Source organism: Hyla sarda, chromosome 4 (assembly GCF_029499605.1).
Source record: "Hyla sarda isolate aHylSar1 chromosome 4, aHylSar1.hap1, whole genome shotgun sequence".
NCBI classification, from domain to species: Eukaryota; Metazoa; Chordata; class Amphibia; order Anura; family Hylidae; genus Hyla; species Hyla sarda.
This window is the reverse complement of record NC_079192.1, coordinates 112,746,213-113,034,570: the sequence shown is the minus strand read 5'-3', so window position 1 is coordinate 113,034,570 and position 288,358 is coordinate 112,746,213. Positions and strand designations below refer to the sequence as shown.

The following is a 288,358-nucleotide window of genomic DNA, read 5'->3' as shown; positions in this document are numbered from 1 at the left end:
CAAATCCCCATAGCAAACCTCCCCATGCTGGACAGTTCCGGACACAGACAGAGGTGTCAGTAGAGAGCACTGTAGTCAGACTGAAAAGAACTTTACAACTTCCTCTGGAGCATACAGCAGCTCATAAGAACTGGAAGGATTAAGATTTTTTAATAGAAGTAATTTACAAATATGTTTAACTTTCTAGCACCAGTTGTTTTGTGGAAACATTTTTTTTTCCCACCAGAGTACCCCTTTAAGAAAGTTATTGGCATTTACACAGTGTTAAATTGGGGTGTTTTTTTTTTCTTTATGCAATTTATAGCAATTTTGTATGTAATTGTATAAAAATACTGCTTGTTTTTCACTGTGTGAACAGTCTTACGATACCATCCCTTAGAGGCAATAACAAGGCCTGACTCATCAAGCGATATAATGGTTATGCTTTATCCAAACTGAAGCGTCAAGTAAACAAGTGGCACATATCACACAACTGCCTACTGTTTGTTCTGAACATGAGTCAAGAATCTCAACAATGAACATTTTCAAACATCTTGGATTCATTTCTTTCTCTTAACTCAGAAATTTTCTCTGATATTTTAGTGTATAAATATTTTGTTTTGTTTATGTTACTATCCTTTCAATTACTTTGTAACCATGAAAGCTGTTGTGTATTACGGCATACTGGGTTTGTGTGTAATACTATATTGTGTTTGTGTCAGCGCTGCAAAAACCAAGCCAGAGAAAACAGCCGAAAATCATCATGTTTTATACAGTCAGCAGTGTTTGAAGTAATTGTAATGCCAGTACAAAGTTTTTAACCTTATGCTCTTTACAAATAAATCATTGGAACAGAAAATAAAGCCCCAAGGGCTGAACATAGAAAGCAAAGATCCTTATTTACATTATAAAAAGTTAAAGTGTACCTGTCATTAGCAAAAACTTTTTATATAATGTAGATAATAACATTATATGTATATTTGTAATATACAGTAACCCCCCCGACATGCGATGGCCCCGACATATGATCAAATCAACATACGATGGCCTCTCAGAGGCCATCGCATGTCGATGTCAGCATCGACATACGATGCTTTTATATGTCGGGGCCATCGCATTAACTGCTATCCGACAGCGCAAAATGCTTAAGCTGCTGTCGGATAGCAGTTTAAGCATCCCGGACAGGTCCAGTTACCTATCCCCGCTGCTCCGGGTCCACTTCTGCATCTTCTCCGGGGTCCGGGCCTCGCTTTCCGGTGTCGTTATTACGTCGCTGCGCATGGCGTCCCGGCGCAGCAACGTAATAACATCACCAGAAAGCGAGGCCTGGACACCGGAGAAGATGCGGAAGAAGCCGGAGGATCCCAAAGAAGACGCTGGAGCAGCAGGACAGCATCGGGAGCCCCTGGGACAGCATCGGGAGCGGTGAGGACGTGGTCCGGAGCGTCGGGGACAGGTGAGTATTAAATGCACTTTTTACATTGCACGAATCCCTCAACATACGATGGATTCGACAAACGTTGGGTCGTTTGGAACGAATTACCATCCTATGTTGAGGGACCACTGTACATTGGTTAAAATGTGTATATTTTTGTCTCTGCAGCTATTGTCTGTGTGTCTCTGTGAGGAGTCCAAATACAGGAAGTGAGGGTGGACATGCAGGGATCTGTACACTGAGGACAAGCAGGGCTCTGGACACTGAGGACAAGCAGGGCTCTGTACACTGAGGACAAGCAGGGCTCTGTACACTGAGGACAAGCAGAGCTCTGTATACTGAGGACAAGCAGGGCCCTGTACACTGAGGACAAGCAGGGCTCTGTACACTGAGGACAAGCAGGGCTCTGTACACTGAGGACAAGTAGGGCTCTGTACACTGAGGACAAGAAGGGCTCTGTACACTGAGGGCAAGCAGGACTCTGTACACTGAGAACAAGAAGGGCTCTGTACACTGAGGACAAGCAGGGCTCTGTACACTGAGGACAAGAAGGGCTCTGTATACTGAGGACAAACAGGACTCTGTACACTGAGGACAAGAAGGGCTCTGTACACTGAGGACAAGCAGGGCTCTGTGCACTGAGGACAAGCAGGGCTCGATACACTGAGGACAAGCAAGGCTCTGTGCACTGAGGACAAGCAGAGCTCTGAGCAGTGAGGACAATCAGGGCTCTGTACACTGATTACAAGCAGGGCTCTGTACACTGAGGACAAGCCGGGTTCTGTGCACTGAGGACAAGCCGGGCTCTGTGCACTGAGGACAAGCAGGGCTCTGTACACTAAGGACAAGCAGGTCACTGTGCACTGAGGACAAGCAGGGCTCTGTACACAGAGGATAAGCAGGGCTCTGTGCACTGAAGATAAGCAGGGCTCTTAACACTGAGGACAAGCAGGGCTCTGTGCACTGAGGACAGGCAGGGCTCTGTGCAGTGAGGACAAGCTCGGCTCGGTGCAGTGAGGACAAGCAGGGCTCTGTACACTGAGGGCAAGCAGGGCTCTGTACACTGAGGACAAGCAGGGCTCTGTGCAGTGTGGACATGCAGGGCTCTGTACACTGAGGACGAGCAGGGCTCTTTACACTGAGGACAAGCAGGGCTCTGTTCACTGAGGACAAGCAGGGCTCTGTACACTGATGACAAGGAGGACTCTGTGCAGTGAGGACAAGCAGGGCTCTGTGCAGTGAGGACAAGCAGGGCTCTGTGCAGTGAGGACAAGCAGGGCTCTGTGCAGTGAGGACAAGCAGGGCTCTGTGCAGTGAGGACAAGCAGGGCTCTGTACACTGAGGACAAGCAGGGCTCTGTACACTGAGGACAAGCAGGGCTCTGTGCACTGAGGACAAGCAGGGCTCTGTACACAGAGGATAAGCAGGGCTCTGTGCACTGAGAACAAGCAGGGCTCTGTACACTGAGGACAAGCTGGGCTCTGTACACTGAGGGCAAGCAGGGCTCTTTACACTGAGCACAAGCAGGGCTCTGTGCACTGAGGACGAGCAGGGCTCTTTACACTGAGGACAAGCAGGGCTCTGTACACTGAGGACAAGCAGGGCTCTGTACACTTAGGACAAGCAGGGCTCTGTGCAGTGAGGACAAGCAGGGCTCTGTGCACTGAGGACGAGCAGGGCTCTTTACACTGAGGACAAGCAGGGCTCTGTACACTGAGGACGAGCAGGGCTCTTTACACTGAGGACAAGCAGGGCTCTATGCAGTGAGGCTCTATGACACATTCCTGGCTCACACAGCAGGATAATTAACAAGGAGTCTGCACAGAGCCCTGCTTTTCCTGCACATGCATCCTGTATTTGGTCTCCACACAGAGACAAATATGCAATAGCTGCAGAGACAGTATTTTTTACCCAAAAATATACACATTTTTAACCAATGTTGTAATAACCCGAAGGGTTAAACATCTCTGAGAGGGTTTGTTATTTTGGTTGCAAAAATATACACCTACCTTTCTAGGTGGTCAGCTGACCAGCTTTTCACATGTGTAGCTGCCTATAATAACCTTTAGTGTGGTATCAGACCTCGCCTGCGCAAGAGGTTATCTCCAGTAGCTAGCATTTATATCTTGCATTCCTGATCTTTTGGTATTCCTGACTTTTTGGCTTTGCTTTCTGACCTATCTCTTGTATTTGCGATTTGACACCTTTGACATAGCCTGGTTAAGACTCGGCTAGCTGACTTTGACTTATTGTGTGTGTTTGCTTTATATTATTTCTGTTAGTTTGAGTGCTTCCTGACTGTATCCCGACTTGTGTCTGTTTTTGTAGTTTATTCGGTTGACAGTGACTTCCTTCACTTATTTAGGAAGCGACCGTCACCGTGGTTGTCAATCCGCTGTTTAGGGCGGATAGGCAAGTAGGCAGGGTCAGAGAGAATAGGTGAGAACAGGGCTGCACTCCTTACCTGTTAATGACAGGTACACTTTAATGTTCAGGTACTTGGTTGGCCACAGGACTTAGGTACTTCCAGCTTGCCTTGAAGGGAAACTGGTTTCAAAGAAGAGGCCATGCCTTGAGAGTGCACATGTGAAATATTGCAACAAGCTGAGGGACCCACAGTCCTCCTGGGAATCACATTCCTAATATCATTGATAATAAAGCAGATTGAAAAGGAATGATGAGTGCTGCTATCTACTTCTTTTGGAATCCTGTATAGACATGAACTGTTTCACACGTGGAGTAATACTACTGAGATTAGTGTCTTTATTTCTCTTTCTACTTCTTTTCCTTTGCCATGTTGTCCACTGAAGCTCATCTATAATTTTCATAGGTGTATGTATTTTTGTGCTTCTCCCTCACTTTTTGGTTCAAGGCTGCTTCTTTTTACTATACATTTTGTTTTTGTTCTTGTTTGGGGTTAGTATGGGGGGGGGGTGATGGAGGGATATGGGATTGTTTCTCCCTGTTGTTGTAACAATTGTTTGTAAAAATGGAAAATATGTTAATAAAAACATTTAATTTAATTTAAAAAAAAGGCTAGACACTATGCCTCCCCAGTCTTTACAGAAGTAGCATGTGCTTTGGGGCTGCCATCTCTCTGGACAGACCTCTAGTTGCTGGGTTATCTGTTTCTGCAGGGAAACTGTCTCTCTCCTTAATTTCGAAAGTTTGTGGGGGCAGATGAGTCTTTAATGTAAAATTTCACTTTTATTGAGGAAATATAAAATCATCACAGCTTGTGCCAAAGGATGCCAACCTCTTAGGGGGAGATTTATCAAAACCTGTCCAGAGGAAAAGTGTCCCAGTTGCCCATAGCAACCAATCAGCTCCCTTCTTTCATTTTTCAGAGGCCTTGTTAAAAATGAAAGAAACAATCTGATTGGTTGCTATGGGCAACTGGGACACTTTTCCTTTGGACAGGTTTTGATAAATCTCCCCCTTAGTCTTTTGTGCTTCTCTCTATGGCAACAGCAGGACATAGTGATCTCATCTGTTTTTCAATCCTGGCCACCTCTCTGATCAATACAAAACAGGAATTTAGGTGCACTACTGTGGTAGATGTAAACAATGACATTGGCTAACCTAAATTCCTGTTTTGTATTGTTCTAAGTGTTATACATCCACACCGTTTATCTGGTGTAGGATGCTATTGTGGCACTTGTAGTCTGTTGCAGGCATCCTCCATTGTATGCATTTTTATGCTGGGGATCGCCCCTAGCAACAGACCTCAAGGGCCGGATCTGCGCCCCCAGTATATATATGCACAACTGCATTAGGGGTTGAGCACCTCCTGCCATTTGAGGCCACGTCCATTGTTGTTTTTGTCACCTCTCTGATCAATCACATTCTGAATTAGACAGCCAGCTGCCACCTCACTAGGCAAAATAGCTATCAGGGGACACCAGATCTGGAGATGGGTGCAGGTCCCAGAATATGTTAGAATCAGTAAGTAGTAAGATCTAAACTCTAGTAGGGGAACAGGCAGCCAAAATATATTTCTAATCTGTTTATGCAAGGGACTTGTCTCCCATTCTATGAGGAAAAGACAGGATTGCATAACTAGATGTATAACATTTCGGAAAATATCCTTTGACTATGAAAACATCTAATAGCAGCGCATACATACATGGGCCTGATCAAATACCAGAGCTGACTGCGAGTCTAGATGGTGTAGCTGGACGAAACATTATCCACAGTCCTAACTATTGCACGTTTCACACTTATATGGCGTTACTTGTGTTCCAGTGTTCATAGTACCGTTTTGGTGTGTAGACTGTACCAAGGGCTACGTACACATGTACATAGGTCTCCACATACTTTATATGGCTGCCTGTGGCGAGAGAGGGGAGGACTGCGGGATCCTGCATACATTTATTTGCTGATGGACTACTTCAGGTATAGTAAAGTTATTAGTTATCTGTTCATTTAATTCATGGTAAATCTTATAGATTTTTCCAACACATTCCGGATATGCTTATACAATATCCGATGGATCTGATTAATTATATATATATTTTTTTTAAAAGAAGTGTATCTAAACTGAGTGATCATTTCTAAAGAATTTGTATGATTCTGTTCTATTTATTTCCGTATTGTTCTTTTGGCCGTGTTTGTTATCTATTGGCCAATTCTGTTTTGTGAAAAAAAATTCTGGAAAAATTCAATAAAATTATTTGAACCTATTGGACTAGAAAAGTATTCCGAGTATTATGGCAGCTTTAAAGAGAGAAACCGACAAGATCCGTCTGTTTATTCTTCCTGTTGACAGCCTCAGATAACTAGACGTATTCTTGTCCTTTGAGTGGTTTTGATTTACTGCCATGAACTTCTTGCTGTTGTGTAAGTTCATGTCAGCTGGCGGAATAAACAGCCAACATCTGGAAGGAACCTTCAGGCCAGATGAACCTGTAACACAAGATTCAGACTTTTATTCAGGCCTAGTTATATGTACGGTTCTAAGAATAACAGTTACCAATCTGAAATATTCAGCCAAGAGACGCAGAAAAGGTGCATTATACTACAGTCCAGGATCAGATAGGATAATAATGTACTCACATTGTTGTTTCTTTTAAACATTAAAAAAGAGGAAGTCAGTGCCAGAAATTGAACTGCAGAATTTAGAGTTCATGTGACTATGATTGACGATGCTTTTATTTTGGTTTCAAAATCTTTCTTCTCTGTCAACCATTGTAAAACAAATCAGAGAACATCAAGATGTATTGTATCTTATAATCAACAATACAGAGAAAACACAATCATGGGCAGTAATGACGTGTGATGGGTTTTCTATGGACTCGGAATTCTGCTCAGGGATCATGTGGGCTTCAAGCAGTGCTGCAGATTTCTTCAGGCATTCTTGCATGTTTCGGAATTGTTGATAAAATGATGTTGATAAAACAATATGAGGGGCATTTTCTAATCTTTTACTATGTAGTCTGGTTTTTACCCTGTTTTTTTCTACTTCATTTTTGACTATGTGCGACAAATTTACTAAATTGTTGCACGGCGTTAATAAATTTGGCACACATAGGCAAAAGTGGGAAATTTACTTCATGTAGTAGAAAAAATAGTCTGTTCCTTTTTCCTGCTGTCTGAATAGGTTTGGCTGCTGGTTTCCTTCTGGATCTTTTTTTTTTTTGAGTTTTTTTTAAATCTTTTTCACCACATCTAAATAATTCAATAACTAAATTGTAGTCATGGCTCAGAATAGTGGTAAACGGCGTTTAGTGTGTGTGTGTGTGTTTATTACATTTTTTTAACACAGTTTTTTCTCCCTAAATGTACTTGCTCTTTTATTTTTATTTTTTTTGTTACTTCTTCTACAGATCCGTGTATCCTGTGGACTCCTTCGGATTCGGTGGACTACTTCGACGACCAGCGTTTTTCTTTGCTTGATGTTAATAAAATGGTTAACGAGGGCTTGTGGGGGAGTGTTTTTTTGTAATACATTTTTTTTAAACCTGTTGTGTTTTTTTTTTTTTTTACTTTACTAGACAGGCTTAGTAGTGGAAGCTGTCTTACAGACGGAGTCCATTACTAAGCCAGGCTTAGCGTTAGCCACAAAAACAGCCAGCGCTAACCCCCAATTATTACCCCGGTACCCAACACCACAGGGGTGCCGGGAAGAGCCGGTACAGACAGGCCCGGAGTGTCAAAAATTGCGCTCCTGGGCCTAGGCGGTAACAGACTGGCGTTATTTAGGCTGGGGAGGGCCAGTAACAATGGTCCTTGCCCACTCTGTTAACGTCAGGCTGTTACTGTTTGGTTGGTATTTGGCTGAGAATAAAAATAGGGGGAACCCTATGTGTTTTTTTAAAATATTTAATTATTTATTTTAAAAATACCTGCTCACACATCTCCCGCCCCACACGACTACAACTGCCAGCATGCCCTTACAGTAAGGACATGCTGGGAGTTGTAGTTGTGTGGTGCAGGAGATGTGTGGGCAAGTGACAAGCTTGTCCCCTGCCCCCAGCTGCAGGACTACAACTCCCAGCATGCCCTTACAGTAAGGTGGGGCGGAGGCCGGGCACAGTGTTTCCCAACCTGGGAGTTGTAGTTTTGCAACATCTGGAGGCACCCTGGTTGGGAAACACTGTTTTAGGCCAGTGTTTCCCAACAAGAGTGCCTCCAGATGTTGCAAAACTACAACTCCCAGCATGCCTGGACAGCCAAAGGATGTCCAGGCATGCTGGGAGTTGTAGTCTTGCAACATCTGGAGGCACCCTGGTTGGGAAACACTGTTTTAGGGCTTGGGCAACTTACCGGCTTCCGTAGGATCCAGCGCCGCACGACATTGCCGCGCGACAGTGCCGCCTGACGATCTCCGTCACCGATCATCGCTGGAGCCTTGGAAGGGTAAGTGAACGTCTTCGCCGGTCCCCTTCAGCTGTTTAGCTTTGCAACAGCTGGAGGACTACAGTTTACAGACCACAAATCAGTGGTCTGCAAACCGTGGCCCTCCAGCTGTTGCAAAATTACAACTCCCAGCATGTCTGGACAGCCAAAGGCTGTCCAGGCATGCTGGGAATTGTAGTCTTGCAACATCTGGATGCACCCTGGTTGGGAAACACTGTTTTAGGCCAGTGTTTCCCAACATGGGTGCCTCCAGATGTTGCAAAACTACAACTCCCAGCATGCCTGGACAGCCAAAGGGAGTTGTAGTCTTGCAACATCTGGAGGCACCCTGGTTGGGAAACACTGTCTTAGGGCTTGGGCAACTTACCGGCTTCCGTAGGATCCAGCGCCACCCGCCACGACATTGGCGCAAGACACTGCCACGCGACAGTGCCGCCCGATGATCTCCGTCACCGATCATCGCTGGAGCCTCGAAAGGGTAAGTGAACGTCTTCGCCGGTCCCCTTCAGCTGTTTAGTTTTGCAACAGCTGGAGGACTACAGTTTACAGACCACAAACCAGTGGTCTGCAAACTGTGGCCCTCCAGCTGTTGCAAAACTACAGCACCCAGCATGCCCTGACAGCCAAAGCCTTTGGCTGTCAGGGCAGAAGCCCGGGCTGACATTACAGTGCAGCCGCCCGGGCTCCTCATACGGCCTCCCCGCTACCCTCACTTATGGGGACACTGATATCCCCCCCCTTGTCTCCCGCCCGCGCCGCTCAGCTCCCGCTGCTACAAGACTACAACTCCCAGCGTGTCCTCACTGTAAGGGCATGCTGGGACTTGTAGTCTTGCAACAGTTAGCAGACAGATGGGAGTTGTGTGGCGCTGGCAGGTGAGAGGGGGGATGTAAATCACTGCAGTGTCCCGGTAGCGCAGTGAGGGTAGCGGGAAGAAAGTATGTCGGAGCCCGAGCGGCAGTAGCTTTTCCTGCTCCATGTTGGAGCTGGAGTAAATTTAGTCAATTTTTACGGCCGTTGCGACAGTTTGTTGCGCAACTGCGACTGTCTCAGTTAATAAATTCCTGACTACTGCAAGTCAAAAATGCAAACTAGCGTAAATCGAGCGGGAAAAGAAAAAGTGACTTTCTAGCTCTTGCTAGAGAAAGTCGCAAGAAAAATAGGGTAGGCTCAATTGCGACAATTTCGCGCCAAAAATAGTCAGAAAAAAATGACTATACCCCTTAGTAAATGCCCCTTTATATGTTACATAAAATCACTCTGGGGGTATTAATCAAAGGATTTATGTATTTTTTTTCATGTAAGTTTGGCGCAATACTTTGGCACAGTGTCTTTTTGCGCCAAAGTTTGGCGCATCTTCTCCACTGTCATTTCTACAACTTTCTCAAAATCACACGGTCCTGTGTGTGATTTCAACTTAAGTCAGTAATTGATCATTTGCGCCAATCAATCTTTGGCGCAATTTTGGTGCAAATCCCGTTTTTTTTGGCGCAAATCCCCGCCAAGAAATTTTGCACATGAAAAACACACTTACCAATGTCAGAAAATATAAAGGCGTCAAAATACATTAAAAACATTTTTTTGTAAAAGGAGCGACGCCTCCGGGGCTGCTCAATGCTATCCTGCGACATAGTTGTCTCTGAGGGACCTTCACCCTCCATTGAGCCAGCATTGAACATGGCCGCACAGGTTCAGGAAAGGTAAGCACTAAAGCAGTGGTCTCCAACCTGCAGACCTCCAGATGTTGCAAAACTACAACAATTGTAGTTTTGCAACATCTGGAGGTCCGCAGGTTGAAGACCACTGCACTAAAGTAACAAAAAAAAAAAACTACTCAAGTTGAAAATAAAATCCATTTCACATGGTGGCTATAAACCCCACAAAAGAAAATAATAATAATCCCTGCATTTTGGTGTTTTTTTCTGGATTTTTTTTGGGCATCTTTACCTTTGTGTGGAAATTACATTTTTGTTCCCTTTCCCTGCAGGTGTTTTTTTTTTACGAATTTTATTGAGTACCAAAAAAAAAGAAGTAAAAAAAAAGATACACAGTTGGGATGGAAAAAATTGTAGATAGCTAAATTTATATTTTTTATACCAATCTTTTTTTCCAATCAGGGACCAATTTATGGGAGGCAAGGACATAAAGATTTAGCTGGCAATTTGAATAATGGATGTAGGGGCCATGTAATTGTAAAAATGATATGCTTTTTTTAAATTAATTGGTTACACTTTTTATTAATAATGTATTTTAATAATGTCATTTCTAAAATGTGTTACTTTTTTAACTATATGTCCAGCATTATTGTGGAGGCCCATTGCGATCCAGATTTATAATCCAGAGAAGTGGGTGGTACTCTACAGTGCTCCGCAATCCCTACTATGAACACTGGCCAGCCAATGATGTGAATAGAAATTCTGAATAGAAAAGTGAAAACAACTAGCGTTGAGCGGCATGGGTCATATTCGAATTCGCGATATTTCGCGAATATATGGACGAATATTCGTCATATATTCGCAAAATTCGCATATTCGCAATACTCGCGTTTTATTTTCGCATATATGTAAATTCGCATATGCGAAAATTAACATATGCGAAAATTTGTATATCAAAAATTACCATATGCGAAAATTCACTCGCCAGTCTCAGTAGCATTAGAGCCTTCTTTACACCACACAAGCTGGAAGCAGAGATGTGATGTGTACTGTGAAAAAAAAAAAAAAAAAAAGAATATTCGTAATTACGAATATATAGTGCTATATTCGCGAATATTCGCAAATTCACGAATATGCGATATTCGCGAATAAAATTCGTATTGCGAATATTCGCGAGCAACACTAAAAACAACTCTCATCTGCAAATATGAATCAGTAATGTTCCATTCTGGGAGTAGTGGTAGCACCAAAATAATATCTGACATATAGTTAATAATGTAACATAGTAGTTAATATAAATCCCATTTTATAAAATAACATTATTAAAATACATTAATAATTAAAAGTGTTAAAAAATGAATAAAAAAAAGACATTATTTTTACAATTACATGGCTCCTTTATCCATTTTTGATATTGCCGGCTACATTTTTATGTCCCTGCCCGCCCACATAAATTGTTCCCTGATTGAAAAATTAAAAAAATTTTGTTATAAAAAATATAATGGTAATGGTAACCTACGAAATAAAAATAAAAAAATTAACTCCATTCCATTTTTAGGTAGCTTAAGTAAAAAAAGAATAAAAACCGCCTGCAAACGTCAATGTTAAAGGGGTTCTCCGGTGCTTAAACATCTTATCCCCTATCCAAAGGATAAGGGATAAGATGCCTGATCGCGGGAGTCCCACCGCTGGGGACCCCCAGGATCATGCACGCGGCCCCCCGTTTGTAATCAGTCCACGGAGCGTGTTCGCTCCGGGTCTGATTACGGGCGACTACAGGGTGGGCAGCGTGTGACCTCATGCCTGCGCTGGTGTGTGACGTCACGCCTGCGCTGGCGTGTGACATCACGCTCCGCCCCGCAATGCAAGCCTACGGGAGGGGGCGTGATAGCCATCACGCCCCCTCCCGTAGGCTTGCATTGAGTGGCGGAACGTGACGTCGCACGGGGGCGCAGGCGTGACGTCACACGCCACCCACCCTGTGGTCGCCGGTAATCAGTCCCGGAGCGAACACGCTCCGGGGACTGATTACAAACGGGGTGCTAGCGGTGGGACTCCCGCGATCAGGCATTTTATCCCCTATCCTTTGGATAGGGGATAAGATGTTTAAGCGCCCAAGAACCCCTTTAAAACCCACATGGCTTTTTCTTTGGTGATTTTTTACTCGCCATAATCTTAATATAAGATTGTTTTTGAAAATCGCCCACTGAGCCCAAAATAGCTGAAAAATGGCAAAAGGATAAAAAAAAAACGCCAAACTGAAAAAAAGGCAAGTGGATATGACTTTCACCTAATATCTGGCCATGGCACAGTGAGGCAGAATGGGTATTTTTGGGTGCCTTTGCCCAAAAAACCTAGGTGGAATTCTAGCCTAAAGGAAGAATTTACACTTCTCCTTCCTCATGGGTCCAGTTCTTACTCAGGCTCAATAATTGTGGAAGTGGAAGCACAGCCTAACCCTATTATCATTAAGAGTGCTACCTTTTTTAACAGTAGAACTTCGGTGTTGAGTGCCATGTTATTGTTTACATGACTATACTTCACAATGGGGATATGAATCTACAGAGAAGAATAAGGCTATGTTCACGCAATGGAATTTCCACTCTGCGGGGGCGCTAGGACCGCACAGGGAAAAGAAATCTCTTTGTTTTTTACATAGTTCGGGGGGAGCATACATAGGTAAGACAGGTCACACACTTAACCCAGTACAATTATATTTCATCTATGAAATTACCTAAGAATATGTTAGAGAAATGTTGGCCAAAGAAAACAAAACACGGTCAAAAGAACATTACAAAACAATGTATCATATTCATATAGAATTTGAATCGAACAAACACTCAGTAGTATTATAGGTTTGTCTATCTAAAAACTGTAATAAAAAAATTATAAGGATATTGTACAGTCATATCCGGTTAAATGGTATAAATTTATTTGAGTAAAAGAATTAAAGTTACATACAATCATAATCACTAAGGATAAGATGTCTAGCAGCAGATTACCCCTTTAAATACACTTATGGCTTTGGCTCAAAAACTGCAATGGCAGATAAAAAATTAAAAAAAAGTGCCACTGTGTGGAAACCTAACCTTTTAGGTTTAGGTTTTGGCTCATGCGGGTTTAGGTTTTAGCTCATGCGGGTTAATTACTCCTAAACCATATGTGAACTACATGCATAAACCTTGGTGTGAATGCACCCTAACTTAAGAGAATATTACTAGTGCTTTACTATCTGCTAGGTTGTGTAGAAGGGGCCATACTAATCGCTTCCATCCATGGCTCATTATTATGATAGGCAGACGAACGATGGATATTTTGGAGAGCCAGAACGGAAGTACTTTATGACTAGGACCTCACTCTCATGCATTTAGCATGTTGAAAGATAAGGCAATTAGAAATACATGTCACTTCTGTTTGTACTTCTTTACAATCTGCAATGCCCGATAAATGAAATAGATAATGCATTCGATTATTTTATCTCCAAACCCTGGTAAATCAGTCAGCTTGTGAAGAGGAGAAGCAATGTAGGAAAGTATTGGGCGTGTAATCCTCCTCCATCTGTTTCTGCTTATAACAGAGCTGCATCATCACAATCTAATGGGCAGACAGGCTCTGATTAACACAAACCAGAGAACATCAATAGGAGATCAAGAGCAGGATACAAGAACATACATTGGTCTGCTCACAGTCCTAGTGGCTGGGAATGATTCATTTTTTCATTTTATATATATATATATATATATATATATATATATATATATATACATACATTTTTTTTTATTTATTTTTTTACTACCTATTACGTATGAAAAAACCCACTGGGGAAACCATTTTGACTGCATTTAATGCATTTATTTGATTCATGTTGAGAGTCAATTAATAAATGTTGTATTGGGTATGCATGTAGATGGGTAGGAAGATTTCCTTTAGGACCTTCACTGGCCAGTTGGTAGCACTTGAGGTAGCAGGAGGCTAGTAAAATTGTTGTCTGCTTTTTCTGCACTATGGAATAAACTACCATATTTGATTGGACACATTTGGTGTGCTGCACTTAAAGTATACCTGTCATCAAAGCATATTTTATAAACTAACAAAGATTATGTTCCCTGACTACTACTAACACCCTTCCTGCCCAAAAAAATAAATAAAATTCTGAGCTTTAAAAAGCTCTGTATTATACCTTTCCCCTTGCTCACATTGTGTGAGCTCTCGACAGGTGAAAGTGGGCATTCCCAGCAGGCACAATGTCAATGAAGCCTACAAGAGCTGTGCCTAACCTTACCTCACATGCACTTCCTGAGTTTGGTCTCCTGCAAGGCATTTCCTTGCCTTGCACAGGGAACAGAACAGAGCCACCTAGTGGCTGTTTATTCAGTCTCATTAAAAACATATAATGGTTGAGAATTTTAACGGCAAGTAAATAGCAAAGAGTCTTGTAATTACATAAGGAACAATATATAAAAAAATTAGTTTGGAGACAGGTACTCTTTAACCTTTTGCTTTCTGTAGATAGTTACTCCTTATAGGTAGTAGAAGCTCCTTATAAATAGGGGTTACTTGCTATAGGTAGGTCCCTCTGTATCTAATTGCAGCCCTCCTCATATATAGTAGTAGCAGCCCTGTTTAGGTGGTAGTAGTGGTAGCAGCCCCCTTTAGGTAGTTGTGGCCCCCTTTAGATAGTAATAGTGGAGTGGCAGCCCCTTTAGGTAGTAGTAGTAGCAGCAACAGCCCCCCTTTAGTAGTTGTAGTAGCAACCCCCTTTGGGTAGTTGTAGTAGCAGCCCCCTTTAGGTAGTAGTAGCAGACCCCTTTAGGTAGTTGTAGTTGTAGCCCCCTTTAGATAGTTATAGGGGAATGGCAGCCCCTTTAGGTAGTTGTAGTGGGAGCCCCCTTAGGTAGTTTTAGTGGGAGCCCCCTTTAGGGAGTTGAAGTGGGAGACCCCTTTAGGAAGAATTAGTTTCAGCACCTTTTGAGTAGTTGCAGTATTTCAAAATACGCTATGAGAATGGGCACTAAGCAAGGAAACATCAAGCAGAAATCTTGAAAATAGTGTAGATAAAAATGATAGTATCATCAACAGGTGAAATAAAAGTGTTATAAAATGTAATGTTGCTTTAAGACTTATACCATGTGATATGTCATGTGATTGTTACCCAGGAGGTACCAGTGACCAGGTGATCCCAAGAGTGACCTATGGGCTCCCTGCTAGTCTCCCCATATAAGCCCTGGGTGGAGCTAGGGTCCAGTGCAGTGGTGCCTAGTGTGTGTCCAGAGTGTTGGAGACCTCAAAGTCAAGTCAAGTCAGTCTCTGTCATCTGTCAAGTCAGCGTGGTCTGCATTCAATTGTCCAGTCCTACTACAAGTCCCAGCAAACCCTTAAGGTCTTTGTGTCACTGGTCACCTCCTTGGGCCCTGGCTGAACTGTATAGACTTTGCCAACTGTCTAGCCTCAGTAAAGCTATCGTTATCCGTAACTTGGCGTCGGAGTCTTTATCGCCCCCGTGCCTAGACCAGGTTCCAGGGGTATACATTTGGGTGGTTATAGGCTAAACAATGCCCTGGTGTCATGAATTCAAGGGGTTAATGCCATCTGCCCCTAGGGTAACAACATCTGCCCTGCATCACACCCCCATACCACACACCCCGCCATTACCACAACTTTTGCCATCACAAACAGGATCGGGGTGTGTGCCTTATGCCACAAGACAATATTGTCTGCAAAAACCGCATGCCGATGCGATTTAAGTCTGTGCCAAAAATTGTACAGGACTTTGTCTATGAAATGTGTTTTACCTGAGGCGCTTGTGAAATAGAGGGGGAGGTGAAGAAAAGTTTGTTGCCTGCTATTTGGAACAGTATGGAAGTTGTGAAAACCATGTGCAAGATCAGATCAGAAACTGTTATGTCGCCAAGTATTGCCTGTACCTGCAAGGGTTAAAGATGTGCCAGAGAAGCACGTGAAAATGTCCAATGCTGGTCAGCGTCCCGCCCCTGGTCGTGGAAACCATGTTGTTGTATCGATGCCGAAGTGGAACTGTAAAGATCCGTCCCTTGTTCCCAGGGGACCGGAAGTCAGCGCTGCACCACTGATGAACTTCCGGCCGGCGGCCATTTTCCCGAAGCCCTGCATAAAAGGAGCAGTTCATCTAAAAAAACTCTACTAAATTATTTTTAATCCTATCAATATCTATAAGATTCAACCAATGGGGATTAATTTTATTGATGCACTGCCTCCCCTCTCCCTCAGAATCAACTATAATTTCTACAGAAGAATGATCAGATAAACATCTTGTTAAATAATTTATCTTGATAACTTTATCTAAACTGAGTGTGTTTGCCAAGCACATATCTATTTGGGGCATTGGAAGGTTTTATTCCAACATGAAAACACTTTTTTGTGTGGATTCTGCATCCTCCATATATCTCTCAGTCCTATCTCTCTACATAATTTAGACAATGGTGTTTGACCCAAGTTTTTACCAATCTCTTTAAACCTTAATCTTTCCAACTCCTCATTCATCACGCAATTCATATCACATTGAACAAAAACCGGGCATGCATTTTTAGACAGGTAAAATCCGAATATTTTTTTTTAAATGTCAGATGAGTACAGAGGGGGAATGTACACAAATGTCAAAACTCAAATCAAATTATATAACTTGCCATATAAAAAAAAAAAAAAATCTCCCCTCCCGATCTAATAATTTATCTTTTAATTCCCATTTTACTTTTTTGTAAAATAACACTGTGACCGCCCCCTTGAACAGGAGGTAAAAAACGAGTAATAATAATGTGCCCACCAACTTTTTTAAATCAGGTATGCATTATCCTTTGTTAAATGGGTTTTCTAATAACCCAACAATCCCAGGGACATGATTTTTTAAAACATCCATGATTGCCATGCGCTTTGTACTATCCCTCATTCCCCTTATATTCCATACTATCCCCTTAGTACTCATCTGTCACTCTTTACATCGTATAAATTTGAACCACTGTTCCTACTTTCGAGCCTACTTGCCATCAGACGACTGGGACGCCGATCCCTTTGGGTTGCTGACGCCTAAAGTGAAAGGTACCGTACAGGAGTAGGAGGTCTACATGCCCGAAGTGCCTGTCATGGCACCAAAGTGTCTACCACAGTCTTCTGTGAATTTGCCCAGGCCTACTCCTGTGGTCGAGGAGGTTTGGCCTAACCAGCAGACAAGGAGGTTTGGCCGGCACAACAGGCACCAACCATTGTTCCCCCAGTGGCGCAAGCTGCTGCGGTTAAAATGGTGGTTAACATCAGCCCCACCATTAGAGTCCACCTTGTCACGGGTGAACTGGAACACTCGCTTGACCCCGTTACATGTCCCAGCCTCGGAAACAGTAAGATCGGTGAGGCTGGGTAGGCAAGTTCCCAAGTTAGGGAAGTCTACCTGTGATAATTCAGATATATATCATTAACTTTGTGACGTACTTTTGTTCTCCACAGGTTAGGAAATGTTTAAGAAAAGTGCCTGACAAACTTGTCAAGAAGTTTATTTGTAACCAATTGCATAAGTGTACGTGCCCGGCTTCTAGCTGTGATTCTTTACTAAGAACTCTAAAATGTACCAGGATTGTGGCGTGGTACAATGAAAATATTTATATACCGTTAGAGTAATATATTTTTGCTCATTCTCTTTGCACAAGTAAACACTTATGTTGGTGTACTATAATGGTTATGGTGTGCTGTAATAAAATGTTTATAATATGTTTGTACAGGAATGTCTAAGGGCATAGTGTCGTTTATTCATGGCAATCTATATGGGAGGTATCCTGACCCAGTCAGGAGAAGCGTAGCCACTACCTATCCGCTATGACAAATTCCCGCCAGGTACAAAGATTAACTCATATAGTAAAGTTATGTACCACACAGTCAGTCCACATACGGTAAAAGTAGTCCACACATATGCAAATAGTTAAGATAGGAATATAACATTATTTGTCGTCCCAGTCCACAAGTTCAAAATATATACAGTTATATGTCTAATGTTTTGTCTATGTGTACAGGGTACTCTACTGGCCAGAGGGTTCACCTAATATCTAGATAATACACGTAGAGTGACAGATTTGATAAACATAAAGCTAACACTGTTGTATAGTGTAACAACATATATTGAGTTCTGGGGAGAAGAGCTGGGAACCGAGGGGCCCCAGCAGCCAAGGCATTTGGGTAGATAGCCTCTGGTAGCCCAATCCATAAATCTATGTATATTGATATGTACAGTGCATAGTGAAAGTATTCGGCCCCCTTGAACTTTTTGACCTTTTACCTCATTTCAGGCTTCAAACACACAGATTTAAAACTGTCATTGTTTGTGAAGAATCAACAACAAGTGGGACACAATCATGAAGTGGAACAAAATTTACTGGATATTTCAAACTTTTTTAACGAATAAAAAACTGAAAAATTGGGCGTGCAAAATTATTCAGCCCCCTTAACTTAATACTTTGTAGCACCACCTTTTTCTGCGATTACAGCTGTAAGTCGCTTTGGGTATGTCTCTATCAGTTTTTCACATCGAGAGACTGACATTTTTGCCCATTCCTCCTTGCAAAACAGCTCAAGCTCAGTGAGGTTGGATGGAGAGCGTTTGTGAACAGCAGTTTTCAGTTCTTTCCACAGATTCTCGATTGGATTCAGGTCTGGACTTTGACTTGGCCATTCTAACACCTGGATATGTTTGCTTTATGTTTTGGATCATTGTCTTGTTGGAAGACAAATTTCCGTCCCAGTCTCATCTATCAGGTTTTCTTCCAGAATTTGGCTCCATCCATCTTCCCATCAATTTTAACCATCTTCCCTGTCCCTGCTGAAGAAAAGCCCAAACCATGATGCTGCTACCACCATGTTTGACAGTGGCGATGGTGTGTTCACGGTGATGAACTGTGTTGCTTTTACGCCAAACATAACGTTTTGCATTGTTGCCAAAAAGTTGGATTTTGGTTTCATCTGACCAGAGCACCTTCTTCCACGTGTTTGGTGTGTCTCCCAGGTGGCTTGTGGCAAACTATGAACAACACTTTTTATGGATATCTTTAAGAAATGGTTTTCTTCTTGCCACTCTTCCATAAAGGCCAGATTTGTGCAGTATAGAGTATACGACTGATTGTTGTCCCATGGACAGTCTCCCACCTCAGCTGTAGATCTCAGCAGTTCATCCAGAGTGATCACGGGCCTCTTTGCCGCATCTCTGATCAGTCTTCTCCTTGTATGAACTGAAAGTTTAGAGGGACGGCCAGGTCTTTGTAGATTTGCAGTGGTCTGATACTCCTTCCATTTCAATATTATCGCTTGCACAGTGCTCCTTGGGATGTTTAAAGCTTGCGAAATCTTTTTGTATTGAAATCCGGCTTTAAACTTCTCCACAACAGTATCTCGGACCTGCCTGGTGTGTTCCTTGTTCTTCATGATGCTCTCTGCGCTTTAAATGGACCTCTGAGACTATCACAGTGCAGGTGCATTTATACGGAAACTTGATTACACACAGGTGGATTCTATTTATCATTATTAGTCATTTGGGTCAACATTGGACCATTCAGAGATCCTCACCGAATTTCTGGAGAGAGTTTGCTGCACTGAAAGTAAAGGGGCTGAATAATTTTGCACTCCCAATTTTTCAGTTTTTTATTTGTTAACAAAGTTTGAAATATCCAATAAATTTTGTTCCACTTCATGATTGTGTCTCACTTGTTGTTGATTCTTCACAAAAAATTACAGTTTTATATCTTTATGTTTGAAGCCTGAAATGTGGCAAAAGGTCGAAAAGTTCAAGGGGGCCGAATACTTTCACTATGCATTGTATATTGTTGTCTTGAGTGTCTTCAGAAAGCAGTTACAAAGTCAAATTAACCCCATATGTTTGAAGTGCATGTATGGACATTCACCATGCCACATGCACTCATCCTTATCTTATTTTGTAATCCAGACCTGAGAAGGACATTGTGCATAAATGCCCCAAGAACTGTCACTAGTACTCAGTGGCCACTTGGACTGGGCGTCGAGGACAACTTTGATTGAGAGGGTGAGTTTGTGGTGGCCCAGTACGGGAGGTATTACCCCGTGCTCCTGCTGTCCTGTCAGGCAGTCTCCTTCAGTGTCCCCAAGGCCCCCTGCACTTGTTTCCCCATTGTAAATATGTTTTTCCATGTAAAGTGCTATAAAATGTAATGTTGCTTTAAGAGTTATACCATGTGATATGTCATGTGATTGTTATCCAGGAGGTACCACTGACCAGGTAATCCCAATGGCTCCTTGCTAGTCTCCCCCATATAAGCCCTGGGTGGAGCTAGCTTTTTTCTCTTTGAGCTCTGCTCTTCTGCTAAGCTGAGGTCCAGTGCAGTTGTGCCTAGTGTGTGTATGTCCAGATTGTTGGAGACCTTAAAGTCAAGTCCTGCAGCCACAATCAAGTCAAGTAAGCTAAAGTCACAGCTTTATGAGTCAAGTCAAGTCAGTCCCTGTCATCTGTCAAGTCAGAGTGGTCTGCATTCAATTGTCCAATCCTACTACAAGTCCCAGCAAACCCTTAATGTCTGCATCACTGGTCATGTCCTTGGGCCCCGGCTGAACTGTATAGACTTTGCCATCTGCCTACCCTCAGTAAAGCTACTTGTGTCTTTATTGCCCCTGTGCCTAGCCCAGGATCCAACGGTATACCTTCGGGTGGTTATAGGCTAAACCATGCCCTTGCGTCACAAATAAAAGAGGTTAATGCCATCTGCCCCTGCAGTAACAACATCTAGTGGTTCTTTAGGTAGTGACCACAGACCACTTCTCAGTTCCTATGCTTCCTGGCTGATGTTTTGGTCACTTTTTTAATGCTGGCAGTGCTTTCACTCTAGTGGTAGCATGAGACGGAGTCTACACAAGTGGCTCAGGTAGTGCAGCTCATCCAGGATGGCACCTCAATGCGAGCTGTGGCAAGAAGGTTTGCTGTGTCTGTCAGCATAGTGTCCAGAGCATGGCGCTACCAGGAGACTGGCAGGTACATCAGGAGACATGGAGGAGGCCGTAGGAGGGCAACAACCCAGCAGCAAGACCGCTACATCCGCCTTTGTGCAAGGAGGAGTAAGAGGAACACTGCCAGAGCCCTGCAAAATGACCCCCAGCAGGTCACAAATATGCATGTTTCCACTAAAATGGTCAGAAACATACTCCATGAGGGTGGTATGTACAGACCAACACCGTGCAGGATGTTTGGCATTTGCCAGAGGATACCAAGATTGGCAAATTCACCACTGGTGCCTTGTGCTCTTCACAGATGAAATCAGGTTCACACTGAGCACATGTGACAGATTTGACAGAGTCTGGGGACGCTGTGGAGAACATTTTGCTTCCTATAACATCCTCCAGCATGACCAGTTTGGCAGTGGGTCAGTAATGGTGTGGGGAAGTATTTCATTGGGGGCAGCACAGCCCTTCATGTGCTTGCCAGAAGTAGCTTGACTGCCGTTTGGTACAGAGATGAGATCCTCAGACCCCTTGTGAAACCATATGCTGGTGCAGTTGGCCCTGGGTTCCTCCTAATGCAAGACAATGCTAGACGTCATGTGGATGTAATGTGTCAGCAGTTCCTGCAAGAGGAAGGCATTGATGCTATGGACTGGCCCGCCCGTTACCCAGACCTGAATCCCATTGAGCACATCTGGGACATCATGTCTCTCTCCATCTTTCAACGCCACGTTGCACCACAGACTGTCCAGGAGTTGGTGGATGCTTTAGTACAGGTCTGTGAGGACATCCCTCAGGAGACCATCTGCCACTTCATCAGGAGCATGCCCAGGCATTGTAGGGAGGTCATATGGGCACGTGGAGGCCACACACACTACTGAGACTAATTTTTACTTGTTTTAACCCCTTAAGGACTTAAGACATATCAGTACGTCCTAAGTCCGGTCCTTGTCTATAACGCGGGGTCCCGGCGGGATGTTCCCGGCGCCTATTCACAGCCGGGACCCGCGGCTAATAGCTCGCAGCCGCGATCGTTCAACCACATGCTATTAACCCTTCTGATGCGACGCTCAAAGCTGAGCGCCGCATTGAAAGTGAAAGTAAATGTTTCCCGGCTGCTCAGTCGGGCTGATCGGGGTCATCGGGATTAAATCGCGATGCCCGGATCAGCTACCCGGAGAGAAGAAGGTCCCTACCTTCTTCCGTCGGTGTCCCGGCTCTGATTGATTGCTCCATGCCTGAGTTACAGGCTGGAGCAATCAACCGCCGATTACACAGCTTGTTGCCATGCAACGGCAAGGCAACAATTAGACATGTGCAGAAGAAAAATTTTCGTGTTTTTTTCGTTTTGTTATTTCGTTTTTTATAAAATTTTCGGTTTAGTAATATTTTCAGTTTTGATTTTCAGATACATTCGGTATTCGGGTGTCCAGGTTTCATTTTTTTCGGATACATTCGGTATTCGGGTGTCCGGTGGGTTAATTTTTTCGGATACATTCGGTATTCGGGTGTCCGGGGCTCATTTTTTTCGGATACATTCGGTATTCAGGTGTCTGAGTTTGATTTTTTCCGGATACATTTGTATTCGGGTAAATCTTTTTTAAGCAGGGGACCATTATCGGGAGTGTGTGCAGGAAAGGAGGGCAGCCGCAGAGATCAGAACATTGGAAGACAGGTAAGATAATATAATTTTATGTGATTTATATTAATACATAATGTAATGTTGAATGAATGAATGAGTAAATGAATGAATGAATGCTGTATGAATGATTGATGTGTTTGATCGATGTGTTTGATTGTCGGGTGATTTATGTATAACCTGATGTTATACATAAATCCCCCGACAATCAAACGCATCGATCAAACTGTTGCAAAACTACAACACCCACCCAGCATGCGGCTGTCTGGGAGTTTTGCAACAAACCGCACACTTAATTGGATAATTGCAGTGTAGAATGTTTGGTGTCCTAAGCGTTCTACCCGGCAATTATCCAATTAAGCCTGCAGTTTTATGAATGAAAAATGTTCCCACGGCAATTATTATGCATGTCATTGACCTGGTAACCCATTTCTGACAAAAGCAAGCGGAATTTGAAAATTTATTAAAAAGCATTGCACGAATGCAAAGTGTGCCTCCAGCTGTTTCAAAACTACAACTCCCAGCATGCCCAGACAGCCGCATGCTGGGTGGGTGTTGTAGTTTTGCAACAGCTGGAGGCACCCTAGTAACAGTAAAACAGTAACTAACAGTCAGAAACAGTGTAGCGCAAGGAACAATAAAAAAATTAGAAAGAATTCTTTACTTTCGTTTTTTTGCCGCATGCATTCGGTAAATAATTAATGTTTTTGTTTTCGGATAACGAATGCATTCGTTTTTTACCGCATGCATTCAGAAAATAACGAATGCATTCGTTATGTTGCTATTCGTTTTATTGGTGCTATTCGGAAATATTCAAAAAATGTTTTCGTGCATTCGGAATAACCCGAATGCACAAAAACGGCAAAATTCGGTAAATTTGACATTCGTGCCGAACCGAATTGCACATGTCTAGCAACAATCTGTGAATGCAATCAGCCATTTCAAGCTCATAGGTCCCTATAGGAGCTATGAGCTCGCGAAAAAAAAGTGTAAAAAAAAGTTAACCCTTTCAGGTATTCCCTTCTGAATTAAAAGTTTAAATCAACCGGCATTTCCTAGTAACAAAATAAAACAGTGTAAATAAAAATAAACATACGTGGTATCACCGCGTGCGCATGTCTGAATGATAAAAATATACCGCTTTTAAAACCGCACGTTCAATGGCGTACGCGCAAAAAAATTCCAAAGTCTAAAATAGTGCATTTTTGATCACTTTTTTTCCACAAAAAAGTGAATAAAAAGTTATCAAAAAGTCATATCAGAACAAAAAGGGTACCGCTAAAAACTTCAGATCACGTCACAAAAAAATTAGCCCTCATAGTGCCCTGAACACAGAAAAATAAAAAAGTTATAGGGCTCAGAAAAGGACAATTTTAAATGTATACATTTTCCTGCATGTATTTATGATTTTTTTCTGAATTAATACAAAATCAAACCTATACAAGTAGGGTATCATGTTAACCGTATGGACCTACAGAATAATGATAAGGTGTAATTTTTACCGAAAAATGCTCTGCGTAGAAATGGAAGCCCCCAAAATTTTTTAAATGGCATTTTTTCTTCAAGTTTGTTACACAATGAATTTTTTTTCTGTTTCGTCGTTGATTTTTCGGTAAAATGACTAATGTCACTGTAAAGTATAATTGGTGGCGCAAAAAATAAGCTATAATACAGATTTTTAGGTGCAAAATTGAAAGGGTTATGATTTTTTAAAGGCAAGGAGGAAAAAACGAAAATGCAAAAACGTGAAATCGCTCAGTCCTTAAGGGGTTAAGGACATTACATCAAAGTTGGATCAGGCTGTAGTGTGGTTTTCCACTTTGATTTTGAGTATGACTCCATATCCAGACCTCCATGGGTTGATAAATTTGATTTCCATTGATAATTTCTGTGTGATTTTGTTGTCAGAACATTCAACTATGTAAAGACGAAAGGATTTCATACGATTAGTTCATTCATTTAGATCTAGGATGTGTTATCTTAGTGTTCCCCTAATTTTTTTGAGCAGTGTATTTATGAGTTGAGTTTTTTATGAGTCTATCATTTGATAATTCTATAACCTTTCTGTGCAGTATCATTCTAGAACAATAGGTTGTGTCAGAGATTTCTAAATTCCTGATTTATAATGTTTTGCAAATTTATTTGTAAGTTTATACTTTACAATCGGATGTTGTTTTCCTATGACCCATTCATTTCTTTACTCTGCTGCTCTCTACTGGTTATTATGTAAACACCCCTTGTAATAAACCTGTTTTTATATTTTGGGAGATGTTTAAAGGGGTTCTCCCTTGCTTATACTGTTTTTTGTTATTATGTTTGTGTGTTATGTGTGTATAAGTATGTGTTTTTTTATGTGTGTTGTGATCATGTATATATGTATTTTCTTACCTTTTGTGAAGATCCGGAAGCTGGCCCCTTTTTCTTCTAGTGGCTTGCTGTTGTCACGATTCGGCAGGCTGGAGGTGGATCCTCTGTGCCAGAGAGGGATTGGCGTGGACCGTGTCAGTGGACCGGTTCTAAGTTGCTACTGGTATTCACCAGAGCCCGCCGCAAAGCGGGATGGTCTTGCAGCGGCGGTAGCAACCAGGTCGTATCCACTGGCAACGGCTCAACCTCTCTGACTGCTGAGATAAGCGCGGTACAAGGGAGTAGGCAAGAGCAAGGTCAGACGTAGCAGAAGGTCGGGACAGGCGGCAAGGTTCGTAGTCAATGGTGGAATAGCAGGAGGTCTGGAACACAGTATGGGTAACACAGTAAAGCTTTCTCAAGGCACAAGGCAACAAGATCCGGCAAGGGAGTGCAGGGGAAGTGAGGTATAAGTAGGGCAAGGAACAGGTGCAAGCTAATCAGGGTGATTGGGCCAGGCACCATCATTGGTGCACTGGCCCTTTAAATCTCAGAGCGCTGGCGCGCGCGCCCTAGTGAGCGGAGCCGCACGCGCCAGAGCATGACAGCCGGGGACCGGGACAGGTAAGTGACCTGGGATGCAATTCGCGGGCGGGCGCGTCCCGCTATGCGAATCGCATCCCCGCCGGCCATGTCAGTGCAGCGCTCCCGGTCAGCGGGTCTGACCGGGGCGCTGCAGGGAGAGAAACGCCGCGAGCGCTTCGGGGAGGAGCAGGGACCCGGAGCACTCGGCGTAACAGCTGTGTACCTCGGCCACTGCCATGTTGTGTTCAGTATGTGGGATGTCGGGAGTGTGTTCTTGCTTCTGTCCTTCCTATCTTCTGACGTCCGAGGCAAATCTTTTCTTCCTGTTTCTTCCGCGGCTCAGCGACGAATCTGCGGCCTCTTCCTGCGCATGCGCAGGTAGTTTTTTTTTTTAACCAATAAAGTTTTTTTTGTCTAATTGACAAACTGTCTGCGCTTGCGCGAAGCTACACTATTAGCATAGACCTAACGTAAGCTACGCTGTTAGCGTAGCACTTGCGTACTCGCGCATGTGCAGTTTGTCAATTAGACAAAAAAAAAACTCTATTGATAAAAAAAAAAAAAACTACCTGCGCATGCGCCGGAAGAGGCCGCAGATTCGTCGCTGAGCCACGGAAGAAACAGGAAGAAAAGATTTGCCTCGGACATCAGAAGATAGGAAGGACAGAAGCAAGAACACACCCCCCCGACATCTCACTTACCGAACACAACTGTTAGGATTTGGCAGGCTGGATGTGGATCCTCTGTGTCAGCGATGGACCGTACCGGTAGAACGGTTCTAAGTTGCTACTGGTATTCACCAGAGCCCGCCGCGAAGCGGGATGGTCTTGCTGCGGCGGTAGCAACCAGGTCGTATCCACCGGTAACGGCTCAACCTCCCTGACTGCTGAGAAGGCGTGGGACAGAAGGACTAGACAGAGGCGAGGTCAGACGTAGCAGAAGGTCAGGGCAGGCGGCAAGGTTCGTAGTCAATGGTAACGGCAGAAGGTCTGGAAACACTGGTAAGGCAATCACAGGAAACGCTTTCACTAGGCACAAGGGCAACAAGATCCGGCAATGCTGAGAAGGGGAAGTGAGGTTATAAAGGCGTGGAGCAGGTGGGAGCTAATACATTGATTGGGCCAGGCACCAATTAGTGGTGCACTGGCCCTTTAAATCTTAGAGAGCTGGCGCGCGCGCCCAAGGGAGCGGAGCCGCGCGCGCCAAGACGTGACAGCCGGGGACCGGGACAGGTAAGTGGATTGGGATGCGCTCGGCGTAACAACAACATGGCGGAGGCCGAGGTGCACAGCAAGCCACTTGAAGAAAAGGGGCCAGCTTCCGGATCTTCACAAAAGGTAAGAAAATACATATATACATAATCACAACACACATAAAAAAAACACATACTTATACACACATAACACACAAACATAATAACAAAAAACAGCATAAACAAGGGAGAACGTCTTTAATGATAATTTACCCTTAGTATGTTCAAAAATAGGTAGATATAAAAAACAAGTGCATTCAACAAAAAGCATACCTGCCAACAACATACATTCAGTCACTTCTAAAAAGAAACAAAGAATAACCCAGCAGCAACTTAACATTGTCTCTTTGACACATAAGAATTAAAGGGGTATTCCGGACGAATACATCTTATCCCCTATCTAAAGGAGCTGTCCCAGCGGCGAATCCCCTGGGATCAGACATCTTATCCCCTTTGGATAGGGGATAAGATGTATTTGTCCCGAATACCCCTTTAAGCATGATATAGAGCTGACAGATTCCCATTAACCCCTTAACCCCATAATGACCAAGCCCAGTTTCACCTCAAGGACCAGGCCAATTTTATTTTTGCGTTTTCATTTTTTCCTCCTCGCCTTCTAAAATCCAAAACTCCTTAATATTTCCATGTGCAGACCCATATAAGGGCTTGTTTTTTTTGTGTGACCAATTGTACTTTGTAATTAAACCTCTCATTTTACCATAAAATGTACGGCAAACCCCCAAAAAATTTTTTTAGGGAGGACATTTAAATGAAAACCAAACTTTTGCACATTTTGGAGGGTTTTGTTTTCACACTGTACACTTTACGGGAAAAATGACATGTGTTCTTTATTCTGTGGGTCAATATGATTAAAATGATACCCATGGCTAGATACTTTTATATTTTTGTACCGCTTAAAAAAAATCTAAAACTTTTTGTACAAAATCAGTAATCTAAAATCGCCCTATTTTGACCACCTATAACTTTTTCATTTTTCCGTATGTAGGGCGGTATGAGAGCTAATTTTTGGCGCCGTCATCAGTACTTTTTTTTATATACCACATTTGCATATATAAAACTTTTAGATCATTTTTTATTAATTTTTATTTGAATAAAATTTGACAAAAAAGCAGCATTTTTGGAATTTTTAAATTTTTTATGTTTACGCCATTCACCGTACGGGATAATAAACATTATATTTTGATAGTTCGGACATTTACGCACGCAGCAATACCAAATATGTTTATTTTTTTTTTTAAAAACACTTTTTGGGGGCAAAATGGGAAAAATGGAAAATTTTCATTTTTATTGGGGGAGGGGATTTTTTACTTTTTTTTACTTTTTATTTTTACATTTTTCAACTTTTTTTTTTTACACTTTTTATGTCCCCATAGGGGACTATCTATAGCAATTGTTTGATTGCTAATACTGTGCAGTGCTATGCATAGGACACAGCACTGCTCAGTATTATCTGTGATCTTCTGTTCTGGTCTGCTCGATTGCAGACCAGAGCAGAAGACCCGGGAGACGGCCAGAGCTAGGTAAGGGGACCTCCGGCTGTCATGCTGGATGATCGGATCCCCGCAGCAGCGCTGCGGGCGATCCGATCATCCAATTAAAGTGCCGCATTGCTGCAGATGCCGTGATCTGTATTGATCATGGCATTGGAGGGGTTAATGGCGGAAATCCGCGCTATCGCGGATGTCGCCCATTACTGGCAAGTCCCCGGCTGCTGCTAGCAGCCGGAACCTGCTGTGTATGACGCGAGCACCCTTTCGATGCTCGCGGTCATACACAGGACGTAAATGTACGTCCTGGTGTGGGAAGTCCCGCCAAACCAGGACGTACATTTACGTCCATGGTCGTTAAGGGATTAAGGACACAGCCCATTTTGGCCTTAAGGACACTTTTTTATTTTTGCGTTTTCATTTTTTCCTCCTCACCTTCTAAAATCCATAACTCTTTTATATTTCCATTCGCAGACCAATACAAGGGCTTGTTTTTTGTGTGTAAGGAAATTTACACGAAAATCCCAATTTTGCTAATTCGGGTGGGTTTCATTTTTACTTTCTTTATTTTGTGGGTCAACACAATTAAAATGAGACCCATGGTTACATACATTTATATTATTGTACTGCTTTTAAAAAATCTCAAACTTTTTTTTTTTTATAAAATCAGTACTATTTTGACCACCTGTAACTTTCTCATTTTTCTGTATACAGGGATGTGTGTAGGCTCCTTTTTTGCACCTTGATCTGATTTTTTAATATCACTTTTGCAAATATGTGACTTTTTGATCGCTTTAAAAAATTTTTTTGCAATGTGATGTGACCAAAAAGCAGTTGTTTACTGTAAAGGATCATTAACATTATATTTTCATAGTTCGGACATTTACACACAAGGCGATACCAAATATGTTTATTATTTATAATTTTTTATGCTTTTTTTTTATAAAAATGGGGAAAAGGGGTGAATTAAATGTTTATTGGGGAGGGGCTTATTCACATTTTTTCCCCCTTTTTTTAAAAACAATTTTTTTTTTCCATTTATTTTACACTTTTATAGCAATCATTAGATTGCTATTACTGTTCAGTGCTATGCATAGGTATAGCACTGATCAGTATTAACCGCGATCTTCTGCTCTGGTCTGCTGGAATGCAGATCATAGTACCATAGTTCATAAGGTTGAAAAAAGACCAAAGTCCATCAAGTTCAACCTATAACCCTAATGAGTCCCTACTGAGTTGATCCAGAGGAAGGCAAAAAACCCTCATACTAGCGGTAGAAATTCCTTCCCGACTCCAAATATGGCATCAGAATAAATCCCTGGATCAAAGTTCTGTCCCTATAGATCTAGAATCCATAACCTGTAATGTTGTTACTCTCCAAAAATGCATCCAGATCCCTTTTGAACTCTTTTATAGAGTTCACCATAACCACCTCCTCAGGCAGAGAATTCCACTGTTATATTTATACATAGTTATTAGGTTTCCCCTAAGCCTTCTTTTTTTCTAAGCTAAATAACTCTAATTCTGATAATCTTTCTGGGTACTGTAGCCCTCCCATTCCCCATATTACCCTGGTTGCCCGTCTTTTAACCCTCTCCAGCTCCACTATATCTTTCTTGTACACTGGTGTCCAGTACTGTACACAGTATTTTATGTGTGGTCTGACTAGTGATTTGTACAGCGGTAGAATTATTTCCTTGTCGTGGGCATCTATGCCCCTATTGATGCACCCCATGATTTTATTTGCTTTGGCAGCAGCTCCCCGACACTGGTCACTACAGCTAAATTGACTATTAACTAAGACTCCTAAATCCTTTTCCATGTTAGTCGTCCCAAGCATTCTCCCATTTAATACATAATCCCAGCCCAGATTTTTCTTCCTCATGTGCAGTTGAACCTCATCTGCCACTTCCCAAACCTCCAACCTATCCAGATCTATTTGTAACAGTGTACTGTCCTCTATAGTGTTTACCGCTTTACAGAGTTTAGTATCATCTGCAAAGATTGCTACTTTGCTATTCAACCCCTCTACAAGGTCATTAATAAATATATTAAATAGAACAGGACCTAAGACGGACCCCTGCGGTACCCCACTAATAACAGTCACCCAATCAGAATAAGTACCATTAATAACCACCCTCTGTTTCCTATCACTGAGCCAGTTGCTTACCCACTTACACACATTCTCACCCAGCCCAATCCTTCTCATTTTATGCCTTGTTTATTTGCCTCAGTAATTGATCTTCTGCCTCTTCCATTATGTTTGGTGGCTTATAGCAGGATTTTTTTTATTTTTATCTCCATATATTTCTACCCATAATGACTCCACATTATCGTTTCCCTCCCCTATATCCTCCCGTAGTGCGGCCTTCAGACTCGATTTCACAGACAGACAAACTCCTCCCCTTTCCGTTTTGTCCGATCCTTCCTGAATAGACTATAACCCTGTATGTTGACCACCCAGTCACAGCTATCGTCCAACCAAGTCTCTGTTCTACCCACTATGTCATAATTCTCCTCAGACATCAACCACTCCAGTTCGTCAGTTTTATTGGTCTGACTTCTGGCATTAGTCATCATGCAATTCAATGGTGTATGTTTTTTCTTCCTCTGAAGCCTATCCCTATTAACTATTCTAATCCCTCCCTCTGCTCTACCCCCAGGTATATTACTTAGTCCCCCTCTCTATCTACACTATCTTCCTCCTCTATGTTGTCGGTTCCCTCCCCCCCTAGTCCCTACTTTAAACACTCCTCCACCCTTCTAGCCATCTTCTCCCCAAGCACAGCTGCACCCTCCCCATTGAGGTGCAGCCCGTTCCTACGGTAGAGACGGTAACCGACAGCGAAGTCGGCCCAGTTCTCCATGAACCCAAACCCCTCCTTCCTACACCAGCTTCTGAGCCACTTGTTTACCTCCCTGATCTCCCTCTGCCTCTCTGGTGTGGCTCATGGTACAGGTAATATTTCAGAAAATACTACCTTGGAGGTCCTTGCCTTAAGCTTGCGGCCTAAGTCCCTGAAATAATTTTTAAGGACACTCCACCTACCTCTTACTTTGTCATTGGTGCCAATATGTACCATGACTGCTGGATCCTCTCCAGCCCCACCCAGCAACCTGTCAACCCGATCCGCAATTTGCCGAACTCGAGCGCCAGGAAAACAACACACTGTTCGGCGATCCCGGTCTTTGTGACAGATTGCCCTGTCTGTCCCCCTAATAATTGAGTCCCCCACTACCAGTACCTGTCTGGCCTGCCCTGCACTCCTCCTTCCCCCCTTACTGGAGCAGATACCCCGCTGGCAGTCAGAGGCAGTATCTTGCTGCAGTACTGCTAGCTCTAAAATGGCATCTCCCTCATCTGCCAACCGGGCAAACTTGTTGGGGTGTGCCAGTTCAGGACTAGCCTCCCTGACACTTTTCCCTCTACCCCATTTTCTAACTGTAACCCAGCTAGCTGCCTCACTGTCCTGCACCTCCGTCCCACTATCCTCCCCCACTTCTACTCCAGAGAGTACTTGCTCAGTGAGCAGGAGACTCCTCTCCATGTTGTCAATGCTTCTCATTGTTGCCAGTAGCTCCTCTAGATCCAGGATCTGGGTTTCTAAACGAACAACTAGCACACATCTCGCACAACAATATGCACCCTCAAACGGTTGTTCAAGGATTGCATACATTGAACAGGATGTACATCGGACTGCATTTTCCAACATGGAGGCCATCTAGTTATGGGGATTTAACAAATTTACAACAAAAACAGACGGTAAATATTACAAATGAATTCTTAGTAGACCTTCTGAGTTAAAGTCTCTACGGTGTAAGCAAAGTAACACTCACAGCGATCTCAAACTCCTGCTTTCAAACTCTCAGATTTCCAACTCTCTTGCAGCTCCTATCTTTCAAAGCAACCCTCAGTCACAGCAAAAGATCAGAGCAGAAAACCCCTGAAGAGCAGCAGAGGCAGGTAAGGGGACCTCCTTCTGCCATCTTTGCTGATCTGATCCCCACTGCGGTGTCGCTGGCGATCAGATCAGCCATTTGAGTGCTGCACTGCCGTAGATCCTGTGATCTGTATTGATCACGGCATCTGAGGGCTTAATGGCGGACATCAGCACGATCACTGATGTCCGCCATTACTGGCGGGTCTGCGGCTGCTGACAGCTCCTTAGCCGCTCCATAAATATACGGCGCTGTGTGTGAAGTAACTTGCTTAAGCGTCGTACATTTACAGCATGTGTCCTTAAGGGATTAAAGGGGTATTCCAGCCAAAGACATCTTATCCCTTATCCAAAGTATAGGAGATAAGATGTCTTATCACGAGTTGCCTGCTGCTTGGACCCCCATGATCTCCGTGCAGCACCCGCATTCTATGCAGGGCTGCTGCTCCAATCTCGGAAACCTCTGTCTTTCCAGGCTTGGAGACGTGATGTCACACCACACCCCTTCATGATGTCACACCATGCACCCTCCATTCTTGTCTATGGGAGGGGGCGTGATGGCTACACCACCCTTCCACATGACATATAATTTGAAGGACTACTACTCCTAGCTAGCCTGCAGCATAAAACCCATCATCCTTGTGGTCATCAAACATGCACCATTAACCCTTTTTTCTTTTTTCACATCCAGAGCCAGATGAGGGCTTGTGTTTTGCAGGACCAATTGAATTTTAAAAGACATAATCAATTTACCATAATATGTACTGCAAAATAGAATAAATAAAATAAAAAATATATATATGCAAAAAATATTTATTGCTGCAATTGAAACACCTGTAACTCTTAACTTTTTAAACCTTTGAACCCCTATCCAGTGCTTCTCCAGTGCATGCCATTCATCATGAAGATAAAGTAGCACTCAGAGCTGTGACTACTGCTTCTGCCAGTGACTGGGAGACAGGTGGCCACTCAAAGGTACTTGTAACATAGCAAATAGATAAACCAGATCTCCATCTGTTTGAAAGTCTACTTATGTATTGTAGACTGAATGGCCAACTGCTATATACTGTTGGCCCTGTTCCATCATGCTTTTCTCTGAACGGTAATAGGATTTTCTCATATAATACCTATGGGAATTATACAGTAAGGTTGGGTTCACACTACAGAGTTTCCGAGCAAAATTCAGTTTTAAAATCTTCTGATTGTTTCGGAAAACTCTGTAGAAATCCAAGGCAGACCCTCTACTATGGTTTTGCATTTTTATAAACCACAAATTTGGATTAGGAAAGCCCAGGGGCCCTGTGGTTAGCACTATTGTCTTGTAAATCTCAAATCCCACCATGGGCAACATAGAGTTTGTATGTTCTCCTCATGCTTGTGTGGGATTCCTCCACATTGTAAATCATATTGATAGGTTAATTTAGATTGTGAGCCCCAATGGGGACATATGTGAGTGATAACAAGCTCTGTACATTGCTGTGGAATATGTTGGTGTGGTTACACGGGGTGGTGTTGGTGGAAATACCTGATCACTTCGTTATCCTATACATGGTCTGAGGTTTGGTGATAGCTTCTCTTGGGCCAGACACGGGGAGTAAATGAACACACCAACATCAGGTTAGATAACTGTCTTTACTGAGCTGGTGCAGATGGTAATACACATAAAGCTGGCTTTAGGTGAGAAAAATGCAGCATAACCCCTTGGGAGCCCTGTTGGCTTGCTGAGATTAGATGTGCTAACACCAAACAGATTTATACTGACTTGTGAGATGGAAGATTAAATCCTGGTAGCTAGGTCCTGTCAAGGTACTGAAGACTTTTCCACATGGGCATGAATTTCCTCCTTGTGAGTAATTCTTGCAGGATGACCAGTCGAGAGATTAGATTTGAAGTAGGCCTTTCCTCAAAGAACACAACACACACGCCTGGACTGCACTGTAGCTTAGCTAGCTCTCTACTAGACAAAACAACTCCTCCCCCTACTACATTATACAAGGGAGGTTTTAGGAGTTCTCATTGGCAGGCAGGGTCACATGGGGTTCACTGCTCTCATTTCAAGGTACAGTCACATATAAAACATATATACACATAACAATAGTAGAATCAATTTAAGAAAATATATTATGTGACATTAAAATATACACATAATTGATTGAACTGAAGAACTCTGGTGGGCCCAACACCTTGTGCTGCATATAATGCTCCACGGGGTGTAAACCCTCTATGTCACTCCCCAAGTTCTTTTTTGCCAAATCCTGATGGTAAAAATTGCCTCGGTGGGACAGCTGGCTTTAGCAAATCAGGTGAACTAGGATGTAGACATCTCAGCAGAAGGAGCTGGCTGACACCAGATGGCACTGGTGCAACACCAGGTCTGAGGAGACTAGAACAATTCAGGTGTTTTAGCTGAGAAGCAAGATGAAGCAGAGCTGTACGTGTTCAGGTGTTGGTAGAAGTAATAGCTCCAACAGAAAGTGGAATGGTCAGAGGCAAAAGGCAAAACAGGAAAAAATGAAGTAGCAGAGACGTAGGTCAGGAACAAGCCGAGGTCAATATGAGGATACAGCAGATAAGGTAGCAGGCTCTTAGCTCAGGGAATACACACAAGAAGATCAGGCAAAGACAGGAAGTCCAGAGGCGTGCACGGATCTTCAGGGCAACTAACCCAGTGCGACCTCTGCTGGAAGCATCAGGAACAGGAGCAGATGGAGAAGTCACAATTCTCAGTCTGCAGCAAGAAAGCAGAGTCGTGCGTGCTGCATATCCCCGGAAGACAGTGGATCAAAGTACATGTTGGCGGATGCCAACCGCCGGCATTACGCTGCCAAGCATCTCAAGACAGTCCAAAGCCACAGTACAGCTATTGGTGCTGGGACACCACATTGACACTATATAAATAAAGGAATTATTATTATTAGTTGTATTTAATGGAGCTATTTTATAGGTGGCTACAAAAGAAATTACATGCGCTGTATATTTTTTCTGCAACATAAATTTCAAATCAGTTGTTACGTATAGGAACAAAAAAGGCAAAGTCCTGCACTCATCAACAATCCCTGTCCCTTCTTATTGCGTATCTGCCCTAACTGATTAATTCACAACTTTAACCCCTTAAAGGGGTACTCCGCCCCTGGCATCTTATCCCCTATCCAAAGGATAGGGGATAAGATGTTAGATCACCGCGGTCCTGCTGCTGGGGACCCCGGTGATCGCCGCTGCGGCACCCCGCCATCATTACTGCACAGAGTGAATTCGCTCTGTGCGTAATGACGGGCGATACAGGGGCCGGAGCAGCGTGACGTCAAGGCTCCGCCCCTCATGACATCACGGCCCGTCCCCTTAATGCAAGTCTATGGCAGGGGGAGTGACGTCCGCCACGCCCCCTCCCATAGACTTGTATTGACGGGGGCGGGCCGTGACGTCACGAGGGGCGGAGCCGTGACGTAACAATGCTCCAGCCCCTGTATTGCCCCTCATTACGTGCAGAGCGAACTCGCTCTGCGCAGTAATGATAGCGGGGTGCTGCAGCAGCGATCCCCGAGGTCCCCAGCAGCGGGACCCCAGTGATCTGACATCTTATCCCCTATCCTTTGGATAGGGGATAAGATGTCTAGGGGCGGAGTACCCCTTTAAGGACCCGGACTTTTTCCGATTTTTCATTTTCAATTATTCCTCCTTAACTTTAAAAATCATAACTCTTTAAAATTTTCACGTAAAATTCTATATGATGGCTTATTTTTTGCATCACTAATTTTACTTTGTAATGACATTAGTCATTTTACCCAAAAATCTACTGTGAAACGGGAAAAAAAAATCAATGTGCGACAAAATTGATGAAAAAACACTATTTTGTAGGTTTTGGGGGCTTCCGTTTTTACGCAGTACATTTTTCGTCAAAAATTATACCTTATCTTTATTCTGTAGGTCCATACGGTTAAAATTATACCCTACTTGTATAGGTTATAATCATGAATACATGCAGGAAAATTTATACGTTTAAAATGGTCATCTTCTGACCACTATAACTTTTTTATTTTTTTCATTTTTTGCACCGTGATCTGAAGTTTTTAGCGGTACCATTTTTGTTCTGATCAGACTTTTTGATCACTTTTTATTTACTTTTTTGTGGTATAAAAAGTGATAAAAAATGCGCTATTTTGGACTTTAGAATTTTTTTGCACGTACGCCATTAAACGTGTGGTTTAAAAAGCAGTATATTTTTATAATTCGGACATTTCCACACGTGGCGTTACCACATATGTTTATTTTTATTTTTATTTACACTGTGTTTTTTTTATTCTTGGAAATGCCGGGTGATTCAAACTTTTAGTAGGGGAAGGGATAATTGAAAGGGTTAATGATTTTTTTTTACATTTTTCTTATGCAATATTATAGCTCCTATAGGGGGCTATAACATTGCATTAACTGATCTTTTACACTGATTGATCCATCTCCATAGGAATGGATCAATCAGTGTTTTCAGAGATTGAATGCTCAAGCCTGGATATCAGACTGAAAGCATTCAATCGGCGATCGGACTGCAGGAAGGAAGGTAAGATACCTTCCTCCTGTGCTACAGCTGTTCGGGATGCCGCGATTATACCGAGCTAACAGGCAACTTTCACTTTCGTTTTTAGCTGCACGGCTCAGCTTTGAGCGCGCGGCTAAAGAGTTAATAGCACACAGCAGCGCGATCAGTGCCGCACGCTATTAGATGCGGGTCCCGGCTTCACTATGACGCCGGGCCCGCCGCGATATGATGCGGGGTCACCGTGTGACCCCGCGTTATATCGCAGGACCGGGTCCCAGGATGTACCCATACGTCCAAGTCCTTAAGAGGTTAAAGACGGTCCCTGCATATCTATGTGCTGAAACTTCAAGTCAAAATAACAAGTGTGACAGTGTGGCAAGGAAAGGGTGTATTTCCCTAGCTAACCCTGGAGAAACCTCCACCTATGGCCTAATTAATGAGGTAGCAGAAAGGGGAAGCGTGTTTAAAAGGAAGTCAAACAGAATAATCTGGGCTCTCCTTAGCAGACAGTAAGGTGGCTATAGGGAGAGGCAGGGGTCCTGCCGAGGAACACACAGCCCGAGCTGTGAGTGGCCCCAAAGAGTGGTGTGGACGAGACACACAGCAAGACATTGCAAATGCTGTGTGTGAACAGTGAGTAGAAGGTTGCAGGAGGCATAAGTTTAACTGGCCGGGAAAAGCCCACCGGTTGATAGACAGGGCATACTGGATTGTATAGTTAGTGACTAGATGGTCTAGGGTTTTGTTTGTTCCTGTGTTATGTTTTTATTTATCCTGCAACCTATGGCGGTGTTAAGAACGATCCCAGAGCTATCCCCAGGGAGAAATCCTTAACAAGCTACAAAAATACTCAGTCACAGGTCAGGGAATTTGTCAGGAATACAAAAAGATAAACGCACACTAACAATATAAAGGAAGACAAACAAACCAATAAATAAAACATCACCAATGAGTCAACAAGCCGAAGTCAGATCTAAGACAACCAGAGACATGCCGAATCAGAAAGCAAGAGATTAATCTTGGAAACACAGCCAAAGTCAGAATAGCAGAATAAAATACACTAAGCTAGCTACAGAACCTATCTTCTTTCACTGGAAAAGGTGTGCCAGTGAAAGCTTAAATAGCCAGCTGAACAGGTGTGGTCACACATGGTATCTGATTGCTTGGCGAGACAGACCCATGATAGGTCAGGGTGTAACCACAGCAACCTAACACAGAAAACATAAGATAATAGAAGTTGTAGGGCTCACACTATGTGAAAAAATAAATATATATATATATATATATATATATATATATGTAGCAACAGAAGAATACAGCAGCACACTGCCAGCACAACTGCGATAAGGTGGCCTCATTGGGACGGACCCTACACTGTGGATATGCCTCTGTGTGAACAGTTCAGTAAGCATGGCATGATCTGGAACATCCAAGACACCTTATATACACACCTGATAGAGGTGGGTGGGGTGCAAGGCCAACATGGAGGTAGCCAATCCCCCGTATGTGCAATACAGACAAAGAATAAGTCAGCCAGCACTTTAGTTGATACCAAACTATTATATGGACCTGGCCTACAGGTGCACGCTACTAGGCTAAATATACAGCAACAGAAGAATGCAGCAGCACACTGCCAGCACAAGGATATAGGTGAAACATGAATATGCAGTAAAAAAAGGGAGAGCTATACAGCTATGGTGTAATAGATGCAAATGTGAAACTATGAAATAGTGAGGCACTTAGCTCGCAAATTTGTCTCCGCCGGCGGTCAAATAGCTAGGACCGTCCCACCGCGATAAGGTGGCCTCATTGGGACGGACCCTACACTGTGAATATGCCTCTGTGTGAACAGTTCAGTAAGCATGGCAGGATCTGGAACATCCAAGACACCTTATATACACACCTGATAGAGGTGGGTGGGGTGCAAGGCCAACATGGAGGTAGCCACTCCCCTGTATGTGCAATACAGACAAAGAATAAGTCAGCCAGCACTTTAGTTGATACCAAACTATTATATGGACCTGGCCTACAGGTGCACGCTACTAGGCTAAATATACAGCAACAGAAGAATGCAGCAGCACATTGCCAGCACAAGGATATAGGTGAAACATGAATATGCAGTTAAAACATGGAGAGCTATACAGCTATGGTGTAATAGATGCAAATGTGATACTATGAAATAGTGAGGCACTTAGCTCGCAAATTTGTCTCCGCCGGCGGTCAAATAGCTTGGACCGTCCCACCGCGATAAGGTGGCCTCATTGGGACAGACCCTACACTGTGAATATGCCTCTGTGTGAACAATTCAGTAAGCATGGCAGGATCTGGAACATCCAAGACACCTTATATACACACCTGATAGAGGTGGGTGGGGTGCAAGGCCAACTTGCCTATATATATATATATATATATATATATATATCGAGGTACTTGTGTTGCACGTAACCCTTTGATAGGTCCGAGCCAGAGGAGAATAAATTTTTATTCTTTATAGACTTCATCTCCATTCTATATAAGACTTTAATTTTGACTTGTGTCCTTCTTCTGAACTTTGACTAAAGAGACACTCAGTGATTCATATATTCAAGATCCTGGAGAGAATGCTGAGCAAGAGACTTCTTATCTTTTCCTTCACATCTGTAGCAGAAGACAATTTAGGGGAACCTTCAACCAACAAACGTATTTAGTTTTTTTTACTAAGTCTAATGATTAGTCTAATGTAGAGATTTATTGCTTCCTTCTTCCTTTCATTGTTAAAATCTACTACGCAAGTCCAATTGAATATCATGTATATAAGCAATACACTGAGAAAGAGAAGTCAGTCCAGCTTCTGCTTTCATTTCAGTTACAACCTGTGTGTGTTGTATCTTTATTGGGAAGCACTATTGGGTATCCACCGGCAGAAGACGACTCAACCATTGGGGTTAAACCTAACATTATTTGGCGCTCGACTCACAGGGACCCACTGCCGAATCACAAGGAGCATCTTAGATATAGTGCGGGACCACTATGGCTCGGGCCTCCGGAGACCACAGACTACACAAAACCTGGCCAGGTAAGAAAAATATATATATTTTTCTTATATCTGTGCCCTCCTGAGATCTGTGGCTGTGGGTCCTGCACTTAGACTGGGTTTTAGAATAGCTAAACTCCTGTGATAGTGGGTCTATTTGAATAGACAATGAACCCATATACCTTCTGTCGGTTGGATAAGTACAGTGTTACTCCGCAGGGAGACATGGAATGAATGTATGAGCCAAGAGAGGATGGTATGTGATTTTATGAGGGTATTGCCGAACTGATCTGTGAAAGCGCCTAACGGGGTCACAGATTATGCTTAAATCCCGTATTATCACATAAACCATTATCTGGTTGCTAGCATGAGCCTGGAATAAATCATAAGTCCAGGACAGGTGTTGTGTGATAGGCCCGTGTATTCTGGGGGAATAAGGTGCGGAAAAAAAACAAAAAAAACACACCTAGACGGACACTGACCCTATAAGAGTGATGTGGATGACGGTGAAAAGGCCAGGTGAGCCTTTTAGCAAATTAGTCGCCTTGGAGGACGGCAACGAGGGAAAGACACCTTACGAGGGTTTCCCCAATAAGCTACCTAGGAACGGACGGCTAGTATGAGTTAGCAAATATCTAATACAGAATTGTCATGCATCACAGGTAAAGGCCAGGAGAGCCTTTTAATCAGGTAAAAAGGCCAAAAGAGCCTTTTTAACCTACTAGCCGCCTAAGGAGAAGGCAATGAGGGGGACATACTTTCCGAAGTTCCCCCCAATAAGCTACTTAGGACCGGTCGGCTAGAGATGGGTCAGCAAAAGTCCAAGAATGCAGACGGAGAACCCCAGATACAAGCTCTTAAAACAATCCTTGAAGAATTACACGGCAAGGACAGGTTGTCAACCTAGCCCCTGTACACCTACTGAGGGATGAGGTTAGAGAGATGATAGGAGATAACCAGTATCAGACAGTACCTTTAAATAGGCACCTGTATAAACCATGGAGCCCTGCGGAATGTATGGCTCTTGTGCAAAATGCCCCTGACCCACTTACTAAGCCTTTGGGACCATTGCAGGTTAAAAATGCCACCCACCATGTTCTCTCAATTTATAACTGTCACTCATGCAGCTAGACCCAATGAACCCAGGGGAGAGGCCTCCAGACAGACGTTTACTAACTCTCTTAGAACCTTTTGCACGCAAAGACAGAGAGAGGGGGACGGTAGCAGTGGGCACTCAAACCCCGACCCAGACTGTATCTGACTATTACCTTGGTCTAGAGCAAGATTACTTAGACGAAGGATTAGACATGGACAGTGACGTAATACAGAGACTGTTTGTACGTGCTTTTGTGGACGGTTTAAGACCCCAGAGAAGGGAACAACTGAAAGCCCAGGGGATAGGACCTGACCTACGGGGAGCCCCTAAAAAGACTACAATAGCATATGTCTCTGAAAAATCCCAAGGTGGGGGTCAGAATAACAAAGGAGACAGACCCCGGAAACCCCCAATTTGTTATTATTGTGACAAGTCAGGACACATAAAAAAAAAACCTGCAGAAAACGTATTGCTGACGAGGGGAGTGACAAGCAGGACTAAAGGGATGTACGGAGTTAAGAATGAAATCAGAATGTGACAGTGATGGAATACTGAGTAATCAGCGTTTGGAAAGATAGCAGGTTATGGGAATGTTGACAAGTTGAGTTGACTAAAGCTAAGTGAAGGAAATAGAAGCTTTCTGTGAAATCTATGTGTATGTTTGTTATTGCCATACAAATTGTTTTGTCAAGTTGTGTTGTCCACTGTGTATGCAGGACATGGGATGTTTAACATGCTACATTTTTACGTGAGTCTCGTGATGGTAGAGAACGTGAAATTAAACTCTTTTTTTCTCTTATGTGAGGTATGATACCTTTATGGTCTAAATATGGCGTCTAGGGACTAGCCAGCGCCAAAAATTCCAAGAGGAGGAGCTTGTACGTCACATACTGTAGACAAAGAAATAAATGTTTACCTTATGGGATAGTTTGTGAATACTTTTTAGTAAATGTGGAAGTTGCCAGATTAGTGGAAATTCTGGAGTATGCAATGTTTTAGTTGAATGAAGTGGAAATAATCTCTCAGTGAGACTGTTTTAGAAGGCTACTGATAAGCTTTTTGCGTATATATATATATATATATATATATATATATATATATATATATATTTCTTTGTGTCAATATTAGGTTTGTTTGGTTGTGATTTCTGATCTCCAAAGATAATATTCAATGTTTGTGTTTGAACACTGGGTCTTTGTGACTTTTTTGTTTACTAATCCTGATCCTGTGTCACGATATCAGTTTAATATTTTAGTGTTCCCTATCTGTATCTAATTGTAATTGTATGTCACAGATCATTCTTGGATTAGTTCTTTAACCCTTGCCTCTTCTTGCTTATGCTGTTCTGTTTAACACCCTTGTATTGTAGTTCAGGAATAGGCTGGTGACTAGTTGTCATGCAATCTGTGATTTATTGCTATGTGAATCCCTTTTTGTGTTTGTATTTTTTGAGTCTTTATGGTCCGTCTGTGTAAAAGCTGACACAGCATTCTAACCTGTGTGTGAACAGCTCGACGCTGCAGAGGGGGGCAGCCCACCTTCCTGTCTTTATCTCTCAAGACTTTCTGTGTGGCATTCCTAGTTTGTTTTCATTTGTTTTTCTTGTGATTATTTAAATGTAGTTTATCTCTTATGATAAAAATATTAAGTCACCTTTTATTTTGCGTAATTTTGCCATAGTGCTGAAACCTTGTTGTCTTATTGGGTTAAAATTCTGTTCTTGTGAAAGATTGAGATAATTTCAGAATTACATTTTGGTTTGGGAGAGGGAGTCAACCTGTTGATTCCATTCACTGACTTGTAGCAGCTTGGTAGTCTGGTCTTCTTTCCAATCCAGTACACTCCTCTCCACGCTAGATAACTGTGCCCTTGAATCCAGCTTCATTGCTCTCTGGTGGAGAATGACTGGATTCAGAGGGGGTAAGAGATGATGGGAGAGGGGCATCATTTATTACAAACTCTGTGTATAATAATAATGATGATGAATGCCTGTATAGAGTTAATATTACAGGAGACAGCAGGGTTCTCACATGATGGGGTATGTATTCTGCATGACACCAAGTAGTCAAAAGAACAAACTCTCTACCTGCTTGCCCAGGGCAATAAGGTAATGAGTTGGCTGCACTAACTGGAGCTTACAGACTTGTCTGGGGTAAAACCGCTAACAGATTTATCTGAAAGACTTTTCTCACCTCTTCAGGCAGACCAATAAAAGATGCAGAGAATTGGAGCACTCATGGAGGGGCTGCTAATGTCAGAGGAGGTGGGAATTGTCAGAATTAGGGTCCATACTAAGACTGGTACCATAGAAGCCAAAAATAATGACTTGGCTGACACCACTACAGAGGCAGTCGCCGCACTGCCAGTGATATCTGTCAGAGACGTGAAGGTGAGCGTGGGAAAAAAAAACCCTCACACCAGGCAGATGTTGCTGTAAAAAGAATCTTGGAGGATGTTAAGGGACAGAGGAGGAAAGACGGCATATGGGGGACTTCTGCAAAAGTCTGCCTGCCTAGAACTCTGCTTCCCAATGATAGTCCAAGTTACACATGGTAAAACACATTTGTCTAAAGTTGCCATGCTGCAAGTCATGGACAAATCCTGGATAGCCCCTGGTATGTCCACTACTGTAGTAGCTTTTCTTCAAGCCTGTATGACCTGTGCTTCATAAAATCCAGGGAGGGCTATACCAGCCCCCTGAAAGTATACCCAAAGCCACTCAGTCTGCTCTAGAGAGTCCAGGTAGATTACATAAGCTTGACCCCTTGTTCAGGTTATGTGTTTGTCTTGGTGTATGTTGATCCCTTTAGGCTGACCTGAGGCCTACTCCATGGGAGGATGTATGACATTAGTATGAGAATCTGTCCTCATATGTGCAGTTCTTGTGAAAGTATCTGAAACTAACATGTGGGCAAGTGTTGTCTTTCCTTCCCAGATCCGGACAGCATTGAAGGAACCCACACACTACTGCCTGGAGACTACGTGTATGTAAAGAAATATACCAGGAAGTCCCTCGAGCCCCGATTTGAAGGACCATATCAAGTTCTCTTGACTACAGCAACATCAGTCAAGCTGCAAGGAAAAGCCAGCTGGATTCATGCATCACACTGCAAAAGGACGGTATCTGACCATGACAACATGACAACTGTCTAATATGTTACATCACAACCTTACATGATGAGCTAGAAAAGCATCTAGATAACAAATTCTTGAAACACCACTTAATGTTGGCAAAAAATCTCACAGTGAAAGATTGCTGGATATGCACACATACTCCTACATCTGCCCAGAGTATGCCTTATTTGGCTATCCCTGTGCCACCACATGAGATGTTCCAGGGGAATTGCTTCGACACATTAGCAAGCAACAAGCCACGGTATACAAAAAATTGGAACACTTCAGTGGGGATTCCAATAGTGGGGTGGATTGGGCAACCCTGGTGGCAGGGAAACCTGAGCAGTTATGGACAGGGACCACAGCAGATACTGACCTTTAAGGGGGGCTCCTGGGTAGCACGTGAAGTCACACAAATACTAGACCTAGGACGAATACCCACACAGGGGATAAAGGTCAGTTTTAGCAGAACATCTGTAAGTACTGATACATTTAAGCCTAGTCAAATAGAGAGGTGCTTACATGACAAAAACTGGCTGAATAATACACTTTTTCCTCAAGGTACCGGAGAAGAGTGTCATAACATGATAGGACATCAAAGATGTAATGAATCCTCATATTACCAGCCCTATGACCCGACATGTAATAACCCAGATATTGGTTACTGTGGTACATTGGGACAGAAACCTGGATGGTGCTACATGACTAACGCCTCAAGACTGGTTGACATAGTTAACAAACTGATAAATCAACATTCCTCATATTGGGAACTCCCAAGAGACACATATTGGGTATGCGGAAGAGGGGCCTACAAGTGGTTGCCAGTAGGGGTAAATGGCACATGTACCCTAGCAAGACTCACTCCCTCGACTTTTGTGATACCCAACAAAGACGTTGACATGAGAGCAGTCCCAAGACACATGCTATACCAGAGAGCAGCTGACAACAAGGAAAGAGAGAATGGAAGACCACACGTAGTTCAGATGGGAACAGCCAATAAACTCTTCAGCACTCTCTTTGTATACCCCATGATGATGCAAATGTGGGACAAATTAGTTGAGGCCACTGACTACCTTGACGACCAAATATATGACATTCTGGAAATCACTAACACCTCTGTGTCTGTACAAAATCAGTTGATGATAGTGACTAACCAGCACGCAATAGTTCTTGATTACCTTACAGCTGTTCAAGGGGGAATGTGCCAGATTATAGGCCCCACTTTCTGTCATTACATAGACACCACAAGTACCATCCAGATGCACCACCAACTTGAGAACGTACAAAAACTAAGGGAACAGTACGCTAAAGACAATGACCAAAATAAAGATAAATGGTGGGGGAATACTTTCTCCATAATGAACCCAGCTACCTGGTTGAAAGGTATTGGGGGATGGGTAGGAGGTGCCATACATTTTATATTACAAGTTGCAGTAGTTATTCTTTTATCTTATTTAGTTATTAAGCTTTTGATGATATGCATAAGTCGCTGCAAATATAGAATCGGTAAATACTGAGTATTGTTTACTTCAAATGAATGGGTTAATATAAACATTTTATGTTGTTTTCCCAGGATGTAGAAGGAATAATAATCGGCATTTGTTTCCAGGTTCTCATGTCTCCTCTCTTTTTCGTTTGTTTTTAGATTGACATCACACCTGAAACACTCTTCCTGGTGAGGATGCCGGTCCATTACTCAGGGGACGGAGCCAATTTAAGAAGACTTGGTTCCCTCAGACAACTCGCGGTCTGGGATAGTACCTGAGGAAAGACCTGCTATACACCTGACCTGGAGGATCCAGTTCTTTCAGATGATGATGTCAAAGGGGGAAATGATAGGTCCGAGCCAGAGGAGAATAAATTTTTATTCTTTATAGACTTCATCTCCATTCTATATAAGACTTTAATTTTGACTTGTGTCCTTCTTCTGAACTTTGACTAAAGAGACACTCAGTGATTCATATATTCAAGATCCTGGAGAGAATGCTGAGAGACTTCTTATCTTTTCCTTCACATCTGTAGCAGAAGACAATTTAGGGGAACCTTCAACCAACAAACGTATTTAGTTTTTTTTACTAAGTCTAATGATTAGTCTAATGTAGAGATTTATTGCTTCCTTCTTCCTTTCATTGTTAAAATCTACTACGCAAGTCCAATTGAATATCATGTATATAAGCAATACACTGAGAAAGAGAAGTCAGTCCAGCTTCTGCTTTCATTTCAGTTACAACCTGTGTGTGTTGTATCTTTATTGGGAAGCACTATTGGGTATCCACCGGCAGAAGACGACTCAACCATTGGGGTTGAACCTAACACCTTCGTGACAAAAAATAGGAATATAAAAACAAATTATGGTACGCATATGTATATATACTGACAGACTAGTTGTATGTATGGTATTATTTAGAATTTTGAAAATTTTGAAAATTTAAAATAGATGTCCTAGCAGGGCCCTTGCTATGGACTAGAACACATATGGAAAATAAAATATAAAAAACATTATTGCACAATATGTATAGATTGAATGCCCATAAAAGTCAAATAAATAAACAGCCACCTAATTGAACAGTGATACTGTTACTGTATCCAACTGGATGGAAAATAGCGTTAGCAGTTGTATTGTATTATTGAGGTTGACACAATGATGCCTGTAGTAGATAAAAGATAGAAATGTATCTTGATGATAGTTTGGTGCTATGCACCACTCACTGCACCGCTACACAGGGAAGGACTCCGGGATGGTGGTCCAGCTGAGTCGCGGACTTCAAGCGTCAGACTGGCACGGACTTCAAGCGTCGACTGGCAGCCGACCTGCGCGGTGTGTGGAGTCCCGATGTCCTCCCGAAGTGGCACAGAATTGCGTCTGACCATCTTATGGTATAGTATGCAGTATAGAGGTGGTGAGTGGGGATGCAGGCAAGTGATGATGCAGACAGGCGGCGTCCTCATGGCTGACCGCGTGCACCTGGACAGTGGTCCCAAGTTTGGGGGGTTCCAGCTCTTGCAAGTGCAAATAAGTCTTTCCTTTAGGGTGGTCTGTGTGAATAGGATATGTAGCAGCCAAATGCATATCGGGGTGACCCCTTCTTCAGTAGCGGTGTATCGAATACCCCATGTTAGTTCTGAATTCATATAGTCCATGTACTTTAATTGACATCGGTTTCAGCTCATTACAAAGTGCGGACTGGATTATGAGTGCCTATATAGTATAGAATAAAACATTAAAATGTATGACAATACAATACAACTGCTAAATCTATTTTCCATCCAGTTGGCTACAGTAACAGTTAGAGATGAGCGAACTTACAGTAAATTCGATTCGTCACAAACTTCTCGGCTCGTCAGTTGATGACTTATCCTGCATAAATTAGTTCAGCTTTCAGGTGCTCCAGTGGGCTGGAAAAGGTGGATACAGTCCTAGGAGACTCTTTCCTAGGACTGTATCCACCTTTTCCAGCCCACCGGAGCACCTGAAAGCTGAACTAATTCATGCAGGATAAGTCATCAACTGCCGAGCCGAGAAGTTTGTGACAAATCAAATTTACTGTAAGTTCGCTCATCTCTAGTAACAGTATCACTGTGCACTAGATGGCTGTTCAATTGGCTGTTCAATAGTTGGAGTTCAATTAACAGTATCACTGTGCAATAGATGGCTGTTGAATAGATTTTTATGGACATTCAATCTATACATATTGTGCAATAATTTTTTATATTTTATTTTATTTTCCATATATGTTCTAGTCCATAGCAAGAGCCATAATTTGTTTTTAAAACCAAGAAAACAAACAAGACATTTGAAGACTTTTACATCAGTGCTAAGAAAAATCCATGCAGTGTAAATTATGGTACATATATGGTATCAGTGTCAGTGCTGTGCAGTGGGACCATCTACAGAAGAATGGTGGCATCAATGGTAGCGGGGAAGACCTTTAAATATGTGGAGCTGTCACAGCTTTTCTCTATTAAGGTGACCGGACCATCAACAATGAGCCTCCATAATTGATCTGTCCTTGAACTCTCATCCTTAGCATGGCCCTTAAGGGCTATGTTCACACAGTGTAAATTATATATTTTTTGGGTACATTCCAGAAGAAAATGCAATCCTACGCCACTAAATTTTACACTGTGTAAAATTAAAAGGTAGGTTTTGAGCCATCAGCATGTAGAAGGAGATAAAAAAATAAAAATAATCACAGCACACTGCAACACATAAGCATAGCAATGTATTGCACAAGTGATTAGAGATGAGCAAATTTTTGAAAAATTTGATTTGGCCAATACGCCGAATTTTCCCCCCAAATTAGTTTTGGTCCAAATTTATTAGTGGTTAGTCGCTATTAAAAACGGCTATTTCTGGCCTACAGAGAGCCTCAATAGGGGTGTAGAACACTTTGCCTTGCTGTAACACGCATAGAGTATGTACTGGGTTAGTGAAATAATGCTGTTATTCAGCATGACATGCAGATCAGAGGCAATGCTATTAGAATCACTGTTGCAGAGTATGAGGAGACCATATAGTGGCTGAATGACATAACGTGGAGGTGGCGGCAGCATGAGGAGACCATATAGTTGCTAAATGACCCAGCGTGGAGGTGGCAGCAGCATGAGGAGACCATATAGTGGCTGAATGACACAGCGTGGAGGTGAAGGCAGCATGAGGAGACCATATAGTGGCTGAATGACAGCCTGGAGTTGGCGATAGCATGAGGAGACCATATAGTGGCTGCATGACACTGCGTGGAGGATGAGGCAGCATGAGGAGACCATATAGTGCCTCAATGACACAGCATGGAGGTGGCAGAAGCATGAGGAGACCATATAGTGGCTTAAAGACACAGCGTGGAGGTGGTGGCAGCATGAGGAAAACATACAGTGGCTGAATGACACAGCCTGGAGTTGGCGGCAGCATGAGGAGACCACATAGTGGCTAAATGACACAGCCTGGAGTTGGCGGCAGCATTTAGTGGAATGACACAGCCTGGAGTTGGCGGCAGCATGAGGACACCATATAGTGCCTGAATGACACAGTATGGAGGTGGCAGCAGCATGGGGAGACCATATAGTGGCTGAATGACACAGTGTGGAGGTAGCGGCAGCATTAGGAAACCATATAGTGCCTGAATGACACAGTGTGGAGGTGGCGGCAACATGGGGAAACCAAATAGTGCCTGAATGACACAGTGTGGAGGTGGCGGCAGCATTAGGAGACCATATGGTGGATGAATGACACAGCATGGAGGTGGCGGCAGCATGAAGAAAACATAGTGGCTGAATGACACAGCCTGTAGTTGGCATCAGCATGAGGAGAACATATCGTGGCAGTATGAGGGAGCTTGGAGCTGGAATCAGCATGATGAGAACATATGGTGGCAGAATGAGACAACCTGGAGCTGGTATCAGCATGAGGAGAACATATGGTGGCAGAATGAGACAGCTTGGAGCTGGCATCAGCACTGGGAGAACATATATAGTGGCAGATTGAGACAGCCTGGAGGGGGCAGCAGCAGCAACAGAAGTCCTGAAAGTGACCCGGTGACACAGTGGTGCGCAGGGTGGCAATACCGGTACGCGGTGATGAAGGTGGGTGGAAAAAGTAAAACTTGGCATCAGATGTGTGGCATCAGGTGCATGGCAGGATCAGAATAGTAGCTGAGGCAGGTAGGCAGAAGAAAACGGTCTCTTTTGTTATAGTGTTGAGCAGCATAGGCCATATTCGAATTCGCGATATTTCACGAATATATGGACGAATATTCGTCATATATTCGCTAAATTCGCATATTCGTAATATTCGCGTTATATTTTCGCATATGCAAAAATTAGCATAAGCGAAAATTTGCATGTGCGAAAATTACCATATGCAAAACATTTGTATAAACGAAAATTTGCATATGATAATTTTCCCATGTGCGAAAATTCGTACGCCAGTCTCACACAGTAGTCTTAGAGCCTTCTTTATACCATGATGTGTACTGTGAAAAAAACAAAAAAACAATATTTGTAATTTCGAATATATAGAGCTATATTGGCGAATATTCGCGAATTCGCGAATATGCAATATTCGCGAATAATATTCGCATTGCGAATATTTGCAAGCAACACTAGTGTTGACCACCAGACGAAGGGGCAGCCGACATGCCCCCTCAAAAAAAGTGCTATGGCAGAGCCAGAGATTGCCAAAGGCAGTGCTGCATCATTCCCCTAAAAAATCTGAGTTCCTGGATATAAATATCTATATTCAGGATGGCTGTTTGCATACTGCCACCTATTTTAAGGAGGTGAATGCAAACAGCTATCTCGACTTTAACAGTTGCCATCTTAAATAATGGAAGAAGAACATTCCATTCGGTCAAATGAAAAGAATCCGAAGGAATTTTTCTTCCACACAAAAATGCCAGCAACCTGGAGGATCGTTTTAAACAAAAAGGGTATCTCAAACCCCTTATACAAGGAGCAAGCCAGAGAGTGGACGAATTAGAGCAAAGTGCTTGCTTGAAAAATAATAAACAGGGTAATGCAGAGGGTGGTTATAATGATGAATTTGATTCTGTTTTTCTAACTAGGTATTACACTTCACACACCAATATTTTTTTTATTTTTTTTTATTTTTTTGTATAGGTAATATCACCAGCTCATATTATTGTGTCATGATTACTGGCACCATATATAGTCCCCCAGTTATTCTTCTTTAGATGTTTTTCCGTATCCTGTGCAGTATTTCTTCCAGAAGTCCACTTGATGGCCCACGTGGTGGTCTACACCCCGAAGTCATCAATTTTTATTCTAAGAGAGAGTGTGCAGATGTTTCTGGAGACAGTCAACAATAACCTCTGCATGGTGGAATGATAGGTCACGATGTTTATCAGGATCAGTAGAAGCATCACCCACTCGATGATTATGATGGGGATTTCATGGATCTCGTCCCAGTCTTCATCATTATAGAATAATTCCTTTAATGTTTCATATCCAAAATAGAAAATTACACAGACAAAAGTCAGGCCACAGCAGGTGCATCTACTATGGTGGATGACTTTTTTTGCTCCTGGTAATTTATACATCTGGATGGACTGCCCAATGTAGTATATGGCTTCACATGTAATTGAAATTATCGTGCTGACAAAGTGTATCCTGGAATATTCTTTGGGGGAAAATACATGCATGACAGCTGTGGCAAAACAGGAGGCCCACACAATGGCCAGCAGGATCCTCTGGATCAGGACCTGATGACCCCTGAACTCTTCAGTATGCATAACCATATACTTATAAAAAAGAAAGGTTAGTACCAAAGTGCCAATGGATGTCCCTATGAATCCAATTCTGAATAATATGCTTTCGGGAAAAAAATTTCCCACGTCACTGTGAAGGAAAAGAAACCAATGTTATTATGGATATTTCCTCACTCCCAACCCATGAAATAAGAATCATGTGCTTGTTTATCTTACCTGATGCTCATCAGTGGCGAGGCGGCATGGCCGAGGACGACCATCATGATGTAGCTGGTGGCAAGCCAGGCCGCACACCAAAACGCCAACAGGAGGGGGACGAACCCCAAACCTTTTAGCTCCATTTCAGACAAGTAGAAGAAGACGACGCTAATCTCACTAATCTCACTGGAACAATCTACAGACTGAAGGCTCGGGCGGCTGTCAGTGGAATGTCAGGACTCCAGCTGTCTATGACATCACATGTGACATGTCAGAATGATTGCTTGTTTCTTGGCGCTGCCATGATTTAGTATCTGCTATAGACAGAACCTGATGTGTTTACTATGGACCTTACAGACCCCAGAACCCAAGTAATTAGTGCAGGGTCTCCATTTTGATCATCTCATATTTCACAGTATTTGAGTTCCAGGGCTCAGATACATTTGCACCCTCTATAGCAGTGGTCTTCAAGCTGTGAACCCCCAACCGCTGCAGAACCACAACTCCCAGCATGCCCAGACAGCAACTTCGCATAAGGAAATAGTCTAATTAAACTTTTCTTATATAAATCTCCAATCTCTCCTTTTATTGGTTTATGATCTGCATTACTTATTTGTAAAAAACAAAATTTCTGATTGTCTGCCACCCCATACTTATGGGCTCTGTCTTCAAATGACTTTATTTGACCTAAAGCGTATAATTGATTTACATAAATAAGCCCCTTTTCATCCAAAAGAGTGGATCTTTAATTTTAAGGAATTCTTTAAGTGCTTTATTCGACCATAATGAAGTAAAGTCAAAACTCCATGTGATTTTAAATTTTTTTTAAGTTCCTCCCATACTTTGTTATATAGATATGCATGGGTGTAGTGAATATCCCAGCTTCCAAAATCTCAAAAATATCCTTATAACGACCCATTAGGGTATGTTCACACTACAGTGTGTGAACGGAATCTCCGCGGAGCGAGCGGAGATTCGGACTGGCAGCCGGCGGCGGCGGAAGAATCGGGCGGCACTGAGCTGTCACCATTGACAGCTATGCAGTGCTCGCGGACTTTCGTGCAAAGAATGAACATGTTCTTTCTTTGCGCTGAACAATTTCAGCGGCGCTGAAATTCCGCAGTGTGAACGGGTCTCGCGGAAACCCATTCACACTAATGTTAAGTTCACACCGCGTAATTCGGCTCGCGGAATTCCGCCCGTGGAATTCGGCTTACGGAATTCCGCCCATGGAATTCCGTAGTTTGAACATACCCTTAGAGAGAAAAAATAGGACTACATTTTCCCTCCTTCTCATAATAGTCTGCAATTTTAGTGCTAAAAAGTACCTAAAAAAAAGTGCCCAACCCCCATCGTGCTCAGCTAACGTTAAAGAAACATATTTCATTCTCGTGCTTTCCTGCCCCAAAGTAGGGAATTTAATAAAGAAATAAGAGATTGGAACCATTTTTCTGATATTCATACAGTATAGAAACATAGAATGTGTAAGCAGATAAGAACCATTTGGCCCATCTAGTCTGCCCAATAATCTGAATCCTATCAATAGTCCCTGGTCCTATCTTATATGAAGGATAGCCTTACGCCTATCCCATTGCATGCTTAAACTCCTTCACTGTATTTGCAGTGACTAGAGTTGTTCACCAATATTCGCAATTCGAATTTTAATTGCGAATATAGCATATTCGCGAATTCGCGAATATTGCAACTATAGCACTATATATTGATAATTTTTTTTGTGCATATGTGAAAATTTGTGTGCATATGCGCAAATTTGCGAATATTGAGCCCTCCCTTCATTAATGGTATAGAGAACTGTGACAAGTGCATCAACTCTGTGATTTCTTGCCCATTTAAACCAATAGGCTAATTGTGGTCTATGGGGATCTCACTGCATGTAAGATAAGCAGGACCATCTTGGCAACACAGTGGGATGGGAGACCATCACTGGTTCAAGTCCCAGGGTTGACAGAGTGTTACAGTGTTGTGGTTAAACTTTACTTTCCTGGAAAAGCTGTTGAGTTGCCCATAGCAACCAATCAAATTGCTTCCTTCATTTTTCAGAGGCTTTTTCAAAAATGAAAGAAGTGATCTGATTGGTTGCTATGGGCAACTCAGAAACTTTTCCTCTGGACAGGTTTTGATAAATCTCCCTCTATGGGGGAGATTCATCAAGACCAGTGTAGAGGAAGAGTTGTGCAGTTGCCCATAGCAACCAATGCTTCTTTCATTTTTCACAATGCCTCTGCAAAATGAAAGAAGCGATCTGATTGGTTGCTATGGGTAACTCAGCAGATTTTCCTGGAAAAGTTTCTGAGTTGCCGATAGCAACCAATCAGATTGCTTCCTTCATTTTTCAGAGGCCTTTTCAAAAATGAAAGAAGCGATCTGATTGGTTGCTATGGGCAACTGCACAACTCTTCCTCTACACTGGTTTGGATGAATCTCCCCATAGTTAACACACTTACCCAAATGTCATTTTGGATACTTTGAGGGGTGCAGTTTTTATAATGGGGTACTTTGTGGGGTATTTCTAATATGAAGGCCCTTCAAATCCACTTCAAAACTGAACTGGTCCCTGAAAATTTCCAATTTAGAAAATGTTGTGAAAAATTGGAAAAATGCTGCTGAACTTTGAAGCCCTCTGATGTCTTCCAAAAGTAAAAACCTGTCAATTTTATGATGAAAATATAAAGTAGACATATTGTATCTGTGAATCAATATATATATATTTTTTGGAATGTCTGTTTTTGTTACAAGCAGAGAGCTTCAAATTTAGAAAAATGCTAAATTTTCAATTTTTTCATCAAATTTTGAAATTTTTCACCAAGAAATGATGCAAGCCTCAACAGAAATTTACCACTAACATGAAGTAGAATATGTTACGAAAAAACTATCTCAGAATCAGAATGAAAAGTAAAAGCATCCCAGAGTTATTAATGCTTAAAGTGACAGTGGTCAGATGTGCAAAAAATGGCTGGGTCCTTAAGGTGAAAATGGGCTGGTTCCTTAAGGGGTTAAACCCCACTGGCATTTGACAGATCTTTGGAACAGTGGGCTGTGCAAATGAAAAATTTTCATTTTTCATTTTGACAGACTACTGCTCAAAAAAATCTATCAGACACCTGTGAGATGTAAATGCTCACTGCACTTCTTATTAGGGGTGTAGTTTCCAAAATGGGGTCACATCTGGGGGGGGGGGTCACTGTTCTGGCACCATGGAGGCCTAAACGCACATGGCCTTCAATTTCAGCCAGATTCTCTCTCCAAAAGTCCAATGATGCTCCTTCTCTTCTGAGCCCTGTAGTTCACCCGCAGAGCACTTTACATCCACATGTGGAGTATTTTCTGACTCAGAAGAAATGGGGTTACAAATTTTGCTGGCTTTTTCTCCTATTACCCCTTGTGAAAATGATAAAATTGGGGTAACAACAGCATTTTAGGGAAAAAAAATATAATTTTTTTTATTTTCACCTCCAACTTTAGCTAAAATTTGTCAAACACCTGTGGGATGTTAAGGCTCACTATACCCCTTGTTACTTTACATGAGGGGTGTCGTTTTCAAAATGGGGGTCACATATGGGTGTTTTTTATGTTTATGTCAGAACTGCTGTATCTACCAGCCACCCCTGTGCAAATCACCAATTTAGGCCTCAAATGTATATGGTACACTCTGTTTACACTAACATGCTGGTGTAGACCCCAAATTTACCTTTTCTTAAGGGGTAAAAGAAGAGAAAAAAAATTGTAATCCAAAACTGTTGCCTTGAAATATGAGAGGGCTCCAAAGTGAAAGAGCACCATGTGCATTTGAGGCCTAAATTAGGGATTTGCATCCTCCACCAAATTACCCTACGGCAGTGCTTCCCAAATAGGGTGTCTCCAGCTGTAGCAAAACTACCAGCATGCCAGGACAGTCAATGGCTATGCCGATGTTCTGGCCCCTGTATCACCCGCCATTACGCACAGAGTAAGTTTGCTCTGTGCAGTGATGACAGCAGGGTGCCGCAACTGAGATCACAGGGGTGCTTTGGAGAGGGGATAAGATGTCTTGGTGCATAGTACCCCTTTAAGAGGGAAAAACATGATATATATTTAACCCCAACCCAAATGTACCTTATTTTTATTTTCTACCTAAGGTACATAAAAACCGAAAAAAAAACACCTGGTCGTCCGATAGTTGCCAGATGTTTATCTGAATATATAGACCATCAGTTACAGAAATGTGTGGTGTCTTTACCAGTATACCTCAGAAATAAAAGGGTGTTTACTAACCCTATTGAAAGATATCATACGGGAAGAGGACTATATGTGGGCAACATTAGATGTTGCTTCATTATATAGTAACATACCACATGACAGAGGAGTGGAATCTGTGTGATCTTTTTTTAGTGGAAGATCCCTTGAGGCCCATACATCAAAGGAACTTCATTTTGGAGGCCATTAAAGTAGTAGTCCAGTGTTGAAAACATCCCCTATCCCAAGGATAGGGGATAAGTTTCAGATTGCGGGGGGTCCGACCGCTGGGGGGCCCCGTGATCTTCTGTACGGGGCCCTGGCTCGCTGGCCAGATAGCGCGTGTTGACTAGTGTTGAGCAGCATAGGCCATATTCGAATTCACGATATTTCGCGTATATATGGACGAATATTCGTCATATATTCGCTAAATTCGCATATTCGTAATATTCATGTTAAATTTTTGCATATGCGAAAATTAGCATAAACAAAAATTTGCATGTGCTAAAATTACCATATCTTCCCATATGCGAAAATTCATACGCCAGTCTCACACAGTAGTATTAGAGCCTTCTTTAGACCACACAAGCTAGAAGCAGAGAGGGTTGATCACTGTGATGTGTACTGTGAAAAAAAAAAATATTTGTAATTACGAATATATAGTGCTATATTGGTGAATATTCGCGAATTCGCGAAATAATTCGTATTGCGAATTTTCGCGAGCAACACTATTTTGTTAAAGTGTTAGTGTGCACAAGTAAGTATTGAGGATATGCATTACATAAAATGTAACTTTTAATAATATGCTTAGGATAAAATATATGGACCACAATTTTTTTTTGTGGTCCATATATTTTATCCTAAGCATATTATTAAAACATATTATTTTTAAAATCAAACAAAAGGAAAGGTGTGCAAAAAAAAGCTGATCCATGCCTGATTCATCTTCACAGAGGTCAGTTTCTCCACATTTTTCGTGAACAGACGATGTCTCCTTGGGGTTACTATTGCCCCCGTCATACTAAAACACCCGCTCTGATGGCACACTACTGGCCGGGCAGGACAGCTTTTCCAGGACAAACTCTGCTAGTTGCGGCTACAAATCAAGTTTGGCTACCAAGAAGTCCAGCGGATCTTTAAGGTGTGTTGGCATGGTCATGTCAAGGTATGCCACCACTGGTTCAGGTCCTGATCCAGGTCTACCTGCTGCTGATGAGTTGCTTCACTTTGCGGGTGAAGAAAGCTATTCATCAGCGACTGTAGACTCAGGCAGCTGCTGATGGAGCTGGCACTGCTTCTGCCACCCCACTCCTCCCCAGCAGCCATGGCAGTGGAAGGTGAGCGCAGGGGGCCCCCCTAGTAAAACCTGCGAGAGGATGGACAATGGCGCAGATAGGCATCGGCCAACTGACTACATAGGATGTCTCTGTAGTAGGTCAATTTGTCCTCCCTCTCAGTGGGTGTAAAAAATGCCCCAATTTTGTACTGGTAGCGAAACCGTTCTGACGCTGCAGCTCAGGGAGGGTGTGCTTTGCGGTGCATGAGTGGCTGAAATGCATGCAAAGTTTCCTTCCCGTTGTTAGGATGCCTTGCAGATGGGGGAACACTTCAGGATTGAACAAGTGTGCAATGCAGGGCACATGTCTCAGGCTTCCTTGTCACAGTGCAGACAAGATGTTCTTCCCATTGTCGGTCACCATGGTTCCCATTTCCAGTTTTCGTGGAGTAAGCCATGATTCAATTTCTTGCTGATTGACTTTTAGCAGTTCCTACCCTATGTGACTCCGTTCGCCAAGGCAAACCATGTGAAGAACAGCGTGACACCGCCGTGCCCTACACACATGGTATGCTGAAGAGGCACTGAGACTTGTCCGTGCAGTGGAGGCTGAGGACACGGTGGAGGATGAGCAGGCAGTGTAGCACACTGTCACAGGACCAACGACCTGAGAGCGTGAAGGCGGTAGCGGCGTGACCTGTCCAAGTTGCTGTTGTGGAACTGTGGTGTCCCGGTACTGTATTGCATCCGGTACCTAGTGTAGAGGTCCCCAAAGTCAGAGTAACTACGTTCAGGTAGGGTTCCTTAGGTGAGACTGCCCCTAGTCGCCTCTCCATAAGTCGAACTTTAATATTAATAAATGTATATATTTGATAATTATAGCTATATTCTATAGAAATGTATAGTACTTACCTTGTTCAGCGTCGCAGGACCTTCGGTCATGTGACCATGCTAGTAACCTCTATGGTATGTTGCAGGACCTTAGGAGGTCCTTGGGTCACATGTTACCCACAAATCTCTGTAATGGTGATTGACATCTGTTTGGACCAATTAGCGTTAGTCCAGCCCCTACCATATAAGGGAGCTGCGTCCAATTATCGCTCTCTTGGGTTGCTGCTCTCGTGGATGCTGGACTAACAGGACGGTGTGCTACGCAACTTTTAAAGACACGCTAGGCCTCATAATCTACGGCCTCAGCAGAACCAAAATCGTGAGTTTAAACCTCATTCTTGCTAATGCTAGCGTGACTACTGGACCGCAACTAATTCCCCTAAATCCAGTGGAACAGCACAATAGACTAAAAGACTCTTAAAGCTAAAGTCCCAACCATTGTAAATCTCCAAAGGAAGCTGTTGTTATGATAAGAGACTGTTGTGTTGATGAAGTGTACAGAAAATTTTCAGTAAAAGTTAAAGCTGTTTACAGAAGCTTTCTGGTTGTGGACAATCCATTATTATCTACCTCAAACCTATTATCATCTACCTCCCTATCATTTCTGGGAAGGGCGGCGGTAGGAAAAGCTTTATTGAGGAGCCCTTACCCTGGCGTCACGAATAGCAAGGGTTAACAAGCACCCTTTGATACCCGCACAGCTACACTCCCCATACCCTACACCCCTTAGGCTATCACAGAACCACATTTACCCAGTGAGCCATAAAGGACATGTATTGTCCCTGACCATAGTTACAGCTCCACACATCGGTGCTGCCGTGCACTTTGATACACACCGACAGGCTCAAGGACTGGCCCACCTTCTGTTCCACAAAATTGTGCAGGGCTGGTACTGCCTTCTTCGCAAAGAAACGATGGCTTGGGACTCTCCACCTTGGCTTGACGGACTGCAGCACCAGCAACTTGGATAGGAGCACATTCAGCTTCTGCATCGTTGGATGAGTGGGCGCATACTGTTGTCTCTTGAAATGGCTTCGCCGATTGACTGCTGGCGGAATGACTGACTCAAAGTAGGAGGAGCAGGAGCATCTAGAGCGACAGAAGATGGGTATTATCACAACAAATTTCCATGGGTAAATGAATCCCCTCAGGTATAACCCTGACTAGAGGCACCCAAAATAATAGGAAAAACTTAACTTTTATTGTCATCAAAATTAATAAGGAAATTGTGCTCAGTGGCCACTAGGTGGCAGTGACGTGTTAAAATTACAGCACTGTGCATATATGTTCTAATGTTTATTAACCCCTTAAGGACCCAGACAATTTTCACTGTAGGACCCGGCCATTTTTTGAACATCTGACCACTTTCACTTTAAGCATTAATAACTCTGGGATGTTTTTACCTTTCATTCTGATTCCGAGATTGTTTTTTCGTGACATATTCTACTTTATGTTAGTGGTAAAACTTTGTCGATTCTTGCATCGTTTTTGGTGAAAAATTCAAAAATTTGATGAAAAAATTGAAAATTTAGCATTTTTTTTACTTTGAAGCTCTCTGCTTACAAGGAAAATAAATATTCCAAATAAATTATACATTGATTCACATATACAATATGTCTACTTTATGTTTGCATCATGAAGTTGACATGTTTTTACTTTTGGAAGACATCAGAGGGCTTCAAAGTATAGCAGCAATTTTCCAATTTTTTGCTAAATATTCTAAATCTAAATTTTTCAGGGACCAGTTCTGTTTTGAAGTGGATTTGAAGGGTCTTCTTATTAGAAATACCCCATAAATGACCCCATTATAAAAACTGCACCCCTCAAAGTATACAAAATGACATTCAAAAGGTTTGTTAACCCTTTAGGTGTTTCACAGGAATAGCAGCAAATTGAAGGAGAAAATTCAAAATCTTCATTTTTTACACTCGCATGTTCTTGTAGACCCAGCTTTTGAATTTTTACAAGGAGAGAAATCTTCCTAAAATGTGTAACCCAATTTCTCTCAAGTAAGGAAATACCTCATATGTGTATGTCAAGTGTTCGGCGGGCGCAGTAGAGGGCTCAGAAAGGAAGGAGCGACAGTGGGATTTTGGAGAGTGAGTTTTTCTGAAATGGTTTTTGTGGGGCATGTCACATTTAGGAAGCCCCTATGGTGCCAGAAGAGCAAAAAAATAAAATAAAAAACCCAGATGGCATGCTATTTTGGAAACTACACCCCTCATGGCTTGTAACAAGGGGTGCAGTGAGCCTTAACACCCCACAGGTGTTTCACAACTTTTTGTTGGATGTGTAAATGATTTTTTTTCCCACTAAAATGCTAGTTTTCCCCCAAAATGTAAAAGTTTTACAAGGGATAATAGGACAAAATGCCCCCCAAAATTTGTAACCCCATCTCTTCTGAGTATGGAAATACCCCATGTGTGGACGTCAAGTGCTCTGCTGGCGCACTACAATGCTCAGAAGAGAAGGAATCACATTTGGCTTTTGAAAAGCGAATTTTGCTGAAATGGTTTTTGGAGGGCATGTCGCATTTATGAAGCCCCTATTGTGCCAGGACAGCAACAAAAAAAACACATGGCATACTATTTGGGAAACTACACCCCTCAAGGAATGCAACAAGGGGTACAGTGAGCCTTAACACCTCACAGGTGTTTGACGACTTTTTGTTAAAGTCAGATGTGTAAAGGAAAAAATAATTTTTTTTCACTAAAATGCTGGTTTTTCAACAAATTTTTCATTTTTACATGGGGTAATAGGAGAAAATGACCCCATTTCTTTTGAGTATGGAAATACCCACTGTGTGAATGTCAAGTGCTCTGCTGGCGAACTACAATGCTCAGAAGAGGAGGGGCGCCATTGATCTTTTGGAGACAGAATTTGGTTGGAATAGAAGTCAGGGGCCATGTGTGTTTACAAAGCTCCCCGTGGTGCCAGACAAGTGGAACCCTCCCCACATGTGACCCAATTTTGGAAACTACACCCCTCACAGAATTTAATAAGGGGTGCGGTGAGTATTTACACCCCACTGGCGTCTGACAGATCTTTGGAACAGTGGGCAAATGAAAAATTAAAAATCTGTCAGACACCTGTGGGGCGTAAATGCTCATTTTACCGCTCATTGCATTACGTGAGGGGTGTAGTTTCCAAAATGGGTCACATGTGGGGCAGGGGGTACATTGTTCTGGCACTATGGGGGCTTTGTAAACGCACGTGGCCTTTAATTCCGGACAAATTTTCTCTTCAAAATCCCAATGGCGCTGCTTTTCTTCTGAGCATTGTAGTTCGCCAGCAGGGCACTTTACATCCGCATATGGGGTATGTTCTTACTCAGAAGTAATGGGGTTACAAATTTTGGGGTTTTATCCCCCTATTTTTCCGTGTGAAAATGAAAAATTTTGGGTAACACCAGCATTTTAGAGAAATTTTTTTTTTGCATTTTTCCATACAATTTTGAAGAATTTTTATTAAATTCCTGTGGGGTGTTCAGGCTCACCATACCCCTTGTTAAGTTCCGTGAGGGGTGTAGTTTCCAAAATGGGGTCACATGTGGGTATTTATTTTTTTGCGTTTATGGCAAATCCGCTGTAAAATCAGCCACCCCTGTGCAAATCACCAATTTAGGCTTCAAATGAACATGGTGCGCTCGCAGATAATTTTACGCCCACATATGGGGTATTTCCATACTCAGGAGAAATTGCGTTACAAATTTTGGTGGTCTTTTTTTCCTTTTAACACTTGTGAAAATATAAAGTATGGGGCAACACCATAGGGTGGACATAGGGTATTCTACACCAGTGATTCCCAAACAGGGTGCCGCCAGCTGTTGCTAAACTCACAACATGCCAGGACAGTCAGTGGCTGTCCGGAAATGCTGGGAGTTGTTATTTTGCAACAGCTGGAGGCTCCGTTTTGGAAACACTGCTGTACAATAAGTTTTTCATTTATATTGGGGGGACAGTGTAAGGGGGTGTATATGTAGTGTTTTACCCTTTATTATGTGTTAGTGTAGTGTAGTGTAGTGTTTTTAGGGTATGTTCACACTGGCAGAGGTTTACAGTGAGCTTCCCGCTAGAAATTTGCGCTGCGGCGAAAAATTTGCCACAGCTCATACTTGAAGCAGGAAACTTACTGTAAACCCGTCCCTGTGAATGTACCCTGTACGTTCACATGGGGGGACAAACCTCCAGCTGTTTCAAAACTGCAACTCCCAGCATGCACTGACAGACCATGCATGCTGGGAGTTGTAGTTTTGCCACAGCTGGAGGCACACTGGTTGGAAAACCTTCAGTTAGGTTCTGTTACCTAACTCAGTATTTTCCAACCAGTGTGCCTATAGCTGTTGCAAAACTAAAACTCCCAGCATGTACTGATGCTGGTAGATGTAGTTATGCAATAGCTGGAGGTATGCAACTACAACTCCCAGCATGCCGAGACAGCTGTTTACTGTTTGGGCATGCTGGGATTTGCAGTTTTGCAACATCTGGAGGGCTACAGTTAGAGACCGGTGCACAGTGATCTCCAAACTGTGGACCTCCAGATGTTGCAAAACTACAAATTCCAGCATGCACAGACAGCAAACTGCTGTGTGGGCATGCTAGGAGTTGTAGTTTTGCAAGATCTAGAGTGCTACAGTATAGAGATCACTGTGCAGTGATCTCTAAACTGTAGACCTCCAGCTGTTGCAAAACTGCAAGTCCCAGCATGCCCAAACAGCTATCTGGGCATGCTGAGAGTTGTAGTTTTGCAACATCTGGAGGGCTACAGTCTCAGACCTCCAGATGTTGCTAGGCAACTTACTGGCTTCCGTCGGATCCAGGGAGCCGCCCTCTTCTGCCGCACGACATCGCCTCCAGCACCGATCACCGCAGCCAATCCTGTCCCGCAGCCTCCACTGACTGGTAAGTGGATCTTCGGCGCCTGGTCACCTTCGGTTCCCCGTTCTGCCCCGCCTATTGTGGGTGGGCAGAACGGGGAAACCGAAAGTAAAGCCCCACACCCCCAATCTGCTATTGGTCGTCGCGTCTAGACCACCAATAGCAGGGATAGGAGGGGTGGCACCCCTGCCACCTCACTCCTATCCCTTCAGGGGGATCGTGGGTGTCTTAGACAACCGCGATCCCCCTTATATACCGGGTCACCATAGACCTGTATGACCCGGAATAGGCGCAAATCGCAAGTGTGAATTCACTTGCAATTTGCGCCGATCGCCGACATGTGGGGGTCTGATGACCCCCCTGGGCATTTACGCAGTGTGCCTGCTGATCGATATCAGCAGTCACCCCGGTCCGGGTACAGGTACGCCCTGGGTCCTTAAGACCCAGGTACACAGGGCATATCCATATGCCTTGGGTCCTGTACGGGTTAAGTGTGCTATGTAGCATGTATAGGTTCATTAGCTGATTATATTTGAATCAGCCAGCTGGCTTAAAATAGCCAGTATTTATTTATTTTTACTATGCATCCAGCATTTGTGTATTTAGCTGGATATTTATTTAAGTTTTCCAGCCAGCTAGCTGTACAGCAGACCCCTCAACAACTCTTGGAGTCTATGACACAGTGCTGAGCTAAAATTTATATCCCTCCTTCCTGACGTTTCGTCATTGACTGGCTTTTTCAAAGCGCAAACCTTGTGCTTTGAAAAAGCTAGTCAATGGCGAAACGTCCAGAAAATACTGGCTTTTTTAAGCCAGCTGGCTGATTCAAATATAATCAGCTAATGAACCTATACATGCTACATAGCACACTTAACCCCTTAAGGACCAATGCAAATAAACCTGTACGCCCCTGAAAGACCAGGCCTGTTTTTTCAAATTGGGGATGTCTGTCTTTATTAGAGAATAACTCTGGTAACGTTTTGCCAATCACGATAATTCTGACATTGTTTTTTTGTCACAAGTTGTCCTTCATGTAAATAGTAAAAGTAAGCCGATATCATTTGTAGTTTTTTTTTACAATGCAAAAAATCATGACATTTTTACAAAAAATTACGATTTTTTGCTATTTTAACACTAATTGGTTGCATATATTTATACTTACTGACCAAATAGTTTATGAAACTTATACTTTCAGATGTCTACTTTATTTTGACGTCATTTTTTAGTTTTTAATTAACATTTTAAATTAGTTAGAACCCTAACAATTTAACTTGAAATTTAGAAAATTTAGAACATTTGAAAAGTACATCTTTTTTTATGTGCTATGCAAGGTTTGCGGAAATTTAAAGGTAGTAGAACATAGGAACACCCCCCCCAAATGACCCCATTTTAAAAACTAGACCCCTCAAGGTATTCGCTAGGGGGTACAGTGAGTATTTTAACACCATAGTTTTTTGGCAGGAATTATTACAAAGTCAGTGTTAAAAATTCGAAAATTGCAACTTTTCACAAATGCATCATTTGGGGGGCATATTTTTTGTACATCACTTCTGATATTGAAAGAAATGCACCCTATATTTTATTTAGCTGCTTGTCCCATGTTCGGGAATACCCCCGCTTTGGCCATATATGGTTCCTTGGCCGCGTGGTAGGACTCAGAAGGAGAGGAGCGCCATTTGGCTTTCAGGGCAGAACAGTACCCCCACCCCCACAAGTGACCCCATTTATATACCGCACCCCTACAAGTTATTGGCTGGACCAGGGACCTCTCTGATTGGTCCTTGGTCGGTTGGCAGTATAACGCGTCTGTCTGTGACAGTTAAGGCTCCTGATGGATATATCCGCCATGTTGTGGGAATAAGCACCCGCTCATGGCGAATATATCCATTACTGCTGCGGCTGGGTAGCTCAGTGTGTCCGCTCATGACTGCTGGCGGAAAATCCGCCGCTATGAGTGGACGCACAAAGCTACCCAGCTGCAGCAGCGAGCTCATTACAGTGACTGCTGCATAATGTGTGGGATCACATGGTGGACATCCGCAGCATATTACATGCTGGGGATGTCCGCAAATGCGATCCTAAACATTATGCTTTTTTTTATTAGATTCATTTAATAAATGTATTTTTAATATATATTTTTTTTTTCACTTTTATTACATTTTTATTTATTTTTACACTTTTATTTTATTTATTTATTTATTTTTACACTTTTTAATGCTTTGGAATACTTAGTATTCCAAAGCATTGCAGTTATATGCTGCCTGCCAGTTTTCACTAGCAGGCAGCATATCAGGGACAGGCAATACCCAGGTCAGACCTGGGGGTCTTTGTAGGACTCCCGGCTGCCCAGGTATGCAGCAGCACCCCGCGATGCTCCGGGGTGCTGCAGGAGAGACAGAGGGAGCTCCCTCCCTCTGTCAGAACTCCTTACAGCACGCGGTCACTTCTGACCGCGGCTGTAGGGGTTAAACTGTCGGGAGTGAAGTGAACTTCACTCCCGGCAGTGCGGCCACACAGCACCCCGCGATCGCGCTGTGGGGTGCTGCAGAGGAGACAGAGGGAGCCCCCTCCCTCTGTCAAAACTCCTTACAGCGCGCGGTCACTTCTGACCGCGGCTGTAAGGGTTAAACTGCCGGGAGTGAAGTGAACTTCACTCCCGGCAGTGCGGCAGGCCCCGGCCAGCCACGTATTACACGCAGCACCCCGCGATCGCGATGCGGGGTGCTGCAGAGGAGACAGAGGGAGCTCCCTCCCTCTGTCATAACACTTACAGCCCGCGGTCACTTCCGACCACGGCTGTAAGGGTTAAAACTGCCGGGACCGAAGTTTACTTCGGTCCTGGCAGTGCAGCAGGGTCCCGGCTGTGTGTTACACTTCACTGCCACCTAGTGGCCACTGAGCACAATTTCCTTATTCATTTTGATAACAATAAAAGTTAAGTTTTAACTATTATTTTGGGTGCCTCTAGTCAGGGTTATCCCTGAGGGGATTCATTTCCCAAAGGAAATTTGTTGTGATAATAATAGTTGCATTGAGACCCCAAGGGGACCTTTTTTGGTAGTGTTGCAAGAAGATGGGTATGACACACAGCTCCCTTCGGCTGGCTGAAACAGGGAGTGGCGTGCCATGAGTTGATGCAGCAGTCTTGACGACTACATTGGAGCCACGGTTCTCCCAGGCCCCTTTAGTGGCAGGGCCGAGGTGCCAACATTGGGACCCTGGCCACGCTTCACCTTCTGCTGTCACATCTTGCATGTGGCTATGTTAACCTCCTCCAGATGCTTGATGAAAAACTGCCACACCACTGAGTAGCTGATTTTCCCACCAACAGTCCGCCCTGATTGACTGCTACTGCCGCAGACTCCAGGAACCCCTGTTCCACTACCTACCAGGAAGGTAGGCTGCCGCAAAGCAGGTGGTCTATCTCGGGCACGTTTGGCTCCAGATTTTCCACTTCTGCCACCATGCTGACTGCCAACCATGCTACCACCTTTCTGGTTCAGCTGCTGCCTCATGGGCAACCTGCAACCCTCTTCTCCTCATGAGGATAAAGCGCCTTCTGCACCCGGCTCCCAAGTGCAATCGGCTTCATCATCACTGAGTTGTATCTGCATGTCACTGATGTCTTCCTCAGGTTCCTCAACAGTGTCTGCTTCAGGAGCCTGAACACTCGCAACATCACCTCCCACGCCACTCTCCTCATCACTACTTGCCCGCCTAGCGGAGAAAGCGGCGGATGTCTCCTTCACTTCTTGGCTGGGCAGTAGCTGCTGACTGTCCTCTATTAGATCATCCTCACTAAATAGTGGAGCTGAACCCACAAGATACTTCTCTAGGAGAGAGAACAGCATAGGACAGAGGCAATGGGAGAACAGGGACTGCTCCCGGGTCATGCCAACTGAGGGTTGTGTCTGAGGAACCCACCGACTGTTGATTGGGGGTGTAAGATGTCACTTGTGGTGAAGTGGATGACTGTGTTAACCAATCCATGATGGCAGATGGGTTGCTGGTCGAGACACGACCGCTAGCTGATACTGGTAGCTCTGGCCTCTCGCTGCGACTGCTGCTGCCACTTGCCCCTAGTCAGTTGCGACTTCTGCCTGATGAATTTAGGCCTCTGCCACTCCTTTGTGCACGTCCTGGCCTTTCAAAGTATCTAGGCCCTTAAGACTTTAACAGGAACAAAATGGTACACCACTTAGATGTACGCACAGGTTACACTTAATAGAGGACAATATGCTGTTAGTGCTCTGCTCACCCTAACTGGCTGGCTACTATTAGTTTTTCAGTTGTTGTACACACCAGTGCTGCAGTACACAGTCGCTGTGTACTACACCCAAAATTGCACTTTGTCTCTCAATCTCACTCCCTTCCCTATCAGTGCTTCTAGGCTGGATTTGGGCTTGACGTGAATCGCTGCTGTAAAAACGCTTTTCGGTGCAACACACTGCTCTCTGTCCTTCTCTGCAATAGAATGCTGATGTGACTGGGAGGTGAATCGCTGCTGTAAAAATGCTTTTCTGTGCAACACACACTGCTCTCTGTCCCACTCTCTCTCTCTGCAATAAAAGGCTAAAGTAGCTGGCCGCAAGATGGCTGCCGATTATATGGGGCTGAGACATTACAGGGGTGGCTGGCTGCTGATAGGCTGCATGTGATTCAGGGTCATCCCGCCGACCCTTGATCCCACCTTCCTAGGATTCCTTGCCCCATGTCCTCACATGTGGATCCGCCATTTTAGATGCCCTGGAGCCTGGACCGCCCTAAATGGAGTTTAATGAAGCGATTTGCGCGATCGAAATGCGTCGATATTCGCATTAGTTGCGAATGTAATTTTTCCTGAAATTCGTAACAAATTCTGATTCGTCAGATTCGATTCGCTCATCCCCACAAGCGATCAACGGGTACCAAGACTTTTTTTTATTTTTGCTTTTTTAAATGTAAAAAAAAATCCTCCTTAATAAAAATTCTAAACACTGTATTTTTACAATTTTTTAAAATAAAAAATCAAAACTGCAAAAAAAAAAAATCCAAAACATTTCCAAGCTCTTAAAATAAAATGTTATTTATTTTGCATGCTAAACACCAACAGGAAAAAAAAAACTAGAACCAGTGTCAGGATTGCTGTTTTTTTGTTACCTCACCTCCTGGGAAACAACAATAAGGACAACTAAAAGTCACAGCTCATTTGCAAAAAAAAAAAAAAAAAACTATCCGTCAAACATCTCTGTAGCTGGAAGTAAAATAAAGGAGGCCGGAATGTGACTAACATTTGTGATGGGACTGGTGGATGTGGGGTGGCGTTTTAGTGGGCTGAACAAGCTTAGCCTATTTGTATTTTCTAAAAACAGCCCGACTCTTATCCATTAGCTTTATGTGGTATTACAGCTCAGCAAAATTCACAAATTATTGGAACATTTTTACATATTTTAAGAAAAAGACATTTAAATTGTGATCAGGTTCATATTAGATTTCAGAGTTTAATGTAAAAAAAAAAAAATACCTGCAAGAGAATCCAGACAGAAGCTGAAATGCTACATATGAAAATATTTACTGGAATTCCTGAAATATTATTACATTTTTCATTCACCTGATATTTCATTGTAATTCAAAAAATATCCACAAGGGGAAGTATTATCTCGTTGTCAGTAATTCTGCTTGGCACTTGGGTAAATCTGAACCAAAGATTCTTTCTATCTACTGGATATTATTATATTTTCATCCTATACTTTATACTATTTATAACGTTCCCTGTAAAATGAAGCATCCTTATATCTGGGAGCTTCTACCTTTGGCATATGGAGATTCAGAACCATTACCAAGCAGAATAAAGAGTTAGTGATTGAGACACAGAAAAGAGTCAGTGCTACCAATGCTAGCCTGTTTCCCACCGTCTTCCTGACTCCTGCTGCAGAATATTTTTAACATGTAAATTATTGTCAGTAGAAAATAGCTATATAGCTATATTGTCTTGAACATATAAAAAATATGTATGTTTTTTTGTGAGGGGGGGGAGCAATACATATATCTTTGTACACTTTAGTGGACCGCTGGTGTGTCTCGGATACTAATGACTTATGGGGACGATAACACAACATTTTTTTTTTCTGCCTAAGGCATCAAATTACCTTGTTCTGGCCCTTAGTAGGCCTTCGACAAATGTAATGAATATATCCCCTGGCCAGAGGTAACATTAAAAGCTGTACAAAAGAAGATTGCGGGAGGCACTCACCATACTTCAATAAAGGCAATATTTATTCTTGATACGTGCATAAGAACAGCATAGTCAGGTGCAGACGCTGGAGACCGGGCTTCACAACAACAGCCGTTTCGCTCCGCCATGGAGTTTCATCAGGTTGACAACCTGATGAAACTCCATGGCGGAGCGAAATGGCTGTTGTTGCGAAGCCCGGTCTCCGGGTCTGCACCTGACCATGCTGTTCTTATGCACATATGAATAATAAATATTGCCTTTATTGAAGTATGGTGAGTGCCTCCCGCAATCTTCTTTTGTACAGTTTTGGATTTTTCAGTTTTTTCTGGGATATGAGCACCACCAAGCTACTCCATTGACCAGTTTGCCATACCCCTCTTGCATGTTTCTAAAGTCTCCTGCATAGAAGAGTTTTGCAGGTAGTGCCAATATCAACTTCTATCCATTTGCTGTAACATTTAACGCTCACTGGCCCCCTGTGCAACAGCTGTAAAAGGGCCACCATCTACCCTGTGACATCTATAATAATGGTTTTTTATGTTAAATTTACAATAAAGAGTACTAAAAACTTCTACTACTAAAAAAGGGGTACTCCGGCGCTAAGACATCCAAAGGATAGGGGATAAGATGCCTGATCGTGGGGGTACCGCCGCTGGGGACCCCCGTGATCTTGCACGCAGCACCCCGTTAGAATCAGTCCCCTGAGCACGTTCACTCCGGGTCTGATTACTGGCAATCATGGGGGCCGGAGCATTGTGATATCACAGCCCCGCCCCCGTGTGACATCACATTCTGCCCCCTCAAGGCAAGCCTATGTGAGGGGGCGTGACAGCCCCTGTGATCGCCAGTAATCAGACCCTGAGCGAAACGCGCTCTGGCGGACCGATTCGAACGGGGTCTTGCGTGCAAGATCACGGGGGTCCCCTGCGGCGGGACCCCCGCGATCAGACATTTTATCCCCTATCCTTTGGATAGGGAATAAAATGTCTTAGCGCCAAAGTACCCCTTTAAACATCAGAAACTTCAGTGATGCCAGTGGTGCTGCATGTGACTGCTGAGGCCTCTGGCTGCAGTGGTCCCATTGAGAAAAACACTAAGGCACCCAGCGACGCTTCTGTTCTTGGTCGCCATGGGATCATGAGGGGAGTAACATTTTTGTGTAATTTTTTCTATTGAATCTCTTACTTACTTATTTTTTCCAAAAGCTGCATTATCGCTTTAAAGGGGTACTTCGGTGGAATTTTTTTTTTTTTTTAAATCAACTGGTGCCAGAAAGTTAAACAGATTTGTAAATTACTTCTTTTAAAAAATCTTCTTTCAGTTCTTATCAACTGCTGTATGCTCCACAGGAAGTTTTGTAGTTATTTTCTATCTGACCACAGTGCTCTCTGCTGACACCTCTGTCCATGTCAGGAACTGTCCAGCGTAGGAGCAAATAAATCCCCATAGCAAACCTCTCCTGCTCTGGAAAGTTCCTGATATAGACAGAGGTGTCAGCAGAGAGCACTGTGGTAAGGCAGATAAGAACTATACAACTTCCTCTGTTGTATACAGCATCTGATAAGTACTGGAAGGATTAAGATTTTTAAATAGAAGTGATTTACAAAACTGTTTAACTTTCCGGCACCAGTTGATTTAAAAAAAAAATAAAAAAAAATTGTTTTCCACCGGAGTACCCCTTGTTACACCAGTGCCGCTGTGTTCACCAGTATACATAGCCAAGTGCAAAAAAATGTTAGAGAGATTCTTCATCTTTTATACATGTACACACATATTACTGGTGAATGGATGAATCTGGTAAATAACAGTAAATGTCAGATAAAATCCTACTATTCTACAGTACACTTGTGAGTCATATTATTGTGGTGTGTACACTGTAACCTGGACTGTTTATCATTTATGAATGTCTTTTTTGTTATAGTTGAATAAAATGATCTGAAAGTATTGTTTCTCACTTTGATAGTTTTCAGTTGTGTAATGTACTGTAAAGGTTAATAATAGAGGTGCACCAAGATGGAGATTTCAGAACCGAAACAAAAACCGAAATGAAAAAAAATGTCCGTCCGAAACCGATACCGAAACCGAAAATGACTTCTCCCCGTCTTCTGGTAAAATGCAGCGCTCCGCTCATTAGATTAGATTAGATTCCCCCACATTAGATTGCCAGCTCCCCCACATTAGGTCGGTAGTTCCCCCACATTAATATGCAGCTCCCCCACAATAGTAGGCAGCTCCCCCACAATAGTAGGCAGCTCCCCCACATTAATAGGCAGCTCCCCGACAATAGTAGGCAGCTCCCCCACAATAGTAGCAGTTCCCCCACAATAGTAGGCAGGTTCCCCACAATAGTAGGCAGTTCCCCCACAATATTAGGCAGCTCCCCCACAATAGTAGCAGTTCCCCCACAATAGTAGGCAGCTCCCCCCACATTAGGTCAGCAGTTCCCCCACAATAGTAGGCAGGTTCCCCACAATAGTAGGCAGTTCCCCCACAATATTAGGCAGCTCCCCCCAACAATATTAGGCAGCTCCCCCCCACATTTGTAGGCAGCTCCCCCCACATTAGGTCAGCAGTTACCCCACAATAGTAGGCAGCTTTCCCCCACTCCACAGACATATAGCTTCCAGCCATATACAGTGTATGGCTGGAGGCTGTATGTCTGTACTGCTGCCCCCACAGTGATCCGGTCACCGCTCCTCCGGCCCGGGGTCACATCTACTGCTATGGCCTATGGACCACAGCAGTAGGTGCCGGGATCGGAGGAGCGGTGACCAGAACACTGAAGAAGATGATGCGCCGCTGGTCACTTACCAGGCCCCGGCCAGTGCGCGTCCTCCTGCCACGATCCTGCGGTCCTCCTGCGTCTCTATGGTTGTACGCACGGACCGAAGGAGGACGCGCGCAGGCCGGGGAATGGTTGCAAGCGGGGGCCGACCAGAGCATATAAAAATTAATACTGTATACTAAAAAACCAGGGGGCCTCCAGCTGTTGGGAAACTACAACTCCCAGCATGCCCGGACAGCCTTTGCCGGTCCCGGCATGCTGGAAGTTGTAGTTTCACAACAGCTGGAGGCCCCCTGGTTTTTAAGTATACAGTATTAGTTTTTATATGCTCTGGCCGGCCCCCGCCTGCAGCCTCACACGGGAGCCAGCCCGGGCACATAAAAATAAGTATTCCTGTCCCGGAGAGCGCGCCCCCCCAGATGTTGCACCCGGTGCGGTCGGCCTCCCTTGCACCCCCCACACTACGCCTCTGGCACTGGCAGTGTTTGTAACTTGTGCTGTGGGCGGGCAGGGGAGGTGGGTCATTATCGGCAAATTTTTTGTTGTTACGGCATATATCGGTGCATCCCTAGTTAATGATACAAATAATAATAATAATAAATTAAATACATGAAGTGGCCATTTTCTTTGCCATTTCACATAAGCTCCTGCACAGACAGTCATGCAACTAAACACCTTTCAGCGCAGGTATAAGAAGTCTATCATTTGCAAACTATATGAGAAAATATAAGTCTGCCATTGTGTAGCATAGTTCATTAATAATAAAGTATTCCACAATTACAGATCCTATTTATAGAGAGTCTTCTGCCAGTTTCTCTTGGCTCTCCTCACAACTGGGATAATAAAAGTAGAGTAATTAGACAGTAAATTTTACTCCAGTACTAGGCACCGCAACATGCTGCCCCCTTTCTGGTGCAGGACCACATTTTCAGGTGGCATATATCAATACATGCCATCAGCCCTTTACAGGCAATACAGGTGGGACAGCTAGAAAGTGACGTCTGAATGGGGTTGCTGTTACCGAAAAAGTCTTTGCTGCAGTGGCAAGTATGAAAATTTAAATATTTCCACACTTTTTTTTTTCTATGGATAACTAGTAAGTCCTGTAGTGGGACTAGTATAGAGCAGTAGGTGTTGATATCACATTATGTCAGCTATGCCTCCAAAATACTCAAATTTTTAAAGTAAAAGCAGATGAAATATACAGTATATTGCACTAATTCATTGTAATACTTCATTTTATTACTGCTGTTTATCCAGTTAAAAATGAGTCTGGGCTGAGTTGGAACTACAGTACAAGCATTGGAAATGTAGTGGCTAGTATGGGTTCCACTCCCAATGCAGGGCTGAATGTTAAAGGGGTTATCCAGGAAAAAACTTTTTTTTATATATATCAACTGGCTCCAGGAAGTTAAACAGATTTGTAAATTACTTCTATTAAAAAAAATCTTAAACCTTTCAGTACTTATGAGCTTCTGAAATTAAGATTATTCTTTTCGGTCTAAGTGCTCTCTGATGACACATGTCTCGGGAACCGCCCAGTTTAAAAGCAAATCCCCATAGCAAACCTCTTCTAAACTGGGCAGTTCCCGAGACACGTGTCATCAGAGAGCACTTAGATAGAAAAGAACAACCTTAACTTCAGAAACTCATAAGTACTGAAAGGATTAAGATTTTTTAATAGAAGTAATTTACAAATCTGCTTAACTTTCTGGAGCCAGTTGATATATAAAAAATAATTTTTTTCCTGGATAACCCCTTTAATTTTACACAACTGTTTGAAGATTTAAAGGGTATAGGGGTAAAGGGGTATTCCAAAGTATAGGGGATAAGATATCTGATCGCAGGGGTTCCACCGCTGGGCCCCCCCACGATCTCAGTGCAGTACCAGGCCTTCTGTGCTGGGCATTGCTCCAGAGATGTGATGTCACGGCCACGCCCCCTCACGATTTCACACCACACCCCCTTCATTCATGTCTAGGGAAGGGGGCGTGACAACCATTTAACCCTTTAACTGTTGACAACACGTTACAAAGGGTAAGATAAGCTTTCTCATAATATCCTGATGTTCTCTAGGCTGTCAACAATAGTGAAGAAAATACACTTTAAATCTCCTATGCCTTATGGTAATGAGGTGCAAGTAGTCAATGGAGTGTAGGGGATCTTGAAGTAGTCATGGTGCTCTTGTGATTGACAGCTCGGCACTGCTGACATTACCGCTTTTCACTGAATTCTTGCACAGATCCAGACATAGGGACATCAGCAGATCTATCATGTGATTTGTGCTTACTATGTCATTCAGCTCAAAGGCCAATAGCACCCAGCAAGGTACAGAGATAAAAGGACACTGATGTCACCAACAGCATTTAGAGCGCTCAGAACATCTGCAGAGAGGAGACAGAGAGAGGGTGTGAGCCAGGCATAGGGACAGTTAGTGGTTAGAGAGCGATAAAGAATAGAAAGAAAGACCTTGTGTGTGTGTGTGAACACAATTCAATCCCCATGCAAGAATCCTATAGGGGCTCCTATACACCTAAACAGTATATAAGGAGGGGACATCTTAATCACAGCCTCTGAAGGGCTCATCTTTTGCTACCACAAATCCAAGCCTTTTTCAAGGCTCATACCTGCATATACCTGAATAGTGTTCCTGAACCAGCTACAGTAGCCAGTGAGGTGCATTGATCTGTGCCACCCACCAACAAAGCATATTCCAGTGTCAACTATATACCCATAGGGCCTGTCAACACAGTAGTGAATATAAAAGATTTCCGTTAACACCTTCAGTACGTGTTGTACTGTCATCTCTGCCACGCAAAAAGCGTGTTAATGTTACTTGTATCGTGCCTGTAGTGTTATACGGTTCTGGTGCATTTAACATTGTTCCGCAAATACCTTCAGTACTCATTGTGCTTTCATCCCTGCCATGCAAAAAGCATGTTGAAGTTACACATATCTATCCTGTAGTGTTATACGGTTCTGGTGCCTTTGAAATGGTTCCATAAACACCTTCAGTACTCATTGTGCTGTCATCCCTGCCATGCAAAAAGAGTGTTGAAGTTACACATATATAGCCTGTAGTGTTATACTGTTCTGGTGCATTTAATATTGTTCCACAAACACCTTCAGTACTCATTGTGCTGTCATCCTTGCCATGCAAAAAGCATGTTGAAGCTACACATTTCTATCCTGTAGTGCTATACGATTCTGGTGCCTGTAAAATGGTTCCATAAACACCTTCAGTACTCATTGTGCTGTCATCCCTGCCACGCAAAAAGAGTGTTGAAGTCACACATATATAGCCTGTAGTGTGATTCCAGTTCTGGTGCATTTTATATTGTTCAATAAACATCTTTAGTACCCATTGTGCTGTCATCTCTGTCACTCAAAAAGCATTAAAAGCGTTAAAAATTTGATTTGACAGGTAGGTTGGTGAAAATTCACCCAAAAAGGAGAAAAGTAACCAAAAAAAAAAAAAAACATGTCTGGAATCAGGTAGAATCAGTAGTCGAGCCCAGTACAAGTGGGACTCGTGGAGGTAGGCGTGGTGGGAATTCTGTAAGGTGGCTATGCTGAAGGGGAGCAAGGAGCCCAAAAAGTCCATACAGAGAGTCGTGGCATGGACAATGAAGAGTTTGATGTTGACGATGATGGACGATGATGGACGATGATTGGACAGGATGCGGGAACCACCTGGGCATGAGCTGATAAGTTCAGAGCAGGAGGGTAGTGGCAGTGTCAGCGAAGAAGAGCATAGCCGAGGTAAGGGAAGAAAACCTGTGAAATGTAACAAGTGTAGGGCTGCTGGTCCGATGAGCTCAGGTGATGGTGATGCTGCTGCATGTTTAGGTTCTATTAAAAAAAAACATCCAGAGGAGGGGCACAGTCAGAGGTGCAGTTTCTGTCCGATATTCTACAAACAGAAAGTAAGCCGTGGCCAGGGTCCGAGTGTAGGAACTACGTCTCTACGTAAACATACGGAGCGTTATTACAAGGCTGCGGGGGGACTGTCGAGACACCCCACAACATGAGGAAAACGCTGCTGCTGCTGATCCTCCAGATCCCTCCTAACAACCAAGCCTCTTCCACAGGCAGCACATTTTTGGGATTTTCCTCATAAGTGGCATACCCTCCTCCTCCCCTATCCCATCAGTTATACTTTGGGGAATCCATATCCTCCAGACAACAGAATTCTCCCAGTCACCCTATTGTAGTGTGCCTCCATACGCAACTGGCCAAGTTGTTGGTGGGGCAAGCCCTCCCATAACATCTTGTTGACTTAACAGCCTTCAGGCAACTAATGGGGTGCCCAGGTGACGCATACCTAGTCACCATTATTTTGTAAAGAAATCTGTCCCCGCTTTGAAAAATCATGTAGCGGAGAGGGTGGGCCACTCCATAAACTTGTCTGTGTGCAGAACAGTGTATGTCAGGGTTGATACATGAAGTAATAGTTACAGCCAAAGCAATACATGTCAGAAGAAAAGTTTTGCTCCATTGCTGTGGTCTCTGTGCAATTGCTGGCTGGGGCAAAATTCTAATTTGTTACGTTTGCATTTGCAAATACCCTGCGGCCAGCCAGGGCTGCTGGCCAAATTAAAATAGATTTTTTTTTTGGCAAACCTGCTTCTTCCAGCCAGGCCTGGGCAACCTGGCTGGGGCAAAATTTTAATTGATTTTAAAGGTTTCTCTACCTGCTGCTGTACACAGGCTATCTAAAATACACATTTGGGTCAAAATATAGAAGTCTATTTTTTTACTTAAAGGGGTATTCCGGTGAAAACTTTTTTTTTTTTCATATCAACTGGCTCCAGAAAGTTAAACAGATTTGTAAATTACTTCTATTAAAAAAATCTTAATCCTACCAGTACTTATCAGCTGTTGAAGTTGAGTTGTTCATTTCTGTCGGACCACAGTGCTCTCTGCTGACACCTCAGTCTGTCTCAGAAACTGTCCAGAGTAGGAGCAAATCCCCATAGCAAACCTCTTCTGCTCTGGACAATTCCTGAGACAGACAGAGGTGTCAGCAGAGAGCTCTGTGGTCAGCAGAAAAGAACAACTTCAGCAGCTGATAAGTACTGGGAGGATAAAGATTTTAATAGAAGTAATTCACAAACTTTCTGGAGCCAGTTGATATGAAAAAAAAATTTTTTCACCGGAGTACCCCTTTAATGGCAATTGCATTTAAATTGACATCATCTCTCACATGGAATGCTACTGATTAGCCTGATCACAACACAGCCTTCGGGCAAAGTTACTTTATCTTGATGAAGGTTCCTAAAGTTTCCTTTAGCATTATTATTAGTTATTATTATATTATTATAAGTTAAAGATGAGAAAATGAGTCTCAGCTGAGTTGGAACTGCAGTACTAGCATTTGAAATGTAGTGGCTAGTATGGGTTCCACCCCCAAAAATAATACAGGCCTGAATATTAACTTTACACAAATGTTTCAAATACCATGCAGGGGTCTGATTTACTAAACATGTTCCTACAGTATGCACCAAGGGACTTGTTATTCCCTAGGTCCTCCTATATTTGCACTCTGCCTATGATGGTGCATTACTACATTTAAGGCTGGGTTCACACCAGATTCCTTAAAACCTGACTAAACTGTATCAAAATGTGAAAACTGCGGTTGCATCCATTTTTCAACGTAGAGTCAATGCATATGGTTTTCAATACGGTTCCGTACAATTTTCAAATTGAAAACGTATATGGGAACTGTACTGCAAAAACATGGGGTGAACCCAGCCTAAAATATATACCACACTGAACTCATGTGAAATAACATTAGCAGAAAAGTTACCTGTGTTATATATTACTTCCCTGAGATTCTTTAGGGATTTTGCTCATCAGAACATGCTGATACATTTCTTCCAATAGTGCTTTAAAAGAGAAATTTCCGGATGTTTACAATTCTAGAAGAAAGGAAACCTAAGCAAAATATGCAACCAGTGCTCTCATGTATGGCAAAAACATTCAAAGAAATAAACAATTTGCAATAGCTTTCTCCTCTCTCTCTCTCTCTTAGTGGTGAAAGGTGCTGTTATAACAACCAGCTCTGGTGCAGAGCTGTGCGTTATACTACTGACAACCCTGCAGACCCATTGTGTAGTAGAGTCATTGGGCCAATCTGCTGTGGCTTTAGTGATTACACCTCTTAAGGGGGGATATCTAAATTAGGCAGCTACTGCAGTTAGACATCGGTGATTGTGGATTACTCCCTTTACTAGGGGTTCTGACCCTTGTGTTTTTGTACCTTACCTGATCTAACCTTTTCCTGTGACCTGACCATGCCTTTAACTACTGACTTTGTACATTGCCGTTCCCCAGGTTTGACTCATTGCTTGTACTGACTTTGCTTCTTTTTTAGATTTTTCTACTTCACTCGCCTCTAGGTTTTGACTCTTTAGCTTGTACCTGGTTAAATAAAATAATAACAATAAGCACTATATGGGACTTATAATAAAATAACTGTTTGTAAAAAACTGTATATATTTTACTGCATACCTGTATAGAAGAGTGCTGGTAAGAGATATTTTAATATCACAGGAACATTATAGAAGTGATAAAGGAGGGCTGCAAATAGAAAAAAAAAATCTCTAAGATAAGAAATATTGTTCAAACTATTTCATAAAAAAGATATATATAAAAGGACTTTTTATTAATGGATGGAGGCACTGCGTACCTATCTGCGGTGACTGATTCCGGGAGTTGCGTGCCCTGGATGAATACCTGGTACTTCACTTGAATATCTAAATTTTAAGAACTACTAAATAGAAAGGATATACTCTTATATGTGAGGCAGTTTGTTCAACATCTCTGTGCATTAGTTTGTGTAACCAATGGTACCTGCGGTTCCAAAGCAGTTTTCATGCAGCAATGTTCCAGGATGTCTGTAGTGCAGGAAAAATCTGTTTGAATATGTTGGTGAGTGAAGAGCAGTGGGAGAATGCCCCGGCCGGCGGCGTCTCAACCATAACAGTCCCGGTTCATGGTTAGCCTGATGGTTGTAGTGACGTCACTATGGTGGCTTGAGAGATCCACAAATCCTTCCGATGCGTTTCAGAATGGGATGGTAAGTCCGTGTCCTCTGATATCTTTTATAAACTGTGAGAAAAGGGTCCTCCCACCTTAATGTGTAGTATCCTCATACTCTGCCGCTTGTACCGATATTCAGATTTGGGGATGATTATTTTCTAGTTAGTGATGACCTATATGTGCATTTGTGATACCACAAGAAAAAGACGATATACCAAGAAAGCGCACGCCCACTGTTCAGATACAAATTAGAAAAGGATTTTTTTTGTACTCTACACATAATTAAAGCAGACAAAGACATTTAAAACCATTTAAAAGGCCCAAAGGCCACTACACAACAAGGGGGACCCCCCTAAAAAAGATGGAGACCACTCCCGGGACACATGCTGAATCAAGTATATTCAAACTATCTTATAGCCCTTAACCAAGATCACAGAGTATATAAAGTGCAAAATCACTTATACAGCTTCCCTTGGTTCACAAATACTAATGATGTTAAACCTATAAAAAACAACAATACACACAACCTTATTCAGACTGAGAAAGTATTGCTATAGACAACAGATGGAAGATAAACATGCATGTGCGTTTTAAATAAACCAGAAAATCTCCAATTTGGAATTCAACCCATGTGGGATCAAAGTGTTCATATTCAAAATCCATTTTGATTCAGCCCTAGATAGTTGTGCAATAAAGTTGCTCCCCCCCCCCCCCCCCCTCCAGTGTGGGGTAATTTTTTCTATGCAATAAAACTTTGATCCAATGATTTTTTGCTGGTGTTTTTCCTTATAATGTGAGGATAATGGATGTCCTAAATATCCTCTTTGGATATTATAGGCGTGTTCCCTAACCTGATTTGCAATTGCCTCTTAGTGTGACCTATATATAATTTATTCCAAGGGCATTGGATTCCATAAATAATTCCACATGTCTTACAATCCAGATGTCCTTTTATTTTATATTCTGTTTGTTCACTAGTATTGTTGGTACTAAAAGTGGGGCTGGTGTTTTCGATACACATTTTACAGTGTCTGCAAGGAAAAAAATCCATCCTTTATTGGTAAAGATGAAGGATTTAATGTACTCTGTACAGATATTTTCTTTTTTTTTGCTTGTTTTACAGTAGAAACAATTTTATTTAAACCTTTTGAGCTTTTCTAGATACGAAGGATGGAACAAGGGAGATGTGTTCACCCACTATTTTATCGTTTCGTAGAATGTCCCAATGTTTTTTCAAAATTTTCTGAAATAAATGCCTGCCCTATCCACCTGCTTTATTTCATTGTGCACCTTCCCAATATTTTCCTATCGTACCCTTTACCTATGAATTTATCTTCTAGTTCGAGGGCCTCCTTGTTATATTGTTCTGTCTCTGTACAGTTTCTTCGTAATTGAAGAAACTGGCTGCGGGTAATGTTTTGCAGCCAGATCGGCAGATGACAGCTATCTGTTTGTATAAAGCTGTTGCGGTCGGTGGGCTTGCTGTAAGTGCTGGTAACAATCTATTTATTAATTATACTAAGATTTAGATCCAAAAAATTAACCCTAGTTTGACTATATTCGACAGTGAAATAATTTTTTTAAAATTTTTATTAATATTCTGTAAAAACGAAATTAAGCTAGTGGTGACCCCCTTCCAAATTAAAACCACATCATCAATGAACCTTCTCCATAAGACCAGATTCACACCTAGGTGGCCCTCCAGGAAGATGGCCACATCTGACTCCTCCCAGAGGGCCACATACAGTATAGATTAGAATAAATAGGTGCGAATCTGGTCCCCACCGACGTGCCCCCCCCCCCCCCTGATTGAAAAACTGGTCCTCATACTCAAAATAGTTGTGACGCAAAATTAAAGTGATACAATCTCCTATAAAATGAATCTGTGCATCAAGCATATTGTTTTCCTTATGTAAAAAATGTTCTGTGGCTGTCCTTCCCTTTTTGTGTTCAATAATTGTGTACAGCAAAGTGATATCCAATATACCAATAATAAAATCATCCTGCCATTGTCTGTCTTCTAAAATTCCTAAAATATGTGCTGTGTCTTTTAGATAAGCTGGAAGTTGTTCAACACAAGTCTGTAGATGGGTGTCTATATATTTTGATAAATTCGCTGTAAAACACCCAATCCTGGAGACTATTGGTCTTCCCGGGGTATTGTGTATAGATTTATGCACCTTTGAGATCTGATAGAAGGCTGGAATTCTAGGTTTGTGTATCATAATGAATTCTGCCTCTTGTTTGGTGAGTATGTCATTCTCTGTGCCAGTTTTGATCAGTTGACCAAGTTTGGACTTGTATTGTAGGGTGGGGTCATTTTTAGCACTTCATATGTGCGAGTATCTCCCAACAGTCTCAAACACTCATCATGGTACATTTTGTGATCTAAAATGACAATGCTACCACCATTGTCTGCGGGTTGGATAACAATGTCATTATTAACCTGCAAAGATTTGATAGCCGCTTGTTCTTGTCTGGTTAGATTATGTTTCTGATATCTGGTATTCATTTATTCTAGTAGGTCCTTAGTGACCATATTTTCAAACGTGTGCATTGCCTCTGAGTACTCTTGATATTGAAAAAAGGTGGATCTCTTTTTTTAGATAAGTGTGTTTAAATAGTGTGGGGACATGAGGCATAGGATTTTTGATAAAAATGCTTTTTTAAAGTTAAATTACACATGAGTTTTTTTTTGATTAGTTTTTTAGGCCAATGTAGGCTTCAAATATATTTAAAGTGCAAGAAGGGGCAAATTTTAACCCCTACTGTATAAATTTGGTTTAATTTTCGGAAAATTGATATTTACTAAAGTTATAGATTTTTTTGTGATTGGCTAGTATTGTCTGATGATGGTTCTATTGTCTTTTTTTTTTGTGCATTTTCCTCCCCTTTTACCTCTTTTCTGAGTTTTTTCCCCATTTTTGAAAAAAAATCATGTTTAACCCCTTAAGGACACAGCCCATTTTCACCTCTAGGACGCAGCCCTTTTTTGCACATCTGACCACTGTCACTTTAAACATTAATAACTCTGGAATGCTTTTACTTATCAATCTGATTCCGAGATTGTTTTTTCGTGACATATTCTACTTTAACATAGTGGTACAATTTTGTGGTAACTTGCATCCTTTCTTGGTGAAAAATCCCAAAATTTGATGAAAAAATTAAAAATTTTGCATTTTTCTAACTTTGAAGCTCTCTGTTTGTAAGGAAAATGGATATTCCAAATATTGTTTTTTTTGTATTCACATATACAATATGTCTACTTTATATTTTCATCATAAAATTGACAAGTGTTTACTTTTGGAAGACACCAGAGGGCTTCAAAGTTCAGCAGCAATTTTCCACAAAATTTTCAAACTCGCTATTTTTCATGGACCAGTTCAGGTTTGAAGTGGATTTGAAGGGTCTTCATATTAGAAATACCCCATAAATGACCCCATTACAAAAACTGCACCCCCCAAAGTATTCAAAATGACATTCAGTAAGTGTTTTAACCCTTTAGGTGTTTCACAGGAAAAGCAGCAAAGTGAAGGAGAAAATTCAAAATCTTCATTTTTTTACCCTTGCATGTTCTTGTAGACCCAATTTTTGAATTTTTACAAGGGGTAAATGGATAAAATTTATACTTGAATTTGTAGCCCAATTTCTCTCGAGTAAGCACATACCTCATATGTCTATGTAAATTGTTCGGCGGGCGCAGTAGAGGGCTCAGAAGGGAAGGAGCGACAAGGGGATTTTGGAGAGTACGTTTTTCTGAAATGGTTTTTTGGGGGCATGTTGCATTTAGGAAGCCCCTATGGTGCCAAAACAGCAAATTAAAAAAACATGGCATACCATTTTGGAAACTAGACCCCTTGAGGAACGTAAAAAGGAAGTAAGTGAGCCTTAATACCCCACAGGTGTTTCATGACTTTTGCATATGTAAAAAAAAAAAAAAAAAAATTTCACTAAAATGTGTGTTTCCCCCCAAATTTCACATTTTTGCAAGGGTTAATAGCAGAAAATACCCCCCAAAATTTGTAACCCCATCTCTTCTGAGTATGGAGGTACCCCATAAGTTGACCTGAAGTGCATTACGGGCAAACTACAATGCTCAGAAGAGAAGGAGTCATATTTGGCTTTTTGAGAGCAAATTTTGCTCGGGGGGCATGTCGTATTTAGGAAGCCCCTATGGTGCCAGGACAGCAAAAAAAATGACATGGCATACCATTTTGGAAACTAGACTCCTTGAGGAACGTAACAAGGGATAAAGTGAACCTTAATACCCCACAGATGTTTCACGACTTTTGCATATGTAAAACAAATTTTTTTTTTTACCAAAAATGCTTGGTTTAGCAAAAATTTTACATTTTTAAAAAAGGTAATAGCAGAAAATACCCCCCAACATTTGAAGCCCAATTTCTCCCGATTCAGAAAACACCCAATATGGGGATGAAAAGTGCTCTGCTGGCGCACTACAGGTCTCAGAAGAGAAGGAGTCACATTTGGCTTTTTGGAAGCAAATTTTGCTCTGGGGGCATGCCGCATTTAGGAAGCCCCTATGGTGCCAGGACAGAAAAAAAAACACATGGCATACCATTTTGGAAACTAGACCCCTTGGGGAACGTAACAAGGGGTAAAGTGAACCTTAATACCCCACAGGTGTTTCACGACTTTTGCATATGTAAAAAAAAAATATTTTTTTTACACTAAAATGCTTGTTTTCCCCCAAATTTTACATTTTTACAAGGGATAATAGCAGAAAATACCCCCCAAAATTTGTAACCCCATCTCTTCTGAGTATGGAAATACCCAATAAGTGGACGTGAAGTGCACTGGGGGCGAACTACAATGCTCAGAAGAGAAGGAGCATCATTGAGCTTTTGGAGAGAGAATTTGGCCATGTGCATTTCCAAAGCCCCCCGTGGTGCCAGAACAGTGGACCCCCCCACATGTGACCCCATTTTTAAAACTACACCCCTCACGGAAGGTAATAAGGGGTGCAGGGAGAATTTACACCCCACTGGCATTTGACGGATCTTTGGAACAGTGGGCTGTGCAAATTAAAAAATTTATTTTTCATTTTCACAGACCCCTATTTCAAAGATCTGTCAGACACCTGTGGGGCGTAAATGCTCACTGTACCCCTTATCACATTCCGCGAGGGGTGTAGTTTCCAAAATGGGGTCACATGTGGGTATTTATTGTTTTGCACTTATGTCAGAACCGCTGTAAAATCAGCCACCCCTGTGCAAATCACCAATTTAGACCTCAAATTTACATGGTGCACTCTCCCTTCTGAGCCTTGTTGTGCGTCCCCAGAACACTTTGCGCCCACATATGGGGTATCTCCGTCCTCAGGAGAAATTGCGTTACAAATTTTGGAGGCTTTTTTTCTTTTACCGCTTGTGAAATTTTAAAGTATGGGGCAACACCAGTATGTTAGTGTACAAAAATGTTTTTTTTTTACACTAACATGCTGGTGTAGACCCCAACTTTACCTTTTCATAAGGGGTAAAAGGAGAAAAAGCCCCACAAAATTTGTTAGGCAATTTCTCCCGAGTACGGTGATACCCCATATGTGGCCCTAAACTGTTACCTTGAAATACGACAGGGCTCCAAAGTGAGAGCGCCATGCGCATTTGAGGCCTAAATTGGGGATTTGCATAGGGGTGGACATAGGGGTATTTTACACCAGTGATTCTCAAACAGGGTGCCTCCAGCTGTTGCTAAATTCCCAGCATGCTTGGACAGTCAATGGCTGTCCGGAAATGCTGGGAGTTTTTGTTTTGCAACAGCTGGAGGCTCCGTTTTGAAAACACTGCTGTAGGATACGTTTTTCATTTTTATTGGGGGGGGGGGAAGGGGTGGTGGGGGGGGGGGGCAATGTACGTGTGTATATGTAGTGTTTTACTCTTTATTTTATGTTAGTGTAGTGTTTTTAGGTTACATTCACACTGACGGCGGATTACACTGAGTCTCCCGCTAGGAGTTTGAGCTGCGGCTGCTGCAGCTCAAACCTGAAGCAGGGAATTCACTGTAATCCGCCGCCAGTGTGAATGTAACCTGTACATTCACATGGGAGGGGGGGGGGGGGGGGGGCAAAACTACAACTCCCAGCATGCACTGACAGAACGTGCATGCTGGGAGTTGTAGTTTTGCAACAGCTGGAGACACACTGGTTGGAAAATACTGAGTTAGGTAATAGAACCTATTACCTAACTCGGTATTTCCCAACCAGTGTGCCTGCAGCTGTTGCAGAACTACAACTCTCAGCATGTACTGATTGTCAAAGGGAATGCTGGGAGATGTAGTTATGCAACAGCTGGAGGCACGCAAGTACAACTCCCAGCATGCCGAGACAGCCATTCGCTGTTCCTGAATGCTGGGAGTTGTAGTTTTGCAAGATTTAGAGGGGTTCAGGCTGGAGATCACTGACAGTGGTCTCTAAACTGTGGCACTCCAGATGTTGCAAAACTACAAATCTCAGCATGCTAAGACAGCAAACTGCTGTCTGGGCATGCTGGGAGTTGTAGTTTTGTAATATCTGGAGGGCTACAGTTTAGAGACCACTGTCAGTGATCTCTAGCCTGAACCCCCTAAATCTTGCAAAACTACAACTCCCAGCATGCCAACACAGCAAACAGCTGTCAAGGCATGGTGGGAGTTGTAGTTTTGCAACATCTGGAGGGCGACAGTTTAGAGACCACTCTCTAAACTGTCGCCCTGCAGATGTTGCTAGGCAACAGACTCCTGGACACGCGGCGTCATACTCACCTCCACCGCCGCCGTGATCACAGCCGCCGCCGTCATCTGGAGCTCCGCCGCCGGGTAAGTGACCGCTGCTGCCGCCGCCGCCGGTACTACACGGTTCCCCCCGCTGTGCCCGGACACCGATGGGCGGGCATAGCGCGGGGAACCGAACTTTAACCCCCCGCCCCCAGTCTGCTATTGGTCGGCCGCTCCGCCGATCAATAGCAGGGATAGGAGGGGTGGCAACCCTGCCACCTCACTCCTATCTCTTCAAGGGGGATCGAGGGTGTCTTGGACACCCCCGATCCCCCTTATTTTATCGCGGCGCCGCCGTTGATGGGCAGGGGGAGAGCGCTCCCCCTGCAAACACCATAGATGCCGTGATCAGACTGATCACGGTATCTATGGGGTTAATGCTGCCGGGACCGGCGCGATCGCGGCCCCGGCAGCTGCGGTGGGACTCCCGCTGTGATTGACAGCTGAGTCCCACCCGCGATCTCCTGCGCTGCCCGCGGCAGAGCAGGAGATCGCTTGGACGTATGCATACGTCCATTTGCGCGAACGTGTAATTCGCCTGGACGTATGCATACGTCCAATAGCGGGAAGGGGTTAAAGTGTGCCCGTCAGATCCAACAAAATTTTTTTTTTTTTATATATCACTCTGTACCTAATCTTGACCATGTACATCAAATTTTTTAATGTCTAGCACCTTTATTTTTTTTTATTACACTTTTAATTTAGCTCCCTAGTCTGAATTTCTCTCAAAGGGAGGGGGCGTGGCCTCACATTGCAGGTCTCAGTCTCCTCCCTCAGTATGCTGTCTGCTCACATCTCCCCTGGCATTAGCAAAACAACAACTCCCAGCTTGTCCTCACTGACAGTAGCTGGACACAAGCTGACAGTGGGAGGATTTTTCCTCCAGATGTGAGCCCTGTGCTCAAAGCTGTCAATCAAGGAAGTGTTCGGGAGAGAAAATTTTCAAGAGAGACGCTGGCTCAACGTGGCGCAGGACACAGGCAGCAGGTAGGTAAAAGCCAAGGTATTTTATTTCCCAGAATGCATCGCGTTTCACTGCCTAAGCAGATTTATCAGGCATGCCTGATGAAGCTACTTAGGCAGTGAAACGCGTGGCATTCTGGGAAATAAAATACCTTGGCTTTTACCTACCTGCTGCCTGTGTCCTGCGCCACGTTGAGCCGGCGTCTCTCTTGAAGCTTTTCTCTCCCGAATACCATTACTGACCGGAGGGCTGCGGACAGTTCTATACTATATGCTCACCATTGTTGTGTATGTGGGTACACAACTATATCAGGTGAGCGACTTTCATGTTTTTAAATTTCCACGCAATCCTCTTTTATCACACCATGGAGCGCTGTCACCTCCATTTTCAATCAAGGAAGTGTGTCCATGACACAGGTGATGATGCATGGACACAGCAGGACTAGTATGTGTCCAAGCAGGCAGGGGGCAGTTGTTTGACTGGATTTTTCAGTATGAAATACTGAAAATGTTCTAATGAAAGCAATTGCAAAATCCATTGGTTTTGCATGCTTTACAACATATCAAACGTTATTGTATCTGACAGTGCCCATTTAACAGCTCCTGTAACATATAGCAGGTGGTTGTACAAATGGGACTTTATGTTCAAATGTGAACTGTGTCTTATAAGGCTGCAGGACTTATTGTGTTTAAACTGGCAGGGAAAAGCCCATCAGTTATTATTCAGGGCATGCTACATGTGTAGTGAGTGACTAGACGGCCTAGGAGTTATTTTTATGTTTTGCTTTATTTGTTTATCCTGCGCCCCGTTTAATCAACCTGGCAAGGAGCCAGAATTGCAGAAAGGACTCGCTGTTTGCCGGTTTATTGTGGAAAAACGTGTCCTTTGGCTACGGCAAAGGACGATCCCAAAGTAAAACCCTTTACAATATATATATATATATATATATATATATATATATATATATATATACCAAAAAACGTGGTTTATTCACTCATCTGTGTATAGCGACATTTCGGCTTATCAATAAGGCCTTTCTCAAGCATGCTTGAGAAAGGCTTTATTGATAAGTCGAAAGTCGCTATACACAGATAAGTGAATAAACCATGTTTTTTTGTGTGATATAGGAGTGCCTCTTCTACTTTGCTTTGGATATTACATTGGGGTAGGTCTGCTCCCGAAGCTGAGCACCCAAATGGATCCGGAATCCTGGTTCACGGTGCTTCTCCTTCCTCTCCTTTGTGTATGTATATATATATATGTATTATGAAAAAGTTTGAACAGTATTTATTATGCTAACGATTTTATTCTCTATTTGCAGCCCTCCTTTATCACTTCTCTATCACCAATATCTCTTACCAGCACTCTTCTATACAGGTATGTACTATACAGCTTTTTACAAACAGTTATTTTATTATAAGTGCTATAGCACTTATTGTTGTTATTTTATTTACACACATTTGTATGTTCATACGAGCGTCCATACTCTCAATATAGCTGCTTCCTTGGGCACTTCTCTATCCAACACTACTTCAATTTTTAGCGCTATTGTATTAACACTTTTTGTCCCTGGTTAACCCTTTGTCTGATAAGTTTGTACAATTTTTGCCTGTGTGTTGCTGACCTGGCCTGTCTGGCTCCTCATACTTACTCCAGTCTAGGGACCCTCACCCAGTTTGCTGCCATTTTGCATGAATAGTCCAAGTAGGCAGGGGCAGTGGTATGGGGAAAACACTAGTCTGACCTATACCCTACCACAGGTGTGAAAAATTATTCCTGAAAAGTAACCAAGAATACAATAAAACAACTTGTATCTCAGAAGTCTGTATTATGCTGTTCACCTTTTAGAAATGCATGACCAAATTGAAAAGAACATAAGTCACCAACAAGAAACAAGAGAACAGAACATTGTTGAACAAATAGACTTGATAAAGAGGGAGAGCCTCTTTTATACTAGATGTCCTTTACAACATACATGCATAAACGTGTAGATAAAGTAGGGAACTAACTACCACTATTAATTTCACTGAGATTCCTAGAGAAGTTGAAAGGTGTAAATAAAGTGCTTAAGGGGCCATTTTTCATCTCCTTCCCTGAGATCCCAGACATAGAGGTGGTGCTCAAATGAAATGTTGTAGTATGAATAAGGCGTTATCAAAAATGTAGCTAGTCTTTCCTTTACCTGGGGAGCCTTAGTTTTCAGCCCTAGCCAAGGATTTGAATAAGATGCATTACCTTTTTGGCATCCCCCATAGTTTACAGTATCTAGATCACATACAGTATGGCACTAGAACTACAACATTAAAAGCTATCCCTAGGTGTACAGAGTTTGGGCCAGAACCTAGCAGTGGGGCATAAGGGAAAAATAAAACCCAGAACATACTGAATAGAATACCTGTGAATCGGGGCCCACCAGTATATGTTTATTTTAGTAAAACTTTACAAGATGACAAGTATACATGTTACATGTGTGTTATTTTTCTTCAATGACTTACACATATTCCTTCCTGTTTTGCATACACAATTTAGAAACATACAAAACGTGTAGCAGAATGTGCTTTAAAACACACCATGGCCATACTTAAATAATTAAGATCAATCATATCTGAGAGCATATATTATTCATGCCCTGCATTTGACACTGCGCTTTTAACATTTTAAATACCATCCAGCCACTTGAAATCAATGAGCTGTGAATTATGTATTAAGAGGAAGCATAAAATGGGCCTTCTACTCACTCTGAAGGGATAAGTGAGAGATGGTAATATGCCAAATTTCCCTGGTTTTATTTATTTTCCATAAGATAATGTCCCCAAAAATAGAAAGACATGTGCTATATTTTAGCTGTCAGGTACATGTTCCACTAGCTGGAGCAAATACTTCCCAAACCCCTCTGCATATCATAGTTTTCTATTAAAATAATGAGTCTACAGCATGTAATGATACGCTTATTGGTGCCTTAATTTGGACTGAGGTTTCCTGGACCACCAGGAGTTAGTGATACCAGCAGTGCCCACCCTCCATCTACACAGAACATGTGCATGTAAAAATCATCAACATTTCAGTAGGCATGAGCGCTCACGTGACCAGCGCTCATGAATATTTAAATCTACCCATCGGGCGTGCCTCAAAGCGCAAGTCAGCGCTGGAAGAGGGGGACATTTGGAGCATCGGGGCTCCGGACTGCAGGTAGGTATAGCAGTCCGAGACCCCGCATTGGTCTCCTGTTCACCCGCACTATAATCCGGTGAATCGGGTTATAGTGCTGGTGAACGGGTGACCATTTTCCTTTAAACGTGAATTCCAAATGGTGTTGTCTTTTTCTGGGCCTTTCTTGGCCCTGTTGTATTAGGACCTATTATTGTATCAAAGCCTTGGTACATCTGGTAGGAAAATTCAACCCTGTTCATTCATTTACTTTATTTAATCTGGTTTCATCCCATTCAGGGAACTATTAAGATGTTTGCACCAGTAATTCCAGGGACATTTATTTTCCCTTTTGTTGGGGTCACCAATCTGCTTGTTATTTCCTCTTTTTATGTACATGTTGTTGACCAGCTGATATGAAACAGGCCTGATGCTCTATCATTCTCTTTTGCCATTTCCAATTCCTGTACTGAGGATCCAGTGTGCATCACTCATCTTCAATGTATTGTAATACAGATGGGTCTCCATCCTTAACATGGTATGCTATGCCACCAGGTTCTGTGCTGAGCACCTTCCTCCATGCTGTCTAGCCATCCAAGCAGGTTATGCATCACGCATCAAGTTGCAACATATGGTTGGGGGTCAAATTGGAGATGAGATGATACGGATTTTGGGGGAGATTTTTCAAAACCTGTGCTCAAGTCAAGTCTTCTCTTCACAGACCATTTGCAGACATTTCTATGATCTTGACTTCCTATTTACCTGTAGCATTGGACAATTTCACCAATCAGCCCCTGGAATAATTGCTTTGTTGGTCCCTTTTAGGTCCTAAAAACACATTGGTTATTATCTTCAGCTTCCTTCCACTCTCTGCATTACAAAAAGTTTTCCTATCTCTATGTTAAGACTTATGGTTTTGAATAGGTTTTCCAAATCTCAAGACTTCCCAACATTTGCATAAAGTGCTTTGCCAGGACTCTATGGATAGGGAATCAATTGTCGACAGATGGGGTGTTGACACACAGTACCTCCACCGATCAAATTTTGGTGTCTTTCATTACACAGTGAACGCTGGCACCTATAGCTGTGCATGCACAGTGCTCTTCTTACGAACCAGTTCCAGTCCAAAAATGATAATAATCTCTAGACTTCTTCTTGTAATTATTATAAGCAGGGCCGCCATCAGGGGGGACAACTCATACTCCTGTATGGGGCCCGGAGCTTCAGGGAGGCCCGGCTGTCCCTGGAACTTTTCTTTTTTCTTGTCAGTGAGTGGCTCTGCGATTGTCACTCACAGACCGCTGGAGGCCCATTACTGCTCCTAACTGGTTACTTACAGTCAATGCCGCGGTCAGTGCAGGGATACAGGCCAGCATACATGAAGCAGGGCAGGGATACCTCCGGGGCCGGCTGCCTCTTTAAATTTGCAGTGGCCAGCGGGAGGTACTACTTCCTCGCGCACGGCCGCTGCATATTGATACAGCCGCTGCCCTGCTCCTCATGTACAGTAGCGCTGTGGTGAAGCTGAGGAGAGTAGCTCTTCTGCCTGCTGCTGACTGTGCCCTGCGACTCAGTGCGCCGCTGGGCTGGCTGGCTACCAAAGAGGTGAGTGGTGGCAGCGGTATAAAATGAGCCTGATCACAGGCAGCACCTGTCATAAATTTAAGGAAAAAAAATATATAATGTGACTTGGGGCTGGGAGGGGGGGGGGTGCGTAGCAGAATCAGTGGCAGGCACCTGAGCTGGGGCCCGCTGCCTGGGGAAAAGAGATGAGGCCCAAACTATATGGATAATGAGGGGCAACAATTAGCAGCAGAAAGGGGCATACAACAACTATATTGTGGCCCATATAGTTGTTGTAGACCCCTCTTTGCTAATAGTCCCCCCCCCCCAATATAGTTGTAGGCCTCTCTGAGAGGGGTCCAGGCCTACCACAGCTATGGGGGCAACTATTAACTGAGGGGCCTACCCAAACTATATGGAGCCCCTATATAGTTTGGGTAGGCCCCTCTGTTAATAGTTGCTTCCATATAGTTTGGGTAGGCCCCTCTGTTAACCCCTTAACCCCTTAAGGACCGGAGGTTTTTCCGTTTTTGCATTTTCGTTTTTTGCTCCTTGCCTTTAAAAAATCATAACTCTTTCAAATTTACACCTAAAAATCCATATGATGGCTTATTTTTTGCGCCACCAATTCTACTTTGTAATGACGTCAGTCATTTTGCCCAAAAATCTATGGTGAAGCGGGAAAAAAAATCATTGTGCGACAAAATTGAAAAAAAAAACGCTGTTTTGTAACTTTTGGGGGCTTCCGTTTCTACGTAGTACATTTTTCGGTAAAAATGACACCTGATATGTATTCTGTAGGTCCGTACGATTAAAATGATACCCTACTTATATAGGTTTGATTTTGTCGGACTTCTGGAAAAAATCATAACTACATGCAGGAAAATTAATACGTTTAAAATTGTCATCTTCTGACCCCTATAACTTTTTTATTTTTCCGTGTATGGGGCGGTATGAGGGCTCATTTTTTGCGCCGTGATCTGAAGTTTTTAACGGTACCATTTTTGCATTGATAGGACTTATTGATCACTTTTTATTCATTTTTAAATGATATAAAAAGTGACCAAAAATGCACTATTTTGGACTTTGGAATTTTTTTGCGCGCACGCCATTGACCGAGCGGTTTAATTAATGATATATTTTTATAATTCGGACATTTCCGCACGCGGTGATACCACATATGTTTATTTTTATTTTTATTTACACTGTGTTTTTTTTTTTATTGGAAAAGGGGGGTGATTCAAACTTTTAATAGGGGAGGAGTTAAATGATCTTTATTCACTTTTTTTTTTCACTTTTTTTTTGCAGTGTTATAGGTCCCATAGGGACCTATAACACTGCACACACTGATCTTCATCATTGATCACTGGTTTCTCATAAGAAACCAGTGATCAACGATTCTGCCGCATGACTGCTCATGCCTGGATCTCAGGCACTGAGCAGTCATTCGGCGATCGGACAGCGAGGAGGCAGGTAGGGGCCCTCCCGCTGTCCTGTCAGCTGTTCGGGATGCCGCGATTTCACCGCGGCTATCCCGAACAGCCCACTGAGCTAGCCGGGATGCTTTCGGTTTCACTTTAGACGCGGCGTTCAACTTTGAACGCCGCGTCTAAAGGGTTAATAGCGCGCGGCACAGCGATCAATGCCGCGCGCTATTAGCCACGGGTCCCGGCCGTTGTTAGAGGCCGGGCCCGACCCGCTATGACGCGGGGCCACGCCGTGGCCCCGCGTTATAGATCGGGAGTGGACACATGACGTTCCAGTACGTCATGTGTCCTTAAGGGGTTAAGGACCAGGGTTTTTTCCGTTTTTGAATTTTTTCCTCATCACCTTCTAAAAATCATAACGCTTTCAATTTTGCACATAAAATTCCATATGATGGCTTATTTTTTGCACCACAAATTCTACTTTGCAGTGACATTAGTCATTTTACCCAAAAATGCACGGCGAAACAGAAAAAAAAAATCATTGTGCGACAAAATTGAAGAAAAATTGTATTTTGTAACTCTTGGGGGCTTCCGTTTCTACGCAGTGCATTTTTCGGTAAAAATAACACCTTATCTTTATTCTGCAGGTCCATACGGTTAAAATGACACCCTACTTATATAGGTTGGATATTGTTGTATTTCGGAAAAAAATTATAACTACCTGCAGGAAAATTTATATGTAAAAAATTCTCATTTTCTAACCCCTATAACTTTTTTATTTTTCCACGTACGGGCTGGTATGAGGGCTCATTTTTTTGGCGCCGTGTTCTGAAGTTTTTATCAGTACCATTTTTGTATTGATCAGACTTTTTGATCGCTTTTTATAAATTTTTTCATGATATTAAAAGGGACCAAAAATATGCTATTTTGGACTTTGGACTATATTAACGATATATTTTTCTAGTTCGGACATTTCCGCACGCGGCGATACCACATATGTCTATTTTTATTTACAGTTTTTTTTTTTATGGAAAAAGGGGGTGATACAAACTTTTATTAGGGAAGGGGCTAAATGACCTTTGTTAACTTTTTTTTTTTTCACTTTCAGCTCCCATAGCGGGTGTAACACTGCACACACTGATCCCCTATGCTGATCCCTACAAAGCCATAGCTTTGCACGGATCAGTGAGATAGGGGCTTGATTGCTCCAGTCTGTAGCTCAGGCTTGGAACAATCAAACCCCGATCAGACGCCGCGGAGTCAGGTAAGGAGACCTCCACTTGCATCCTAGCTGATAGGGACATCGTGATTTTATTGCGATGTCCCGATCAGCCCGACTGAGCTGCCAGGAAGAGTTTACTTTCACTTTCAGACGCGGCGATCAAAGTTGACTGCTGCGTCTGATGGGTTAACAGCGTGCGGCACAACGATAACACAACGATGCCGCGTGCTGTTAGCCCAGGGTCCCGGCTATGACTAGCAGCCGGGACCGACCCGGTGTGATGCGGGGTCACGGCATGACCCCGTTTTAAACACCGGGACCGGGTGTAGGGCATACAGGTACGCCCTACATCCTTAAGAGGTTAAAGGAGTAGTCTGGTGAAAAATAACTTATCCCCTATCCAAGGATAGAGGATAAGTTATAGCACTAGGACCCCCGCAATCTCCTTCACAGGGCCCTGGTAGTTTACCGGAAGCTGACGTATGTACCCCGCAGGACGTCGCCGCCGGCACACCCCCTCCATGTATCTCTATGGGCTACATGGAGAGGCATGTGGGCCGGCGCTCCGTGCGGGGTATGGTACACCCCCCTTCCAGCTGACTGCCGGGACCCCGTGCAGGAGATAGTGGGGGGCCCAATGCTCAGACCCCCCACGATCTATAACTTATCCCCTATCCTTTACCAGACAACTCCTTTAATAGTTGCTCCCATATAGTTTTAGTAGGCCCAGGCCCCTCTCAGAGAGGCCTACAACTATATGGGAGGAAAACTACTAACAAACAAACTATATGAAACACATACCCTTAAACCCCTCTATATAGCTTTTATTGCATAACCCCTTAAGAAACATGACATAAACGTAAGCCCTTCTGCAGTTTGAAGCGTGCTCAGCTTCATACCTGGCGGGTCTAGGCTGCTATCATCAGCTGGGACCCAAGGCTAATGGCTGATATCACCGATTGGGTAGTACGCCTTTATAGTGCAGAAAATAAATAAAAACAATTGGGGGTGGGCTGTAGGGGAGGTCTAGAGGCGGAGTCAGGGGCCTATGGGCAAAGTCTGGGCAGGCAACCACGTGCGGTGGTGGTGGTGGGGGGGGGGCAGGCCTTTAGCTGTGTAAGGGGCCCCAAAATTCCTGATGGCAGCCCTGATTATAAGTATTATGGAGCTAAAATACAACATGGTACATCTTATTCTTTTTGTTTTGAGCCACAGCTGTTGACTTGCACTTGTCACATAAAAAGCAAATATTATTTTCTTTATAAATACATTTTGCACAACTTTTCATTAACATGGTAGAGCCCATTCACTGATAAACAATACATCAAAACATTGAAGCTGAACTCTTTGGCTTTGCTTTTACCTCTTATCAAAAGATTAAATGAAATTTTCTATTTATTTCAAATCTTTCTCTCTCAGGGAGATTGGCCAAAACCTGTGTAGAAGAATAGTGGTGCAGTTGCCAATAGCAATCAATCAGATTGCTTCTTTTGTTTTTAAACATACCTCTGAAACCTAACAGAAGCAATCTGATTGGTTGCTATAGGCAACTGTTCCACTTTTCCTTTGTAGTTTTGAGAAATCTTCAAATATATTTATCTTCTATCTATCTATCTATCTATCTATCTATCTATCTATCTATCTATCTATCTAAAAGAAGTAGTAGAAGAGCACCACTTCCAAACCATCAGCAAAAAGTAATAAGGTGCTAGGTGGTCGTGAATCCTGGAACCCTGGTCAGAGGAGTGTGTGCTCCCTGCCACCTTCCCATTAATTGTTGTTAATTTACACATGTGATGCACGGTTGTAATTAGATGTAATTATACATGTATCTTATGGTTGAATATGAATTTTAAAGTGATTCTGCATGCACTTTTGGTATTATTTTTATATCTGTTTACACTATGACATTATAACACTTTATGATTTTTTGTAAACTTTTATTGTCGGATTTATGTATTTTATTGATAATGATGCACTTTTGGTATCTGTAATTGGTACCCTCATATATGTGTGGTTTTCAATGGTTAAACTTCTTGAGAAAGGTCAGGCTGAGCTGACCAAAATATTGCTGCTGCTTGTAATGAAACCTTTTATGGAATAAATCATGTTTCTTTTGCCACTAATGGTGCTGTGGAGAGATATTTTTTCTATCTATCTATCTATCTATCTATCTATCTATCTAAACAAAGACTCCTGTTGCTATCCATCTATCTATCTATCCAAAAAGAAACAGGGGCACTCCCGTTGATTCAGTGCAAAGTGATGTCTTTTATTCACTCCACTGTGAGCTACGTTTCGACAGCCTCTCGCTGTCTTTGTCAAGCAACAAATGGTTATTCACAGTGGGTTTTTGTAGTCACGCAGGACTGCCCATCAATAAAGCATGATTGACATGTAAACAAAACGAAATCGTGATGGTGCACAGTGATCAAGCAAAGAAAACATGTTATACAACAATGTATATACAGGCGTGAGCAATAATCCATCCATGTATTGCAGTAAAAGCATTGTTATATGGTGTACAGTGCATTAAAAGTCTCTCTTTAGCAAAAGTGGGCGGAGGATCCGGTCACTCACCCGGCAGATGGCTTCCTGTGCGAGCGGCGGGCATCACACGCCTTTCCCCGACTTGCGAGGCGAACTCGTGGGAGAGCCGGAAGTGACGAGTAACAACAAACCAGCGTGGACGGTCACGTGCGAAGTCTCTGTGGCAACCACTTGCGTCACTCCCTGCGCATGCTCATGCGGCTGTCGGAGAGATCGGACGCCATTTTTAAGAAGGGAAGAAGTTTCGGCAGTGATAAGGCATTCTCCCGGTAGGTATTTCTTGCTCGGGGACCGCACAGGGAGTCCCGGTTACCGGAGCACCCCTGCGTAGTCCTGGGTGGGGTTGTCCCTGGTCAGCCACCATAGGTAGCCAGCCTGGGTCATCCTAGAGCTACCCGTCACTGGAGAAGTGCCAGAATTGGAGCGAAGTCGTGAGGTTGAGAGTGGTTAGGGAGACTGTTGTGATGTCCAGTGGAATGCTGATGTTGCGGATGGGAAAGGCGGGTGCCGTGTCTGCCAGTGGGAACGAGGGAAATGAGTGAGAGACCGTGGGCCCACTTCTGTGAATGCAAAAAGATAAAGTAGTTAGTACAAAAAATGTGCCATGTGGACGTGACAGTGGGAAGTAATAATGGAAATAAATAAACCAATCCTACACGTTTAGGGATGACACACAAAAAAATACTACAACCTGGATTTAGCGCTCATTGCAAATATCATGAGTTGCAATAAATTTAACATTGAGCCCGGCTGGTTTCAGAGAGTTCAATTCATATATCCACCACAGTTCCTTCCTTTTGAGTTTGGCCGTTCGATTGCCCCCCCGTTTGAGAATGGGGACATGATCGACCTCGGACGGGACCCAACGTAATTGAGGGAGAATTCCCTCATACTGACTCTGGTATGTATTTTCATTTGAATGACTGACATTGGCACTTTAAGTGATTTTACTTCTAATGTAAATTATCCCATGATTGATACGTTTTGTGCTCTAGTGAAAAGAGATATTGACAAAATGAAAAAAGATTTTCTTTCTCTGAAACACCCTAATCTTACAAGTGAACAGGTCTCGGCGATTGATGGGCTTGTCCAAAACCACAACCTGGTTATAAAGCCCGCGGATAAAGGCGGGGCAGTTGTGGTGATGGACAAGTCCAAATATATCGCTGAGGCACTTCGACAATTGGCTAATTCTGCCACCTACTGAAGGGTGTCTGTGGACCCTAGGTGGGAGACGGAATGCACAATTAAATCTCTCGTTACAGCAGCTATGGAGAAGAACCTTGTGGATAAACCACTAGCAGAATACCTTGTAGTTGAACACCCATTGACGCCATTTCTGTATTTCTTGCCAAAAATATACAAGTCGTTGCATGACCCTCCCGGGTGCCCGATAGTGTCCGGGAGGGAATCTGCAACGAGCCACATCTCAATATTCCTTGACAAGGTTCTTCGTCCATATGCATATAAAGCAAAATCATATATACAGGACACAACTGTTTTCTTGTCCAAAATACATAACACCTTTGTTCCAGAGGGTGCTATATTAGCATTCCTGGACACTGTAAGTCTCTATACATCAATTCCCCATGATGACAGAATCCTTGCTGTCAGGGATGCCATCATGGGAGATTTTTCACAGGAACAAATTGATCTTTTGATTGCATATAGTTCTCAGGAAAAACTACTTCAAATTTAACGAACAATTCTATATTCAGTGTGAAGGAACGGCCATGGGAACAAATGTGGCGCCAACCTATTCGCCTGGAGGAGGGGGGCGTCTATGTGTCCCACCACTTCAGCCATGTGCTGGAGTGGTGGAGGTACATTGATGACGTCTTCCTCCTCTGGATGGGAGGCGAGGCACGTTTGCTGGCATTCCAGGAATATCTCAATGGCATACATCCTAACATCAAATTCACCCTAACCTACTCTACCAAGTCGATGCAATTTCTCAACACTGTAGTACAGATTGATGGACACAGTTTAACCACAAACCTGTATGTGAAATCAACAGATGCTAATTCAGTCTTAAGGTACGAGAGTCACCATCCCAAACCCATGCTATGCTCGTTGCCCACTAGCCAGATGCTACGGTCAAGGAGAATAGTAAGCTCTGACACTGATTTGGAGCCATGATGGTGTCCAATTTTTTGGAGCGTGGCTACCCAAAAGAATAGTTAGCAAGTAAAGATAATACACTCAAGAAGAATCTACAGGCCATCACAACACATAGCACTAAATGGTCACCTAGGGTGACCTTTGTCTCCATCTTCTCGGAGGCCCCCGGCAGATTGTCCAGTGTCCTCAGAAAACACTGGCACATTCTGCGGGATGGCTTTGAGGAGGTGGATGAATTCAGACACCCTCCTATGATGGCATACCGGCGAGCACGTAACTTAAAAGACCGCCTTGTTAAGGCGGATGTGCACTTCGCAAGCCCTGGCCAAACCTACATTACAACTCTAATTCCTGGATCATCCCCATGTAGGTCCTGTATCAGTTGCTCATTGCAAGGGAAACACCTTTGTACATCCTAGAACGGGAGTTGAATACAGGGTCAAACATTATCTGACATGTAACTCATCATTTGTTGTGTATGTCCTTTGGTGCCCCAACGGATTAATTTAGGTAGGGGAGACCACGTGGGACTTTAAGACCCGCATAAATCATCACCGTTACACCATCCGCAGGTTGAGACAAGATCTCCCTGTGGCCGAACACTTCAGTGACCAAGGGCATACGGAGAAGGATCTCCACTTCATGTTGATTGACCACATCCCTCTCCTCAAGAGAGGGGGGGATAGGGTCAGTCACTTGAAGAAGCGAGAGTTAAAGTGGATATATACCCTCCAGGCCTTAAAACCTGGGGGTTTAAATGTGGAGTTTAAAATAAACCATAAAATATGTAACCTCTAATATATCCATATCGTGTGTGTATCAAGAATGCGTATCAAGCTCCTGACTTGTGTAGGCTTTCCTTATTAATAAATTTTAATGTCACACATTTTAATTCTGGTCCCTTTATGTTACAGGTGGGGGAGAGATCGTGGGGTGCATGAAGCCGGACGAAAATCATGCAGTGATGTGATCGCCAGTCCGCAGTGCCCGAGAGCAGACATTACACTTCATGAATAATGGTTAAATTACTACACTGAGCCTGCAAGTCCCTACATGGAATTCATCTCCTTATGAATTTCTCTGTAATGTGGGAACAGTGGACGCCCGGATGCCACCAAGAACCGAGTACAACACTGAAGGATGTCAAGTGAGATGGGTGGGGAACACCATGCCAGAGCAGCCACAAGCGTGGGTTATATACTCAATAAAGGTGGATGTTCCCACTGCCCACTGTGCACTGAGTGTTCTGATACAAGACGATAACCTGCCTTAAGTGACTTGACAGCTCCGTTTTACCAATTTTCAAGATGACGCTGACGGACATCACAGCCCTAGGATGCATGCGCAGGAAACGCTGTGTGTGTGTTGTCATGCCAACGCATTGCATCACTTCCGGTTCACACCGGAAACTATGTCTGCCTCGGACGCCGTATATGGCAAAGCGTTCCACGCGATCGAGCCTGGTGACATGCACGCCGCAGCCCCCCCTTTCTGTGATACGGAGGTACTCTGATCTGATTACACACAGCTGCACTAACACTTAATGTATTTTCTGTCTAGTCATGTTTTAATAATGTGTTGCACTTTTTTTTTATATTGGCATGGCGCTGGTCCCTTATGGACATGTGTGTAGTTATACTTGGACCTCTGCATGTAATCTTATTTAATCACGCTGACTATTTTTGTATTGTAAATTGATAATTGTCACCTCATTATGATGTATGTCTTGTAAACTATTTATACCTTGCACTTCCACCATTTGTTGATCAACAATGGCTGCGAGAGGCAGTCGAAACATCACCATTGTTTGGTGAATAAAAGCCACAGCTTTTTCACCATAGCCACCTGTGTGCCACTGTTTTTCTGCTGTCTGTTTCGTCTGGGACCAAGTCCATCTACAGCGAGCACCAATCTGTATCATTGTTTTATGCAGTGCTGCCCGTATTTTTTCGTTTTGCTATTTATCTATCCATCTCCTGTATATCTATCTATATCTATGTATCTATCTATCAAAAAAGCAAAAATTGGTCAGCACATCCTAATACACAACTATTGTATGAAATGAGTATAGAGGTGCACACTGCTGGGGCTTAACTAAAAGTACAAACAAGAGGATAACAGCAGCACACTGCTACCACTAAGATATATGTGTAATGTGACATGCTTAAATGGTAGTTCCCACCATCCTATTTTTTATTTCTGCTAGCCCGTTCCCCCCCCCCCCCCCGCTACGGCACTAGCCCGTTCCCTCCCCCCCCCCCCGCCCCGCGTACCCCGTTCCCTCATTACACTTGCAGTTACTGCAGAGTCCGGCAGCGGGCGTGCAGGGACAGCGGCGGCAACGAGGTGGCGGCGGCGAAGTGCGGGAGGAGTGGCCTCCCAGCCAGTGGCCGGGAAGCCAATGCGCTCGCTCCCGCCTGTCTGATTGACAGGCAGGGAGCGAGTGCAGCCTAACTGAAAAAGGACTGATTGCCACTCCAAAATCAGTCCTTTTTCAGTAGCCAGTTTTTAAATGTAAATTAAACCTTTTTAATGAGAAAAATTATAATAAAAGTATATTAGAGATATGCTGTACATAATTACTACAACATATCAAAAAATTAAGTTGGTGACAGTGCCCATTTAACTTTGCAATACTGCTATAGAGAAAAGTAGAGGTTCTTAGCTTACCATTTGGCCAAATATTGTGTACCATTCCACCACAATAAGGTGACCTCATCCATCTATCTATCGAGAAGAAGGGAATCTTCCGTAGCACACAAATCCGTATAAAGTAGTGGAGTTTATTCCATCAATACAAGAGTGAATACATGCAATGTTTCAACCAGCTCTCTTGCTCTTTCTCAAGCTCAGAACAAAAGTGCAAAATAACACAATATATAGGGACACCAATAAGGTGTCTACAGTGAATCAATAAATCAATTTACAAATACAATAATATACAATAATAAAGTGCATATATGTGAGAAAAAAAACAGAGATATACAAAGTGCATTCAAAGTTTCAATCCATATCCTGTTTACAGTACTCATTGTTACTGTACATCCCACAACCCATTATCCAATCCAAATACATAATCAGGAAAAAGTGGCAAGTAATTAAAAACATACAGTGCAATGAGAGTGATCACTCACCGGATAAACATTATTAATGACCATGTGCTTACTGCAAACTCCATGTATACAAACATATGCCGCTGCAAGGCGCGAGCCACGGCATGCACTTGTATACATAGAGCTTGCAGTAAGCACATGGTCATTAATAATAATAATAATAATAATAATAATGTTTTTTCGGTGAGTGATCACTCTCAGTGTACTTTATGTTGTGTTTAATTACTTGGCACTTATTCCTGATTATGTATTAGTATCGGATTATGGGTTGTGGGATGTGCAGTAACATTGAGTACTGTAAACAGGATATGGATTGAAACTTTGAATGCACTTTGTATATCTCTATGTTTTTTTGATCACGGATATTCACTTTATTATTGTATATTATGATTTTAAAAGTGATTTATTTATTCACTGTAGACACCTGATTGTACTGAGCTTGAGAAAGGTTGTTTGTATTCACTCTTGTGTTGATGGAATAAACTTCACTACTTTATACGGATTTGTGTGCTGCGGAGGATTCCCTTCTTCTGTCTAAATTGGAGCCTTGACCAAGGTCTGGTAACCGCGTACACCTACACAGGGTTACTTGGAATTGAAGGTGGTGCTGCTTCCCTCCTAATCGATTATCTATCTATCTTCCTCCTGTATATCTTTCTATCTATCTCCTGTATAGCTATCTATCTATCTAGACCAGGGGTCTGCAACCTTTAAGACAAAAAGAGCCACTTGGACCCGTTTCCGAAGAAAAAAACTAAACTGGGAGCCGCAAAACCATTGCAACATTTAAAACAAATATAACACTGCATATATTGTTTCTTACCTTAATGCTATATATACAGGATCGTGCAGTCAGCTGTCAATCGGAAGAAAAAAAGGACTTTCACTTAACAATGTTTAGGCCCAGGCCTGGGGTGGGCTTTTTTTATTTAGGCCCAGGCCCGGGGTGGGCTTTTTAGTTAGGCCCATGCCTAGGGTGGGCTTTTTTAGTTATCCCCAGGCCTGGGGTGGGCTTTTTGAGTTAGGGCCAGGCCTGGGGTGGGCTTTTTTGAGTTAGGCCCAGGTCTGGGTGGGCTTTTTAGTTAGGCCCAGGTCTGGGTGGGCTTTTTTAGTTAGGCCCAGGTCTGGGTGGGCTTTTTTAGTTAGGCCCAGGCCTGGGGTGGGCTTTTTTTTTTTTAGGCCCAGGCCTGACGTGGGCTTTTTTAGTTAGCCCAGCCCAGGCCTGGGCCTAACTGTTAGGCCCAGGCCTGGGGTGGGCTTTTTTAGGCCCAGGCCTGGGGTGGGCTGGGGAGAGGGGGGTTAATGCTGCCGCGGGGGGAGGGGTTAACCAACCGTTAACGCTGACATGGGATGAGCCTGGTGAGGGGTTAAGTTACCCCTCACCACATGGCAGCGGTAGGCTTCTCACCCTGCGGCAGCGATAACGCTGCCGCTGCCATGGTGTGAGGAGTTAAGTTACCCTTCACCCCATGGCAGCGGTAGCCTTAACCCCTCACCCCGCGGCAGCATTAACGCTGCCGCGGGGTGAGGGGTTAAGCAAGTGAGTAATGGTACTCACCAGCTCCTCGCGAGGCGTCTTCCTCTCCTGGCGGTGCTCCTCGACTGAGCGCGCAGGCCGGCGACGTCACTGTCATGTGACGTTACATTGTCAAATGACAGTGAGGATCCGCGTGGCCCCGGAAGAAGAGACTCCGCTCCGATGGCACCAGGGCAGGTGAGTAAACGTTAAGGTAAGGGTGACCGGGACCGGGACAGACTCGCGGAGCCGCGGGTTGTCGACCCCTGATCTAGATAAAGAATAAGTCAGCCAGCACTTTAGTTGATACCAAACTATTATATGGACCTGGCCTGCAGGTGCACGCTACTAGGCTAAATATACAACAACAGAAGAATGCAGCAGCACACTGCCAGCACAAGGATATAGGTGAAACATGAACATGCAGATAAAACATGGAGAGCTATACAGCTATGGTGTAATAGATGCAAATGTGAAACTATGAGATAGTGAGGCACTTAGCTTGCAAATTTGTCTCCGCCGGCAGTCAAATAGCTTGGACCATCCAACCGCGATAAGGTGGTCTCATTGGGACAGACCCTACACTGTGAATATGCCTCTGTGTGAACAGTTCAGTAAGCATGGCAGGATCTGGAACATCCAAGACATCTTATATACACACCTGATAGAGGTGGGTGGGGTGCAAGGCCAATATGGAGGTAGCCACTCCCCCGTATGTGTAATACAGACAAAGAATAAGTCAGCCAGCACTTTAGTTGATACCAAACTATTATACGGACCTGGCCTACAGGTGCACGCTACTAGGCTAAATGTACAGCAACAGAAGAATGCAGCAGAACACTGCCAGCACAAGGATATAGGTGAAACATGAACATGCAGATAAAACATGGAGAGCTATACAGCTATGGTGTAATAGATGCAAATGTGAAACTATGAGATAGTGAGGCACTTAGCTCGCAAATTTGTCTCCGCCGGCGGTCAAATAGCTTGGACCGTCCCACCGCGATAAGGTGGCCTCATTGGGACGTACCCTACACTGTGAATATGCCTCTGTGTGAACAGTTCAGTAAGCATGGCAGGATCTGGAACATCCAAGACATCTTATATACACACCTGATAGAGGTGGGTGGGGTGCAAGGCCAATATGGAGGTAGCCACTCCCCCATATGTGTAATACAGACAAAGAATAAGTCAGCCAGCACTTTAGTTGATACCAAACTATTATATGGACCTGGCCTGCAGGTGCACGCTACTAGGCTAAATATACAGCAACAGAAGAATGCAGCAGCACACTGCCAGCACAAGGATATAGGTGAAACATGAACATGCAGATAAAACATGGAGAGCTATACAGCTATGCTGTAATAGATGCAAATGTGAAACTATGAGATAGTGAGGCACTTATCTGCATGTTCATGTTTCACCTATATCCTTGTGCTGGCAGTGTGCTGCTGCATTCTTCTGTTGCTGTATATTTAGCCTAGTAGCGTGCACCTGCAGGCCAGGTCCATATAATAGTTTGGTATCAACTAAAGTGCTGGCTGACTTATTCTTTGTCTGTATTACACATACGGGGGAGTGGCTACCTCCATGTTGGCCTTGCACCCCTCCCACCTCTATCAGGTGTGTATATAAGATGTCTTGGATGTTCCAGATCCTGCCATGCTTACTGAACTGTTCACACAGAGGCATATTCACAGTGTAGGGTCCGTCCCAATGAGGCCACCTTATCGCGGTGGGACGGTCCAAGCTATTTGACCGCCGGCGGAGACAAATTTGCGAGCTAAGTGCCTCACTATCTCATAGTTTCACATTTGCATCTATTACACCATAGCTGTATAGTTCTCCATGTTTTATCTGCATGTTCATGTTTCACCTATATCCTTGTGCTGGCAGTGTGCTGCTGCATTCTTCTGTTGCTATCTGTCTATCTATCTATCTATCTATCCTTTTTCTCTTTTATATCTATCATGTATCTATCTCCTGTCTATCTCCTATCTATCTATCTATCTATCTATCTATCTATCTATTTATCTATCTCATATCTATCTATCTATCTCCTGTCTATCTCATATCTGTCTGTCTATCTATCTATCTATCTATCTCCTGTGTATCTCATATCTGTCTATCTATCTATCTATCTATCTATCTATCTATCTATCTATCTATCTATCTATCTCCTGTCTGTCTGTCTGTCTATCTATCTATCTCCTGTCTATCTCATATCTGTCTATCTATCTATCTACCCACCTATCCCCTTTCTCTCTATGCCTCTTGGCTGTTTTCCTCAGCTCATTTCCTCTCCACTCTTGCTTCCTTTCATCTGTCAGGCTCCCTTTCTCTTGGTGTGGAGGCGGTGATGCTATAGGCTGACATATGGTCCTGTTCTGTTTTTGCAGGGCTTCCCTCTGGTGCATCATTAGCATGCTTTACTAGGCAGGTCTGCATCACTGGAAAGGAAGGAGATTCTGACTGAACATACAGCATTGTGAGAAGTGATCATACAGCAACTCCAGTTGACAGGTAAGACTCACTTATTCTGTCCTTCTCCTCATTGCTATCACTAGGCAGACAGTTCTTGGAGTTGCTGGCACATGTAAATTGATGATTACTCATCACATAAGTAACACAGGAATGAATGCTTCTTCATTATCCATTTCTGCTCCTGTGCAGTAAGAGTAAATCCAATATTGTGGATATAACTCAAGGTGATGTCAAGGGCATTAGAGCTTTAGATCTTGTTTATAAATCTTAAAAACAGAATGAAAATTGTAATTCTCTGGATGTGGGACAACCCTTACAAGTAACCTTGTGTTTTAAAGCCTTGTGCTCTTACTCTGATCAATTCATCATCTAGTGTAATGAGAAGTATTGTTCCACAATTGTGTTTGGCATTTCAATGGTCATTTATTCTGCTGATCGGAAATAACTTTAATCTGCTTTAGGGTAGGATCACAAGGAACGGATTCGCAGTGTATTTTATGCTGCGACTCTGCCGATGACACGACCCTAAATTGTGCCTCCAGCTATTCCCCCTGTGTGCTGCTCACAGCTGCAATGTGCTGCTACAAGCAGCCCCACGGGCCTGTGAGTCACCGTGCGTACTCACAATGTGCTTACAGACATTGTGGAGTGGCCTCAATGTCTGAGTACACTGCGCATGACTCGCAAGTCCCTGTGTGGCTGCTCGGAGTGCCGCATTGCCGCTGCAAGCAGCACACAGGGGGGAGCAGCTGGAGGCACAATATAGGGTCGGGTCATTGACAGATCTGTTCCGTGTGACCCTACCCTTCAGGGAGATTTAGATTTTTCCTTGGTGATGCATAATGTAGGTAGGTGATCCATACTGTAGGTCAATGACAACCTACACCTTCTCTATTGGAATATCCAAGAAGCTTCCAAAAAAGGAGAAACCTCTTGAACTTTCTGCAGTATAAACTAGTTTATTTGAGGGAATACCTGATATACGTATTTAAGAGAGACTCTGTCAGCTGTAATTCTCACTCCAAACTGTTGAGACTGTTGGACAGCTGTTTTGCAATGAAACATGGTGAGGAGATTTATCAAAACCTGTGCAGAGGAAACGTTGACCAGTTGCCCATAGCAACCAATCAGATCGCTTCTTTCATTTCTCAGAGGCCTTTTCAAAAATGAAAGAAGTGATCTGATTGGATGCTATGGGCAACTGCTCCACTTTTCCTCTTCACAGGTTTTGATAAATTTCCCCCAGAACCTTTTATTCTCTGGTACAAAGAGTAAAAAGGATGTTTCCAAGTCCTTAAAGTGCTGAGGGCTGGAACACACCCTCTCTCCCCCTCCCATCCCTATCACTGCATGATTGACAATCAGATGAAAGCTGAGCCCTTTTTCAAAATGTTGCCCCTGCGCACATTTAAATCTAGGACAGTAATGAAATTTGGAAACATGGCTTGGCTTTCAGCTGAACGTCAATCAAGCAGAGACACAGAGACAGGGAGTGGGAGCGAGGAGGCATTCCAGTCCCAGGCATTTCCTATACATCCTAATACATATGTAGTTGTCCATAAGGTATTTGCTAAACATGTTGTTTCCTTCTATAAATGTATCACAGGAACAATAGTGTTCAAATCCACTCATAGTATGTGCGTCAAATGCATCACTAGAATTAAATCACAGAAGGAGAACACACACGTATAAAACATAACATTCATTAAGATTCATTGAAATTTAAATCTCCAATAGAGAAAGACAAATCAAGACACCTCCAAGATTGGTTTAATGAAACAGACACAACCCCATCTGGAGTACTAGGCTGTCTCTTACACTGCTGGTAGAACAAACAAGAAGAACAGATAAAAATAATCTTTCCTTCCCCACATATATAGTCTGCAACTATATGTGTATTTATAGGCTGTGCTCTATTATGGTTATGTCACAGCTGTACGGTGGGGAAAAAATGTATTTAGTCAGATACCAATTGTATTAATGGCACCTGTTTGAACTTGTTATCAGTATAAAAGACACCTTTTAACAACCTCAAACAGTCAAACTACAAACTCCATAATGGCCAAGACCAAAGAGCTGTCGAAGGACACCAGAAAAAAATCATAGGACTCAGGACTCAGGACCCCTGGACCCCCCGGGAGAGAAGCGGGTGGCGGCGGCAGCCTATGGCACCGCAAAAGCCACTGCAGTGCATTGATTTAAAGCGCCCGCTTTAAATCAATGATCTGCAGCGGTGTCGCGGGGGGATAAATAGCCGATAACTTATACCGGAATATCGGTATAAGTTATAGGCTATCGGCCCTAACCTCCACCGATTATCGGTATTGGCCCTAAAAAAACGATATTGGTCGATCCCTATTATGGAGGGTTAGGGGAGGGAGGACACTCAGTACAACCTCATTGACACTTGAGCTCTGAGCATAATCTAGTCTTGACAGATTCCCTCATTTACTACATGCACACTATTGTACCATCATTACAATGATCGGTGGCAATAAATTCATACATATACTATTGCAGTATGCCACCAGGAATGTACAGGTTTTAGACGTCAGGTTTGGCTGTTGTAATGGTAGCTAGCGTGAGCCCAGGGGCTGACCTTCCAGGCACATGAAGCAGTGGTAATTGGGGAGGAGGGGGCTGGTGAACACGGCTAATGAAAAAGTTGAGTACCTTTGATGTTCCACAGGTGCAGTATAAGCTGGGTAACCAGGATAAACAAAACCAGAGAGGAGTTAAATGCAACAGGTAACACAACTTTGTTAAAAAATAAATGATCAACATACATGGAAAACTTGGACATGGTAACAGTAGGTGGTACAGGTGTCAAAGAAGTAACATTAGCAAAGATCACACTGGCTGACTCCTGAAGGTAGAAGTGGTCTGAAAACAACCGGAGGTCCACTAAAGTCACAGACTGCAAGAGGTCCTTGAACACTGCTACCCTCTCAGACTAGAAAAAAAGACTGGATGCCCAAATTTCTCTCCCGGGGGGCTTAAGAGGTTTCACAAAAATGTACTATAGAAGGTTATTGGAATCATAAGCCCTTTTTTTTAACTTTCATGTTTGCAAGGTGGGGCCACAGGGGGATCCCGCCAGCCCAAATTGTACAATATAGATGGGGAATACTAGTATAACGCCCCAACCGGTGTGGACCCACTGTACCAATTACCGGTTTGGTTTTGGGCCAAACTTGGGAGCAGAGTCTAAGGGTTCCTCTGGTTTTCAAACTTTATCCTGCTCCAGGATATGGAAGATGGTCTTTGCTGCAGGAGAGACACCAGATCTCTACCACAAAAGTGGTCTCGGTTAAGTGACAGCTGGCCAAGCAGATCAGAATTCTCTGGTGTCAAGTGATGGTTATACAGGCAGGTGGGATGGGCTGGCCTTTAGATAAAATAAGCACAGCAGCAGAGTCAGATGAAGCAGAGCTGACTGGGTGTATAGCAGAGCTTGTGCTGTTAGAACTCCAGAGCTGAGGAGCTCAGGCACAGCGTGATCGACAATCCGGGTCATGCACAGGAGGAGCAGGCTGGAATAAAATGATCAGGCTGATCAGATAACAGACTATGGTCAAATACAGGAACACTGGTCAGGAACAGGACAGACATCTTTGCTGTAGACTAACTACACTATTGCTCAGGCACCGCAGGAAGTGAGGCGCACTCTCTTAAAGGTGCCTGGCAGGGATTGGAGGAGTACTGGAATCAGCCCTAGTGGGTTTGCCAGAAACTGTTGCTGCCTGTGACAGTACAGAGCAGGGTGTCTGGAGCAGAACCTAGCATGCAGCACGGCTGACATAAGCAGTGCTCAATGCTGCATGCTGGTGGCTTCCAATCACCAGCATTACAATGAGCAGTATTTTTTTTTTTTACATACTTGACCCTTAGCCTCTGACCTTATAGCAGGATCATTTATTACATTTTTTAGAACATCCACTGAATGTGCTCATTGTTGATGAGGAGACACTTATACTTTTTCTGATTCTTATAGCCGGGTCTGGACATTCACAAGAATTACTCTGATACCTCCTCTATACAAGGACATCTGGGAGACAAAAACTGAGCTATTGAACAATTTTGACCACCAGCACTGGAAACATTAGGTGGACATTCCATGTGGGAAAAAGAACACCAGGGCATGCCAAAACAAACATGCAAAATCAATATTTACAGACTGGAGCAATTAAATAAAAATATTGTGATACTGAATTGTGGACCAATCCCAAAATACAAGTGAGCAAACTTGTTTTCTATGGATTGTTTAATATACTATACTAATGTGCTATTTTCTTGGTGACAGAGTCACTCTAAATTTCTCATGAATTGTTGTATGCCAGCTTTGTGCCACACAGAACAGGCGAGGATGCTGCATTATGTGGTGTCAAATTTGCCCAAGGGTTATTTATCTGTTCTGTTTGTATTGTCATTGTAAAGTAGTAGTAGCGCTTGACAACATGGTTTTTCTTGGCTATAATAGAAAAGTGGGCGGTAGGCAGACTCCACCTGTTCTGGGTTTTAGTTTGTACTTTGTAACTATTATGCCTGTGTTGTTCATTGCATTGTACCATTACCTCTATTTAATGTATCTTTAATTATAATGATTTCTATGGATATAGTTATTTTATTAAGAATGTCAGACTATTCATACATTCTTACAAATATTGATATTTACCATAGAAAAAAATGGTTTAATTATATTTACAATTAAAATTCTAATCACGTGCACATTGATCAAGGTATGAACAAAGACTGACATGAAAGATCAAAGCAGTAATGTTACTCAGGGTATAAAACAAACATGAAGGATAAATGGCATAAGCAATGATTTGCTGTTTGCTCTTTCCAGGCTACTAAAGTTCACTATACACAACTATATAGTATAGTTTGGCGTATATTGTTATATATAGCCAACAGTTCAAGGTGTGGGAGAGGGAAAATATAAACCATGTGGTATACAGAGGTTAGTGAAGAGAAAGACAAAAGGAACTGATGTGGTGCAGTAAGTTGCCTTTATACTATGTATGTAAATAAATGCCAAGTAGGGGCATTTGAATTTGAGCCTGAATCAGACGGCTACCTCTCTGACGAAGGACATTGTTATTTTATGAAATGCGTCTGAGTAATTTGGATCCTCATGGGCTTCTGCAGTGACGGTGCAGTGCAACTTTTTAACTGCACCACTTGGTTGAGCCAACAACAGGGCTGTCTATCAAACAAAGAGTGTTGCTATAACAGAAAACTTTGAACTGCTGTGACAGAATTGGATCCCATTTTTTCATCCGTTCATATGAAACTCAGCAGGTACTTTTTCCTCATCTACATTAGAGGGTTACTCCACTGCCCCAGCGTCCAGAACATTTAGTTCCGAACGCTGGTTTGCGGGCTGCGGGGGTCGTGATGTCACGACCACGCCCCCTCATGAAGTCACGACCATGCCCCCTCCCATAGACTTGCATTGAGGGAGCATGATATCATGTCACGAGGGGGCGTAGCTGTGACATCACGACCCCCGCAGCCCGCACCCATCGTTTGGAACTAAATGTTCCAGATGCTGGGGCAGTGGAGTAACCCTTTAAGGATAGCAGCCTTTTATACACTTCAGTGACCTTCCACATTAACTACCCTTAGACTTCGTTGCTTTATTGTATGACACAGTGCTGATGTTTTAGTGTATGCATGCTCATATTGGTAGAGTGTGCACACATCACTCATTATAATACAGATTTGTACTCGCTGTTATATTGCATTAGCCTCAAATGCCAATACCAATTGGTGTTTACTTATGTGGTGTCCCAGCACCAATGGCTGTCCTGCTGCTATGGACTGCTTTAAGCAGCTTTGCAGCACAAGGTGTTGGGCCCACCAATGGACTTATTGTACTACTGTATTATGTTTGCACTTTTATTGAGATGTAATCTATTTTTTTTCTAATTAATTCTCTTGTTGTTATCTGTATATATGTCATTCATGTATTACTGTACCCTTAAGAGAAAGCAGTGTAAACCTCATGTGACCCTGCCAGCCAATGGGAACCCCTAAATTCTTCCCCTTAAATTGTAGTGGGGGAAGAGTTGCCCCAGAGCAGTTACTGCTGAGCCACAGTGTGGTTCAGATGTGGTGTGCTTTGTGCTCTAAGGGAAGGTCTAGCTCAAATCTACTTTATCTGGTAATTCTGCAAGTATCACCCGTTCGGTGGAAGTTCATGTCCGGGTGGAGAAGGCTACAATACCTTGACGAGGATTCATACCTACCAGGATTCATCTTCCCATCTTACAAGTCAGTATTAATACGTTTGTTGAAAGCACCACAAGTCCCAGGAAGGCAACAAGGCTCCCAAGGGGTTACGCTGCATCCTCTCACTCTGCACCAGACTGTCTGTGTAATACCATCTGCACTCAGCTCAGTAAAGACAGTTATCCTTAACTTGACATCGGTGCGTTCATTTACTCCCCGTGTCTGGCCCAGGAGATGCTGTCCTCAAACTTGGACCATGTATAGGATCACAGTGCCCTGGTGTCACAAAGTGATAAGGTATTTCTTCTAACTTCCTTTGGCTACCACACTTACATACACAATATAATGGCTACGTACTGTGCCACATCATTTCTTTATTTTTCCCTACACTAACGTTTGTATACCACATATTTTTCCCCCCCCCCCCCCCATAATCTGAGTGGTATATACGGGACCCACTGGTCCAATAGCAACATATACAAAAATAAGGGGGCTTTGCATCTCTATTAGGGTGCACAAGTAACCTAGGGTCAGTATATTCTACATACAGTTTGGCATACATGTCGTTATATTTTCCTGACATATACAGCTAATGTAAACCACAAATACACAGAACAACTTCACAACCCAGTTTTACCACTGAGCGAATGCTGCCATGCCAAAAACAAACAGCATTTGTGTGTTTTGCTGTGTTCATGATCAGCTGCAGAGTGATGCACCTGAGGCCTTAGTCAGCCCTGGCACGCGGTCTGTGTTTATCCGCAGACATTGCCTGACTCTCTCTGCCATGACTGGAAACAGGGGAGGAGGAGGATAATCACATTTTCTTATTTGCTTCTGTATTTTTGTGTTCTCAGTGAAACAAAGTGGATGCTATGCTGAATAATGTCATTAGGCTGAGTGCTGTTTGTTCTTCCTTTTTTTTCTTTCATTTCTTATTTGAAAACTAAATTATTTCTGATGGAATTCATAGGAGAGTTTCCATGAAAGATAAAAATCATTTACTTCACATAGAATGTATTGTTACTAACAAAAGACGCACGCTGTTGTCTAGTTGGATGTAATTTATGAGTGAGATTATAGTAGGATTTACATATTAAAATGTTACAGTTACTTTAGGCACACTAAGGCTATTATTTAGGGAAAGCTTTCATGTGAAGTTGCTTTATGAGCAATTCTCTAATATAATCGTTGATATAACCCTCTAGTTTTTTCTAGCTCTAAAAGAGGACTCATCTCTTTTCAGTGGTATTTCTTACTTTAATAATGTTGTATAATTTTATAATATAACTTTATTTAAAGAAAAATATACTATTTTGTGTTACATATTTTATACATTGAGCAGCAGCAGTAAGGGCCCATGCACACTATGGAAATTCATCTAGGAATTTCCAAACTGAATTCCGTGATGTGTTACTCACTCCAATCCATTGTCCTGTTGTAGACTTAGAGCCTCTGTTGCTAATTTGCAAATATACTCTTTTGCCCAATGGAGGCGGAGCCTCCCTGCCAATGCCCCATTCTGCTACCATATGCCCATCCATCTCTGAATCAGGGCTGCCATGAGAAGTTTCAGGGCCCCATACAGCATCCTACCCCCCCCCCCCACCCTTACCAAAAGCAATAGTCCAAAAAAACAATTTTTTAATTTGGGTCATATTTTTGACTGTTAACATCACAAAATACGTTCAGCATAACAAGTCCAAATATTGCCAGATTTTGTCATTTAAGGCTGCTTAAGGCTGGGATTTTCTAATATCTGTATTAATCCGTTATGGTCCGTTATTGATAACGGACGTTAGTTTGTTACTGAAGATAGTTACGGAAGAAATAGTTCATGAACTATTTCTTCCGTAACTATCTTCCGTAACAAACTAACTTCCGTTATCAATAACTGACTATAACGGATTCATACGGATATTAGAAAATCCGATAAACTATAATGGGATTTTCTAACGGACGTATAGAATTTTGTTACTGCCATTTTCAGCTGGTTTTCACACGGATCTTCCTACGGATGTTTAAAAACGGAGGATTTTGTAGTGTGAGAGAAGCCTAAATGGACATTAAAAAAACATCAATTTTTATTCAATCTTTGACAATGGGGGTCTGCCTGCTGAAACCCCTCTGATCATTAGAACAAAGGAACAAAAGAGTTTTCAGCTAAAATACTGTGTGTGAACATAGCCTCATAGGGAAAGTCCAGCCATTGCTATCAAATATTATGGTATAATAGTTTACTGCAATGGTGTCTTGCACTATGGATCTACAATAAAGCTGTGAATTTTAATATACCAGCATGAAGTGCTAAGCTTTTCCCTAAGAAACCCTACATATATTTATAGGCACATATAACTATAGATTATATAAACCTACAATAGACCGAGCTGTACACAAAAACCTGACCCCCCCCCCAACCCCACATCACACCAAAAAAAACCTGTATACCAATACCAAAATTAAGACTAATACCACTACACAGTGGACAAATAATACCGCCATGTCATGATAATATATTATCACCACACAGTGACTGAGTAATGTCACCATATACTGATACTGAATAAAACCCAGTATCAAGACCAATATTACCAATGAAACCTCTATACAGGGGACAACTAATCAGTTATACCCTGATCACACATTACTCCCCTTAAATGACAGATGACACAATACTGCTGCCATACTGTTACTGTATAACAGACCATACATACAAACAAACATTATTCCCATACAGCAACCATACTGTAACGGGACACAGCAGGTGGTGGATCCTCTGGGCCTGTGTGGAAGATGATGTGAACCATGCCAGGGAGCGGAGTCTAAGGTGCCGCTGGTTTTCACCAGAGCCCTCTGCAAAGCGGGATGGTCTTGCTGCGGCAGGAGGCACCCAGGTCGCTACCCCTGGCACGACTCGTCCACACAGGTAGCTGGGAGGTGGCGTGGCACAGAAGGAGACTGGCAGGATGTGGCAAGATGGCAGTAGGTCAGGGCAGGAAACACAGGTGCAGGGGAGGTAAGGTAGCAAGAAACAGGTACACGATAACTGGGACCTTTCACTATAGCACAAGGTAACCAAAGATCCGTCAGGGAAACAAGGGAGGAGCTGATATTTAAGGACAGGGGACAGATGTAGACACTTGATTGATAGAGCACTGGCCCTATAAGTGAAAGAGCTCCGGCCCGCACCCTAGGACACGCGCCGGGGCCGCGAGGAAACAGAGAGGCGGAAGATGAGGGAGGTGAGTGACGGGCTGGGTTTCGCATGTGGGCAGCGGGGACATAAGCAGAGAGCGCTCACGACCGGCGTGTCCGGCCGGAACGAAGGTGTTGCACATACACTCTAGATACATTCAGTGACTCACAGGTGACATCTTCTCTGATTGGAGTAGTTAACACCAAATTTAAGACACATGCTTCCTATTTACATCTAAGACCTTGTAACACTATTGAGTCACATGACACCTGTTATAACAATATAGGTTATATAGGTTTTGTTTTATTTAACAACTTTTAAAAAATGCTTGCTTCATGTCCTCTTCTGACCCCTATAACTTTTATTTTTCCATATATAAGCAGGCATGAGGGCTCATATTTTGCATTGTGGTCTGTAGTTTTTATTGCACTTTAGTTTTTATTTTATATTGACTGAATGCATGCAATTATAGACTTTGGTATCTTTACAATTACGCTATAGACTGTGTGGTTTAATTACCATTATATATGAATAGTTCGGACATTTACGTACATGGACATACCACATATGTATATTTTTATTAGTTATTTATTTATTATTTAAAAATTTGAAAAGGGGGTGGGGGTGATTCAAATTTTGTATTAAGGAAGGGTTTAAATAGTTAGTCAATTTTTACATTTACTACAGTTTTTTATTGGTCCCCGTAGGGGACTATTACATGCAATGTTTAGATTGCATACACTGATCAATGCTGTTTCATAGCACAGCATTGATCAGTGTTATTGGTGCTCTGCTGTATCATTGGAGCACCGATCACCCACCTCTCAGCTGATTAGGAATCCACAATTTGGTTGTGGGTGTCCTAATCAGCTACCTTGACCAGGGACCTTGAAAAAGGGTGTTACTGAAAGGCATTGGTATATTGTTTGTTAATGTTCCTCCCTTTATGGATTTTTAGAAGATTTAATAAAGCTATGTGTTTTATCCTATATCCTGCTATGTCCATCATTAGCCACGGGTCATGGCTTCTGATAGCACCCGGGAACAACTGGCTATGGTGCACACTCTGCTGTTAAACATGCTTCATTATTCGGGAGCGGGACAAGGGCATACCTGTATGTCCTGTGTCTTTAAGGGATTAATAATGGGAGTAAATATTTCATGATGGGATTATACAGTCAGGAGGTGTATATAAAACATACATGCCTCTCAATGTACAATATTCACCCACATGTCATCTGACTGATTCCCTGAATTGTCAAACTATATCTCAGGATTAGAAGGGTGCTTCAAAAAACAGTAAAATGCAATTTGATTGGAGCACCCTAAACTATTTACTTATAATGCTATCTCATTTTTGGGATTTATTTGGATTATTATTAAAGGAAATTTCATATGGAAATGATTTTTTGCCTGTGCTATTTTTTGCTGTGTCTTCATGTCAATGCCAAGTCATAAATAAACTGCAACTTAAGGTATAACTATAAATCTGGTGTCAGATTTAATGGAAACTGCTACAATGTTTCAAGCTATATATTTGAGAAAAGACACAGAAATAAGTAATATAAAAAGTTAAACCTATTTACATTTTGGGTTTCCAATAATAGGACTGAATGATTTCATACGGTAATATAATGCAGTTATAGGGTAGATTGTTCCTGGAATGTAATAATGGATGTGATGTATGTAATGTGTACAATCCTTGTACACGTAAAACTGTTCACACCTATGCTTCTATCTGGCATTAAGCCAAGTGTAATCTACTGTCTGTCACTACACTAGAATGGGGAGAACCTAGTGAATGGCTCACTGAGCTGCCTGGTTGGAGACAGAAAACCTGTGTGATGGGTGATGATGATCACAGAGATCTGGATAAACACAAAGAGGTAGTCTATATATAGGTTATGGCCAGGCTCCAGGGACTAATCCTCTTTTACTGAATTATCCATCCTGCAGATTATACTGTTACTCCTCCCATCGCAGGAAGACATTCAGCGCTCAAGTGGACCAGCTGTTCAAATATTACAGAGGGAAAATGGGAAAAGCTTGTGAAGCTATTACTTGCTGTATTTTTATTGTATTCTATTAGTTAAATACACTCCATTAAAAGGAAACAATCAGTATTATACACTGTCTTTATCATACACCATGTGCCCCAAATGCAGTCCAGTGATGTTATTAAGCAGTTGTGTTAAGTTTATCAAGAGAAACAGACAAGCTGCTTTATTCTATTTATAGGACGGCGCTCATCGGGGTGGGGAAGATCACCGTATCCGCACAGGGTCCAAGCAAATTTTCAGTAATGCCTCATCACTCACCCTTCTGTGGCCTCAATAGCCTCTTATGCTTTTTTTCTACTCTAATGATATGGTAATGATAGAGAGACAGTGCAAAGAAAGAGTATTATTTACACTGAAATAGGAAATTGCATAAACAAAAGTTTACTACTGTGCTGTTATGAAATGAACCATTTCTGCTGTGAGGGTAACCTGTTTTACGACCATCTATAGTGTCAACAGCAGACTACAGAATGCAATACATGACTTGATATAGCAATTTAGGGCACCTTAGACCTGTTTATCCTTCTTCATGTTGTAATCTCTCAGTGCAAGCCATTGTTATGGGTACAACTTCATGTTTTTCCTCTATTGTTTCAATAAATTAAGTCAATTCAGGCGTTCTTTAAAATTTTAAAATCGAAAGGCCAATAGTATAGGTCACTAATATTAAATTGGTGGGGGTGCAACTCGGCCTCTCCACCAATAAACTGTTCAAAGAGGCAATGGTACTTTAGAAGGCACAGTGGCCACTTTATTGTTCAAGTTTGGACTTGTACATGTCATACTTTTCCTAGTCATAATCATGGGTTCATATATGTATATATATATATATATATATATATATATATATTAAACAAACTTGAGTTCTTCATGTTTTTTTTTTTACGCTTCAAATGTTTTTTATTAGGTTTATCAAGAAATATTAATCATTATCAAGTATAGTAAGATGGTACATGTATAATTAGACACTGATCTGTTGAATATAAAAAAAAAGGTAGAAAAGCGAATTGCAGCACTCCAAACAAATGATTCAAGGTGAAAAAAATAACTTATTTTATTCCATCCAAAGTGCAACGTTTCGGTCGCCCAATGCGACCATTTAAAATTTTTGTATTTAAATAATTAAGAGTTCTCATTCTCCAATTAATATCATAAATGTTACACCAGTAATCGGGTGTTAAGATTACCATTTACCTGTGAGTTCTCCATGTTTTATACATGGAAGACCATTGATATGACACAGCAGGTCAGGCAAGACTTTATCTGGCAAAATCAACCATCGTCTAGGGTTCTGGTTACAGCAACCCCATAATGAAAGAGGTTCTCTTATCAAAATGCCATAGGAGCTAAAATAGGGAAATGAGTAACATAAGAGATGTCTTCCTGCTGGAAATTAGCATTGATATTATGAAACCATTTGTAGCATACTGTCACAGCCAAAAAATATGGAAAGCAGAACGTGGAGTCCTCAAAACTCTGTGCTACTCCCAACATACTCCAGAGAGTAAATCTCTCACTACTTTAAGGGCATATGGGGAATAATTCTATTAATGTATTTATTTCTAATAGTTCCCTAGTAGATACAGAGGCAGATTCAGACTATTCAAAGAATAGAATTAACAACAATTACTATATTTTTTAGAACATCATCGAGGACACTTCCTACTTGAAAATTGTCCCTACACATTCAGATTGTGAATAGGACGTTTCACCTAATGAGATTTACATTTGAAGACTTGCAGATTTACAGTACTCGGTGAAGTTCATGTATAAAGAATTGCTTCTTATTGTTTCTTATTGTGTTAGTTACTATTTTTCCCAAAGCGGATTTCTCTGAATGATGCACTCTGTAAAAAGTCATAACTATGAAAGGAAAACTTTTTTTTCTGTCAGCAGCAAAATCCATAAGTTCATTTGAGCTCTCCTCTCCTGTAAGCAAATCTCTTCAGGTAATGGGCACATTTGTGGATAAATGGCTTCAGGATACTGTAAAATGACCAGTGAGTTTGAGAAAATCCATTTAGATATAAGTGTATGTGATCAGATAATGGGATATGCTTCATATTGCAGCATGGGAAGAGGAAACATCTGTCAGTTGTGATATTATTGTTCAAGGGTGATACAGTTTCAAGAAGAGACCATTGAATCCTGAGAGACAGTTCTATATTGTTTGCTGCAAAAAAAGTAATATGTAGCATTTCATGACTGTCACTTTTTGTCTGTCACTCATTCCCTTTGACTGTCCCTTCTAAAATCTAATTCTAAACAATCTGTGACCACAAGCAACTACAAGGCTTTTAGCAATTCAGATATAATGTATAATCATATACACATGGTATTGTAAATGAAAAGTCACATTGGGATTAAGAAATGTTCTGCATTCTACTAAAACTTCAAAAAGGCTATGTTCAGAAGTCTACAAAGTGATAAACCTTACAACATCAAAGAACTAATGGCTGCATGGCGTATCGTGGGAAGCAGTAGTCTAAACCAGGATTGGGAAATGGGTAGGCAGAGTGAGCACATCCCTAGGATGCCAGCACTTACCATGTTACGAAGGACATCTTTGCCAGTTATCGATAGGACCTGGAATCCAGTGCCTGAATTGCCATGGATCCCCGGGCTAGCGAGTACTACTTTCAACTGCTAGTTTGTCCATAGACCACAGTTGCAGGTGAATGCTCACCCTGTAGGCCACATGCTGCCCAGGACTTGCAGTATGCAGAGTTCTGGGAGAAGTGTAGGATCTCTGTGCCATGCCCCCATTACTCATCACGCCTGCACCTCCAGTGAACAGAGCGGGTAAGTATAAAGTTTTAAACTTTTTTTGTTATTGCTGTGGGGAGTACTTTTCTATGTCCAGGAGTGAGGGGGGTAACTATCTAAACTGGGCGAAAACTATCTACCTCCTATAGGGTGTCTTTTTGTACTGGAAGCAACTATCTTCTGTACAGTGGGGGCAACTATCTATCTTTTAGCAAACACCTATATATCTATTGGGGGCACTTAACCCCTTAAGGACGCAGGACGTAAATGTACGTCCTGGTGCGGTGGTATTTAACGCACCAGGACGTACTTTTACGTCCTGTGCATAACCGCGGGCATCGGAGCGATGCCCGTGTCATGCGCTGCTGATCCCGGCTGCTGATCGCAGCCAGGGACCTGCAGGCAATGGGCGACGCCCACGATCTCGCGGACATCCGCCATTAACCCCTCAGGTGCCGGGATCAATACAGATCCCGGCATCTGCGGCAGTACGCGATTTCAATGAATGATCGGATCGCCTGCGGGGATCCAATCATTCAGAACGCCGCACAGAGGTCCCCTCACCTTCCTCCTTCCGGCTCCCGGCATCTTCTGCTCTGGTCGGAGATCGAGCAGACCAGAGCAGAAGATGACCGATAACACTGATCTGTTCTATGTCCTATACATAGAACAGATCAGTATTAGTAATCATGGTATTGCTATGAATAGTCCCCTATGGGGACTATTCAAGTGTAAAAAAAAATGTACAAAAATTTAAAAGTAAAAAAAAAAGTGAAAAATCCCCTCCCCCAATAAAAAAGTAAAACGTCCGTTTTTTCCTATTTTACCCCCAAAAAGCGTAAAAAATTAATTTAATAGACATATTTGGTATTGCTGCGTGCGTAAATGTCCGAACTATTAAAATAAAATGTTAATGATCCCATACGGTGAACGGCGTGAACGTAAAAAAAATTGCAACTTTTTTACTACATTTTATTCAAAAAAATTATAAAAAATGTATTAAAAGTTTTTTATATGCAAATGTGGTATCAAAAAAAAGTACAGATCATGGTGCAAAAAATGAGCCCTCATACCGCAGCTTATACGGAAAAATAAAAAAGTTAGAGGTCATCAAATTAAAGGGATTATAAACGTACTAATTTGGTTAAAAAGTTTGTGATTTTTTTTAAGCACAACAATAATAGAAAAGTATGTAATAATGGGTATAATTTTAATCGTATTGACCCTCAGAATAAAGAACACACGTCATTTTTACCGTAAATTGTACGGCGTGAAAACAAAACCTTCCAAAATTTGCAAAATTGCGTTTTTCTTTTTAATTTCCCCACAAAAATAGTGTTTTTGGTTGCGCCATACATTTTATGATATAATGAGTTATGTCATTACAAAGGACAACTGGTCGCACAAAAAACAAGCCCTCATACTAGTCTGTGGATGAAAATATAAAAGAGTTATGATTTTTAGAAGGCGAGGAGGAAAAAATGAAAACGTAAAAATTAAATTGTCTGAGTCCTTAAGGCCAAAATGGGCTGAGTCCTTAAGGGGTTAAATATCAACTGGAGGGGCAACTGCCTACTGGTTGATACCTATCTACCTACTAGGGGTAACTGTCTACTGGGGGTACCTATCTACCAAAAGGGCTATTATTACCATCTTGGGGCACTATTATGGGGGAGGCAAGGATGATGCTGGAAAATTGTTGTCCAACTCTGTGAATACAAGTGAATACAATAGATAGAAGTAGTTGTCATTGCCGTAAGAGCTAGATCGAGATGAAAAGAAAGACTGTGATCAGAGAAGATGTCACCTGTAGTCACTGGGTGTAACTGTAATCAGTTATTTGGGTCAGAGAGCCTGTGTACAGCTCTTATTTATCACTATATGGTCTGTGTATTCTGATCCTTGCATAGTTTGTTCGCTCTAGTAACAGTATAGCAATATTATTCAAGCATTGTGTGGTGGTAATTGTAGTGGTCATGGTGTGTTTATTAATTTGTCTGTGGTATACTGGTAGTATTAGTAATATTGGTCTCAGTATACAGGATATTGTTAGTATCATTATTGATGGCAATATCTATGATATGAGTTTAGGGACTCTGTGTGTACTGTACAGGATGCTGAAGAAGCTTCTGTCCTTTGCCTGTCCTCTCTTTCTTACTTTTATACGTAAGGACTGTATTAGTTATCCACTTATTTTTATTTAATCCTCACTTTTCCCATTTTTGGATAACATTTTGTGGCTTCATAACAAATTACAAGATTTCCATAGAGTTATGGGGGACATTTATAAAAGCTTGCTTGTGTATGTTTTTTTTTTAAGTTGTTTTATTTTGCTTTTAAAATTTGTTACACATTAACAAATCAGACTTTTTCTTCCATTCTGTTTTCCATTTTGGCTCATGTAAGCAAAATCTGTAAGCCAGGGTTGATCTGGAGTAAATGTATGGCATTTTTTGATGGTTAGCAACTTTTTTTTGCAACAGTCGCACATTATAAATCTCTGACCACTGCAAGTCATTTTTGAAAATTTGCTTACATAAGCCTAACAGAATTTTCTTGCTCTTTTCACTCGGCCAGTCAAGTCACACAGAAAAATGCCTAGTTGCACGTGAGACATTTGAGAAACAAAAATAAGCAAGTAAAATCTACTAAATGCTTTTATAAATGTCATGCTAGTAATCAGGCACTGCAGCTGCAATGGTTGCAGCACTTGTGGGAGACGGTGAATACCAAAATCTCAGGATGTGGTGCTCTGATATTGGGGTACCAGCTTATTAAGGTAGAGTACTTGTGCAATACATATAGCAAAAGATACTTAGAAAAAAGCTGCACTCACTGTTTTAGTTGCCAGCAGTTGGTCTTTATTTCAGTTTCACACAGCAGGGCAAGTGGATCGCTTTATAAGCCGGGAGTAAGAGACACAGCTCTCAGGTGTGGGGGTCATACCACAGGATGACGACTAGTTTCACGTCATTACAGACGCTTCTTCCGGTCAGCAGTACGTCATTCTGTCGTGGGGAAGGTGCTCATATACAGGTAAGTGATAATTTACTTAATTTACATTACTTGTTTTCAATCCCTATGGGAATAAGGGATGGAAAAACAAGTAAACAGAATATTTGTGTGATCATAAAAACATTTCTCTCTTTTAACCCTAACGGGCCCAGAGCCTGCAGATGCATGATCCAATCGGCTTCTCTACGAAGCAGATGGATATGACGATCTTCTCCTGGTGGAACATTTTCTATTCGTCCGGCAAACTTCAAATGATCAATGTTATTTTGGTGATGTTCTTTCATATATAAAATAAAACGCGTTGCGCCCTTGCCGGTCTGGAGTGAATAGAGGTGTTCGCGTAAGCGTGTACATAATTTTCTTTTTGCTTTTCCAACGTAGTATAAATTACATGTGCAAATTAATGAGTACACTACATAAGTCTATTTACAGGAAATAAATTGGTTTATAAACATTTTCTCACCCCCCAAGAATAAAATTTAGCTTACCTAAATTTATTTTGCAATATTTTCAATTTTTACATGGGAAATTCCCTTTTGGGGTGGACACAGTAAGCCAATTTTCCTTTTTATTTTGAGCTGAATATTTTTCATTTTTTATCATGTCACCTATTGTTTTCTTACGCCAAAAGGTGATGGGTCTTTCCTTTGCACATTCATGTAGTTCAGGGTCATGTTTGAAAATGTACCAAATATTTAGAATGTTTTTCTTTATTTTGTCGTTCATACATGTATTTGCATGTATACATACATGTTCATACATGTATTTGCAAAGGAAAAAATCTGTTTTTCTGTTCGTTTTTTCTGTGTTTTATAAAACAGATCCTTTCTATTCTTTTTTTCGATTTTTGTTGCAGCTTGTTTAATTATTTTTCTGGGCATCCCCGTTCAGATAATCTATCACATAGATCTTTTAAATGGTGTTTGAATGTTTCAGGATTACTGCTTACTCTTTTTAATCTTAGCATTTGACTGTATGGGATGTTATTTTTTTTACATATTTTAAATGCAAGCTATCTGTCAGGATTCGGCAGGCTGGAGGTGGATCCTCTGTGTCAGAGAGGGATTGGCGTGGACCGTACCGGTGGACCGGTTCTAAGTTGCTACTGGTATTCACCAGAGCCCGCCGCAAAGCGGGATGGTCTTGCAGCGGCGGTAGCAACCAGGTCGTATCCACCGGTAACGGCTCAACCTCTGACTGCTGAGACAGGCGTGGTACAGAAGGACAAGGCAAGAGCAAGGTCGGACGTAGCAGAAGGTCAGGGCAGGCAGCAAGGGTCGTAGTCAGGGGCAACAGCAGAAGGTCAGGAACACAGGCTTGGGACATACACAAAACGCTTTCACTGACACAAGGCAACAAGATCCGGCAATACTGGGAAGGGGAAGTGAGGTTATATAGGCGTGGAGCAGGTGGGAGCTAATTACAGTGATTGGGCCAGGCACCAATCAGTGGTGCACTGGCCCTTTAAATCTTAGAGAGCTGGCACGCGCGCCCTAGAGAGCGGAGCCGCGCGTGCCAGAACGTGACAGCCGGGGACCAGGAAAGGAAAGTAGCTTGGGATGCGATTCACGAGCGGGCGCGTCCCACTATGCGAATCGCATCCCCGTCGTCAGTGTCAGTGCAGCGCTCCCGGTCAGAGGGTCTGACCGGGGCGCAGCAGAGAGGAAAACGCCGCGAGCGCTCCGGGGAGGAGCAGGGACCCGGAGCGCTCGGCGTAACACTATCATAGTGTATCAGTGAATTTTTTGCCATGGCTTTACGGTACCCAGATGTTACCAGGGTGTTATTTACTATTTACAATCTCACATCAAGGAAATCTAATCATTTTCCTCCGTAACAATTTGTGAACAGCATGTTCATATTATTAATGCCGTTCAAATATTGTGCAAACTTGTCAAATTCTGTCTTTGTGCCTTCCCAGACCATCAATATATCATCCACATATCGAAGATAATATTTAATGTATTGGATATATGGAGTAGTATGTGTGAAGATATATTGTTGTTCGAAAACTGTCAGAAAAATATTTGCATATGTACATGATACAGGAGTGCCCATGGCTGTGCCGTAGGCCTGCCTGTGCCATTGTCCATCATGCAAAAACACATCATTTTTTTTAGAATGAAATCAAGGGCTTCCTTAATAAAAGAAACGAAAAGGAGACTTATCTAAGTTTGACAGGAAGGACAGGGTAGCCTGTACACGCGCATTATGAGGGATGCGGGTGTACAGGCTTTTGACATCCATGGATACCAACTGAAAATTGGCTTGCCAAATTAAATCCTCAGAAGCTGTAAGTAATTTGCTAGTGTCTTTCAGTAGGGTGGAGTTACCTTTCAGAAGTGGAGACAACATCCACTCAAGATAGCTGGATAGTGATTTGCTAATTGAACCGATACCGTCGACAATGGATCGCCCTGGTGGGACATTTGGTGGATTTTCAGGTGCTTTTACTACTTTCTCCAGGACAACTCTTTTCTTTTCTTGGACATTGTCCAGACGCCGCGTCTTTCTCCTTCCTCCCGCCTTGTGCGCCTAAAGGGACCAGGGTATTCTGCTTTGATGTAGATGGTTCACTTTATGTATGTGTATTCATTTTTTCCCCTTGTTTCCCCAGAGAAGCTGGAATCAGATTTGGTTGTGAGAAAGTCTGTTGTCTTTTTCTTTTTTATATTTCTCTGAGGTCTGTTTCCTCTGTATTTATTTGTTTTTGTTAGTTTTTTCCAAGAGAAAATCTGGTTGTTTTCAAAGTCCCTCTTGTCTCGAATGTACTTGTCCCTCTTCTGTTCCTTTATTCCTATTTGCAAGGTGGCCAATTTCTGTTCCAAGTTTTTTAGTAGATCGATGTACTTTTCATCTGGCAAGCACTTTCTAAATTCTATTTTTGCTTTACATAGCTTTTTAGTGGTGAGCTCATATTCACATTGGTTTTTCTGAAGTACAAATTTTTTTAGGTTCATAGAATGCTCAAGATATGCATTTTCCCTCTGTAATGACGTGAAACTAGTCGTCATCCTGTGGTACGCCCCCCCCCCCCCCACACACACACACCTGAGAGCTGTGTCTCTTGCTCCCCGCTTATCCAGTGATCCACTTGCCCTGCTGTGTAACACTGAAATAAAAACCTACTCCTGGCAACTTAAACCGTGGGTGAATGCAGCTTTTTTCCAAGTATCTTTTGCTATACGTATCTTTTATAAATGTCCCCCATGGTCTCCACACACAATTATTTCAATGTGCAATGGTCAATTAATACATAGTAACATAGAAACATAGTTCATAAGGTTGAAAAAAGACCAGAGTCCATCAAGTTCAACCTATAACCCTAATGAGTCCCTACTTAATTGATCCAGAGAAAGGGAAAAAAAACTAATACTAGAGGTAAAAATCCCTTCCCAACTCCACATATGACAGTCAGAATAAATCTCTGGAGCAACGTTCTGTCCCTATAAATCTAATATACATAACCAGCAATGTTATTACTCTCCAAAAATGCATCCAGACACCTTTTAAATTATTTTACAGAGTTCACCATGACCACCTCCTCTGGGAGAGAATTCCACAGACTCACTGCTCTTACAGTAAAGAACCCCCATCTGTGATGGTGTAGAAACCTTCTTTCCTCTAAATGTAGAGGATGCCGCCTTGTTATAGATACAGTCCTTGGTATGAATAGATTATGGGAAAGATCTTTGTACTGTCCCTGATATATTTATACATAGTTATTAGGTCTCCCCTAAGCCTTCTTTTTACTAAACTAAATTACCCTAATTCTGACAATTTTTCTGGGTACTGTAATCCTTCCATTCCCTGTATTACCCTGGTTGCCCATCTTTGAACCCTCTCCAGCTCCACTATATCTTTCTTGTATACTGGTGCCCAGTACTGTACACAGTATTCTATGTGTGGTCTGACATTTGTGATTTGTACAGGGGTAGAATTATTTCCTTGTTGCGGGCATCTATGCCCCTATTGATGCACCCCATAATTTTATTTGCCTTGGCAGCAGCTGCCCGACACTGGTCACTACAGCTAAATTTACTGTTAACTAAGACTCCCAAGTCCTTTTCCACGTTAGTTGTCCCAAGTGTGCTCCCATTTAATACATAATCCCAGCCTGGATTTTTCCTCCCCATGTGCATTACCATACATTTATCAGTGTTGAACCTCATCTGCCACTTCCCAGCCCAAACCTCCAACCTATCCAGATCCATTTGTAACAGTGCACTGTCCTCTATTGTGTTTACCGCTTTACAGAGTTTAGTATCATCTACAAAGATTGCTACTTTACTATTCAACCCCTCTACAAGGTCATAAATGAATATATTAAATAGAACAGGACCCAAGAACGACCCCTTTGGTACCCCACTGGTAAATGTCACCCAATCAGAATAAGTACCATTAATAACCACCCTCTGTTTCCTATCACTGAGCCAGTTACTTACCCACTTACACACATTCACCCCCAGCCCAATCCTTCTAATTTTATCCACCAACCGTTTATGTGACACCGTATCAAATGCTTTGGAAAAATCCAGATATGCGACATCCAGCGATTCCCTCTGGTCCAGTCTGGAGCTCACCTCTTCATAAAAGCTGATCAGGTTAGTTTGACAGGACCGATCCCTCATAAAGCCATGCTGATATGGAGTCATACATTTATTTTTATCAAGATATTCCAAAATAATATATTTGCTTTTTCCTGATTTCCCCGTTTATAATTTCTTCTTTATCGTTTTTTAAAGGGCCTACACTTTCATTTGTGACCTTTTTGCTATTTATATAGTTTTTTTACTCTCTTTGGCAATGAGTCTTTCTGTCTCTATTTTTGTGGCTTTTATCTGTTTTTTTTTACATATTTTAAATTTTTCTCTATAGTTTTTTAATGCTTCTTCACTGCCATCCTCTTTTAGTAGTTTAAATGCTTTATTTTTGTCATTTATTGCCCCCTTAACATTTTTGTTCATCCATATTGGTTTTCTTTTATTTCTGACCCTTTTATTCCTATAAGGTATATACATCTTACAGTGAGAGTTTAAGATATTTTTTAAAAGTCTCCCATTTAGTGTCAGTATTCTTGTTTTTGAGGACATTATCCCATTTTATATTGTTAAGGGCTTCTCTGAGTTGGTCAAGCTTTGCCTTCCTAAAGTTCATTGTTTTTGTGGCCCCTCGAGAGAGTCCCTTATTGAAGAACAAGTAATAATGTATTATATTATGATCACTATTTCCTAGGTGTCCTTCTACTTGCACATTAGTTGCTCTGTCAGGTCTGTTGGTTAATATTAAGTCCAGTAGGGCGCCCCGCCCCCTCTGGTCGGGCCCTGCACCATTTGGGACAGATAATTGTCTTTAGCTATAGTTGGAAACCTGTTTCCTTTAGGGGCTTCAAAGGACTCAGTCTCCCAGTTTATTTCAGGATAGTTAAAGTCCCCCATTATTATCACCTCATTCTGATTTGCTGCCTTGTTTATTTGCCTCAGTAATTGATCTTCTGCCTCTTCCATTATGTTTGGTGGCTTATAGCACACCCCTATTAGAATTTTTTATTTTTATCTCCAAATATTTCTACCCATAATGACTCCACATCATCGTTTCCCTCCCATATATCCTCCCGCAGTGCGGCCTTCAGACTGGACTTTACATAAAGACAGACCCCTCCCCCTTTCTGTTTTGTCCGATCCTTCCTGAATAGACTATAACCCTGTATGTTGACCACCCAGTCACAGCTATCGTCCAACCAAGTCTCTGTTATACCCACTATATCATAATTCTCCTCAGACATCAACCCCTCCAGTTCATCTGTTTTATTGGTCAGACTTCTGGCATTAGTCAACATGCAATTCAATGGTGTATGTTGTATGTTTTTTTTTCCTATGAAGCCTATCCCTATTAACTATTCTAACCCCTCCCTCCGCTCCACCTCCAGGTGCATTAATAAGTCACCCCTCTCTATCTACACTATCTTCCCCCCCTATGTTGTAGGTTCCCTCCCCCCCCAGTCCCTAGTTTAAACACTCCTCCAGCCTGTCACGATGCCGGCTGGCAGGTAGTGGATCCTCTGTGCCAGAGAGGGATTGGCGTGGACCGTGCTAGTGGACCGGTTCTAAGCCACTACTGGTTTTCACCAGAGCCCGCCGCAAAGCGGGATGGTCTTGCTGCGGCGGTAGTGACCAGGTCGTATCCACTAGCAACGGCTCACCTCTCTGGCTGCTGAAGATAGGCGCGGTACAAGGGAGTAGGCAAAAGCAAGGTCGGACGTAGCAGAAGGTCGGGGCAGGCAGCAAGGATCGTAGTCAGGGGCAACGGCAGAAGGTCTGGAAACACAGGCAAGGAACACACAAGGAACGCTTTCACTGGCACTAAGGCAACAAGATCCGGCAAGGGAGTGCAGGGGAAGTGAGGTGATATAGGGAAGTGCACAGGTGAACACACTAATTGGAACCACTGCGCCAATCAGCGGCGCAGTGGCCCTTTAAATCGCAGAGACCCGGCGCGCGCGCGCCCTAGGGAGCGGGGCCGCGCGCGCCGGGACAGAACAGACGGAGAGCGAGTCAGGTAGGGGAGCCGGGGTGCGCATCGCGAGCGGGCGCTACCCGCATCGCGAATCGCATCCCGGCTGGCAGCGGAATCGCAGCGCCCCGGGTCAGAGGACGTGACCGGAGCGCTGCCGCGGGGAGAGTGAAGCGAGCGCTCCGGGGAGGAGCGGGGACCCGGAGCGCTCGGCGTAACAGTACCCCCCCCCCTTGGGTCTCCCCCTCTTCTTAGAGCCTGAGAACCTGAGGAGCAGACTTTTGTCTAGGATGTTGTCCTCAGGTTCCCAGGATCTCTCTTCAGGACCACAACCCTCCCAGTCCACTAAAAAAAAATTTTTCCCTCTGACCTTTTTGGCAGCTAAAATTTCTTTGACCGAGAAGATGTCCGAGGAGCCGGAAACAGGAGTGGGAGGAACAGATTTGGGAGAAAAACGGTTGAGGATGAGTGGTTTGAGAAGAGAGACGTGAAAGGCATTAGGGATACGAAGAGAGGGAGGAAGAAGAAGTTTATAAGAGACAGGATTAATTTGACACAAAATTTTGAAAGGACCAAGATAGCGTGGTCCCAACTTGTAGCTAGGGACACGGAAGCGGACATATTTAGCGGAGAGCCATACCTTGTCTCCAGGGGAAAAAACGGGGGGAGCTCTTCTTTTCTTATCCGCGAACTTCTTCATGCGTGATGAAGCCTGTAAGAGAGAATTTTGGGTCTCTCTCCATATGATGGAAAGGTCACGAGAAATTTCATCCACAGCGGGCAGACCAGAGGGCAAGGGAGTAGGGAGGGGGGGAAGAGGGTGACGGCCGTACACCACGAAAAATGGGGATTTGGAGGAAGACTCAGAGACCCTGAAGTTATACGAGAATTCGGCCCATGGGAGGAGATCTGCCCAGTCATCCTGGCGGGAGGAAACAAAATGTCGCAAATAATCACCCAAGATCTGGTTAATCCTTTCTACTTGTCCATTGGACTGGGGATGATATGCAGAAGAAAAATTTAATTTAATCTTGAGTTGTTTACAGAGAGCCCTCCAGAATTTAGACACGAATTGGACGCCTCTATCCGAGACAATCTGCGTAGGCAACCCGTGAAGACGAAAAATGTGTACAAAAAATTGTTTAGCCAACTGAGGCGCAGAAGGAAGACCAGGAAGAGGGATGAAATGTGCCATTTTGGAGAATCGATCAACGACCACCCAAATAACAGTGTTGCCACGGGAAGGGGGTAAATCAGTAATAAAATCCATACCAATCAGAGACCAAGGCTGTTCGGGGACAGGCAGAGGATGAAGAAAACCAGCGGGCTTCTGGCGAGGAGTCTTATCCCGGGCACAGATAGTGCAGGCTCGCACAAAGTCCACAACATCCGTCTCCAGAGTCGGCCACCAATAGAAGCGGGAGATGAGTTGCACAGATTTCTTGATACCCGCATGACCTGCGAGATGGGAGGAGTGACCCCATTTGAGGATTCCGAGGCGTTGGCGAGGAGAAACAAAGGTCTTTCCTGGAGGAGTCTGCCTGATGGAGGCAGGAGAAGTGGAGATCAGGCAGTCAGGTGGAATGATGTGTTGCGGAGAGAGTTCAACTTCTGAGGCATCCGAGGAACGAGAGAGAGCATCGGCCCTAATGTTCTTATCGGCAGGACGAAAGTGAATCTCAAAATTAAATCGGGCAAAGAACAGAGACCACCGGGCCTGGCGAGGATTCAGCCGTTGGGCAGACTGGAGGTAGGAGAGGTTCTTGTGGTCGGTGTAGATAATAACAGGAGAACTTGATCCCTCCAGCAGATGCCTCCATTCCTCAAGTGCTAATTTAATGGCTAGAAGCTCTCGATCCCCGATGGAGTAGTTCCTCTCCGCTGGAGAGAAGGTCCTAGAGAAAAAACCACAAGTGACAGCATGCCCGGAAGAATTTTTTTGTAGAAGAACAGCTCCAGCTCCCACTGAGGAGGCATCAACCTCCAATAGGAAGGGTTTGGAAGGGTCAGGTCTGGAGAGGACGGGAGCCGAAGAAAAGGCAGACTTGAGTCGTTTAAAGGCGTCTTCTGCTTGAGGAGGCCAGGACTTGGGATCAGCATTTTTTTTGGTTAAAGCCACGATAGGAGCCACAATGGTAGAAAAATGTGGAATAAATTGCCTGTAATAATTGGCGAACCCCAAAAAGCGTTGGATAGCACGGAGTCCGGAGGGGCGTGGCCAATCTAAGACGGCAGAGAGTTTGTCTGGATCCATCTGTAGTCCCTGGCCAGAGACCAAATATCCTAGAAAAGGAAGAGATTGGCATTCAAACAGACATTTCTCAATTTTGGCATAGAGTTGGTTGTCACGAAGTCTCTGAAGAACCATACGGACATGCTGGCGGTGTTCTTCTAGATTGGCAGAAAAAATTAGGATATCGTCCAGATATACAACAACACAGGAGTATAACAGATCACGAAAAATTTCATTGACAAAGTCTTGGAAGACGGCAGGGGCGTTGCACAGTCCAAAGGGCATGACCAGATACTCAAAGTGTCCATCTCTGGTGTTAAATGCCGTTTTCCACTCGTCCCCCTCTCTGATGCGGATGAGGTTATAGGCGCCTCTTAAGTCCAATTTAGTGAAGATGTGGGCACCTTGGAGGCGATCAAAGAGTTCAGAGATGAGGGGTAAGGGGTAGCGGTTCTTAACCGTGATTTTATTAAGACCGCGGTAGTCAATGCAAGGACGTAGGGAGCCATCTTTTTTGGACACAAAGAAAAATCCGGCTCCGGCAGGAGAGGAGGATTTACGGATAAAGCCCTTTTTTAGATTCTCCTGGACGTATTCGGACATGGCAAGAGTCTCTGGGACAGAGAGAGGATAAATTCTGCCCCGGGGTGGAGTAGTGCCCGGGAGGAGGTCGATAGGGCAATCATAAGGCCTGTGAGGAGGTAGAGTCTCAGCTTGTTTTTTGCAGAAAACATCCGCGAAGTCCATATAGGCCTTAGGGAGACCGGTTACTGGAGGAACCACAGAGTTACGGCAAGGGTTACTGGGAACCGGTTTTAGACAGTTCTTGGAACAAGAGGACCCCCAACTCTTGATCTCCCCAGTGGACCAATCCAGGGTAGGGGAATGAAGTTGAAGCCAGGGAAGTCCAAGGAGAATTTCCGAGGTGCAATTGGGGAGGACCAAAAGTTCAATCCTCTCATGATGAGATCCGATGCTCATAAGAAGGGGCTCCGTGCGGAAACGTATGGAACAGTCCAATCTTTCATTATTTACACAATTGATGTAGAGGGGTCTGGCGAGACTGGTCACCGGGATGTTGAACCTGTTGACGAGAGAGGCCAAAATAAAATTTCCTGCAGATCCAGAGTCCAAGAAGGCCACTGTAGAGAAGGAGAAGGCAGAGGCAGACATCCGCACAGGCACAGTAAGACGTGGAGAAGCAGAGTAGACATCAAGGACTGTCTCCTCTTTGTGCGGAGTCAGCGTACGTCTTTCCAGGCGGGGAGGACGGATAGGACAATCTCTCAGGAAGTGTTCGGTACTAGCACAGTACAGGCAGAGGTTCTCCATACGGCGTTGTGTCCTCTCTTGAGGTGTCAGGCGAGACCGGTCGACCTGCATAGCCTCCACGGCGGGAGGCACAGGAACAGATTGCAGGGGACCAGAGGAGAGAGGAGCCGAGGAGAAGAAACGCCTCGTGCGAACAGAGTCCATATCTTGGCGGAGTTCCTGACGCCTTTCGGAAAAACGCATGTCAATGCGAGTGGCTAGGTGAATAAGTTCATGTAGATTAGCAGGAATTTCTCGTGCGGCCAGAACATCTTTAATGTTGCTGGATAGGCCTTTTTTGAAGGTCGCGCAGAGGGCCTCATTATTCCAGGACAACTCTGAAGCAAGAGTACGGAATTGTACGGCATACTCGCCAACGGAAGAATTACCCTGGACCAGGTTCAACAGGGCAGTCTCAGCAGAAGAGGCTCGGGCAGGTTCCTCAAAGACACTTCGGATTTCCGAGAAGAAGGAGTGTACAGAGGCAGTGACGGGATCATTGCGGTCCCAGAGCGGTGTGGCCCATGACAGGGCTTTTCCGGACAGAAGGCTGACTACGAAAGCCACCTTAGACCTTTCAGTGGGAAACAGGTCCGACATCATCTCCAGATGCAGGGAACATTGGGAAAGAAAGCCACGGCAAAACTTAGAGTCCCCATCAAATTTATCCGGCAAGGATAAGCGTATCCCAGGAGCGGCCACTCGCTGCGGAGGAGGTGCAGGAGCTGGCGGAGGAGATGACTGCTGAAGCTGTGGTAGTAACTGTTGTAGCATAACGGTCAGTTGAGACAGCTGTTGGCCTTGTTGCGCTATCTGTTGTGACTGCTGGGCGACCACCGTGGTGAGGTCAGCGACAACTGGCAGAGGAACTTCAGCGGGATCCATGGCCGGATCTACTGTCACGATGCCGGCTGGCAGGTAGTGGATCCTCTGTGCCAGAGAGGGATTGGCGTGGACCGTGCTAGTGGACCGGTTCTAAGCCACTACTGGTTTTCACCAGAGCCCGCCGCAAAGCGGGATGGTCTTGCTGCGGCGGTAGTGACCAGGTCGTATCCACTAGCAACGGCTCACCTCTCTGGCTGCTGAAGATAGGCGCGGTACAAGGGAGTAGGCAAAAGCAAGGTCGGACGTAGCAGAAGGTCGGGGCAGGCAGCAAGGATCGTAGTCAGGGGCAACGGCAGAAGGTCTGGAAACACAGGCAAGGAACACACAAGGAACGCTTTCACTGGCACTAAGGCAACAAGATCCGGCAAGGGAGTGCAGGGGAAGTGAGGTGATATAGGGAAGTGCACAGGTGAACACACTAATTGGAACCACTGCGCCAATCAGCGGCGCAGTGGCCCTTTAAATCGCAGAGACCCGGCGCGCGCGCGCCCTAGGGAGCGGGGCCGCGCGCGCCGGGACAGAACAGACGGAGAGCGAGTCAGGTAGGGGAGCCGGGGTGCGCATCGCGAGCGGGCGCTACCCGCATCGCGAATCGCATCCCGGCTGGCAGCGGAATCGCAGCGCCCCGGGTCAGAGGACGTGACCGGAGCGCTGCCGCGGGGAGAGTGAAGCGAGCGCTCCGGGGAGGAGCGGGGACCCGGAGCGCTCGGCGTAACACAGCCTTCTAGCCATCTTCTCCCCAAGCAAAGCTGCACCCTCCCCAATGAGGTGCAGCCCGTCCCTACTGTAGAGCCGGTAACAAACAGAGAAGTCGGCCCAGTTCTCCATGAACCCAAACCCCTCCTTCCTGTGCCAGCTTCTGAGCCACTTGTTTACCTCCCTGATCTCCTGGTGCCTCTCTGGTGTGGCTCGTGGTACAGGTAATATTTCAGAAAATATTACCTTGGAGGTCCTTGCCGTAAGCTTGCGGCCTAAGTCCCTGAAATTATTTTTAAGGACACTCCACCTACCTCTTACTTTGTCATTGGTGCCAATATATACAATGACTGCTGGGTCTTCTCCAGCCCCACCCAGCAACCTGTCAACCCGATCCGCGATGTTCCGAACTCAAGCGCCAGGAAGATAACAATGTTGTAACTTGAGTGCCCACTCTTGTACAGTATTTACTAATGTAAAATGGGATATTTCTGCATGAACTGAGAAGTAGATCCATTTACATGGATTTGTATATTTTTCACCTTAATCCATTTTCCAGCATTTTTCGAATCTAGACAGGATTAAGCTAGTTACCAAAGTAATGGTATTAAATGGGGGTATCTTGTTTAAACAACCTTTTTTTTTTACACATCCAATAAAATGTATTTGTGTTTCATTGCAATTTTTGTAGTCCATGTGAAAATTTTATTGGATTTTTGAAAAAAGCTGGATCTTTTTAAATTCTATGAGAGTGCTGGATTTGTCTCCTGATTGGAGAAATACTTTCCATGAATTAACTGCCACAGAGTGGCTGTGTGTTGTCCCTTGCATCTGGAAGGAGGAAACTCTGAAACTGGTCTCCTAGATGCGGTGTAAAAACTTTTTATTTTTATGTTCCTATAATTTTGTAATATCTCTACATTCTGTCTTATAGAGGAGGTTCCAAAGGGTAGACCCATCTCTACAGTGTTCTCATGTCTGTGTTCTCTTGTAATGTCTGCTCTGGCCAGTTTGTGCATTCGGCACTCTAGCCAGCTTAGTGTTAATTTTTCTAGCCAATCAGAACCTAGGATGGGTTATTTGTACCCTTCTCAGGCCTTCAGCCTGGCTGCTAATTTATACTTTGTTCAGGGTTTTATTCTGTTCACTTCTGTCTGTGTGTGTGTGCACATTTTACTTTGTATTGCCAAGGCCTTCTGTCCAGTGTTAACTTTTAGTTCTATTCTGATATTCTTTGTTATTATATGTACCTGGTTGGGATTAGTCTGTCCCATTTGTGTCTTATTATGTTTTTTCAGTTTGTGTGTTTTCACACCTGCATCTGTGAGTCTTGATTCATGACCCCCCTCTTCAGACATGTTTGTGCTTTGAGCGTTTATGAATCTGTTTAGTATCTGTACCTGTGTTTAGATGTGTTTTGGATTTTGAGTTTTATCCAAAGTTTGATCCTGTCTTACACAGTGGTGAACCCTCTAACTGTCATTCTAGTGTTTGCATATCCTTGATTTATATAGTGTCTGTCTTCAGTCTAACCCTGTTCATCTCCTGCATCCCTGGATAAATCTCACGATATACAGTATTGTTCCTAGTTTACCTGTCTTGTTCACATTATCATATCTGCTGTTTATTTATTTTTTTGGTTCTTAGGCTGTTGTCTGTATGCTATATTCCTGTTACCATGTTTCCCGGATGTCTGATTTGTGCTACTTTGTATTCCTGCTGTAATTTTATTTACTGTGTGTCCCCTTATGTTTATATTGACCATGACACCCTAGTTAGTGCACCTTAGTTAGTGAAGGGACCTTGTTGTGTGCTCCCAGATAGAGCAGTTGTTCAAGTAGGTAGAGAAAGAGGGTCCTGGGATAAGCTTAGGGCCCTAACTGAGACCTATGTGGCTTTGTCTATTGAGGATGGTTTTATGTTACAATGGTCCAGAAAAGACCATTAAATACTAAAGAAATTGCAACCTAAGGCCATTTATTTATTTATTGTTTGTGCACCCTAAGTAGATGGTGCATGACTTCTCTTTTTGGTGTACTTTAAATCTCTGTTTCATGCTCCCCACCTAAGGCTCTTCAATAGGCATACAAATGTGCGCAAATTATAAGCCACACACAAAGGGAATTCTGTTAAGTTTCTGCAGTGGAAAATCATCAGCAATTCTACAGGTAAATCTGTACCAATTGTGTGGATTTTAGTGCTGATTTGTTGCAGCTCTGCCACTGCATATTTAAGATAAAAATATGTAAATGTTGAAAGGGTTTCCCAATTAAAATGTAAAAATAAATACAGCCTGCTAGGGAGTACAATAATAAAATACTCGGATTCTCATTTTGCTCAGTGCAGAACCGCTGCTCTAGTCCATCCTGGTGTCTCTGTTTACTTCCACTAATGATCACTTTTCCTTGTTGAACATACTGCAACCTCAATGATTGAATACCAGATGAGCTCAACATCAATGAAAGTAAACAGAGGCAACAGGCAGACTGGAGCAGCAGCGCTTGACTCGCTAAGGTGAGTATAGTGTATTTTATTATTTTACACTCCTAGCAGGTTGTCATTTGTATATTATTAAAGTCAGAGAACCCCTTAACCCCTTTAGGACCTCGGGCATACGGGTACGCCCTGACGTCCTGCGAGCGACGGTGACCGGACCGGGATGCCTGCTGAAATCATTCAGCAGGCACCCCGTGCAAACCCCTGGGGGGTCCTGAGACCTCCCCCATGTCGGCGATTCAGATCGGCGATTCAGATCGGCAATTTGCGACGATTCTGGGCTAATTGGGTCTGTGGTGAAAATCCGACCAACCAGCTCCGACCAACCTTGAAGGATAGGAATGAGGTGGCAGGGGTGCCACCTCCTCCTATCCCCTAACATTGGTGGGTCAGGACAGTTGTGGGTGGGGGAGGGGGTTAAATTTGAAATGCCCGCTCTGCCCACCCCTGGATGACCAAGCAGAGCGGGGGGAAGATTGCGGCGTGTGCTGAAGTACCTGACTGCGGTGAGGGGCCGGCGATTGCGGCGGGACTGGCGGCAGAAAGGAGGATCAGTGATAAGTGATCTTCACTGTTGCCTTCAAGGAGTTGCCAAAATAGCCAAAGGCTGTCTGGGCATGCTGGGAGTTGTAGTTTTGCAACATCTGGAAGGCCACAGTTAGGAGACCACTGTGCAGTGGTGTCCAAACTGTAGCCCTTCCAGATGTTGCAAAACTACAACTCTGAGCATGCCCAGACATTCCAGGTCTGCTGGGAGTTGTAGTTTTGTAAAATCTGGCCCTTCAGATGTTGCAGAACTACAACTCACAGCATGCCTGGACAGTCTGGGCATGCTTGGAGTTGATGTTTTGCAACATCTGGAGGGCTGCAGTTTGGACACCACCGCACAGTGGTCTCCAAACTGTTCTCCTCCAGTTGTTGCATAACTACAACTCCCAACATGCCCTTCGGCTGTCTGGGCATGCTGGGAGTTGTAGTTTTGCAACATCTGGAAGGCCACAGTTAGGAGACCACTGTGCAGTGGTGTCCAAACTGTAGCCCTTCCAGATGTTGCAAAACTACAACTCCCAGCATGCCCAGACATTCCAGGTCTGCTGGGAGTTGTAGTTTTGTAAAATATGGCCCTTCAGATGTTGCAGAACTACAACTCACAGCATGCCTGGACAGTCTGGGCATGCTTGGAGTTGATGTTTTGCAACATCTGGAGGGCGGCAGTTTGGACACCACCGCACAGTGGTCTCCAAACTGTTCTCCTCCAGTTGTTGCATAACTACAACTCCCAACATGCCCTTCGGCTGTCTGGGCATGCTGGGAGTTGTAGTTTTGCAACAACTGGAGGCACACTGGTTGGGAAACACTGAGTTAAGTAACAAACTCTCAGTGTTTTGCAACCAGTATGCCTCCAGCTGTTGCATAACCACAACCCCCGGGGATAGGGTCCCTTGTGGAAAGACTGGGCGAATGGGTGGATTTCTACCTCCAACCCCTAACCAAAATCACCCCGACGTACATAAAAGATACGGGGTATACAATCACGATGTTGGAGAACATGCATTGGGATGAGAGCTTTTTCTGGGTGAAGTGTGATGTTGTCGCTCTGTACCCTTCCATACCATGGAATAAAGGATTGGATGCACTCTTTTTTTGTTTAGGTCAATTTAGCACATACTCCCCTGTCCTGAAGGAATTTCTCATATTGGTAGTAGATTTTTATTAAATCATAATTTTTTTTATGTTTGATGAGAAATTTTTCCTTCAGGCCAGGGGAGCACCGATGGGGGCTAAGAACTCGCCATCGTTGGCAAATTTATATATGATTTTTTGGGAGATTAACTTCCTTTTGTACAGAAAATAATCCCTTCTTTGAGTGCATCCAATGGGTGGGTCATTATATAGACGACCTACTCATGGTATGGAAGGGTGCAGAGAGACAGTTTGAACAATTTGTTGATTATATCAACAATAATTACCTTAATCTGCAGTTTACAGTACATATAGACAAGGAAAAAATAAATTTTCTGGACGTGACCTTATATGTGGAGAATAATAGGGTCATGTTCAGACCGTACTGCAAAGAGACTGTGACAAATTCTGTATTAATGGCAACATCGTGTCACCCAAAACACGTTGTAGAGAACATCCCATATGGAGAACTGTGCCGTACTAAAAGGAATTGTACGTCTAATTCTATTTTTTTAAATGAAATGAAACAACTTAATGAGAGAATGGGTGAAAGGAGTTACACAAAAGAGAACCTGGAAAAAGCTAATAAGAGAGAACAGGATAGAGATAGGAATACTCTAGTAACAAATCAAACTAAAAACAGGAATGGGAATAAATACTCAGTTAGGAAAAACCCCACTTTTGTAACTGCATACAGTGCGCAATTTCTTGCCATTAAACACATCGTAACAAAGTACTTACCGGTTCTTGAAGTGGACACAGTGTTAAGGGAAGTCATTACAGGATGTATCAATGTAACCCTCAGGAGAGGTCCAACATTGGGGTCCGTGCTCTCACCCAGTTTATTCAGCAGTAAATCCAAGTCTGAACAAGGTAGCAAATGTTGGCTAAAATACAAAGGGAATGTGGGCTGCGGACATGGCAGGTGCATAACTTGCACCTATATGGAAAAAACGGATCATTTCACATCATATACTACTAACACAACATATCCAATAACAAGCTATATTAATTGTAGTACGGAATACGTAGTGTATCTTGCAGCTTGCACACAATGTAGACTGCAATATGTGGGATCCACCAGCAACCAATTAAAAGTTCGTATCCGCAGACACCTCTCCGATGCTAGTGGTATGAAAATAGGGGTATCTGCCTTAACTAAACATTTTTGTGAACACCATGGAGGGAACACTGCCACCCTGAGTGTAAAGGGAATAGAGAGGGTTAAAAAAAAAAAAACAAGAAAGGGAGATCTTAAAAACATTTATTAAACAGGGAGACTTTCTGGATGTTTTGCCTGAAGACGATACATCCAGATGGATTGAACCGGAGATTGGATCTGATTACAGTTTACTAAGGTTATAATGTAAATATAGCTTACCAATAAATTTAAAATGTAATTAAAATATACTAATAATAATATGAAAGCAATCATCCTAATGCATGTATTTCCTCTATATTCCCTCGGTAGTTATTACTAAGTGCATATATATATATATATATATATATATATATATATATATATATATATATCAAAGTAATGGACATTAGTGTAAGTAAATTTAACATTCTTCAAACACCGGAGAAAATATGGATCATATTTTCCAACATAGCTGATTTTTATCAGTCATGTGATTTTTCACAAACACTATTTTAATGTGTCATTAGTGTGAAGTCTTTATTCTATGACTAAGCGCATCTAAGCGCGAAACGCGTCAGCAAGACTAACTGTACCTGTTTGTCCTGTGGAATTCAATAAACAAAAACATTTTATCAGCATACTTGGTGCTGGACATTCGTTTGTGTTGGATCTGCTGTAGAAGCTAGGGCGGTGCCGGCGGGTCCGTGACACAGGTGTGCGCATAGCAGGAGGGAGCTGTATTCCTTTTGGAAGTTTAGGAAGTTCCACAACCCCCAGCATGCACCAAAGCGCATGCTGGGAGTTGTAGTTTTGCAACAGCCAGAGGTTCGCCCCCCATGTGAATGTACAGGCTACATTCACACGGGCGGGGATTTACAGCGAGTTTCTCGCTGCAAGTTTGAGATGCAGCAAATTTTCCGCTGCAGCTTAAACTCCCAGCAGGAAACTCTCTGTAAACCCACGCCCCTGGTGAATATACCCTAAGAACACTACACTACACTGCACTAACATAATAAAGGGTAAAACACTTACACAGTTACCCACCCCCTAAATAAAATAAAAAAATGTCTCATACAACACTTTTTCCAAAACGGAGCCTCCAGCTGTTGCAAAACAACTCCCAGTATTGCCGGACAGCCATTGACTGTCCAGGCATGCTGGGAGTTTTGCAACAGCTTGAGGCACCCTGTTTAGGAAACACTGCCGCAGGGTATTTTTGGAATCAGAGGCAAGTCTAATTCTTTAATCCGGGTCCGTCCCTATGCAAATCCCTTATTTAGGCCTCAAATGCACATGGCGCCCTCTCACTTCAGAGCCCTCTCATATTTTAAGGCAACAGTTTAGGGACAACAAATTTTGGGGGGCTTTTTCTCCTTTTACCCTTATGAAAAGGTAAAATTGGGGTGTACTCCAGCATGTTATTGTAAAGAAATTAAATTTTTTACACTAACATGCTGGTGTTGCCCCATACTTTTCATTTTCACAAGAGGAAAAAGGAAAAAAAGACCCCCAAAATTTGTAATGCAATTTCTCCCGAGTACGGAAAAACCCCATATGTCGACATAAAATGCTCTGTGGGCGCACAAGGCTCAGGAGTGAGAGTGTCATGTACATTTGAGGTGATTTGCCCTGTGGCGGCAGATCATTACAGTGGTTCTGACATAAACGCAAAAAAAAAAACACATTTGACCCCATTTTGGAAACTACACCTCTCACGGAATGTAACAACACGTAACATCGTGAGCCTTAACACCCCACAGGTATTTGATGAATTTCCATTAAAGTTGGACGTGAAAATTAAAAATTAAACATTTTTCACTAGAATGCTGGTGTTTTCCCAGTGTTTCATTTTCACAAGGGGTAATAGGAAAAAGCCCCCCAAAATTTGTAACACCATTTCTTCTGAGTATATCCATATATATATATCCATATCTTGGTGTAAAGTACTCTACGGTTGAGCAATGCTCAAAAGAGAAGGAGCGCCATTGGGCTTTTGGAGAGAGAATGTGTCTGGAATTGAAGGCCATGTGCGTTTACAAAGCCCCCATGGTGCCAGAACAGTGGACTTCCCCAACATGTGACCCCATTTTGGAAACCACACCCCTCAAGGAATGTAATAAGGGGTGCAGTGAGCAATTACACCCCACAGGTGTCTGACAAATTTTTTGAACAGTCGTTCATAAAAATGAAAAAAAAATTCATTTGCACAGCCCACTGTTCCAAAGATCTGTCAAAAGTCATTTGGGGTGTAAATGCTCACTGCACCCCTTATTACATTCTGTGAGGGGTGTAGTTTCCAAAATAAGGTCACATGTGGGGGAGGACCATTGTTCTGGTAGCAAGGGGGCTTTGTAAACACACATGGCCCCCGACTTCCATTCCAAACAAATTCTCTCTCCAAAAATCCAATGGTGCTCCTTCTCTTCTGAGCATTGCAGTTCGCCCCAGAGCACTTTACATCCACATATGGGGTATTAACATACTCAGAAGAAACAGGTTTAAAACTTTGGGAGGCTTTTTCTCCTATTACCCCTTGTGATAAATGAAAAATTTGGAGAAACACCAGCATTTTAGTGAAAAAATCTAATTTTCATGCTGTCAAACACCTGTGGGGTGTAAAGGCTCACTGTACCCCTTGTTACGTTCCTTGAGGGGTGTTGTTTCCCAAATAGTTGCCCAAATGTGGGGCTTTTTTTGCTCTTCTTGTACCCTAGGGGCTTCCTAAATTCTAAATACCCCCAAAACCATTTCAGCAAAATTTGCTTTCCAAAAGCCAAATGTGGCTCCCTCTCTTCTGAGCATTGTAGTGCTCCCGCAGAGCACTTGACATCCACACATGGGGTATTTCCATACTCAGAAGAAATGGGGTTACAAATTTTGGGTGGCATTTTCTCCTATTATTTCTTGCAAAAATTGTAAATTTGTGGAAAGAAAATCTGCATTTTAATGAAAAAATAAAAATCATTTACACATCCGAATTTAACGAAAAGTTGTCAAACTCCTGTGGGGTGTTAAGGCTCACTGTACCCCTTGTTACGTGCCTTGAGGGGTGTAGTTTCCAAAATAGTATGCCATGTGTTTTATTTATTTTATTTATTTTTTGCTTTTCTGGCACAATAGGGGCTTCCTAAATCCAACATGGCCCCCGAAAACCATTTTAGCAAAATTTCCTTTCAAAAAGCCAAATGTGGCTCCTGCTCTTCTGAGCATTGTAGTGCGCTCATAAAGCACTTTATGTCCACACATGGGGTATTTCCTTACTGAGGTTACAATTTTTTGGGGGGTATTTTCTCCTATTACCTCTTGCAAAAAGGGTTAATTTAGTGAAAAAACTGCATTTTATTGGGGAAAAAAAATCACTTACACAGTCGTTAAACACCTGTGAGGTGTTAAGGCTTACTGTACCTCTTGTTGCGTGCCATGAGGGTTGTAGTTTCCAAAATAGTATGCCACATGTTTTTTTTTTTTTTGCTGTTATGGCACCATAGGGGCTTCCTAAATGTGACATGCGCCCCCAAAACCATTTCAGCACAATTCACTTTCCAAAATCATATTGTCGCTCCTTCGCTTCTGAGCCCTCTACTGTGCCCGCAGAACATTTTACGTTCACATATGAGGTATTTCCTTACTCTAGAGAAATTGGGTTACACATTTTGGGGTGCTTCTCCTTTTACCCCTTGTAAAAATTCAAAAACTGGGTCTACAATAACATGTTAGTGTAAAAAATTGAGATTTTGAATTTTCACTTTGCTGCTATTTCTGTGAAACACCTAAAGGGTTATCAAACTTTCTGAATGTCTTTTGGAATACTTTGAGGGGTGCAGTTTTTATAACGGGGTCATTTATGGGGTATTTCTAATATGAAGGCCCTGAACCTGCTGCTGAACTTTGAAGCCCTCTGATGTCTTCCAAAAGGAAAAACATGTCAACTTTATGATGCAAACATAAAGGGACATGCAAATCAACATATAATTTATTTGGTATGTCTATTTTACTCACAAGCAGAGAGCTTCAAAATTAGAAAAATGGAAAATTGTCTTATTTTTTTAATGACATTTTTGAATTTTCCACCAAGCAATGATGCAAGTATCAAACAAAACTTTACCACTAAGTTAAAGTAGAATATGTCATGAATAAACAATCAAAATCATAAGTAAAAGCATCCCAGAGTTATTTATGCTTAAAGTGACAGTGGTCAGATGTGAATATAATGCTCTGGTCCTTAAGGTGAAAATGGGCTTGATCCTTAACCCCTTAAGGACGCAGGATGTACTCAAACGGCCCCTTTTCCGAGTCCTTAAGGACTCAGGACGTTTGAGTACGTCCTGTCAAATCCCGCCCCCCCCCCACCGCTAGCCGGAGGGGAGCCGGTGCCCGATGCCTGCTGAAATCGTTCAGCAGGCATCGCGGCATATCGCCCAGGGGGGTCATGATGACCCCCCATGTCGGCGATGGCAGCAGATCGCTGGACAATTCAGTCCAGTGATCTGCGGCAGATTCGGGGTCAATCGGGTCTCCAGTGACCCAGTGACCCGGAATACAGGCTGTTCGGGGCCGTCTCTGACGGCCCCGAACAGCCATAGCCAGCAGGGGTGAGGTGGCACTGGTGCCACCTCACGATCGCCCTGATTCATCGGCCGGTTTACCGGCCGACCAATCAGGGCACCTGCTCCGGGTGTCACTCCCGCAACCCGCTCCGCCCCTCTTCCGGAGGACGTGAGCGGGTGCGGGACGTGGACCCCGACAGCTGGAGACCCCGATCCCCGGCGTCAATGTTGGGATCGGGGCCCCAGGAGCGGCGGCGGCGGTGGGACTGACCTGTGTCCGGAGCAGCAGCAGGAGGTGAGTGACAGCCTTCTGCTGTTGCTTAGCAACAGCTCCCAGCATGCAAAAAGGGCATGCTGTGAGCTGTAGTTATGCAACAGCAGGAGGCAGACCACCACAACTCCCAGCATTCGCTTATGGGCATGCTGGGACTTATACTTTTGCAACAGCTGGAGGCACATTTTTTCTATGGAAAAGTGTATCTTCAGCTGTTGTATAACTACAACTCCCAGCTTGCACAATCAGCTAAAGTGCATGCTGGGAGTTGTAGTGGTGCATCTGCTGGTTGCATAACTACAACTCCCAGCATGCCCGTTGGCTGTCGGTGACTGCTGAGAGTTGTAGTTTTGCAACAGCTGAAGGCACACTGAGTTAAGTAGCAAACCAGTGTGTCTCCAGCTGTTCCATAACTACAATCCCCAGCCAAAGTAGTATGCCTCCAGCTGTTGCATAAACACAAGACCCAGCATGCCCTTCAGCTGTCCGTACATGCTGGGGGTTGTAGCTTTTGCAACAGCTGAAGGCACACTGGTTGCAAAACACTGAGTTTGTGACCAAACTCGGTGTTTCACAACCAGTGTGCCTCCAGCTGTTGCAAAAGTACAACTCCCAGCATGCACTGATAGACCGTACATGCTGGGAGTTGTAGTTTTGCAACAGCTGGATGTTTCTCCCCCCCAATGTGAATGTACAGGGTACACTCACATGGGAGGAGGTTTACAATAAGTATCCGGCTGCAAGTTTGAGCTGCGGCAAATTTTCTGCCGCAGCTCAAACTGCCAGCGAGAAACTACTGTGAACCCCCGCCCGTGCGACTGTACCCTAAAAACACTACACTACACTAACACACAATAAAATAAAAAATAAAAAACATTACATATACACATACCCCTACACAGCCCCACTCCCCTCCCCAATAAAAATAAAAAACGTCTGGTACGCCACGGTTTCCAAAACTGAGCCTCCAGCTGTTGCAAAACAACTACTCCCAGTATTACCAGACAGCCACTGACTGTCCAGGCATGCTGGGAGTTATACAACAGCTGGAGACACCCTGTTTGGGAATCACTGGCGTAGAATACCCCTATGTCCACCCCTATGCAATCCCTAATTTAGGCCTCAAATGCGCATGAAGCTCTCGCTTTGGAGCCCTGTCGTATTTCAAGTTTAGGGTCACATATGGGGTATCGCCGTACTCGGGAGAAATTGTGTTACAAATATTTGGGGGTATTTTCTGCTTTTACCCTTTTAAAAAATGTAAATTTTTTGGGAAAAGAAGCATTTTAGGTAAAAAAAAAAATTTTTTTTTTTTACATATACAAAAGTCGTGAAACACCTGTGGGGTATTAAGGTTCACTTTACCCCTTGTTACGTTCCCCGAGGGGTCTAGTTTCCAAAATAGTATGCCATGTGTTTTTTTTTTTGCTGTTCTGGCACCATAGGGGCTTCCTAAATGCGGCATGCCCCCAGAGCAAAATTTGCTTTCAAAAAGCCAAATGTGACTCCTCTTCTGAGACCTGTAGTGCGCCAGCAGAGCACTTTTCACCCCCATATAGGGTGTTTTCTGAATCGGGAGAAATTTGGCTTCAAATTTTGGGGGGTATTTTCTGCTATTACCCTTTTTAAAAATGTAAAACTTTTGGGAAACCAAGCATTTTAGGAAAAAAAAAATATTATTATTTTTTTACATATGCAAAAGTCGTGAATCACCTGTGGGGTATTAAGGTTCGCTTTACCCCTTGTTATGTTTCCCGAGGGGTCTAGTTACCAAAATGGTATGCCATGTGTTTTTTTTTTTTTGCTGTTTTGGCACCATAGGGGCTTCCTAAAAACCATTTGTCGCTCCTTCCCTTCTGAGCCCTCTACTGCGCCCGCCGAACACTTTATATAGACATATGAGGTATGTGCTTACTCGAGAAAAATTGGGGTTCAAATATAAGTAAAAATTTTCTCCTTTTTACCCCTTGCAAAAATTCAAAAATTGGGTCTACAAGAACATGCGAGTGTAAAAAATGAAGATTGTGAATTTTCTCCTTCACTTTGCTGCTATTCCTGTGAAACACCTAAAGGGTTAAAACGCTGACTGAATGTCATTTTGAATACTTTGGGGGGTGCAGTTTTTAAAATGGGGTAATTTGTGGGGTATTTCTAATATGAAGATCCTTCAAATCCACTTCAAACCTGAACTGGTCCCTGAAAAAAAGCGAGTTTCAAAATTTTGTGAAAAATTGGAAAATTGCTGCTGAACTTTGAAGCCCTCTGGTGTCTTCCAAAAGTAAAAACACGTCAATTTTATGATGCAAACATAAAGTAGATATATTGTATATGTGAATAAAAAATAAATTATTTGGAATATCCATTTTCCTTACAAGCAGAGAGCTTCAAAGTTAGAAAAATGCTAAATTTTTCATCAAATTTTTCATCAAATTTTGGGATTTTTCACCAAGAAAGGATGCAAGTTACCACAAATTTTACCACTATGTTAAAGTAGAATATTTCACGAAAAAACTGTCTCGGAATCAGAATGATAACTAAAAGCATTCCAGAGTTATTAATGTTTAAAGTGACAGTGGTCAGAATTGCAAAAAATGGCCGAGTCCTTAAGGTGAAAAAGGGCTCAGTCCTTAAGGGGTTAAGGGTTTAAAAATAAAATAATGGGACTCACTCTAAACTGCTAAAAAAAAAACAAAAAAAAAACCAGTAACCTATCTGCCCCTTGTAAACATACTCTAAGGTTGTTTCTTACAACTAAATTTATTGCTCATGAAATAAATAAATATTGTAAGGATTTCTCCTTGGGGATAGCTCCGGGATCGTCCTGGACACTGCCACGGGACACATTTCCACTCAATAAACTTGCAGACAATGGTTATTCATGTAAGCCTGGCACCTTGCCAGCTTTATTTAGACAGGTTGCAGGGGAAAAACAAACATAACGAAGGAACAAAGTAAAATCCTAGACCGTCTGGTCACTTACTACACATATCAGCATGCCCTGACTAGTAACTGGTGAGCTACCCTCAGCCAGTTAAACTTGTGACTCCTGCAACCTGCTACTCACAGTTCACACCACTTCTTGGACCACTCACAGATTCCAGCTGTGTGCTTCCTTAACAGGGTCCGTGTGTCTCCCTCTACAGCAACATGCCGTTTTCCAGGGAGAGCACAGATTAGACCAGTGATTCCAAACCGCGGTGCCGCGGCACACGTGTGTGCCGTTCAGCACTGCCCGTGGTGCCGCGGGATTTTGCCGTGATTTTTTAATTTTTTTACTATTATTATTTTTTAAATGTCCCGCCCCGGCCTGACGGCGCAGGGGTGACGGGAAGTCTGCGTGCGCAGTGCGCGTACAGCGTCCCCCTGCATCTCCTGTGTTCCCCTCCGTCTGTCGCGTAACCCGTGTTTCCCTCCTTCCTCCCTCTGTTCCCTGTGTCCCCCGCGTCCCCCTCCTTCACTCTCCGTCTCCTGCGTCCCCCTCTCCCTTGCGGCGCAGTGAGCCGGATATGGTGCCTGCCTGGGGCGGAACGAGTTGCACCTGCTCCGGACTCCCGTGCCTCCTGTGGAACTGCAAGCTGCGCGGGCCGGCTTGCTTAAGGTACCGTAACCTTTCAACCACTCTGTTCAACTTCTCAACCCTGTCTAAATCCCCCCACCGTCACCCAGGTCCATCCTCTACCCCCCCCCCCGACCCCGTCACTCATGTCCACCCCCCCTGTCAGCCATGTCTGCCTTGTCTACCTCCCTGTCCATCTCTATCACCCATGTCCACCCCCCCCCTGTCACCCATGTCCACCCACCGTCACCCATGTCCACCCCCCCCGTCACCCATGTCCACCCCCCCCTCACCCATGTCCACCCCCCCGTCACCCATGTCCACCCCCCCATCACCCATGTCCACCCCCCCCAGTCACCCATGTCCACCCCCCCAGTCACTCATGTCCACCCCCCCCAGTCACCCATGTCCACCCCCCCCTGTCACCCATGTCCACCCCCCCGTCACCCATGTCCACCCCCCCGTCACCCATGTCCACCCCCCCAGTCACCCATGTCCACCCCCCCAGTCACTCATGTCCACCCCCCCAGTCACCCATGTCCACCCACCCTGTCACCCATGTTCACCCCCCCTGTCACCCATGTCCACCCCCCCTGTCACCCATGTCCACCCCCCCTGTCACCCATGTCCACCCCCCCCTGTCACCCATGTCCACCCCCCCCTGTCACCCATGTCCACCCCCCCTGTCACCCATGTCCGCCTGGTCCACCTCCCTGTCCATCTCTATCACCCATGTCCACCCCCCCTGTCACCCATGTAATCCCTCCCTGTCACCCATGTCCACCCCCCCTGTCACCCATGTCCACCCCACCTGTCACCCATGTCCACCCCCCCGTCACCCATGTCCACCCCCCCTGTCAGCCATGTCCGCCTGGTCCACCTCCCTGTCCATCTCTATCACCCATGTCCACCCCCCCCATCACCCATGTAATCCCCCCCTGTCACCCATGTCCACCCCCCCAGTCACCCATGTCCCCCCCCCAGTCACCCATTTCCACCCCCCCCAGTCACCCATGTCCACCCCCCCAGTCACCCATGTCCACCCCCCCAGTCACCCATGTCCACCCCCCCCGTCACCCATGTCCACCCCCCCAGTCACCCATGTCCACCCCCCCAGTCACCCATGTCCACCCCCCAGTCACCCATGTCCATCCCCCCCTGTCACCCATGTTCACCCCCCCTGTCACCCATGTCCACCCCCCCTGTCACCCATGTCCACCCCCCCTGTCACCCATGTCCACCCCCCCCTGTCACCCATGTCCACCCCCCCCTGTCACCCATGTCCACCCCCCCTGTCACCCATGTCCACCTGGTCCACCTCCCTGTCCATCTCTATCACCCATGTCCACCCCCCCCCTGTCACCCATGTAATCCCTCCCTGCCACCCATGTCCACCCCCCCTGTCACCCATGTCCACCCCCCCTGTCACCCATGTCCACCCCCCCGTCACCCATGTCCACCCCCCCCCTGTCAGCCATGTCCGCCTGGTCCACCTCCCTGTCCATCTCTATCACCCATGTCCACCCCCCCTGTCACCCATGTCCACCCCCCCCCGTCACCCATGTCCACCCTCCCCGTCACCCATGTCCACCCCCCCCGTCACCCATGTCCACCCCCCCGTCACCCATGTCCACCCTCCCCGTCACCCATGTCCACCCCCTCAGTCACCCATGTCCACCCCCCTGTCAGCCATGTCCGCCTTGTCCACCTCCCTGTCCATCTCTATCACTCATGTCCACCCCCCTGTCACCCATGTAATCCCCCCCTGTCACCCATGTCCACCCCCCCAGTCACCCATGTCCACCCCCCCAGTCACCCATTTCCACCCCCCCCAGTCACCCATGTCCACCCCCCCAGTCACCCATGTCCACCCCCCGTCACTCATGTCCACCCCCCCCTGTCACCCATGTCCACCCCCCCCTGTCACCCATGTCCACCCCCCACTGTCACCCATGTCCACCCCCCCTGTCACCCATGCCCACCCCCCCCCTGTCACCCATGTCCACCCCCCCTGTCACCCATGTCCACCCCCCCCCTTTCAGCCATGTCCGCCTGGTCCACCTCCCTGTCCATCTCTATCACCCATGTCCACCCCCCCCTGTCACCCATGTAATCCCTCCCTGTCACCCATGTCCACCCCCCCTGTCACCCATGTCCACCCCCCCTGTCACCCATGTCCACCCCCCCGTCACCCATGTCCACCCCCCCCTGTCAGCCATGTCCGCCTGGTCCACCTCCCTGTCCATCTCTATCACCCATGTCCACCCCCCCTGTCACCCATGTCCACCCCCCCCTGTCACCCATGTCCACCCTTGCCTGTCACCCATGTCCACCCTTGCCTGTCACCCATGTCCACCCTTGCCTGTCACCCATGTCCACCCTTGCCTGTCACCCATGTCCACCCTTGCCTGTCACCCATGTCCACCCTTCCCTGTCACCCATGTCCACCCTTGCCTGTCACCCATGTCCACCCTTGTCACCCATGTACACTCCTCTACACCCCTCTGTCACCCATGTACACCCATCTGTCACCCATGTACACTCCTCTCTAGCCCTCTGTCACCCATGTACACTCCTCTCTACCCCTCTGTCACCCAAGTACACTCCTCTCTACCCCTCTGTCACCCATGTACACTCCTCTCTACCCCTCTGTCACCCATGTACACTCCTCTCTACCCCTCTGTCACCCATGTACACTCCTCTACACCCCTCTGTCACCCATGTACACTCCTCTACACCCCTCTGTCACCCATGTACACCCCTCTGTCACCCATGTACACTTCTCTACACCCCTTTGTCACCCATGTATACTCATCTGTCACCCATGTACACTCCTCTACACCCTTCTGTCACCCATGTACACTCCTCTACACCCTTCTGTCACCCATGTACACCCATCTGTCACCCATGTACACTCCTCTACACCCATCTGTCACCCATGTACACTCCTCTACACCCATCTGTCACCCATGTACACCCATCTGTCACCCATGTACACTCCTCTACACCCATCTGTCACCCATGTACACCTATCTGTCACCCATGTACACTCCTCTATACCCCTCTGTCACTCATGTACACTCCTCTATACCCCTCTGTCACCCATGTACACTCCTCTACACCCCTCTGTCTGTCACCCATGTACACCCATCTATCAGCCATGTACACTCCTCTACACCCCTCTGTCACCCATGTACACCCATCTGTCACTCATGTACACTCCTCTACACCCCTGTCACCCATGTATGCTCCTCTACACCCCTGTCGCCCATGTATGCTCCTCTACACCCCTGTCGCCCATGTATGCTCCTCTACACCCCTGTCGTCCATGTATGCTCCTCTACACTCCTGTCGCCCATGTATGCTCCTCTACACCCCTGTCGCCCATGTATGCTCCTCTACACCCCTGTCGCCCATGTATGCTCCTCTACACCCCTGTCACCCATGTATGCTCCTCTACACCCCTGTCGCCCATGTATGCTCCTCTACACCCCTGTCACCCATGTACGCTCCTCTATACCCCTGTGACTCATGTACGCTCCTCTACACCACTGTCACCCATGTACGCTTCTCTACACCCCTCTGTACACTCCTCTACACCCCTCTGTACACTCCTCTACACCCCTCTGTCACCCATGTCCACCCCTCTACACCCCTCTGTCACCCATGTAAAAAAAAAAGAAAAAAAAGCTTGGCGCCTAATAGGTTTGTTTTGCAGGTTTAACGGTGAAGAATTGTGTGTGAAAGAAATCGTGATGATGGCCCAGACAAGATGGAGAAGAGAAGGCAACGATGCAAATTAGAGAAGACGTCATTGATGAGTTGCTGTATAAAGCAGCACTTTAAACTACATACCCACTGATAAATAGATATAGTGCATTGCGTTTTTACCGTTTTTTCCTTTTTTTTTTTTTCTTGCTCGTCAACCTCGGTAGGGGTGCCCCGTGGAAAAAAAAATTTCCGAGGTGTGCCCCGACCCGAAAAAGGTTGGGAAACACTGGATTAGACTGACTCACCATCTTATATACACCTCCCTTCCCTGCTGCCTCATTACTTAAGAAGCAGGTGAGAGAATCTTCAGGGTGAGCAAAGGAAATACACCCTTTCCTTGCCACCTTATCACAATATTTTATTGATTGTTTTAAACAAACTCTATGTACTTTTGGAAAATTAGAGAGTTTGTTTAAAACAATCAAAAAAATGTTTTATTTTGCTTTGGAAACTTCTGTTTTTTGACCTTGGTTAGGTTACATGTAAAAGCAAAGTAAGATTTAGTATGCAGCCTTTTGATTGATCACCTTGGATATAGAAGCATTCATCCATACATTATACAGCACCTCCTCATTGATCATACTTGTATTGGCTCATTGATCCTATTAACACTATTTGCCTAATGACTACACCAGTATGCTTATTTTTTTTCTCCTATGGATGTTTTATACAAAGGTTTATTCTAGGTTTCCTGTTAATTTTTTTTAATGGTCATTTGATTTCATCTTCAGATTTATCTGACTAAGGCCCATCTCTAGGGTCGAAATGCATCACCTGTATCTCTGTCATCCATGTGCTGAAGTACCGAAATAAAGCATTCAGTTTCCATATCTTTGCGCTGGACATTCTGTTGTTCCTGATTCCTGCTTACTAGGCGCTGCCCACGCCAGTCAGGGCACTGCGGGCAGGGGGTGAGAGCTGAACATATCCGTGTCTGTCATCTTCGGATTTAGTATAGTTTTCTATACTATAGTAAATCTATTATCTTTTCAGTTCTCTTTTATCATCATGTATCTTTAGTTTTTTCTTGTTGCTTTAAAGTAAGATGAAACATAAAGTATAACTTTCTATTTCTATACACTCTTCATTCCCCTGCCAGACATGACAATCATTTTAGATAATACTACTGTTTCAATGATTCCCCACAGAAAAGGCTGAGCAATTTCTTTCTTTATTTTTGTCTTGTGGTTTATTATTCATATTCTGGCTTTGTTGCCTGTTGCTTTATGTCTTGTCTCGGTTCCTTATTAGAAGAAATGTACAGTAGGTTTACCCTATGTACATTTCAAGTGTCAGTGATCTATTGGCAATTATATTGGTACTATGAGTATACAATGCATGGCTATATATTCCCACAGCGACACATGAATCATTAATTTACCATCCATAACACCCTGGCTTGGTTAATGGTAGTGCAATTGTTGACTAAGATAAATATATGTAAACTTAAAGGAAAACTGTAGAACAATATAACTTACTCCTAATCAAAGTGTCCAACCACTGCCCCCCCCCCCCCCCCCCCCCCCGCACGATCTCCTTTACGGGGCTGTGGCAATATGCTGGAATCGGCATTCTGTCCCTACATGACACCATATCTGACACGCCCCCTTCATGGATCCCATAAAGATATATGGAGGGGGCGTGTCTGCTGCTGCTTCCTGCCGGGGGCAACATGATGCTTCCTGCAGATTGTCACGGTCCCGAACAGGAGCTCACAGGGGCCCCAGCGGTTGGCCCCCCTGCGATCTGTAACTTATCCCTTATCCTTCAGATAGGGGATAAGTTATATTGCACTAATAGATTTTAAAAGTAAAATAGTTAAACATAAAGGGGGAGATGTATTAAAACCTGCACAGAGAAAGAGTTGAACCAGTTTCACATAGCAACCAATTAGATGCTTCTTTTATTTTTCAGAGGCCTTTTCAAACATGAAAGAAGCGATCTGATTTGTTGCTATATGCAACTGGTCAACTTTTTTCTCTGCAAAGGTTTTGATAAATCTTCCTCAAAGTGAATAGGTTAATGGGGTTGTCTGGCAGGAAGATACTGACTTAACAATTGTCCTTGCTGAAGTTCAGAAAATCATACGGTCCCTGCTGATTTCCACACCCTGGTCCTGTCTTGACATTTAGGCATTGCCCACTCAAAAAGAAGGCAACCTGCCAGCCAACATCTTTAAAGAAATTGACTGACTATTATTTAGTCCGATTTTAACTGGATCAGGAATTAGTCAATTAAAGGGGTTTTCAGGGAAAATGAGTGATGGCCTCTCCACAGGATAGCCAACCAGCACTGATCAGGTGCCTGCCATGCCATTGGTGAATGCTTGGTTTAGGGGGAACATGAGACTTAAGGGGCATACATGTAGCTGATCAAGCTGAGGGGGCATGAATCAAGCTCAGGGAGATGAATATGAGGCTGAGGGGGCATAAGTCAGGGCCCTCCACCCTCTCATCCTACTACTCACACCCATTTTTAGGAGAAAGTTTCTGCCCACTTGACTGTTCAGGAAAAAGTGCAGATAGTCAGCCAGAGAGTAAAATGACCATATTTTGGGAACTGGGAATATAACAACAAAATTGAACCAGTGTTGAAATTAGGGCATCAAAATGTTAAAACTTGTTATGGCCGCCACTGGAAGTCCAGAATCTCGAATTTTTGTCAAATTGGAGATTTTCAGTAAATCTTGATTGGGTCCCGTGAGGTTAGCTTTCTGGCATTGTACCTTACCACCAATCCTGCTTGAAATGACATGAGCACACACATCCATTCCATGCAATGTATAACACAGCAACATTTGATGTAGCAAATCAGCATCATGGGTAGGTCACTCTGTCTTATTATTTTAGTTACCGTATTTTTCGTCCTATAGGACGCACCGGCATATAAGACGCACCCAATTTATAGGTGCAAAATCTAAAAAAATAAAGATTTTGAACCCAATAGTGGTCTTCAACCTGCGGACCTCCAGATGTTGCAAAACTACAACTCCCAGCATGCTGGGAGTTGTAGTTTTGCGACATCTGGAGGTCCGCAGATTGAAGACCACTGCATAGGAAGTAATACTCACGGGTCCCCGCGGCTCCAGACCCGTCACTGCTGCCCTGGATGTCGCTCCATCGCTGTCGCCGTGTCCCCGTCACTCCGGAACGTCTCTGCTGCCGGCCGGGTATCCTTGCTCTCTGTCGCCGCCATCATGTCGTTACGCACGCCGACGCACGTACGCGACGACGTGATGACGAGGAAGGAGAGCGCCGGCCATACAGGGGATCCCTGAACGGAGAAGACACTGAGGAGGCAGGTAAGGTCCCTCCCGGTGTCCTGTAAGCACTAACCCGGCTATTCAGTCGGGCTGTTCGGGACCGCCGCGGTGAAATCGCGGCGTCCCGAACAGCCCAACTGAACAGCCGGGTTAGTGTCTCTTTCCCTTCAGACGCAGTGGCCAGCTTTGATCGCCGCGTCTGAAGGGTTAATACAGGGCATCACCGCGATCGGTGATGTCCTGTATTAGCCGCGGGTCCCGGCCGTTGATGGCCGCAGGGACCGCCGCGATAGGGGTGTATTCGCCGTATAAGACGCACAGACTTTTCCCCCCCAGTTTTGGGGAAGAAAAAGTGCATCTTATACGGTGAAAAATACGGTAAATGGTGGTATCGTTGGGCTCATAATAGCTGAACATTGGTATATACCGACACCATTATAAACATTTGTTTGTAGTGTGGGGGAGTGCAGTGAGAGACTATAAGGGTACGTTTACACGTACAGGATCTGCTGAATATTTTTGCTGCATATTTTCTGAAGCTGATTTTGCTACCCATTAAAGTTTTGGGGTAAAAAATCAGCTGTACCAAATATGCAGCAAAAATATTCAGCAGATTCTGTATTTGTGAACATACCCTTAGTAGTTGAATATAATCTCCTTATAGTGCAATAGTTCATCTAGACTAGAGTGGCTGTTTACCTAGATGAATTGATTTATATAAATTATTAATGTATATGTACTGTCCCATAATGCAATGGATTCTCTTATAGAAAAACCTTCAATGTAGTGTTTTGTTGTGTGATATTTTAAGAGGATTGAACTCATCTTTTTCGAATGTACAATGTTTTTGGAAATTAGACCGCTTTACAGTTGTTTTATGTGAAACAGCGGGCAATTAACAAACAAAGATATATTTCTAATTCCAAGAATATTGCAGTTGAAAAGTATAATACACGTATGATTGTGGTCAACCTGAGCATGGTAAGAAAGTTCTTTTTAAAAAATCCGACCAACGTCTTATGTCTACAGCCAATTTCTTGTTACAGATAATAACTAGGAAACATAAGCTCCGATGACTTACATCTCTAACATTAGCTGTCTGGCCTACATAGATATTGATTTTACTCAATTACTCAGCAGTGGTTCATTATTCTAAAGCCTATTACTGTCACGTGATCGTAGACGTTCATTACCTGAGACTACGGCTGCACTATACAACGTATAAGAAAGTAAATGAGAATAAATGTTCTCTAACAGCGATTGTTCGTTTTCACATTAACTTCTATGGCCGTGTCCTGCTCAGTGTACTGTACATTATCAGTTCTCTCTTTAACTTAAAAGTCATCACATCTGTCATGTTAGCAATCCTCCTCCCCCTCCCTCCATCTGCTCCTCCAGTCCCTGCCTCCCCTGAGCCTCACTGCTTGTTTTTAGTGTGTGTGCTATACAGGCTGATGGACTCTTCCATTCCTCGTATCCCGGTGATGCCTGGATATACTATTACACTGGGATGATCGGCTTGGTTCTCAAGAGCTGTACGCTTAATCTTATGCTGGCGATCTGCTCGGAGCACGGCAGCCTCTGAAGGACCTCACTCAATGGCACCTCAACAATAAAAAGGTAGATTTCCCAGGACTGTGGAATTCATTATTCTTCAGATCCGGTAGGAATTACATCCTCTCTCTATCTTATTTTTGTATCTATTCATTCAGGTAAATGTGCTAAACATGCTTGGCCTGGGCTCGGTAAGCCTCCTGCACTGTGCTCGGTAGTTCAGTGATTTGTTTATCAGTTATCTCTATAGATTATTGCTCTATATAGATTATGTATTGCTCGTTTAGGAGTTATAATGAATACAATATATACATTGTATTTGATAAGAAGTATTTTATCCTGGAGGTGATATTGTATGCATTACCAACAACCTTACCGGAGCCTTGTATACCATGCAGTATGTATACAGTATGTATCATCACATTGGCACCTGATTTGATAATATAATCATAATATCTTACTTTTGAAATGTGGTCATTTTAGAAATAGGTCAGTAGTGTAAAATATTAATAGCAATTCTCTGTTGCAGTGTGTGGGATGCTAGAACTGTATCAAGGAGAAAGACATATAGTGAATTTGCTTCCTAGGTCTTGCTGTTGGGTGGGACAACCTATTAGTCTATCTCTATCTATCTGTCCATCTGTCTGCCTGCCTATCTGTCTATCTATCTATCTGTCTGTCTATCCATCTATCTATCTATCTGTCTGTCTGTCTGTCTGTCTATCTATCTATCATCTAACAAAAATGTAGAAATGGAGCAGCACAACCAAACAAAGAAAATGGGTAACGGGTCAAAAATAGACAGCAAATAAGAAAATATTCCACAGCACTCCAAAGTAAGGTGCAAAAAAGTGATGGATTTATTAGCTTGACGGCATAGCCGTCAGGCTAATAAATCCATCACTTTTTTGCACCTTACTTTGGAGTGCTGCGGAATATTTTCTTATTTGCTATCTATCATCTATCTATCTATCTCTATCTGTCCATCTGTCTGCCTATCTATCTATCTATCTATCTATCTATCCATCTGTCATCTATCTATCCATCTGTCTGCCTATCTATTTATCTATCTATCTATTTATCTATCTATCATCTATTTATCTCTATCTGTCCATCTGTCTATCTATCTATCTATCTATCTATCATCTATCTATCTCTATTTGTCCATCTGTCTGCCTATCTATCTCTATATCTCCTATCTATCTATCTCTATCTGGCCACCTGTCTGCCTATCTATCTATCTATCTATCTATCTATCTATCTATCTATCTCCAATCTATCTACCTATCTATCTATCTATCTATCTATCTATCATCTATCTATCTATCTCTATCTGTCCATCTGTCTGCCTATCTATCTATCTCCAATCTATCTATCTATCTATCTATCTATCTATCTATCTATCTATCTATCTATCATCTTCAACACATTAACATAGATCAGGTAGTAAGATATGTTTTTATCAATGCCTAAAGCCTAGCCATCCTATAATGATATTTAAACCTTCGGCTTTGGTAAATGATCCTCCCTCTCCTCTGCCAGTAACTACAATATCCAAAACACAATATCCTATAGATTGTATCTTGCTGCAACCTCAGTATATTAATATTACCTGGCATTCACTTATCTCAGAGATGCTGCCTGTACGTAATCTGATATTGAAATGCTGTCTGGCTGTACTCACTGACTAGACCCATGAGAATCAGTTCCTTTTTAGCCTTTGTGGATTAAATATTAACCCCTTTCATAACAGGTTGGACTAAAATCTTTCACTAATTGTTCCGTACTTCCATCCATTGACATGTGCATTACAAACACATGATAGTTCTCATTTATATGAGGCAACTAGAAAGCAGTGTGACCAGTAATTGGTGGTACATCGGCAGTGTTTTGCCTGTTTGCTCGCTGTGACCTGATAAGGTATATAACTGACACATACTGGTTTTCTTGATAAAAAACACAAGTTATACTATTATGTACAAGCAATAATTTGTGTGGTTAGACAATAGGGGAAAAATTTGTGGCAATTATCTATGGATAACTTTAGTTTGAATGTATACGTATTGCATTGCGATAGAATCCTGACCAATGTCGGATGCATTTACCTATTTGAGGACCCTCAAAATATATTGGCAACTGTAACATATTGTTAAAAAGTTACATGTTACTTAATAAACTATAAAAATGACCCAGAGGGAATTCTGTATGATAGGTCACCCGGTTATTTAAAAAAAAAATTTTTTCATAACCTGGTTAATTTTTTTCTACCGAATTTGTACTTGAACTCATGTATGTCAGCATTGGTATCAAACAGCTTTAGACCTAGTAAATGTTTTCTCTCTTATGCATTAACCACCTCTGAATTCTGTGGATAGAAATGTCATGGACATGTACCATGCATCTGACAAGACACATAGAAACTTAAATGAGCTATATGTTACAGAATCAGTACACATTTACATATTACATTTATGGATTAATGTTAAAGGCTGCCTATAGACAATATAGTCAGCCGCCTAAAGCGTCCTTTTGTTGGAGGTGCCACTCTGCTGGCAACAAGAAAGTTAGACAACTAGCATTCGAACCACTCGTTTCACCAGCTCAGCCAGCAGCACCACCATAACCCCCCTCTTATGTGTGTCACCCCAGCAGGAAGGTGATTACATCGCTTCTCAGCCTTTTTGCTAAGATCAAGTGTAGTATCTGTTCTTATCAGTTTCATGCTGGTGGCAGGCGACGCCAGTGTGGAGCTGGTGGGGATGGGTCCTGCATGGTAGAGAGCAGGTGTACCAGGGTGTTCCGGGGCTGGTTCTGAGGAATCAGCTTGATGGCTGCCCCGATGTGACCTTTTTCCTCCGGGTCTCGCCATGAGGCTGAGAGGGTCTAGAGCTGAGGTACTTTAGTGCCTCGGGGAGTGGTGACCCTGAGGTGCCGAAACTCACTGGGTGTACTGGCTCACTGAGTGGAAGCACGAGCACCATAATCTCTTCACCTTGTGGCACTCACATCTTGATTCCAGGCCTTCTGGCTAGGATCAGAGAAATTTTTATAGATCCGGCCGGATGTCCGGCAGTATATCTGCACACATTCACTTATTTATTTATTTTTGTCTCACTGTGTCACTTTTTCGTTTTGTGTGTCCACAGGATTTGTCAGGATGTGGTAGCCCTTCTGGGTGTCCCTCCTGGCAGTCTAGGGGGGGGGGGGGGGTGTTTGGGCCATTAGGTTCCGCACCTCCCTGCAAACACCCCGAGTACTCCAGCTTTGGCAGGGTACCCACCGTTATCGGCTCTGCGGGCAGATACCTTGGCTAACGCCAGGGGGGATGCCGGGAGCATTTGTGGTCCCTTAGTAGCTTCGTCGAAAAGGGACATCGAACCTGGAACCTCGCAGGTACCTTTTGGTCCGGAGGCAAAGGGCAAGGTTTGTTGGGGGGCCTCTCTCCTATCGGAGAAGGGCTTGCGATAGACCGCATCCTCTGTGCATGTTTTTTTTTTTTTTGTGTAACTCGTTTGCACTTTTTCTTGCACTTTGGTTGATTCGAGAGCACGTTCCTTGGCTCTTAGATTAAAAAATAAAAGTAAGGTGATTACATGAGGAGGAGGTTTTTTACAGTTTGTCACCCCATTAGTAAGGAGATTACATGAGGAGGAGGTTTGTTACAGTGTGTCACCCAAGCAGTAAGGTGATTACATAAGGAGGGGGTTTGTTACAGTGTGTCACCCCAGTAGTAAGGAGATTACATGAGGAGGAGGTTTGTTACAGTTTGTCACCCCAGCAGTAAGGTGATTACATAAGGAGGGGGTTTGTTACAGTGTGTCACCCCAGTACAGATGATATTACATGAGGAGGAGGTTTGTTACAGTGTGTCAACCCAGTAGTAAGGTAATTACATAAGGAGGGGGTTTGTTACAGTGTGTCACCACAGTAGTGATGATATTACATGAGGAGGAGGTTTGTTACAGTGTGTTACACCAGTAGTGATGAGATTACATGAGGAGGAGATTTTTTTACAGTGTGTCACCCCAGTAGTAAGGAGATTACATGAGGAGGAGGTGTGTTACAGTGTGTCACCCCAGTAGTAAGGAGATTACATGAGGAGGAGGAAGTTTTTTACAGTGTGTCACCCCAGTAGTAAGGAGATTACATGAGGAGGAGGTTTGTTACAGTGCGTCGCCCCAGTAGTTGGGTAATTACATGAGGTGGAGGTTTTTTACAGTGTGTCACCCCAGTAGTAAGGAGATTACATGAGGAGGAGGTTTGTTACAGTGTGTCGCCCCAGTAGTAAGCTAATTACATGAGGTGGAGGTTTTTTACAGCGTGTCACCCCAGTAGTAAAGAGATTACATGAGTAGGAGGTTTGTTACAGTGTGTCACCCCAGTAGTAAGGTGATTACATGAGGAGGAAGTTTTTTTTTACAGTGTGTCACCCCTGTAGTAAGGAGATTACATGAGGAGGAGGTTTGTTACAGTGTGTCACCCTAGTAGTAAGAAGCTTACATCGGGAGGAAGCTTGTTGTAGTCTGTCTCCCCAGTAGTGAGATGGGCGTGTTAAAGAGCGGGCCAATGGGCAGAGTCAAGGGCGGCAAAATTAGCTTTTCTCTAAGGTGGCAAAAATCCTTGCACCAGCCCTGAATGGGATCTATGAAGGAAAGATGTATACTTCTTGTTTCTGCTGGATTCACTTCAGTTTTTTCCCTAGCTAACATTAAATGTAATTGCTATGTGCCATAACATTCTTAAAGAAATTATCAAAGTTTTCAGTAAAATTGTAAATTGTCCCAAAACTTATTAAAACAACAAACAAGCTGATACTTACTTCCGGTATACTGCGCTGAGCCCCTGTTTACCCTCTGGTCAGCATTTCAATCTTGCTTTAGGAGCGGAGGTCACTTGACTGCCAGTGCCAATCAGCGGCCTCTGTGGTCACTTTCCATACTCTTGGCAACACCGCTGAGTGATGGGAGCCATGATGCCAGGAGTATGGAGCTGATTGTTGTTTATTGTTTTAATATGTTTTGGGGCCATTTACAATTTTACTTAAAACATGGAAAACCCCTTTAACATTGGTGATCTGACATCTGTGATCCCTAAAATTTGACCTCTACATCCTCTACCGTTTTCTCCTGCTCAGCACTATCCCCTAGCTATCCAAGTTTCAGTGAGTGACCGGGAGCATTGCTGTGCAGGAATAAACACAGAAGACCTGCAGCACATAACTTGTAATGTAACCCTTTTATTTTTAAGACCGTATTAGACGTCCAAAGCCACCCAGTAAATGAGCGCTGATCTTGTAGATTGGCGCTTGTTTACAAGGCATTTATATTCCTTGAGCTTCGAATGGAGCCGGCCACCTGAACTACCTCGTTCGTGCAGCACCTTGAGGCATTTAGCCTTTGGCTGGACATCCCATAACAGACGGGAGGTGTACAGCTGTTTTTTTAGCGGGTCAATACAACCCAAACGGCTGACAAAATGGCATTTGTTTGTTTGTCGGCTGATCTTTGACCCTATTACACAAGCCCATGTTTGCCTTTTTGAATGCAGATAATGTAATACAAATTATCAGCCTGACACTGGAACATCAGCAAGGCTAGTTATTAAATCTACAAAAAGATTTCAGCAACTTTGCCAATACCTTTTTTTTTGTTTGTTTGCATTTTTTGGGGTATTTGAGAATTCAGCTTTAGACATGAATAGCGGACAAAGCCCATTATTGCAAATTAGTAAAAGATAATTAAAGTAACATATTGACAAACACCTTACTCTTTTTGTGTTGTTATTCATTGTGGAACATTTCCTTTAGTAAGAAAACATAAACAACATATACAGTATAAGGAGATAATTATTAAGACCAATGTTTAATACGCCAGTCTTAAAGGGGTATTCCAGGCCAAAACTTTTTTTTTATATATCAACTGGCTCCGGAAAGTTAAACAGATTTGTAAATTATTTCTATTAAAAAATCTTAATCCTTGCAATAGTTATTAGCTTCTGAAGTTGAGTTGTTGTTTTCTGTCTAACTGCTCTCTGATGACTCACGTCCCGGGAGCTGTGCAGTTCCTATAGGGATATTCTCCCATCATGCACAGCTCCCGGGACGTGACATTATCATTGATCAGTTAGACAGAAAACTTCAGAAGCTAATAACTATTGGAAGGATTAATATTTTTTAATAGAAGTAATTTACAAATCTCATGATATCCGTGAAGAGAAAGGAAAATATCGGCACTCACCAGTGTGGCTGCAGGGTCTTCTTTATTAAGACATACTCACATGCGGGGTACAGAAGAGAGGGGAATGGGGGGACAAGTGGTGGCGACCGAGCTCTAGTTTCGCACACTTGGTGTGCTTCGTCCGGCCGGACGAAGCACACCAAGTGTGCGAAACTAGAGCTCGGTCGCCACCACTTGTCCCCCCATTCCCCTCTCTTCTGTACCCCGCATGTGAGTATGTCTTAATAAAGAAGACCCTGCAGCCACACTGGTGAGTGCCGATATTTTCCTTTCTCTTCACGGATATCATGAACTTTGCTTATTATAGTATCTGAGCACCACCAGAGGCATTACAGCTACACCAACTCCCACCTGCCATTCCTAATCCAGCACACTCACGCAGTGCCGCACTACCTCCTTTGTGAATAATTTACAAATCTGTTTAACTTTCCGGAGCCAGTTGATATATATAAAAAAAGGTTTTGCCTGGAATACCCCTTTAAACTAAAGTCCATTAGAAAGCTGTGCCAAATTTATTAAGAGGATTAGAAATGATAAACCCATCAGAACATTTCTGGACACATCCCCTCCCTGGTGACCTCGACCACTTTTCATATGACTATGAAAAGAGTTGAGGTGATATAAAAGTCACAAACTAAAGTACAATTATGGCATATGCCATTTATGTGACTTTCCTAAGTCAAAATAATGTCACAAATTAATTGATAAAGTCCCTCATATAGTAACATAGAAACATAGTTTGTAAGGTTGAAAAAAGAGTCCATCGAGTTCAACCTAACTATACTGTGTACTTATGCACAGACTTATGTCAGACTTTGATGCCTAGGGCCTATTAGTAACATCTACTCATCTACTGTAAGGCCCCCATACACATTAGTGAAAAATTTGCCAAAAGTTAGGTGATGTTGGGAGAAAGAAGGATTAAGTATGTTGAATTTCAACATCTGATAGGTATACTCTTCTGCTGGAGAGTGGTCTGGCTTGGATTACATTTCCAGTCATGTCCTAAGGCTTCTTATCAGAGTCAGACACTGACTTGAAGGAAAAGCGACCTCCAAAAGGTGGCATAAGAGAGCTGCAAATCTGTCCCCTATGAGGGTTTAATAACAAGTGTAGAGTTTTCCTGCGGATTGTATTGTATATCTTACTGCAATGCATTGAACCAAAGCAATCTGCAGAGAAAGCCCACAGTATTTCCACAACAGTGGGAGTAGGTATCAGATTTGCTTGTTTTTTTCTGCATAAAAAAGTTCTAATACAGACTGGGGTTGAAAACCAGCCCTGGAAGGTGGGGTTGCGTAGAATTACCAAATTTTTCCATGTCATTCTCCTGGTGGATAAACGTATACTCTTGTGTGACTGGATTAAGCCTACCATTCCGGCCATAGCAGACATGGTAGACGAACCTTTCTGGAGGTAGACAGGCTGGACACGGAGAGGCATAGGGAGCGGGACCCAAAGAAGTTTTTTACAAAGTGGCATAGTTCTCTGTCTGCTCACTTCAGTAAACCTCAAATTGATGCTGTTGTGTTGCCATTACACACTAAGCGGTACAATCTGGCAGCCTTAAGCAACACACTGGGCCCCCTATGTCTCCTGAATGACATAGAGTGATGGATACCAGGGGTCCTTCTTCGGTGCCTGTAGACCCTTTCCTTTCCTCCCCCCCTCCCCCCTTTTTTTGTTGTTTTGTGTGTGAATGTGTGTGTGACTGTCAGTGTCTATATTTTTGTGGCAGGTATTCTGCACTTTTGGGGATGGGGTTAACGAAACCTTGCCACAGTATTTGCTTCTATATGTTTAGTATTCTTAATGTGTAGGTACTGTGCTACTCACTTCAGATTTTATGACATATTATTCTTTTGCTGTACTTTTTTTTGCTGTTCTTCTGAAAAAAATATAAAAATCTAATAAAAAAATAAAAAAAAACAGCCCTGAGAATAATTGCATGCCAGCTCCACAGCACTGTCATTGTGCAAGCCAATGGCTGCCGCACTGGCAAAATACCTTACGTGGATAGATATATGTGTGTGTGTGTGTGTATATATATATATATATATATATATATATATATATATACATACACACACACACACACACACACACATCTACTGAACATCAATCTGTCTATATACATTTGAATAAATATATGTATGTCACAGAAGAAATACAGCATCACTTTGCCAAATGTTCCAATGAAATGGTGCCAGTGTCCAAGACCCAATCACAGAAAAATAAATAAAATGACGCAGTACTCCATTAAAGTACAAAATGGTGGTAATGCATATGCAAAATTACCAATAATACCAGTATACAAGGAAGAATATTATCACTGTATATATTACCATCATACTGTTACTGACCAAATCCTGTATACTGAGACCAATATTATTACCAAAAATACCAGTATACAAGGAAGAATATTATCACTGTACATATTACCATCATTCTGGTACTGACCAAATCCTGTATATTGAGATCACTATTACCAATAATACCAGTATATAAGGAGGAATATTATCACCATACATATTACCATCATACTGTTACTGACAAATCCTGTATACTGAGACCAATATTATCAATAATACCAGTAAACAAGGAGGAATGTTAGCACCATAAATATCACCATCATACTGTTACTGACCAAATCCTGTATACTGAGACCAATATTACCAATAATACCAGAATACAAGGGAAAAATAATAGTCACACCAGTACCACTACCACCACAAAATGATTTATTCCCCCACACTGCTACTGAATAAAATCCACTTTGAAAAGACCAATATTTTCCCATACAGTGCCCATCTACAGGTAGACACCAACACTACACAGGCATTGCAAACCATATAAATGCTTACAGTTACAGCCAGTGAATCACAGATGACATCTTCTCCAAGTGATTCACATCTGACATCTTCTCCCAGTGAATCACAGGTGATGTCTTCTCCAAGTGAATCCCAGGTGAAGTCTTTGATTAGAGCTGTTCACTTTTACTTTTCTGTCTTTCCTGGGCATCATGAAGACTTTTCCTGGCAAAGACTTGTCTCTGCAGAGTTTGCCAGACACACATTTTAGGCCTCCTTTATGCATATAGTAATGAGGCCCTCTCTGTACTCCCATATAGTAGTTAGGCCCCCTCTGTTCCTGCATATGGCAGTTAGGCCTCCTCTTTGCCGCCGTATGGTGTGCCATATTAGCTCGCTCCTTCCCATTAGGTAGGTAGGCTTCTCCCTCCCTCCATATTGGCTAGACAATACATTTCTGCCTTCCAGCCTTCCTTATATTAGCTAGGTAATTAAGCAGGCTTCTCCACCCCCCCCCCCTTCTTTCCCTCCATATTAGCTAGGCAAATCTCTTCACCCCTTAATATTTGGTAGGTAGACAGGCTCCCCCCCCTCTTCCTCCATATTAGCTAGATAGACCCTCACCCAGGGCAAGTGGCCTACCACAAATTATTCCAGTATCCCATTAGGCCAGTCCAGCCCTGCATATTGGTATAAAGTAAATCAAAAATAGTCATAGGTAGATTATGTGTCATATCTTGAACTACCTCTTAAACAGGTATGCTGTGAATGTGATATATGATTAAATGTTTTTTTTTTTTTGCTGGTTGCTGGTATTCCAAGGTTTAGAAGTGGTGTAGGGAAGATATGTGATCTGAAAATACCCTTACCCTTATCTTACATTTGCATATATAGATGTGACTTTAGCCTTAGATTTTTTTCATTTCTGTGCAGATCATTGTGAAATCAAGTCTCACTGATAAATGTTTCAAATTACATTACATTATGCAAAAACTGTGAAAAATTAATTGTCAGAATAAAGATGAGGATGCTTATTAAAATGATAAAATACCCAAGAATAGATGATCCCAATTTTTTTTTATATATATATATAAAGTGGGTGAGTATTTACCTCCGGCCTCTTACCCCAGCCAAGCCAGATCACCCTGCTCTGTACTGATGAGTAGCAAAAACCACGAAACAGCTGTCTGCAGATGGGTAGAAACTTCCCTTTTGGGGAGTAGTCTGGCTTGGCATAAAATCCCGATCAGCTTTTTATATTCCTTATCAGGAGCTAAGCTGATACCAGGGAACATTACCTGAAAAGGTGATGTAATGAGCTGCTTTGCAAATTCCCATATATATATATATATATATTTACATCACTAGTCTATTTGAAGGGCTCAAAGGACAATTTTACAAAAATGGCATTTCCGATAATATTTTGTTTATGTCTTACATTATCTCAGTATTGGAAAGGTAACCCAACTGTTTTGAGGTGCGGTTATTTTAGGTATTAGTGTGGTGGTCTAGTTAAGATAACTCATTTTTAGATGAAAGCTGAATGGATCATTGTATGATACTTATTCAAATAAATGGATTAGGTCCCAAAGGTTGGGCCTGCATCTATCTGACATTTATATACATTTAAACATTATATACATTTATACCCTGTCGTTATGCCTTCAATGTCCAGATGGGAATATCTCTTTAACTATCCACCTTTGATTTTATAATCCACATCACTAGTTAAGTAAATGCAATCTATGCACAGGCAAGACTTTTAGGTAGTTGTAATAAAATTTACCTGTACCTGCTCATGACTCAATTTTCTGTCATAAAACACACCATAAAGACAAAATAATGCTCTAAACAGCTCTGATAAAAATTGTAAGTGGGAATGGAATGTGCTGAAACCTATTCATAGACCTTCAAGGCTACAAAAAATGACTCTGCAAAATACTGAATTCTAGTGCTTCCTGTTACTGTCTGCATTTATTCTTCTAACCAGGTGGAATGGGGTTTTTGGATTTAGGAAATATTTTTCTGACATTGCAGGTCACTCTCAGACATTTGATCACAAAGAGGAGGCTTTCTGTGATATTCACCAGCGCCATAAATAATGCTAACTGCAATACTGAGCTCTAGTTCATTCACAATTGATCCCAAGCAGAAGACTACCTTTATTTAGCTACTATTTATTTATTAAATATATATCCTTCCTTCTTTCTACTACCCTTATATATTTAGTTAATTATTTAAACAGACATTCAATTTCCTACTCTAAAGGGAACTCAGGAGGGCACAGATTCTCATTCCAGTAGTCTGTGGAGACTTATTAGTGATCCAGTAGTGTGTGGAGACTTATTAGAGATCCAGTGGAGTGTAGAGACTTATTAGAGATCCAGTGGTGTCTGGAGACTTATTAGAGATCCAGTGGTGTCTGGAGACTTATTAGAGATCCAGTGGTGTGTGGATACTTGTTAGAAATCCAGTGGTGTGTAGAGACTTATTAGAGATCCAGTGGAATGTAGAGGCTTATTAGAGATCCAGTGATTTGTGGAAACTTATTAGAGATCCAGCGGAGTGTAGAGACTTATTAGAGATCCAGTGGTATCTGGAGACTTATTAGAGATCCAGTGGTGTGTGGAGACTTATTAGATATCCAGTGGTTTGTGGATACTTGTTAGAGATCCAGTGGTGTATGGAGACTTATTAGTGATCCAGTAGTGTGTGGAGATTTGTATATTTGTGGGTGAAAAAATGCTGTCCCTGCAGCTATTGCCTGTGTCTCTATAAGGAGTCAAAAAACAGAAAGTGAGGGCCGGACAAGCAGGGCTCTATGCTGGCTCCTTGCTTGTCAATCATTCTGATGTGTGAGCCGGGAGTATATCACAGAGCCTAACTGCACAGAGCCGTATTTCCTAACTGCAGTATTTCCTAAATCAGTGTACAGAGCCCTGCTTGTCCTCACTGCACAGAGCCCTGCTTGTCCTCACTGCACAGAGCCCTGCTTGTCCTCAGTGCACAGAGCCCTGCTTGTCCTCAGTGCACAGAGTCCTGCTTGTCCTCAGTGTACAGAGCCCTGCTTGTCCTCACTGCACAGAGCCCTGTTTGTCCTCATTGTACAGAGCCCTGCTTGTCCTCACTGTACAGAGTTCTGCTTGTCCTTAGTGTACAGAGCCCTTCTTGTCCTCAGTGTACAGAGCCTTGCTTGTCCACAGTGTACAGAGCCCTGCTTGTCCTCAGTGTTCAGAGCCCTGCTTGTCCTCAGTGTAGAGAGCCCTTCTTGTCCTCAGTGTACAGAGCCCTGCTTGTCCTCAGTGTACAGAGCCCTGCTTGTCCTCACTGCACAGAGCCCTGCTTGTCCTCAGTGTACATAGCCCCGCTTGTCCTCAATGTACAGAGCCCTGCTTGTCCTCAGTGTACAGAGCCCCACTTGTCCTCAGTGTACAGAGCCCTGCTTGTCCTCAGTGTACAGAGCCCTGCTTGTCCTCAGTATACAGAGCCCTGCTTGTCCTCAGTGTACAGAGCCTTGCTTGTCCACAGTGTACAGAGCCCTGCTTGTCCTCAGTGTTCAGAGCCCTGCTTGTCCTCAGTGTAGAGAGCCCTTCTTGTCCTCAGTTTACAGAGCCCTGCTTGTCCTCAGTGTACAGAGCCCTGCTTGTCCTCACTGCACAGAGCCCTGCTTGTCCTCAGTGTACATAGCCCCTCTTGTCCTCAATGTACAGAGCCCTGCTTGTCCTCAGTGTACAGAGCCCCGCTTGTCCTCAGTGTACAGAGCCCTGCTTGTCCTCAGTGTACAGAGCCCTGCTTGTCCTCAGTATACAGAGCCGTGCTTGTCCTCAGTGTACAGAGCCCGGCTTGTCCTCAGTGCACAGAGCCCTGCTTGTTCTCAGTGTACAGAGCCCTGCTTGTCCTCACTGCACAGAGCCCTGTTTGTCCTCATTGTACAGAGCCCTGCTTTTCCTCACTGTACAGAGTTCTGCTTGTCCTTAGTGTACAGAGCTCTTCATGTCCTCAGTGTATAGAGCCTTGCTTGTCCACAGTGTACAGAGCCCTGCTTGTCCTCAGTGTTCAGAGCCCTGCTTGTCCTCAGTGTAGAGAGCCCTTCTTGTCCTCAGTGTACAGAGCCCTGCTTGTCCTCAGTGTACAGAGCCCTGCTTGTCCTCACTGCACAGAGCCCTGCTTGTCCACAGTGTACATAGCCCCGCTTGTCCTCAATGTACAGAGCCCTGCTTGTCCTCAGTGTACAGAGCCCCACTTGTCCTCAGTGTACAGAGCCCTGCTTGTCCTCAGTGTACAGAGCCCCACTTGTCCTCAGTGTACAGAGCCCTGCTTGTCCTCAGTGTAGAGAGCCCTTCTTGTCCTCAGTTTACAGAGCCCTGCTTGTCCTCAGTGTACAGAGCCCGGCTTGTCCTCAGTGTACATAACCCTGCTTGTCCTCACTGCACAGAGCCCTGCTTGTCCTTACTGCACAGAGCCCTGCTTGTCACAGACAATAGCTATAAGGACAAAATGTACACACGTTTTAACCAATGTATATTACAAATATACATATAATGGTATTATCTACATATTAGAAAAAGGTTTTGTTACCGACAGGTACACTTTGAGGCTGTGTTCTTATGCTGCAGTTTATAAACATTTTTTGATGGCCTAAAATATAAACAGATATGCAACACTTAATGGTCAGTGTATTTTCTGAAACTATTCCCCACCAGTCTTCTTCAAACAACACAATAAGGTGTCAGTAATTGCTCCAGAATATAGAGAGACTGTTATAGCATGTGTTTTCTAGGCAATAAAAAATGCACCATAATGTAAAACATTATGCATCAAGGTATTTTTCAATACACAATATTTATCAAGGTTGCAGGTTGTCCTATGTGCAACATGACAACACCGCTGTGGCATCAATTGTAGTACTGAACATATATGTCCCTTTGTTTTATAAAATTATTCTAAAACTCACAAGTCTTTAGGGCATAGTATCATGGTATCAGTAATTTTATTGAAAATGCTTTGTTATCACTTTTACAAAATAGACTTTTGCTTATACAGCACATTCATGTAAAATGAAAGACTGGCCAGGAATTACATTTGCACACAAGCAATCAATGCTGCCCTAAACATTGAGTCATCATGCTGCTCTGTTATCCTTTCCTGCATTATTCATCTTTCCTGAGCCAAATAGGCTGTTACTCCTCTTACGGTGGTATAAGTGCAACTAGGTCAGATGAGTAGAACCTTCATATAACAGGGCTTCATCCAGACACATCTTACTAGATTTACCAAACCGTGTTTCTAATCCTTAAATAGAAAATGAATAAATAAATACAACAGTGTAATTCCACATTGAACCATGTGTTCACAAATCAAAAGAGATGTGCAGTAAAGTCTGCAGCTTGTCCTTGAGCAAAGGAGATTCTCATGCATTGATACTCTAGGACAAAGTGGAATTTATAGAAAAGTAAAAATAGTTAAGGACAATGGAGTTGGTGTAGAAAAAGTGTCAGAATGTCAAATTTGGATATAAAAAAGATATACATTTTGATACACAAGGAACATATCAAATATGCTGAAACAACTTTAGAAAACATATTAAAACTGTACATTTGCTGAGTGCTCCATTTTTCTATTCTGTGTTTAGAACTTTAACACATATTTTAACACATAGATGGGCCCGTGCTATGGTTCCACAATTCCCCCTAAAGATTCTCACTACAAGACACAATTCTGATCCTGGCTGTTTAATATTTTAATGTAGAACTCCAACCAAATGAAATTACCTTTATATAACTGCAATTGTTAAAGTTATATAACTTTGCAATAAAAAGTATAATCTTTGCTGAGCATATAGTCTGCTTCTCTCAGCTTTTCTTCCAGGCAGGAAGTCCAGTAGAAATTATCACACATGATGACTAGTGATTACAGTAGATGACACATCACTGACTCTCCTCTGGTCAGTGTGCCATGTGTGATTGTCCTTGATTGGCACACACACCTTCCTTATCTATGTTCACTGCTCACTCCCTGAAGGCAGCCCCTCCCTGCAGCTCACACAGATAACAGGCACAGGTGCTGATTGTTTGTGTATTTTTTGCCTCACACTTTTGCTGTACTTTCAAAGGCTGTTTATGGGGGCTATGGGGGTCCGATTTTAGATATTGGGACAGAGAAAAAAAGACAGGGGATGCTCCCTGGTAATGCACAGGGTGGGCTATTTATGAGGATACACCTTAATAAAATGGGAATGGTTGGTGATATTAACTTCCTGTTTGTGGCACATAAGTATATGTGAGGGGGGAAATTGTTCAAGATTGGTGGGGTCCATGGCAGACATTTTGAAGTCGGCCATTTTGAATCCAACTTTTGTTTTTTCAATAGGAAGAGGGTCATGGGACACATTAAATTTATTGGAAATTTCACAAGAAAAACAATGATGTGCTTGGTTTTAACATAACTTTATTCTTTCATGAGTTATTTGCAAGTTTCTGACCACTTATAAAATGTGTTTAATGTTCTGCCCATTGTTTTGGATTGTCAATGGGGGCCATTCAACTGGCCCACGACGACCAATCCACTTTCCAGGAAACTGTTAATCTAGGAATGCTCGGACCTGACACTCATAATGTGGTGGTGCACCATCTTGCTGGAAAAACTCAGGGAACGTGCCAGCTTCAGTGCATAAAGAGGGAAACACATCAAGTGGATTGGTCGTCATACGCCAGTTGAATGGCCCCCAAGGTCTCCCGATCTGACCCCCTTAGACTTTTATCTTTGGGGTCATCTGAAGGCAATTGTCTATGCTGTGAAGATACAAGATGTGCAGCACCTGAAACTACGGATACTGGAAGCCTGTGCTATCATTTCTCCTGCGGTGTTGCTATCAATGTGTGAAGAGTGGGAGAAGAGGGTTGCATTGACAATCCAACACAATGGCCAGCACATTCAACACATTTTATAAGTTGTCAGAAACTTGTAAATAGCTCATGTTACTTTAAAACCAAGCACATCATTGTTTTTCTTGTGAAATTCCCAATAAGTTTGATTTGTCACATGACCCTCTTCCTATTGAAAAAACAAAAGTTGGATTCAAAATGGCCGTCTTCAAAATGGCCGCCATGGTCACCACCCATCTTGAAAAGTTTCCCCCCGCACATATACTAATGTGCCACAAACAGGAAGTTAATATCACCAACCATTCCCACTTTATTAAGGTGTATCCATATAAATGGCCCACCCTGTATATCAAAAAGGTGTGCTATACTGATCTGAAAATAAAGTTACACGTTGGTGTGTAACTGCAGTGGTATGGAAAGTGAAGTAGACTTTGGCTGCCGTACTCTGACCGGTATCAGATTCCAGGAAGGAAGCCAATTTGGACAAGTGAACATATAAGCAAAAAAAACGGTCTTGGATGCACTGCTCAAAACTTGAACACAAATGAAGAACTCAGATCAGCACAGGACAATGTACAATTTATTGATTGGTCAGGACCACGACAGCACAGCTAACTCACAGGATGTCCGGACCAGTACCCCAGTTGTCCTTACTGTAACCAATAAATTGTATGTTGTCCTGTACTGGCCTGAGTCCTTCACTTGCATTCAAGTTTTGAGCAGAGCCTCCAAGACCGTTTCTTTGCTTGTACGTCTGCTTGTGGAGTCATGGTGAGCATATATAAATAACTTATTTCATTTTTTATTTTTACCACTTTTGGCTGGATATCTCCTTTAAGCACTACAATCAACTGCAGCAAAAAGCCTTCCTATGTACTGTCTCAACTGTGACAACATGTTTGCTGGGCTTGACTGGGTAGTCAAGAGAACCCTAAACCTAGAGGAGGCCCCAGGACATTCTGTTCAGAGAGTCTTATAGGACTTCAGTTCTTTATTCATGCACCCTAAACAGCAGAAGCAGAACTGACACAGAAAAACATTATACTGGAAAGAATTGCACCTTTTTCTGTGTTGGTTCCACTGCTGGTTTTATAAAAAAAATACTGACCAAAAGAATGTGTGAATATAGCCTAATATAGACATATCATAGTACATTAAGTTTGAATAAAGAACAGTTTGCTGGCATACTTCATTTATACCGCATGTCAGCCACTTGCACGTTCCATTTATAAGATTAAGTCTAACTCTTTACACTGGGATGCTCATCAGACCCATATTAGTGCTAAAAAGAAGCCCTCAAGGAGACATCAACGCTGCTATCACAGATCTTTGTGTCATAGGGAGAGAGGCTACTGCACTCCTCTCTCTCCTCCACACTAGACTCCTTTTCTTCAGATAGGCAACTCTGAACTTACTTCCTTTTAGTAGAGAGGCTGTACCAGAGCAAACTTGTCTCAATCCTCTGAGGGTTCCCAGCAGTGTCTATATGTATGTGGATAGTAACCTCTCGGCCATGCTCTCGGCCATGCTCTTATAGTAAATAAAACCCAGTATAAACATTATGTACCAGCTAACATACATAAAAAAACAAATACAACAAGGCACTGTCTGGATAACACATAACCAAAGGCCTGTGCATATACTAGCCAAATATATGCCAATAACACAAGATAAGCCAGAAACAACTGTAAGATAGGAGTTTTAAAGTGGTGGTGATCTGTTCTTTCACTACCAGTCCATAAAAGTTCCCACATGTAGGTTAGAAAAAAAGTATTTACAATAACACTCTCCACTTCTTGAAAACATTTTTTGTACCGTTATTATTTTTATTTGAAAAGTTATAGCAGGTCAGGTTGCCATAGAAGCTCTTCTCTTTTAAGTCTGGTCTGACCGTTTGTAACTTTTAAAACTTTTGATTACATCGCATTCAGGTGTCAAATTCTGTTTCTAGTAATAATTGCACAATATTAAGTCAATAAGTGAGGTGACAAATGTGGTACCTAGAATTGTTTTTACCGATTATACTCAAATACTAAAGCATGGTCTTTTTTCTAGTCTCTCTTTTTTGAAGTCAGTTTTTGAAAATAAAGCAAGAGTTGGATAGTAAAGGGAATTATTTTTTATTGTTTTTTTGTTAAAATCTATGCGTATGTCTTCACAAAACTGCATCAAATGGCATATGGGAAAGCAAGTAACTTTGGAGCTTAAAAACTCTGTCAACCAAACTTAATGGTTTGCTAAATGTAGTTTCCATTAAATATTAATTTGTGGGAGAGTCAAGATGGGCCCTCATCATTCTTTTTCTCATTTTATAGTCATTACTGCCAACAAATCGCCCAGTGGTTATTCTTTCCCTACACTTGGATGACATGTAACATTCAATTTGCCAAATGTCTCTGATCTTTACAAAACATGAATTACTTTCAGATCAGGGGAATTATAATTATTAAATATTCAATGAGGCACTTTGACTGCCATGGTTTATTCAGCTGTGCTGTCCAAATGTGGAGTGTTTAGATATATAGCCATATTTTCACCTACCTTTTAGACATAGAAAGTGCCCTGGTATAAAAGTGAAGGTTCATCTTTGGTGACTTTTAGACTTCAAGATCATGGAAATGCATAAATAATAATGTACTGATAAATATTTATAATCTATATAGTTTACTTTCTAAGATAAAGCATTACCATAATAGAGTGAGAAAACTGACACAACTACATTTATTAAAATAACGGTTGTTTTTTTTTTAAAGCCTGTGTGTGGTGCTCCGTGGAGAAGGGTGTAGCTACTATGGGCTTGTAGAGACAGAAGTGTGTGGCCCTGAACCTAAGGGGCTCAAAGACACTTAGGAATAAATTAGGTTGATAAATTGTACATTGTACATGGGGGTTGCTGGTATTTGGGGGCCAGGAGCTTTCAGTTACACCACTGGGTTTAAAAAGTGTCACCAAATAAACTGTTCTCAACTACATCAAGCTATGTTCCCTAACTACTCCTAACACCCAGCCTGCCCTTAAAAACAATTTCAGAGCTTTAAAAAGCTGTGTATAATACCTTTCTTCTTGCCCGCATAGTGCAATTTCCCAGCAGAAGAAAGTGGGCATTTCCTAGCAGGCATGACATCACTGAAGCCTGCTGGGGGACAACTTTGCCCTCCCATTGTTGCAGCACTGTGATGAATAGAAGACCTCAAGCTCTGTGTATGTTTCAGTCTGTGCAGATTTCAGTAAGGCTCTCCTGCAGCTTTCAGTCTGTGTGGCTTTCTGTGAGAATCCATGGAGCTTTCACTTTCTGTACAACTGACAATCAAGTTCCGTGCAGAGAAACACTTCCTGGATTCCGACTCCTGCCAGGCCTGGAGGAGACCAAACTCACTGTATTAATTGTGGCAGGGAACAGAACAGAGCCACCTACATTTTTAACATATTTATGTTGATTATTTTAAAAGCAAGTGAATGGGAAAGTGTCTGCTAATCACACAAGGAACACTATATTAAAAGTTTTATTTTGTGACAGGTAATATTTAAGTTTGTACAGGAACCATAATACATTTGAACAGCATTCTGTCCAGTAGGCTTAATATTAGGTATATATATATATATATATATATATATATATAGGTATATATATTGTGACGGAGCTGGATGTGGATCCTCTACCTCTGTGGCTGATGATTGGGACTGTATCAAGGAGCGGAGTCTAAGGTGCCGCTGGTCTTTACCAGAGTCAGCCGCAAGGCAGGATGGGCTTGCTGTGGCAGGAGACACCCAGGTCCCTACCCCCGAAATGGCTCGACCACACAGGTAACTGGACAAGGTACCGAAGGAAGAGGCAGTAGCTTAGTGAACGTAGCAGAAGGTCAAGGCAGGCAGCAAAGGTTTGTAGTCAAAAAAACTTAGCAGGAAGGTCTGGAAACATGGGTATGGCAAAACGCAATAGGAACGCTTTCTCTTAGGCAATAGGCACTGAAGATCCGGCAGGGAAGTGTGGGAGATGCAAACAACTTATAATGTGGTTTCAGGTGTATTCACTAATTGTGGGCTTAATGGCCCTTTAAATTTCAGAGCTCTGGCACGCGCCAGCCCTAAGGGACGGAGACGCGCCCACCGGAGCTGGGAGACAGAAGGAGCTGCAGGAACGGAACGTGGGGAGAGACGGGCCAGGATTCGCATGCGGGCGCATACTGCCATGAGACTCCCCGCCCCACCGGCAGTCGGGGACACAGGGACACTGCGCTCATGGTCTCCCCCTCTTTTTACGGCTCAAGAATCATTTGAGAAGATCCTGATCTAGGATGTTATCCTGTGGTTCCCAAGACCTCTCCTCTGGTCCGAATCCCTCCCAATATACAAGAAAGAAACATTTTCCTCTGATGAGTTTGGAGTCCAGAATTTCCTTGACAGAATATACATCAGAGGTACCCGAGATGAGAGTAGGAAGAATGTCCTTTTTTGAGAAGCTGTTATGGATGGCGGGTTTCAAGAGGGAGACGTGAAAAGAATTTGGGATCCGAAGGGAGGAAGGCAGATAAAGATAATAAAACAGGGTACTTTGAAGCGGATATATTTAGATGACAACCACACTTTGTCCCCAGGCGAGTATTCAAAAGGAGAGCGCCTTTTCTTGTCTGCTTGAGATTTCATACGGGTCATGGCACAAAGAAGGGAGGGTCGAAGTTCCATACAAGTTCATCTGCCATATGGACACCAGCGGGAGAAGACAAGGGCAAAGGTGGATGAGGATGACGTCCATAGACCACAAAGAAGGGTGAAGTTCCTGTGGATTCGGTATCCCTATGGTTGTAAGAAAACTCAGCCCAGGGTAGTAGATCGTAGATCGGCCCAGTCGTCTTGGAGGGCAGAAACAAAGTGGCGAAGATAATCTCCCAAGATCTGGTTTATCCTCTCAACTTTACCATTGGATTAGGGATGATAGGCAGAGGAGAAATCCAATTTAACTTGAAGATGTGAGCAGAGGGCCCTCCAGAATTTGGAGACGAACCCGGTCAGAGACAATATGTGTCTGTAATCCATGGTGACGGAAGATATGGGAAAGGAACAGTTTAGCAAGTTGAGGTGCAGATGGCAAACCAGGCAAGGGCACAAAATGAGCCATTTTAGAAAATCGATTTACAACAACCCAGATGACCGTATTGCCGCTAGAAGAAGGAAGGTCAGTAATAAAGTTCATTGCAATATTAGTCCAGAGCAGGTCAGGGACAGGCAAAGGATATAGAGGAACGGCAGGCTTGGCACGTGGTATTTTGTCCCGGGCACAGACTGAGCAGGAACGAACAAAGTCAATGACATCCCATTTCAGAGTGGGCCACCAATACTGTCAGGAAATTAGTTACAAGGATTTACTGACAACGAAATGACCAGCCAACAGAGAGGAATGACCCATCTCAAAATTCGGAGTCTCAGACGAGAAGATACATAAGTCTTCCCAGGAGGCAGATCCTGGTGCTGCGTAAATAAGACGATCAGGAGGAACAATGTGTTGAAGACGATGTGATTCCAGGTCCTGTACCTCAGAAGATCTAGATAGAGCGTCAGCCCAAAAATTCTTCTCTGCTGGACAGAAATGAATAAAAAAGTTAAACCTGGAGAAGAACAGGGACTAGCGAGCCTGTTGAGGGTTGAGACGATGGACAGACTGAAGATAGAGCAAGTTCTTGCGATCCGTACAGATAGTTATTGGATGCACTGAGCCCTCTAAGAGATGTCGCCATTCTTCCAAGGCCAACTTAATAGCCAGGAGCTCACAGTCTCCAATAGTATAATTTCTCTCTGCTGGAGAGAAGGTCTTCGAGAAAAATCCGCAAGTCACAGTCCTTCCCTTGGAAGATCTTTGTGTCAATACTGCTCCTGTACCAACTGACGATGCATCCACCTCTAAAGTAAATGGCTTGTCCTGATCAGGTCTTGACAACACCAAAGCAGAAGTGAAGGCAGATGTTACGCCTAGCGCTCCGGGTCCCCGCTCCTCCCCGGAGCGCTTACGGCGTCTCTCTCTCCGCAGCGCCCCGGTCGGTCCCGCTGACCGGGAGCGCTGCACTGTCTTGGCCGTCGGGGATGCGATTCGCACAGCGGGACGCGCCCGCTCGCGAATCGCATCCCAGGTCACTTTCCCGTCCCGGTCCCCCGCTGTCATGTGCTGGCGCGCGCGGCTCCGCTCTCTAGGGCGCGCGCGCGCCAGCTCCCTGAGACTTAAAAGGCCAGTGCACCAATGATTGGTGCCTGGCCCAATTAGCTTAATTGGCTTCCACCTGCTCCCAGACTATATCTGATCTCTGCCCCTGCACTCCCCTGCCGGATCTTGTTGCCTTAGAGCCTAGTGAAAGCGTTACTGTGTTTGTCCATACTGTGTACTTGACCTCCTGCTATTGCCTTATTGACTACGATTCTTGCTGCCTGCCCCGACCTTCTGCTACGTCCGACCTTGCTTCTGTCTACTCCCTTGTACCGCGCCTATCTTCAGTAGTCAGAGAGGTTGAGCCGTTGCTAGTGGATACGACCTGGTCACTACCGCCGCAGCAAGACCATCCCGCTTTGCGGCGGGCTCTGGTGAACACCAGTAGTGACTTAGAACCGGTCCACTAGCACGGTCCACGCCAATCCCTCTCTGGCACAGAGGATCCACCTCCTGCCAGCCGGCATCGTGACAGTAGATCCGGCCATGGATCCCGCTGAAGTTCCTCTGCCAGTTGTCGCCGACCTCACTACGCTGGTCGCCCAGCAAGCTCGACAGATCGCCCAACAAGAGCACCAGCTGTCGTACTTGACCACCATGACTCAGCAACTTCAGTCGCAGCTACAGCAGCTTCAGTCTCAGCTACTGCAATTTCAGTCACAGCTACAGCAGCAACAACCTTCTCCTCCGCCAGCTCCTGCACCTCTTCCGCAGCGAGTGGCCACTCCTCGCCTCCGCTTGTCCCTGCCGGACAAATTTGATGGGGACTCTAAGTTTTGCCGTGGCTTTCTTTCACAATGTTCCCTGCACTTGGAGATGATGTCGGACCAGTTTCCTACTGAAAGGTCTAAGGTGGCATTCGTAGTCAGTCTTCTGTCTGGGAAAGCTCTGTCATGGGCCACACCGCTCTGGGACCGCGATGACCCCGTCACTGCCTCTGTACACTCCTTCTTCTCGGAAATTCGAAGTGTCTTTGAGGAACCTGCCCGAGCCTCTTCTGCTGAGACTGCCCTGTTGAACCTGGTCCAGGGTAATTCTTCTGTTGGCGAGTACGCCATACAATTCCGTACTCTTGCTTCTGAACTATCCTGGAATAATGAGGCCCTCTGCGCGACCTTTAAAAAAGGCCTATCCAGCAACATTAAAGATGTTCTGGCCGCACGAGAAATTCCTGCTAACCTGCATGAACTCATTCATCTAGCCACTCGCATTGACATGCGTTTTTCTGAGAGACATCAAGAGCTCCGCCAGGAAAAAGACTTAGATCTCTGGGCACCTCTCCCACAGTCTCCGTTGCAATCTACGCCTAGGCCTCCCGCCGAGGAGGCCATGCAAGTGGATCGGTCTCGCCTGGCCCAGGAGGAGAGGAATCGCCGTAGAGAAGAAAATCTTTGTCTGTACTGTGCCAGTACCGAACATTTCTTGGTAGATTGCCCTATCCGTCCTCCACGTCTGGGAAATGCACGCTCGCACCCAGCTCTCGTGGGTGTGGCGTCTCTTGATTCAAAGTCGGCTTCTCCACGTCTCACGGTGCCCGTGCGGATTTCTCCTTCAGCCAACTCCTCCCTCTCAGCCGTGGCCTGCTTGGACTCTGGTGCCTCTGGGAATTTTATTCGGGATTCCTTGGTGAATAAATTCCGCATCCCGGTGACCCGTCTCGTCAAGCCACTCTACATTTCCGCGGTCAACGGAGTCAGGTTGGATTGCACCGTGCGTTACCGCACGGAGCCCCTCCTAATGTGCATCGGACCTCATCACGAAAAAATTGAGTTTTTGGTCCTCTCCAATTGCACTTCCGAAATTCTCCTTGGACTACCCTGGCTTCAACACCATTCTCCTACCCTGGATTGGTCCACAGGGGAGATCAAGAGCTGGGGTACCTCTTGTTTCAAGGACTGCCTTAAACCGGTTCCCAGTACTCCCTGCCGTGACCCTGTGGTTCCCCCTGTAACCGGTCTCCCTAAGGTCTTTATGGACTCTGCCTGCCATAAGAAGTGCCTCTCCCCCCCTCCCAGTCCAGTCAGGCAAGCCTCGGTGCCTCCTCATGGCCCCCGTCCTGGTGTCACACTGCCCCGTGCCAGGCCTCACCCTCTGCTCCCTCCCCATTCCCACTCCTGCTGTACTGCCTGCCGTTGAGGAAACCCTCCATTCTTTCCCGGTGTCCTCATCCCAGGGGAGGCAGTTACCGGACAAAGAGAAGGGGAGACCTAAGGGGGGGGGGGGTACTGTTACGCCTAGCGCTCCGGGTCCCCGCTCCTCCCCGGAGCGCTTACGGCGTCTCTCTCTCCACAGCGCCCCGGTCGGTCCCGCTGACCGGGAGCGCTGCACTGTCTTGGCCGTCGGGGATGCGATTCGCACAGCGGGACGCGCCCGCTCGCGAATCGCATCCCAGGTCACTTACCCGTCCCGGTCCCCCGCTGTCATGTGCTGGCGCGCGCGGCTCCGCTCTCTAGGGCGCGCGCGCGCCAGCTCCCTGAGACTTAAAGGGCCAGTGCACCAATGATTGGTGCCTGGCCCAATTAGCTTAATTGGCTTCCACCTGCTCCCAGACTATATCTGATCTCTGCCCCTGCACTCCCCTGCCGGATCTTGTTGCCTTAGAGCCTAGTGAAAGCGTTACTGTGTTTGTCCATACTGTGTACTTGACCTCCTGCTATTGCCTTATTGACTACGATTCTTGCTGCCTGCCCCGACCTTCTGCTACGTCCGACCTTGCTTCTGTCTACTCCCTTGTACCGCGCCTATCTTCAGCAGTCAGAGAGGTTGAGCCGTTGCTAGTGGATACGACCTGGTCACTACCGCCGCAGCAAGACCATCCCGCTTTGCAGCGGGCTCTGGTGAACACCAGTAGTGACTTAGAACCGGTCCACTAGCACGGTCCACGCCAATCCCTCTCTGGCACAGAGGATCCACCTCCTGCCAGCCGGCATCGTGACAGCAGACTTTAAGTATTTGAGCAATTTTTTTGGTAAGAGATACGATGGGGGAAACCAAGGTGGAATAGTGAGGAATAAACTGCCGATAATAATTGGCAAAGCCAAGGAAGCGCTGAATCTCTTTAAGACCAGAAGGCTGAGGCCACTACAGTACAAGAGATAATTTGTAAGGTTCCATTTGTAGTCCTTGACTGGTAACAATATACCCCAAAAACGGAAGACTGTATATTTTTCAAGTTTTGCATAGAGTAAGAGGTCTCGGAGACACTGTAAAACTTGACCAAGATGGAGACGATGAGTGTGGAGATTGAGCGAATAGATAAGAATGTCATCCCATGTTTTTTTTTCACGAAGAAGAACCCAGCTCCGGCAGGAGAAGAGGACTTCCTGATAAATCCCTTCTGAAGGTTCTCCTGGATGTAGGTTGACATGACCTGGGTTTCAGGAACAGACAAGGGGTAGATTCGGCCCCTGGAAGGTGTGGTGCCAGGCAGTAAATCAATGGGACAATCGTATGGATGATGTGGAGGCAAGAATTCAGCTTGCTTTTCACTGAAGACATCAGGAAAGTCCTGAAGGAACGAAGGTAAACCGGGCCGAGGACTAGACGATAATTTCAACATGGGCACACGTATATGAATACAGTGGTTGTTGCAGTACAGACCCCAGCGAAGAACTTCTCCAGTTTTCCAATCCAGCTGTGGGGCATGCCGTCTCAGCAGAGGAAGATCGAGCAGGTTCTTCGAAGACACTGCGAAATTCCACCAGGAAGCCTGGAGATTGGTAGTGATAGCATCACTGCGATCCCACAGTGGAGTTGCCCAGGCCAAGGCCCTTCCAGATAGGAGACTGATGATGAAGGCCACCTTTACTCATTCCGTGGAGAACTGGTCCGCCATGAGTTCAATGTGCATGGAGCACTGCGTCATGAAACAACAACAGGACTTAGGATCCCCCTCAAACTTTTCTGGAAACGACAAACAGAGTTTGGTTCTGGAGGATACTGCTGCAGCTGGAGGCTGTAGTGGAGCTGGAGGAGGCTGTGACGGTTGCTGCTGAGCAGATTGCAACTGCTGAATCATGGCGGATAGCTGGTTCAGCTGCTGTGCCTGCTGGGTCAACTGCTGTGACTGAAGCGTCACGATAGAAGCAAGATCCATGTTGTCAGGCAGAGGAACCCCAGTGGGATCCTTGGCTGGATCTTACTGTAATGATGCTGGATGTGGATCCTCTACCTGTGTGGCTGATGACTCGGACCGTATCAGGGAGCGGAGTCTAAGGGGCTGCTGGTCTTCACCAGAGCCTGCCGCAAGGCAGGATGGGCTTGCTGCGGCAGGTGACAACCAGGTCGCTACCCCTGAAACGGCTTGACCACACAGGTAACTGGGCAAGGTGAGGTACCGAAGGAAGAGGCAGTAGCGTAGTGAATGTAGCAGAAGGTCAAGGCAGGCGGCAAAGGTTCTTAGTCAAGAAACGTAGCAGGAAGATCTGGAAATATGGGTATGGCAACAGGCAATAGGAACGCTTTCTCTCAGGCAATAGGCACTGAAGATCCGGCAGGGAAGTGTGGGAGGTGCAAACATCTTATAATGTGGTTTCAGGTGTATTCACTAATTATGGGCATACTGGCCCTTTAAATTTCAGAGCTCCGACACGCACATGTGCCCTAAGGGATGGAGACAGAAGGAGCTGCAGGAGCGGAGCGCGTCCTGCGATGCAAATTCCGTCCCGCCGGCGGTTGGGGACACAGGGACACTGCGCTCACGGCCAGTGCTTGCGGCCGGAGTGCAGTGTGTAACATCTTTTAGGTTTTCTGATTAATTACTAGTATAGTTCCAGAAACAGGAAGTCTGTATAATGAAATCACTCTCAGTATTAACCATAGCAATATGTTGAAAATCACTGCTTTCCAACCAGGGACTTGAGCGCTCCATAAGGCTGTAAGTACTTCTAGCTATTGGTAGCTGCAATTAAAAGTCAATGAACAAAATATGCTACCCTACTTATAAGGGTTTTTCCACAAATGCAAGTTATCCCCTATTCTCAGGATAAAAGATTCTCAAAATAACTATTTGATCGCAGAGTGTCGAACTGCTGGGGTCCCCCACAATCTCTAGGATGTTGAGTCTTTCCTGAGAACAAATGCTGTACTTTTTTTTCCCTGTGTGATGAACAGTAAATAATAGGAATTAATGAGTAGAGTGGATTGGAGACTGTCCAGACAGCAGCTGCAGGGCTTGGGGCAGGTGATTATAATGTAAGTTCTTTCTTATATTTAAATGGGCAGTGTCATAAGAAAGTTTTATTTCCTTTTTATAGAATTTATGGCTTATAAAATCATGGCTTTGTCCAAGCTGAAGCATAGGCATAGGCAAAGCCCAGTAAGTGAGGGTGGGCTGCCACTCCTCTGGGCTCTCCCCTGTCTGATAGTATTCATCTGTGCTCTCATCTGTCTGATAGCACTTCTCTGTGCTCTCTCTGGTCTGATTGTACTCCTCTGTGATCTCTTTTGTCTGAAAGAACTTCTCTGTGCTCTCTCTCCTGTCTGATAGTACTCCTCTGTGCTCTCTCCTGTCTGAAAGGACTCCTCTGTGCTCTCTCCTGTCTGATAGGACTCCTCCGTGCTCTCTCCGGTCTGATAGTACTCCTCTGTGCTCTCTCCTGTTTGATAGTACTCCTCTGTGCTCTCTCCTGTCTGATAGTACTCCTCTGTGCTCTCTTCTGTCTGATAGTGCTTCTCTGTGCTCTCTCCTGTCTGATGTTGCTCCTCTGTGCTCTCTCCTGCCTGATAGCACTCCTCTGTGCTCTCTCCTGTCTGATAGTATTCATCTGTGCTCTCTCCTGTCTGATAGCACTTCTCTGTGCTCTCTCCGGTCTGATTGTACTCCTCTGTGATCTCTCCTGTCTGATGGAACTTCTCTGTGCTCTCTCTCATATCTGATAGTACTCCTCTGTGCTCTCTCGTGTCTGAAAGTACTCCTCCGTGCTCTCTCCTGTCTGATAGGACTCCTCCGTGCGCTCTCCTGTCTGATAGTACTCCTCTGTGCTCTCTCCTGTCGGATAGTACTCCTCTGTGCTCGCTCCTGTCTGATAGTACTCCTCTGTGCTCTCTTCTGTCTGATAGTGCTTCTCTGTGCTCTCTCCTGTCTGATAGTGCTCCTATCTGCTCTCTCCTGTCTGATAGCACTCCTCTGTGCTCTCTCCTGTCTGATAGTACTCATCTGTGCTCTCTCCTGTCTGATAACACTCCTCTGTGCTCTCTCCGGTCTGATTGTACTCCTCTGTGATCTCTCCTGTCTGATAGAACTTCTCTGTGCTCTCTCTCCTGTCTCATAGTACTCCTCTGTGCTCTCTTCTGTCTGAAAGTACTCCTCTGTGCTCGCTCCTGTCTGATAGGACTCCTCTGAGCTCTCTCCTGTCTGATAGTACTCCTCTGTGCTCTATCCTGTCTGATAGGACTCCTCTGTGCTCTCTACTGTCTGATAGTACTCCTCTGTGCTCTCTCCAGTCTGATAGGACTCTGTGCTCTCTCCTGTCTGATAGTACTCCTCTGTTCTCCATCTTGTCCTATCAGACAGATAAGTGCTTGCCCACCCTAACTTACTGGACTTTGTCCATGCCTGTGCTTCAGCTTGGATAAAACCATGATTTTATAAGCTATAATTTCTATAAAAAAAGAAATAATATTTTCTTATGAAGTATAATAGAAAGGTTAATGTTTTGCCAAGATGTACAACATATAAAAGTTTTTGTATCTGACAGTGCCCATTAAAGTCTACCTGGGACAAAAATAAATTCTGTGCCAGGCCAACATATTACATCATATTAGAAATAATGGACATCCCTCTACACTCCGCTGTATGGTTCTCAGACTCTGCTAACTAAACAGCACAGTATTTTGTGTTGTTTGGGCTAATATTATACCAGACCTGTCTATAGAACACGCATTATTTAAATAGGGTAGCATGTTATGGTGACAAATCATGTTATGGCGCTTTAAATCATTGAACTGCAGCATCTTCTGCGGGCCAGAGCCCTGATGCCACTGCCCAATTCCCTCCCCGTCCACAGTTTTATAGTTCCATGTCCTGGGGACGGTGCTCCTTGTTGCTCCGGCAGCATCCTGCGCTGTCATTGTGTGCTGCGCAATGACGAGTGACGTCCTCAACGTGACATCACTCGTCAGTGCGTGGCGCACAGTGACAGCTCAGGACGCCGTAGGAGCATGAAAGAGCGCGGTCCCCAGGACATGTAACTAATTTACATAGAGGTTTCATTAATATTCAGCTAAGAGGGGAGGTGCCCTGCTCCATCCTGTCTCTCAACACAAATAAAGCGTTTGAGTGGAGTGGGGATTACTATTTACAGTTCTGGAAAAATTAAATATGGGTGTTACGCCAAACGCACCGGGTCCACGCTCCTCCCCGGAGCGCTCGCAGCGTTTACCTGCTCGCAGCGCCCCGGTCAGACCCCCTGACCGGGAGTGCTGTGATAGTGTCCCTAGCAGGGATGCGATCCGCGATGCGGGACGCGCCCGCTCGTTGCCCCTGACTACGATCCTTGCTGCCTGCCCTGACCTTCTGCTACGTCCGACCTTGCTCTTGCCTAATCCCTTGTACCGCGCCTATCTCAGCAGTCAGTCGGGGTTGAGTCGCTATCGGGTGGAACGACCTGGGGGTTACCTGCCGCAGCAAGTCCATCCCGCTTTGCGGTGGGCTCTGGTGAATACCAGTTACCCCTTAGACTCCGTTCCCCTGGTACGGCCCACGTCATCACCCCACTGACACAGAGGATCCACCACCAGTATCCTCACAGTACCCGGATCCTGACAATGGGTAAGTAATTTAAAAATTTTATAACAGCTGAAGCAAAGGATTATGTGACATTGTTAGGGCAAAATGTGGGGATAAGGGAATGTGGGGCCATGAAAGTAATATTATGGTATGGTTGGAAATGGGAAATGCAATAAGGAAGGGCAGAGATCAATCCTCTTTTCAGTGGTACTTCGGGAAAATTTGGGCACTGGTGGAAAAAATGGTTGGGTTCACAGCTAGTTTTAAGTGAACACCTTCATGGGGGAATGAAAAATTTTCTGAACTTATTAAATGCCAAAATGATGTGGGTTGAGAAAAGCTGTGTGTATGTAAAGTTCATCAAGTGGTTAGGGACAAGAAATGATTGACTTAGCAAGAAATGAAAGCATAAAAATATGTGTAATGTTAAGATTGATATTATCATATGTATTGTATATTATATATTATCTTGTATATTATTGTACCTTATTTATATGTGGAATAAAAAAATATATGTGTAATGTTTAGATTGATTTTATAATATGCATTGTATATTAAATATTACATTGTATATTATTGTATATTCTTTATATGTAAAAAAAAAAAAAAAAACTGTTTAAGAAATACCTGTCTTCTTGTTTTACAAACAAGTTGGTTACAGGTGTGATGGCACTAACCAGCCCCAGAAGGTAGCCCCATCTTCATTTATCTTATAGGGTCCCCCTAACTCTATAAACACCCCTGGTGGAAAAAGGATATGATTTGCAATCCTCTAATGAGTTAAGATGAAAGGGTATATCCTTCACAAACACGTCTTCTCGTAGCTTAGAGCAAAAGAAAAGTGTGTCATTTGAAGAATGGAAAATATAACTGTCTTTGAAATCACCCAAGAAATGTCGGCACAAGGTAGCTGGGGTGTCATCAGAAAATAAAGAGTGAGTCATCAAGTTGAGAGAAGTTTCATTATAAATAATAACAAGCATTCAGAGTTTGTAGTGCTATGCATCTGGCGCCAGCACCATGCCCTGTTCATTAATATTTTAAAGAATAAATTATTTTCTCTTTTTTGCTGATGCTTCGTTCCTCCCAAGATGCAGAGGAAGGTGAAGTATTTATGAACTTCTGCCCCTAAACAAGACATGGATACAAGAATCCACTAGAACTATAAAAATGTAACATAAAACCCTTCTGTTTGTTTGTTTGATAAGTGCATTGGAAAGAAATCAGAATTAGATGACAGCAGGAGAGAGGGAGTATGTGCTAAAACTGCAGCATACTGTATCTGTCATGCTGCAAACACTATTTGTCCTACCCTATCTGACTACCTCACAGCACATCATATACTCCTCTTTGCTGTTAAAAGTGCCCTGAACAGGCTTGAACTGTGCAGAGCTGCTTATTTACACATGCATTACTATAGCTTACATAAGGAGGGTGAATGGATTACTAATGTACTGGGCTTTGCAAGGTGCAATGAGAGCAGAAATGAGAAAGAAACAGTAGGGCAGTAAGGAAAGGTCTACCCTAAGCATTCAACATGCTGCCATTGTGCTAGCATGATTTACTGTAGACTACTATATATGGAATATAGGGGAGAAGGAGTTACTGATGCACTGTGTTTGTAAGGTTCAGAAAGGAAACAGCAGCAGCAAGGCAAGGAAAGGGTTACACTAGCCCTGCTGTAGCTGATATGTGACAGAACCTTGATTTACCTTGCATAGGTGTGCAGATCTCCTGGATACTCACACATGCAGGTACACTGTCTCTCAATCTCCAGCACAGAGCACACAACTAAGCCTCACCCCCTCTTTCTGTAATCTGTCTTGCTAGAGACATTCTTAACCTAACAACAGGCAGTGAACAGTATATTACATGGAAAGGAGACACCATGGGTAAGAAGCAATATTTGTTAAATGAAGTGATTTACATGTTAGTAATTACACATGCTGTCGTTTGGAGGGAACTGGCTTAAAAACAATGACCATTTAAGAAACTTGTATTTTAGCTACCTAAAAGCTTATGTATGTGACTGTATCACTACTCAGTTTTATAGAGTCATAAAAGGGCTCCCATTGAGGTGCATGATGCCTATTGTATTTGTATTGCACTCCAACTGGCCTTCATGTGACATATGATGTCTCTCCCGGATGAGTCACGATTGTTCACTAAACACCACGTGAAAGATGATGTTTATCAGTTCACAAGGCTGCATCTGGTCCAAATGGGAACCTAATTGCTTAATGGCTCAGCAAAATCCCTTGCAGCAATATTGAGAACCTTTGAGGCCTTACTGACTGTAGAGCTGTCAGCTCTGGAACAGCAATAATATCTTAATATTTATGCCTATATGGAATGTACTATGTCTAGAGGAGATGATCAGGGCTGCCATATAGCAAAATCCAGTTGAACTTATCAGAAATAGAAGTAATTTGGTGCATATATAGCATTGAAATTATGGTGGTTTTGGGGCATATTTGCTTTAAAAAGAAAGGAATTCATGTTTTTATTAATCCCCCCCCCTCCCTAACAATGACACAACAAGGCATAACTTAGTACATACAGTATAAAACACTTTAGAAGGGTTGTCCCTCAACTATTCCAGATCTATAAATTTGGACTCCCAGCAATCACAAGAACCAAGATGAAAAGTGCCCCAGAATAAATTGAGTGTACCAAGCTCAGCAACTTGTTCAGTATCCCTATTAACAATTAATGGAACACTGACCTGTCATACTGGATGTGTTTAGTTCAATTTACCTCAGTTCTCGTGATTGGAAGGGGTCCCAGTGTTTGGGACCCTGTACATGTAAAAATGTGAGTGAATTTAACAACTAGTGTATAGCATAAACAAATATAACTTAACACACTTTGACAGAGATACTGTATTTTTTTTTTTTTTTTTTTTTACTTCTGCAGAAATATTTTTAGACATGTTTTGCTGTTTTGCACTATATACACCCTGTAAAAAATTATTATGCAAATTCTATTTAGGTGTCACAAAGATTAAATATTTTGTTTTTTCAGTTTAACTCATGGATAGCATTGTGTCTCAGGGCTCTTTTGATCACTGGAAAAAAAACTCAGACACCTGTGATAATTAGATTGCCAGTTGAGCCCAATTTAAGGAAAAACTAAAGGTGGGTGTTCCACATTATTAAGCAGAGAACATTTTCAAGCAATATGGGGAAGAATAAGGATCTCTCTGCTGCCGAAAAGAGTGAACTAGTTCAAGGTATGAAAACATTAGATATTTCATGAAAACATAAGTGTGATCATTGCACTATTACGTGATTTGTGGCTGATTCAGAGCACAGACGGGTTCTTGCAGATAAAGGCACATTGAGGAAGATTTCTGGCAGATACATGCATCAGATCAAGAGATCAGCTTCTAAAATACCATTACATAGCAGCAAACAGATATTTGAAGCTTCTGGTGCCTCTGGAGTCCCACGGACATCAAGGTGTAGAGTCCTCCAGAGTCTTGCCACTGTGTTCTATTCGGCCACCACTAACCAATGCTCACAGAAAAATACATAAAGACTAATTTTCAAACAGTCCTGTTCACTGATGAGTGCCGTGCAACCCTGGATGGTCCAGATGGATGGAGTAGTGGATGGTTGTTGGATGGCCACCCTGTCCCAACAAGGCTGCAACATCAGCAAGGCGGTGGTGGAGTTATGTTTTGGCTCAGAATCATGGGAAGAGAGCTGGTTGGCCCCTTAAGGGTCCCTGAAGGTGTAAAGATGACCTTTGCAAAGTATGTGGAGTTTCTGACTGACCACTTTCTTCCCTGGTACAGAAGGAAGAACTATGCTTTCCGTAATAAAATCATCTTCATGCATGACAATGCACCATCTATTGCTGCAAAGAATACCTCTGCATCAATGGCTGCTATGGGGATAAAAGGAGAAAAAGTAATGGTGGCGCCTCCATCCTCCCCTGACCTCAATCCTATTGAGAACCTTTGAAGCATCCTCAAGCAAAAGATCTATGAGGGTGGGAGGCAGTTTACATCCAAACAGCAGCTCTGGGTGGCTATTCTGACATCTTGCAAACAAATTCAAGCAGAAACTTTCCAAAAACTCATAAGTTCAATGAATGCAAGATTTGTGAAGCTGCTATCAAATAAGGGGTCCTATGTTAAAATGTAACGTGACTTGTTAAAATGTTTAAAAAGTTAAAATGTTGTTAAAAGTTTGATTGAAATAGCTTTTGATTTCAGTAAATATGCTGCAAACACAACAAATGACAATTTTCAGTTCTTTACAACCTATAAAGCGTTTTGAACTTACTGTGTATAATAATTTCGAACAGTGCATTGTAAGTTTTTTATGTAAAAAAAAATCCTGTTATCATTAGGAGGTTTGTTCAATAAAATTTGAATTGTACTCTTAATAGTTGATAACATGAGAATTATGCTGACTGCACTAAATTATGGTCTATCTGGAGGATAAACCATCATGTTTTATAAACTGAATCACTCCGTTTGTCACATGACAATGCCTCTACCAGACAGAGAGCACTGTCTAGTGGGGATTCAGTGCATGTTGGGACTGTACTTGACAATCAGCAGGAAGTTTCACAAACTGTTAAGAGAAAGAAGTGGATATTAAATGAAAAGGAGTATGAATATAGGAGCATGGGGGCATAGGTTAAAGGAATTGTTACGGCTGAGGAGAAGTGGATCCGCTTTACCTGTGAGGATGATGACGAGGGCCGTACCAGGGAGCAGAGTCTAAGTTACCGCTGGTTTTCACCAGAGCCCGCCGCAAAGTGGGATGGACTTGCTGCGGCAGGCGGCACCCAGGTCGCTACCCCTGATACGACTCATCCACCCAGGCAGCCGTGGTGAAACGTGTTACTGGAAGGATAAGGCAAGGCGTAGTTAGGACAGGCAGGAGGTCAGGACAGGCGGCACAGTAGCAAAGTCAGGTCATGTGGCAAGAGGTCAGAGGGCAGGTGGCACAGGAGCAAGGTCAGGATACGTAGCAATAAGGTCAGACACACGGCAAGGCAAGATGCAAACTGAACACTTTCTCTTCAGCTGAGAAGGCACAAATATCCGGCAAGGGTCAAAAGGAAGTGTTTGTACTTATAGGGTCATGGGGCAGCAAGAACTAATTAATTACGTACTGTCCAATTAAATTACACAGAGTCGGCGAGCACGTGCCCTAGGAGGAATAGATGTGCGCACCTTCATGCAGGAAGCACATGGGAAGGAAGAGAAAGGTGAGGAGTAGAGGGCTGTATTCACATAATACTGAAAAACAAATATGGTCAACCAAAAATTCCAATCACATTCTTCCTCTCCTTGAGCTTTCATAATGCCTTGAATTCTTGTGAGGCATAGCCTATATTAAAGGGATTGTCCCACCTCATTACTGCCTACTTTTCCAGCTTCGCAAACTTTTTAGCAACTGGAGGTGGCTGGAAAAGCCTAAAGCAGACAAAGAAGGGAAATAATGCAATTTGCATAATGATCATTGACTTTATGCAGGTTACGCAAATGGCGTGTCCTCGTGGGCTACTCTATTTAAGTAACTCCATAAGAAGGAGAAGCTGACACACTGGAAAAGCAGGACGTAAGTAGGAAGCTATCACCTTTACCTGACATGCAACGTCATCAGATCAATGAGTTGGGAAATGTGCTTATATTCTTTTGGTGTAGAGATGAGCGAATTTTTGAAAAATTCGATTCGGCCGATTTGCCTAATTTTCCGAAAAAATGTGGTTTGGTCCGAATTAATTTGCAGTGAATCTCTATTAAAAACGGCTATTTCTGGCCTACAGAGAGCCTCAATAGGGGTGTAGAATAGTTTGCTTTGTTCTAACACGCATAGAGAGTGTGCTGTGTTAGTGCAAGAATACTGATATTCAGTATGACATGTAGATTACAGGCTATTCGCTATTAGAATCACTATCACAGAGCATCTAGATGTAGCAGATTTTTTATGTAATTTTTATTTAATTTAATGTGAATTAATTTAAATTTTTTGATTACCTATTCTGGTGAGCATCAAGCTGGCGGGCCGCCGCCAGGTGAGATACCACCTATTCCAGTGCCTGCCTCTAAGTGCCCCCGTGACTGTGAAAGTGCAAATGTTTAATTTAATCAGATATGGTTCATTGTTATCGCTCCATTGGATTCTTGTGATAATTCCACAGGTAATATGACGTTGACGACCATAGGGCCTCAGTCTTGAAAAGATTACATTGATTTCTTTACATTTAAATTAAAGATGTTTATTAGATTCCCAAGTTTAATGTCCCAGCGTTTACTTTGAACTAATACTATATGACCACAAACCCTATCTAACAAGAGTCACATGGTGACACAATGACAGAGCCTAGAGATGGCAGCAGCATGATTAGACCATGGCAGCATTAGCAACCATAAAAATGTTCCAGCATCATGAGGAGACCATATAGTGGTTGAATTACACAGCGTGGAGGTGGCAGCAGTATGAGGAGACCATATAGTGGCTGAATAACACAGCCTGCAGTTGGCGGTAGCAAAAGAAGACCATATTGTGGCTGAATGACACAGCCTGGACGTGGCTTAATGACACAGTGGGGAGGTGGAGACAGAATGAGCAGACCATATAGTGGCTGAATAACACAGCCTGGAGCTGGCGTAAGCATAAGGAGACCACATAGTGGCTGAATGACACAGTGTGGAGGTGATGGCAGTATGAGGAGACCATATAGTGGCTGAACGACACAGCCTGGATGTGGCAGAAGCATGAGGAGACCATATAGTGGCTGAATGACACAGTGTGGAGGTGGTGGCAGAATGAGGAGAACATTAAGTGGCTGAATGGCACAGCCTGGATTTGGCGGCAGCATGAGGAGACCACATAGTGGCTGAATGACACAGCGTGGAGGTGGCGGAAGCATGAGGAGAACATATAGTGGCTGAATGACACAGCCTGGAGTTTGTGTCAGTATGAGGAGACCATATAGTGGCTGAATGGCACGACCTGGAGGTGGCTGCAGCATGAGGAGATCACATAGTGACTGAGTGACACAGCCTGTAGGTGATGGCAGTATGAGGAGACCATATAGTGGCCGAATGACACAGCCTGGAGTTGGCAAAAGCATAAGGAGACCATATAGTGGCTAAATAGCACACCCTGGAGTTGGCGGCAGGAAGAGGAGACCATATAGTGGCTGAATGACACAGCCTGGAGGTGGCGGCAGCATACGGTGAACATATAGTGGCTGAATGACACAGCGTGGAGGTGGTGGCAGCATGAGGAGAACATATAGTGGCTGAATTGCACAGCCTGGAGTTGGCGGCAGCATGAGGAGACCACATAGTTGCTGAATGGCACAGCCTGGAGGTGGTGGCAGCATGAGGAGAACATATAGTGGCTGAATGACACAGCCTGGAGTTTGAGGCAGCATGAGAATACCATATGGTGGCTGAATGGCACACCCTGGAGTTGGCGGCAGCATGAGAAGACCATAGAGTGTCTGAATGACACAGCCTGGATGTAGCGGCAGCATGCAGAGAACATATAGTGGCTGAATGACACAATGTGGGGGTGGCGGCAGCATAAGGAGAACATATAGTGGCTGAATAGCACAGCCTAGAGTTGGCGGCAGCATGAGGAGACCACATAGTGGCTGAATGACACAGCCTGAAGGTGGCAGCAGCATGAGGAGAACATATGGTGGCACAATAAGACAGCCTGAAGGTGGCAGCAGCAGCATCAGGAGTCTTGAAAGTGACCTGGTGAAAGAGTGGTGCAGTGGGTGGCAATACCAGTACCCGGTGACGAAAGTGGGTAAAAAAAGGTCTGATGCGGAGGAATGTTTGTAACTGGGGAGCAGCCCCTTAAATCTGTTTAGCACTATCCATATTTGTGAAGTGTTGGTGTGGACCCTGGGTCAATCTACTCTGATGCATCAGGCATTTGTGGGTGGAAATCCTGGCTGATTCATGCCTGATTCATCTTCACAAAGGTCAGTTTCTTCGCATTATTGGTGGACAGACGAGTTCTACTTGGGATGACTATGGCCCCCGCCGCACTAAACACCCGCTCTGATGGCAGACTACTGGCTGGGCAGGGCAAACTCTGCTATTTTCAAGTTTGGCTGCCCAGAAGTCCAGCGGATCTTCAAGGTGTGTTGGCATGGTCATGTTAAGTTATGCCATCACCTGCTGGTTCAGGTCCTGCTCCAGGTCTACCCACTGCTGATGAGTTGCTTCACTATTAGGGTGAAGAAAGCTACTCATCAGTGTCTGTAGACTCAGGCTGCTGCTGATGGAGCTGGTACTGCTTCTGCCACCCCACCCCTCCCCAGCAGCCATGGCAGGGTAAGGTGAGCGCAGAGGGCCCCCTGAGTCAGACCTGCAAGAGGATGGACGATGGTGCCGATAGGCAATGGCCGACTGACTACGTAGGATGCCTCTGAAGTAGGTGTAAAAAAGGCCCCCATTTTGTGCAGGAAGCAAGGGTCCAATAAGGTGGAGAACCAGAAGTCATCCCGCAGCCGAATGGTGACAATTCAGCGGTTACTATGCAAGCAACTGAGCATTAGTGTTGCTCGCGAATATTCGCAATTCGAATATTATTCGCGAATATCGCATATTCGCGAATTCGCGAATATAGCGAATATAGCGCTATATATTCGTAATTACGAATATTCGTTTTTTTTTTCTTCACAGTACACATCACAGTGATCACCCCTCTCTGCTTCCAGCTTGTGTGTTGTAAAGAAGGCTCTAATACTACTGTGTGAGACTGGTGTGTGAAAATTCGCATATGCGAAAATTAGCATATGCTACTTTTCACATATGCGAATTTCCGTGTATGCTAATTTCGTATATGCTAATTTTCACATATGTTAATTTTCGCATATGCGAAAATAAAACGAGAATTTAACGAATATGCGAATATTCGCGAATATATGACGAATATTCGTCCATATATTCGCGAATATTCGCGAATTCGAATATGGCCTATGCCGCTCAACACTACTGAGCATGCATCATGGCATTTGTGCAAGTGACTCGGAGGGACTCCCTGCCTCCATCTCTACTGCATGCATGCTGCCACGGTGTGTCTGGGTCCTCTGTCTCGCCATCCTCATATCCCTTTTGCTCCGCTGGCTGCTCCTGCTCCTTCTCTCCTGCCCGAGGACTAGAAAAACTGCCCATTTCACAAAAAATAATCAGTGCTCCACTGTGCCCCTCCCCCTCCTCCTCCTCTTCCAGTTCAGCCCCCACAGGACTCATGTGGCCTTGAGATGTAGGCACCACGTCTCCAGTGCCATGACCAGTTATCATTTCCAACACGTGTTGTAGTAGATGAAGCAGTGGAATGACGTTCATCCCCAAATCCTGGCGACTTACTAATAATGTGGCTTCCTCAAAGGGCCTGAGCAAAAGGCAGGTGTCACGTGTGATCTGCCCCTGGTTGAAATTGAAGTTACTCAGGGGAGGCCCTTATCTGCTTGGATCATCAAGAAATTGATGATGGCTTTTCTCTGCTCTTATAGTCAGTCCAACATATGGAGGGTGGAATACCAATGTGTGGCAACGTCGCAAATCAGAATATGTTGGTGGATACCGTTCTGACGCTGCAGCTCAAGGAGGCTGGGCTTTGAGGTGTACGGGTGGCTGAAGTGCATGAAAAGTTTCATTCCCATTGTTAGGATGTCTTGCAAGTTGGGGGAACACTTCAGGAACTGCTTGACAACCAGATTGAGCACGTGTGCCATGCGGGGCACATGGCTCAGCCTTCCTTGTCTCACAGCAGACAAGATGTTCTTCCTGTTGTCAGTCACCATGGCTCTCATTTCCAGTTTTTGTGAAGTAAGCCATGCTCCTATATCTTTATGAATAACTTTTAGCAGTTCCTCCCCTGTGTGACTACATTCGCCAAGGCAAACCATGTTAAGAAAAGCGTCACACACATGGTATGCTGAAGGGGCACTGAGACTTGTCCATGCAGTGGAGGCTGAGGACACGGTGGAGGATGAGGAGGCGGAGTCGCACACTGTCACAGGACCAATGGCCTGAGAGCGTGGAAGAGGAAGCGGCGTGACCTGTCCAAGTTGCTGTTGTGGCTGTGCAGGAACAACATTCATCCAGTGGGCCGTAAAGGACACGTATTGTCCCTAATCATAGTTACAGCTCCAGGTGTTGGCGCTGCCATGCACTTTGGTACACACCGACAGGCTCAAGGACTGGCCCACCTTGTCTTCCGCAAAATTGTGCAGGGCTGGTATTGTCTTCTTCGCAAAGAAATGACGGCTTGGGACTCTCCACCATGGCTCGGCACTAGCCATCAGTTCTCTGAAAGGTGCAGAGTCCACAACTTAAAAAGGGATGGACTGCAGCACCAGCAACTTGGTCAGGAGCCCATTCAGCTTCTGCGCTATTGGATGAGTGAGCGCATACTGTTGTCTCTTGGACATGGCTTCGCCAATGGATTACTTGCGGAATGACTGACTCAAAGTAGGAGGAGCAGGAGAATCTGGAGTGACAGAAGGAGGGTGTGACACACAGCTCCCTTCGGCTGAGGTGGTGGAGCCTTGGCTGGCTGAAACAGGGAGCGGCGCGACACTGGGTGATGCAGCAAGCTGGACCAACACATCGCAGCCACGGTTCTCCCAGGCCGCTTTATGGTGGCACAGCATATGTTGACACAGGGCTGTGGTGCCAATATTGGGACCCTTGCCACGCTTCACCTTTTGCCGACAAAGCTTGCATGTGGCTATGTTAACTTCCTCCGGATGCTTGATGAAAAATTGCCAAACCGCTAAGTAGCTGATTTTCCCACCAACAGTCCGCACGAATTGACTGCTACTGCTGCCATCTCCAGGAACCCCTGTTCCACTACCTCCTGGGAAGGTAGGCTGACACAAAGCAGGTGGTCTCCCCCGGGCATGTTTGGCTCCAGAATTTCCACTTCTGACATCATGCTGACTGCCAACCAGACTCAGCTGCTGCCTCATGGGCAACCTGCAACCTTATTCTCCTGATCATGAAGACCTTTCTGCACCCAGCTCCCCCTTGCAATCGGCTCCATCATCATCAACAAGTGTCTGCACGCCACTGATGTCCTCCTCAGGTTCATCAACAGTGTCTGCTTCAGGAGCCTGAATGCTGGCAACACCACCTCCCACGTCACTCTCCTCATGACTACTTGCCTGCCTAGCGTAGGAAGCGGCGGATGTCTCCTCCACTTCTTGGCTGGGCAGTAGCTGCTGACTTCCTCTATTTGATCGTCCTCACTGAATAGTGGAGCTGAACCCACGGCATAACATAATTCTGTAGGGGAGGGAACAGCATAGGACAGAGGCAATGGGAGGACAGAGACTGCTCCCGGGCCATGCCAACTGAGGGTTGTGTCTTAGGAACCCACCGACTGTTGACTGGGGGTATCAGATGTCACTTGTGATGTAGCGGATGACCGTGTTAACCAATCGATGATGGCAGACACGACCGCTAGCTGATACCGGAATATATAAAGGGAGTACAATACACTTCACTACGCTTAAAACAGTATTTGTCTAGAACAGCAGCAGGTGTGTACTTTTTGCTGGCCTTTTACAGTAACTATGCTCTTAAAGGGGTATTCCAGGAAAAAACTTTTATTTTTTATTTTTATATCAACTGGCTCCAGAAAGTTAACCCCTTAAGGACCAGGCCATTTTACACCTTAGGACCAGAGCGTTTTTTGAACATCTGACCACTGTCACTTTAAACATTAACAACTCTGGGATGCTTTTAGTTATCATTCTGATTCTGAGATTGTTTTTTCGTGATATATTCTACTTTATTTTGGTGGTAAATTTTCGGCGTTACTTGCATCCTTTTTTGGTGAAAAATCCCCAAATTTCATGAAAATTTTGAAAACTTAGCATTTTTCTAACTTTGAAACTCTCTGCTTGTAAGGAAAATGGATATTCCCAAAAATTTTTATTTTTATTCGCAAATACCATATGTCCACTTTATGTTGGCATCATAAAATGGACATTTTTTTTTTTTTGAAAAAGTTAGAGGGCTTCAAAGAAGAGCAGCAATTTTCAAAAATTTCATGAAAATTGCTAAATCTGAAGGGACAGCTGTTTACAGAACTACAACTCCCAGCATGCCTGGGCAGTCTAGGCATGCTGAGAGTTGTAGTTTGGCAACATCTGGAAGGCTACCGTTTGGGCACCACTGTAACAGTGGTCTCCAAACTGTGACCCTCCAGATGTTGCAAAACTACAACCCCCAGCATGCCCAGACAGCCTTTGGCTGTCTGGGCATGCTGGGAGTTGCAGTTTGGCCTTCCTAGTGATTGTCACAGTAAAGATCACTTTACTTTCACTTTCAATTCCCCCCTCCCCCACAGTAGTTTCCCTACCTGACCCAGGATCCAGCAGTCTCCAGCAACTATCAGGGACTCCAGGCATCTTCTCCTTCAGGTACCGACCTCCATCTTCTTCCCACGATCCCCTTGACATCCAGGGGAGGGCAGAACGGGGGATTGCCATGTCAAATAATCCACTGTCCATGCTCTGCCATTGGTCAGAATCAATTCTGACCAATGGCAGGGAATAGGAGGAGATCGCAGCATTGCGACTTCACTCCTACCCTTCAGGATGATCTGGGCTGTCACTGACAGGTCAGATCATCACAATTTTCCAAGTCACCAGAGACCCAATCAGCCCGGAATAGGAGAAAATCGCATGTCTGAATTGACATGTGATTTTCTACGATCGTCGACATGGGGGGGTCCTGGCCCCCCCCCCCTTGGCATTTGAACGGCATGCCTGCTGAAGGATTTCAGCAGGAATGCCATTCCGATCTCTGCCCGGCACGCGGCAGAGACCAGAGAAACACCAGGACGTTCTGGAACGTCCTTGGTCCTTAAAGCCCAGGGTGCGGGGACGTTCCAGAACGTCCTTGGTCCTTAAGAGGTTAAACAGATTTGTAAATTACTTCTATTAAAAAATCTTAATCCTTTCAATAATTATCAGCTGCTGAAGTCAAATTGTTGTTTTCTGTCTGGCAACAGTTCTCTCTGCTGACATCTCTGCTTGTCTCAGGAACTGCCCTGAGTAGAAGAGGTTTGCTATGGGTATTTGCTTCTAAACTGGGTGGTTCCCGAGACACATGTCATCAGAGAGCACTTAGACAGAAAAGAACAACTCAACTTCAGAAGCTCATAAGTACTGGAAGGATTAAGATTTTTTAAAGAAGTAATTTACAAATCTGTTTAACTTTCTGGAGCCAGTTGATATATAAAAAAAAAAGGTTTTACCTGAATAACCCCTTAAAGACTTTATGAGGAACAAAATGGTACAACACGCACATGTCGGCATTTGGTATGCACTTTTGAGGGCAGAAGAATGTGCTACAGTACGCTTAAAAAAAGTATTTGAGTAAAACACCAGCCAGTGAGTACTTTTGCCGGGGACTTTCACAGTATCTAGGCTCTTGAGAGTTTAACAGGTACAAGATAGTACACCACTTAGATGTAGGTATGCACTTATGAGGGCAAAAAAAATGTGCTATAGTACGCTTAAAAAAGTATTTGAGCACCACACCAGCAGAACACACCAGTGCTGCAGCAAAAAGTCGTTGTGTACTACACCCAAAATTGTACTTTCTCTCTCAATCTCACTCCCTTCCCTATTAGAGCTTCAGGGCAGGATTTGTGCTTGAGCTGAATCGCTGATGTTCTTCTGTGCAACACACTGTGCAACACACTGCTCTTTGCAGAAATAATGCATTTCTGTGAAAGACACACTGCTCTCTGTCCCTCTGTGCAACAGAATACTAACTTGACTAGGAGGTGAATACCTGCTGGGCAAAGCTTTTCTGTGTAGCACACAGCGCTGTCTGTCCCTATATATCTCTCTGCAGTGAAAGGATGAAGTGACTAGCCTCAATATGGCTGCTGATTATATAGGGCTGTGACTCAGGGTCATCCCGGCTACCCTTCTTATCATCTATCCCAGGATTCCTTGACCCATGTCCTCACATGTGGATCCGCCATTTTAGATTCCCTGGAGCCTGGACCGCACAAAATGGAGTTTAATGAAGTGATTCGCGCGATAGAATTACGGCAATATTCGCATTTGTTGCAAATCAAATTCTTCCTGAAATTCTTAATGAATTTGGTTTCGTCAGATTCGATTCGCTCATCTCTAGTGTCATATTTATAAGTTTCAGAAGAAAGTCATGAAAAAAACATTCAGCATCATTGTTTTGGTCAGTGCAGATTGGTGATTCATCACTGAATATCACTTTATTCCCAATCTCCCTCACTTCAAAATGTTTTTCTTTAGCAAGCTATAACCTTGTTGGTGTTGGTTTTAACTTGACCTTTTAGTATGTAAATCAGATTTTTTATTCAGCCAAATACTTCTGACTTTCCACATATGTGTTTTTGCTTTGTCTTGTTGGCATCTTCTAGTTTTAAGGCATATTTCTCTTAATTTTCTATTCTAATACTTTGATGTCTTCCTTGGTCGACTCTTATGTGTTCCTATTATAATTTTGATTGTACTTGCATCAAATACACAGCTGACTGGAAACCAATATTATCTTTTACCGCACCCTATGCCAGAGTTTCTCTCTCATAACTCTCGTCTTGTGTCAATTGGCAACTCTCTTGTTAGAGCCATTGTTTGGTCAGAACTGTAAGTACTTTGTCCTTTAAACTGATTTACATTTGCCTATTTATTTGTTTATATGAGAAGTTGATCTGGAAAAAATATGGCAATCATTAAAATATATATATTTTTTATTTGTGGAATGGATATTTTTATGAAGCTAGAATGTTAGGTTATTACTAAAGCATTGTTTCATATCTGTGATGTGTGAATTTGCTAAGAAGTTAAAAAAAATTCTGGTTATTGTATTATTTTTGCCAGTGGTTATATGCCCTCATAGGGTTTGTTGAGCCATAATCCTCTCCTGTTAGATGTACTGATGGATCTTCTGCAAACAATGATTGCACAGCATCTGTACCGCCTTTTTTTCTGTGCATAAATTCAATATGGCTCTATACAGTTACATTAGTATAAGGCCATCATTTTTTTGCCATTTTCTTCTTGATGAATATGCCCATAACACAAGATCCTGTAAATGACTCTCATGTCAATTGTTAGTGCATGCTCGTGGCCTCTCATTTAGAATATAATATTAAATCTTTTCACTCAGGCTGTATGAACAGTAAAGGGTCATCATTAATATGAGTCAAGATGTGTTTTAATAGTATTTGCAGTAGATTATGTATGGACATTCATTTATTAATACATGCTCTGTTGGATATTAGATCATGAGCTTGTTCTTAGTTCTTATTACCAATCATAAATAATACAATGTATTTATGAACATGGTCAGTCATCACATTGTAGGCCAGGAAAGCGGGTTAATGAGTTGCCATTGTCTAACAGTATAGTAAGTGTTACAGCCATCACTGCTTAACCAGCTCCTCTCTGGAGTTCCAAAGCAGCGAGTGGGCTGTATTCTTCAATTAACCCCCATCAAATAGTCTCAACCAAATGTATTTTCTAATGATGATAATTGGGATAAAAGAACAGCTGTTGTAATGAGCTGACAATTCCGGCTCCAGACTCGGGATCGGGTTCCAAAAACACCAAGCTGCACTAATTAAAATAAAACCCTTACTAGGAGCATCTCCAAGAATGAGCCCAACTATCACAAACATCACATTGATCATTCATTAATTCATTAAAAAGCCTTTCACTAGACATTAAGTATAATAATATCGATAGAAGTCTCCCAATTTGACACATCTTGATGTTCAATATTTTACCTCTACCTGTAGCCTATGCACTTGACAGCACTTTGCGCTGTGTCATCAGATAGATAAGAAGCTCACTGCAATGTTCTTCAGGTAATTAGAGACAAGAAGCCTCTGTACAACAACCTTGTTCACTGTCTGAAGTATCTCCATTTAAGACCATTATTTTCTCTTATTGAGAAGTCACACAGTACTTTAGGGGTTAGCTTATCTAAGACATTCAATTTTATTTTTGGCACAAAATAATAAGCAGACTATTCCTAAGGCCATGTAAAAGAATCCTTAGGCCACACAAGACTGGTGACACTGTCACAATTTAAAGGGGTACTCTGCCCCAAGACATCTTATCCCCTATTCAAAGGATAGGGGATAAGATGTCAGATCGCCGGGGTCCCGCTGCTAGAGACCGCCGGGATCGCCGCTGCGGCACCCTGCTATCATTACTGCACAGAGCGAGTTCGCTCTGCACGTAATGACGGGCAATACAGGGGCCGGAGCATCGTTACATCACGGCCCCGCCCCTTGTGACATCACGGACCGCCCCCTCAATACAAGTCTATGGGAGGGGGCGTGGCGGTCGTCACGTCCCCTGCCATAGACTTGCATTAAGAGGGCGGGCCGTGATGTAACGAGGGGCGGAGCCATGATGTCACGCTGCTCCGTCCCCTGTATCGCCCGTCATTACGCACAGAGCGATAGCGGGGTGCCGCAGCGGCGATCCCTGGGGTCCCCAGCAGCGGGACCCCGGCAATCTGACATCTTATCCCCTATCCTTTGGATAGGGGATAAGATGTCTAGGGGTGGAGTACCCCTTTAAGTTCTGTATTACAACTTCAGCAAGCAACCCCGTTACCCTCTACGGTTCTTCTGAGTACAACTTAGCTCACCATAGACTTCTATATGAAATTGGCATTAGCTGTACCTGCAAGTAATAAAACACCTTATGGATATACTTTAGTTTTTAAAGTTTAAATAAGTTCTAATGCCTTTTATTAAGGGGACTTTCCCGGAATACAAAAACAGACCCAATTTCTTCCAAAAAAAGCACCAGGTTGTGTGGGGTAGTACAACTTAATACATTCACTTCAATAAAACTGAGCTGCAATGCCTCCTAAAGACAGGTGAGATGCAGTTTTTGGAGTAAATCAGCTCTGTTTTTCAAATCCTGGACAACCCCTTTAATTGTCTAAAAAATTCAACTTGCAATTTAAAGAGGTAGTCCAATCTTAAGAAGTTATATCTCATCCAGAGGATATTGGATAGTAAGCTGTTTGGTGGGGGTCTGACTGTTGGGATGCAGGTGAAATGTTCCCTGAAATGAATGGGGAGCACAGCACATGCAAGGCTACAACTCAATTTATTCTCTGTGAGTCTTCAGTCAGAGAATTGCTGAGCTCACAAAGTCTATAGAGAATGAATAGAGGGATGAATGGATGATGCTGTTCTATGAAAATATGAAACCATATATTTTTAAGTGAAGAAAACTGACAAATACCAGAAAATGTAAACTAAACAAGTATGGAATAAGAAATGTATCCTTTTACAATGTAGTCTGTGCCAGTCCTCTGGACTCCAGGATTTGTATTGTAATTTCGAAATACTTTTGTATTATTTTACTACTGAAATGTTGTTGATAAATAATGGGATAATGAGGCTATTTTAAGACTTCTCTACTCTTTTCTACACTCCAGTCTTATCGTCTCGGGAGCTGCGGTTGGAAGAGTCTCATTGTATGCTGAACATGTACCTTGTAACCATGCACAAATTTTGATTTGCTTAGAGAATTCCCAATACACAATAAGTACCTGGGCATAAAGTAAGAGTCTGCTGCCTCATTCTATCATTGCAACCAACAGGAGTTTGTTCTTTATGTAGCCTTGGCTGTCTATGAGCTGATGCCTTTCCTTAGGAATCATAGATCATGATAATGAGAACTTTGAACAAATAAATTGCAGTATGCTTCTTCTTAATATACTCTTGCTTGTCTAGGTGTATGTAAATGATTAATGTAAGGAATATATTAAGGAAGAAGAGGAATAATTGATGTGAACCTCATGGAGTAACTTCTTTTGACCTAAAAGTGGATAAAGACTTGTATTTCAAAAATACTTTAAATGGTTCTTCTCTCTCATTTTGCAGTTTAACAAATCCAAAAAATTCTAATTTACATTAAACAGCTAAGGATCATTTTGCACCATGTCTTTTGTGCAATGTCAGAGTTTTTACTGGAAAAACAGTCTGATTTATAAACATGTCTACAGACTTTAGAGGTCAAAGCAGTATAAAAGGTTGTCCCACATTATTTTGAAGGGAATCTGTTATCAATATCACCCTAACGTGTTGGTGCCAGCTTATAGTGTTGGGGACTTCACCTCTGTTCTTGCATAGTTCCCATTATTTAATATATTTTAATAAGGGAGCTTGGTCCACTGGGGAGGGCGTTCCCAAGCCCTGGGTGCACGATGATGTCCGCTCAGCACCTTCATAGTATTGCCTCCTCCGCTGTGCTGAGCCTCATCCAGTGCAGAATGAAGTTCCACTCTGCACCTAGACCTAGCTGTAGAATGGAGCTCTACTCTGTACCTAGACTAATCTGTAGAATGGAGCTCCACTCTGTACCTAGACTAAGCTGTAGAATGGAGCTCCACTCTGAACCTAGACTAAGCTGTAGAATGGAGCTCCACTCTGCACCTAGACTAAGCTGTAGAATGGAGCTCCACTCTTTACCTAGACTAAGCTGTAGAATGGAACTCCACTCTTTACCTAGACTAAGCTGTAGAATGGAGCTCCACTCTGCACATAGACCAAGCTCGTGAATGCCGCTCCACTCTGCACCTAGACCAAGCTGTAGAATGGAGCTCCACTCAGCACCTAGACCAAGCTGTAAAATGGAGCTCCACTGTGCACCTAGACCAAGCTTTAGAATGGGGCTCCACTTTGCACCTAGATTAGTCTGTAGAATGGAACTCCACTCTGTACCTAGACCAAGCTGTAGAATGAAGCCCCACTCTGCACCTAGACCAAACTAGATTGTTAGGATATGTGCCAAAGAACGGAAGCATGGAGTGTCCCTGTACTACAAGTCTTTACCATCAGGCTAGTGCGGGTGATACTGATAAAAGATTCCCTTTAAAGGATGTCAGTGACAGTTTCTTGCATATTGTCATGCAATTGGTGGGTTGATTTCAATGGCCCCAATGAATATAAACACAAAGAGGAGAATTATTAAGACTGTCTTTTCACACAACAGTCCTTAGTAACTGCTGCAGTCTTTTTAATTAACTTGATTTATTAAGAGGCACCTACCTGTGTGCCACACATTTTAAATCTTTGATAGCTCTGAGTGACACTCATATAGTTGCACTATGGCATAAATAGGGGGCCCAAGTTACAGTGGGGATCAAAAGTTTGGGCACCCCAAGTAAAAATTTGCATTAACGTGCATAAAGAAGCAAAGGAAAGATCTCCAAAAGGCATAAAATTACAGATTAGACATTCTTATAATATGTCAACAAAAGTTACATTTTATTTCCATCATTTACACTTAAAAAATGGCATCTGGAAAAGTTTGGGCACCCTGCAGAATTTATAGCATGCTCTGTCCCCTTTGCAAAGCTGAGACCTGCCAGTGTCATGGATTGTTCTCAATCATCACCTGGGAAGACCAGGTGATGTCAATCCCAAATGCCCATACCCATCTGACCTTGCCCCAACAATCAGCACCATGGGTTCTTCTAAGCAGTTGTCTAGAAATCTGAAACTGAAAATAGTTGACGCTCACAAAGCTGGAGAAGGCTATAAGAAGATAACAAAATGTTTTCAGATGTCAATATCCTCTGTTCAGAATGTAATTAAGAAATGGCAGTCATCAGGAACAGTGGAAGTTAAAGCAAGATCTGCAAGACCAAGAAAAATATCAGACAGAACAGCTCGCAGGATTGTGAGAAAAGCTATTCAAAACCCATGTTTGACTGCACAATCCCCCCAGAATGATCTGGCAGACACTGGAGTTGTGGTACACTATTCAACTATAAAGAGATACTTGTACAAATATGGTCTTCATGGAAGAGTCATCAGAAGAAAACCTCTTCTACGTCCTCACCACAAAAATTTCAGCAAATTGTGGATGCTAACTTGATACCATCTGTGAAAAAGCTGAAGTTAAAGAGAGGATGGCTTCTACAAATGGATAATGATCCTAAACACACCTCAAAATCCACGGGGGATTACATCAAGAGGCGTAAACTGAAGGTTTTGCCATGGCCTTCACAATCTCCTGACCTCAACATAATTGAAAATCTATGGATAGACCTTAAAAGAGCAGTGCGTGACAGACAGGCAAATAACTCAAAGAACTGGAAGACTTTTGTAAGGAAAAATGGGCAAATATACCTCAAACAAGAATTGAAAGACTCTTGGCTGGCTACAAAAAGCGTTTACAATCTGTGATACTTGCCGAAGGGGGCAATACAAGATATTAACTCTGCAGGGTGTCCAAACTTTTGCAGACACCATTTTTTTGTTTTCTGTTATTTTGAAAGTGTAAATGATGGAAATAAAATCTAACTTTTTTTGACATATTATAAGAATGTCTAATCTGTAATTTGATGCCTTTTGGAGATTTTTCCATCTTTAAAAAAAATTACATTAATAAAAAGACATGGTGATCTTTTCCTATATTTCCAAGAGGTTAGGCAACAGCTGCAGTGAACATAATTTAGCCATTGATCCAGTTTTTGTAGAATGTGTAATACACATCTCAGATACCGTAGACCCCCTTCCTGAGGGTGATTTTATCAAACGTGACATAAAATGTCACCTTTTTCTGCAAAAAGAGGTCCTGCCTCAGCCATAGTGCAGGATCAAGAATGAGGATATGATTATTATAAATTACTTAGAATATTAGCATAAATTCTGTGTACTGAGGTTTTGTACTGTTATCTGGCTACATTGGGGCCCACAATTAAGGTTCCAAAAGGTCCAAGGGTTTTCTAACCATTAATCATTTGTAGCGACATAGATATATGAAGTTCTGTATATGTTTTATTTGATACAGGAAGAGCGACGCCTGCACGTTGCTGAATAGTTTGGGTTTCTGAGAAAGTATTCATCCACTTCTCTTCATCATGAGCAGAAGTGGGGCACATTTTTTTTTAGCGATTACATAAGAATGAATGGAAGATGATTCTATTGTTCAAGTGGAGATGCTATTGCTGTACTATTCTAGTTATAATTTCTTTCCATTTTAAGAATTGCGTTTTAAATATTTAAACGTTCATGCTGAGTCTCTTTATAATACAGACGCCTTATGCTTCAAAAATGTTCTACGCTTCCAGGAAGCTCACAAATAATAGCTTTAAAGAACGTCCAAGCACATAATTTAGATTGTGTTATATAATTCATAGCAATTGCAATGGCAAAAAACAAAAAAAAACACAGAAAAAGTGGTTAAGGGGAAGTATTAGAAATATATTTTTATGTTTGATTTTTGCATGGACACCATATACTTGGGAAAATGCTTTCTGCTGCCTGATAATGTAACTATTATTTTATATGCACATTACATTAATTTCTATGAAACTGAAGTATTCAACCAGTCTTGCAGCCTGTTCACCTAACAGTACAGGGCTTAAAGTTATTCAGGAGTCTAATAGGGCCAAAGCACAATGGGGCCTATGAGGTCAAAGAAAAGAAATCAAAAGCTGAGAGTGGAGCTGACCATATGATATTTGGGTTTATCCCGTTATTTTAATTATTTCACAAATAATGTATTAATGTATTACTATTAGTGTTAACAGGATAGCCATGAAGCAGTTCAAAGTAGAGTAATAGCCATAAATGTAGTCAGACGGTGGGCAATTGAAACAATTTACAGGCACAGGATACCTTTGTTTTAAAAAGATACTAATGTTATAAGTAGACTTAAGTGAAGTTAGTTAAACATGTAAACGTGTACATGTTGTAATGCTGGTGGTCCGCCCCTGGCATGCCCCTCTTTCTGTTAGACATATAGCTGTTGGGTTACACCAGTATAAGTACTGTGGTCTGCTATCCTCCTTGTTTTTTGTCCCCCCCCCCCTTCTTTTCTTTTTAAATAAAAGGCCTCATAACATACTAAGAAAATGTCATTGGAATAACCCCTGACACTCCAAAGTGTAACCACAGACATTTTCTTATGAGAATAATCAGAAGCTGCATCTGAGCAGTCTCACCGCATTGTAAACCTTGCAATTTCTGACATTGTGTAGACTGCTTGAAAACAAATCTATTTAACAATGTGACTTTTAACTGAGGGCTCAGCTCAAACAACAGCCTGTCCTGGCTCGGCAGTCCATGAAATCCAGGTATACTGTTTGTTTCATTGAAGAAGTCCCATAGATGCGTTATATTAAGTAATACTTCTAAAACCGAGTGTGGAAACATCCTTTCAACTTAGCTTAAGAAGGATTTCATTGTCCATACCTTATCTGAGCATACCATAGGCTTCAAGCTCCGATCCAAAGCATGTTTTGTCCGGAGAGGCACGCAGGAGGCAGGGTGCTGTTGGCATGCTGCACACAACCTGTGCTCACTATGAGCGGGTGGAAGAGGAGTGGCGGCATCCGAGCCTCAGGTCCTTCAGCAGCATCACTGATCCCCACCACCATCCCGTCAAAGGGAGGCGCCCGCCGCCGCCGTCGACCGTTACGGACACCCAGTCCAAGCTGGTAAACCCGCCCATGTCTGTTAGCAGAACAGCAAGCTTCACCAGGAACCCCATGGTGAGTGCACGGGGTCCATTTCTCTGGCGGTCCTGGGCGAAAGGCATCCTGGGATTCTTTGTCTTAGGAGACTGGCATCGGAGGGAGGGAAATGATGGAACATGGGGGAGAGAGCTCCGGAGAATGCGGCCACGACATGCCGCTAGGGCACACCCATTTTTTTGTCCTGCTCTCCTCCCTGTTCATGTGTTTTTTTCTTGCATGCTGTTTCTGGCTCTGCTTGTAGGGTGCACATGCTCTTCCTTTCTGACTATTAAAAGAACAGTACATGCACCTAATCCTGTCCAAGGCCAGTCACCATCTTGCACTGCCCATCTCAAGCTGATTTACTGTCTTCTAGATGTCTGAGCAATATGGTTCTTAGTGTTCCAGCAAAGGTGATTCTATGCATGTGTTCTGTCATTGAGTATGACCACAGATTGCCTTGTGTTATGTTGTATCTCGAGTGTCTGACCTCGCCTATTTGTGACTATGAGACTACTCTCCTGCATAACCATGTCTCGTACCACTGTCTCAATGGCCTCAAGGCTTGCTGCCATCTACACTGGGACTATTCCTTGTGGTAATGACCTGCAACCATGTCTAGAAGCTTGTACAAGGGTTAATGGGTAAAAACCAAGAGGCCATTTAGACAACAACCTAAGGAGTGGCCCAAAGCCAAACAGACTAGGTGACACTTTAGGTCTATACCAGCTCGTGGTTGCTATGATCTTCTAAGTAGAAAAAAAAAGTTGGAATTGAAAATGGATGCTGCATTTTTAACCTTCAAAAACAAATTCAGATCCTCTCTAAAAATTATCTTCTAAATGTTAGAATAATTGAATAGTTTCCTTAAAGCATACCTGCCACTTAAAAAACTTTTGACATTTCCTAGAGATATGTCAAAATTTTTGATCGGCAGGAGTCTGACTGTTCAGACCTGATCAAGAGAATTATCAGGGAGAAGTAAGTGTGTTCCTCCCCCTGCTCTGTGTCCCTTTATCAAGACACAGTCCACAGACTTACGTTGTAGTGTATCTTAATCAGGTGACAGAGCTGTGACAGAACGCACTGTACGCAGACTTAGGTGGACGTCTGAACACTCAGACCCAGACCTTTCAAAACTTTTGACTTGTCTCTTCGACATGTCAATGAAATTATTATTTTATTTGTAAAACTATGCTTTTCTGCCCACCAAAAACAGTGGGAATTTAAGGCCAATTGAAATCAACTGAAGCCATTAACCCCTTAAGGACGCAGGACGTAAATGTACGTCCTGGTGAGGTGGTACTTAACGCACCAGGACGTACATTTACGTCCTATGCATAACCGCGGGCATCGGAGCGATGCCCGTGTCATGCGCGGCTGATCCCGGCTGCTGATCGCAGCCAGGGACCCGCCGGCAATGGCCGACGCCCGCGATCTCGCGGGCGTCCGCCATTAACCCCTCAGGTGCCGGGATCAATACAGATCCCGGCATCTGCGAGAGTTTGCGATTTAAATGAACGATCGGATCGCCCTCAGCGCTGCTGCGGGGATCCGATCATTCATAACGCCGCACGGAGGTCCCCTCTCCTTCCTCCGTGCGGCTCCCGGCGTCTCCTGCTCTGGTCTGTGATCGAGCAGACCAGAGCAGGAGATGACCGATAATACTGATCTGTTCTATGTCCTATACATAGAACAGATCAGTATTAGCAATCATGGTATTGCTATGAATAGTCCCCTATGGGGACTATTCAAGTGTAAAAAAAAATGTAAAAAAATGTAAAAGTAAAAGTAAAAAAAAAGTGAAAAATCCCCTCCCCCAATAAAAAAGTAAAACGTCCGTTTTTTCCTATTTTACCCCCAAAAAGCGTAAAAAACATTTTTTATAGACATATTTGGTATCGCCGCGTGCGTAAATGTCCGAACTATTAAAATAAAATGTTAATGATCCCGTACGGTGAACGGCGTGAACGAAAAAAAATAAAAAAAGTCCAAAATTCCTACTTTTTTAATACATTTTATTAAAAAAAAATTATAAAAAGTGTATTAAAAGTTTTTTATATGCAAATGTGGTATCAAAAAAAATTACAGATCATGGCGCAAAAAATGAGCCCCCATACCGCCACTTATACGGAAAAATAAAAAAGTTAGAGGTCATCAAAATAAAGGGATTATAAACATACTAATTTGGTTAAAAAGTTTGTGATTTTTTTTAAGCGCAACAATAATATAAAAGTATATAATAATGGGTATCATTTTAATCGTATTGACCCTCAGAATAAAGAACACATGTCATTTTTACCATAAATTGTACGGCGTGAAAACAAAACCTTCCAAAATTAGCAAAATTGCGTTTTTCGTTTTAATTTCCCCACAAAAATAGTGTTTTTTGGTTGCGCCATACATTTTATGATATAATGAGTGATGTCATTACAAAGGACAACTGGTCACGCAAAAAACAAGCCCTCATACTAGTCTGTGGATGAAAATATAAAAGAGTTATGATTTTTAGAAGGCGAGGAGGAAAAAATGAAAACGTAAAAATTAAATTGTCTGAGTCCTTAAGGCCAAAATGGGCTGAGTCCTTAAGGGGTTAAAGGGGTATTCCAGGCCAAAACTTTTTTTTTTTTTTTTTTTTTGTATATCAACTGGCTCCGGAAAGTTAAACAGATTTGTAAATTACTTCTATTAAAAAATCTTAATCCTTCCAATAGTTATTAGCTTCTGAAGTTGAGTTGTTGTTTTCTGTCTAACTGCTCTCTGATGACTCACGTCCCGGGAGCTGTGCAGTTCCTATGGGGATATTCTCCCATCATGCACAGCTCCCGGGACGTGACATCATCATTGAGCAGTTAGACAGAAAACTTCAGAAGCTTATAACTATTGGAAGGATTAAGATTTTTTAATAGAAGTAATTTACAAATCTGTTTAACTTTCCGGAGCCAGTTGATATATATAAAAAAAGGTTTTGCCTGGAATACCCCTTTAATGTAAACATTGATGATTTCTCTGTAAAAATTACAGAATAACAAAGAGACAAATAATTGTATAAACAAAGCTTTAATGAGCCCTGGCTAATCCTATGTATTACAGACTAAATTCATATATTTGATTGAGTTTAATCTGCAGTTTGTTGTTTTTTCAGCTCAATTATGTGGCCACCAAAAGTAGACACCTTTAACTAGAGATCCTTCTAACTGTCCAGAATGACCAGGACCAATCTTTTTAGCATTTATACTGAATTTGTATCATAAAAAAGAGCAAAGCTGTAAGCTCCTGGGCCCAATAAAGAATCTAAAAGAGTAACCCCTAACTATGTTTTATAATAATATTTTTTTCTGAAAAAAATTTGGTGACTGAAAATCTGTTCTTGAGATCTAAATGGAATTGTTTATGCAACATGTACATGGATTTCTGTAAACCCATATCAGATGACTACATAAATTTCTATAACAAAACTCACTTGTCAACAGACTGTTATGTGGCAGAGGGGAGCCCCCTTATGCACAAGGACCTGTATGCAACATCTATCTTAGCTCCTCCAATAGTTGCATCCCTGGTATAGCAAATAGATTGATGACTGCTTCCACTGAATACATAATTTATGATTACAGGATTCAATTACGATTCTATGCTAAAGTAATCTATGCATCTATGCACAGTCAGCATAGCAATGCAGGTGCCTGTGGTTGTCCAGTCCTTGCAGAATTAAAAATAAACTTGCCAGGTATAGTGGTTCTGAGACTTGTTACTCCAAAATCACTTTTTCAATTACTTGTAATATCATTGAAAAATTATTATATTTTTACTGGTTGGTTTTGTACTTGGTTGTTTAGGAAAATATGAGGGGGGCGGCGGTGCATGCATTTTTTCCATTAATAAACATGGAGTCCACCCTATTTTTCATAAGCAGCTAGGAACAAAATCAAACTGCAGCAGCCTGACATTAACAATGGCAAAGGGCATTTATTTAGTCCATTTAAGGCCTTATAATACTTTCCTCCTATCTCCCAGAAGTCATTTTCTAAAGCCATAAGTCTGACAGTGCCTTGCTCTTTGCAGTACCCCTGGTGCTGGTAAGTACTTGGTTAATAATGGAGGGGGCTAATGCTAAGCCCCAGCTTAGTAATGGATGCTGTCTATCAGACAACTACTATAACTAAGCTAAAAATAAGTATGGAAAAAACACACATACATGGTGTAAAAAAAAATATTGAAAACTATTGACCTAGAGGCTTATTAACCCTTTTAAGAAAAAAAAATCTTTCTTCTGCTCTTCAACTAAAGTTGCATTAGTTGCCTTCCTGTAAAAGAAAGATAAGAAAAAAATAAAAAATAAAATAAAAACCATATTTCTCTTCAGCATCTTCTGCTTGCAGAAGCAGAATGTTTCTAGCACTCATCCAGAAACTTTTTGTTTCTGCCAGGGAAACCCTGTAGCAGTCACCAATTGGCAGAATGCAATGCTATGAATAGCAGACATGGCTTGTTGTGTAGTGCTGTGATTTTCAATGTCAGGCACAGTATACCCAGCCTAGGGAATATATTGCATAAAGCATCCCCATCTTACTTTATTTAAACAGGTTTGGCCAAAACAAAGCACCTAAGATTTTTGTTCTTGCTGAACAAAGTTTCATGTAAAGTTTAGACTGGGTCCGGGTTCTACAAGTTTGGTTCGCTCACACTCATCTCTATTCACAAGTTTATGTTGAGTGAAATTGATTTAGAAAAAAAAAACCAGAGCATTTATTATTTTTGCAAACAGAAATAGTATTTGTCTAATTATCTGAGAAAATGTTTACCAAGGAAAGAATAGCAGAAAAGTACGGTATATAAAAATATAAAATATGTTTCAGTTACGAAACAAATACATTTCTTGGAAAATCATTGAAAATGTATTCAGACATGTACCACAGCCACTGATTTCAATAGACTAAGGCCCAGATTTATCAAAGTTTGTAGAGCTTATTTTTCCGTATATTTGGCACAACTTTGGTGCAACTTTGGCGCAACTCCGCTTATTTGCGAGGTAACGTCAGGCTGTTGCTGCTTGTTGGTATTTGGCTGAAAATAAAAATAGGGGGAATCCTATATGTTTTTTTTTTAAATATTAAATTATTTATGCAAAAAAAAAAAAGGATAAGGTTCCCCCTATTTTTATTCTAAGCCAAATACCAATCAAGCAGCAACAGCCTGACGTTACCAGGGTGGGCGAGGACCATTGTTACTGGCCCTCCCCAGCCTAAATAATGCCAGCCTGTTACCGCCTAGGCCCTGGAGCACCATTTTTGACACACCGGGCCTGTTGGTACCGGCTCTTCCCGGCACCCTGTGGCAGTGGGTACCGGGGTAATAATTGGGGGTTAGCGCTAGCTGTTTTTGTGGCTAACACTAAGCCGGCTTAGTAATGGACTCCCTCTATAAGACAGCTTCCACTACTAAGCCTGTAAAGTAAATTAAAAAATTAAAAAAACACAACACCTTTAAAACATTTTTTATAAAAAAAAAAAAACACTCCCCCAAAAGCCCTCGTTAACCATTTTATTAACATTTAAAAAAATGAAAAAAATATGAAATGAGAAGTAACAAAATAAAAATAAAATGAATTAATACATTTAGGAGAAAAAAAAGTGGTAACTTTTTTTAATAAACACACACGCACACACACACACACACATACACACATATATATATATATATATATATATATATATATATATATTTATATATATATACCATTTTTTTTCAAAGCTGCAAATTGGTGTTCTGAAGTCATTTATTGGTTTTTGCTTATGTAAGCCAAATTTATCAACCCCCCTGTGATAGTATAATAAATGTGCCATACATAAGCAAAACTAAAGCAAAAAAAAAAAAAAAAAGAACTTGCTTACCAAAGCAACAACAATAAATGTCTCCCCAAATGTAAACTACTTGTGACTATGTTTGGTCTGTTTTATGCCAGAATACATTTTAATTTTAAGATAGAAAAGCATAGAAGTCTATCTTCTTCATGGTATTCTGACATATACATGCAGCAGAGAGCATAAACGTGATGTGAATAGAGCCTTTAGTATATACTGCAGTACCTTTTTCTTATGCAATTTTCTCACTTGTCAAACTAACCTTTAAAAATATAATCACAAGTAGTGGAAACATAATCAACCAATATGCTCTGTCTGGTCTGTTGAGCCTACACTGCACTGAATCACCCTAGTATACAGCTAGCATACCTAGATAACATTTCTTGGCAGTAATCAACAGTAAAAACATTTTTTTAAGCAATAAAAATCAACTTCAGAAGGATTTTAACTATTGTATAGCTGTTTGCAAAAAGCAAAAACATATAACGCTACTGTTTGCCTCAAGCATGATACGAAAGGAGCATGTGTATTTTGAGAGAATGTGTAATCTAGTTGTATTTTACTGATTAGAGTCAGATCCAGAAATGGGACATTTATGTTTTCCAGTCTATTTCTATTTTTTTATTGTAATTTTTCTATTTCATTTTCTGAACATTATTATGGAAAGGGGGTGGCCATATTGACTTCTATGGGAGAGGTTACCAGGCATGCTATATGACCTGTATGGAGATCATTGAGCAGGGGAGGTGAGATCTAAATACCAGCTAGTGTAAATAATGTGATCCCATCTTATCTATGTATACTGTTTTTCCTTTCTATGTCTGTGTTAATAGTGATGAGGAAGTATCAGCTTATTATTAGGCTTAAAGGGGTACTCCACTGGAAAACATTTTTTTTTTGATCAACCAATGCCAGAAAATTAAAGAGATTTGTAAATGACTTCAATTTATAAAATCTTAATCCTTCCAGTATTTATCAGCTGCTGTTTGCTCCAGAGGATGTTCTTTTCTTTTTGAATTTCTTTTCTGTCTGAACACAGTGCTTTCTGCTGACACCTTTGTCCATGTCAGGAACTGTGCAGAGAAGGCTAGATTTGTTATGGGGATTTGCTCCTACTCTGGACAGTTCCAAAAATGTACAGAGGTGTCAGCAGAGAGCACTGTGGTCAGTCAGAAAATTCAAAAAGAAAAGAACTTCCTCTGGAGCATACAGCAGCTGATAAGTACTGGAAGGATTATGATTTTTAAATAGATGTAATATACAAATCTGTTTAACTTTCTGGCACCAGTGGAATACCCATTTAATGGCCAGAAACTAAACTGGAAGATTTCTGGATAATTTTCTAATAAAATTTTTTTTTAAGGAAAATTAGATACAAACATAACCAAGAATTATTTAAAAATATGTTTCACATGAAAACACAATTTTATTTGTAAATGTTTTTACTTTTTTATTATACAGGATAGAAATCTCTGGGCTCATTCGAACACGGATTTTGGTGGATTTAAAGTAAAGAAATATATAGGAAGGCCATATGTGTCTTACATATTTCTTAAATACCTGTACCTGCCTTCGGCAGGTGTAATAAAGACTGCTAAATATATATATATATATATATATATATATATATATATATATATACCTTTTTCCAAAAGCAGCGTCACACTTGTCCTCAGGTTGTGTGTAGTATTGCAACTCGGATTCATACTTGGTTTCAAGACCACACACTAACAGATGTGGCCTGGTTTTTGAAATAGTTTCGTTTTATCACCCTGGATATCCCCTTTAAAATGTTTTCAATGTTTTGCTAAAATCAACTACAAGTCAGCAGCAGGGAATGGAATCTGCTATCTCTCTGATCATTTTCTCTTGTAATTGGAATCTAAAATCAGGCTATAATAATTTTTTTCACTCAGATCTAAAATTTTATGCATAGTAAAAATAACATCTATGATGAGTAATGAATTCCTTTTTTGAAAATTGTATTATTCTTTTTTTATGTGCCATTATTTGTGTTTTATATATTCGTTGACCTAACTGTATTCTTTCTGTGTATTTACAGAATGCATCATACAAAACAAAATGATTCAGAAAATTCTCTTGGCCATTGATGGTGAAGCTACAAGCCACAATTGTTGATTTGTCAATATTCTTAGCAAAAATTGAGCTGTCTCTGGATTTATCTGTTCTATTGTAAACACTGGCACATATATTTTAAATCTAACCCAAAATGGAAGATGGCTACAGACATAACTCTAATTTTCACCAAGGAGCACGGGATATAGTACGAGAAGTGAAGAGACAAACAAGTAACCAAGCGATGGATTATTACCAAAATAATACGTATGGTGGTTATTCATCAAATGAGGGTTATTATAATAGCGGAGATCCTGTCAATCAGGAGGAAGATGCCCAGAGCGACGCTACAGAGGGGCATGATGAAGAGGATGAGATATATGAAGGAGAATATCAGGGTATTCCACACCCTGATGATGTTAGGGCTCAACAGAAGGACACATCCATGAGAGATGAATTTAGAGACCATGCTGATATCATGGCAGAGAGGAAGGAGGATGAGGAACAGTTAGCTTACCAATATGAGAACATCATTCAAGAATGTGGCCATGGACGTTTCCAGTGGACCCTTTTCTTTGTTTTAGGGCTTGCCTTGATGGCTGATGGCGTAGAACTCTTTGTTGTAGGATTTGTGCTCCCCAGTGCTGAAAAAGACATGTGTTTATCACGCTCAAACAAAGGAATGCTAGGTAAGTAGGTCCAGGTGTTTTTACTAAAATAATGGAGGTAATTCAGTATATTTAGGTTTATTCACATGTTTTTCACTAAAAGGGTAATAACATCTTATAAAGTGATGGCATATTGCTACAATATGATTTCAGAGTTTGAACAGAGTGGGAGAGATGTCCTGCTTAAGATTTTGACCAGTCTTGAGAATGAAGTGGATACACACTTGTTTAATGAAGTTTTATGTTTTAGTTAATTTTAGGGATAGCCGATGGTGGTCTGTGAGTGGTTTGGGACCCCTGGCAATAAAGGTTATTGTTGCATTACCAGCAATCCAAATCATAATACATCCGAGTAAAGTTAATATGTTCTGTTTGTTTACTTTGATTTGTTTGTTAGTCAGTTCTCTACTTGGGACACCAACAAAAATGTTGCAGGTTTACAGACATCAATAAGTGATATGGTAGGTCCATCATTTAGGTCCACCATTCTGTGCTAATATACATAAATATGAGAAATTCATTTTTATTCAAAGATTCAGATCACCTGCATAGACATATGCTTAAATTATGATGTTCTGTCAGCTTTGACTATATACTGTTCAACATTTTTATTATTGAATTAAATAAATAAACAGTAGGCAGAAGGCTTCTATGCCAACACTAATGGTGGTTGCAGGAAAACAGGAGAATTTTATAATTTTACAGCAGAAGCTAAGGGTCCTTCCTTATTCTACAATGTCATATATTTATGCTGTTTTAGAATTAGCCCATTTAACCCTTTGCATACCAAAATGGTGTTGAAATTAAATCACACTTTATATATGAGAATCGAATGATAATATATAATAAGTGATAACAATATTAAAATGATACTTTATTATAGGTTTATTGGGGAAAACTGTACAGTTGAAAGGAGTTTCTAGTACCCTATTGGGCCACCTCTAGCCTTATTAAAATTTAGATATGTTTGGACTTGGAGACATACAGGCCTCATATGGCATTATGCGGCACATTTGCCCACAGATGTTGCAGCTGGGCATCTTGCACACTAGTAGATTTCCAAAGCTTATGTCCCAGCTGGTCCCACAATTGCTAGATTGGTGATAAATATGGTGATGACCAGGAAGGCCAAGGAAGTGTTTCAATCTGCAGAGAAATTCCTCGGAAACACTTGTTGGGTAGAGATGAACATTATTTGATGAGAAATGCCAGTTGGAAGCCCTGCCATGAGATGACAACACATGTGGATTCTGAATGTCCTGCATGTATCTCGGAGCTGTTAATCTTCTTCACATCACTAGGGTTGACTGCCTGTCATATAAGGTTTTCTAAACCATTACACCAGCAGTTGGGGCAACAATGAAGCTCTCACCACAAAGCCTCAATACACAAACCTGACCATCTTTAAATCCCTAACAGGACCTGGATTAATTGCTGAAGATTAGAGATGAGTGAATTTTTGAAAAATTTGATTCAGCCTATTCGCCGAATTTACCCAAAAAATTTGGTTAGATGCAAATTTATTCCCGGTGAATTACTATTCAAAATGGCTATTTCCGGGCTGCAGAGAGCCTCAATAGGGGTGTAGAACACTTTTTCTTGTCGTAACTCGCATAGGGAGTGTGCTGTGTTAGTGATACTGTCATTCAGTATGACATGCAGATCACAGGCGTTGCTATTAGAATCACTGCCGTACAGCGGGACACAATGACAGAGCCTGGTTATTGGAATGAGCAAATATTAAATCCTTTTTTGAGGACCCATTGGAAGGCAAGTATGGTGCCAGCAGCCGTGGTAATGCCAGCTCCAATAATGTATAATTGCTGCAGTGTAAACTATGGAAATGCTCCTAGTTATATCTTAAAATCGAGCTGGCGGTCTGCCACGAGGCCAGCTGCCACCTGTCCCACTGGAGACCAAATGGCAGCAGATTGACCCAGCTTGGAGGTGACAGCAGCATGAGGAGACCATATAGTGGCTGAATGACATAGCATGGAGATGGCGACAGCATGAGGAGACCATATAGTAGCTGAATGACACAGCGAGGAGTTGGAGGCAGCATGAGGAGAACTTGTAGTGGCTGAATGACACAGTTTAGAGTTGGCGGCAGCATGAGCAGACCATAGTGGCTGAATGACACAGCCTGTATTTGGCGGCAGCATATAATGGCTGAATGACACAGCCTGGAGTTTGCAGCAGCTTGAGAACATATAGTGGCTGAATGACACAGCCTGGAGGTGGCGGCAGCATGAGGATTACATATAGTGGCTGAATGACACAGCCTGGAAAGGGAAAATCACATAAGAATTGTTAGAAAACCGCCACGCACAGGTACAGACACTATATTATGAACTACACTAACTATACAGCCCCTGTAGCATATTCAAATAAATAAAATTCCTGGAATACCCCTTTAATGACACAGACTTGAGTTGGCGGCAGCATGAAAAGAACATATAGTGGCTGAATGACACAGCCTGGAGGTGGCGGAAGCATGAGGACACCATATAGTGCCTGAAAGACACAGCGTGGATGTGGCAGCAGCATGAGGAGAACATATTGTGGCTGAATGACACAGGCTGGATGTGGCAGCAACATGAAGAGACCATATAGTGGCTGAATGACACAGTGTGGAGGTGGTGGCAACATGAGGAGAACATATAGTGGCTGAATGACACAGCCTGGAGGTGTCGGAAGCATGAGGAGACCATATAGTGGCTGAATGACACAGCCTTGAGTTGTGGCAGAATGAGGAGACCATATAGTTGCTGAATGACACAGCCTGGAGTTGGAGGCAGCATGAGGAGAACTTGTAGTGGCTTAATGACACAGTTTAGAGTTGGCGGCAGCATGAGGAGACCACATAGTGGCTGAATGACACAGCCTGTATTTGGCTGCAGCATATAATGGCTGAATGACACAGCCTGGAGTTTGCAGCAGCTTGAGAACATATAGTGGCTGAATGACACAGCCTGGAGGTGGCGGCAGCATGAGGATAACATATAGTGGCTGAATGACACAGCCCGGAGGTGGAGGCAGCATGAGGAGACCATATAGTGGCTGAATGACACAGAGTGGAGGCGGGACAGCATGAGGAGAACAAATAGTGGCTGAATGACACAGCCTGGAGTTGGTGGCAGAATATAGTGGCTGAATAACGCAGCCTGGAGTTTGCAGCAGCATGACAACATATAGTGGCTGACTGACACAGCCTGGAGGTGGCGTAAGCATGAGGAGACCACATAGTGGCTGAAGGACTCAGCGTGGTGGTGGCGGCACCATGAGCGGACCATATAGTGCCTAAATGACACAGCGTGGAGTTGGCGGCAGCATGAGGATAACATATAGTGGCTGAATGACACAGCCTGGAAAGGGAAAATCACATAAGAATTGTGAGAAAACCGCCACACACAGGTACAGACACTATATTATGAACTACACTAACTATACAGCCCCTGTAGCATAGTCAAATAAATAAAATTCCTGGAATACCCCTTTAATGACACAGACTTGAGTTGGTGGCAGCATGAAAAGAACATATAGTGGCTGAATGACACAGCCTGGAAGTGGCGGAAGCATGAGGACACCATATAGTGCCTGAAAGACACAGCGTGGAGGTGGCAGCAGCATGAGGAGACCATAGAGTGGCTGAATGACACAGAGTGGATGTGGCGGCAGCATGAGGAGAACATATTGTGGCTGAATGACACAGGCTGGAGGTGGCAGCAACATGAAGAGACCATATAGTGGCTGAATGACACAGTGTGGAGGTGGTGGCAACATGAGGAGAACCTATAGTGGCTGAATGACACAGCCTGGAGGTGGCGGAAGCATGAGGAGACCATATAGTGGCTGAATGACACAGCCTTGCGTTGTGGCAGAATGAGGAGACCATATAGTGCCTGAAAGACACAGCGTGGAGGTGGCAGCAGCATGAGGAGACCATAGAGTGGCTGAATGACACAGAGTGGATGTGGCGGCAGCATGAGGAGAACATATTGTGGCTGAATAACACAGGCTGGAGGTGGCAGCAACATGAAGAGACCATATAGTGGCTGAATGACACAGTGTGGAGGTGGTGGCAACATGAGGAGAACCTATAGTGGCTGAATGACACAGCCTGGAGGTGGCGGAAGCATGAGGAGACCATATAGTGGCTGAATGACACAGCCTTGCGTTGTGGCAGAATGAGGAGACCATATAGTGCCTGAAAGACACAGCGTGGAGGTGGCAGCAGCATGAGGAGACCATAGAGTGGCTGAATGACACAGAGTGGATGTGGCGGCAGCATGAGGAGAACATATTGTGGCTGAATGACACAGGCTGGAGGTGGCAGCAACATGAAGAGACCATATAGTGGCTGAATGACACAGTGTGGAGGTGGTGGCAACATGAGGAGAACCTATAGTGGCTGAATGACACAGCCTGGAGGTGGCGGAGGCATGAGGAGACCATATAGTGGCTGAATGACACAGCCTTGAGTTGTGGCAGAATGAGGAGACCATATAGAGCCTGAAAGACACAGCATGGAGGTGGCAGCAGCATGAGGAGACCATAGAGTGGCTGAATGACACAGAGTGGATGTGGCGGCAGCATGAGGAGAACATATTGTGGCTGAATGACACAGGCTGGAGGTGGCAGCAACATGAAGAGACCATATAGTGGCTGAATGACACAGTGTGGAGGTGGTGGAAGCATGAGGAGAACATATTGTGGCTGAATGACACAGGCTGGAGGTGGCAGCAACATGAGGAGAACATATAGTGGCTGAATGACACAGGCTGGAGGTGGCAGCAACATGAGGAGAACATATAGTGGCTGAATGACACAGCCTGGAGGTGGCGGAAGCATGAGGAGACCATATAGTGGGTGAATGACACAGCCTTGAGTTGTGGCAGAATGAGGAGACCATATAGTTGCTGAATGACACAGCATGGAGGTGGCATCAGCATGAGGAGACCATTTGGTGGCAGAATGAGACAGCCTGGAGCTGGCATCAGCATGAGGAGAACATATGGTGGCATAATGAGACAGCCTTGAGGTGGCAGCAGAAGCATCAGGAGTCCTGAAAGTGTCCAGGTGACAGAGTGGTGCGGTGGGTGGCATTACCGTTACCCGGTGACGAAGGTGGGTGTAAAAAAAGAGAACTTGGCATCAGATGTGTGGCATCAGGTAGGTGGCTGGATAAGAAGAATTGAGCATATGCAGTATGTAAAACTTAAAGGGGTTATCCAGGAAAAAAAATCTTTTTTTTACATATCAACTGGCTCCAGAAAGTTAAACACATTTGTATATTATTTCTCTTAAAAAATCTTAATCCTTTCAGTACTTATGAACTGATGAAGTTGAGTTGTTCTTTTCTGTCTATGATGACACTGATGACACGTGTCTCGGGAACCGCCCAGTTTAGAAACAAATACCCATAGCAAACCTCTTCTACCCTGTGCATTTCCCAAGACAAGCAGATAGCACTGTTGCCAGACAGAAAACAACAACAACTCAACTTCAGCTGCTGATAATTAATGAAAGGAGTAAGATTTTTTAATAGAAGTAATTTACAAATCTGTTTAACTTTCTGGAGCCAGTTGATATCAAAAAAAGTTTTTTCCTGGAATACCCCTTTAATTTTTAATAATATGCTTAGGATAAAATATATGGACCCCAAAATGTTTAACTCAAACAAAAGGAAAGGTGTGCAAATAACACCATGTGCCACATTCACCACCAAGTATTGATGTGATGCAAAGACCTCTGAAAGGTGGAAGGGAACAACATATGGGCCATTGTAACTGGTGGGGGTAAAAACTTCCCCTGTAAGGTCCTACTCTTACATTATTAATTCCCTTCTTGGCAAGTGTTTCTCGCCCTAAAAAGGGCAGCCCCACACAGGAACCTCTCCCTATTTCCACCTACAAACACTGCCATTTCCAAGGGTTTTTAGGTGGAAATAGGGATTGGTTCCTGTGTGGGGCTGCTCTTTTTAAGACGAGTAACACTTTCCTCTTAAAGGTGGAAGGGAACAATGTATTGTCCATTGTAGCAGGTGGGGGTAAAAACATCCCCTGTAAGGCCCTACTATCGCCCTACTAATTCTCTTCTTGGCAATTGTTACTCACCCTAAAATGGGCAGCTCCGCACAGGAAACTCTCTCTATTTCCACCTAAAAACCCTGGGAGAAGATCCTGTGTGGGGCCGCCCTTTTTAGGGTGAGTAACACTTGCCAAGAAGGGAATTAATAATGCGAGAGTAGGGCCTTACAGGGAAAGTTTTTACTTCCACCGGTTACAATGGGCCATACATTGTTCCTTTTCACCTTTTAGAGGTATTTGAATCACATCAATACTTGGTGATGTAGGCGGCACATGGTGTTTTTCCCCACCTTTCCTTTTGTTTGATTTAAAAAAAAATAATTGGGTCCATAGATTTTATCCTAAGCATATTATTAAAAGTTAAGTTTTACGTAATGCATATCCTCAATACTTACCGTATTTATCGGGGTATACCACGCACCGGCCTATAACACGCACCCTCATTTTACCAAGGATATTTGGGTAAAAAAAAGGGGTCGCTGCCCACTTCTCTCCCCCTGCCTTTCCTGGGGTCTAGAGCCCTGCTGCCGGCCCTTCTCTCCCCCTGGCTATCGGCGCCACTGCCCGTTCTGTCCCCCTGACTATCGTTGCCGGCCAGGGGGAGAGAAGGGGCAGCGGCACCCATTGCCGGCGCTGCCCCGTTGCCTCCCCCCATCCCCGGTGGCATAATTACCTGGGTCGGGTCCGCGCTGCGGCAGGCCTCCGGCGCGCGTCCCCTGCGTCGTTGCTATGCGCTGCACGGCACGGCGCATGACGTCAGTGCGCCGCGCCGTGCATAGCAACGACGCAGGGGACGCACACCGGAGGCCTGCAGCAGCGCGGACCCGACCCAGGTAATTATGTCACCGGGGATGGGGGGAGGCAACGGGGCAGCGGCGCCGGCAATGGGTGCCGCTGCCCCTTCTCTCCCCCTGGCTGTCGGCGCCGCTTCTCTCCCCCTGGCTATCGGCGCCGGCAGTGGGGCGCCGGCACCGATAGTCAGGGGGACAGAACGGGCAGTGGCGCCGATAGCCAAGGGGAAAGAAGGGCCGGCAGCAGGGCTCTAGACCCCAGGGAAGGCAGGGGGAGAGAAGCGGGCAGCGACGGCCTCTCTCCCCTTGCCTTTCCTGGGGGTGTATCGGCGTATAACACGCACAAAGACTATAGGCTAAAAAATTTTGCATAAAAAGTGCGTGTTATACGCCGATAAATACAGTACTTTTGGTCTGATGCAGAGGAATGTCTGTAACTGGGGAGCAGCGCCTTAAATATGTTTAGCACTATCCATATTTGTGAAGTTTTGGTGTGGCACCATAGTCAATCTACTCTGATGCATCAGGCATTGGTGGATGGAAATCCTGGCTGATCCATGCCTGATTCATCTTCACAAATGTCAGTCTCTCCATATATTTCGTGGACAGACGAGTTCTCCTTGGGGTTAGTATGGCCCCCGCCGCACTAAATACCTGCTCTGATGACACACTACTGGCCGGGCAGGACAGCTTTTCTAGAGCAAACTCTAGTAGTTGCGGCCACAAATCAAGTTTGGCTGTCCAGAAGTCCATCGGATCCTCAAGGTGTGTTGGCATGGTCATGTCAAGGTATGCCACCACCTTCTGGTTCAGAACCTGCTCTAGGTCTACCTGCTGCTGATGAGTTGCTTCACTATGCATGTGAAGAAAGCTATTCATCAGTGACTGTAGACTCAGGCTGCTGCTGATGGAGATGGTACTGCTCCTGCAGGGCTAGTGCTGCATTCTTCGCGAAGAAATGGCGGCTTGGGACTCTCCACCTCAGCTCGGCAAAAGCCATCAGTTCTCTGAAAGGTGCAGAGTCCACCACTTTAAAAGGGAGGGACTGCAACAGCAGCAACTTGGACAGGAGATCATTCAGCTTTTGTGCCGTTGGATGAGTGGGCGCATTCTGTTGTCTCTTGGACATGGCTTCGCCGATGGATTGTTGGCGGAATGACTGACTCGAAATAGGAGGAGCAGGAGCATATGGAGCGACAGAAGATGGGTTTGACACACAGTTCCCTTCGGCTGAGGTGGTGGAGCCTTGGCTGGCTGAAAAAGGGAGTGGCATGCCGTTGGGTGATGCAGCAGGCTGGACAACTACATCGGAGCTGCATATGTTAACGTAGGGCCGTGGTGCCAACATTGCGACCCTGGCCACACTTCACCTTCTGCCGACAAATCTTGAATGTGGTCATGTTAACCTCCTCCAGATGCTTGATGAAATACTGCCCTCCGCCAAGTAGCTGATTTTCCCACCAACAGTCCACACTGATTGACTGCTACTGCTGCCGACTCCAGGAACCCCTGTTTCACTACCTCCCAGGAAAATAGGCTGCCGCGAAGCAGGTGGTCTACCCAGGGCACGTTTGGCTCCAGACTCTCCACTTCTGCCATCATTCTGACTACCAACCATGCTACCACCTTGCTGGCTCAGCTGCTGCCTCACGGGCAACTGGCAACCCTCTTCTTCTGATGATGAAGCCCCTTCTGCACCCGGCTCCCAAGTGCAATCGGCCTCATCATCATCGAGTTGTGTCTGCACATCACTGTTGTCCTCCTCAGGTTCCTCAACAGTGTCTGCTTCAGGAGCCTGAATGCTCACAACAACACCTCCCACGCCACTCTCCTCATCACTACTTGCCCACCTAGTGGAGAACCCTGCGGATGTCTCCTCCACTTCTTGGCTGGGCAGTAGCTGCTGACTGTCATCTAGTATATCGTCCTCACTAAATAGTGGAACTGAACCAACAGCATAAGATACTTCTGTGGGGGAGGGAACAGCATAGGACAGAGGTAATGGAAGGACAGGGACTGTTCCCAGGCCATGCAAACTGAGGGTTGTGTCTGAGGAACTCACCGACTGTTGATTGGGTGTGTCAGATGTCACATGTGAGGAAGTGGATGACCGTGTTAACCAATCGTTGATGGCAGATGGGTTGCTGGTCGAGACACGACCACTAGCTGATACCGGGAGCTCAGGCCTCTTGCTGCGACTCCTGCTGCCACTCGCCCCTAGTTTGCTGTGACCTCTGCCCGATGTATTTAGGCCTCTGCCACTCCTCTGTGCACGTCCTGGCACTTCTCTGCCTGATGTACTTAGTTTGTAAATGATTGGAGTACAATACGCTCCACTACGCTTAAAACAGTATTTGTTTACAACACCAGCCAGTGAGTACTTTTAGCTGGCCTTTCACAGTATCTAGGCTCTTAAGACTTTAACAGGAACAAAATAGTACACCACTTAGAAGTACGTATGTGGTATGCACTTATGAGGGGAGGACAATATGCTCCAGTATGCTTAAAAAAGTATTTGTGTACAACGCCAGCAGTACACACCAGTGCTGCAGCATACAGTCGCTGTGTACTACACCCAAAATTGCACTCTCTCTCTCTCAATTGCACTCCCTTCCCTATCAGTGCTTCTATGCAGGATTTGGCCTTGAGCTGAATCGCTGCTGTTGGGTGCAACACACTGCTCTCTGTCCCTCTCTGTAAAAGCACGCCAACATGACTAGGAGGTGAATCGCTGCTGGAAAAATGCTTTTCTGGCCAACACAAAAAGCTGTCTGTCCCAATCTATCTCTCTGCAATGAAAGGCTGACGTGACTGTCATCAATATGGATGCAGATTATATAGGGCTGTGACATCACAGGGGTGACTGGCTGCTGATAGGCTGCATCCTGCATGTGATTCAGGATCATCCCGCCTACCCTTGTTCTCGCCTTCCCAGGTTTCCTTTCCTCATGTCCTCACATGTGGATCCGCCATTTTAGATGCCCTGGAGCCTGGACCTCACAAAATGGAGTTCAATGAAGCGATTTGCACGATCGATATTCATATTCATTGCAAATCGAATATTTCCTGAAATTCGTAACAAATTCAAATTCATCAGATTTGATTTGCTCATCCCTACTGGAGATGAGTGAACCTTTGAAAAATTATTTTCGGCTGGTTTGCTAAATTTTTAGAAAAAATGTGGTTCGGGTTGGATATTTTCGCGACAAATTACTATTAAAAACAGCTATTTCTGGCCTTCTGAGAGCCTCAATAGGGGTGTAGAGCACTTTGCCTTGTCTTAACATGCATAGGGAGTGTGCTGTGTTAGTGAAATAATAGTGTTATTCAGTATGATATGCAGAATACAGGCATTGCTATTGGAATCACTGCTTTACAGTGTCGATGTGGAAGCAGAGAGACCATATGGTGTCAAAATTGAAGAGAATAAAGAGATTTTTTATGTAATTTTTATTTAATTTAATTTGAATTTATTTGAATTTTTTGAGTTTCTATTCTGGTGAGCATCGAGCTGACGGTCCTCCGTCAGGCGAGATACTACATGTTCCAGCCCCTGCCTCTCAGCATCCCACTGACTATGAAAGTGCAACTGTTTCATTTAATCAGTTATGGTTCATTGTTATCGCTCCAAGCTGTTTCATTGGATTCTTGTGAAAATTCCACAGGTAATATGACATGGACGACCATAGAGCCTCAGTCTTGAAAAGATTACATCGATTTCTTTAAATTTAAATTTAAGATTTATATTAGAATCCCAAGTTTAATGTCCCCGTGTTTACTTTAAACTAATACTGTATGACCATAAAACCCAATCTAACAAGGAGTCGCATGGCGGCACAATGGCAGAGCCTAGAGGTGCCAGCAGCACGAGGAGACCATAATCTGTCAGAATGGCCTGGAAATGGCGGCAGCACATGGAGACCATACAGTGGCAGAATGACCACTGCCACTGTATGGCAACAGCCTAAAAAGACCATAGGGCCTCACAATATAGAAGATTAAAGATATTTTTGAAAATTGAAATTGAAGATTTATGATAGCTAGTGCAACCATAAAATATTTTTAGGTAATGTCCCAGGCCAAGCAGCATCAGTAAACCATACAGTGGCCGAATGGCACAGCCTTGAGCTGGCGGCAGGATGAGTGGAGAATAGGGCTTCACAATCCCTAAGATTAAAAGATGAATTTAAAAGTGTAAATTAAAGATTTTTTGTTGCTAGTGCTACCATAACATATTTTTAGGTAATGTACCAGGCACTGCTGCATCAGTAAACCATATAGTGGCTGAATGGCACAGTCTGGAGCTGGCAGCAACATGAGTAAACAATAGGGCTTTACAATTCCTAAGATTAAAAGATGAATTTCAAGATTTAAATCAAAGATACTGGAATTGGCTGAAGCATGAGGAGACCACAAAGTGGCTGACCAACACAGCCTTGAGGTGGCTGAAGCATGAGGAGACCATATAGTGGCTGAATGCCACAACCTGGAGGTGGCTGAAGCATGAGGAGACCATATAGTGTCTGAATGGCACAGTCTGGAATTGGCTGAAGCATGAGGAGACCATATAGTGGCTGATTGGCACAGCCTGGAGTTGGCTGAAGCATGAAGAGACCATATAGTGGTTTAATGCCACAGCCTGGAATTGGCTGAAGCATGAGGAGACCATATAGTGGCTGATTGGCACAGCCTGGAGGTGGCTGAAGCATGAGGAGACCATATAGTGGGCAAATGGCACAGCCTGGAGTAGGCTGAAGCATGAGGAGATCATATAGTTGCTGAATGGTACAGCCTGGAGGTGGCAGCAGCAGTATCAGGAGTCCTGAAAGTGACTCTGTGATAGAGTGGTGCGGTAGGTGGCAATACCAGTTCCTGGTGACGAAGGTGGGTGAAAAAAGGTCTGATGCGGAGGAATGTTTGTAACTGGGCAGCAGCACCTTAAATCTTTTTGGCACTATCCCTATTTGTAAAGTGTTGGTGTGACACCATGGTCAATCTACTCTCATGCATCAGGCATTGGTGGATATCTTGGCTGATCCATGCCTGATTCATCTTCACAAAGGCTAGTCTCTCCACATTTTTTGTGGACAGACGAGTGACAGCAGGCCAGACCACTACATCTGAGCCACGGTTCTCTCAGACCACTTTATGGTGGATCAGCATATGTTGACGCAGGGCTGTGGCGCCAAAATTGGGACCCTGGCCATGCTTCACCTTCTGCTGACATATCCTGCATGTGGCTATGTTAACCTCCTCCGGATGCTTGATGAAAAACTGCCACACTGCCGAGTAGCTGATTTTCCCACCAACTGTCCACACTAATTGACTGCTACTGTCACCGTCTCCAGGAACCCCTGTTCCACTACCTCCTGGGAAGGTGGTCTTCCCTGGGCACATTTGGCTCCAGAATTTCCACTTCTTCCAGCATGCTGATTGCCAACCATGCGGTATACCACCTTGCTGGCTCAGCTGCTGCCTCACAGGCAACCTGCAACCCTCTTCTCCTGATGATGATGAAGCCCCTTCTGCACCCGGCTCCCAATTGCGATCGGCTTCATCATCATCAACAAGTGTCTGCACATCACTGATGTCCTCCTCAGGTTCCTCAACATTGTCTGCTTCAGGATCCTTAACACTGGCAACACCGCCTCCCTTGTCACACTCCTCATCACTACTTGCCCGCCTAGCCTTGTCTCCTCCACTTCTTGGCTGCACAGTAGCTGCTGACTGTCCTCTATTAGATCATCCTCACTGAATAGTGGAGCTGAACCCACAGCATAAGATACTTCTTTAGGGGAGGGAACAGCATAGGACAGAGGCAATGGAAGGACAGAGACTGCTCCCGGGCCATGGCAACTGATGGTTGCTTCTGAAGAACCCTCCGACTGTTGACTGGGGATATCAGATGTCACTTGTGATGAAGTGGATGACCGTGATAACTAATCGATCACGGCAGATGGGATGCTGGCCGAGATACGACCGCTAGCCGATATTGGGAGCTCAGGCCTCTCGCTGCGACTCCTGCTGCCACTCGCCCCTAGTCTGCTACGACCTCTGCCTGCGCCTGATGAATTTAGGCCTCTGCCACTCCTCTGAGCACGTCCTGTAACTTATCTGCCTGACATACTTAGTGCATATATTAGGGGAGTACAACACGCTTCACTACTCTTAAAACAGTATTTGTCTAGAACAGCAGCAGGTGAGTACTTTTGCCTGGACTTTCAGAGTATGTTGGCCCTTGACAGATTAACCCCTTAAGGACCCGGGGTTTTTCCATTTTCGTTTTTTCCTCCTTACCTTTAAAAAAATCATAACTCTTTCAATTTTGCACCTAAAAATCTATATGATGGCTTATTTTTTGCGCCACCAATTCTACTTTGTAATGATGCCAGTTATTTTACCCAAAAATCTACGGCAAAATGGAAAAAAAAATAATTGTGAGACAAAATTGAAAAAAAAAAACGCCATTTTGTAAATTTTGGGGGCTTCCGTTTCTACACAGTAATTTTTTTGGTAAAAATAACACCTTCTCTTTATTCTGTAGGTCCATACGATTAAAATCATACCATATTTATGTAGGTTTGATTTTTTCGTACTTCTGGAAAAATCATAACTACATGCAGGAAAATTTATATGTTTAAAATTGTCATGTTCTGACCCCTATAACTTTTTTATTTTTCCACGTATGGGGCAGTATGAGGGCTCATTTTTTGCACCATGATCTGAAGTTTTTAGCGGTACCATTTTTGCATTAATAGGACTTATTGACTTTTTATTCATTTTTTCATGATATAAAAAGTGACCAAAAATGCACTATTTTGGACTTTGGATTTTTTTTGCGCGTACATCATTGACCGTGCGGTTTAATTAATGATATATTTTTATAATTTGGACATTTCCACATGCGACGATACCACATATGTTTATTTTTATTTTTATTTACACTGTTTTTTTTTTATGGGAAAAGGGGGGTGATTCAAATTTTTATTAGGGGAGGGGTTAAATAATCTTCACTTTTTTTCCCCTTTTTTTTTTGCAATGTTATAGCTCCCATAGGGAGCTATTACACTGCACACACTGATCTTTTACATTGATCAGTGGTTTCTCATAAGAAACCACTGATCGATGATTCTGCCGCTTGACTGCTCATGCCTGGATCTCAGGCACTGAGCAGTCATTCAGTGATTGGACACCAGGAGGCAAAGTAGGAAACCCTAATCGTATCTTACAGCTGTTCGGGATGCTGCGATTTTGCCGCGGCGATACCCAACAGCTCCCTGAGCTAACCGGCATGGTTTTACTTTCACTTTAGATGCTGCGTTCAACTTTGAATGCCACGTCTAAAGGGTTAATAGCATGCGGCACAGCGGTTAGTGCTGCACGCTATTAGCCACGGGTCCTGGCCGTTGTTAGAGGCCGGGCTCGACCCACTATGACGTGGGGCCACGCCGCTACGGCCACCGTCTCCAGGAACCCCTGTTCCACTACCTCCTGGGAAGGTAGACTGCCGCGAACCAGGTGGTCTTCCCCATGGCCCCGCGTTATAGAACGTGAGCGGACTCATGACGTACTGGTACGTCATGTGTCCTTAAGGGGTTAACAGGTGCAAAATCGTACACTACTTAAATGTAGGAATGTGGTATGCACTTAAGAGGGCAGAAAAATGCGCTACAGTACGCTTTAAAAAAATTTATCAGAGTAAAACACCAGCCGGTGATTACTTTTGCTTGGACTTTCACAGTATGTAGGCCCTTGACAGATTAACAGATACAAAACTGTACACTACTTAGATGTAGGTATGTGGATTGCATTTATGAGGGCAGAAAAATGTGCTACAGTATGCTTTAAAAAAAAGTATTGTAGTAAAACATCACTTTTGCCTGGACTTTCACAGTATGTAGGCCCTTGACAGATTACAGTACGCTTTAAAAAAACTTATTTTTGCACAACACTGGCAGTCGTTGTGTACTAAACCCAAAATGGCACTCTTTCAAAGATTATTAGGAAAGGACTGCTGGGTATTATACCATCTACACGCTAGTATAACCAGCAGACCATTTGTTGTGGAAAAAGAGACACAGAATTGCGCTGAAAAATTATTCCTCATCAGGACGAGCCAGCTTGTTGAAATGTATGAGGCAACACACAGCTCTCTGCCCCTCTCTGTAATTTAATGCTGAAGAAAGTGACTGGGAGGTTAATAGCTGCAGTTAAAAATCTTTTCTGTGCTAAAACGCACTACTCTCTGTCCACCAGAACACTGATGCATCTAGGAGGTGAAACAATGCTGGAAAAAGCTTTTCTGTGTGACACAGACCCACAGGATGTCAGTCCTATCTCTCTGCAGTGAAAGGATGAAGTGATGATCCGGAATATGGTTGCCGATTACATAGGACTGTGACATCACAGGGGTGACTGGCTGCTGATAGGCTGCATCCTGCATGTGATTCAGGGTCATCCCGCCTACCCGCCTTCCTGCCTTGCCTTCCCATCTTCCCAGAGTTCCTTGCCCCATGTCCTCACATGTGGATCTGCCCTTTTAGATGCCCTGGAGCCTGGACCGCACTAAATGGAGTTTAATGAAGCGATTCATGCTATAGAATTGCGGCGATATTCGCATTCGTTGTGAATCAAATTTTTCATGAAATGCGTGACAAATTTTGATTCATCAGCTTCGTCACCCATCTCTAATCCCTACTAAAGATGATTTCAATCCAGGGTTCTGTCTATTGTTAGGTCATACTATGTTTTGACAAAAAAACAAAACAACGTAGTCTCAAGGTGATAACAGGTGCTCAACCCCAAGTGCAATTGTGCACACATACAATGGGGCAGAGGACCTGCACCTATGGACAAGAGTGGGGTTTCAATCCTGTGGTAACTATACAATGACATTAGCTAATCCTCAAAACTGATGTAAAAATTAGACATTAGCCAGTATATCCTTATATGAAGGACATACCTGAGCCCGCATACCACGCCAAGGTTTCTCATGTGATGCGGGACCTAACCACTAACCTTTTTCCTGGCCAGATACATAGAACCAGGAACCAGATATACAGCAGCCTAAGGTCCAACTTGCAGACTGCTTCCCAGTCGCCTCCAGTGTGTACTAGGCACACATACAATGGGAGGGGGAGACAGGTTACAAGCCCCACCCTTGCTGGTCTATATATAGCAGGCCTCACAGGTGAAACCCCCAACGCTACCCAATAAGATAAAAGGGCGCATTGGTATAAGCCTTAAAAGACGCTTGCCAGCTTATATTTGCATGGACATGGCTATAGCAGGAAACTCAACCCCAAGTGCAATTGTGCCCCTTCGCTGGGGTGGAGGCCCTGCACTTGTCAACCGTTGCTAAGGGTGATATCCCCAGCAAAAAATGCGTACAATGGAGGACGCCTGCAGACGGTCACAAGTACCACAATCACATCCGACACCTGATAAACGTGTATGTGGATGTGTACAACATGACTAACTTTAAACAAAAAAACAAAACAACGTAGTCTCAAGGTGATAACAGGTGCTCAACCCCAAGTGCAATTGTGCACACATACAATGGGGCAGAGGACCTGCACCTATGGACAAGAGTGGGGTTTCAATACTGTGGTAACTATACAATGACATTAGCTAATCCTCAAAACTGATGTAAAATGAGACATTAGCCAGTATATCCTTATATGAAGGACATACCTGAGCCCGCATACCACGCCAAGGTTTCTCATGTGATGCGGGACCTAACCACTAACCTTTTTCCTGGCCAGATACATAGAACCAGGAACCAGATATACAGCAGCCTGAGGTCCAACTTGCAGACTGCTTCCCAGTCGCCTCCAGTGTGTACTAGGCACACATACAATGGGAAGGGGAGACAGGTTACAAGCCCCACCCTTGCTGGTCTATATATAGCAGGCCTCACAGGTGAAACCCCCAACGCTACCCAATAAGATAAAAGGGCGCATTGGTATAAGCCTTAAAAGACGCTTGCCGGCTTATATTTGCATGGACATGGCTATAGCAGGAAACTCAACCCCAAGTGCAATTGTGCACCTCGCTGGGGTGGAGGCCCTGCACTTGTCAACCGTTGCTAAGGGCGATATCCCCAGCAAAAATTGCGTACAATGGAGGACGCCTCCAGACGGTCACAAGTACCACAATCACATCCGACACCTGATAAACGTGTATGTGGATGTGTACAACATGACTAACTTTAAACAAAAAAACAAAACAACGTAGTCTCAAGGTGATAACAGGTGCTCAACCCCAAGTACTATGTTTTGCTCTTACAACAGTAGTTTTATGTTGCTGCTGAAGTTTAGATATTTGATACAAAGTGCCCAACCAATAATTTACCCGTAGTTTCTGGGAAGTTACTGTCATTTTACAAAATCATGTGTCCAATAACTTATAAGAGAGGGTAAAAGTTGCCTGTATACAGTTATATTTACAGCATTTTTTTTAAAATTTATTTTACAGTAATGAATAATCAGACATCTAACAGCTACTTGTCTATTTTTAGAATATTGTGCTAATTATACTTTTGCAGAACTTCCTACGTTTTATAATTTTATAATAAAATACAGCAGATATCAACTTTTACATGGAATTTTTCAGCACTTTTCTGCTCTGCAGGATTCTATAATTTTCTGTTCTCCCAGAACTGTTGGGAGGAGCTACCTCCTCCCCCCTCTATAGATTTGTCTTGTTTGTCTTGAGGACACACGACAAAGAAGTGATTAGTTTCAGAGATGATTTTAACAGCAGGAGGGAGGAGGAGAGGAAATGTTTGATAACAGGAGGAAGAAGCATTATTTGTCTAATAAGACAACTTACAAGGTTTCTTATATTTGCTTGTACTATGGATCTATGCAAAGTTTGTTCAAATGACAATACCTATTTAAGCAACAATTTTTACAAATTGAATCAACTTTTAACAGTAAAAGTAAAAATAAAATGTACCTTGATTTTCCACCACTTTGTATCATAATTTTCTTGATAAATATCCTAATGCCATTATTAGTGAAAGTGCATGTTCTTATGAGAATAAATCTGTAAAAATGGAAAAATTAAAACATTTGATTTTTTTGTATATTCGTGCTTCACAAAAAAAAAAGTACAAAACAATATGCATGTAGTCTTAAAAAGCAAAAAAAAAAAAAATAAATAAAATAAACTATAACTAAACAAGTCCTTGTTTTGCCCTATTATTGATAGCTCCAGGTGTATTTGGGCACTTGGATGACAAGTGGTTCTTGTGTCTTCCCTTGGATTTACAGTACATGTTTACCATTCCCTTTAATCCCATTGAGCGCTGATACTTGCTCTGTTTTGCCAAGATGGATGCCGGCCACACTTTTCTTGTAAACAATTAAAAGGTCTATAATAGAGGTTTCTCATTTTGTGCAAAAATCCAACAACCAACCAGTTATAAACTTTCACTAATCCAATACAATTGCAATATTTTTGTTTTGATCCCCTATGGAAGACAAAATACAGGATGAGCACTTATACAACACACTTGGTATTTAATCTAGTATATATCTGAATGAAGAGTCCTTATGGAAGATTGCATTGTGACTTGTAAGATGCTGGATAATAACATTGCCATCTGTCATGTCTGCCTTTGCCATGAACCAAGAAAAAAAAATTATATTCCTTCTACTATTCATTTCATTCATGATTAGAAAAAAGAGCTGAAATAGAGTGAAATTGGGAACCTGGAAACATTCTGTTATTTAAAACTAAACTTCATATGAGATGGATAAACCTTGAAAATCCTAAGTTTTTAGTTTTAGGCTTAATATTTTAATTATTTATGAATAAATTTTTTTATCTACATACTCAATTCACAATTCACATTCTTTACCATAAAATACAAAATTAAAAGGGGCTTTTCCCATTAATAACCCTTAAGCCTAAGTAACAGAATAAGTAAAATTTCTGTTAGTTAATCGTGCTCAATGTCACCAAGTCCTTTTGCCCGGTAAAATGCTATCATCTTCCAGATGGCAGTTGTGAAAGTTTTTGTGCAGCCAGGTACACCCTGTCATAATGCATTGCTGTCATGTAAGCTGCACGCTGGCAGGATTCCACTAACAATGTGTCAGAGCTCAGATTATTCCACAGTCAGAAGCTGTGCAAGCTTAGTCAGAGCCCTCTGGAGACTTCCTCTAATGTGCTTTCAGACCACCTCTGCCTGTGAGTTTCCTTAACAGGGTAACAATTTAATGGAGACAGCTAAAATTAGCCTAAGGCATCAATGTAACAGACTCACAATGCATTGGCTTATACACAGTCGTCTACACATCACCTGCAGTTTGCACTTGGAGCGTCCTTCATGATGTCATACTGTGGCGTAGATGTCAACAGTCCTGCTGAATGCATCTGCCAACTACTGAATTAAATGGCTCAAGATATACTATATAATTATTTCTTACCATGAATGTTTTAAGTAGATTAAAACTTCTTTATAACAACCACCAACAATAGTTTTAAAGAAATTGTGTTCTAATGGGATGTTCCCCTTGAGAAGAAAACCAGTAAGCTATTTAATAAGGCAAGTTAGGCAGCCACCTAAGCCTTGTGCTTGTGGGGCCTTGTGGCCATTTAACTCACCCAATTGAAATACTTATATAATAATATATATGCCCTGTCACCACTTGAAATTGGTGATTCAGCAATGGTACAACCATCTTCCAGCCGACCAGATAACCGTGTGGAGTCTGCTTTTCTAATACACGCAGTGCTTGCTGAGCCCATCCCTGATGACAAAGAGCCAATGAGGCTAACAGTCATACACGCCCCCTCCCATAGACTTGCATTGAGGGGGGCAGGGCGTGGTGCCACGAGGGAGCGGGGTCGTGACGTCACGATCCTCCGGCCCCTGCATTGCCAGTCATCAGGCATGGAGCGAAGTTCGCTCCATGCACCAGATGACAGGGGTGCTGAAGGAGAGATCGCGGGGCGGCAGGACCCCCGCGATCAGACATCTTTTCCCCTATCATTTGGATAGAGGATAAGATGTCTAGTGGTGGAGTACACCTTTAAGTCTTAGATATCTTTTTAAAGTCTACAGCCACCTCTGCCAGTAAGCATAGGATATTGTATGGAACAGAAATCTGTGATAAAACACTTGGTCTAGATAAAGGGGTGATCTTTTAAAAGGGTCAGTGACAGCATATTAATAGATCTATAATAATGATTAAAAATGATCCTGATCCAATCCTGGAAATAAGGAACTTCTGTCTAGTTTAATGTTATGTATAATTGAAGAGAAGAAAGGAATGTTTGGTGTTTCTTCTTCTTTTAAGAACAACATTCTTTTTTCATGACCTAACACTTAATTTGTCATTCATGTAAGCTGGACAGAATTCATTAACTTTGTCTCACCTCTCAAGCCAAGGTGAAACCAATGAGATACTTGTATGATTCACAATAGACCAATGTGTTCTTAGCAGACATGAGGGAAATGGAAAGACTGAGCAACTGCAGCCTGTAATTCCCTGGTATATATTAGTCACGGAAAAGTACTATGGCCGACATTTATCATTGTCTTTAGACATTTTTTGTTTCTAAAAAGGCATAAAAAAAAGGCACAAGCAGGGTTTATTTGCACCTTTTTTGCGACTTTTGGTTTACACAGAGGTGGTATTTTCTTTGCCCAATGTGCCCTTTCTGCCTACCTAGTGGGGAGTTAGACATGCGTAGGAGGCAGGTAGGGGAATGTATGAATTTTTGATGGGTTTGCAGGATTTATTGTGGGGCGGTAGGCCAGTTGTGGATCTTGATGGAGTGTGTATGGTGACCACTTTGTGCTGACAGGGGGTTCTGGTGTGTCAGAAAGAGGTGCAGTCTGAGACTGAGACAGTGAGATGGGAAAATGTGTCATGTTTAGATGACATAGCAAAGGGGGAGGTCCATGTTTGATATGAAGGGCCTCTGGGACATATTTGAAATAGGAGGTGCGGGATAAGATTGTGAAGGGTGAATACACACTACATTTTTGCTATTGCTACTTAAGAAATGGACAAGGTTAAGTTGGAGGTATCATTTAATACACTACAGATTTTCAACCGGCGGCAAGTGTTTACTATCCTCGCAGGTGTGATTAGGAAAGATTACATTATGCAATATATGGTAACATAAAGGGTTCTATCACATGTTTTATCTATTTTACTGCAATAAAAGTGCTTATATGGCTCTGTTGATGGAAAAATTAATAAGTTATGACTATTGAAGAGTAGGAAAAGATAGTTATGTTGCAGTGTAGTGTTGCAGATTTTCCAGCACAGACACTGCAGATGCGGAACAAAATTTACAACTACGGACCCCCTGACCCAGATGTGTCAATTTGTTTTTATGGGCAAATCAGAGAGTTTTTATCTGGATAAAACCTGGGCCATTGCCTTTGCATGATTTGGTGCAAATTTGTTACAGCAGATGTATGTGCACATGTGATTTTCCACCTCAATTCCAGATGGGAAACCTGCAGTATTTCTGTCCTATGTACACATACCCTTAATATTGATCAGTTGTGACTTAATTTACTATGTAAGAGTTGGGTGACATAACCTATTTTGCTGCTGCGTATTTTTTTCAGCTGATTTTGCTACCCATTAACTTCAATGGGTAGGAAACTACGCAGCAGAAAATACGCAGCAAAATACAGCACGTGTGACCCTACCCTAACTATTTATGCAGCTATAGGTCACTGTGTGCTTTTAGTTTAAAGGGACATTTGAATATTTTTTACAATGTTTGCTTTGATACATTTCTTTTTCTCTTATGATGCATTCCTTCTCATCCTCATGACAGGATTAATAGTGTACCTTGGGATGATGTGTGGTGCGTTTGTATGGGGAGGATTGGCAGACAGACTAGGGAGGAAGAAATGTCTCACCATATCACTGGCCATCAATGCTGCCTTTTCATTCATATCCTCCTTTGTTCAGGGGTATGGCTTCTTCCTCTTCTGCCGCCTTATTTCTGGATTTGGGTAAGTACAACTTTTCCAATAAATATTTTCTTATAACAAAATAAACTTACTGTATTGTACAGTAGAGGCTGCAGTCTTGAGCAAGATATCTCAGCTCCCCTAGTAGGTATTAAGCAGTATGGTGCGGCGTTAGCTTCTGTACAAACTACCTTCCTAGTTTTATATATGTTCTCGAATATACTGTATGAGCTTTTTTTATTCTTTTTTATTCTTTTTTTTATTTTTTTTATTCTTTTCCCTGATTTTAGTATTGGGGGATCCCTACCTATTGTGTTTGCCTATTTCTCCGAATTCCTGTCACGTGAGAAGAGAGGGGAGCATTTGAGCTGGCTTTGTATGTTTTGGATGATTGGCGCAGTCTATGCATCAATAATGGCGTGGAGCATCATTCCTCACTATGGTAAGATGTTTCCCAATTACACTTTAGATCTTTGAAGTGAACCATATTACACTTGTACAGTGGTCTCAAACTGTGGCCAGGGCTGGCCCAAGTCATTGCGCAGCCTAGGTCCAAGAGGGACATATTTCGCCCCCCCCCCCCCCCCCCAAAAAAAAAAAAAAAAAGTAAAATATTGTTCTATTGGCTAGTGCAATTACAATGATACCAAACTTGGATAATTTTTGTTTCATTTTTAGGTTAAAAAAATATAGAAAACTAAAAAAGAAGAAAAAGCATTTGATCAATGCCATGTTCTGACCCCTATAACTTTTTTATTTTCCCACCAAAAAAGCTATGTTAGGGATTATGTTTTGTGCCATGAGCTGAAGTTGTTAACAACTATGTTATTGGCACTCGATTGCTAAGGGCTGCCTAAGGCAGCATTAAGCAATTGCTGATCCACCGAGCCACCTATCTGCAGCCCATGATTTTATGCAGAGCTGCAGATGGGTCCTCTAGACCCCAGGGATTACCGGCATTTAATGTTTAAATGCCGTGATCACTACTGATTATGGCATTTAACCATTTCTGATGTCCGTCAATGCCGGCAGGTGTCAGTTGCTGATAGCAGCAGGGATCTGCTGGTTATGACGCGGACCGAACCCGTGGGCGCGTGTCATATTCTCCACATCCAACCCATGACGTACCCATACGTCATAGGTCAGGAAGGGGTTAAAAATCTTTTCAGATGGCATTTTGCCAAGATTGTGAAGGTGCTGCCTGGGTCCAATGGATCCAGCAGGACCCATTGTAGGGCTGGCCCTGACTGTGGTCCTCCAGATGTTGTAAAACTTCAACTTCCAGCATGCTGGGAGTTGAAGTTTTGCAACATCTGGAGGGCCACAGTTTGAGACCACTATACTTGTAGGTATATGCTGTATTGTTTTTATTAACTGAAAGGTAAAGAGATTGAAATAGATTTCAAATAGGAGAGCCGTATCCAGCTGGACATATCGTCTAGTGTTACAGTACATGGCAGCTGTTCGGAAAGTCTTCCAGAATGAGACTCATTTCACAGAGACTATAGAGCAAGATCCCAAGGAGGGACTACCCAATATAATGTCCATATGACCCAAAAAGACGTATGAAAAAGGGTTGTCTTTATGAAAAGGGATCTTTATCTGCACAATTATGGTTTCTGGGACACCATAAAAAATCACTAGTAGCTTATCATTTCCAAACAGTGCTGTCCAAATAGACCTAGAGCTCTGCTCTTATAGACATATATACACACAGCCATCACATTATCAAGTCATGTGACCGCACTGTGTAGAGACACGTTGCCGAAATGCTGAGCCCAGTACAGAGCGGGGATCGCTAATACAGGAAGCCAGAGGCTGCTCTAGACTTTTTGAGGCCTTAGGCAAAACTCGATCGTGAGGCCCCTAACCCCCATACCCTTCCCCCAGCCCAGTGAATGTAAGAGAATGGCGGTGTATGCAGTGTAAGCATCAACACTATTCTGGGGAGCAAGCAGGAGTTTCGTTCAGGGTTTAAATACATAAAATAATACCTCCACACCAGGACAACATATTACTACTGCTAATACCATCATACTGTTTATATATATATATATATATATATATATATATATATATATATATACCACTATGCAGCAACCACACAAGGGACAAATAATTCCACCACACCATGACTATACATTACAACTATATAGTGACTGGATAATACCACCATACTGACACTGAATAAAAACAACTATTACAGACCAGTATCACCAATAACATTACTATATAAGGGACAAATAATTCCACCACACCATGACCACTACTGTTACTATTATATAGTGATTGGATAATACCACCATACTGACACTGAATAAAAACAACTATTACAGACCAGTATCACCAATAACATTACTATATAAGGGACAAATAATTCCACCACACCATGACCACTACTGTTACTATTATATAGTGATTGGATAATACCACCATACTGACACTGAATAAAACCACTATATACAGACCAGTATCACCAATAACATCACTATACAAGGGAAAAATAATTGCATCACACAATGACTACACATTACCACAGTACACAGACAGTAGTCATCCCAGCTCCACACAGGCTCTGCAGACCATATAAGTGAATACATACAGTTACATCAGGTGATGTCTTCTCTGATCGGAGTGGGTCACTTTCCTTTTTCTTCTCCATCCGGCCCAGACCGTCATGTCAATTTCATCCAGCCACAACTCCACAGAACCTGCCAGACAAACATTTTAGTCTCCTTACTTTTTCAGCACCTATAGTGCTCCAAACAGTAATAATAATCCTCATAGTGTCCCACACAGTAAAGTACTCACTTTTGGGTTGGGGAAGAGTAGATTGCACCCCCCATTAGGTAGTTAGGTCACTTCAGCAGGTAGATAGGTCCTTTCACATTGTTTCCCCCATAACACAGGTGCCCAAAGTAGGTAGGTGCCACCTGTAGGAAGTTATTCCCTGTATATAGCTGCCCCTTGTAGGTAGCAGAAGCCTTCTATAAGTATGGAGTTACTTTCTGTAGATAGGTACCCCTCTACATAGTTGCCAGCTGTATAAATTTGCAGTTCCCTGTATATGGTTGCAGTCCCTTGTATATATTATAAGCAGCCCTCATTTAGGCAGTAGCAGCAGCAGCCAAGATAGTGGTCGTAGTAGTTGTAGTAACTCCTTTTAAGTAGCAATAGCAGCCTCTTTTATTAACCCCCTTTTGCTAGTAATAGCAGTCTCCTTACGTGACCCCCTTTAGGTAGTACTAGCAGTCCCCTTTAGTAACCCCCCCTTTAGACAGTAATATTAGTCCCCTTTAGTGACCCCCTTTTGGTAGTAATAGTCCTTTTAGTGACCCCCTTTAGGCAGTAAAAGCAGTCCCTTTAGTGACCCCCTTTAGGTAGTAGAAGCAGTCCCCTTAGTGACCCCCTTTATGTAGTAAAAGCAGTCCTCTTAGTGACCCATTTAGAAAAAAAACAGCAGTCCCCTTAGTGACCTCTTTTAGGTAGTAACAACAGTCCCTTTAGTGACCCCCTTTAGGTAGTAACAACAGTCCCTTTAGTGACCCCCTTTAGGTAGTAACAGCAGTCACCTTTGTGACCCCCCATTAGGTAATAATAGCAGACCATTCAGTGACCCCCTTTAGGCAGCAAATGCAGTCCCCTCAGTGACCCCATTTAGGTAATAATTAGTGTTCAGCACGAATATTCTTAATTCAAATTTTTATTGCGAATATCGGCACTTCGCGATTTCTCAAATATTTAGAATATAGAGCCATATATTCGTAAAAAAATTTCACATGCAAATTTTTATGCAAATTCGTATGAAAATTTTCCATGCAAATAGGGGTCTATCACATAGGTCTATCACATGAGCCTGTTTTTTTTTTTTCACATGCAAATTTGTATGAAAATTTTATGCAAATTTTCCATTCTAATTTTCGCATGGAGAAAAAAGTGAATGAACATAGCGAATATGCGAATTTCGTGAACATAGGAAAAATAATTGTCAATATATTTGCAAAATATCGCAAATTCGAATATGGCCCCTGCTGCTCATTACTAGTAATAATAGCAGCCCCTTCATTACCCCCTTTAGGTAGTAAAAGCAGTCCCCTCAGTGACCCCCTTTAGGTAATAATGGCAGTCCCCTTTGTGACCTCCTTAGGTAATAACAGCAGTCCTCTTTGTGACCCCCTTTAGGTAGAACAAGCACTCCCTATAGGTAGTAGGGGGTAGACCCCTTTAGGAAGCTACAAATACTTATCAGGCTCCCCTGTAGTGTGTCCTCTCTTCTGCTCTGCTCTTCTCTCCTCTGGTCTGAGCTCTGGCGCGTGATGACGTAACTCATGCGCTGGAGCACAGACCGGAGCATAGAAGTAGAGACACTTTGGCCCCTTGTGGCTGTCTGTATGTTGCAGGAAGCCACAATAGTGATTGACAGGGAGGGGAGCCAATGGCTCTTCGCTCTGTCAATCAGCCAAGTTATGAAACTAACTATGGGCACATCGGTAAGATGCATTTATAGTTAAATGAGTCCCAGACTGGGCTCTGCAGATTGGCAATGAGTACAGTCAGTTAGGCGGCTGCCTAACTCGCCTAATGGAAGAGCCACCTCTGCAGTAGGCTGTGCTCCGGCACAAGAGAGTAAATTATTGACATCTTATGGCCAAAAAGAATTACTGCATCATGGAAACATATGCTGGGAACAAATACTATTACAGGAGATTATGTATTATTATTTTTTTTTTTTTTAAATCAACTGGTGCCAGAAAGTTAAAGAGTTTAGCAAATCACTTCTATTAAAAAATCTTAATCCTTCCAGTACTTTTTAGGGGCTATATACTACAGAAGAAATGCTTTTCTTTTTGGACCTCTCTGATGTCATGACCACAGTGCTCTCTGCTGACCTCTGCTGTCCATTTTAGGAACTGTCCAGAGCAGGAGAAAATCCCCATAGCAAACATATGCTGCTCTGGACAGTTCCTAAAATGGACAGCAGAGGTCAGCAGAGAGCACTGTGGTCATGACATCAGAGAAATCCCAAAAGAAAAGCGTTTCCTCTGCAGTATACAGCCAATAAAATGTATTAGAAGGATTAAGATTTTTTAATAGAAGTATTTACAAATCTGTTTAACTTTCTGGCACCAGTGGATTTAAAAAAAAAAAAAAAAGTTTTCCAAGGGAGTACCCCTTTAACATTTAGTCATTGAATCAAGTATGAATTGAAGCCTGGTTTACTAGTGATGTAAACCTTGTGCATACCTTGTTGTCAACAATGATTTACTTTTCAGGATGGGGATTCAGTATGGGGACACACTACCATTTCCACAGCTGGAGAGTGTTCGTGGTTATATGTGTTTTTCCCTGCATCGCTTCTATGATTGCTTTGAAGTTTATGCCTGAAAGTCCTCGCTTCTTATTGGAGGTAAATGCAACACATTTTAATTTTTGAACTACCTGCTTTATCTTTTAAGAATATCATTCAAGAGTTTATTTTTATAAGTGCAAAGTATAGCTCAATCTGCATTAATGGGGCTGTCTGGAGGCTCAAAATACATGACAATTCATGTCCAAGATAACATGAATGATTGTACTATTTCATTTCTATTATAAGCTTAAAGGGGTACTCCGGTGAAAAACTTTTTTTTTTTTAAATCAACTGGTGTCAGAAAGTTAAACAGATTTGTAAATTACTTCCATTAAAAAATCTTTATCCTTCCTGTACTTATTAGCTGCTGAATACTACAGCGGAAATTCTTTTCTTTTTGAAACACAGAGCTGTCTGCTGACATCATGAGCACAGTGCTCTCTGCGGACATCTCTGTCCATTTTAGGAACTGTCCAGAACAGCATATGTTTGCTATGGGGATTTCCTTTTACTCTGGGCAGTTCCTAAAATGGACAGAGATGTCAGCAGAGAGCACTGTGATCATGATGTCAGCAGACAGCTCTGTTTTTCAAACGGAAAATAATTTCCACTGTAGTATTCAGCAGCTAATAAGTACAGAAAGGATTAAGATTTTTTAGTTGAAGTAATTTACAAATCTGTTTAACTTTCTGGCACCAGTTGATAAAAAAAAAAAAGTATTTCACCGGAGTTCCCCTTTAAGGGTACTACTGCATATTTTGTGCAGCTGATTTTGCTATCCATTAAAGTCAAATATGCAGCAAAAATATTTAGCAGACCCTGTTCGTGTGAACGTAGCCTCATCGTTTTTCAGAAAGCTCTAACGTGTCATAGCTGGGAGCTGCTGTTCGGGACATTACTGATCCTTGTATATTTCTTGTTTCTTTTTAGCTCTGTTTTAGAATACTACAATACAGGAATTTAGGCGCACTACTGTGGTAGATGTATACAATGACATTGGCTATCCCTCAACACTGATGTTAAAATTGAGACATTAGCCTGAGCCCACACACCAACGCCAAGGTTTCTCAAGTGGCACGGGCCCTAACACTAAACCTACCTGTGCATGATAAGCAAAACCAGGGGCCAGTGGGCAATTACAGCAGCATTAGGTCCGACTCACAGCCTGCTCCCAGATTACCTCCAGTGTGGCTGAGCACACATGCAATGGGAGGAGGGAGGCAGACTATGAGACCCACCCAAGTTGGCTGATATGTGTGTCGGCCTCACAGGTGAACCTTAATGCTGCCTTAATAGTAATCAAAGCGCACTAAATGTGGAGTTCATACTCCACCAAGTATAAGATTTAAACAACAACAAAGACGTGGTCTCAAATGGCAGGAGGTGCTCAACCCCAAATGCAGTTGTGCATATATATACTGGGGAGCAGATCCTGCCCTTGTGGTCTGTAGCTAAGGGCGATCCCCAGCATAAAAGTGCCACAATGGCATCCTACACCAGATAAACAGTGTGGATGTGTAACATATAGAGTAATACAATAATACAGGAATTTAGGTGCACTACAGTGGTAGATGTAAAGCTCTGTTTTAGTGTAGATATGAAGAAATGAAGAAATGAAGTATAGTTATGTATCTGTAATGTCCAGGGGAAAAAAAAAGAGTCTAATATTGAAGAAAACCTCTCACATTAAAAATGCAGTGCAATCCACAGGGAGCGTACTACAGAGCAGGAGTTGCTAAGCAGACTGATCTATTATTTTGTAGGAAAAGTTCCTGGATAACTATGTGTGTATATATATATATATATATATATATATATATATATATATATATATATATTTATAATGTAAACCAGTCTCTCTATATGACTTACAGCTCTCTCTATGTGCACACTTATACACAGATGGCTGTCATTTATAGAATAGGTCTGCCCACATTACTACTACGGTACTTCATGACTTCGTGAACTTTTTCTAATATCAATGTGCTCAGCATCTCTTGCTTCATAACATGCTGAATGCAGTTTGGACTGGATGCACAATGTGACAGGTTTTCTTGAAATGCAAATGCACCATGAAAACTCATAAATCTATGATTAAGGTCCCTGCTGGCCGAAACATGTCAGATCCGTCTGTGTTGTGTGGACTAAGGTTTTAATGATTATAATAAAAGATAAGTTTTAAGGAACCTCTCTCCGCAGGATCATTCCTTCTTCATGGTTAATGACTTTCTAATGGGGTCAGACAGACTAAGTGGTGAAAATTGGGATTTAAAGGAGTGTTCCTGATGCCCGGTTCAGACATTCTTGTTCTGATATGTTTTATACTCCAGGAACACCAAAAATAAAAATGTAAACAATTACAAATGTGGTGCCCACGAGGAGGATGGAAGCAGTAGTACAGGGCAGCTGAGGGTAATAGTACTAGTAGTACCTCTAACAAAGTTGTTTGTATTCATGGTAGCTTTGGTGTCTGGTTAAACCTATTATGTCCTCTTTTGTTACTTCCAACTTTTGTAATTTATAAACTGTACAACAAAGAAAGTCCTTGACACTGAGGTAAAGTATAGTGAGGTGTCTGTGTACTGATGTACCCATGATAGTATGTGTGAATAATTTGATCCAGACATACGGTATGTATAAACTTGTAAACAGAAACAATATTTACTGAAAATCCTCTGTGCGCACACCAAAATAATGCAAACTCATTACAGCATTGGTTACCGTGGTAGCAGAAATATTGTCTTTAATTACACTCTAAGCACTTCCATTGTTGCTATGGGAGATACATAGTCCAGTTAAGGTACATTCTAATGTAGGGGATCTTTATAGCTTAGGGACTATTTAGTAGACATTTACTCACATTTAGTTGTTCTATGTTCCGTATCATAGGAGGTAAGGCGAAAAGGTTGTTACCCTTAATGGCACAGGAAGCCCACAAAGAGTCCAGTAATGGCAGAAGAGCACTTGTACAGCTCCTGTTTCTTTTGTCTTAGAGACAATCCCCCCTCTTAGAGCAGGAAAACAAATGTAGAAGCAGATACCCTTTCAGTGTGTATGGGAGACAGTTCTTGGGTTATACACCTTCTTAATGTCAACAATGTTGTTGTTTTCTGTGATTGACCCAGAGCTCACTCAACTTGGCAGCAATTTGAAAGAGTTACAAACTTCTCAGGCAGGGCCAGGGCTACCTATTTCAGACTGGTTCCAGCCCACTTAGGGGAAAGCGTATGCACATGTGAAACAATGTAAGGACAATAATGTTCTGTTCGAGTATCGTGAGTAAACAAGTTTAACTCATGATACTCGAACAGAACATTATTGCCAAGATACATTATACAGCCACACTACAACCCTTATTCTACCCCTGCTACTAAATGGGTACCGGGACACTTCAAAAGCTCCCCTTGTTAGGTACACACCTAGCTTTCCCTGAAATTATTATTTGAATAAAATACAAATATATTTCAAGGCAGATTTATTCTTCAAAGGGTTTAAAATGCAATGGGAACAGAAGTGCTGGGTGTTTAAAAATGGCCTCTGAGACAATCCTTTGAGATACAGTCCAATAAAGAAATTAGAAACTGTTGAAAAACATTACAACTGATTTATAAATATAGTGGGAATTTATTTTATTGGAGTGGGTTTAGTTAGTGCCATAGCATACATAGAAAGACAAAAAGGTACCCGTACTGACCGCGAGGAAAAAGCAGACCGACTTCGATGGCATCTCAGACAGATCCGACTTCAGGCTGACAGCAGGGCGCTCAGAGTGGAGACGACTGCCGGCAAAGTTTTGCGCAGATCGCGCTTCTTCCGGCCTCGTACGAGGCCAGAAGAAGCACGATCTGCTTGGAACTTTGCCTGCAGTTGCCTCCACTCTGAGCGCCATGCTGTCAGACTGAAGTCGGATCTGTTCGAGATGCCATAGAAGTCGGTCTGCTGTTTCCTCGCGGTGAGTGCGGGTACCTTTTTGTCTTTCTATGTATGCTATTGAGTGACTTCAGGTTTCTTGGTTCCCAGCACCTCCGGACCCACAGGCATCAGGACTCCACGTTGCCACAGTGACAGAATGCTAGCCTCCACAGTATATGCTGACATAATTGGTCTTTCTCCACAGCAGTGCCCTCTAGCTTGTGTTAGTTAGTTAGTTAGCGCTGTCATTGCTGACTTGGGTTTTCTTACAGACTGGTAAACATGATGAAGCTTGGATGATTCTAAAGAAGGTTCATGACACCAATATGAGAGCCAAGGGAGAACCGGAAAAAGTTTTTACAGTAAGAGTTAATATTTGACAATTTCTAGTACACTTTTGTTTGTTGTAGTTGTAGTTTGTTGTACTTTATGATATAACATAATAAACATATTATATTGGCCTACAGTAGGGTCTATATATAATCCCAATGTGTAATTTACTCTTTGATATTGTATCCTGGCTGTACACAACTAACTAAAGCCCCAAAGATAAGTATTAATGCCTAGTTGGCAGATAAAGGGCACTACATGTAAGACCATGTCTTCTCCTGTACAAAGAACAATTTCCTTTTTCTTATTTTCTAGGTTTCCCATATTAAGACACCGAAACAAGTTGATGAGTTTATTGAAATTCAGAGTTCTACTGGGACATGGTTTCAGCGCTGGCTGGTCAGGGTCATGACAGTTGTCAAGCAGGTATGTTGTGAAATAACTTATTCATAATAAATCATATCTGTCTTATAATCCTTATAAACCTTATGGGAGAGAAAAAGCAACAATAAAGCTCTCGTCATATCCCGTCCTCCTATCCTGACCTCATATCCCCTCCTCATATCCCAACCTCATATCTCATCTTTCTATCTCGTCCTCATATTCCAACCTCCTGACCTCATTTCCGGCCCACATATCCCAATCTCACATCTGTCCTTACATCTAGTCATCACATCTAGTCCTTTAATCCCATCTTCTCATCCTCAGCTCATATTCCAACACCCGCACTATTTTCTGCACCTGCCTGCAGGACAGTCGGCAGGATGTTTCAAAGTCCCAGCAATCTCTGCAGCCCGATAGTGATGCGATTAGAAAATACACCAAATGTACTATAGACTTGCTTTGGATTCGTAAATAAAATCCGCCCCTTGCAAATGGGAGTGGGTTAGAGTTAGTTAACTATATTTTTACTTGACATATAAGAATCATGTGTACGATGTTTCATCACAATTACTTCAGCCATTTGGAAGTTATGCAGGAACATACAAACATACATACACACATGAAGTTTTATATACATAGAATATTCTATTTACTAAACAAATAGTTATTCTGATATTGGAGGAGGATGTCTACTTGGTCTATAATTAATTCTCTCTTTTTGCTGTAGGTATGGGAGAGCATACTGTTCTGCTTTTCTGGCCAGTACAGGAAAAACACAATATTTCTGGCAGTGGTTTGGTTTACTATGTCCTTAAGGTAACTATTTTTTTTTCATTGTCACTCCTCTAATTTGAACAGTGTTCTCAGAATGTCTACTTTTCATGTTCTGCAGCTACTATGGTCTTACGGTCTGGTTTCCTGATACAATTCGGTACATACAAGATGAAGAGTATGCAAGCAGAGTTAAAAGATTTGAGAATGAACATGTCAAGAACTTTGTATTCAATTTTACCCTTGAAAACCAAATACACATCGATGGGACCTATTACAATGACAAGTAAGTTACAGGATTTGTCCCTTGATGGCTAAATTTATACCTTTTAGTTTTGCCTGCATATATTATACAGAAGAGCTAATTCCCCCAATTAAGTTGTAAAAAACAGGACCTGTTTAGGTGCAGTGTAAGCTTATTATTAATAATTTGTTTATTTATTCATTAATTATTTGATTTATTTGTTTGTTAGTATCTGTAAAAGATGCACATGAGGATTTCCTGGCATTTACATCTTTGACTTGCACAGCTCTCATAAAAAACATCTTTAAAACCAATCTAAATGTACAGGATTCTATATTTTCAGGGTTCAATATACAGCAAAAACATGAATGTCTCCTCTTTCCTTATGTCCTGTAAAACTGTCCAGGAGAGCCTTGCCATTTGTATTGTTTAAGCTACACTGCCATCTAGTGGCAATAAGGCAGAATGTTATGTGTCCAAAATATAAAAACAGAGGGAATTTATTGTTTAGTATTAAAATGTACGTGAGCCAAATTTAATAGATGGTCGCACGACATTTGATACATTTTGCACATATACATATTTCTTGAAATTTCACTTCAGTACATCATTTTCTATGGTTTACTCGCTGAGCAAAATTTTGCAACTTTTTATCCAGCTGTGCAAAACTTTGCAACTTTTCACAATTAAAAAAAGTTTAAACACAATTATAAGTCGCCCCCCCCCCCCCATAGTACTGATGTTACTAATATCAGATTTTTGTATTTATTAATTTGTTTTTGGTGTGTGTGTGTGTGTGTGGGGGTGTGTGTGTGTGTGTGTGGGGGGGGGGGGGGGGGGGGGGGGTCACAAGCATACAGTAGTAGTAATATAATGCTCATGTCCTGTTATATGGCCCTAGCATACTAACATACACACAGTGTAGTGAACAATGTATAAAACTTACAATTCAAAAGATTGAAGATTACAAAAGGTATAACATTGTGTTTGTACATACTTGTATTTTTATGGCACAAGGTATTTCATCACACAGGTATTTAAAGCTTCTTCACATTCATTTTAAACATTAGTACTTTCCTTCCATCAATTCATGTATTATTTTTCATTTTTTTTTAAGGTTCTATAAAATGAAGTTCAAATATGTCACCTTTGAGGACTGTGTCTTTGATGAATGCTACTTTGAGGATGTTACTTCAACAGGCACCATCTTTAAGAACTGTACCATCAAATATTCATATTTTCACAATACAGGTAAGATATAATAATGTCTTTAGTTTGAAGAAATGTCTAGAAGAAAGACATCATGCTCCTTGCTGAATGCCACTCTGTTTCTGTACATGGAAGTTCATGAAGGGCTTCTCTGGGAAATAAGGAAAAGGAAATAATAAAAAATAAATTAGTCTATATTGCCATAACGATGTTAATAAATAATTTGTGCTATTTATTCCTGCATGTCTTGTCTAGGTGTTAATAGTTTATTCAAAATGTCCGCTATCACATTAATAGAAGGAAACAATCTATCCTAGCAGCAGGCCCGATTGATGTCAGCGGTCCGTACTTCTCTGCTGGTCACTCATTAGCACATTACACTATAGTATATTGGGTTAAATGTAGGTTTTGGAATGCTATTTATTTTGCTATAGCTGTCTCTTTATGTACTTTTTTCAGCATTATCTTGAAGACACATAGATAGAGTGGAGGCAGAACTTTGCTGATCATAGGGTATAATATTGGGATATAGGTATATATGCATCCAGCCATCCAGCATCCTTGATTTATCCCAATATAATTAAATATAATGTGCTAATGAGTGACAGAGCAAAGAGGGTGGCTTATCTCGTGCTCTGATTCATGACACAGTCTATTTAGCTGTGTGGTAGTACAGTACACCGACAATGTGTGTGGATTTGCTGTGCTACCCAACCGGTTTGACTCTGGGCCATGCCCAGGAGCAGGGACTGAGTACCTTCTACCCAGTGGAACCTGAACTTCAAATGCTAGAGGGTACTAGATCCCTTCACATGCACGGGCCTGATGTGGATAGCAGCTATCTCAGTAGATCAGATGGTTCCAGAAGGTGGCACCAGTCTATTAGGCAAGTAAGCACAATCAAATGGCCAGGTCAATTACAAAGTGTAACAGTACCCTAGCAACAGGCAGATGTGGAGTAAATAATAGGCTAGAATGTTAAGGCAAGTAGCACAGGTTCAGAGTCAACAATCCTGGTTGACAACAGGATAGACGATACAGTACAGGAAAAATCAGATGGAGACAAGGAGACAGGTCAATAAACAGAGAAGCTGGATCTGAAACAGAACACTGTCACGAATGGACACCAGAAACAACAACAATGCTCAGGCCCTAAGGAAAGGGCAGATCAGGCTTACATAGATGTTAGAGAGCTGTGATAGGAAGGAGACAGATTTTGGTGCTGTGCCCTGCCCCTTCACATCAAGGCTGTCCAAACATGCACCTTAGTGACAGGTCGAGGAACTCGCATAGCAGCAGCTGCACAGCACAGAGTAGGACACAGAGCAGGACCCAGTCTGTAGTGTTATGTGAGAGTATGCCAACAGAAGCTGACCGCCAAAGTCACAGACAGGTTGTGAATAATCTGTACACTACCCTCAGACAGTGAGTAGTAAATAATAAAAGGTATTTGGGAACATCTTTATAGTAATATATATTAATGTATTTAAATGGGCATTGCCATTTTCAAAACCTTTTTATATAGTTAGATAATAATATGTGTATGTTTTAAATATACATTAGTTAAACAAATGTGTACATTTTTTGTTAAAAAAGGGATCTATACTTCTTAGCACTAGTGGTCCCTCCACTGCCATAGCACTGTCTTGTCTCTGCAGCTATTATTGGTCTGTTTTGTCTTGCAGCTGTGCTGAGACTAAATACAGGAAGTGTGGGTGATACAAGCAGGGCTCTGTGCATGCTCCTAGCTTGTCAATCAGCCTACTCTGTGAGCTGGCGGCATGTTACAGAGCCTCAGTGCATAGAGCAGCCAGGATGTTTCATTTCAGTTATAATTTAGTATTTTTGTGGGAATGTTGCAGATTGTCACAGAATGTTTCCCTAGTGGGAAATCTGTATCAAATCTACAGTTCCAAATATGATTGGCGTGTCTGCTCCTGCAACCTTGTCCATGAGGCATCTCTTGTCCATGACTCATGGACAAGACTGACGCTGCTGCAGGGCTGGTTAGTGTCCCAGTAGGTATGTTGACCCCTAGTGGTGAGAATTTCAGGAGCCGTTTTCTTTATTAAAGCTTAAAAATTTTTGAAACAACCATATTACACATTTTCATCAGTAACACCATATAAAAAGTTTTTGGATCTGAAAGGGCCCATTTAACTATTTACCTGCCCTATGGATACATTGGAACAAAGATTTGTATCTTTGTGATTCACAATCAAAGCAATTGTATTACCCGTTGTAATTTCACTGACAGATCTCTTGGTACAATTCCACATAATCAGAGATTGTAAAATACAAGGGAATACAGAAATCCTACTGTATATTGTATGGAAAGTGCTGATATCTGTTGTGATGCTTATGGCTGTCCATGTGTTGTTTACACAGATCTTCATGAGCACAGATTCATTGACTGCACACTAATAAACAGCACATTCTCTAACCATAAAGAAGACTGTGATATTGACTTTGAAGAAGACAATGATTTTCTGATTTACCTGGTTAGTTTTCTTGGAAGCTTATCGGTATTACCTGGAAATATTATCTCCGCTCTCCTTATGGACAAAATTGGAAGAATAAAAATGATAGGTGAGTATCCAGGGTGATCTCTAATTTTCTGAAACAAAGATCTTGTTGTGCTAGACACCATAAGGAAATCATTACAGATTACCCGAAATGGTATCAGTTATTATGCCCATAGTGACACCTGCACAATTTTCCAAAAACCAGGAATGGCATAATCTTGCACTATTACAATAAAATCTCTTTAAAAAGATCACCAAAAATTGCACTAAAAAAGTAGACATTTATGGTGGTGGTCTTCTCAAAGAAAATGACAACTTTGCAAAATGGGGGATGGTAGCCTGAATATAAGTCACAAAAAATCGGGTCAGGATTAGGAGGTTGTCTTCTCAAAGAGGTGGTTAAATTTCTGGGGGTTTTGTAATGATTTTGTGCAAATCTTGACTAAACTGTAATTGTAGGACCTTTGGTGTTGTGTTGGTAACATTTCAAAGGTCCTGCAGGGTCCCAGAGAAGAGAAAGAGAAGAGCCAGGAAATACAAGCATGGGGGGGGTCAGTGTGTGAAATAGGAGAGAACCATGGGAATCAGGGAGACCAGTCTGTGATCGAGGGGAGACCATGGTTGTTTGTCTGAAAACTAACACAACTGGTTTGTAAATGTTGCAGTTGGTGTCTTTGTTTTGGTTGTATCTATCATAGCAAAATCCAGTCGGTAAATAAGCAGGGATTAACTTTGGTAAAATCTTTTGCCAGGACATTTTCTCTCTATTCTTATAACTTTCAATCTTTTGTTCGCCTACAGCTGGGTCCATGCTGATCTCAGCAGTTTGCTGTTTCTTCCTCTTCTTTGGTAGCAGTGAATCCGCAATGATTGGCTGGCAGTGCCTTTTCTGTGGCACCAGTATAGCAGCATGGAATGCTCTCGATGTTATTACAGTGGAGCTTTACCCTACAAATAAAAGGTACTATAATGCTTCCTGTGTTCATGTGAGTGACTCAACTAATGTTTTATACCAATCATACATATTATATGAAATATGGTGGGAAAGAGCTAAAGAACATATATTTATGACCTTCTGTAGAAATCCAAGTGAGTACACCCCTAAGTGGAAATGTCCATATTGGCTCAATTATCCTTTTTTCCTCCCCAATGTCATGTGATGGGAGCAGGTGTCTCAAATATGGTATTATCACTCTCACACTCTCTAATACTGGTTTCTGGAAGTTCAACGTGGCACCTCATGGCAAATAACTTGCTGAGGATGTGAAAAAAAGAATTGTTGCTCTGCATAAAGATGTCCTAGGCTATGAGATGATTACTCAGACCCTAAAATTGAGCTGCAGCACAGTGGGTAAGACCATACAGCAGTTTTACAGAACAGGTTCCCCTCATAACATGCCTCACTATGGTCCAACAAAGAAGTTGAGTGCACATGCTCAGCATAATTACCAGAGGTTGTCTTTGGGAAATAGGTGTTTGAATGCTGCTAGCATTGATGCAAAGGTTGAAGGCGTGGGTGGGTTATCCTGTCAATGCCTAGACCAAACGCCGCACACTGCATCAAATTGGTCTTCATAGCTGTCATCCTAGAAGGAAGTCTCTTCCAAAGATAATGCACATGAAAGCCTGCAAACAGTTTTCTGAAGACAAGCAGACTAAGGATTGGAACGTGTCCTGTGGTTCGATGAGACTAAGATAACTACAGTTTATTGAGAGAACCATGAATGTTAACAATGTACTTTGACATACTGAAGCAAAGCATGGTACCCTCCCCTTGGAGACTGGGCCACAGGGCAGTATTGTAACATGATAACAAACCCAAACACTCCTCTAAGATGACCACTGCCATGCTAAAGAAGCTGAAGGTAAAGGTGATGGACTGGCCCAGCATGTCTCCAGACCTAAACCTTATTGAGCATGTGGGACATCCTCAAATGGAAGGTGAGGGAGGTCCATTAGCTCCATGATGTCATGAAGGAGTGGAAGAGGACTCCAGTAAATACCTGTGAGGCTCTGGGGAACTCTATGCCCAAGAGGCTTAAGGCAGTGCAGGAAAATAATGGTGGCCACATGAAATATTGACACTTTAGGAGAGATTTATCAAAACATGTGCAGAGGAAAATTTGCCCATAGCAACCAATCGGATTGCTTCTTTCATTTTTAAAAGGTCTTGTGCAAAATTAAAGAAGCAATCTAATTGGTTGCTATGGGCAACTTTTCCTCTGCACAGGTTTTAATAAATCTCCCTCTTTGGGCCCAATTTAAACACTTTCACTTAGGAGTATACTCCCTTTTGTTGACAAGGTTTAGACATTAATGGCTGTGTGTTAAGTTATTTTAAAGGGAAAGAAACAATAAACACTAATGTACAGGCTGTGCATAAAAAGGAGGGGTGTACTAACTTATGTGAGTGTATATATATATATATATATATATATATATATATATATATATATACACATACACTCACATAAGTTAGTACACCCCTCCTTTTTATGCACAGCCTTTACATTAGTGTATATATATATGTATATATATATATATATATATCCAAAGAGAAAGAAGCGGCACTCCAAAGTAGCATAAAATAAGCGTAGTTTATTCACCCATCGTGATACAGTGCTACGTTTTGGTCTTCACAATGAGACCTTTCTCAAGCTTGAGAAAGGTCTCATTGTGAAGACCGAAACATAGCACTGCACCACGATGGGTGAATAAACTACGCTTATTTTATGCTACTTTGGAGTGCCGCTTCTTTCTCTTTGGATGTGAAGTTCATGGGGCATTGAGTCCTGTCCCCAGAAGCTGAGCACCCACCTGGACCTGGAGTCCTGAACACAGTGACGGTTCCTTCCCAGGCATTCTATTATTTTTATATAACATGTTTAACAATACAAAGGAGGGATTTAACCACAGTGTATTTAATGTGTAGAAGGAGGGATTTAATCACACCATACATACAATATTCAAATATTAGCCGCTCAATGGTTAACATATTCCACAAAACAGTACTGTGTAATAACTTTGCATAGACCCAAATAGACATAGATAATATGAATACACAGGAACATATATTAAGTATTGTAGATCTCATAAGAGGAAACTGCCATAATGCAATGCTTTTGAGAACTTCTACTGGAGCAAAACTCTGCATAGACCCACATAAGCATGGATAAGGTAAATGTACATAGCAAGATACATATTTAGTGATGCAGAGGAGACCCGGTGCAAAATTATTATTGAGCTACAGAGTCCAGGTAGCACCCATTCTGGAGATCGAGATTATACAGGATCCTTGTGTCTGCACACTGCTTCGTGCATATGGTAGTCACAGCTCAGGTCCCGTGCATAGCCAGAGTCGGTATGTGCCGCTCTTTTAAGCCAGACCTTTCCCTATGTATATGTCGTTTGAGTATTGTATTATCTGTATCTTTGGTTCTCTTTATCAGGAAGATCTGCAACATCAATATTTACTCAGGAACCTTGTGTCAAAGTCTGTGGAAATATTCTATTATCTGGTTTCAACTTCCTTATGCTGCCGGAACAGATTAGCCCTGCTCTTCACTAGCTGTATCTTATGTAGGATGATAAGAGACAATCCTGAAGACATTAATGGATTACTTTTATTGGTCAAATCCAAAAGTCTATAGTTAAATGAGGCCAAATAGTTTAAAGATCTCTGTGGTCACTACCAAATTACTGTACTATACTATAAATATGTAAAATAAATGAAAATTAGGTAAATAATTCACTTTAAAGGGGTATTCCAGGAAAAAAAACAAAACTTTTTTTTATATCAACTGGCTCCACAAAGTTAAACAGATTTGTAAATGACTTCTATAAAAAAATCTCAATCCTTCCAGAAGTTATCAGCTGCTGAAGTTGACTTGTTCTTTCTTGTCTGACAACAGTGCTCTCTGCTGATACCTCTGCTTGTCTCAGGAACTGTCCAGATTAGGAGCGAATCCCCATAGCAAACCTCTAATGCTTCGGACAGTTCCTGAGACAAGCAGAGGTGTTAGCAGAGAGCACTGTTGTCAGAAAGAAAAGAATAACTTAACTACAGCAGCTGATAACTTCTGGAAGGATAAGATTTTTTAACATAAGTAATTTACAAATCTGTTTAAACATTCTGGAGCCAGTTGATATAAAAAAAAAAAAAAAAAAAAAAAGTTTTTTTCCCTGGAATACCCCTTTAAGGGTGTGTTTAGACCCTTAAGAAAGAAATGATCACAGATATTCATATATCTTCAACTTTAGGGCTCTAACACGATCCTGAAGATGCTAAATAAACCTTCTCATTTCTCTTTAACAGGGCAACTGCATTTGGCATCCTGAATGGTTTGTGCAAGTTGGCTGCCATTTTTGGAAACTCTATTTTTGCATCCTTCGTTGGCATAACAAAGGTGGTTCCTATTCTCCTCGCATCCACTGCTCTCGTTGGTGGAGGCCTTATATCCCTTCGGCTACCTGAGACCCGAGAACTTGTCCTCATGTAAAAACCCATAGACACATACTGAGACCCCTGTAATGGAGGGCTCAGTATGTTTGAGGATGTTCTGTTGATGCAGGACCTCTCTAAGACTTGTGTTAACCTGATTTCAATGAACACACTCCCATCACAGTCTTCACAGCTCAAGCAACATTCAAAGTAAAAAAAAAGTTAGCTCAGTTCTGTACTACTTAAGATCTGAACTTGTATATATATATGAGCATTGCATTTTAGCATTTTGCCTCAGTAAAAAGTCACCTTCAGTCAGTTGAGGAGCTATGGAAGATGTTTGGTTTGATTTGGTTTGGTTACTTATTGAGTACTCTAAGAATCTTCTGGCACATGTCTCCCTATATAAAGTCTGGGTAATAATGTGCATAACCCAGTCTAGATACACATGATCACAATAGAAAATATATAAAGGCAGCTTCAAAGTTCTCTCTACTATCAATTACAAATAATATTTCCATTTTTTCATAAGACAGTAGTAAATTTAGAATCATAGAATAAGAAAGAAAACAATGACTGTGAATCACTAGCTATGTACCTGTATTTTCTATCTGGCTAATCCATAAAACATGATGCATGTGAGATGACATGTAAGGAATGGGGTTCAAGGAAAACTGTCACTTGTTTTCTCCCGCACTATCCACAGGTACTGGTGGATAGTGCGGGAGACGCTGATTAAAATTAGCCCTACCTTACCCGAACCTGCACCGCCGTTCTCCCGCAATTGTAGTTTCATTATCTGTTGAAATCTTCCTGTAACTGGCACGGGCGGGGCTTCGGCGCTTAAGTGGCACTGACGTCAGCGCCGCCTATGAATATTCATCCCCTCTCCCTCCAGTTCTCCCTCTCTTTGCTGCTCCTAACTGGGGGGATGAATATTCATAAGCGGCGCTGACATCAGTGCCAGTTAAGCGCCAACGCCCCGCCCGTGCCAGTTACAGGAAGATTTCACCAGATAATAAAACTACAATTGCGGGAGAACGGCAGCGCAGATCTGGCAAGGTAGGGCTCATTTTAATCAGTGTCTCCGGCACTATTCACCAGTACATGGGGATAGTGCGGGAGAAAACAAGGGAGAGTTTTCCTTTAAGGATATGTACTGTACAACAAATTTGCTGCTTTGAGCAGCCGGAAGCGGAGGCTATTCCATAGATGCTGCTTGGGGTTAAGCCTTTGAATAAAAAAACAGGTTGTCTACTAGTAAAACTTTGGGAAAATAAGGTTATACTGAATTATAAAAACAAGAACAACAGCACACCTGCAATAGGTAATGGCTGCAATACCACACACAACCTGTGGACAAATATTATGCTGTTTTTCGAAGAAAGAAACCTTTTTTTAAAATAATCTGGATAACTTTATAATTTACTAGAAACATTTTTTTTTACATGCAGTTTAACAATACATGGTGGAATTAGCTTAAAATGTACAGCAAAAGGATTTCATTGTGGACACTGATAAGGATTTAGCTGCCTGAATTTTTTTATCTTATTTTATTCCAGGCTCTCTATAAATCTCATACGCAATAATATCCCAAACTGATACATTTTTTATGTTTTTCAACGACAGCTTTTTTTTAAAAATATTTTCACGTAAACCTTTTTTTCCAAATATATTCATACATACTGGCCCTCATTTACTAAGAGAGTTGGGTTTTTACTAGTGTGAAATGTTGTTTCAGGCTCGCAGGATTCCACTATATTTACAATGGGGATTCACAGGATTTTCGGTGAATTCAATAGTAAATAGGTTGGGTTGTGAAACCACGCCCCTTTTCAGGATGACCCCCACCCCCTTCTGGACACACCATGCCCCTTTTTTAAGCTTTCCTCAATGCAATGTCAGGTTTGTTGGATTTTCCTGGTGCACACTGTCGCAGACTGGCGCAGACATGTCACAGACACTTTCAAAGGGGGAGATTTATCAAAAGAGTTGACTGGTTGCCCATAGCAACCAATCAGATCACTTCTTTCATTTTTCAGAGGACCTTTTCAAAATGAAAGAAGGGATCTGATTGGTTTCTGTGGGCAACTGGTCAACTTTTCCTCTGCACAGGTTTTGATAAATCTCCCCCATAGTATGCGCCAAATTAACCCAAAGCAAAACAAAACAACAAACAAAACTAATCGGTTTAAGCTTAGAAAATGAGGGCCAGTATGTATTTTTTTCATGAGGGGGCAGCAGATTTATATTTGAGCTACAAACAGATAATAGAAAAAGAGGATATGATCTATGAAGGTCCCTACGAATGTTTGCATATGCTTTATTCATTCTATATTCTTATATATTGGTTCAGTGTCATTTGATGTCACTTTTCATGTCACATAGCCCTGTTTCAATGCTCAATGGGGGAGATTTATCAAAACCTGTGCGGAGGAAGAGTGGTGCAGTTGCCCATAGCAACCAATCAGATTGCTTCTTTCATTTTCCACAGGCCTCTTTAGAGGCCTGTGGAAAATGAAAGAAGCAATCTGATTGGTTGCTATGGGCAACTGCACCACTCTTCCTCTGCACAGGTTTTGATAAATCTCTCCCAATGAGTTTATGTTGGTACCTGAGCAAAAATATAAAGTAAACCTATTGATAGCACAAAGAGATAAGCACAGTATAATTTTTCCGCACTGCCAACTACTATCTGTTTTCTCACTGCCGAGGACCAAAGGTTAGTGGTATTAAAATGCTGGACCAATAGAAGTTTATTCAATTTTTTGCTTTATTTTTGAACCTTAGGTACATGCATTTTCACAAGTACATATTGATATTGTTCATGACCAATACATCATTCAAGAGATTGAAAATATTCAGGATATTAGTTAAAATGGAATGGAATGATGTATACATCCCCATTATGTATTAATTCATTCAATGGAGTCTCTGGCTGCTCCCCTAAATGCACATGGCCAATCCATCATGGATCTTACAAAAAAGGGTGGAATTTGCAGATACAAATTCATGTGTATGTTAGGTTTTAGGGTTGGATATCTGTACAAAAATGCAAGAATAAGGCTACGTTTACATCTGTTCCTCACACATATGTTTGACGTCTACACCAACCTATGTACCAAAACAAATTGTACAAGAAGCAAAACATAGCCAAAAGTAACATACTTTTGACTACATTGGCATAATGGAAATCTAGGAGTATATCACAGTATATGTTTAGATACTGTTTTTATCTCCTTCTGTACTGCTGTAGTATAAACTATTTACTGAGTATACAGGCTTATTCACAGGGGTAATAATCATGTCAAGAAATGCATGGTTTTACCTAAAAGAAAATCAAAAGACAATTTCAATGGGAATGTAAAAAAAAAACAAAAAAAACCTGCACAAATAAAATCTTGGAAAACAGTGACATGTATTGATTTTAAGGTGCGTTTTTAGAGTGGTTTTGGCCTGTGTGTACTTATTCTAAGGATGCGCTTCCATGTTTGGTCTGTGTCACGTAGGCAAGACAACAACTCACATCAAAAATGTTGCTGTTAAAACTGAGGTAATACTCAAAAATGATTGTGCAAAATTGTGCAGCCCAAGCCACTGCATAAGAACATGGTTTATTCTGCATGTTTAGTCTGCAGTAATGTGAAAGCCTGGCTTTTATCAGTGCTAGGTTTAATGGTGTAGGTCTAAAATGTGGAATATTACTTTTTATTTTTGGTGAAATAACCTCTATCTTAGGGTATATTCACACAAGCAAAAATGTGTTCATGTAATTTTTTATTGTTTTCTATTGTTTTCAATGAGAATTTCAGGACTGAACTGTCCTAAAAAGAAGTGACAGCGCGTTTACCGCACTCCCATTGAAGTAATGAAAGAAGAGTTTTAGATGCTGCTGCATGTTTTTTTGCCATGAAAAGTAGCATTGTTTTCATGATAAAAAAAAGCAGCTATTTGATGTGTGAACATTGCCCTAATAGTATGATTCTCCAATAGCAACCAATCACAGCTCAGCTTTAATTTTACCAGAGCAATATGAAAAAAGAAAGCTGAGCTGAAATTTGTTCCAATTTGCAACAAAGAGAATCTTCTGTTTTGATTTATCCTTATATCATGCCGCTATAATATTAGAAGCACAGGTTCTGGCTTTCCTCTGCCTTACTCTTATTATGCATTAGCTAATTAGAAGTAAAAGGTCGTACAAGTGGCATCAGAGCCGGAGTCTCCAGGTGACCCGCTCACTGACATCCTCAGGCGTAAGGCTTTGATGGATGAGGACTGTAGGTGTTTGTTAGCCATGTCACAATGAATTTTACATGGATCAAGTACCTGACAGGAAAATTGCACCTTTGCCTGATCTGGCACTGCAGGGCAAAGTATTTTCTTGCAGACTCGAGAAAGATACCAGAGAATTCATCACTCCATTCATGCACTCTTGTCTGTTTTTATCATTGTATGGGAAGATAATGTGAATCACTATAGAGTATCCAATATTATAGACGGAAATACTGGAATTAAAGGGAATCTGTCATCAGCTCAGCATCACCCACATAGGCTTGTAGTGTGGTGTGATGACGTTGGTATTTACCATTTTCAGATGCGATTAGATTAGATTCCTCTAATATTCCCGGTATTCTTATTACGCAAATCAAATGGCTTGGTGCCCAAGGGACATTCCCAAGCCCCGAGTGCATCGTGACTTCCAGACATGGATCTTCACAGTAAACTATTCCTACTCTGTGCTGATCCTCCTGCCCTGTGAAATCTAATTTCATATGACCTGTGGCTACCCATGCGCAATTGTCATTGCGAGAGAGATTTTACAGAGGAGGAGGATCAGGACAGGGAGGGAGGATCTAAACAGTGGAGGGGGGCATTTTCTATGAAGATCCAGAGCAGATGTTACGGTGCATTCAGATTTGAGAATGCCCCGCATGCACTAAGCCACTTGATTTGCATAATAAGAAAACTGGGAATATTAGAGGAACAGAGGCAGACATGTGAAAACTGTAAATATCATTGTCATCCGTGCTACCTGCACTACAAGCCTACACCATTAGGTTAGTGCTGGTGATGCTCAAGACAGATTCCCTTTAAGGAAACTACTTTAAGAACCAATGCATTATAAGTAAAAAATCAAGATACAGTAAGTTTAGTTTATAAAAACCACAGTAGACTCAGTTTATACTAACATTTGACTTTCACACATATTGGAGCCTTGAAAGCTATAACTTTCATAAGTTTAAACTTATGGCCCCTAGGCAGGGATAAGGGTATGTTCACACCGAAAAAATTAATTGCTAAATGTCCTTAGTGGATCTGTGTTACCCAGTATCCGCAATAATTTGCCATGGAATGTGCTGCCAATAGGAACCCCTGAAACTTAAAGTTCCTTAAACTAATGGGCTTTTCTGGGTTGATTCCGCCAAAAGAATGAACATGTTTATTTTTTTTAGTAGTATCAAATTCTGCATCAGAAGTTCTGCTATGGAACTTTGGATGTGGGAATTGAGCAGGAGCCTCTCATTGAGATTAATGGAAGGCTGCTGCAAGCAGAATCTGCTCAGGATTTCTGAACGGAATGTCCGTCCGTAGTATGAGGCCTAACACTGTAGAAACTAAAAATACCGGGAGCCATATTAAAGGAAAATGACAGTATGAATAGAGCGTAATTTAAAGACAATGAACTGTCTGTTCTAATTTTATATTTTATATAATTTTCCCACAAACACCTAATATGTACATTAAGTGCAATAAGTTTGTAGGGTAAAAGTAGAGAAATTGTTTGGGCCACTGGTTGCCATAAGGCTAGGTCAGGCTTCATCCATAAATGAAGATGTAGACAAAAAAAAAAATATATATATATATATATATATATATATATATATATATATATATATATATAAAATTAGGGGAGAATGTCTATTTAAGAGGCTATATGAGCATTGATGTATGATGACTATGCTACACACTTTTTGTAGTGGTACAACACCTTCTGATATTAAAGGGGTACTCTGGTGGAAAACATTTCAATTTTTTTAAATTAACTTGTGCCAGAAAGTTGAACAGATTTGTAATTTACTTCTGTTAAAAAAATCTTAATCCATCCGGTACTTATCAGCTGCTGTATAATACAGAGGAAGTTCTTTTCTTTTCTATCTGTCCACATTGCTCTCTGCTGACACCTCTGTCCATGTCAGGAACTGTCCAGAGAAGGAGAGATTTGCTATGGGGAATTGTTCCTGCTCTGGACAGTTCCTGACATGGGCAGAGGAGTCAGCAGAGTGCACCGTGGACAGACAGAAAATAATTTAAAAAAGAAAACTTAATCTTTATTAAACAGCAGCTGATAAATACTGGAAGGATTAAGATTTTTTAATAGAAGTAATTAAAAAATCTGTTTAATTTTATGGCACCAGTTGATTTAAAAAAATTCCACCGGAGTACCCCTTTAATAAATTTAGTCAGATGACATCATCTGGATGATAAAGGCGCCTTAGTTACCCACATATAGCACCCCCTAAAAAATGGTTGTAGATTATATGTAGTAGCATTGGGGACATGTGGAACAGAATATAACAAATGTTTTCTTTGTTATGTAGAATATATTAGTGTATTACTAAATTAATATTTTTGGTTTTATATTTTTTGTTTTATTTAATAAAATCTTCGGGAATTAAAAATATTGCTTGCTAATTTTAAAGGCTTTATAGCCCTGAATGTCTGCACTGAAGACATTAGTGAATAAGTCAGAATATTATCTTTTAGGCTAGGGCTACATGGTCGCTTGAAAGCAAGTAGAATCTAATGGGCATTGTGATTTTTGCGTTGTGCGACTAAAATCACTTTGTAACAATAGCCTATTAAACTAATACTATAGTCTGTCAAATAGAATTATTTTATTTACAGTAAAGGAAGGTATACATGCTGCTACTTTTTGTGCAATTATTCTAATCACATCTAATGATAACTGCTGTAAGATGTGCAAAACTGTTATAGAGTTCCCCAAAAAAATCCATGAGTGCACACTATCTTATATGACCTCATACACAGTTTTAAAGAAAAAAAAAAAACATATGCCACATTGAAGGGTTTGCCATAATACAGAGGCATTTTGCGCTAGAAGGAGGTATCATGAGATGTTAAGGGATTGCTTACAGCTCAGAAATGGGGAAGAGTAGAGACTCCATTTGCTGCCGTAAAGGCTCCGCCATTAACTAAAAGAGTGGATTTCAATTGAAGGTAATTGCTGACATGGTATACAGATAATATCTGAGATCCTATTGACCAATCATAAACATGAGTATTTTTCAGTTGAGGTTTGGTCAATAAAATTGTAAAATATCTCTAGTGGAAAAAACTGGTCTATATGACAGATTCTCATGCCAAAGCAATGCCAATCTAGTGGCTGTTGCAGCCCCACTTGGTGGTCCTCAATGAGGACCATCAAGTGGGGCTGCAACAGCCACTAGATTGGCATTGCTTTGGCATGAGAATCTGTCACATTGACCAGTTTTTTACATTCTGTTTTACATACAGTAATTGCCAGCGAAAGGAGTTCTAGAGGGGCTACTCAACCTTGTCATTAAAGAATGTCCCAATCTAAAGAGATCCCTCTCTGTGGTAATACAATAACAAATCCACCTTTCTGCTGGTGCTTTAGCCTTATAAATGCATAAAATATACAGTAATAAACTATTCGATTAGCCGAGTGAGCTGCTTGTTCTGTGACTCCTGTGATTTCTCAAGTTTAACCAGTTTGACCAAAACATTGGATCAGTACGTATTAATATTACCTTCAATGTATGTTACTAGAGATGTATGTAACTCTATATGTTTCACGTCGTATTGTAAATAAAACTCCATCTAGTGCTGGGTAGGCAGGCAAAGAATTGCAGAGCAGTGGTTTGCTTGTCTGCGGCACACACACAAGATTGAACATAGTTCTTCTTATCTTTTGTTTTATGTAATTCATTACCATACTGCTTGGGTGAGGATTGATGTATTTCTAGCTGTGTTTTAATTATTGGTATCACTTATTTATTTATTTGTGAAATAGATTATTCCATTTTTAATTGTGAAAATCTTTGTTCTGTCATTGCAAACTCAGCTTTTAATATGGATTCAAGTTAATGTATGGACCGTGCTCATTAAAATTATACATTGTACATGTTGTCTTGGTGGGTTTTATTGTATTCCACCATTTATATTAATACTTTTAGAGTAACATAGTAACATAGTTCATAAGGTTGAAAAAAGATTCCATCAAGTTCAACCTATAACCCTCATACTAGAGGTAAACATTCCTTCCCAACTCCAAATATAATCAGAATCTGAATAAATCCCTGGATCAATGTTCTGTCCCTATAAATCTAGTATACATAACAAGCGATGTTATTACGCTCCAAAAATGCATCCAGACCCTTTTGAACTCTTTTGCAGAGTTCACCATGAACACCTCCTCTGGAAGAGAGTTCCATAGTCTCACTGCTCTTACAGTAAAGAACCCTTGTCTGTGCTGGTGTAGAAACAGTCTTTCCTCAAGACGTAGAGGATGTTAATAGTTACAGTCCTGGGTATAAATAGATCATGGGAAAGATCTCTGTACGGTCCCCTGATATATTTATAAATAGATATTAGGACGCCCCTAAGCCTTCTTTTTTCTAAGCTAAATAACCCCAATTCTGATAATCTTTCTGGGTACTGTAGTCCTCCCATTCCCTGTATTCCACTGGTTGCCCGTCTTTGAACTTTCTCCAGCTCCACTATATCTTTCTTGTACACTGGTGTCCAGTACTGTACACAGTATTCTATGTGTGGTCTGACTAGTGATTTGTACAGCGGTAGAATTATTTCCTTGTCGTGGGCATCTATGCCCCTATTGATGTACCCCATGATTTTATTGGCCTTGGCAGCAGCTGCCCGACACTGGTCGCTATAGCTAAATCAGTGTACTGTCCTCTATTGTGTTAACCACTTTACAGAGTTTAGTATCCTCTGCAAAGATTGCTACTTAACTATTCAACCACTCTACAAAGTCATTAATGAATATATTAAATAGAATTGGACCCAAGACTTACCCCTGTGGTACCTCACTTGTAACAGTCACCCAATCAGAATAAGTACCATTAATAACCTCCCTGTTTCCTATCACCGAGCCAGTTACTTACCCACTTAAACACATTCTCCCCCAGCCCAATCCTTCTCATTTTATGCACCAATCTTTTATGTGGCACCGTATCAAATGCTTTGGAAAAATCCAGATATATTTCATCCAGAGATTGCCCCTGGTCCAGTCTGGAGCTCACCTCTTCATAAAAGCTGATCAGGTTAGTTTGACAGGATCGATCCCTCATAAATCCATGCTGAAATGGAGTCATACATTTATTTATATCAAGATACTCCAAAATAGCATCTCTTAGAAAACCCTCAAACTATTTACATACATCGGAGGTTAAACTAACAGGCCTATAATTCACAGGGTCACATTTTGACTCCTTTTTAAATATTGGCACTACATTTGCTATGCGCCAGTCCTGAGGAACCTTCCCTGTCACTATATAGTGTCCTTGAACATTAAAAATAGGGGTCTATTACATTACTTACAGTTACAGAGTCACACATGCCATATCTTGCTGCATATTTGCTGCTGTCTATTTTCCTACCCACCAAAGTCAATGGGTAGGAAAATATGTAGCAAAATACGGCACGAGTGACCCTACGCTCAATGTGGTAATGATATTTTAGTACCCTGAAAAAGAAACTATATTTTAGTGTTTTAGCAGGTACACACTAACTGAAATTGCTAAATGCCCCCTTTAGTAGAATTCAGGGAGGAAATGCAGAGTTCACAATATGAATATAGTGAATCCACTTGGGCAGCCAAAAGTTTGGATGCACATTTTTGTTCCATGGCATTTTTTTTATTTTTATTTGGTGTTTTTATTTTGTAAATGTTTTACACTAAGATGGCCGTACAATGTACATCAAGGATTAGGAATACCCAGAGTACACCAACTAATATAATGGTGGGTGATGCTGTGAGATACCGTATTTATTTCAAGGGAATTTACTAAACTCAGGAACTGCTCCCCACAGGTTCACTCCTTTAATATCAACATCTACCATCTGCCATCACCCACTTTAGGTACTCTTTTCATTGGAACTGTTCAGGATATGTGCCTCTAATATGTGGAAGAATAATAGTAAAAGTTACCATTTAAATTGAAACGCCCTTTGAGTCCCAGTGTCTTGGTTTACACATCCTAGGCCTTCCACACACCATCAGTCAGGACAACATCACCAGAAAGCACCCCAGGGGATGTAGACTGTAGACTACTAGTGCGGCCCCTCATCCTTTGATATATTTTGTAGTAATTCCTATAGGACACTTAGGTCTACTCCACCACTTTAGCCACCAATGACATATATAATTCTGACATATAAAATTTAAGTATTTGTTTAGCAGGGATAAACATTTTAATTCAGACCCCAGAATCAGACCCCACCATAACACAAACCCCAGTATAATGCTGACCCCAGAATCAGACCCCAGTATCCCCGCCCCGCATAATACAGACCCCAGTATCACCACCCTGCATAATACAGACCTCAGTATCACCGCCCCGCATAATACAGACTCCAGAATCAGACCCGAGTATTACTGCCCCGCATAATACAGACCTCAGAATAAGACCCCAGTATCACTGCCCGGCATAATACAGACCCCAGTATCACCGCCCCACATAAAACAGACCCCAGCATGCGACCCCAGTATCACCGCCCTGCATAATACAGACCCCAGAATCACCACCCACCATAATACAAACCCCAGAATCAGACCACATCATAATACAGACCCCAGAATCAAACCTCACCATAATACAGACCCCAAAATCAGACCCCACCATAATACAGACCCCAAAATCAGACCCCACAATAATACAGACCCCAGAATCAGACCCCACCATAATACAGACCCCAGAATCAGACCTCACTATTATACAGATCCCAGAATCAGTCCACACCATAATATAGACCGCAGAATAAGACCCCACCATAATACAGACCCCAAAATCAGACCTCACTATTATACAGACCCCAAAATCACCAACCACCATAATACGGACCCCAGAATTAGACCCCACCATTATAAAGACCACAGAATCACCACCCACCATAGTACAGAACCCAGAATTCCCACCCACCATAATACAGACCCCAGAATCCGACTCCACCATAATAAAGACCCCAAAATCGCCACCCACCATAATACAGACCCCAGAATCAGACCCCACCATAATAAAGACCCCAAAATCGCCACCCACCATAATACAGACCCCAAAATCGCCACCCACCATAATACAGAACCCAGAATCACCACCCACCATAATACAGACCCAAGAATCAGACTCCACCATAATACAGACCACAAAATCGGAGCTCACCATAATGCAGACCCCAGAATCAGACCCCACCATAATAAAGACCCAAGAATCAGACCCCACCATAATAAAAACCCAATAATCAGACTCCACCATAATGCAGACACCAGAAACAGACCCCACCATAACAATGACCTCAGAATCAGACCCCACCATAATACAGACCCCACTATTATATAGACCCCAGAATCAGTCCCCACCATAATACAGACCACAGAATCAGACCCCACCATAATACAGACCCCAGAATCACCACCCAACATAATACAGACCCCACCATAATACATACCCCAGAATCAGACTCCACCATAATCCGGACCCCAAAATCATACCCCACCATAATACAGACCCCAGAATCACCACCCACCATAATACAGACCCAGAATCAGACCCCACCATAATGCAAACCCCAGAAACAGACTCCATTATAATACAGACCCCACCATAATACAAACCCCCAGAATCACCATCCACCATAATACAGACCCCAGAATCAGACCCCACCATAATACAGACCTCAGAATCAGACCCCACCATAATACAGACACCAGAATCACCACCCACCATCATACAGACCCCAGAATCAGACTTCTCCATAACACAGACCCCAGAATCAGACTCCACCATAATGCAGACCCCAGAATCAGACCCCACCATAATACAAACCCCAGAATCAGACTTCACCATAATACAGACCACAAAATCAGACCCCACCATAATACAGACCCCAGAATCACCACCCACCATAATACAGACCCCCAGAATCAGATCCAACCATAATACAGACCCCAGAATCAGATCCAACCATAATACAGATCCCAGAATAAAACTCCACCATAAAACAGACCCCATAATTAGACCCCAACAAAATACAGACCCCAGAATCACCACCCACCATAATACAGACCCCAGAATCACCACCCATAATAATACAGACCCCAGAATCACCACCCACCATAATAAAGACCCAAGAATCAGACCCCAATACAAACCTCATAATTAGACTCCACCATAATGGAGACACCAGAAACAGACCCCACCATAACAAAGACCCCAGAATCGGACCCGACCAGAATACAGACCCCAGAATCAGACCCCACTGTTATACAGACCCCAGAATAACCACCCACCATAATACAGATGCAGAATCAGACCACACCATAATGCAAACCCCAGAATCAGACTCCACTATAAAATACAGACCACAAAATCAGACCCCACCATAATACAGACCCCAGAATCACCACCCACCATAATACAGACCCCAGAATCAGATCCAACCATAATACAGACCCCAGAATCAGACTCCACCATAAAACAGACCCCATAATTAGACCCCACCAAAATACAGACCCCAGAATCACCACCCACCATAATACAGACCCCAGAATCACCACCCATAATAATACAGACCCCAGAATCACCACCTACCATAATAAAGACCCAAGAATCAGACCCCACCATAATACAAACCTCATAATTAGACTCCACCATAATGCAGACACCAGAAACAGACCCCACCATAACAAAGACCCCAGAATCAGACCCGGCCATAATACAGACCCCAGAATCAGACCCCACTGTTATACAGACCCCAGAATCAGTCCCCACCATAATATAGACCCCAGAATCAGACCCCACCTTAATAGAGACCCCCGAATCACCACCCACCATCATACAGACCCCAAAATCAGACCCCACCATAATACCGACCCCAGAATCACCAACCACCATAATACAGACCCCAGAATCAGACTCCACCATAATCCAGACAGCAAAATCAGACCCCATAATAATACAGACCTCAGAATCACCACCCACCATAATACAGACCCAGAATCAGACCCCACCATAATGCAAACCCCAGAATCAGACTCTACTATAATACAGACCCCAATAAGAGACCCCACCATAATACAGACCACAGAATCAGACCCCACCATAATACAGACCACAGAATCGCCACCCACCATAATACAGACCCCAGAATCAGACCCCACCATAATACAGACCCCAGAATAACCACCCACCATAATACTGACCCCAGAATCAGACCCCACCATAATACAGACCCCAGAATCAGACTCCACCATAACACAGACCCCAGAATCAGACTCCACCATAATACAGACCCCAGAATCAGACCCCCCCATAATACAAACCCCAGAATCAGACTTCACCATAATACAGACCACAAAATCAGACCCCACCATAATACAGACCCCAGAATCAGACCCCCCATAATACAAACCCCAGAATCAGATTCCACCATAATGCAGACACCAGAATCAGGCCCCACCATAATACAGACCCCCAAATCGGACTCCACCATAAAACAGACCCCAGGATTAGACCCCACCATAATACAGACCCCAAAATCACCACCCACCATAATACAGACCCCAGAATAACCACCCATTATAATACAGACCCCAGAATCACCACCCACCATAATACAGACCCCAGAATCACCACCCACCATAATACAGACCCCAGAATCAGACCCCACCATAATACAGACCCCAGAATCACCACCCACCATAATACAGACCCCAGAATCAGACCCCACCATAAAACAAACCCCAGAATCACCACCCACCATAATACAGACCCCAGAATCAGTCCCCACCATCATACAGACCCCAGAATCAGACCCCACCATAATACATACCCCAGAATCACCACCCACCATAATACAGACTCCAGAATCAGACCCCCACCATAATACAGACTCCAGAATCAGACCACACCATAATAAAGACCCCAGAATCAGACCCCACCATAATACAGACCCCAGAATCACCACCCACCATAATACAGACCCCAGAAACAGTCCCCACCATAATACATACCCCATAATCAGACCAAATCATAATACAGACCTCAGAATCACCACCCACCATAACACAGACCTCAGAATCAGACCTAACCATAATACAGACCCCAGAATCACCACCCACCATAATATAGACTCCAGAATCAGACTCCACCATAAGACAGACCCCAGAATCAGACCCCACCAGAATACAGACCCCAGAATCAGACACCATCATAATACAGACCCCAGAATCACCACCCACCATAATACAGAGCCCAGAATCACCACCCACCATAATACAGACCCCAGAAACAGTCCCCACCATACTACAGACCCCAGAATCCCCACCTCCCATAATACAGACCCCAGACTGAGACACCACCATAATACAGACCCCAGAATCACCACCCACCATAATACAGACCCCAGAATCACCACCCACAATAATTCAGACCCCATAAACAGTCCCCACCAGAATACTGACCCCAGAATCCGACTCCACCATAAAACAGAACCCAGAATCACCACCCATTATAATACAGACCCCAGAATCACCACCCACCATAATACAGACCCCAGAATCAGACCCCACCATAATACAGACCCCAGAATCAGACCCCACCATAAAACAAACCCCAGAATCACCACCCACCATAATACAGACCCCAGAATCAGTCCCCACCATAATACAGACCCCAGAATCACCACCCACCATAATACAGACCCCAGAATCAGACCCCACCATAATACAGACCCCAGAATCACCACCCACCATAATACAGACCCCAGAATCAGACCCCACCATAAAACAAACCCCAGAATCACCACCCACCATAATACAGACCCCAGAATCAGTCCCCACCATCATACAGACCCCAGAATCAGACCCCACCATAATACATACCCCAGAATCACCACCCACCATAATACAGACTCCAGAATCAGACCCCCACCATAATACTGACTCCAGAATCAGACCCCACCATAATAAAGACCCCAGAATCAGACCCCACCATAATACAGACCCCAGAATCACCACCCACCATAATACAGACCCCAGAAACAGTCCCCACCATAATACATACCCCATAATCAGACCAAATCATAATACAGACCTCAGAATCACCACCCACCATAACACAGACCTCAGAATCAGACCTAACCATAATACAGACCCCAGAATCACCACCCACCATAATATAGACTCCAGAATCAGACTCCACCATAATACAGACCCCAGAAACAGTCCCCGCCATAATACAGACCCCAGAAACAGTCCCCACCATAATACAGACCCCAGAATCACCTCTCATCATAATACAGACCCCATAATCAGACTGCACCATTATACAGACCCCAGAATCAGTCCCCACCATCATACAGACCCCAGAATCAGACCCCACCATCATACATACCCAAGAATCACCACCCACCATAATACAGACTCCAGAATCAGACCCCACCATAATACTGACTCCAGAATCAGACCCCACCATAAGAAAGATCCCAGAATCAGACCCCACCATAATACAGACCCCAGAATCACCACCCACCATAATACAGACCCCAGAAACAGTCCCCACCATAATACATACCCAATAATCATACCAAACTATAATACAGACCCCATAATCACCACCCACCATAACACAGACCCCAGAATCAGACCTAACCATAATACAGACCCCAGAATCAACACCCACCATAATATAGACTCCAGAATCAGACTCCACCATAAGACAGACCCCAGAATCAGACACCATCATAACACTGACCCCAGAATCACCACCCACCATAATACAGACCCCAGAATCACCACCCACCATAATACAGATCCCAGAAACAGTCCCCACCACAATACAGACCCCAGAATCACCACCCACCATAATACAGACCCCAGAATCACCACCCACCATAATACAGACCCCAGAATCACCACCCACCATAATACAGACCCCAGAATCACCACCCACCATAATGCAGACCCCAGAAACAGTCCCCACCATAATACAGGCCCCAGAATCAGACACCACCATAATACAGGCCCCCAGAATCAAACACCACCATAATACAGACCCCAGAATCACCACCCACCATAATACAGACCCCAGAATCACCACCCACCATAATACAGACCCCAGAAACAGTCCCCACCATAATACAGACCCCAGAATCACCACCCATCATAATACAGACCCCAGAATCACCACCCACCATAATACAGACCCCAGAATCACCACCCACCATAATACAGACCCCAGAAACAGTCCCCACCATAATACAGACCCCATAATCAGACTGCACCATTATACAGACCCCAGAATTACCACCCACCATAATACAGACTCCAGAATTAGACTCCACCATAATACAGATACCAGAATCAGTCCCCACCATAATACAGCCCCCAGAATCAGACCCCACTATAATACAGACCCCAGAATCAGATCCCACCATGATACAGACCCCAGATCAGACCCACCATAAGACAGACCACAGAATCACCACCCACCATAATACTGACCCCAGAATCAGATCCCACCATAATACAGACCCAAGAATCAGACCCCACCATAATACAGACCACAGAATCAGACCCCACCATAATACAGACCACAGAATCCCCACCAACCATAATACAAACCCCAGAATCTCCACCCACCATAATACAGACTGCAGAATCACCACCCAACATAATACAGATGCCAGAATTACCACCCACCATAATACAGACCCCAGAATCAGACCCCACTATAATAGGGGAGCTGTGAATGACACACTTATGGGGAGCTGTGAATGACATACTTATTGGGGAGCTGTGAATGAAACACTTAGGGGGAGCTGTGAAGGAACACTGTTATGGGGAGCTGTGAAGGAACACTGCTGTGGGGAGCTGTGAATTATACACTTATGGGGGAGCTGTGAATGAACAATGTTATGGGGAATCTGTAAATAACACAGTTATAGGGATCTATAGACTGATCAGACCAGAGCCTGTCTCTGGGGCTGGAAAGCTGCTGTCAGAGCCAGAAGCTGAGCTAAATGTATTCCACAGATACATACAGACGACTTACAGGTCTGTAGCCTGACCTCCTTCAGACACCTCACTACAGCCGGTACAGAGCTCAGAGTGATCCCCCTCCCCTCTCCATGCTGCTGACAGACAGGCGAGCACGGCAGCTGAAAAGGGACAAGGGAGGAAAAGAGAGAAAACTCTCTCTCTCTCTGAAGTTGTTCCCAGCGCAGTACAGCAATAACCAGGCAGGGAGGGGAGAGAACCTCTTCCGTCCCTGGCCGGATCTTTTAGCAGCCACTTAAAGTGACAGTATCCCGGGACTACCTGCAGGTCGGCACTCACTTGCGTGCCACTCAAATGCATTCTGCGTGCCATGAGTGGCATGCATGCCAGGGGTTGCCGACCCCTGCTCTAGGGTAAAGAAGGCGAATCGAAAATAACCCTCAGTATGTCCTGACAATCATAATATTTTCAGTCATATTATTTGATTTTAGATATTAAAAAATCCATTCATGCAAAAACAAAGAAGCAGCAGCACCTTGTGGGCACTGCCTATATGCAACATTAACATAATGCAGAAAACTGAGCAGAGGTAACTATAGTGCAGTGTCCCAGTAGCTGCTGTGGTATTAGGGTTGTAGTGTGGTTCTAGAACTTAATAGTTAAATCCTGCCTGGGTATTGTGAGAGAAACGAGTTGCTTTTATACTGCTACACATGTACACATGGAAAAATGGAAAAGTATACAAGGATTGGGACGCATGAGTTTCTTTTAAACAGGTTTCTGCCAAGAAGCTAATAGAATGTTCTGAGGGAGGAGACCCCAAGTCAACCTTCTCCTATGAGAGGGCTGGAACCAGTCTAAACTACATTACATTTATCATTGTATTACAATTGGCGCATGAAATGTCGTGCGTGCGCCTAAGCCCTTTTTATTGCAATTGTGTGTTGTACGTAAAAACCTGCAAACAACCCTTCTAAAATCAATTTCAGCTTTTACAATACAGTGGTATTGAATTTATCAAATGGCGCACATAAAGTCATAAACCCCTCCAAAACAGAATAAGTTAGCAAGCCCTGGCACTACTAGAGAAGTGTATTTTTGTTCAAATTGGCCAATTCCTAGTCTAATCAGCTGTAGATCGGTCACGGTGAACCATGGTAGTGTGTTGCTTTAGGAGGTGTTTTACCCAAAACCTATCCCCAGCCGACGCTGAGAGACTATCCATTTCTACATTTGTGTTTCTACTTCAAGAGGGGGAATACTCTTAAGCCAGGAGAGATTGAAGCTGTACAAATGTGGTTCTGCTACCACTGGATCCTTTGTGGGCTTTAGGCAGCATCACATGGCTTTAAAGCAACAATCTTTTTGCCAAGCTGTGAACACCCTGCTCAGTAAAGTGTACCTTAACTGGTCTGTAAGTATAACCCATAGCAACACCTAAAATGTTTACAGTGTAATCAAAAAAGTGTAATAAAAAAAATCCTACATTATTTCTGCTACAAAAGCTAATCAAAGGGAGTGTGTCAAAGCCAAAGAGTAAAATTCTCACTACCTTGGTGTGTACAGAGGATTTTCAAAATTGTTCCTGTTTTTCAAACTTACACTTTTGTTTGGATCAAGTTATTTGTACCTACCATGATAGATACACCTGTATCCAGATGCCACACCATAGTGTACCCCCGGGGTCAAAGACTTCCATTATTGTATAACCACCCCACCCCCTTCCTTTACCATTATAAAAAGTTGCTCAGACCATAGGATAAAATGTAAGGCTCAGACCACAAAGCTGCTGTGAACACAAAGACTTAGTAGTGTTCTACTACCTTCACCTGGCCCAACACCACAACTCCAATCCTCCTCGTAGCCACCTCAATAGGAAGCATAGGATGAATAAACAGCTTAATAGCATATTATCATATTATTTTATTTAGGGCTGTGGTATTGAAGGTTCTTTATCCTCAGAATTAAAGTAAATATATCAATGAGTGATAACTCTGAACATTTAAAGGGGTTATCCAGAAATAGGGGGGGGGGGGGGGGGGAAGGTAATTTCTTTCAAAAACTGCTCCGCATCTGTCTCCAGGTCTGTTGTGGTTTTACAACTTGGCTCAATTTACTTTAATGAAACTGAGCTGCCAAACCACACCCAACCAGGAGACAGACAGGGAGCGGTTTTTGAAAGAAATTAGCTCTGTTTTTCTATTCTTGGATAACTCCTTTAATAGTTTGGCACCTGTAATGATTTATTAATGGCAGATTAAATATTTAAAGGTTTTTTGAATCTTGAATCAGTATTATTATACTGTAAAATACAAAGAACTTGCATTACATAATCTACAGCACATACGGTATATGCCATTCTTAAATGTATAAAAGCATACAGAATTTCGGTGACTATGTGCGCCTTCATATGGCACAATATTTATTTACTGTATATATATATATATATATATATATATATATATATATATATATATAGCAGTTGGTGGAACATCCTATTTTAATACTGGAGGCATATGCAGCCAATTTTATCACTATATTGTATTCATGTGTAAACCTGCACACATGCAATTTATTCCTCTTCTTGGAACATGTATGCATTGTCGGAGATCTCCTGGAAAATGTTCTTTATAAATACAAACTTGTCTTGGCTTACTGTTAATCATTACATTTTAGCATCCTCAGCACATAAAAATAGCTAATTTAAATGAAGCCTAAGGCATTTTTATCAGAATGACAGGCCAGTACCAGCCATTGTTAAAAATGGTGTATACAGGATATTACTAACGTCAATCTACTGTTTTTCCAAAAAAGATATGGAACATGGCAATATCTAGTTAATATATAATTATAATGTATATGTTACATTCCTAAGTATGATCCATATATTGCTACATTGTATAATTCTCACATGTCACTATAAATATTAGATGTCTCTTCCTATGGCGGCTATAATTATTTTTCTGCCATTTTTCCTTATATCACAATTCTAAAGAAAATAAAATAGCAACAACTAAATTGGTCTGGGATGACAGATATAGATATAAACTCTGCAAAGTGTGTCAACGTAGCTGTCAAGCCAGTCACTAATTAAAGAAAAAAAAAAAAATATATATATATATATATATATATATATATATATATATATATACACTGGTTTATATAAATATTACATAAAATAATCTTGAGAGACTGCCAAATGGGAAGAAGGCAGGGCAGGAGCACGTTACTGCTTACTTCTCCTGCAGGGAAAGAATAAGGCAACAATAGTTACATAGTTATATAGTTAGTATGGCTGAAAAAGACATACGTCCATCACGTTCAACCAAGGAATTGAAGGGAAGAGGAATGGTTGGAAGAAGGGGAAGGGATGTGATTTTATATTTCTGCAACAATGTTGCATCAGCAAAATTTCTATCACTCTGTGACCAGGAAATAGCATTACCATGTGTATGGGATGAAGTATTTGGGGTGACAGGGATGGACAGGTACAAGAATGAAGCAAACCACATAGGTAATTGAACAAACTCACAGTTACTGTAATGACAAATTATTCCACATAACATTCACAGACAGTTTTTTTTTTTTTTTTAAATACAAACTCATTATATTAATAAAATTGGCTGTGTCCTAAGGTGAAAATGGGCTTAGTCCTTAAGGGGTTAAGATTAAATATAATAACATTTTTCCCGTATCATAAGCAAAATACAGAAGTTGTAAATTTTTGTTACATTATATCCCAGAAAAAAAAAGCAATAAAAAGTGACCAAAAAGTCCCATACATGCAAATGTGGTGAAAACTAACTACAAATCTCAGCACAAAAATGATCCCTCATACAGCCCCAGAAATATAAGATTCATGGTAAAGTGTACTGGGTAAAAAAAAAAGTTGCAAAATTAGAGAATTTTTATTTTATTTCCTCCCACACATAATTTTATGGTAAAATGAAAGGTGTCATTACAAATAACAACAAAAAGTGAGATGAGGTGGAAAAAATGAAAATGCAAATATGAAAATTAGCTGTGTTCTCAAGGACAAAATCCCCCTCACTGGTTAATTCACACGTATAGTATTCTGCACAGATTTAATGCACAGATTTGATGCACAGGATTTTATGCTGCAGATTCCAATGTAAACTAAATGACTGAGCACAGCTTCAAATCCTGCACATTAAATCTGGGCAGAATACTGTACATGTGAATAGACCCTAAGGGAACAATCACATCGGCTCTGAAGTGAGCTGTGGATAATATCTACATAAGCACCAAAGATAATAAACAGTGACGTTATACCAGGGTTGGACTGGGAATATAAAGCAGCCTGGCACACAGACCACTCCACATTAAATACCCTCCACCCAAAAGAAACTAAAAAAAAGGTCGAAAAAATGTCACTAAATGTACTGTCATGATTTTGCTGTACTCCAACACCCAAATTAAACTAAAAGGCCCCCATACACTACTCTCGATGGCCCCCTTTCACAGACTCTCACACATGGCCCCCTCTGTAATATAGACTATTGCATGTAGCTCCCATGTGACATGCTCAGCCCCCACAACTTGGCCCCATCCCCTCTTCCCTTTTCCTCACAGACACCCTTTGCTGCTTTAGATCTAGGGTCTTAAGCTTGTACGTGCTGTTTGGCTCGTATTTCGTATCAGGTCTTAGAGATTCTAACTGGTAAAGTGTTGCTGTGTCATTTGTGTTACGCTTTGTGCAATATCACAAAAATGTTGTGCAAATCATGGCTATACATAAACACAGTCCAGGTTTCACTGATGGGAAGGAAGACAGTGGACCCCAGAGAACACAAGCCCATCTCACATTTGTTAGATTTGACAGTTTTTAGATTAGCAGTCAGGCCCTGTGTTACTTAATAAAGATAGTAAACACAATAATGTTACAGGTGTGCCTGATCACAGGGGTTCTGACTGCTGGGACCCACTTAAATCTCCAGAACGAGGGCCTAAGTTGTCGCTGCTGTATAGAACAGTAGACGACACACATTCCATGCTCTATGGAAGCACCAGAGATACCTGAGTACAGCACCTCCCTTTACGCTTTTATCAAATAAAAAAAAGTAAACAAAAAACTCCCACATAAAAAAAATTTGCAAGTAGAAGAAAAAGACCCGTGGAGAGACGCTGCCATTTCCAAATGAAGTGGATTAAAACCCAAATTACAGAAGCAGGATTGGAATCACTGGAGGGTTAATTAGAAAATTAAAACAATAAATAAGGATTACGCATTTCGGGGGAGCCACCCCCTTCTTCAGATTAGTATGGATCAGTATGGATCAGTATACTGTAACCCTGTATGTGGGTTGATATGTAAGTTTTTATGTCCTCCCAGGTAAGCGGCCACTACCTAAGGGCCTTCTCTGCACCCTTTTATTTTCTTATGCACTAGCTATGGCGTTATTACACGAGGCGCCCTTGCGTTGGTCTCTCTCTTTTTTCTCACAAACAGCAGGTTTACATAAACAAATTTGGTATTACTGCAAGCAGAAATGTCCAAACTATTAAAATATAATGAATGAAACTGCAGAGTGAATGGCTTAAGCATTAAAAAAATACAAAATGACAGACTAACATCCCATCCAACAAAAAAGGAATAAAAATCTATCATTATGTCTAGTTAATACTAGCATAGTACAGATAAAAACTACAGGTTATAGTGCAAAAAATGAGCCCCATACAGTTTCACAGACAGAAAAGTAAAAAAAAAAAATTACAGAGGTCAAAAAATTGCAATTGAAATAGAAAAATAAATAAAAGTAATATAACATGATAGAAACTATACAAATTGGGCATCGTTGTATTCAATCCAATCTAAAGTAAACTGGTAACATATCAATTTTACTGTTATGTGAATGACGTAAAAATGCCATCCTCGCTCCCACCACAAAATTTGCTAATTTGCATGTAATTTTTACAATTTCAAGACACAAGTATATAATTATATGGTAAAATAAAAGGTGTCATTACAAAGTACAGTGACCCCCCGATGGCCCCGACATACGATCATTTCAACATGCGATAGCCTCTCAGAGGTCATCGCATGTTGAAGGCAGCATCAACATACAATGCTTTTGTATGTGGGGGCCATCGCATAAACGGCTATCCGGCAGCGCAGACTGCTTCAGCTGCCACCGGATAGCCGTTTACGGTGCCCCGTGGGGTCCGCTGACGATCACTTATCTGTCCTCGGGGCTCCGGCGCGTCCTCTTCGGGATCCCCTCCATCGTCGTCATCACGTCGCTGCGCACGCCGTCCCTTCATCCAATAGGAGTGGCGTGCGTAACGACGTGATCGCGGCGACGGAGAGCGAGGATGCCGGGGAAGCAGAGGCCTTGCCGGAGCATCGGGGACACCCCGGGGACGCGGCGACAGAGATGGAAGGCGACATCCAGGGCAGCGGTGACGAGCGGTGACGGTCCGGAGCGGCGGGGACAGGTGAGTACAACTTCCTATGCCAGTGGTCTTCAACCTGCGGACCTCCAGATGTTGCAAATCTACAACTCCCAGCATGCCCGGACAGCCATTGGCTGTCCGGGCATGCTGGATGTTGTAGTTTTGCAACATCTGGAGGTCCGCAGGTTGTAGACCACTGTCCTATACTTTACATTGCACGGATCCCTCAACATGCGATGGTTTCAACAAACGATGGTCCATTTGGAACGGATTACCATTGTATGTTGAGGGACCACTGTTCAATTAGTCCTGCAAAAAACAAGTCCTCATATGGCCCTCATATGTAGATGGAGAGTAAAAAATGGTTATGGCTCAGTTGTGTTATTTGCATTATTTGTCTTATTTACATGAATTGTGCATCTCACATATGTTATTACGGCATGTTCCTTTGTTTTCCTCCAAATATATGTATGTAAGTATGTATTTAGCCACTACCTATTACGTTCCACCCTATATAGCTATGTCTGTTAATTATTTTGCCACCTTATTCTTATGCTTTAAGATTGGCCATCCGAAATGTTATCATCATATAACGTACTGTATCCTGGCTTCTTATCACTCCTTCTGAAACTGTAAAGTGGTGAAATAAAAGTTAATTTCTTTACCACAGCCAGGAGAGGGCGCATAGAGCTTACATATACAGCTTCCATGCAATCTGAAAGCCATGTGCAATACATTTTGCTTGAAGTTAATGCAGGAAATCCATCAAATGCAATTGTCCTAAATGTGTGGTGACTATTAATAAAATCTTGGCAAATCATTAAACTGCATAAAGTATAACAAGAGCTAAAAGACCAATAAACATGAAAAATAAATACACTGAAATCTGAATATTTCCTTCTGCATATAGAGATACTGAGTTTCTTAATTTAGTTCCTCTTGATTTATAAAATAGAGCTATTCTTAGAATAACACAGGGTTCAAAGCATTCATCAATATAATAAATGACTGCTTACAGTCTTAGTAACCTATTTACCAGTGTGGCCTCAATGCCGGAATACAAAATAAGTCACTGGGATTATACTAAACTGCCATTAAAATTCATAAAGAGTATATTAATAGTTCTGCTTTCAAAAAGAGTCTCAAATTTGCAAGTTAAAAAAGCCATGTTCATTTGTTTAACCCTCACAGTGTCCAGTAGTGTTGCTCGCGAATATTCACAATGCAAATTTTATTCGCGAATATCACACATATTCAAGAGTATAGCACTATATATTCATAATTACGAATACTCTTTTTTTTTCCCACAGTACACATCACAGTGATCACCCCTCTCTGCTTCCAGCTTGTGTGGTGTGTGTGGTGCAGCCTTAGCCAATCATAGCTCATCTTACACTGAACTGCTCTGGGCTGTGTGTAGCAGAGTGAGGGAGGAAGTTCTCCTCTGTGGGGTTTCAGATGATGTCACGCCTACTGGGTAATGCTCCTTCCCAGTCTGTGAATCTGACTCAGACTGATCAGAAAATACAGAGCATTATCAAGGTATAAAACTAAAAAATAATAAAAATAAAGGCAGTGGGTGGTTAATCATGATGGGGGCAATAAACTGGGAGGATTATAACATTTAACAAGATCATGACAGGTACTCTTTACACAAGTTAAATGTTACTCAGTTCCTAATCCTGATCATGTACACATAGGGGGAGATTTATCAAAATCTGTCAATAGGAAAAGTTGCTGAGGGGCCCATAGCAAACAATTAGCTTGCTTCTTTCATTTTTGAAAAGGCCTCTGAAAAATGAAAGAAGCGATCTGATTTGTTGCTATAGGAAACTCAGCTACTTTTCCTCCGGACAGGTTTTGATAAATCTCCCCCATAGTTTCTATGTGTCTAGCAGTTACAAATACCTTCTATCTGTTGCTCATTTGCCTTGTCATCCTGTGCTTTGGAGGGGCTTGTCCTTACTCTGCATGACTCATCTTCCTCCCTGAGAGCTGGGTATCTTCATCCAATCACTGCAGGCTGCTCTGTAACCCCCTCCTCTCGTTTTTCATGCTGCCGTGTGATAGGACAGGAGTGAGCACAGGGGAATACTAGTCCCACCCTTATTTACTGGAATTGTCAAGGTTTGTGCTCCATCCATGGTTTCTAGTGATGATGGAATCAAAGCAGATGAACCCAAATTCATTACGAATTTCAGGATTTATTCAATTCGCAACGAATGCGAATATCGCCGCAATTCTATTGCACAAATTGCTTCATTAAACTCCATTTTACAGGGTTCCAGGCTCCAGGAAACCTAAAATAGTGGATCCACATGACATTACATGGGGCAGGGGATGCTGGGAAGGCAGGAAGGCAAGTAGGTGGGATGACCCTGAATCACATGCAGGATGCAGCCTATCAGCATTCATTGACCCCTGTGATGTCACAGCCCTATATAATCGGCAGACATTTTGCGGCTGCTCATTTCATGCCATACACTGCAGAGAGAGAGAGAGAGAGAGAGAGAGAGAGGACGGCTATTTGCCTCTGTGTGTTACACAGACATGCTGAATTGATCATACCACAGCGTTCCACTTCCAACTGCTAGTCACATCAGCGTTGTGGACAGAGAGCAGTGCAGTCCTTTGCTTGTTGTCACGGAGAAGGATTTTTCTCACTTTATTCAGCATTTTGTCAGAGAGGGGCAGATAACTTTTTGTTGCCTCATACATATCAACAAGCTGCTTGAACTTCATGAACCTTATCACAGGAAGCAGGAGTGATTTTTCAGTGCAATTCTGTGTATTTTTCCACAAGAAATCATCAGCTGCTTATACTAGTCTGTAGACGGTATAAAAACCAGTTCACACCATTTTTAATACTCTGTGACAGAATGCAATTTTTTTTTTTTTTTTTGTGGTGCTGCTGCTGTGCAAAAATACGTTTTTTCAGCGGACTGTAGTACTTTTTTCTGCCCTCATACGTGCATAACACATACCTACATCAAAGCAGTCTACTATTTTGTATCTGTAAATCTGTAACAAGTCTAGATACTGGGATGCAAAAGTAATCACCGGCTGGTGTTTTACAAAAATTACGTTTTCCAAGTTCACTGTAGCACATTTTTTTGTCCTCATACGTGCATACCACATACCTACATCTAAGTAGCCTCCCATATATATTAATCTGTCAAGGGCCTACATACTGTGAAAGTCTAAGCACTAGTACTCACCGGCTGGTGTTTTACAAAAATACTGAGTTTTTTATGCGTATTGTAGCGCATTTTTCTGCCCTCATCAGTGCAAACAGCATATGTACATCTAAGTAGTGTACCATTTTGTACCTGTTAATCTGTTAAGGGCCTGCATACTGTGAAAGTCCAAACAAAAGTAATCACCGGCTGGTGTTTTACAAAAACTACAGAGTTTTTAGGCTCATTGTAGCACATTTTTTCTGCCCTCCTAAGTGCATACCGCATACCTACATCTAAGTAGTGTACTATTTTGTACCTGTTAATCCATAAAAGGGCCTATATAGTGTGAAAGGACAGCCAAAAGTAATCACCTGCTGTTGTTCTAGACAAATACTGTTTTAAGAGTAATGAAGCGTATTGAACTACCCTCATATACGCAGAAGTGCCAGGACGTGCACAGAGGAGTGACAGAGGCCTAAAATCATCAGGCAGAGGTCACAGCAGACTAGGGGCGAGTGGCAGCAAGTATCGCAGCAAGAGGCCTGAGCTCCCTTTATCGGCTAGCAATCGTGTCTTGACCAGCAACCCATCTGCCAACGTAGATTGGTTAACACGGTCATCCACTTCATCACAAGTGACACCTGATACCCCCAGTCAACAGTCATTGGGTTCCTCAGACACAACCCTTAGTTGCCATGGCCCAGGAGCAGTCCCTGTCCTCCCATTGCCTCTGTCCTACGCTGTTCCCTCTCCTACAGAAGTATATTATGCTGTGGGTTCAGCTCCACTATTCACTGAGGACAATCTAATAGAGGACAGTCCGCAGCTATTGGCCAGCCAAGAAGGGGAGGAGAGGCGGGCAAGTAGTGATGAGGAGAGTGACGTGGGAGGCGGTATTACCAGGGTTCAGGGTCCTGAAGCAGACACTGTTGAGGAACCTGAGCAGGACATCAGTGATGTGCAGACACAACTCGATGATGATGATGAAGCCGATCATGATCAGGAGAAGAGAGTTGCAGGTTGCCCGGTAGGCAGCAGCTGAGCCAGCAAGGCAGTAGCATGGTTGGCAGTCAGCGTGGTGGCAGAAGTGGAAATTCTGGAGCCAAACGTGCCCGGGGAGACCACCTGCTTCGCGGCAGCCTACCTTTCGGGGAAGTAGTGGAACAGGGGTTCCTGGAGACGGTAGCAGTCAATTAGTGCAGACTGTTGTTGGGAAAATCAGCTACTCAGCGGTATGGCAGTTTTTCATCAAGCATCTGGAGGAGGTTCACATAGCCACATGCAAGATATGTCGGCAAAAGGTGAAGCGTGGCCAGGTTCCCCATGTTGGCACCCCAGCCCTTCGTCAACACATGCTTCGCCACCTGGGTGAACGGCCTGGGAGAACCGTGGCTCCGATGTAGTAGTCCAGCCTGCTGCATCGCCCAGTGGCCAGCCGCTCCCTCCTTCAGCCAGCCAAGGCTCCACCACCTCAGCCGAAGGGAGCTGTGTGTCATACCCTCCTTCTGTCGCTCCAGCTGCTCCTGCTTCTCTAACTTTTAGTCAGCCATTCCACCAACAGTCCATTCGCGAAGCCATGTCCAAGAGACAACATTATGCGCCCACTCATCCAACCACACAGAAGCTGAATGTGTTCCTGTCTAAGTTGCTGGTGCTGCAGTCCCTCTCTTTTCAAGTGGTGGACTCTGCACCTTTCAGAGAACTGATGGCTTGTGCCGAGCCGAGGTGGAGAGTACCAAGCGTCATTTCTTTGCGAAGAAGGCAGTACCAGTCCTGCACAATTTTGTGGAAGAGAAGGTAGGCCAGTCCAACGTCTGGAGCTGTAACTATGGTCAGGGACAATACATGTCCTTTACCGCTCACTGGGTGAATGTGGTTCCTGCACAGCCACCACCCCAACTTGGACAGGTCACGCCACTTCCTCCTCCACGCTGTCAGTCCATTGGTCCTGTGACAGCATGCAACACTGCCTTCTCATCCTCCACCATGTTCTCAGCCTCCAGTACCCGGACAAGTCTCAGTGGCCCTTCAGCATACCATGTGTGCAGGGCGGTGTCAGGCTGTTCTTCCCATGGTTTGCCTTGGCAAAAAGAGTCACACAGGGGATGAACTGCTAAAAGTAATTCGTAAAGAAATCCGAGCATGGCTTACTCCACGAAAACTGGAAATGGGAACCATGGTGACCAACAACGGGAACAACATCATGGCCACGCTGCGACAAGGAAGGGTGACCGATGTGCCCTGCATGGCACACATGTTAAATCTGGTTGTCAAGCAGTTCCTGAAGTGTTCCCCCCATTTGCAAGACATCCTAAGAATGGGAAGGAAACTTTGCATGCACTTCAGCTACTCTTACACCGCAAAGCACACCCTCCTTGAGCTGCAGCGTCAGAAGGGTATCCCCCAACATAGTCCGATGTGTGACGCTGCCACAAGTTTGAATTCCACCCTGAATATGTTGGACCGACTGTACGAACAGAGAAAAGCCATCACCTATTTCTTGATGATCCAAGCAGATAAGGGTAATCTCGTGTGTAACTTCAATGAGAACCAGTGGCAGCTTATACGTGACACCTGCCCTTTGCTCAGGCCCTTTGAGGAAGCCATTAGAAATTTCAACATTGATCTTTCAATGTAAGGGGTTATGAAACCCTCTGATGCCTGCTCCTGACTGCTCCTGTGTCTTTCAGGAACTACTTGGCTTACCGATGTTTCTAGGCTTGGGCCTCAAATTTTTGGATGGTAGCACTACCTAACATGCATCTTCAATAGAAATTTCAACATTCACC

At 42.9% G+C, this 288,358-nt stretch overlaps 2 protein-coding genes and 1 pseudogene across 4 annotated transcripts; 2 read left to right on the top strand and 1 right to left on the bottom strand.

Annotated features, from left to right (window-relative positions):
- Positions 1-50,551: 50,551 nt before the first annotated feature.
- LOC130366887 (uncharacterized) lies at positions 50,552-51,574 on the bottom strand. The gene is made up of 2 exons (XM_056569248.1): positions 51,363-51,574; positions 50,552-51,276 (listed from the first exon to the last, which is right to left on the bottom strand). The coding sequence occupies exons 1-2, from the start codon at positions 51,485-51,487 to the stop codon at positions 50,676-50,678; spliced, it is 726 nt and encodes a 241-aa protein (XP_056425223.1). The 5' UTR covers positions 51,488-51,574; the 3' UTR covers positions 50,552-50,675.
- Positions 51,575-105,418: 53,844 nt separating this feature from the next.
- SV2B (synaptic vesicle glycoprotein 2B) lies at positions 105,419-259,478 on the top strand. 3 transcript variants are annotated; one of them, XM_056571881.1, is made up of 13 exons: positions 105,419-105,581; positions 217,018-217,720; positions 239,394-239,574; positions 239,823-239,974; positions 244,806-244,939; positions 249,067-249,156; positions 249,440-249,550; positions 250,236-250,324; positions 250,401-250,565; positions 251,641-251,774; positions 254,121-254,321; positions 255,059-255,218; positions 258,573-259,478. In XM_056571881.1, exons 2-13 carry the CDS (start codon positions 217,186-217,188, stop codon positions 258,754-258,756), a joined length of 2,136 nt encoding a protein of 711 aa, XP_056427856.1. In that variant the 5' UTR covers positions 105,419-105,581; positions 217,018-217,185; the 3' UTR covers positions 258,757-259,478. The 3 variants fall into 3 exon arrangements, with proteins under 3 accessions (XP_056427856.1, XP_056427855.1, XP_056427853.1); XM_056571880.1 differs by lacking the exon at positions 105,419-105,581 and adding an exon at positions 156,603-156,804; XM_056571878.1 differs by lacking the exon at positions 105,419-105,581 and adding an exon at positions 156,603-156,847.
- On the top strand, positions 159,403-159,493 carry LOC130267833 (U2 spliceosomal RNA; annotated as a pseudogene).
- Positions 259,479-288,358: the final 28,880 nt, after the last annotated feature.

What these genes read in the sequence shown, in the direction of transcription:
- LOC130366887 (XM_056569248.1), bottom strand. Translation starts at nt 51,487, where the DNA reads ATGGAGCTAAAAGGTTTGGGGTTCGTCCCCCTCCTGTTGGCGTTTTGG. An exon ending in TCGCCACTGATGAGCATCAG is followed by an intron (nt 51,277 to 51,362) that starts GTAAGATAAACA and finishes TTTCCTTCACAG; the next exon opens with TGACGTGGGAAATTTTTTTC.
- SV2B (XM_056571881.1), top strand. Translation starts at nt 217,186, where the DNA reads ATGGAAGATGGCTACAGACATAACTCTAATTTTCACCAAGGAGCACGG. An exon ending in TGGTTTACTATGTCCTTAAG is followed by an intron (nt 250,325 to 250,400) that starts GTAACTATTTTT and finishes CATGTTCTGCAG; the next exon opens with CTACTATGGTCTTACGGTCT. An exon ending in TTCATATTTTCACAATACAG is followed by an intron (nt 251,775 to 254,120) that starts GTAAGATATAAT and finishes TTGTTTACACAG; the next exon opens with ATCTTCATGAGCACAGATTC.